General features: G+C 42.7%; 1 protein-coding gene and 1 pseudogene across 1 annotated transcript; one reads left to right on the forward strand and one right to left on the reverse strand.

Annotated features, from left to right (window-relative positions):
* The first annotated feature begins 60,403 nt into the window (after window positions 1–60,403).
* Window positions 60,404–212,090, forward strand: LOC115204155 (leucine-rich repeat transmembrane neuronal protein 4-like). The gene is made up of 3 exons (XM_029769516.1): window positions 60,404–60,485; window positions 72,378–73,939; window positions 206,294–212,090. The coding sequence occupies exons 1-3, from the start codon at window positions 60,482–60,484 to the stop codon at window positions 206,594–206,596; spliced, it is 1,869 nt and encodes a 622-aa protein (XP_029625376.1). The 5' UTR covers window positions 60,404–60,481; the 3' UTR covers window positions 206,597–212,090.
* Window positions 212,091–227,482: 15,392 nt separating this feature from the next.
* LOC115202610 (piggyBac transposable element-derived protein 4-like) lies at window positions 227,483–228,973 on the reverse strand (annotated as a pseudogene).
* Window positions 228,974–288,358: the final 59,385 nt, after the last annotated feature.

Consider the following 288,358-nt stretch of genomic DNA (forward strand, 5'->3'; position numbering starts at 1 on the left):
ACCCATAAATATGGATTCGGTCCACAAACTGCAATCAAAGAATATATAAATCATAGCTTTTCATTTTTTTTCACTTTTAATTCACGTGTATTTATTTGAGGGGCCTTTGGGGGTGGAGTTGAGGCCTTATATAGGCAGGGCTGGTTTGCTGAAGCATCCAGTTTTAATCTCCAAATCTTACTATTTTTGAGACAGTGTTACATTGTTTGAAAACAATGTGTAATTAGGGCACAGAAGCAAATCTACCTACACTTTCCCAGTAACTTCAATAGGTCTTGGAACTAATCTAACCTTCCCAGGAGAAAATAGTCTCAGGTCTTGTGGAAGTATCTGTATTTACTGTAAGTGAAAATAGAATAAGGTAATGAGGGTTTATCTGGAACAGTTATTTTTCACACCATTTTCCAAACCCGAAAATATACCTAAAAGTTACATTATCCAAATAGTAGGGCTGTGAGAGAAACATGCAAATGCAACACGTTACACAAAGTCACAGAGCTATAGATATTAATCTTTGCTCTCCGTGAGTCTCCCAACTCTCAACTTCATGCATGGGCCAGTAGCCAACAACCCGTCCTATCCACCTCCTGCCCCTGCTAATGCTGAGGGCCCAGCCAGCTTGGCAGACCACAGCAGATGGAACTGGAAGCTTCCATGGGCATGTTCCTGCTGAGCTCCTGAAAGCACCATGCATCACAAACTATAGGTCAGAGCCCAATGAAGCAGTCTGAGAAAACAGGATTAAGACCATTGACTAGATTATGTTTTTCATTTCAAATGGCCATGTTGTGTAGTGAAGGATGGAGATACAGGGATGAAAGAGAACTGGTGTCAGTCTGTAGAAGACAAAGAGGTTGTCAACCCTTGTAGGACAGGTTGCACATGGGGTATGTTGTGTGGAGGCTTTGGTGAAGACAGAGAGGGTGTCACTCTGATGCAGACAGGTCATTTCCCATCCATGCAGGGGGCCTGGGCTGCAGACTCAGCAGTCCTGTATTGAGACGATGATGACAGCTATGGATGCACACGGCCGGCTCCTCCACAAGGCCATTCCTCCTCATCAGCCTCTCATAGGGAGAGTTCAGCTGAGTCAGCACAACACTGATAAGAATGTGGCTGTGTGGCCTCCCTCATCTCTGCTTTGCTCCTCTATTCTTCACTGTGGAGACAGATAGAGAGGGTCTATCCTACAGAGACCACCCCAATCCTCTCTCTCTCCTCCGTCTCTGTCATATCCCCCCTCTCTTATGAAAATGTATAAGGACATATGTGGCTTTATCTAAGAATATCTCATAGGCTATATCATAACATCTTTACGTATATACAGTATGTGTTGAAGTCCTGCCCTCCACAGGTTTGATAAAATATTGTGTTTCATGTGACTTATGAATTTATGGTAGAACTGGGTATAGCCATTAAAAGCTAGTATTTAAATAGCCACACCTCTGCAAATTCATAGTTGAAGAGCTGGCTACCTATTGAAGCAATGGAGTCTTTCCAACATAGCCTAGTCTGGCTAGGTCAGCCCAACAATGCCAGAAGAAAAAAGCGAAAGAAAAATTAAAAACCCTTTAGTTGTGTATGAAATAGGAACTACAGCCCAGTCAATGGCTCAGAGCCTCTATTCCGGTTTCTGTTGATGAATGGTCTGAACACAGAGACTCGTGCTTAATAAAGGGACTGTGTGTATCCTTGCGTATGGAGACTAAAGTATTCAACCAAAAAACTCTCCACTCTGGAGTCACTCTGCTGTTCCCCTCAGCCAGTTCAAACAGGGCAAATTGGGGATTACTTGAGCGCATTGTCAGGTATTGCAGCCTTTTATGAATTGTCAGAATGATATAAAGCTGGTCCATAACACAAAATTAAATGGCGCAGGAGTCCAGGGAATTCTGTCTTGATGTGATGTGATATGAATGAGAAGTTGATTAGCTGTCAGCAGCTGCAGCTCCTCTGTCCTGGATCATGGATCTGATGAATGAGAGGAAATTAGCAAATCAGAGAGCATGCGCAACCGTTCATTATTCAGAGCAACTAGAGCTAATTTCACTAGAACAAGACTGAGCCCTTCACTAAGCCCATTCCAAACTAGATCAGGACTGAGTCCTTCACTGAGCCAGGTGACTACAGGAGAGGGAAAGATAGCAGGATGACTCCATATTTGATCCAGTCTGATTGGAGGTCTGAAGTCAGTGAGCAGAGTTTCACTCGTTTGAGCTGAGTGATGTTGGGCCAATATCAACTGTGTCAGTCTGACGACTCATGTTAAAGCACTTTTGGACTAACAAGATCTTTTAAAGCCTTGTCACTCTGAGAGAGCTTTTGCTGTCCTCTATTCCCAGCAGTGAGTCTGTTTTTGGATGAGGACAGTCAAACCCTTATCTCTCCACACTTAACTTATTGACAGGGTCCTGAAATCACAGGCCATTTTCGAAGCCCTGCTAAACGGTTGTGGATGAGGGGGAACCCGAGGTTAGCGAATCAAAACTATTTAAGTCAAGTGTTAAACACAGCGCCAGCATAATGACAGCCACTTGGGGAAGGCTTCATCACTATTCGGGGAACACAAGTAGATCCAGCTAATCTCAACACTGATCTTTTCAACAGCCTTTTGAAGTCAGGAGACAAGCAACGACAAGTACCTTTATAGCATGAGAGAGGGAAGTAAGGAAAGGTATGCAAGTAAGAGTGGAGAATTAGAGTTATCAAAGCAGACAGCTTATCATTGGGCACAGGTTTGTGACCTTGTATCTCCACAGGGTGTTATTTCTGGACCTGAATCCCACAATGGTTCTCATATGCTTCGACTCAATCTTATACTCACAGACAGTATGTTGGAGTCCATTTGCTCACTGAATTCAGGATAGTATTGGTGGCAGCCTACGTTTGTAATATCGGCAAGTGCTGAGTTTATCAAAAGAGATGAATGATGTAGTGTGTATCCAGCTAATCCTGGCCAGTCTGTATTACACACTGTGCAAAATAAACATTCATTAGGAACTAAATTATGCATCCCAAGGCAAATAAGAATATATATGCTGGTCCACAGTGCATATGATATTGTTTAAGGTGCTGTAGTAATACATTTACATTATATTTTACACAGATAGTAAATGTTGATGCTGTGTCATGTTAAAATGTCACAGAGTAGACAGATGGTAGAGGACAATGCCACATCAAGCCAAACATGATACAGAGTGCCTATTAAAGATGTTCTAAACAGATGTTTTGCTCCATGGTACTAGCAATGCCCTCCTCACACACATTATCATAAGTTACCAGGCACTCTGACTCCAGCTGCCATCTTGAATTAGTGACAGGCTATTGTGCAGAAGACCTTCTTGTCTCCCTGTCATCTCCAATGGAGACAGACAAAGTGGATATCGCCCACAGCTTGTGCCTACGTTTCACATCCACTCTGCCTCATCCTACACCATCCCTGTAGTAGATAGACCACGTGAGAGTCAGACTCTACATATGAAGAGAGGCAGACTTAATAAACTAGATAAACTTTCCCAGCTCTCCCCATTAAGCTTTTAAAGGGAAAGTTCCGGATTTTGACAATGAAGCCCTTTATCTACTTCCCTGTCAGATGAACCCATTTTTATGGCTCTGCGTTGTGTCTCTGCATTGCCAAAATCTTGGACTATCCCTTTAATGTGTTTTACTGGATCAAGTGTGTTGGAGTTGGAGTCATAAAGGATGGGTGGAGCCAAACATTGAAAGGAGCCAGCACATTTACAGTCTAAACATCTCTTAAGCTGCTATCTGAAGCACAGTGCATTTAGATGAGTTAAAGGAGATCATTCATATGATTTGTTTGAGCTCCATCATTGTCCATTGCACAGGACATTACTGGACAGTGCAAACTAGGGTGACAAATAGATGCGCATAAAATCAAATCAAGCTGTATGTATGAATTGAACGTTATTGCTCTCAGAACAGCACGTACAGTAGATGATGACCTTCACTAAATGTATTGTTCAGGTAATTGATTGGTTTAGTTAACAAATATACATAGGCTCTGGCAAGCATCAAATGGCAGAGTTATTGTAAAAAGTCACAACCCCATTTTTGGTTTGACAAGCCTTTTCCCATGAGGTTTTGAAGGATGTGAGCTGAGCTGCAGTTTGTTGATTGATGGGATGGGATCAAAGTGTATTTATGCATTCATTCTGACTTACCCAGTCACTTAGGTTCAGGGTAGCTTTTTGTACACTCACTCTTAAAGGTTCTCTCTTTTCAAAAAGTTTTAATTTGACTGACACCTTAAGTCTGGTTTTTGTATGAAATTTCAGGGTGAAATTGTTTAATAGGTTGAAAATCGTTGAAATTCATTGCTATCTCTCAAAACATTCTACACTACCTGCACACTAAAAACATATTCTGCATCGGCTATGTTACGACAATGGAGCCTTCAATACCCAGGAGCCTGCTGTCTATGGTGCTGACAAAATAGTCTTTCACCGTGCACTAAACTGATAATAGAATTGATATTGCCTGTGTGCTCTGTTCAAGGTCCTGGAATTCAGGAAACATGTTTTTTAATGTGTTTGCCCTTCAACTTCTAAAATCAGTCATCTATCTCAGCGTTGTTGCTGACATTTTTTGCAGCCAAGTACATCTTTGTCAAATTCAATCAATCAATCAAATACATTTTATGAAGTCCTTTTTACATCAGCAGTTATCACAACGTGCTTTACAGATACCCAGCCTAAAACCCCAAAGAGCAAGCAATGCAGAGGCCGAAGCACAGTGGCCTGGAAAATCTCCCTAGCTGGCAGGAAACTAGGAAGAACAGTAGAGAGGAATCAAGCTCCTACTGGTGGTCAGTCCTCTTTTGGATGTACTGCGTAGAGACTTAAGAGTACATGTGGCAATTAAAGCTAGAATCTGTATTTGGTGAAACAGCACCACTGTTCGCCCCAACACCTTTGTTTCGTTGATGAAACAGAGGACAGGATTGTCCGGCAGCGCGGTAAAATAATTGCGGTACACAATCGGCTGTTATAATGCCCGTGCAATGATGTCATTTTTTGAAGTAACTTTTTTGTTGGTTGTAACATCCCAAATGGACGTGGCAGTTTCACCAAACATGGATTCTAGCTTTAAGGCTAGATGGTTGATAACCTGTCTAGAGCTCTTCTACACAGTTCAGTGTGTTGAATACTGCAGATCACCATGATGATTCATCTCTCTCTGTCTGGTTATGAAACACACACCCTATGTCATTGTTTTTCACTCACATTTTTGGTGCATTTCTTCTCATTTAGCAGACACTCTTATCCAGAGCAAATAACAGGAGGCACTTAACCCAATTAGGATGAAGTGCCTTGCTTAAGGGCTAGCTGGCTTGGGGATTCGAACAAGCAACCTTTTGGTTACCGTCCCAACACTCTTAACCGCTACGCTACCTACCGCTCCACTTCATAATTTTTTTTCATTTCTAATTAATGGCGCTTTTGCCTGGCTGAATCTCAAAAGACCAAGAGAGAAAACGACTTTGTGTTTGGGTGTGAGACGCTCAAACTCTTATTCATTGGATTTGCTGAGTCAAAGGACAAGCATTTAAATAATATACTGTAAATTATATATTGCACCAAATGATATATACCACCCACTGTGGTATGGATGTAAAATACTGGGGAAATTATATTTGGTCTTAGAGCTTAGTATCTAATTGAATAAGGACACACTATTTTGTTTAGATAGTAGGGTCATATTGTGCCTATTTTACACAGTATGTCATGGCACAATCTCAACCTGTTGGCTAAAATTGCATGACTCCCCCTCCCTCCCCCACTGCTCTCTCTCGGGGTGCTATGTAACATTGTAATTACGACAGTGAGACATTCCTCACTAAACTAGGTCTGGTCTATGATTAAGTGACAAACTCTAATTGTTTCCTGATTACCCCATCTTTCCTTGGGTGATTATTTTAGCTTATTTTAAGGTTTTTGTTACAGATCATTAGAAGTCTTCTGGAATTAGCACGGTGCTAAACAATGGCCTTCACTGACTGTTGGTGACTACTGATGGAGCTGCTAGTCTCTGTAGGCCTCTGTAGGCCTAGCTGTCTGTCGGTTGTCTGAACAGTCCTTGTTATATCCACAATGATACACTGCTCTTTGCCAAGACCATATAGCACTGCAGACCCTCACATACATATCTGGGAACCTAATGTTTAATTAGAAGTTAATGGCAACTCTATAAGATCTAAAAAGTTGCTTTTACATCATATTGGATTTCTTCAAATAAATTGTTACTATTAAACACCCAAAGCAATACTTAACACCTCATTTATGTCACGCAGCATGCTGTGTAATTCCTGTCTGAAAGTTAGGTATGCTAATAGGCAAGTCATTGTTATGTGTTCATGTTGTCTCAATTGATGGTAATGAGACAGGTACAAGTGTTTAGACTTTTTATTGTCAATAAAGTTTTGAATGTGCGATGCTGCCAGATATCAAGGTGTAGAACTACAAAAATAAACACTGACATGTCATTGCTTGTGATCTTTAATCTGAATCTCTTTGAAAGACCATCAACAGCCAAACAATGTGCCAAACAATGTGTTTATCAGGACATTTTCAGTGCAACTCTGTCTTGGGTTTATTTCCAGATTTGTTTAGCTTTCTGTAAATTGGCCCAGAAATTCAGGCACGTTTACTATCACGCAAACACATTTTCTACCTTGAATCCATACAACAGGCCACCTAATATCCACAGGGCAAAATCTATGAATCAACTTAACAGAATCAATGGGAGAGAGTGAGATAAATATCAAAGTGGTGTCAAGAGACACCAGTCTCCATACTGTATACTGTATATCATGTGAAATGTAAGGTTGGAAGATTATTAAATAAAACATCTGACAGGGTTGAATATATGAGGCAATGGGAGGGGGAGCCACTCTGCTGCAGGGTGTATGGTGCACCCATATGGATACAGGGTTAGATGAATGGTAATTAGCTAACATTGACATTTGTTTGTCAATGGATCTAGCAAAAAAATGGCAATCTAACATAATTCACTAAAAGAAGCCGGAAGATTGCCTCACTAATAGATCACTATCGTTACACTATTTTCTTTGCATGATAAACAATACGGTCCTATTTTATAGTAGTGAAAACTCTTTGTTTCTGATCAGTTATTGTCACGCTACAGACTGACAAGATTCTTGTCTCTTTCTTCTGCCCGCCAGCCTGTCATCTTATCTTCTGCTCCCTCTGTGAACTGTTTCCTCATCCTCTCTTTCCAAGCACAGCAGGGAGGGACTGGATGTCTTGGACTGGCCCTGATAAACACCAAACACAGGCCAGGTCACAGAGAGGCTGTGTCAGCATCACACAGCTTGGTTGGCAAACACCAACAGTAAAACATGTGTGGATTTTGGTTTTACTATCCTTGTGCAGACCAGATGTCCTCACAAGGATTGTAAAACAAAGAAAATTGGGGGTACAGTTTGCCGGTCCCAACAAGGAAAAAGGCTATTTTTGGCTTAGAGGTTAGGTTTAGAGTTAGGGTTAGAATTAGGGTTAGGGGTTATGGGTTAAGGTTAGAAGTTAGGGTTAGGTTTTGGGGTTAATAGGGTTAAGGTTAGGTTAGGGTTAGGAGTTAGGCAAAATAGGATTTTGAATGAGAATCAATTGTTTGGTGCCCACAAGGATAGTGTGTGTGTGTGAGTGAGTGTGTGTGTTTAAGAGTGCATGTATGCATGTCTGAACGTGCATGTGTGCGTGTCTAAACGCACCTGTCTTTGTGTGTGCAAGCATGCCCGTGTACCTATGCACGTGTACAAGGCGTGCGTGTGCATACAGACCTGTGTGAGGGAGGGAGAGAGAGAGGAGGGACTGTGAGAATGTGGTTGACCAGACGTGCGTTTGTGATTGCCTCTATAGCGGGACTGTGAAGGTCATACAAAAGAGATGGATTCATCTTATGTTTTCCTTTCACTCCCAACCACGTTCCATTCAATATACAAACGGCAAATAGGATTGTGGGTTCAGGCACTTGAATTAAATAATTTCAGAAGGCTGCCAGAAAGCAATATTAAGGTTTATTTATTAATATTCACGTGATGTTATAAATCTGTCTTTATACTAAGTCAAGAGATATCTTATTGAATGCAGCCCTCTTACAGTATTGGTTGATCTGTTCATTTTGTATTTAATAAGTCTCTGTGGTGAGGGATGAATGTCATTCTCTGCAGCGATGTTTACATGATAGGATATCTATCTATTGAAACCTGTGTTTGTTCTTCAACACTGGTCTAACTTGGGTTCTGCCACAGAGCTTTTAATTTCATGCTATAGTTATTTTGTTCAAATCCAGCATGTTCTGTGAACAGCATGCAAAAAGGGAGAAAAAAATACAAGAAAATATTGAATCATAGGACACAGGTTAGTTACTCTGTAAGCTATACTTTTTTCCATTGCAGTTTTCTGTGCTGTATTGCAAATTACAGTGTTGCAAAGTACAATATTGAAGTTTCACTCTATGTCAGCTTTGGTACTGCTGGTCTCATCCACTGTTAGCATGACATAATTTGAGAGAATATCAAGAGAAGCCAGACAGGCATCTTTTTCCACATTTTGTTGTGTTACAGCCTGAATTTTAAATTGATGAAATTGATATTTTCTATCACTGGCCTACACACAATATCCCATAATGTCAAAGGTGAATTATGTTTTTAGAAATGATTACAAATTACGTAATGTAAAATTAAAAGATGAAATGTCTTGTGTCAATAAGTTTTCAACCCCTTTGTTATGGCAAGCCTAAATACGTTCAGAAGAAAAACATGTGCTTATCAAGTCACATAATAAAATGCATGGTCTCACTTACTCACTCTGTGTGCAATAATAGTGTTTAGCATGATTTTAAAATATTTTATCTTTATATAACTAGGCAAATCAGTTAAGAACAAATTATCTGAAGATCCCTCAGTCGAGCAGTGAATTTCAAACACAGATTCAACCAAAAAGACCTAACTCAGTTCCTGGAGAGGAAGGAAACCACTCAGGGATTTCACCATGAGGCCAATGGTGACATTAAAACAGTTACAGAGTTTAATGGCTGTGATAGGAGAAAACAGGACGGATCAACAACATTGTAGTTACTCCACAATACTAACCTAATTGACAGTGAAAAGAAGGAAGCCTGTATATATTACAAATATTACAAAACATGCATACTTTGTGCAATAAGCCACTAAAGTAAAACTACAAAAAATGTGGCAAAGAAATTGACTTTATGTCTTGAATACAAAGCTTTATGTTTGGGGCAAATCCAACACAACACATCACCGAGTACCACTCTTTATATTTTCAATCATGGTGGTGGCTGTGTCATGTTATGGTTTTGCTTGTCATCAGCAAGGACTAGGGAGTTTTTTTGGGGGGGATATAAAGAAACGGAATAGAGCTAAGGACAGGCAAAATCCCCCCAAAAAACTGATTCAGTCACTGGGAGACAAATTCACCTTTCAGCAGGACAATCACATAAAACACAAGGCCAAATATACACTGGAGTTGTGCACCAAGAAGACAGTGAATGTTTCTGCTGAGTTGCTTAGTTACCGTTTTAACTTAATCCAGGTATGCAAAGCTCTTAGAGAGTTACCCAGAAAGATTCACAGTTGTAATCGCTGCCAAAGATGATTGTATTACGTTTTGACTCAGGGGGTGTGAATACTTATGTAAATTTGATATTTTGTATTTAAATTTCAATACATTTGCAAAAATGTATAAAAACATGTTTTCACTTTGTTATTATGGGGTATTGTGTGTAGATGGGTGAGGATTTTTTAAGATATTGAATCAATTTTAAATTCAGGCTGTAATCCAACCAAATGTGGAATAAGTCAAGGGGTATGAATACTTTCTGAAGGCACTGTATACACACGTGCACACAAACACAATCAGAGCCCTTGACTGTCTGTCAGTAAACAGGGATACTACTGCCTTTGTAGTCAGGGCTCCTCCTTAAAAGGGATTTGGTACTGCTATATGTATTGTCAATTTGTCACATGGTAAGATTAAAGCATAAAAAGGGCCCCTATGGCCCCTATGGATAATAGTAAATACTGTATTTCAAATGAGCAATGGAATGATGTTATTAAATGAGTCACAGGAAAACGTTTACAGTGCTCTATCTTAACCATTTGATCCATCCCATAGTGAAGAAGGATGTTTATCCATGCGGGATCAAAGCATCATAGATAATGGACAGATAATGAACAGAGATAGAATTCATGCAATAGAAAGAATTGTCTTGAGCAAGGATATCCATTTGAACCGTCTCATTATAACCTTTCTGTCTATTTCTCTTTGAGTCCTTCTGTCAATATAAATAGGACATGTTGTGCTTTGGCTTATACTGTGGCATGGACATTGTGTTCCTTTACATGTTATTGTGATTTTTAAAGACAGCAATGTGTGGGAGGATGATTCAGAGATTCATCTGATGATTGTATTCCTACTGTAGAAAATAACATGAACAACCTTTAGAATATCAGTTTGTTCTTCCCCTCTTTCAACGGGTGTTCATATTGCAAATGAAAGTATTGATTGACAAAGTGTACCCTTGTCTAGGGTTATGTCTATCAGAGGGGAAGGGAAAATAGTGGGGAAGGGAAAATAGTGATGTAAGGCTCAAAATGGTTTTCTGACATGGCAAGTTTTTTTGTTATGTCTTTCTTTTGTGTGGACACTTTTTTTGTTGCCTAATTAAAAATGATATGTTATAAATGTTATATACGTTTTTCACTGTCTCTGTTTTGAAACTTGTTGGGAAGATGGCTTCATACTGTTGGGTAAGTATGACTCATTACAGTTCTGCCAGTGAAACTGCCTTGTTGGACCACAGCTGCAATCAGTGTACTATAGCCTGATTGAATTGGAAAATTGATGAACAATTGTGTTGGGCTGACTATCAAGATAAGATATTGACAAAAATGCTATTTGTCTCTGCATGGTGAAACAAACAGTCAACAACTGGCTATATTTTCCATAACTTTTTGTGCATAACAGCATTTTGAGTTTGTTCACAATTTCACCCGTCAGTCAAACATGATTAGTACTTAGTTTGCTCTGGCCAGTCATCCAACATGTGCAGAGGACATATGTTCATGTCTTGGATCTAACAGCCCTATTGTCTGTTTGGAACTCACATGCTGTCTCTCAGAGCTGCTTACAGCCTGGCTGGTGTGCCACCTGCAGTAGTTTAGTACTTAGTGTGAAGTTTAAGCAGATTTAGCAACGCCTACCGGATGCTGCTGTATATGGTCTTTCAAGGATTTGTCAGACCACAGTCAACAGATGTAAAGATGGACAGATAGATGAAAGATAGATGGACAGACAGGCAGGCAAACAGACACAGTATCACTTTCCAATCACAACTGATATACGGCCCGTCATGGCCGTATATAATTGAAACGACACTTAATAAGAAACAAACATGGTTGCAGGACTGGGGCCAGGCATTAGGGCAATGGATTGGCTGCATAAATCCTAGACATGACATTTACATTTACGTCATTTAGCAGATGCTCTTATCCAGAGCGACTTACAAATTGGTGCATTCACCTTATGATATCCAGTGGAACAACCACTTTACAATAGTACATCTATGTATTTTTTGGGGGGGAGAGTAGGGGGGGAGGGTTAGAAGGATTACTTAATCCTATCCCAGGTATTCCTTAAAGAGGTGGGGTTTCAGGTGTCTCCGGAAGGTGGTGATTGACTCCGCTGTCCTGGCATCGTGAGGGAGCTTGTTCCACCATTGGGGTGCCAGAGCAGTGAACAGTTTTGACTGGGCTGAGCGGGAACTGTGCTTCCGCAGAGGTAGGGAGGCGAGCAGGCCAGAGGTGGATGAACGCAGTGCCCTTCTTTGGGTGTAGGGACTGATCAGATCCTGAAGGTACGGAGGTGCCGTTCCCCTCACAGCTCCGTAGGCAAGCACCATGGTCTTGTAGCAGATCCAAGCTTCAACTGGAAGCCAGTGGAGTGTGCGGAGGAGCAGGGTGATGTGAGAGAACTTGGGAAGGTTGAACACCAGACGGGCTGTAGCGTTCTGGATGAATTGTAGGGGTTTAATGGCACAGGCAGGGAGCCCCACCAACAGCGAGTTGCAGTAATCCAGACGGGAGATGACAAGTGCCTGGATTAGGACCTGCGCCGCTTCCTGTGTGAGGCAGGGTCGTACTCTGCGAATGTTGTAGAGCATGAACCTACAGGATCGGGTCACCGCCTTGATGTTAATGGAGAATGACAGGGTGTTGTCCAGGGTCACGCCAAGACTCTTAGCACTCTGGGAGAAGGACACAATGGAGTTGTCAACCGTGATGGCGAGATCATGGAATGGGCAGTCCTTCCCCGGGAGGAAGAGCAGCTCCGTCTTGCCAAGGTTCAGCTTGAGGTGGTGATCCGTCATCCACACTGATGTGTCTGCCAGACATGCAGAGATGCGATTCGTCACCTGGTTATCAGAAGGGGGAAAGGAGAAGATTAATTGTGTGTCGTCTGCGTAGCAATGATAGGAGAGACCATGTGAGGATATGACAGAGCCAAGTGACTTGGTGTATAGCGAGAATAGGTAGAGGGCCTAGAACTGAGCTCTGGGGGACACCAGTGGTGAGAGCACGTGGTGCGGAGACGGATTCTCGCCACGCCACCTGGTAGGAGCGACCTGTCAGGTAGGACGCAATCCAAGAGTGAGCCGCGCCGGAGATGCCCAACTCGGAGGGGGTGGAGAGGAGGATCAGATTCTTGAGCTGAGCTGGCCATATTTTAATAGACCAGCAAGGGATGGGAGCAGTGAGCTCCCACTAATTTAAATCCACAAATTTACTGAATTCGTAGTGTGCTTGTGCGCATGTGGGTCTGTGGTGGGAGGTTTAAGAGGTTGATGACAGTGATGTTTTTAGTGGGGGGGGGATTAGTGCAGTATTTCCATTCTCTGGATTCCGCTGCCAGTCATGTGACCTCTCTATCTGAGTGGCTCATTCACAACACATCTGCTCAGAACCACAGAGAATCCTTAAATTAAATTAATAAATTGCCACAGAATCCACATAAATCCACCTACTCACCCATACTCCTACAGCCTACCAACTGTTACTCTCTAATCCTAGATTTCTCCTTTTCTGGACATTTAGTTCAAAGGCCCCCATCCGTCCCTATAGTCCAGGCGTTATCTGCGTCCATAATCTGGCAGTGACCCTGGATATCGAAGGAGAGAGTTTAGTGAACTGGCATTGCCTCCTTGCTGAAAATAAAATTCCAGAATTTGAGAGGAGGAATGGGTATCATGTGGACATCATGCTGGAGGGCTTCAGTATAAATCAACAGGATCAAATCAGAATAGACACAGTGCCCTCCGTAATTATTGGGACAATGAAGCATTTCTTCATATTTTGGCTCTATACTCCAACAGTTTGGTTTGAAATCAAACAATGGCTTTGAGGTTAAAGTGCCCTGCGGTTCCCAAACTAGGCGTTCTTGATATGAAAACGGGTCGTGGGAGAGTTTCCTAAATTAAAATAAGTAAATAATAAATAAATACATAGAATTCAACCAATGAGCACCCTTAGATCATAAGAAAGGTCACACTTGACCGTTGCACTTGAATCATTCCCAAGGAATGGCTAGCCCGCTACGCTATGAAACCACACACTATTGCAGAGACTGATGTTACTGGCTGCAATTGATTTGGTGAAAACAATGTGTGGGGAGGCAGAGACACAGAAACGCACATCAATGCATTTGTCAAATAATTTATGCTATTGGAAGCAATCAAGAGGAAACCTTGACTGAACGACTCAAACTCCCCAGCTTGTGTTCTCCAAATGGATTTTAGCTGTGAGGGCCGAGATGCCCATGCATTGACTTTTGTTCGCTATACATGTCGGGGGATGCTATTCACAAGGACATACTGTCTCATGATTCCCGAGCATGAAACGGCACAGGGGATGTTCAGTGTGCTGTGTGGCTATAGTGACGAAAAACAGATTCCATGGGATTGAATGGTGGGCTTTTGCACAGATAGGGCTCCAGATAGGCCTCTGCACTCTAGTTATGAATGTGTCTCCCTCTGCCATATGGAGGCATTGTATGATACATCGAGAGCAACTGGCAGAATAAGAGCTGAGCACAGAACTCGGAGAAACAGTATACTGCAGCAGGCAACTTTGTTTGCAAACTACATCAAACCATATACACTGTGCACATGCCTGTTCGCAAAACAATGTGGAGACATGGGATCAGAGCATTGCAATGTTCTATTTCATAACAAGGCTTGGTGGTTATCGAGCAGGAGTGATGGAAAGAGTTTTTGCATTGAGAGAGGAACTGGAAATATTCACAATGAATATAAAAAAAACTGACTTGGTTGACTTTCTGTGTAATGAAAAGAAAATGTGTCTCCTTGCCTATGTAACTGACATATTTGGGAAACTGAACAAACTGAACGCAAGCATGCAGGGGAAATCAGGGGAAATAATTCTTATTGGAGTGAGAGTCGTTCAAAGCGAACCATGCCCCCTTTCCTCGTCTGTGCATGTTTCTAACAGAAAAAAGCATTAGTAAGTGTCCCACACAATGACTGATGACTGCTCACCTCCAACGCTTGGAAGAGCACTTTGGACCTGCTTCCCAATTCGTTTGTACAGTGACCCTGGCTCAGTTGACATGCCGGTAAGTGAAATTGAACAGCTGATCGAGCTGTCATGTGACCGAATGCATTCACGGGTCAGTACGGAGGAGTTTTGGTTCCTTATTCAAAAGGAATACCGTGCCGTCTCCCTCTGAACATTAATTGAGCATTAATGCCTTGTTCAAAACAACTGACAACTTATAACTGGGAACTCAAATCTCTGATATCAGTGCATTCAAGAGAACTGGGAACTCTGAAAAAACGAGCTCCGACTGTGCTTTTTTTTTTGAACGGTCATTCAACTCGGAATTTCAACTGGGGAACTTGGGCCTCTTTCTAGATCTCTGACTTTCCAACCTGAAGATCATTGACGTTATTATTTTACGTCGTATTTTTCTGATTTCCCAGTCTTGAAAGCACCATAAAACTCATGGTACCCTTCGCCAGCTCATATCTGTGTGAAGCTGGATTCAGTGCTCTCGTCTGAATTAAAACTAAATATCGATCCAGGTTGGATGTGACAGCAGAGATGAGGTGTGCACTGTCGACCATGCTCCCTGACTTTGAGAAGCTCCGACGCGACATATAGCAAGCACACCCATCTCCTTAGTGGTGTTGAGACAAGACACATTATGTCAGACTCATTTGCAATTGACTGTCATAGCCCCACATTAAAAGTATGTGATGGTGAGTTGAGAACACAATCAGAAATTCTATAAGAATGCTTTTCAATTGACTGCCATAGCCCCAAGTAAAAAAGTTACAATTGGCTGTTAATTACATAATTTTTGTTCACATGGTTGGGGTCGTGAACATTTTCAGATATCAGAATGGGGTTTTGGGCCAAAATAGATTCGTAAGCCCTGTGCTAACATCTCACCATTACAATAACGGGGGAGGTTAGCGTGCCTTGGGGGTATGATCTTTTTTTATATTCATTCAGGATTATCTGTCATCATGGTAGCATCCACATTAATACAGAAGTGCTTAAGAACATGTTCTATTCTATGACCAAAAATTACACAATAAATTAATTACCATTCATTGGGCACAAAATAATCTGAATCCCAACCAAAACAAACAGTAAATGCATCCAACAAATTTGTAGTCACAAGAATGATGTAGTCTATGAATATGGGACCAAATACTTAATTTGTATTACTTTAATACACTTATAAGTGAATTTGACCAAATACTTTTGTTACCTTAAAATGGGGGGGAATATGTACAAAAAGTTATATAATTTATAAACGGTTCACCCGATATGGATGAAAATATCTTCAAATGAATGCACACAGTGTCACGTCCTGACCAGTAATAGGGGTTATTTGTTATTATACTTTGGTCAGGACGTGGCAGGGGGTGTTTGTTTTATGTGGTTTGGGATATGTATTTAGGTAGAGGGGTGTTTGGTTTATGTGGTCCGGGGTTTGTTAGTCTATGTTCTATGTAAGTATATTTTCTATGTTCTATCTAGTCTTTTGTATTTCTATGTGTAGTTAATTGGGGTTGGACCTTCAATTGGAGGCAGCTGGTTATTGTTGCCTCTGATTGAGGGTCCTATAACCTCTTACATCTACACGTTCCGCTAGCGGAACGTCTGCTCCAATATCCAATGATGGGCGGGGCGCGAAATTCAAACTCCTCTAAATCCGAAAACTTACACTTTTCAAACATATGACTATGTTACAGCTATTTAAAGACAAGACTCTCCTTTATCTAACCAAACTGTCCGATTTCAAAAAGGCTTTACAGCGAAAGCAAAACATTAGATTATGTCAGCAGAGTACCCAGCCAGGAATAATCACACAGCCATTTTTCAAGCTAGCATATCATGTCACATAAACCCAAACCATATCTAAATGCAGCACTAACCTTTGATGATCTTCATCAGATGACACACCTAGGACATTGTGTTATACAATACATGCATGTCTGTTCAATCAAGTTCATATTTATATCAAAAACCAGCTTTTTACATTAGCATGTGACGTTCAGAACTAGCATTCCCACCGAACACTTCCGGTGATTTTACTAAATTACTCACGATAAACGTTCACAAAAAGCATAACAATTATTTTAAGAATTATAGATACAGAACTCCTCTATGCACTCGATATGTCCGATTTTAAAATAGCTTTTCGGATGAAGCACATTTTGCAATAATGTAAGTACATAGCCCGGCGTTACAGGGCTAGCTATTTAGACACCCACCCAGTGTAGCCTTCACCAAAATCACATTTCCTATAAGAAAAATGTTCTTACCTTGCTTGTTCTTCATCAGAATACACTGCCAGGACTTCTACTTCAATAACAAATGTAGGTTTGGTCCCAAATAATCCATCGTTATATCCAAACAGCGACGTTTTGTTCGTGCGTTCTAGACACTATCCCAACGCTAAATCTCGGCCACGAGCATGACGCAAAATATGACAAAAAATTTCGAAATATTCCATTACCGTACTTCGAAGCATGTCAACCGCTGTTTAAAACCAATATTTATGCAATTTATCTCGTAGAGAAGCGATAATATTCCGACCGGGAATCTGCCTGTCTGTAAACTGAGGAAAAAACCGAAAGCCGGGGGCGGGGCGTGTCACGCGCCTAAGGCTTAGTCCATTGACTGACCACTCAGCATTTGCTCTCGTGTGCTTCAGCCAGGGCTTTGAATGACATCATTCCTGTTTTTCCCGGGCTGTGAGACTCCATTGTTGACGTGAGAAGTGTCACGTAAGAGCAGAGATCCTTTGTAAACGACAGAGATAATAAAGAAGGGCAAGAAATGTTCAGACAGGGTACTTCCTGAACAGAAGCATCTCAGGTTTTTGCCTGCCATAGGAGTTCTGTTATACTCACAGACACCATTCAAACAGTTTCAGAAACTTTGGAGTGTTTTCTCTCCAAAGCTAATAATTATATGCATATTCCAGTTTCTGGGCAGGACTAATAATCAGATTAAATCGGGTACGTTTTTTATCCAGCCGTGAAATTACTGCCCCCTAGATGTAACAGGTAGGAGTTTGTTTTCATGGGTTTTTGTGGGAGATTGTGCTTGTTTAGCTGTGTGCCTGACAAGACTGTCAAGTTCGTTTGTGTTTTGTATACATTTATTGTGTTTCCCTTTTTCACCAAATAAAAAGAAGATGAGTATATATTTTCCCGCTGCGTCTTGGTCTTTACCCTACGACACCCGTGACAGAATCTCCCACCAACCACGGACCAAGCAGCGGAGAAGGGAGCAGCAACAGTGCCCAGTAGAATCATGGACAGGGGAGGAAATTCTGGACGGGGCTGGACCTTGGCACCAGGCTGGGGAATATCGATGCCCACCGGAGGAGATAGAGGCAGCCAGGGCGGAGCGGCGCTGGTATGAAGCCTTGAATGCGCTGAAGGGGAAGCGGGTGTGTCACACCCGTGACACACAGTCTGCACTTCATTGTTTGATTCAATTCACAGTACTTACAGTGGGCAGTGTAGATTTAAAAAAAAATTTTTTTTACCTTTATTAATAAACTAGGCAAGTCAGTTAAGAAAAAAATCTTATTTACAATGACGGCCTACCACGGCCAAACCCGGACGACGCTGGGCCAATTGTGCGCCACCCTATGGGACTCCCAATCACGACCGGATATGATACAGCCTGGGACTGTAGTGACGCCTCTTGCACTGAGATGCAGTGTCCTAGACCGCTGCGCCACTTGGGAGCCCCAGATCTATGACAGTAACCACAGGGTACCACTCCCCTGAGAGTCAACTGTTAACTTTTTGGAACTGTGTCAGGGCACAAAAAGGTGCTCTTATCTTCCTTCATTTCTATCCACCTCCATCTTTAATTCAGACAGCGTTGGCAGATTGGCTTGCCAGTGCTATCTCACAAATCCCAGGGTTCTGGACACAAAGGCATTTTGTAAGGAGAAGCAGTGATGTTGATCATGATTCAAAACAATGAAAAGACACAGTCTTGAAAGAATAATGTGACAAGGGAAGAAAATGAAATGTAACAATTTTCTGATGTGTGAGGATCAAATACAACTCAATATCAAGCAATCATATTTATTTATGGTTCTTGATTTATATATTTAACCTTGTTTGTGAGATTGATTGCCATTTCATAGGTTTGATAAAGATACGTTTATAGGCTTCCAAAATATGCCTGTTATGTGTATTACTGCCCTATGCTGTTTAATGCTTCTAGGGAAATAAATAAAGACACATACAGTATAAACAGACATCAAATAGACTGAGATGAAGGCATTACAGACTGTCTGCATTTCTTCCATTGTGCTAAACTTCCTTATCACAAAGTCTATCTACAAGAGCCCTGGGAACTAACCTGCAGGACCAAGATAAAGAATGTGGCTTCATTTTTATTCCCATGTGGCCATTTCCGAAGAGAATCCATCCCCATTTCCCTGGGACCTTTGATCATGGATTACTCAGGGAGCGTGGTGAGGAGAGAGCTCTGTGTTTGGCCTGGGAAAGCTCATGGAGCTGCCTGAGGTACACTGTCAGAGCCTCTGAAGTCCACTGAGAACCATTCAGGGCCAGCACTCACGTTAGCTATAGTGAATTTAAAATACATTCCCGAAACTAGTTGAGAAAGTCTGAATGTATTTTAGCAGAAAGAAAAACATGGTGGAATAGTGTTTGCTCCTTGAGGTATTGGTTAATCTTTATTCACCTCAAACTACCTCTTGGGACAGAACACACTGTCATATTGCTGTGCATTTGATTTACTATTACTCCCCTGACTCTGACTGCAGTAGGCAGTGAAACTAGGTTCAGGTGATAACTCCCACACAACATCTGCTGTCTTTTGTTTCCACGCTCTATTCGCACAGAGTGAATTTGTATTGAACAATAGAGCTTTACAACTGACAGAATCTAGTCTGTAAATTCCTCTGCTTTAACCTCCATGTCCTTGGAGGGGCTTTAGGCTGCCTGTAGACATAGTAGATGTGAGTGTTTTATATCAAAATGATGACAACTGTATTTTGAGCTACCTAGATTGATGTAAACAGATAAATGGAAATGAATTGACATGTTGTGATGTTAGTTCTTTGAGTGGAGAATGATGACCAGGAAAGTTGATCTGTATGACTAGGAAGGTTGATATGTACTTTAAGACAGTCCCTGTTCTCAGACAAACATATGTGAAAATTCCTCTTTTTTAAATCATGCAGTATGAACATGGCCTTTAAACCTAATTTCCCTTCTTGCCCACAATCTACGAGCACTGCTTCAATCAGTAATGTGATCAGCTACAGTACATGGAAACTCAAGAGGTACCAGGAAGTTTAATTGAATGAATGATACAACGACGTGATTATAGAGGCATAATTGATCACCCTAGCCTAGCTAACGTTAGCCACAACAAATTGCAATTTGTGTAATGTATACGGATGCGTTATAAAGAAAGACAATTGTGTAATACTTTTTTCTGTACTTGTCACAATTTCTAATAAGTATTTGTGTATTTTTCACAATAAGCTGTAATAGTGTGTTGCGTGGCCATGTAGAGTTGATAATCAATCTTTTTTTCCTGTTGGTCACACTAGCCTCAGGTCTGACAGCTCACAGTACTTTAATAAGATGTCACTTCTTCTCTCAGAAGAGGCCTTTTACAAACTGGTGGGCAACAATGTTATGTATGAAGTGCAGTTTGCCTCAGGTCCTGAGGAGAAACACCTGCAAGGATATCCTACCAGTCCCAGCACAATGTTCACTTACCCTGTCAACCAGGCAAAGCCCAAACATACCCCAGAAAGTGACACAGCGCATTTCATTCAAAATATGACTCAAAAGCACTGATTTCATTCTCTTTCCTTTTCATCTTTCTTTCTACTTGCCTGTTTAGTTTTACTTAATGTTTCTCTTTCCATTTTCCTCCATCAAAAAGCTTTGACTCAATTTCCTGCCCTGCAAATGCTGTTTACCCTCTTGGGTGTGAAACATCTGCTGCTGGGTTCCCACCAAGCTTCTAGAGCGTTCCTCTCTCTCTTCCCTGGGTGTTGGAGTCTTCACACAGGGGCTGGCAACATCTATCAAATCCCCTGTAGAAATGGACGATTGCCCATATTTTGTAGTAAAGAATGAGTTGTGTACAGTTGTATACGATGCATTACGGGGGGGGTAATTTTTAGCATTACAAATCTGTGTGTCCTAAGCCACCATTGCATCTATATTGGAGTTGAAGAATAGCTGCATATTATCTGTTGTCAAGCATAAGGGGCTCTTACTTGCTGGCTGTTTGCCTGGACACAAACCTTTCACATAAGCCTCTAACGCATAATCAAAATGATGTGTTAATTAAGATTCAATGCTTTTGTCTGATGATGGAATTGATTTGAGGTGGTGTGCTGTGTGCTGTGGTTCTGAGATGGAGATGTTGTCGAACTGTTGAAAAAGCATTAGGGACAGGTATGAAAACCTCTGTTCTATCTCATTCAGCACCATAGCAACAATGAGGCAGTGCAATCACATGTCAACTGTCAGAACAAAATCCAAACTTTGAACGAAAGCTAGTCTGTTCTTTCAAGATGACTGTGATTATATTCAAGGTAGTACAGAATGTAAGATAATGCATTGAACCAAACTCAAGGTCACATTTTTATATGAAACAATCTGGTTGAAGAAATTATATATTTTTTGTCGAATTTGGGGTTATTATGTGAAATATACAAAGACATTAATTTGTGAGAGATAATTTCATAACAACATGTCATTTGCATAGAGATGTTGGAACAATCATTTTGTGTTCTGGCAACTATAGTGAAATACATTAAGCTTTTCTATAACAAAACAGGGCCAATACCAAAACAATAGATAAAAGAAACAAAATACTTTCATTATGATTATAGATAAGGAGATGACGTGCACTACTCTACATGACCAAAGTATGTGGATGGACACATACTCATCGAACATTTCATTCTAAAATCATGGGACTTAATATGGAGTGGGTCCCCCCTTTTGCTGCTATAACAGCCTCAACTCTTCTGGGAAGGCTTTCCTTTAGATGTTGGAACATTGCTGTAGGGTCTTGCTCCATTCAGTCACAAGATCATTAGTGAGGTCGGGCACTGATGTTGGGCGAGTAGGCCTGGCTTGCAGTTGGCGTTCCAATTCATCAGGTCAGGGCTTTGTGCAGGCCGGTCAAGTTCACACCGATCTCAGCAAACCATTTCTGTATGGACCTCGCTTTGTGCACAGCAGCGTTGTCATGCTGAAACAGGAAAGGGCATTCATCAAACTGTTGCCACAAAGTTGGAAGCACAGAATCGTTTATAATATCATTGTATGCTGGAGCATTAAGATTTCCCTTTACTGGAACTAGGGGGCATAGCCTGAAACATGAAAAACAGCCCCAGAAAATTATTCCTCCTCCACCAAACTTTACAGTTGGCACTATGCATTGGGGCAAGTAGGGTTCTCCTGGTATCCGCCAAACCCAGATTCATCCGTCGGATTGCCAGACGGTGAAGCGTGATTCATCACTACAGAGAACGCGTTTCCACTGCTCCAGAGTCCAATGGCGAAAAGCTTTACACCAACGCTTGGCATTGCGCATAGTGATCTTAGGCTTGTGTGCGGCTGCTCTGCCATGGAAATCCCCTTTCATGAAGCTGCTGATGAACAGTTCTTGTGCTGACATTGCTTCAAGAGGCAATTTGGAACTCGGTAGTGAGTGCTGCAACCGAGGACAGGCGATTTTTACGCACTATGCGCTTCAGCACTCGACGGTCCCGTTCTGTGAGCTTGTGTGACCTACCACTTCGCGGCTGAGTTGTTGTTGGTCCTAGACGTTTCCAATTCACAATAACAGTACTTACAGTTGACCGGGGAAGTTCTAGCAGGTTAGAATTTTACAAACGGACTTGTTGGAAATGTGGCATCCTATGACGGTACCAGGTTGAAAGTTACTGAGCTCTTCAGTAAGGCCATTCTACTGCCAATGTTTGTCTATGGAGGTTGCATGGTTGTGTGCTTGATTTTATACACCTGTCAGCAACGGCTGTGGCTGAAATAGCCAAATCCACTAATTTGAAGGGGTCCACATACCTTTGTATAGATAGTGTAAGAACGTAGTTTATTGTGCATCTAAATTTGTCAGATTAGAGTTGTTGTTTATTTTCTTCTTCAGAGATGCATTTTAATTGTGCCACTTAAAAGGTGTAGGATATTGTTGAACATTTTCTTGGTAATGCAGATGAGCTTCATGATTTACATAAATTCACTGAAAAACTCAAACTAACACATGGTTACATTAACAGTATTGCACTTTTCGTGTAGCCTACTTTTGGCTAGCTAATAGCCTAACCACGGGTCAAGCAACATTATGGACAAAATTGTATTTTGCTGTGACAATATAGGTCAAATTATGATCCTACATCTGTATGTGTGTTATGCACCCCAGTCACTTGGTTATGCTAATGGTATGAGGAGAGGCTGCCTGACAGATCTGTAGCATTTCTGTGAGTATGGTAAATGGAACTATGAACAGCCTACATCATACTTTGGACATCGTTAGTGACTCATACTATAGAGCAGCTAGCTAATCATTTTATAGTAAGGTTAAAATGCTTTGTGACATTTCAGAGCTGGGTTGGTCCCTTTTTTGTTTTCACTATAATGTGTGTGTGTGTGTGTGTGTGTGTGTGTGTGTGCGTGTGTGTGTGTGTGTGTGTGTGTGTGTGTGTGTGTGTGTGTGTGTGTGTGTGTGTGTGTGTGTGTGTGTGTGTGTGTGTGTGCGTGCGTGTGAGTGTGTGCGCGTGCACGCCTGTATAGGACAAAGGCAAAGAAGCTATCTAGGTAATGCTCTGTGTCAACGGTCACGGGCAGCTTAGCTGTTTGGAGAAGAAGGTGCTTTCTGTATCCATAAGTGTGCAGGTATAGGTGTCCTTTGAATTGTCAGAATCCTTCTTGACTGTAATGTGATTTAAACATGTTTGTGTGAGTGTGTGTTCTGTAAGACCTCTCTCCCAGGTGGATTAGCACCATGTTGATCAGGTCTTCCTCCTGACCTGGTAGCAAAGGTAGACTTCTTCTCTCAGTGATAAGTCTGCTATCGTTTTCTCTACTCAAATGCAGATTGGGAAATGCCACCATCTTTCCTCACAGAACCTGACCTTTTCTGCTCTGAGCTTTTTCTCAGCCTAGGTTTTTTTTAGCAACTCCTCTGGAGATTACTAGGAGTGCTGCTATCTAAAGATACATCTTTTCAGAGAGACAGTCATGAAGCATCCACACTACAAGGCAAAATGCACTCTTTGTACAGCAATGTGTTTCTGTGTGGTTTGCACGATTTCAGACTGGTTTAAGTAAATGATAGACAGTGCAGGACCAGATAGTCAATATATAGTCAACATTCTTGCATCTCCTGTGCAAAATACACAAGCTACTGTAGCTGTCCTACTATGTGTAACCTCAACATTTTACCTAAAAAATAAATAATGAGTGTATTTGCTTGCGCAAGCCCCTTGTGTGTTTTTAATCCTACAAATGAAAACACAAGGGTAAATTTAGACAAATAATGCGGCACAAGATGAATGCAGTGGAAAAGCAAAGCAACCATTTTAAATGCAACAATCAAAAAAATATACTGTGTGAATGTATGAATTTAAACCAAAAGACACAATACCAATGTGACAAAAATGTAACTGACAACAATTGAATTGTCAACCACTGAATTGACAACCACTGAATTGACAGTGCAAAGCACTTGACTGTATACCTGCACTCTGTATGAATATATAATGAGATGGTTTTTTTTCGAAGGACTCTGGCTTTCTTTCAGATAGTGGTTTTGGTTGGGTGGGAGGGAGGGAGGCAATTACTAGACACACTCTTGCTATCTAGAGGTTTTACAGTGCATTCGGGAAGTATTCAGACCCCTTCCCTTTAAAAAAATGTTGTTGCATTAAAGCCTTATTCTAAAATTGATTAAATTCATTTTTTTCCCCTCATCAATCTATACACATTACCCTATAATGACGAATGGAAAACAGGTTTAAGAAATGTATGAAATGCAAATGTATGAAAAATAAAAACAGAAATAACCTATTTACATAAGTATTCAGACTCTTTGCTATGAGACTCGAAACTGATATCAGGTACATCCTGTTTCCATTGATGATCCTTGAGATGTTTCTACAACTTGATTGGAGTCCACCTGTGATAAATTCAATTGATTGGACATGATTTGGAAAGACACACACCAGTCTATATAAAGGTCACACAGTTGAAAGTGCATGTCAGAGCAGAAACCAAGCCATTAGGTCAAGGGAATTGTCCATATAAAGCTCCGAGACAGGATTGTGTTGAGGCACAGATCTGAGGAAGTGTTCCAAAAATGTTGACAGCATTGAAGGTCCCCAAGAATACAGTGGCCTCCATCATTCTTAAATGGAAGAATGTTGGAACAACCAAGCCTCTTTCTAGAGCTGGCCGCCCAGATAAACTGAGCAATCAGGGAGAAGGTCCTTGGTCAAGAACCCGATGGTCATTCTGACCGAGCTCCAGAGTTCCTCTGTGGAGATGGGAGAACCATCCAGAAGGACAACCATCTCTGCAGCACTCTATCAATCAGGCATTTATGGTAGAGTGGCCAGACGGAAGCCACTCCTAAGTAAAAGGCACATGACAGCACACTTGGAGTTTGCCAAACGGCAATGAGACAATGAGAAACAAGATTCTCTGGTCTGATGAAACCAAGATTGAACTCTCGGGCCTGAATTCCAAGCATCATGTCTGGAGGAAACCTGGCACCATCCTTACAGTGAAACATTCTTGTGGCAGCACCATGCTGTGGGGAAGTTTTTCATCGGCAGGGGCTGGGAGACTATTCAGGATCAAGAGAAAGATGAACGAAGCAAAGTGCAGAGAGATCCTTGATGAAAACCTGCTCCAGAGCGCTCAGGACCTCAGACTGGGGTGAAGGTTCACCTTCCAACAGGACAACGATCCTAAGCACACAGCCAGGAAAACGCAGGAGTGGCTTCAGGACAAGTCTCTGAATGTCCTTGAGTGGCCCAGACAGAGCCCGGACTTAAAAATGTGATACGTAAATGTTATTTATTTTGACCTGTTTTCGCTTTGTGATTATGGGGTGTTGTGTGTAGATTGATGACGAAAATGTTTTATATAATCCATTTTAGAGTAAGGCTTTAACTTTAAATAAAGCGGAAAAAGTCAAAAGGTCTGAATGCACTGTATATCCAATGCTACTGAGACTTATTTATTCACATCATAAATAGATCATGGTATCGGTCAGATGAAAACAGTCCAGGTGGGTCCAGCCCTCAGGACCATATGCATGGTGCAATCCCAAGGCCTTAAGCTTTTATTTTATCCAACATGTAATACATTATGATTGGATTATTCCTGGAGAAGACCAAATGTACTGTGTACAGTATCATATCATATCATATCAAATGTCATCTGTCATTCTTTCCCACCACCCATGACAGAGTGTAACAAGGGTCATCTAAAGGGGACCAAGGCGCGGCGTGTAGAGTGCTCATATTTACTTTATTAATGAAACTCTTAACAAAAACAACAAAACGACCACCAACAGTTCCGTCAGGTAACACATACAAAACGGAAAACAACTACCCACACATGAAAAACAGGCTGCCTAAGTATGGCTTCCAATCAGAGACAACGATAGACAGCTGCCTCTGATTGGAAACCATACCTGGCCAAACATAGAAAACAAAAACATAGAAATAGAAATCTAGAGAACCCCACATAGAAACAGAAAACCAAAACCACCCAAAACCCCACCTGTCATGCCCTGACCACTCTACTATGGAAAATTACCTCTTACAAGGGTCAGGACGTGACAGTACCCCCCCCCCCCCCCCCAAAGGTGCAGACTCCGACTGCACCCAAACAAAACCCAACATAAACAACCCCAAACACAAAGGGAGGGCAGGGAGGGTGACAAAAGTCTATGGCGGCTCATGTGCTACACCCAGAACCTTCCTCTCCCTCCGATCCTCCAGCAATGGAGGTCGCTCCGGCTCAGGGCGTAACCCCCGTTCCGCCCGCAGATCCCTCCGCTTCTGTAACACTGTCCTGTGGATCATTATCGGAGGAATCGGACTGTAGATCATTACCGGAAGCTCTGTGCTGTAGACCACCGCTGGAGGTTCTGACCTACAGGCCGCCGCCGGAGGATCTGGGCTGCAGGCCGCCGCCGGAGGCTCTGGGCTGCGGACCGCCGCCGGAGGTTCCCGACTGAAGAGCGTTGCCGGAGGCTCCGGACTGAAGAGTGTCGCCGGAGGCTCCGGACTGAGGAGTGTCGCCGGAGGCTCCAGACGGAGAAGTGTCGCCGGAGGCTCCGGACTGGGAGGCGTCATAATAGGTAGTGACCGTTGCTGCTGGCTCCATGCCATGGATCGTCTCTACAGGTTCTGCGCCATGGATCATCACTGGAGGCTTCTTACCATGGATTCTCTCTACAGGTGCCGGGCCATGGATTACTCCTACAGGCTTCGTGCCCTGGTTTATCCCTACAGGCTCCGGACCATTAATAATCCCTCCAGGCTTTTTGCCAAGGATTATCTCTTCAGGTTCCGGGGCCATGGATTACCTCTGGAAGCTTCGTGCCATGGAATATCCCTACAGGCTCCAGGCCATGGATCATCACTAGAGGCTTAGTGCCATGGATCATCTCTACAGGCGTCGGACCATCAATTATCACGAGGCTTTGTACGTGGAGCAGGAACCGGTCTCACCGGACTGGGGAGACGCACTGAGGACCGCGTGCTCAAAGCAGGCACCGGCCATACTGGGTTATGGATGCGCACTGGAGGGAGAGTGCGAAGAACAGGCACAGGACGTATTGGATTCCAGAGGCGCACTGGAGGGAGAGCGCGAGGAGCAGGCACAGGACGTACTGTGCTATGGAGGCGCACTGGAGAGAGAGTGCGAGAGGCAGGCACATGCTCACCACAAAAAGCACAGGGAGTTGACTCAGGCCTCACCCCTGGCCCAGCCAAACTACCCGTGTGCCCCCCCAAAAAATATTTTGGAGCTGCCTCTCGTTCTTCACAGGTAGGCTCCGGTATCTCTCGATTACCTGGCCCCAGGTTCAATTTCTCTTCTCCATCCACTCACTATGTGACCAGGTGTCCATTTCAGCCCGGGCACGCTGCTTGATCCAATCATGGTGGGTAGTTCTGTAACAAGGGTCATCTAAAGGGGACCAAGGCACGGCGTGTAGCGTGCTCATATTTACTTTATTAATGAAACACTTAACAAGAACAACAAAACGACCACCAACAGTTCCGTCAGGTAACACATACAAAACGGAAAACAACTACCCACACCCAGACATGAAAAACAGGCAGCCTAAGTATGGCTTCCAATCAGAGACAATGATAGAAAGCTGCCTCTGATTGGAAACCATACCTGGCCAAAACATGGAAAACCAAAACGTAGAAATACAAATCTAGAGAACCCCACATAGAAACAGAAAACCAAAACCACCCAAAACCCCCACCTGTCACGCCCTGACCACTCTACTATGGAAAATGACCTCTTACAAGGGTCAGGACGTGACACAGAGTAACTACTGTTGGCACATAATCTGAAGAGTTTGTTTATTAATAAGATGTCCACATAAATACCATAATCCCACAGATTCCGGCCATATAATTCTCATAAAAAAATAACCACTATAACTTAATCCAATTCATCAGGATGAAAAAAAACACTTTCTAGCATACATTGGAAGACAACACTATTGGAGCCGTGGGACTGTCGTGAGAGCCCATGGCCATAGGAGCTTGTTATCTGACAAACGGAAGTTTCTCCCTTACTTGCACTTTACCAGCATTTACACATGCATTTATAAAACCAATAATATTTACCAATGACCAGAATATTTCAAATTTTCTAAGACTCGAGGCTGGATGCATTATTAATACAAAACAAGCTGTTTCTAGAATGCTTATTGTTTGTGTTGTGCACGCAGTCTTGCGTCGGTACATCTAAGGTGGGCTGTTTTCGTTAACCCCGTCCAGTGCCATAAACGGGTCACCACTCTGGGGAGATGATTATCCTCTAGCCTGGGTAATGGTCCTCACTGACAGCACTTAATGAAAATGAATGTTGAGCTTTAAGACTCCATACACACACAAGGAAAGGAGCAACTCTCTGTTTCCAGTGGTTTTAATAATACTGTATCTTTAGACCCGCTATGAATCCCAACACAAATAGGGCTAAGGAAGAATGTAATCAACCTGAAACTATGTCATTATGAAGGGTTACTCATGGAAAATGCTTGTATAGCCTCCAGCATCTTCTTAAAAACGTCACACAAACATGTCAATCAGGAGATACAATATGTTAGTACAGATTCAACATAAGGCAAACCTCCAACATGACACTTAATAATGTCAAACCAACTTCAGGCCAGTTCAGAGATGGATGGCGTCTGCTTTCTTTGAGCAGCCCATTAACTCTATTAGAACCAAAGCCTCTGACCAACCCTCAACTAGCTTGGTATCTGCCAGCCTTCACCCCTCTCCAACAGGAAGCCCCACCACCTTTTGGCAATGTAAAGATGAACACTACATGGTGATGATCATGGTGATCATAGTGATCATGCTCCAGCTTGGTTCATGGGCCTATAAGTCCTCTAATGAGAATGAATGGAGGCCTTTAAATCCCTGATCCACACCAGAATATGGATCAGTGCCCTCTTAACCTGACCATAGCCCAAAGACCACTGACTTAGTTCATCCCCAAACACTTTATTTACATACTGACTGTCTCTCAGATCTCTATCCATCACACTATGGTCTCATTTTGGGAAGGGTCCTGACAAAGGCTTACACTGTTACCTGGACATCTTAAATGGCAACAACAAAAAATACAAGAATTCTGTGGTTTCATGTACTGTATCTGTATGTTTACGGTGACGTATTGTAACAGAAACTGATGTAACAATGCTGTTTCCATTTGATTGACAAGGGAGCAATGGGGCGGTCACAGTTTGGATGCAACTTTTATATTCCAATGTGACATCAATCTCTGTGATGGTATTCTTCATAGCGATAGCCAGGGTTTTGAAGGTACGGTATAACAGTAGGATTATACAGCACCAAAACAGGCACAGGCACAGGTTAAGCTGATTCCGCAAACACATTTTATCAGATCAATGTCTTGCAGACTTATGATCAACATTTGATGAGACATTTCCATATCTTCTGGCAATAAAGTGCATTTTCCACTTTATATACTTTAAGCCTTACAGTGCCATAGTGCAGGACATAGTAATCAGAGGACTTGCTGAGTGTGTTGGTTTACATGCAACTAAAATAGAACTAATCCTCGATATTACACACGGATGTGGAAATCAATCCAGATATCAATTTCAAGTGAGACAGAGAGAGATGAGTAAGCTCCGGCATAATATATGTGTGCATGTGTGTGTAGACTTGTGTGTTACTATAGACCTATTCCAGGGAAGGCCAAGGCATTGGCAGTCAATGCTAACGTAGCATGAGATATCTGAAACTATAGCAATGTATGGCCTTTGTTTCTGCTGATACAGCCTGGCTGTCAAAATCATCAGTGTGCACACAAACGTTGGTCCTGCTGGAAGCACAGAAACACATACAGAGCAGACATGCTGAGAAAAGAAGAGAATGCAAGAAGGTAGTTTTCTCTTTCTTTCTTTCTTTCTTTTTCTTTCTCTCTGCCATTCAGAAATTATCTTGTGTTTCCTCTACTTCCAGAGCAGCAAAGCTCCATCAATAACAAATTAGGATTTGGGGTGGAAAACTGTCACTCACTCCCCCCAATGCCTGCTTACACAGATAGTGTAAAGAATTGAAGTACAATTGCTAAGAACAATTTTTGCATATTTTGCAGCCAAATTTCACAAAAAATACTAACTTCAATGAGAAAATATTGAGTTCCCCAAATATGATGTGCCATTATTTGACAAATGTCAGTTTAGACAGTTTCTTCCGGGATGCAGATGCAGAATGGCTGATGGAGTCTTTTTACACTTTAAAATAATGACGGACAGATTTTTGAATTTCATTGGCACTGTTTGGCTTGTTCATACAATCCTTAGGGTGCATCATTATCATTATTGTCATTGCCATCATCATTTGTCCTCGTCACTGTTTTCTGAGAAAATAGGCTTACTGAATATCTCAGTGGTGAAAATAAAATGTTTTTCCATATCTGAGTTGATCAATACATCACCGAGTTGAACAATGTCATCCACCTATGTGTCAACTCTAGATTAGTCTGCTCCCCAACTCTGATATAGTGTCTCCTTATAAAGAGGAACCATATGTGGTAATCTGCTGAAGTGTCAGAACCCTACTGATGAACTGAGGAGCAGGGGAATTGAGCTAGAGTGTCATAAGCGATCTGTTGCTGATGATAAGGATGACTGTTCAGACAGATACCTCACCGTGGTTTCTCCAGTGGCAGCCTCTAACATAACGGTTTGTATCAGGAGTAGTTGTCAATAGCATCAGAGTGATTGGATTTGTGCCTCTGGGCCCTGTGATAATTACACTGCTGGTGCATCAATGAGGATTTATTGGGCTTCGCTCCACGGTGCACAAAAGAGCCTGTCTTTAATCATGGCGGGGTAAGAGGCTTCGACTTTTTAGCAATGGCTAAGAGGCCCATAGTTTCTTTATCCTCTGCTGATGATTACGGGAGATTAGCATGAGCAGGGATGGACAGAGCATTGGATATGTTATACAGACAGTGTGAAATACAGAGCCACAGTCATTATCTTCAGTATAGATGGAGTGCTTATAATCACTGGTCCAGAGCGGGATGCTGGCCATCCATGCAGAGTTACAGAGAAAAAGCAATATCTCAGACTGGCCTATAAAAAGAAAAGATTAAGACAGGCAAAAGAACACAGACACTGGACAGAGGAACTAATTGATCATTGTCTGTCAAGGGTCTGTGTTATTTTGCCCATCTTAATCTTTTCTTTTTATTGACCAGTTGAGATATGGCTTTTTCTTTGCAACTCTGCCTAGAACGCCAGCATCCCGGAGTCGCCTCTTCACTGTTGATGTTGAGACTGGTGTTTTGTGGGTACTATTTAATGAAGCTGCCAGTTGAGGACTTGTGAGGCGTCTGTTTCTCAAACTAGACACTCTAATGTACTTGTCCTCTTGCTCAGTTGTGCACCGGGGCCTCCCACTCCTCTTTCTATTCTGGTTAGAGACAGTTTGCGCTGTTCTGTGAAGGGAGTAGTACAAAGCGTTGTACGAGATCTTTAGTTTCTAGGCAATTTCTCACATGGAATAGCCTTCATTTCTCAGAACAAGAATAGACTGACGAGTTTCAGAAGAAAGTTCTTTGTTTCTGGCCATTTTGACCCTGTAATCGAACCCACAAATGCTGATTCTCCAGATACTCAACAAGTTTAAAGAAGGCCAGTTTTATTGCTTCTTTAATCACAACAACTGTTTTCAGCTGTGTTAACATAATTGTAAAAGGGTTTTCTAACGATAAATTAGCCTTTTAAAATGATAAACTTGGATTAACTAACACAGCGCGCCATTGGAACACAGGAGTGATGGTTCCTGATAACGGGCCTCTGTATGCCTATGTAGATATTCCATAAAAAACATCAGTTTCCAGCTACAATAGTCGTTTACAACATTAACAATGTCCACACTGTATTTAAGATCAATTTGATGTTATTTTAATGGACAAAAAATGTGCTTTTCTTTCAGAAACAAGGACATTTCTTAGTGACACCAAACTTTTGAATGGTAGTGTTGAAGAATAATAATGAAGACATCAAAACTATGAAATAACACATATGGAATCAAAAAGTGAAAAAAAGTGTTAAACAAATCAACATATATTTTATATTTGAGATTCTTCAAAGTAGCCACCCTTTGCCTTGATGACAGCTTTGCACACTCCAAGCATTCTCTCAACCGGCTGCATTAGGTAATCACTTGGAATGCATTTCAGTTACACGTGTGCCTGGTTAAAAGTTAATATGTGGAATCTCTTTCCTTCTTAATGCGTTTGAGCCAATTAGCCCTATTTTGTAAAAGACCAAGTCCATGTTATGGCAAGAATAGCTCAAATGAGCAAAGAGAAACGACAGTCCATCATTACTTTAAGACATGAAGGTCAGTCAAATAGAAACATTTCAAGAACTTTGAAACTTTCTTCAAGTGCAGTCACAAAAACCATCAAGTGCTATGATGAAACTAGCTCTCATGAGGACTACCACAGGAATGGAAGACCCAGAGTTACCTCTGCTGCAGAGGATATGTGCATTAGAGTTACCAGCTTCAGAAATTGCAGCCCAAATAAATGTTTCACAGAGTTCAAGTAACAGACACATCTCAACATCAACTGTTCAGAGGAGACTGTGTGAATCAGGCCTTCATGGTCGAATTTCTGCAAAGAAACCACTACTAAAGGACACCAATAAGAAGAAGAGACTTGAAGAAGAGACTTGCCTGGGCCAAGAAACACGAGCAATGGACATTAGACCGGCAGAAATCTGTCCTTTGGTCTGAAGAGTCTAAATTTGAGATTTTTGGTTCCAAGCTCCGTGTCTTTGTGAGACGCAGAGCAGGTGAATGGATGATCTCTGCATGTGTTCTCTGCATGGTTCCCACCGTGAAGCAAGGAGGGGGAGGTATGATGGTGTGGGGGTGCTTTGCTGGTGACACTGTCAGTGATTTATTTAGAATTCAAGGCACACTTAACCGGCATGGCTACCGCAGCATTCTGCAGGGATACACCATCCCATTTGGTTTGTGCTAAGTGGGACTATCATTTGTTTTTCAACAGGACAATGACCCAACACACCTCCAGGCTGTGTAAAGGCTATTTGACCAAGAATGAGAGTGATGGAGTGCTGCATCAGATGGCCTGGCCTCCAGAATAACCCAACCTTAACCCAATTGAGATAGTTTGGGATGAGTTGGTGTCACGCCCTGACCATAGAGAGCCCTCGGGGTTCTCTATGGTGTTTTAGGTCAGGGCGTGACTAGGGGGTGTTCTAGTCTTTAATTTCTATGTTGGTGTGAGTATGGTTCCCAATTGGATGCAGCTGATGATCGCTGCCTCTAATTGGGGATCATACTTAGTGTGGTCCTTTTCCCACCTGCGTTGTGGGATATTGTTTTGTTTAGTGCTATGTGTGCTATGAACGGCACATTCGTTTATTTATTTGTTGCGTTGAAGTTTCCCTAACATAAATTTGTGGAACTCTACGCATGCTGCGCTTTGGTCCACTCATTATAACGAACGTGACAGAATATCCCACCACTACAGGACCAAGCAGCGTGCCCTGGAGGAAAAGGAGAGCTGGAGCATAGGAGGACAGCGATGACACCGGGGTCCGCGGCCACAGAAACCCCCCCCAAAAAAAATTGTGTGGGGGGGGGGGGCACAAGGGGCGGTCGTCCGAGCCGAGGAGAGAGCCAGAGACCGTCTGGGAGTCGATGGAGCAATTTGAGGAGGGTGATCGGAGAGAGGTGTTGGCTAGGAGTATGCTGCAGCGCAGGCGTTTTGAGGAGCGTGTCATCAGTCCGGTGGAACCTTCAGTCCGGTGCAATACTTTTTTGGTTACTACATGAAACCATATGTGTTATTTCACAGTTTTGATGTCTTCACTATTATTCTACAATGTAGAAAATAGTGAAAATAAAGAAAAACCCTTGAAGGAGTAGGTTTGTCCAAACTTTTGACTGGTACTGTATGTACTGCAGGCTCTTCAGAGGAGGAACGGGAGGACCATCCTCCTCAGTGAATAAAAATAATGTCAATTGTGAAACATTTAAAAAGTTATCCTTTACTACACAACTATACCACATCTATTCATGTCACCAAATAATTGATTAAAACACACTGTTTTGCAATGAAGGTCTACAGTATCTTCAACAGCACTCTGTAGGGTAGCACTGTGGTGTAGACCAGGTCTGGGCAAAGGCCGGCCCGGCTGTAGTATGCAACCCGCGACCTGATTTCAATGTGGCCCACGGAATCATGCTCAGATCACTTAAAGAATTTGCGATAGTAAAGTTTTGAAAAACGTATTTGTTATTCAAATTAAAAGCCCAGTGAATACTTGCCTTTGTGCAATGATTTATCTCCCACCTCTTGTGGGACATTTATTTTGAAGGCACAATGACAGTCAGTGACTGACAGGCTGACACAGTTACAAATAGTAGCTAATTGCGAAAAAATGAGTTTTTGAAAGATTTTAAAGAAAAGGAAAGTAGACAATTAATGTATGATGTTTTTTGGCCTTTTTGCACATCAGATGTACAGCCTTGTCAAAGCCTTCAAGGAAATATTACTCCTCCTGGCACTCTAAGTAGAAGCCAACAATCTCACCGACCTTCCGACACTACTAGTCTGATTCATATCACATGACCAGCGGGAGAAGTATACATCGCTGCTGCGTGCTTTGAACGGTGAGTAGTTTTTAGGATTTCAAAGTATTGGAAAATGACATGCTGTTGGTTTCCTCTCCTTTCACCTTCAATGTGGATAACACTCTCACTGACCTGCAACTTGAACTTAATTTTCAGTCTGATACAGTGATTGGAGAACTATTCAAAACAATGTTACTGACGAGGTTCTATGCATGTCTCGATGAACAAAACTTTCCCAAGATTAGGAGTCATGCTCAGAAGATTTTATTTTTGTACTGTTTGGGTCAACCTATGTATATGAAAATACATTTTCAGTGATGAAATATAACAAGTCAAGGCACAGATCATCTTACTGACTTTCACCTCTCAGCAATCCTGCACATAGAAACGTCAGAAGCTATACCTGACTTCACTGCTCTAGTCAATGCCCATCAGAGACTTCACTCCTCACGCTGATTGAGTAGTTTAAATGTAATGTTGAGCTCTCTCTTGTTATTGTGTTTTTATGCATACCCGTTAACAAGAGTTCTGTCCGTGGTGCTGAATGCACAGTGTACTTTTCCCTCTGTGTAGTTTTTTCATGTTTAATAATGAAAATACATACCAAAAGGAGAACATGGATGTGGGTTATTTCTGTGCATTTTAAAAAAGTAAAATAAGTAGCATATATGGATGTTATTTACAGTAGATATATCTGTCAACACGGTCATACACATGATGTATAATCCTGTAATATGATTCTTGCCTGCAATGGCAAAAATATATTCTAATGTGGCCCTCCATGGAAAATAATTGCCCAGGCCTGGTGTAGACAGAGGACAGATAGTTTCCGTCCTCCTCTGGGCACATTGACTTCAATACAAAACCTAGGAGGCTTGTGGTTCTCACCCCCTTCCATAGACTTACACAGTAATTATGACAACATCTGGAGGACGTACTCCAACCTATCATAGCTCTTGCAGCATGAACTGACTTGTTGTCCATCCATTCAAAAGATCAGAGAATGAATCTAGTACTGCAATCATAAGCTAAACCTAGCTAGTGCTGCAGTGCATAAAATGTGGTGAGTAGTTGACAATAGTTGAACAGTTTTGAACATATTCATTTCTTCAAAAATGAAGGAGAAGCAAGAGAGAGAGAGTGATAGCTATATTTTGTTGTATTTTTTGTTTCACGTTCATTTACTTAGATAGCGAATGCAGCTAGCTAGTTTAGCCTACTCAAACACCCGGCTCCAACGGAGAGATGCTAAGTTAGCTAACGGGCCATGATTATCCAGCACTGGAACTCTTCCAAGTCAAGGTGAGTGTTTAGTTTTATTAACTTATTTGCACCGGGGCCTACTGGTGTAACTGCTTAAATGCTTGCAGCTGACTTTACACTATACTGCATGACTGTAGCAGGTTTGCTAAGGCGTTAGTTCTAGTAGCTATGTTGACTATGATATTAATATGGTGACAACAATGTGGGCTGTTTGTAGCGGTTAGCGGTTATGATATGAAGTTTAGTTTTTTTCATCTGGTTACAAAGGTGAGAGGAGGAGAGTGCATAGATGCTAGGAGGAATACAACGATCAAAGTGATTATGCTGATATGTGGCTGCTATGAAAGTGAACTGTGTTTGTGTGTGATCAGGGGTGTATTCATTCCGCCAATTCTGTTAAATAACCTTTCTTAAACAGAAGTAAACGGAACGAAACGGGGATAAACATACCTGCATTTGTCCAATAGAAACTCGTTTGCAACTGACTAATGATTTAACCCTAGATCAACTAGATGCAGGTGGTAATGAATGTGTCAATATCTGTCACCTTGATAACTCTAATTTCTCTCGAACTGTGCACTTATGTTGTAAACTTTCATTCATAGGCTAGGTTGTAGCTACCTCATGATGGGTAAAGGGAAAATTTGAGTATCATGTAGTAGCCTAAACCAATCGATGTTAAATTGAGCTGAGTGAATGGAATATGAATGACCGTCATCCAATATGCTGTAATAGAAATAAGGCCATGCTCATAAAAATAATAATCGTCTTCCCTCATCTGAAACGGCACCGACCGCCACTGATGTACAGTCTATAAATTTGACCATTTTTAAAAACAAGCACACATAAAACTAGAAAAAGACATACATGCATTTGAGTAAAATCATTGAGAACAACACACAAAGTCTGGGCCTGATTTCCATTGTGGTCCGCTTGTGACAAGATAGCTAGGCAAAAAATCAGGATAACGGTTGGACACAGTATTGCAGTGAGATATATAAAACAGTAAAACAAAGAATAAAAATATACATTTTATTATTGCAGTTACATCGTAGGGGACATTCATATGGGCACAGAAGACATGAGGACAGTTTTTAACGTTATTTTTAAAGCTGCCCAGAGAGGACATCGTGTCCAGAGGAAGCTCATTCCACTCTGAGGCTCCTGTATGCAAGAAAGTACCTTTCTCAGCTTTACTCCTGAACCTTTATAAGCACACATTAGCAACACCTGATCTGTTGCTGTGGTTGTGTGCATCCCTAACATGGGGAATGTAATCAGTCAGATATCTGTGTGCAGAACCATAAATAATCCTGTTTACTAGACCCAGTCTAATCAGGGACACCCTAGCCTCAATGTGCAGCCAGTTGAGTTCCTGAAAGCAGCTCCTGCCATTGTAAGTACTTGGACTCACCTTCAATAGTACCCTGATCAGCTTATTCTTGGCTATCTGGAGCTTCCTCTTCAGAAGCTTAGATAAGCCCCCAAACCATGAATTGTCACCATAGTCAAAATGGCATTGAATGAGGGTAGATGCTAGTGTAACAGTATAACTTCCGTCCCTCTCCTCGCCCCTCTCCTCGCCCCTGGGCTCAAACCAGGGACCCACTGCACACATCAACAACTGACACCCATGAAGCATCGTTACCCATCGCTCCACAAAAGCCGCGGCCCTTGCAGAGCAAGGGGAACAACTACTTCAAGGTCTCAGAGCGAGTGACGTCACCGATTGAAACGCTATTAGCGCGCACCCCGCTAACTAGCTAGCCATTTCAAATCGGTTACACTAGCATTCTTATGGAGTCCTTATCAAGCAGCATGGACTTTCTAGCCAAAAACTTGGTCCTGGCATTAACCCCACCTAGCACTTTCGGGCCATGGTCAAACCCCCCAAGCATCCATCAAGGATACACCTCAGGTAGCTAACAGAGATTTGGCAGTCAGTGTCTCAGCCCCTAACTCCACTCTGATTTCAGAGGACCTACACAATTTATGCCTTGACCCATAAAGAATTGCCTCAGTTTTACCTAAATGCAGAGATAGCATATTATGTCCAAACCATGTGCTAATGTTAGTAAGCTCTGTGCTAAGTATGCTCTCTAACATGGTTTTACTTAAAAAGTGTAGAGTTATCTGCATAAAGAAAAAGACGACAAGAATAAGCATCTTTCATATTGCTTATCTACAGTAAAAACAGTAGTAGCCCAAGCACACTCCCCTGCGGAACGTCACAGTTTATTCGTTTTGCCTGAGACAGTGAACCAATAACTGCCACCATTTGCTCCCTACCTGACAAGTAGGACTTTACCCTTTCTAGAGTGATACTGCTTAACCCCAGTGCCTCCAATTTGGCGATTAGGAGGCAGTGGTTAACTGTATCAATGGCCTTCTGTCAGTCAAGCAGTACCATTCCACAAAGATTTCCCTCATCAATCTCTTTACTGATGAAGTCAGTCAAGTAAAGTTGACAGGAATCCGTGCAGTGTTTTTCTAAACCCCGACTGAAAATCATACATTAGAGTTTGTTTGTTGACATATTCATAAATCTGCTCATGAACAACTCTGTCCAGGATCTTTGAAGTTACACTGAGAATAGATTCAGGCCTATAATTCCCTATAATATCCCCTTTTTTTTACAGAAGTATAACTTTAGCTTGTTTCATGTCCTTGGGAAAGATGCCTTGTTCAAGAGAGAGATTAACGATATGTGTGATACAAGTGGAAATTTGCTCAGCAGAATCTCTAAGGAACATTGCAAGCATATTATCCAGGCCTGTGGCTTTGGAGAGTTTAAGCTCTGCTATCAAACTGGCTACTTTGGCCATTGCTACCTTTGCAAAAGAAAAAGTGTTTGCTTGAACCCCCAACTCGACATAATACTTATTGACTTGGTCATTTCCATAGAAACCAGAACTGGTGTGCAGCTTTGTGGGCAGCTTGCTGGCAACAGAAGTAAAACAAAATGTTGAATTCATTGGCAACTTCAGATTTTTTATGTACCATCTTTCTCCTGATGTTCAGTCCTATACTGTTGAATTTGGTTTTGGTAGGACGACTACAGCTTAGTTCCTTGAATGATTTCCAAAGCTTTTTAGGGTAATTTTTGTTCTCAGTGATTTTATCTGAAAAGTGTCCCCTCTTAGCTTCATTCATCCTGTGCTGTGCTTCATTTCTGTGGTGTTTATATAGGAGAGAATCATACAGCTCTTGAGAGTTATACCATTTCTTAGATGACTTATTCCTAGCTTGGATAGATTCTAGGATATCATGATTAAACCAAGGCCTAGATCTCTGCTTTAATATGACCTGTCTAATGGGAGCCAAAGCATTCACCACATTAAGGAGTCTACATTTAAAGGCTTCCCAGGCAATGTCTACGCTACACTCACACTATCCAGCACAGGTTACCAGTCAATTTTACCCAGTTGCTCCCAAAGAATTTCAACTCAGTATTTTTTGAGTGCTCTGATTCGAACAGTTTTGTGACAGTTAAATATATGTTTAAAAACCCTAGCGCAAAATGTAATAAAATCGTCACTGATTCCATAGACTATTATTCCACTCTGCTATATTTTGGATTATCAGTTTTAAGTCAATCGTACTTTGCACTGTTTACATACCCTGGAGGGATCTTTTATCATTTGGGTCAGAGCAAATGATCTACAGAAGTGCAATAATACATTGTGGTTTGGGTTATGCTTTTTTCAAACATCAGTATTGAAATCCCCTAACAAAATGATTTCCTTCTCCAGAGAATCATTACAGTTTGACAACATCTTTTTGAGACCTTCATAGAATGTGTTCTGATTCGGCAGCCTGTAACACACCCCCAAGAAAATTGGCTTGGTTTTGGGAAGGCAAATATCCAGCCAGAAAATCTCCAGTTTATTGATTAAGTCCGATCTGACGTTATAAGCAATGTCCGATCTCACAAAGGCATATATCCCCCACAGTCCCAATTCCAATCCTTCCTGACAACAGAGTAATTGCCCATCTCAATTTCTGAGTCACAAACAGATTAATACAACTCTGTCTCTGTAAAGCAGATGACATCCACCTCTGATTTACGAACCAGGCGTAAACAAAATGCAAACCTTTCTTCCCAAAGGCCTTGTTGAATTCCCGATCCAGTTGTGACTCGCCTCACGCTGCCATCCTCACCGCTGCGTCCCCCATCTCTCTGACCTAGGTGGCCGCTCCGCCGCTGTGGAGCACCCTTCCCCAGGTGGGCGTATTCTCCCCAGGTGGGCGTATTGCCAGCTCATGTCCCACTGCACCGCTGCCCTTATGCTAACTAGCATTAGTGCTATGACTGGAAGTCTATGGGTATACTAGCATGCTAGCAGAATACCCATACACTTCCAGTCATTGCTCTAATGCTAGTTAGCATGGGCTTGCGAAACTACCTCTAACTTCCTTCATACTAGATACAGAGAGTTAATCTTACTCTGGGGAGGTAGATAAAGGGCCTTATTGCCAAAATCCCTTAGTATCCCTTTAACCCCGTGTTCACAGGAGGTGGATGGTGCATAGGCCGATTGATGGTGTTCATGATAAACTGAGGACCAGTGCATTGATGGATTCACCCTATAAGAGAAGGCATGGAGTTATAAGTTCTCCAACATTAATTGGCATTTCAGACTGGTCTTGGATGATCGTTATGGTTTGTGCCAAGGTGTAATGAACGGTTGGTATATAACATTCCTTCCAAATCCGAAGTGCTGTATGCCATCAGAAGTGTTGACATGACTGAGAAGTTGCTGAGAATTTACCAGTCTGTCATTTAGATTGCAGATGTGATTACTTCCAGTGAGGTTTAAACTAAACACATAAAGTAAAAGTTCTGCCACCATGCCAAACTTCCCGATCGCCGTCTTGCTTCTTAGGTTCTACCATGAATCTGTTAGTAATCTATTGTCTCAGACTGAATTTTTCTGAATTGAAATTCCAACGTGAGTTAGAAGAGCACAAGACCAGTGGTGTGTGTGTGTGTCTTTCTGTGTGTGTGTGTGTCTTTCTGTGTGTGTGTGTGTGTGTGTGTGTGTGTGTGTGTGTGTGTGTGTGTGTGTGTGTGTGTGTGTGTGTGTGTGTGTGTGTGTGTGTGTGTGTGTGTGTGTGTGTGTGTGTGTGTGTGTGTGCTCCTACATGTACAGGCGGTAGAGAGTCCCAGCCCTTGGTTAGGCGTGTGAACAGAGTCACTCTGAGGAAGATGACTCCCGCAGTGTGTAATTAAACAACAAACTGCCTCACTAAACATGGCCGCTGCCCCGCTAAGCTCATCCATAAACTGGCATCTGTGCCCAACACCACCAGACTGGCAGCCTTCACCCACTTCTCATGGTACTCATCACCCCGTCAAACAAGGTAACGAGCATCAGAGAAAAAACTGCACCAAACCATCAGCCTGACAGGTTATAATCCAGACTCTGAAGTGTTTGTTTCACCTGAAGTAACACATCTAAAAGTGCCTCATAATGGCTTTCAGAGACAGAAAGGTAGAAGCTATTAGCATAGTGTCGTGGTGGGAAAGAAAGTTTTGAACTATTTAGTCTCTCCCTGTGCTGTGATCATATTTCAGCGTGTACGGTATGGCGACGTACCTGCCTGCTTAGTAATACAAACAAGTCCTTGCGCTTGTCAATTTAAGTACCTCCTAGCCTATCTCCCTCTCTTAAATATTTGAGGAGTTTTGTAAGTATGCTAAAGAACATGAATCATGGGGATTTTTATTTTTCTGTATGAAGGGAGGTCGTTTTTCAGCTTTATTTCCTGTCCCTGTTTAAATGTGTTTTCCCCACCATATTGATCTCATTATCATAATCCTTATTGCCTAAAAGCATTTCATAAGCAGTTGGTCCAGCTGCTGACATGATGAAGGAACCCACTGCTTGCCAAAGCTGCAAACAGAAGAAAAAAAGAAAGACATTAAATTGCTCCCTCTGAATTGCAAATGCTGCCACTAAGCAAAACATTCTGATGGATATGCATCGTTTTTCAAACAGAACAAAGAAATAGAAAAAGCATAAGATTTATACATTTAGCCATAAAGCTTATTATGACATAGTTGTTATTATTTTAGAGAGAAAAAGGGAGAAAGAGGAAGAAAGATGGAGGATGGAGAGAACAGTGTTAGGTACTGTAGTGATTCAGAGGTCATGCATTATTTAAGCAGTTGCACAAAGCCCCAGGTTTTTGTGCATTCATTAAGGGTTAATCAGCCTGTCTCAGTCCCCTTTGAAGCCCACCCAGGTACCTACCTGACAACACAATGTGCAAACAAACCACAACAATTTAAATGAAATGGTAGAATTTAACATTTAATCAAATAGGTTGCAAACAATGCAACTTTATTTTTGTGTGAGTTTGGAAATAATTTTTTGCTTTGGTGTTTAAGCATGGTTACCTGTATGAAATAGCCCCAGACTAAGCACGTTATATGATTCGCTCCCAGCCTCCGGCAGTCAAAGCTGAATAATTTACATTGTGCTAAGGTCTTCGTGCCTGGAATGGCTAATGCCAAGAAAGGAGGGATGAAGGGAGGGAGGGAGGGAGGTACAGATAAGACAGGATGAGAAAGAGCTACCACTCCTGTTGGAATGTGACACAGAGTGGGCGTGTCTAGGGATGGGACAATGTAGCATGCTGGGATATCTGCCAGTCTTGCTGAGTCACACAAGAGTTGCTCTTCTAAGCTCTATTCAGCTGTGTCTGCCTCTGTGTACCATGATCCAAACACTGTCTGTGCTATTTACATATAGTATAGCCCTGTCCACAGCCTGCTCACTAAAAGTGATGTCTTGGCTGTCTGCCATCCACCAAACAACAATGGAGATTTTATTTAATAGAAAGGACATCTTCTTTGAAGTCTTAATAATGTAATTAATTCAAGATGACAGATCAGTGTCTGGAATTGGGAACATTAGACAAATAATTAATCTACATTACCCCCTAGTAAATAAAGTGAGACACAGAGAACACAGTGACAGACACAAATACACTTATGGCTGCTCTTGCTTCTTTTTAAGTAATTTAACCTTTTACTGCAGTGGGCTAAATCAGGGTCACACACAGCGTTTGTTGGTAGTCTTCAACAAATCTACTTTGAAATAAAAGTAAACACCTCACACACATGGTTGTGGGCTTAAAAAAGAAGACATGTGCACCATGTCATATATAGAGTTGGAATGTATTCAATTTTGAGTTTGCATCCCAATATTACACTTTACATACATCACAGAATACTGAAATATAACAAAACCATTTGACATAGAAACACCGGATTTGCTGCAGAAAAACAAAAAAAGAATATATATATATATATATATATATATATGGAATGTTATTACTTTTTCCTAATTTCATATTTAATAAACATTATATATATATTATTACTTTTTTCCTAATTTCATATTTAATAAACATTATATATATATATATATATATAATGTTTATTAAATATGAAATTAGGAAAAAAGTAATAACATTCCACCCATGAAGCCACTAGATAGCACTTTGGTCATTTGACTGCAGGAAAGAGCTACAACTTCAAGAATAAATGCAATCAATTGCAAATGATATATTCATTACTAAACAATGATTCAATATGAATCTTCATACTGCATGTCAATAATTATATTTTAATGATATTTAAAATGTGTTTTACTAATAAAGCATGTTATCAAAAATCTGAAGTGCTAAGGTACTCTATAATCCTTATTTTAGAGTTAAAGTTAATGCCCTATTAAGTTCAGACACCAACATATTTATTCACCACAATGGGCGTTGCAGCTGCAAACGCACCCATACAATTCACACAAGCATACAGTGTATTCGGAAAGTATTCAGACCCCTTGACTTTTTCCACATTTTGTTACGTTACAGTCTTATTCTAAAATGTATTAACTAGTTTGCGATTACAGTCTCGAGTCTTCTTGGGTATGATGCTACAAGCGTGGCACACCTGTATTTGGGGAGTTTCTCCCATTCTTCTCTGCAAATACTCTCAAGCTTTGTCAGGTTGGATGGGGAGCATCGCCGCACAGCTATTTTCAGGTCTCTCAAGAAATATTTTATCAGGTTCAAATCCGCGCTCTCGCTAGGCCACTCAAGGACTTTCAGAGACTTGCCCCGAAGCCACTCCTGCATTGTCTTGGCTGTGTTTTTAGGGTCGTTGTCCTGTTGGAAGGTGAACCTTCGCCCCAGTCTGAGGTCCTGAGCGCTCGAGAGCAGGTTTTCATCAAGGATCTCTCTCCACTTTGCTTCGTTCATCTTTCTCTTGATCCTGAATAGTCTCCCAGCCCCTGCCGATGAAAAACTTCCCCACAGCATGGTGCTGCCACAACAATGTTTCACTTTAAGGATGGTGCCAGGTTTCCTCCAGACATGATCCTTGGCATTCCGGCCAAAGAGTTCAATCTTGGTTTCATCAGACCAGAGAATCTTGTTTCTCATGGTCTGAGAGTCTTTAGGTGCCTTTTGGCAATGTCCAAGTGGGCTGTCATGTGCCTTTTACTGAGGAGTGGCTTCCGTCTGGCCACTCTACCATAAAGGCCTGATTTTTGGAGTGCTGCAGAGATGGTTGTCCTTCTGGAAGGTTCTTCCATCTCCACAGAGGAACTCTGGAGCTCTGTCAGAGTGACCATCGGGTTTTTGGTCAACTCCCTGACCAAGGCCCTTCTCCCCCGATTGCTCAGTTTTGGCGGGTGCCAGCTCTAGGACGAATCTTGGTGGTTACAAACATCTTCCATTTAAGAATGATGGATGCCACTGGGTTCTTCGGGACCTTCTATGCTGCAGAAATGTTTTGATACCCTTCCCCAGATTGTGCCTCGACACAATCCAGTCTCGGAGCTCTATGGACAGTTTCTTCGAACTCATGGCTTGGTTTTTGCTCTGACCATGCATTGTCAACTGTGGGACTTTATATAGACAGGTGTGTGCCTTTCCAAATCATGTCCAATCAATTGAATTTACCACAGGTGGACTCCAATCAAGTTGTAGAAACATTTCAAGGGTGATCAATGGAAACAGGATGCACGTGAGCTCAATTTCGAGTCTCATAGCAAAGGGTCTGAATATTTTGATGTAAATAAGTGTATTTCTGTTTCATTTTTTTTATTTGCAAACATTTCTAAAAACCTGTTTTTGGTCTGTGATTGTGAGTGTGTGTAGATTAATGAGGAAAACTATTTAATACATTTTATAAAAAGGCTGTGGAAAACAGGTAACAAGCTGAGATTACGAGCACACTCTTAAAGGGAGTGCTCCTAACCGCAGCTTGTTACCTGTAAAAAAGACACCTGTCCACAGAAGCAATCAATCAATCAGATTGCAAACTCTCAATCATGGGCAAGACCAAAGAGCTCTCCAAGGATGTCAGGGACAAGATTGTAGACCTACACAAGGCTGGAATGGGCTACAAGACCATCGCCAAGCAGCTTTGTGAGAAGGTGACAACAGTTGGTGCGATTATTAGCAAATGGAAGAAACACAAAAGAACTGTCAATCTCCCTCGGCCTGGGGCTCCATGCAAAATCTCACCACGTGGGGTTGCAATGATCATGTGAACAGTGAGGAATCAGCCCAGAACTACACGGGAGGATATTGTCAATGATCTTAAGGCAGCTGGGACCATAGTCACCAAGAAAAGAATTGGTAACACACCACGCCGTGAAGGACTGAAATCCTACAGCACCCGCAAGGTCCAACCTGCTCAAGAATACATATACATGCCCGTCTGAAGTTTGCCAATGAACATCTGAATGACTCAGAGGACAACTGGTGAAAGTGTTGTGGTCAGATGAGACCAAAATGGAGCTCTTTGGCATCAACTCAACTCGCCGTGTTTGGAGGTGGAATGCTGCCTATGACCCCAAAAACACCATCCCCACCGTCAAACATGGAGGTGGAAACATTATGCTTTGCTGGTGTTTTTCTGCTAAGGGGACAGGACAACTTCACCGCATCAAAGGGACGATGGACGGGGCCATGTACCGTCAACTCTTGGGTGAGAACCTCCTTCCCTCAGCCAGGGCATTGAAAATGGGTCGTGGATGGGTATTCCAGCATGACAATGACCCAAAACACATGGCCAAGGCAACAAAGGAGTGGCTCAAGAAGAAGCACATTAAGGTCCTGGAGTGGCCTAGCCAGTCTCCAGACCTTAATCCCATAGAAAATCTGTGGAGGGAGCTGAAGGTTCGAGTTGTCAAACGTCAGCCTCGAAACCTTAATGACTTGGAGAAGATCTGCAAAGAGGAGTGGGACAAAATCCCTCCTGAGATGTGTGCAAACCTGGTGGCCAACTATGAGAAACGTCTGACCTCTGTGATTGCCAACAAGGGTTTTGCCACCAAGTACTAAGTCATGTTTTGCAGAGGGGTCAAATACTTATTTCCCTCATTAAAAATGCAAATCATTTTATAACATTTTTGACATGCATTTTTCTGGATTTTTTGTTGTTGTTATTCTGTCTCTCACTGTTCAAATAAACCTACCATTAAAATTATAGACTGATAATTTCTTTGTAAGTGGGCAAATGTACAAAATCAGCAGAGAATCAAATACTTTTTTCCCCCACTGTATATGTATACCTTCCAAGTAGATGGAATCACCTCCTTGTATTTCGAGGATAAACAATCAGTCTCTGTTTCTGGGAAAGAACTGAGTCTCGTCCTCCTATTGCTGTTATCATGGCCCAGCCTGAGTCAGGAAGCTTTGTGCTCCTCCGTGCCTTTCACAGGACTTCTTATCAGTCAGGAGAGGCCCACATTCTATAGTCTACTGCAGTCCGCTAAATAATTACACTTCTCATACACAAAGAGCTTTACCCTAACACTACTTTAAATCCAATATATAAAAACCTCCAAATTCATACTAAGAGTACAGTGCCTTGCAAAAGTATTCACCCCCTTGGTGTTTTTCCTATTTTGTTGCATTACAACCTGTAATTTAAATGGATTTTTATTTGGATATCATGTAATGGACATATACAAAATAGTCTAAATTAGTGAAGTGAAATGAAAGAAATGACTTGTTTCAAAACATTTAAAGAAATGGAAAAGTGGTGCATGCATATGTATTCACCCCCTTTGCTCTGAATCCCCTAAATAAGATCTGGTGCAACCAATCGCCTTCATAAGTCACACAATTAGTTAAATAAAGTCCACCTGTGTGCAATCTAAGTGTCACATGATCTGTCACATGATCTCAGTATATATACACCTGTTCTGAAAGGCCCCAGAGTCTGCAACACCATTAAGCAAGGGGCACCACTAAGGAGCTCTCCAAACAAGTCAGATACAAAGTTGTGGAGAAGTACAGATCAGGGTTGAGTTATAAAAAAATATCTGAAACTTTGAACATCCCACAGAGCACCATTAAATCCATGATTAAAAAATGGAAAGAATATGGCACCACAACATATCTGCCAAGAGAGGGCAGCCCATCAAAACTCACAGACCAGGCAAGGAGGGCATTAATCAGAGGCAACAAAGAGACCAAAGATAACCCTGAAGGAGCTGAAAAGCTCCACCACGGAGATTGGAGTGTCTGTCCATAGGACCACTTTAAGCCGTACATTCCACAGAGCTGGGCTTTACGGAAGAGTGACCAGAAAAAAGCCATTGCTTAAAGAAAAAAATGAACAAACACATTTGGTGTTCGACAGGAGGCATGTGGGAGACTCCCCAAACATATGGAAGAAGGTACTCTGGCCATCAAGGAAAAATTCTATGTCTGGTGCAAACTCAACACCTCTCATCACCCCGAGACCACCATCCCCACAGTGAAGCATGGTGGTGGCAGCATCATGCTGTGGGGATGTTTTTCATCGGCAGGGACTGGGAAACTGGTCAGAATTGAAAGAATGATGGATGCCGCTAAATACATGGGAATTCTTGAGGGAAACCTGTTTCAGTCTACCTTAGACTTGCGACTGGGACAGGTTCACCTTCCAGCAGGACAATGACCCTAAGCATACTGCTAAAGCAACACTTGGTTTGGTTTAAAGGGAAACAGTCAAATGTCTTGGAATGGCCTAGTCAAAGCCCAGACCTCAATCCAATTGAGAATCTGTGGTGCATGACTTAAAGATTGCTGTACACCAGCGGAACTCATCCAACTTGAAGGAGCTGGAGCAGTTTTGCATTGAAGAATGGGCAAAAATCCCAGTGGCTAGATGTGCCAAGCTTATAGAGACATACCCCAAGAGACACGCAGCTGTAATTGCTGCAAAAGGGGGCTCTACAAAGTATTGACTTTGAGGGGGTGAATAGTTATGCATGCTCAAGTTTTCCGTTTTTTTGTCTTATTTCTTGTTTGTTTCACAATAAAAAATATTTTGCATCTTCAAAGTGATAGGCATGTTGTGTAAATCAAATGATACATACCCCCCAAAAAACCATTTTAATTCCATGTTATAAGGCAACAAAATAGGAAAAATGCCAAGGGGGGTGAATACTTTCGCAACCCACTGTATGTAATGATATGAAACAGTTAAGATAGATCGTAAATTACTTTTCTATAAAACTATCACCTCTAACCGCCAGGCTCCTATTGAACCCTTATGGAATCATTCTTGCAGTCAGAGACAGGCCCCCTTTGTACTTTCCCTCTGCCCAAATACAATGCACATACTGTAGATAATTCCATTTAACCCATAACACGATAATTACTAATGCTAGGTTAATTATACAATTATAAACCGATTTAAAACTGTCTCAAGTCAGTCACATTGTCTTTTGTGTGTTTGTGTGAGTGTAAAATAGGCTGTTTTCTCCATTTCCTTCTGGCACTGACCTTGGATGGCTCTGCTTCTCCATCACAGGTGAATGCACTTCAACAAAGGTGCAGCATCCTAGCTCAGCCTGCTCCCAAAGGCCCCAGGAACTGCAAGATGGGGAAAACAAAAATATAACTGTGGATTATCCTTTTTTCCCTCTGTTTCTGCCTTCTATCATTTAACAAAGGGCAGAAGTAAAGGAGGTTCATGTTGCATGAACAGTTCTTCTCAAATAGGGAACATTAGATAAGATATGAAATTAAACCACAAACCCAAACAAGTCAAACAGATTAGCTGGACCAAACCAACAATGATTATTCTAAGGAAACAACAAAACCCAACACATATGAATATTTATCACCAACAACATTAAAATGTGCCCTTGAGAATGTTTTGCTCATGCAATTAAATTGGAAAAAGACGAAGCCAGTAAATAGTGATTCTGTTTGATGATTATCTTTTATTTGTGCCGATGAGTGTCTCTAATCACATTGGAGATGGAATGAAAGTGGAAGACCACAGGCTGCTCAAAGTTAAACCGGAGAAGATAAGAAACTTCAGCAGCCTGTAATTGGACCTCATTGATCCGTTGGGTTTTCTAGATCATTATCATGTCACATTATGTAAATGTCTCTTCCTCACAAGAGCATTAGAAAATATCCCGTTCCTTTTATTTAAATCATCGTGGAACAGCTGCCGTGGGCCTTTATGACGCACAGGGTAGAGTGGCAGTGGCAGCCAAGTACACAATGCATGACCATGTTAAAGGCAGGTGCTCTTGACATGTTGAGAATGTAAACATGGCAGTGAAGCCACAGAGCGTACCGTGTGGAAAGCAGTGACTCTGTTGTCAATAACAAAATTGGAAGGGATGTTAATTTGTGAAGGACCTGTTCTCATTGTTTGAATTCCATTCACATGGTGGTGAGATGTATTGATCTAAAGCTGACCTTGATGTTAGCATATTGTAGTGTATCCACTGTGAACTGAGTATGTGCTTACACACTTGAGATTAGCGGCCTGCCCATGTTCTACCCGTGTGATCTTGTGTCCATGGAGACCCCGCAGGAAGAGACAGATGGAAAGGCACTCTCTGCCACACACAGATGCCCACCTCTTAGCTATCTTTACCATGTCTTTATAGGATAAAACACAGAGTGGACGAAATATAGGCTCTTTATGTAAACACAATCACAGAAGAAGAGAAACCTCTAGTAGTAAAACCAAAACACAGCATTTTCGGTGAGCCTGAACAGCCACACTGACAGCTTTGAGTCTGATTCAAGAATCACATCTAGTGTAATCTCGAATAACCCAGAACTAAAGTCTCCTGTAATTGGTCAAGTGCTCGATGAAGTTCTGGGTCCAGAGAAGAGAAGAGACAAAGAAATGTTAAAACAAGGAGCGGAACAGGAACGAGGAGCTCTACCCTCTCTCTTTGCAAGAGATTATCTAATGTGAGATTACATCTAATGTGTGGGAGATATGTTTTGTGACATCTTTCGAAGGATTATGGCAGTGCAGTGCCAAAATGTGTATATCAACAACTCAACAATCCTCCTCTCTGATCTCATCTGATGGAGGTCCTTTGTGCTTTTTGTCTTTCGGGTAGTTAAACAATCGCCCATTTGTCTGTTTCCATGTACAGTCACTTCCAGCAACCTCTGCTGCACGGTTTGTAACACAAGCCTCCAGATTGGCCCACAGCTTGGGGTAAAGGTTAATGGAGTAGACCCACAAATAAGGATTCACCGGCTCCAGCTTGTGTTGCTGCAACCTTGGCATCAACACCTCCTAATTCCTGGAGAAAACCTGAAAAAAAGACATGGTAACATAAAAAACAGAACTTGTTCTTTATCTTCAGCTTACGTTATGATCTTTTTCTCTGTATAGACCGTTTCACAGATGATTCCCATTCAAGTGTCATCACCTGAATTTGGTGTCAGGAAGAAAAACGCTTGAGGCAGATGGAGGTGATTGTGGCAGAGTTAAGATCAAAGGAAATGGGTTTAGACATGATCCAGCAGCACTAAGAACATGGCTTGGCTTAATGTGAACATGAAGGTGATAGAACAGGGCTGTCCATCACCCTGGAGATAGGTGCCTGACGGGGAGGATTCTGTCACAGCCACTTCGCATACACATGCTGCAGACACACACACACACACACACACACACACACACACACACACACACACACACACACACACACACACACACACACACACACACACACACACACACACACATGCCGGGTCTCTACATTCACCATCTATTCAGGTGTTAATCAATGCGGATATCCATTAAAACGTTGTTTTTTTTCTAAACTCATTAGTTCTTTCATCCTTAGAGATTTCAGTTTCTGTCATCTTTATAGATCATTATCGTGTCACATTATGCAAATGTCTCTTTCTCACAAGAGCATTAGCAAATATTCCGTTACTTTTATTTAAATCATTGTGAATCCAGAAATATTAGTTAATGGCTGTGCTGATTAGGTACTCTAGGTACAGTAAATATGTCAATAAGGAAGAGCCTGTCAGTCGCACATTTTTTGTGCATGAAAAATATACAATGCACCATCATATCTGAATCCAGTACCTCAGCTCCCTACAGCACAGTTTAAAGAAGGTATCAGTGAGGGACCTTAAAAAGACCTTTGAAAGATCAATCCATAAAGTGCAGAGCGATGACACAGGTGTGCCCATGGGCTGTATTTCCCGAGGAGGAGAATTCACAGCCATGGTCCATGGGCTGTATTTCCCGAGGAGGAGAATTCACAGCCGTGGTCCATGGGCTGTATTTCCCGAGGAGGAGAATTCACAGCCGTGGTACATGGGCTGTATTTCCCGAGGAGGAGAATTCACAGCCGTGGTACATGGGCTGTATTTCCCGAGGAGGAGAATTCACAGCCGTGGTACATGGGCTGTATTTCCCGAGGAGGAGAATTCACAGCCGTGGTCCATGGGCTGTATTTCCCGAGGAGGAGAATTCACAGCCGTGGTCCATGGGCTGTATTTCCCGAGGAGGAGAATTCACAGCCGTGGTACATGGGCTGTATTTCCCGAGGAGGAGAATTCACAGCCGTGGTACATGGGCTGTATTTCCCGAGGAGGAGAATTCACAGCCGTGGTACATGGGCTGTATTTCCCGAGGAGGAGAATTCACAGCCGTGGTCCATGGGCTGTATTTCCCGAGGAGGAGAATTCACAGCCGTGGTACATGGGCTGTATTTCCCGAGGAGGAGAATTCACAGCCGTGGGCCATGGGCTGTATTTCCCGAGGAGGAGAATTCACAGCCGTGGTCCATGGGCTGTATTTCCCGAGGAGGAGAATTCACAGCCGTGGTCCATGGGCTGGCGCTGCTGCAGGATCCAGAACTTCACAGGGTATTTATTGTTTCACCCCTGTCAGCAGAATGGTCTCGGTTGGTTGAACTCCATCCAAAAGTAAACTTATCAGCCAAATTGGATGGGAGCGGATGCATAAGTCCCTCTACTGGGGGGTGTGCTTTAAAAGGAAAAGAGAAAGTGTCAGAATAGGTGTCTGGCTCCATTTGAAGGAGTGCACTGAACACAGGTAAAATGTCACAGCCTTTTTGGTTAATGCCCATCATCAAGGGGATAGGGAGGATAAGCAGGAAGGGATTCGAGCATGGTTGACAGACTATGTGAAAGATATTTAGATACAAAATGTACCATAAAAGACAGCTATGATCACGGTGACCTATTCATGCCCCTATGCCATTCTGAGGGATGGAGTTACTGAAAAGGTTGTATCCAGTTCTCTCAACTCAACAGAACTCACTTTAATTGGCCTCAACTCCACTAAACCCACTCCCCTAAACTCCACTCCACTTTCTAATGCTCAAGGCCTTTCACCTAATGTAAAATGTTTTCCCAATATGCTAGCATTGATTCTTAATGAATTTGAGAATTCTTAGTGTTATTTCTATTGATATAACAAAAGGCTCTGTGATAACATGTTACTCTGGCAGCAGCATGGGGTTCTAAGTAAACTCTAAATGTTCCTGTGAGTGGTACACACTGAACAACATTATAATGTTTGATGAGCTACTGTGTGCTCAGTTACACATTGTTATACTGTATGCTCTGAATGCCTCCAACATATTTCAAAGATGTTACACTCAAACCCTTTTAACACCAGAACCTCCAAGGGTTGACACCTACATAAAAGTGCCAAGTGCTTTCAAATAAAACATCTAAAAATACTACACACATGAAATTATCAAATGAGACATGAAACATGGCATACATATTTAATATGACATTATGTTATATTCCCTTCTCTTCATATCTGTAAAGTCTGTTTCACCTTGGAGTTAATAAATGTTACTACCCCAGAGTCAATGACACATTACACATTCAGCTGTGTTATTGCTTGTTTTAAAACATCCAGCACTGCAAATGTTGCTTGGGTGGTGCCGAGGGAATAGAATCGACAAAGTGCCACTGGCATTCCAATAGAGATTAGTGTCAGAACCCACATAGTAAAATGCCACAGACATCAACAACAAACAACAACAACAGCTAAAATACATTTTTAGATCAGAAATTTACTGATAACATATTTTAAAATATTTTTACTGGATACATTTATCCTTGATTACTTCACCAGAGACGTGTTAGAGTTTGATATCCTGAAACTTCTGCAGAAATATAATAGGAAATATCTCCTCTAGTCTTGAAGTTCTTCTTAACATTTAGCAAGTATGCTATCCCTAACTAGATCAACTGTGAGCTTTTGCTTGTTTTTCCCTATACAGTTACAGACAAACCGAAAAGACTATGATTGAGTATCATGTACATTTACAATTGAAGTTGCAAGATATACACTGAAGAAAATGTAAATGCAACATGTAAAGTGTTGGTCTGGTTTCATGAGCTCAAATAAATTGTACCAGAAATGTTCCATATGCACAAAAAGCTTATTTCTCTCAGATTTTGTGCACAAATGTGTTTACATTCCTGTTAGTGAGCATTTAAACTTTGCCAAGATAATCATCAAGAAACTGATTAAACAGCATGATCATTACACAGGTGCACCTTGTGCTGGGGACAATAAAAGGCCATTTTAAAATGTGCAGTTTTGTCACACAACACAATGCTACAGAGCATGCAATTGGCATGCTGACTGCAGGAATGTACAACAGAGCTGTTGCCAGAGAATTTAATGTTAATTTCTATACCATAAGCTACCTCCAACGTCGTTTTAGAGAATTTGGCAGTATGTCCAACCGGCCTCACAACCGCAGACCACATGTAACCACGCCAGCCCAGGAATTCCACATCTGGCTTCTTCACCTGCGGGATCGTCTGAGGAGGGGTGAGGAGGATTTATCTCCGTGATAAAGCCCTTTTGTGGGGAAAAACGTATCCTGATTGGTTGAGCCTGGCTCCCCAGTGTGTGGGCCTTGCTTCCAAGTGTGTGGGTCTATGCCCATAGCTGCAACCATAGCTGCCCAGTCATGTGAAAACCATAGATTAGGGCCTAATGAATCTCTTTCAATTGACTGATATCCTATGAACTATAACTCAGTAAAATCTTTGAAATTGTTGCATATTGTGTTTATATTTTTGTTCAGCATATACAGTACCAGTCAAAAGTTTGGACACACCTACTAATTCAAGGGTCTTTCTTAACTTTCTACATTGCAGAATAATAGTGAAGACATTAAAACTATGAAATAACACATATGGAAGCATGTAGTAACCAAACAAATGTTAAACAAATCAAAATTAATGTTATATTTTATATCCTTCAAAGTAGCCACCCTTTGCCTTGATGACAGCTTTGCACACTCTTGGCATTGTCTCAAGCAGCTTCACCTGGAATGCTTTTCCAATAGTCTTGAAGGAGTTCCACATATGCTGAGCACTTGTTGGCTGCTTTTACTTCACTCTGCGGTCCAACTCATCCCAAACAATCTCAATTGGGTTGAGGTCAGGTAATTGTATAAAATAGTAAAAAATAATATAGAGTTGAATTCGGAAGTTTACATACACCTTAGCCAAATACATTTAAACTCAGTTTTTCACAATTCCTGACATTTAATCCTAATAAAAATTCCCTGTCTTAGGTTAGTTAGGATCACCACTTTATTTTAAGAATGTGAAACATCAGAATAATAGTAGAGAGAATTATTTATTTCAGATTTTATTTCTTTCATCACATTCCCAGTAGGTTAGAACTTTACATACACTCAATTAGTATTTGGTAGCATTGCCTTGAAATTGTTTAACTTGGGTCAAACCATTCGGGTAGCCTTCCACAAGCTTCCCACAATAAGTTGGGTGAATTTTGACCCATTCCTCCTGACAGAGCTGGTGTAACTGAGTCAGGTTTGTAGGCATCCTTGCTCACACACGCTTTTTCAGTTCTGCCCACAAATTTTCTATTTGATTGAGGTCAGGGCTTTATGATGGCCACTCCAATACCTTGACTTTGTTGTCCTTAAGCCATTTTGAAACCACTTTGGAAGTATGATTGGGGTCATTGTCCATTTAGAAGACCCATTTGTGACCAAGCTTTAACTTCCTGACTGATGTCTTGAGATGTTGCTTCCATATATCAACATCATTTTCCTCCCTCATGATGCCATCAATTTTGTGAAGTGCACCAGACCCTCCTGCAGCAAATCACCCCCACAACATGATGTTGCCACCCCCGTGCTTCACGTTTGGGATGGTGTACTTCGGCTTGCAAGCCTCCCCCTTTTTCATACAAACATAACGATGGTCATTATGGCCAAACAGTTCTATTATTGTTTCATCGGACCAGAGGACATTTCTCCAAAAAGTACGATCTTTGTCCCCATGTGCAGTTGCAAACCGTAGTCTGGCTTTTTTTATGGCGGTTTTGGAGCAGTGGCTTCTTCCTTGCTGAGCGTCCTTTCAGGTTATGTCGATATAGGACTCGTTTTACTGTGGATATAAATACTTTTGTACCTGTTTCCTCCAGCATCTTCACAAGGTCCTTTGCTGTTGTACTGGGATTAATTTGCACTTTCCGCACCAAAGTACGTTCATCTCTAGTAGACAGAACGTGTCTCCTTCCTGAGCAGAATGATGGCTGCGTGGTCCCATGGTGTTTATACTTGCATACTATTGTTTGTACAGATGAACGTGGTATCTTCAGGCATTTGGAAATTGCTCCCAAGGATGAACCAGACTTGTGGAGGTCTACAATTTTTTTCAGAGGTCTTGGCTGATTTCTTTTGATTTTCCCACGATGTCAAGCAAAGAGGCACTGAGATTGAAGGTAGACCTTGAAATACGTCCACAGGTACACCTCCATTCAATTAGTCTATCAGAAGCTTCTAAAGCCCTGCCATCATTTTCTGGAATTTTCCAAGCTGTTTAAAAGCACAGTCAACTTAGTGTATGTACATTTCTGGCCCACTGGAATTACGATACAGTGATTTATAAGTGAAATAACCTGTCTGTAAACAATTGTTGGAAAAATTCCTCTTGTCATGCACAAAGTAGATGTCCTAACCGACTTGCCAAAACTATAGTTTATTAACAATAATTTTTTGGAGTGGTTGAAAGATGAGTTTTAATGACTCCAAACTATGTGTATGTAAACTTCAGACTTCAACTGTATATATACTGCTCAAAAAAAAAAGGGAACACTTAAACAACACAATGTAACTCCAAGTCAATCACACTTCTGTGAAATCAAACTGTCCACTTAGGAAGCAACACTGATTGTCAATAAATGTCACATGCTGTTGTGCAAATGGAATAGACAACAGGTGGAAATTATAGGCAATTAGCAAGACACCCCCAATAAAGGAGTGGTTCTGCAGGTGGTGACCACAGACCACCTCTCAGTTCCTATGCTTCCTGGCTGATGTTTTGGTCACTTTTGAATGCTGGCGGTGCTTTCACTCTAGAGGTAGCATGAGACAGAGTCTACAACCCACACAAGTGGCTCAGGTAGTGCAGCTCATCCAGGATGGCACATCAATGCGAGCTTTGGCAAGAAGGTTTGCTGTGTCTGTCAGCGTAGTGTCCCGAGCATGAAGCTGCTACCAGGAGACAGGCTAGTACATCAGGAGACGTGGAGGAGGCCGTAGGAGGGCAACAACCCAGCAGCAGGACCGCTACCTCCGCCTTTGTGCAAGGAGGAGCAGGAGGAGCACTGCCAGAGCCCTGCAAAATGTCCTGCAGCAGGCCACAAATGTGCATGTGTCTGCTCAAACGGTCAGAAACAGACTCCATGAGGGTGGTATGAGGGCCCGACGTCCACAGGTGGGGGTTGTGCTTACAGCCCAACACCGTGCAGGACGTTTGGCATTTGCCAGAGAACACCAAGATTTGCAAATTCGCCACTGGCGCCCTGTGCTCTTCACAGATGAAAGCAGGTTCACACTGAGCATGTGACAGACGTGACAGAGTCTGGAGACGCCGTGGAGAACGTTCTGCTGCCTGCAACATCCTCCAGCATGACCGGTTTGGCAGTGGGTCAGTCATGGTGTGGGGTGGCATTTCTTTGGGGGCCGCACAGCCCTCCATGTGCTCGCCAGAGGTAGCCTGACTGCCATTAGGTACCGAGATGAGATCCTCAGACCCCTTGTGAGAGCATATGCTGGTGCGGTTGGCCCTGGGTTCCTCCTAATGCAAGACAATGCAAGACCTCTTGTGGCTGGAGTGTGTCAGCAGTTCCTGCAAGAGGAAGGCATTGATGCTATGGACTGGCCCGCCCGTTCCCCAGACCTGAATCCAATTGAGCACATCTGGGACATCATGTCTCGCTCCATCCACCAACGCCACATTGCACCACAGACTGTCCAGGAGTTGGCGGATGCTTTAGTCCAGGTCTGAGAGGAGATCCCTCAGGAGACCATCCGCCACCTCATCAGGAGCATGCCCAGGCATTGTAGGGAGGTCATACAGGCACGTGGAGGCCACACACACTACTGAGCCTCATTTTGACTTGTTTTAAGGACATTACATCAAAGTTGGAACAGCCTGTAGTGTGGTTTTCCACTTTAATTTTGAGTCTTACTCCAAATCCAGACCTCCATGGGTTGATAAATTGGATTTCCATTGATTATTTTTGTGTGATTTTGTTGTCAGCACATTCAACTATGTAAAGAAAAAAGTATTTATTAAGATTATTTCTTTCATTCAGATCTAGGATGTGTTATTTTAGTGTTCCCTTTATTTTTTTGAGCAGTACTGGTCAAAAGTTTTAGAACACCAACTCAATCAAGGGTTTTTCTTTATGTTTACTATTTTCTACATTGTAGAATAACAGTGAAGACATCAACACTATGAAATAACACATATGCAGTAACCAAAAAAGTGTTAAACAAATCAAATAACATTTTATATTTTGAAATTCTTCAAATAGCCACCCTTTGATCTTTAGTGTTTATATAAGCATCCAGTTTAAGTTTCCAGTGAGGCTCATGATTGTTATCTTGTATGTAAATCAGTACTCAGATGATCAGGTTATGATCTTGAGTAAGTGTCTAATCAGCATCCTCTGTAGTCAGTTACACATGGTTCCAGCGATAATAAAATGCAACGCAGGATCTCAGTACAGTTATAAATTCCCTCAACTTACATTGGAGACTGGTAACAACAGCCAGCCAGTTCAGCACCTGAACAGCGATCAGGACAAGCTGCTCGTGCACTCCATTGCCCTCCAATGCGCCCTTCTTCCATTTCAGCACTGGACAGCGACTCTGGTCACGCATGCTGTTTGAGTTACTTGCACAATAGTGAAACTTAATAAAACAGGGGGACGGCAAATACGCTATTTTAACTTGTTTCTTTCTCTGGGTTAATGTTGTATTCCCAAAACTAAAGTGGCATACAAACACTGATGAAGGTTCAGATATTATTTGATGTAACAATCCATCAAACAAACATCCTTACTGCACAGTTGCTTTTTACTCTCGTTGCATGAGAATACAACCAACAGCACGGGCCAACTGTAGGCTTCTGCATTAAAGGCGGGAGGTAAAGTGCACATTATCCGTAATTAGTTCTGCGACGAGGAGCCGCGGGAGACACGTCCGATAAAAAGGACAGCCATGACCGGGCATCTTGTTCCATTAAGTGTCGTTGTGCGCAACCCCTATTTATGCTTGAAACACTTCAGAGACTAAATGCGCCGCAGCCAGCCAGCCAATGTGACACGCTCAAATTAACTTTATTCCCCAACCAACCCAAGTTCTGAGTTGCTTTTTTCATCGCAAATAAAATTGAGGACTGGTACATACTATTACCTGGTTTCTATTCTCTGTGGTATCTAGGCTATTGCGTTTTCTCTCTCGTACATTAGGCTACAGTAAAAACACAATCTCAAATCGCACAATCAAACAATTGAAAACGGTGAAAGTACATTTAGCCTTTCATTAGGCATACATTTAGGCTAGTGTGCTAATTGCTATCGTGCAAGAGCGTGTCAATTGTCAGCATCAGAGAATGTCCCTTTCTCTCTGTCAATATTTTTGCTACATGCTACTTTCAACATATACACAGTCGGCAGAGACGTGTACTGTCTGCCGAGGGAGAGCCGAGGGAAATATATATTTATGCGGGGGCTATTCTCTCACCAGAAGAGGGCATTCCGATTCTGCCTGAAAAAGTTGCCGTGATACACGCGGAAGTGTTAACTACTCAAACGCTTGCACTTGTGTTCTATTTGGTTTCAGCGACGAGGAGAGATAATAGAGGTGAAAGGGGGAACGTTCATCCTGAATGATTTTGGTTTGTTTACCGAGTTAAACTACCGTTAGCAGACCCTTTGAATTTTCCTCTGATCAGGTAAAGCTTCTTTAGGTGTGAATTCCCTGTCAGTCATCGCAAGATTTATATGTCGCTTTTCACTGGGGAGATCTTCTGGTGTTCACAAAGCCTCTTGAGCAAATCGTTGTTTGCGCTTTATGCGATAATGGATGGATAGAGAGTGATGAGAAAGTATCAACTGGAATCTTTCAACTGTCACGCTTATTTTTGGATTGTCATTTATGACTTGGATGTGGCATTGTTTACTCTCTGTGGCGCTGTTGATATTGGACCCAACAATTTTACGCGGGAATTATGTGCACGGATATGATAGAAAACTAGATCGGGATTTTCGTCTGTCGTTGGGAATAGTGAGATATGTTCCATGGTGAAACTAAGGGATTGACACACGGATACCCCTCTGACTCGCTTAAATTCCGGGGTCAGCGACGGGCAGGTGCGTGTTGGAATCGGCGGCTGCGCGCAGTGACTGGGGTCGTGGATTAGAACCACACCGTTTGAGGAGAGCGCGTGTCATGCGGACTCGGGTGTCGCACGCTGGAAGGCTTTAAAACCTGTGGTCAGGAGCTGACAGATAAGCGGATATGGGTAAGTAGGCTATATGTGCCTGTAAATGTATCATATCTGCTTCATGTAGGGAAAACGAGAGTAAGCTAATGCGTATTTTCCCTAAAATTCACTCACACAATGCCAGTAGTGCGAAAAGATCTGGGATGTTCAGATAAAAAAAAAACTATTATTGCAATTTCGAGATTTCACAAAGCATTGTTAATTTGTAAGTGTTATAAAACAAATTCAGCACACTCTTATCGTTTTGAAAAGCCATGATGTGCCCAAAACAGTCAACAGTCACAGAGCTGCAATATGGGTCGTTTTTTCTATCTCCTTGCGGTATTACATGCGATTAATGTCTTTGTGAGATTAACAATTGGACACAACAAATACGCAAATATTCCGTTCTAGTTTAGCCTGTGATTGCATCGGAAATAACTGTTCCGTTTACAAAAAGCTCTATAGTCGAATGCATCCGTTCATTAGCTTATGTCTGCAGCCTCCTATTTTTTCTTTACTGCTTTAAGAAGCAGACTGAATCCGGATCATTGATTGGGACTGGAATGCTAATCATGTTTTATGTTGGATGCAAGTCAACTTCACAAAGCGTGGTCCTGCATAATTATCGACAACCCGTTCATGGTTGTGTTTTCCTTCATTTAGGGATCTAAACGTGTCAGTGGTAGCCTATGTCCAACAATAACTGAGAACAGATCATTTGAGTTTCATGAGTATATATGTGTTTTGTATTTGTATTTATTGTGGATACCCATTAGCTGCTGCTTTGCAGCAGCTACTCTGCCTGGGGTCCTGCAAAGGCAGTTATTCACAATTAAAAACATTACATTACATTTCACAACTGATTTCACAACAGATTAAGTGTGTGCACTCAGGCCGCTACTCTACCACTACATACTACAACACAAAATCCATGTACGTGTGTATAGTGCGTATGTTATCATGTGTGAGTGTGTATGCTGATCCATAAGGTGTATTTTTATCTGTTATAAGCTGTAATTTTTTATCTGTAGGTCGATACATTAAGCTATATGCAGATTAATTACGCAGATAAGAATTGATCTCATGAGTAAAGTTTATTTTGCTTTGCTATATCAAATCATAAATATAGGCTTGTCGTGTGTGCACCTGCTCGTTGTTAAGCGGTGAAGACAGTCTGTTATGTCGTCTCTTGCTCTTTTGTCGTTGAGAGATGATTGGGAAGCATTTCTGTTATTTGACCTGGCATCTACAATAGGCTTAATGAATGCAATTTGGAGCGCGAACAGCCTGCAAATCGTGCATCAAATTGTGTGAGCATGTTCGCTCAAGTGTGTGTGTGTGTGTGTGTTCGGTGCGTGTGTCTATGCATGTGGTTGCTTGAGTTTCTGAGTATTTAAATCGTCAGTATGTTTGTGTTGACAGTTCATTTAGGCCTACGTGTTTTTCTCTCTGTCTTTGCTACCTCTGTTATTGTCGCCCGAGGTATAGCCGAATCTCCACAGCCTTTATTTAACTTACACAGATGGCCAAGTGCACTGGCTATGCAGTGCCATTAATTGTAAGGTGGCACGATGTATCGACCTACAGTAGGCTACTGCACTGCATCGACACATTGTTTACCTAAAAGAACATTGGAATCAAAGAGCCATTGAAATATCCATTGACTCAGTTTTAAATTGTACAATTGCTCTGAAATAACAATAATAATAATTCTAAATGCTCACATATAAATATGACTACACATTATTTAATAGTTAGTTTTGCACTAGCCTGTCCACTCTGAGAAAAAAAAGATTCTGGATAGAACCAATAAGGGTTCTATTGCTTGCTTCATATATGGCACCCCTAAAGGTTCTATATAGGACCCTTTTATAGGGTGCTTTGATCAGAACCCCAGGGGTTCTTCACCTGAACCATAATTGGTTCCATATAGAAGCCTTGGGTACCATATAGGGTTTTATATGGAACCAATTTCAGTTCTATATAGAACCTTTAGGGGTGCCATATATGAAGCAAGCATTGAACCCTTTTTGGTTATATCTAGAACCTTTTCTCTAAGAGTTTAGTCTATATAGATATAGCTTGAGCACTTGGAATTGCTAATGACAATGCAGGATGGATTGCATTGATCGTGCTTTTTCTCTCTTCCTTAGGCAACAGGCAAAATACTCATATACTTGTATTTTAATGCATCGTTTCCTGTTTTTTGTTTGTCTGTTTGTTTGTTATCTATGAATAAGCTTTCAATCCAACCTGGTCTCAGAGCATTTCATATTATTCTGTATGTAAATCCGAGACACTCCATTTAGTGTGATATGTCACGTTTCATATAGTATGTATTAATTTGTGGATGTCCATCACCCATTTCATATGATTTGTTACTAATTACAACTCACATTATATGTTCTGAATTTGCAAAACGTACAATATTTGACAAATTTGCAAAACATACTATACAAATTAGCGAAACCTATGATATCTTACTAATTTTAACTAGGTGGCTAACATTAGCTAGCTGGCTAACATTAGCTAGACTAGGGATTAGGGTTAGTGGTTAGGGTTAAGTTTAGGAGTTAGGTTAAGTTGTTAGGGTTAGGGGAAGGATTAGCTAAAAGGGTTAAGATTAGGGTTATTTAAAAGGGTTAGGGAAAGGGTTATTTAAAAGGGTTAGGGTTAGGGAAAGGGTTATTTAAAAGGGTTAGGGTTAGGTTTAGGGAAAGGGTTATATACAAGGGTTAGGGTTAAGGAAAGGGTTATCTAAAAGGGTTAGGGGTAGGGAAAGGGTTATCTAAAAGGGTTAGGGGTAGGGAAAGGGTTAGCTAAAAGGGTTAAGGTTAGGGTTAGAGTTATCTAAAAGGGTTAGGGTAAGGGTTATCTAAAAGGGTTAGGGTTAGGGAAAAGGTTATTTAAAAGGGCTAGGGTTAGGGAAGGGTTATCTAAAAGGGTTAGGGTTAGGGAAAGAGTTAGCTAAAAGGGTTAGGGTTAGGGAAAGGGTTATCTAAAAGGTTTAGGGTTAGGGAAGGGTTATCTAAAAGGGTTAGGGTAGGGTTATCTAAAAGGGTTAGGGTTAGGGAAAGGGTTATCTAAAAGGGTTAGGGAAAGGGTTATCTAAAAGGGTTAGGGTTAGGGAAAGGGTTATCTAAAAGGGTTAGGGAAAGGGTTATCTAAAAGGGTTAAGGTTAGGGTTAGGGGAAGGGTTAGCTAACATGCTAAGTAGTTGCAAAATAGCTAAAAAGTAGTAAGTAGTTGAAAAGTTGCTAATTAGCAAAAATGCAAACGTTGTTCGTGATGAGATTTGACCTCGCAACATTTATGTTGCCAGACATTCTCAATATACCCATCAACCCTGACCAACCACCCTACTTTTGTTTTTGCCTTAAGTAACCATCTGTCTTATGTAACCATACCAAACATAACATTTGCTATGTTATGTCTAGTCTATGAGACCAGGCTGTTTCATCATGTCCCCCATTTGCACAACATACTTGCCAGATTGCAATACAATATTTCAACCACTAGTAGATGCATATGTATGGTCTAAAGTTTATGGGGTGGAGAGCACATTCTCTCATCAAGTACATTTTTTATCAATGCCAACTTTTGTGTGAACTGGCGCACGCACATTTTGGGGTAAATGTTGTATGTATGCTCGGTTGAGGCCCCTGGGGCCTCATTTATGAAAGGGGTGTGGGCACATAAAAGACTCTAAAACTTGTGTGCGCCAGTTTTCCCGCAAAGGTTTTGAACTTGATGGGAAGTGTGCATATCTCCATGCAAATCTCAAACCATGCGTGCACACAACTTCTAGAAGGTTGATCTACTGTATTGCAAGAAATAGGCTTATTGTTTGTTTGGGGAAATGGGAGGTGTTTGATGCACAGGAATTATAATAATGGTATGCTAATAAAAGCATTAGATAATGACCTGATGCTAAAACAGATGCATTTGTCGTTGGTAAAGTGATTGCATAGCAGCATGTCGTCTAATATGTTTATTTAACTTTTATTTATTAACTTTTATTACTCCTTTTCTGACATAACTGGTTTAAATTATTCCCACTACAGAAATAGTAGGCTACCATTTATCAATCGCTCATTCAATAGCAAAGCATGCTCGAAAGTACTGTACACGGAACGAGAATATAAATGCAACATGTTACAATTTCAAAGATTTAACTGAGTTACAGTTCATATAAGGAAATCAGTCAATATAAATATATTCATTAGTCCTAAATCTATGGATTTCACATGACTGGGAATACAGATATGCATCTGTTGGTCACAGACACCTTAAAAAAAAGGTAGGGGCGTAGATCAGAAAACCAGTCAGTATCTGGTGTGACCACCATTTTCCTAATGCAGCGCGACACATCTCCTTCACACAGAGTTGATCAGGCTGTTGATTGTGGCCTGTGGAATATTGTCCCACTCCTCTTCAATGGCTGTACGAAGTTGTTGGATATTGACGGGAACTGGAACACGCTGTCATACATGTCGATCCAGAGCAAGCCAAACATGCTCAATGGGTGGCATGTGTGGTGAGTTTACAGTGGAAGAACTGGGACATTTTCAGCTTCCAGGAATTGTGTATAGATCCTTGTGACTTGCATTATCATACTGAAACATGAGGTTATATCGGCAGATGAATGGCACGACAATGGGTCTCAGGATCTTGTCACGGTATCTCTTTCCATTCAAATTGCCATCAATAAAATGCAATTATGTTCATTGTCCATAGCTTATGCCTACCCATACCATAACCCGTGGGGTACTCTGTTCACAGCGATGACAGCAAACCGATCACCCACACAACGGCAGACATGCTGTCTGCCATCTGCCCTGTAAAGTTGAACCGGAATTCATTCGTGAAGAGCACACTTCTCCAGCGTGCCAGTGGCCATAGAAGGTGAGTATTTGCCGACTGAAGTCGGTTACGATAGTCAGGTCAAGACCCTGATGAGGACGATGAGCATGTAGATGAGCTTCCTTGAAACGGTTTCTGACAGTTTAGTGCAGAAATGATTCGGTTGTGCAAACCCACATTTTCAAATGCTGTCTGGGTGGCTGGTCTCAGACGATCGCACAGGAGGTCCTGGGCTGGTTACACGTGGTCTGCGGCTGTAAGGCTGGTTGGACGTACTGCCACATTCTCTAAAACAACGTTGGAGGTGGCTTATGGTAGAGAAGTGAACATTAAATTCTCTAGCAACAGCTCTGGAGGACATTCCTGCAGTCAGTATGCCAACTGAACGCTCCCTCAAAACTTGAGACATCTTTGTTCCAAGTATCTTGGCAAAGGAGAAATGCTCACTCTCAGGGATGTAATCACATTTGTGCGCAAAATATGAGAGAAATAAGCCATTTGTGCGTATGGAACATCTTTTATTTCAGCTCATGAAACATGGGACCAACACTTTACATGTTGTGTTAATATTTTTGTTCAGTGTAAATAGAACAGTAAATTGACAGTATGTGACAGTATGGGTTGGCTACTGTTTTGCTGTGCGATAGGTTTAGGAGCACGACATCAAAGTCTATTTAATTTCAGAGCCTGTAGGCTACAAAGGCAGTATAGAAAAACCCAATCATGTATTGATAAACAAAATGTTGAATAACAATTTGTCTTTCGCATAGAAGTGTGGGTTGTAGCATTTACTTTTAATTTGTTTGAAAGGACAATCAATCTTGTAGAATGTGCAGCCACTGTTTGGAACTCGCTAAGCAGCATGCATTTTTTATTTGGATAAGTCACTACAAAGTTCTGCCCACACCTCTACAGAAATGTGATCAAATTTGCCATAGAGTTTTTTGGGGGGGAACTTTCATAGCCCAGTTCCACATCTCCAAATCATACAGGAAATAGTTTTTTTTTTATTAACAAAAATAGGTGAATGAAGGGCGTTTTCCAGTCGAGGTTGTAGCGCTCGTTTTACAACCGCACACATCATATGGCTCTGATTTATCAATGAAAACATGCCTGTATGTTGCATGTGACAGTTTGATAAATAACAATAATTTGTTGCGCACGCAAATTCTAGAACCTCCACGTACGCCAGAATTTAGTAAGAAATGTACGCATGGTTGATAAATGAGGCCCCTGGAGAGGGCAGCAGGGCAGGGGTGGCTCTGAGAGACGATGTGACAGAGTCATCAATAGTGTTGTGAGTGCTGGGGGTTGATTGGTTATTCTCAGTCACTCCACCCTGACGGAACCCTTCCCGCCAGGGGAAATCAGAAAACAGACACAAGGACAAAACAACTCTACACTAACACACGTCTCTGTGTGCGTGCACGCGCATTTGGATACTGGTGTATTGAGGAGAATCCAACACAAACTTTCTCTTCATCCAGTTGCCCTTGTTTGTACTGTAGACCACCTACTTCAATAACTGCAAATAGCCAATGTATCTGCTCTGCGTTTCTGTGATTACACAAAGACATCTGCGTATCCTCAGAACATTGAGGCAATACACACAGGACAGGAAGCGCTGGTTCCCAAGCACCAGGGAAATGGGACTGCTTTGGCTGGCTCGTATTCATCTCAATGTTAATTGGAGACTAATAGGATGGCTTAGGCTGGTCTGAGGGGACGTCCTTCCCTAAGCGTTATGCTCGTGTCCAGACACAATGTGGGCTGCGCCTGATAGCAGTTTTGTTAATGGCACAAAACACAACAATGAGCCACTTGGGTGTTCAAAAATCAGAGCGTTGTGCATATTTGCCAAGCTATGATTTATTTATCTTGACAGTAGGTCAGCTGTGTGCTCTTACTCTCATTCTTTGTTAAAGTTTAAAAAGAAAAGGATCCATATCCCTGCCATCGTAGTTGTATTGTAGTAGTCTTAGTAGTAGTGGTAGTAGTATTGGTAGTAGCAGAAGCAGAGAGATTCTGTTATTATAAGGGGATAAGTAGTAAATTGACTTATACAGTCCTAGCATGGTAATCACAATAAAAAGCAAAGGTGTACCAAGGATATGGGGAACAAACCAATGATTGGAACATGGATGATTATGGCTATGCAGTTCAAGGGAAAAAAATAAGTCTAACAACTGAAGTGGTAATGGGAGCGCGTTAGGAATGAAGAGGTGATATATAGTTATTTGGCTGATATGGTAACCATGGTAATGATAAGGGAAGTATGGTAGAGAGGTGGTAATCGATACACACAGCTCATGAGTGACACCTCTGAAGGCGACCTATGTTCCTCTCTGAATAAGATAAGAGGATATGAGTAGAGGAAGATGGCTTAGTGAATCATTAGTGCACAGAGTGCTCATTAAACCCCACATAGTGTCAGTCAGGGCATAAAGGTGCCTAATGAAGAAGGCTCAAGCTAAAGTATGTAGCTCACAAGCTATGTTAGAAAGCTGCACATCTCTTAGGAGGATGTGTAAATGTACACTAAATTTGATGAACACACAATTCGTTTAAGCTGCCCACAATGTATCACATGAAAGACATGGAAAAACAAGCAATGACATTTTCTTTACAGTAAATTAACAATGTTGTGTTCTGTAATGTTGACTTGCCTAATTAGAGTAAAAAAAATACAAAACTGTTAGTTTTTGAAACACAGGAATATAATTTTTTTGTTGTTCTGTTGTACTGATATTGTAACAAATTTGACATGAGTAAAAAAACACTGCAGATAGAGAAATCATGTGTTAAGCTTTTGATCAGCATTTTCTTGTTAGTAATTAATCTACTAGACTAGAGACTAAAGACTATCTAAAGAAAACGAAAAAACACACAGAGAATCAATCAATAAAATGTATTTTATAAAACATTTTTACATCAGCAGTTGTCACAAAGTGCTTACAGTGCATTTGGAAAGTATTCAGATCCTTTTTCCACATTTTGTTGCGTTACAGCCTTATTCTAACAAACAGTTTTTTATCAATCTACACACAATACCCCATAATGCCAAAGCAACATTTTCTTTAGATTTTTTTAGATTTATTTTGCAAATTCATAAAACATATTTTTTTTTAAATATCACCTTTTGAATAAGTATTCAGACTCATTACTCATTACTTTGGCAGCAATTAAAGCCTCACGTCTTCTTGGGTATGATGCTACTAGCTTGGCACACCTGTATTTGGGGAGTTTGTCCCATTCTTCTCTGCAGATCCTCTCAATCTCTGTTAGGTTGGATGGGGAGCGTCACTGCAGGTCTCTCCAGAGATGTTTGATCGGGTTCAAGTCCGGGCTCTGGCTGGGCAACTCAAGGACATTCAGAGACTTGTCTTGTTGTCTTGGCTGTGTGCTTAGGGTCATTGTCCTGTTGGAAGGTGAACCTTCGCCACAGTCTGAGCACTCTGGAGCAGATTTTCATCAAGGAAGAAGGATGCTTGCTCTTTGGGGTTTTAAGCTGGGTATCTGTATACTGTACATTAATACTATATGCCTATGGATTCTGGAAGAGTAAATAAATTATTTGTGCCTCATAAGCTTAGTTCAACTGTCTTACCTCATCAGAACCCAAAATATAAGCTTGTTTTACTCCAGTGTTTGTAATAAAAAAAAATGGAAACAAACACTGTAGGCTCAAAACATGCTTAAAACTATACATTTGATATCATGGATGAATTTGAGAGTGGTTTCATTTCTCCAGGCCCGTTCCTCAGCTTTTTACAAAAAGAGGGGTGATTGCTTTGTTATTGTTTCAACTATGAATTTTAGCTTTAAGCCTCAAGTACCGTCAAAGGCATTTTATTCTATCTCACTGATACTCTGGGTTCATCATTTGTTCAGTTTTGCAACACATCTGAAACTTTAGCATGCAGACACCATCACTGTCACATTTCCCATCATAGAGGAACATCTAGGATGATTGGAGTGTCACACTAACCACGTTTCCATCCACGGTTTTTATGTGAGTAAAGTCATACCGTGTAAAAAAAAAAAAAAAATCACGACAGCTGTAATGGAAACTTTCGGTACAGTTTGATAAATGTTGATATACACTGTAATTTGTTCTTTCGACATGGTGGGATATTTTTGTGTTGGTAAAAACAATTATGCAAGAAATGGCGGTGGTAATGCCTTTATGTGCAAATATTGATATAATAACCATTATATTGAAGTAAACTTGGAGTCAAGTGATGATATGGTGTGTGGTCCACCTACTACGAATGGGGAAACCATGCAGTTTATTAGGCTACAGATGAAATAAATGATGATGTACTTCACAGGGTGGTGAAAGTGCATGGTGATGAGCTTGATGCTCCTTTACAATAACTATATCGTAAATATATTATTCTAGTGACATGATGATCGATGCTTAATACTCTCACTCTTTTCCATAATAATTTCATCATGTAGACTAGCCTACCCACACAGCCTACTTGCAGTGTATCTGTGAGCTGTTGGCTAGAGCGCAAGTGCCAAGACCAGAGTAGGCATATTTGCTATTTTATTATTTTTTATTTAACTAGGCAACTTTTAACACAACAGTTTTTACAAAACTTTCGAGTTAAAAATGAAATGGAAATGCATTGAACTTTAGATTTTTATTAGGTACATGAAAACTTAAGTGGAAAAGTACATTTTGTGTGCACTACGTCAGCACGTACAGATTTTTCTCCAAAACATGTCTGTTTGGTGGAAACACTACAGGTGGGAAAATATGCATATTTTCTTAATGATGAATTTGTTTTTTATATTGGCATGAAAATCTGTCGCCAACCTAGCTTATGACATACATGTGATAACCAATTAAACACAACTATGGGCTATATTAAACCACACATTCATCCTACCTTTTGATTAAAGGATGTTAAGCAGGTATTACAGGGGTTTAGCCCAGAGAAAAGAGCACACAACCAGTGGATGCACTCCTCAAGAGGAAATCAATGCATCTTAATGACAGATCGTTAGTGACTCTGTAAGGGGAGTGCTTTTAATGGAAACAGCTCACTCTCACCTACGGACAAAGACCGATTGCACTGGGCACACACTGGTTGAATCAACGTTGTTTCCATGTCATTTCAATGAAATTACGTTGAACCAACATGGAATAGACATTGAATTGACGTCTAGGCCCAGTGGGATATCAAACCTGGCTACAGTATACTGACCGATTCTCATTATCACAATCAGTGGTTCAATAGTCTGCATCTGCAGTATTTCTTCTACATCATTTCTAGTCCCAAGTAGCAGTAACATTATATCTAAGGACACAGCACAGCATGATCAGATAAATGTTTTTGTCTGTACTTATATTCAAATAGCTAGTGCTCATGTACAGGTAACTACCAACATAAAGTGTCTTAATAGGGCGTTCGGCCAACACGAGCCAGAAACAGCTTCAATGCACCATGGCATCGATTCTACAAGTGTCTGGAACTATATTGGAGGGATGCGACACCATTTTTCCAGGAGAAATTCCATCATTTTGGTGTTTTGTTGATGGTGGTAGAAAACGCTGTCTAAGGGCCACTCCAGAATCTCCCATAAGTGTTCAGTTGGGTTGAGATCTGACGACTGAGACAGCCATGGCATATGGTTTACACAATTTTCATGCTCATCAAACCATTCAGTGACCACTCGTGCCCTGTGGATGGGGCATTGTCATCCTATGGGGGCATATCCATGGTAGCCAAAATAATGGCCTGCCCAGCATTTTTATACATCAAATAAAATAAAATGTTATTTGTCACATGCTCCGAATACAACAGGTATAGACTTTACCATGTAATGCTTACTTACGAGCACTTTTCTGGAATGGCCCTTAGACAGCATTATACAAGGAGTACCGGTACTGAGTCAATGTGCAGGGGTACGAGATAGTTGAGGTAATATATAGAGTACATGTACTGTAGGTAGGGGTAAAAGTGACTAGTCATTCAGGATAGATAATAATGTGAAGAGTGTTAAAGAGTGTGAAAGTGTGTCAGTGTGAGTGTGTGGGGCGTCAATATGCATGTGTGTGAGAGTATGTAGTGTGTGTGTGTGTATTGGAGTATCGGTGTGGTGTGGTGTGTGTGTGAGTGTATGGGTAGAGTCCAGTGAGTGTGCACAGAGCCAGTGCAAGTGGGTCAGTGCAAATAAAAAGGGGGTCAATGTAAATAGTCCGGGTGGCCATTTGATTAACTGTTCAGCAGTCTTATTGCTTGGTAGTATAAGCTGTTCAGGAGCCTTTTGTTCCCAGACTTGGCGTTCCAGTACCGCGGTAGCAGAGAGAACAATCTATGACTTGGGTGGCTGAAGTATTTGACTTTTTTTTTACATGACCCTAATCATGGTGGGATGTTAATTGCTGAATTAACTCAGGAACCACACCTGTGTGGAAGCACCTGCTTTCAATACACTTTGTATCCCTCATATCCCTCAAGTGTTTCCGTTATTTTGGTACTTACAGAACATTTATGTATGTTGCTTGTGCACAGCAGAATTATTTAACTCCATAGAGTTTCTAGAGAGCTGACTCTCTTTATTTGAACTTGGTGGAAGTGAACACCATGATTTACTCAGACCCCTTAACTACTCTGTTATGGTTCAATGTGAAGTGGCTAAATTCAAAATTGATACACAACCACCAGCTCCTGAATGTTAATTTGCTGGGAGCCGGCTTGCTTTTATGACTTCTCTTGTTTGTTTGCCTTAAGCACTGTGGCGGCTTGTGGGAAGACTAAATTCAGACAGAGACAGGTTGCAGTTAAAACCAAATTAAAACCACAATTTTCTTTACCTGTTGAATACATTATATCTGAACAGTAAGCAGGTAGTGGTAGTCTTGGGTGCTGATGAATAATTGACCCACATGGTTGATAATAACATGGACCATCATTGCCACCCACATTTAACGTGACAGATGGGTTGTTGTTAGATGCTTTCAGTAAAAAGTGATATTCTCTCTCTCTCTCTCTCTCTCTCTCTCTCTCTCTCTCTCTCAATCTGTCTCTCTCAATCTGTCCCTCTCTGCAGGCTCTGCTATGCGGCGCCGCTGGCTGATGGTACCGCTGCTCATGCAGGTGTGGCTGGCTGCATCTCCGTCCCTCAGCGAGCGCCCATGCCCCAAAAGCTGTCGCTGCGATGGGAAAATCGTCTACTGTGAGTCAAGCGCCTTTCGTGATGTCCCCAAGAACCTCTCAGGGGGCTGCCAAGGCCTGTCCTTACGTTACAACAGTCTGGCCAGTCTCAGAGCCGGACAGTTTGTGGGCCTCAACCAGCTCATCTGGCTCTACTTGGACCACAACTACATTGCCTCTGTGGACGTACTGGCTTTCCAAGGCGTTCGGAGGCTCAAGGAGCTGATCCTGAGTTCCAACAAGATCACAATGCTCCACAACACCACTTTCCACCCTATACCCAACCTCCGCAACCTGGACCTGTCTTACAACAAACTGGCGGCCCTGCAGCCAGGCCAGTTCCAGGGCCTCCGCAAGCTCCTCAGCCTGCACATGCGCTCCAACTCCTTGAAGAGCATCCCCGTGCGTCTGTTCCAGGACTGCAGAAACCTGGAGTTCCTGGACCTGGGCTACAACCGCCTGCGCAGCATCACCCGCAATGCCTTTTCAGGCCTGCTGAAGCTGACTGAGCTGCACCTGGAGCACAACCAGTTCTCTAAGATCAACTTCTCCCACTTCCCACGCCTCTACAACCTGCGGGCGCTGTACCTGCAGTGGAACCGCATCCGCTCCATGAGCCAGGGCCTCACCTGGACCTGGACCTCCCTGCAGAAGCTGGACCTGTCTGGCAATGATCTGCAAGAGGTGGATGCTACGGTCTACCAATGCCTGCCCAACCTTCAAACACTTAATCTCGATTCCAACAAACTGACCAACGTGTCCCAGGAGACCGTGTCGGCCTGGATCACCCTGACCACCATCAGCCTGGCGGGGAATGTGTGGGACTGTGGCCCTGTGATCTGCCCCCTGGTGGTCTGGCTGAGGAACTTCAAGGGGAACAAGGAGACCACCATGATCTGCGCCGCCCCCAAGGAGGCCCAAGGTGAGAAGGTCATGGATGCCATAGACACCCATGGTGTGTGTCGGGCTACCGCCATCACACCCCTCACAGCCAGCACCCGGCCCACCCCCTCTAAAGGCCCAGACCAGACAGAACGCCACCCAGCCTACCCCACTCCCCACACCGGATCTGGGAAGAGGGGAGAGGGACCCAGAGGTGGCCCTACATCTTCAGCTGTCACCCCGCCCATGGAACCACCACCTGAGCATGAGTTTGAGCCTGTGTCCTTTCACAAGATTGTGGCGGGGAGCGTTGCTCTCTTTTTGTCTGTGGCGATGATCCTGTTGGTGATCTACGTGTCGTGGAAGCGCTATCCCAGCAGCGTCAAGCAGCTGCAGGAGCACTCTGCCGCAGCTCGCAAACGGCGGAAAAAAGCCAGAGAGACAGAGCACACGCTGAGTTCCCCACTGCAGGAGTACTATGTGGACTACAAGCCCACCAATTCGGAGGCCATGGACGTGCTTGTCAACGGGACTGGATCCTGCACCTGCACCATCTCAGGCTCCAGGGAATGCGAGGTATGAACCACACCATCCGCCACCCCTCCTAAATAAATCTCTTCCACAGCGAGGCTACCTGAGGTAAATTCTTACACTGCTTTTGATAGATATTAACATCTGTGTCTTTTACTTTAGTATCTCCCCTCTTGGATTGACTGTATCTGTTTTTAGAGGTTAGGAATGGTGTGTTGTGACGGGTAGCAGTTACGAGTCGCTTTGGGATTGCTTTGGGATTTCCTTGAGTAGTTTTCATTGTGTTCAAAGAAGAGTTTCGGTATTCACTTACACCCTTGTCTCTGTTGAGAGGAAAATATTTTTTTATGTAAAATTGTGTTGAAACACAAATAAGTACAACCAATTACATTTACGATCCTGAATAATACCACTAGCTTAAAGTGTGCTGCTGGCTTTTTGTGATAAGTGCTAACTTTTTTTCCATGAATTCTTGGAGGTAGTTTCAATTGCTTATTTAGGTGCAGGTTTTTTTCTCCAAAATGGCAAAGGCATTATTTTGTGTGTGTTTACCTTATCTCGGGTCTGTTTTTGATGAGCCACTTTGTTCAGATTCGTCCCTGGACACATGTTCGGGATGCTAATGGTCACTGTTGTGACAGCAAAGAGGTTCAAACTCAATTGATGACTTCATCTTATTCCTGATATAGCAATGATACAATGTATTTCCATCTTTGCCTCTCTTTCTTCATCTTCCATTCATAATTACAGGTGTAAGTTACACACACTCACACAGGCTGTGTCCGTAGTCTTGCCTACTACTTACTAAAACGACATACTGTGTGCTAATACTTTTTAAAAGGCACTGTTTAGTTTAACAAATGCAGTAAGCAACATATCTCAGCATACTGTACTAGACTCATCTACACTGATAATGAGTCATCTAATGCACAAGTTGCGTTTATTCCAGCCATTGGTTCATTTTGGTACAGCATGTCACCTTACAGTGAGGGAAAAAAGTATTTGATCCCCTGCTGATTTTGTACGTTTGCCCACTGACAAAGAAATTATCAGTCTATAATTTTAATGGTGAACAGTGAGAGACAGAATAACAACAACAGAAATCCAGAAAAACGCATGTCAAAAATGTTATAAATTGATTTGCATTTTAATGAGGGAAATAAGTATTTGACCCCCTCTCAATCAGAAAGATTTCTGGCTCCCAGGTGTCTTTTATACAGGTAACGAGCTGAGATTAGGAGCACACTCTTATTAAAGGGAGTGCTCCTAATCTCAGCTTGTTACCTGTATAAAAGACACCTGTCCACAGAAGCAATCAATCGATCAGATTCCAAACTCTCCACCATGGCCAAGACCAAAGAGCTCTCCAAGGATGTCAGGGACAAGATTGTAGACCTACACAAGGCTGGAATGGGCTACAAGACCATCGCCAAGCAGCTTGGTGAGAAGGTGACAACAGTTGGTGCGATTATTCGCAAATGGAAGAAACACAAAAGAACTGCCAATCTCCCTCGGCCTGGGGCTGCATGCAAGATCTCACCTCGTGGAGTTGCAATGATCATGAGAACGGTGAGGAATCAGCCCAGAACTACACGGGAGGATCTTGTCAATGATCTCAAGTCAGCTGGGACCATAGTCACCAAGAAAACAATTGGTAACACACTACACCATGAAGGACTGAAATCCTGCAGTGCCCGCAAGGTCCCCCTGCTCAAGAAAGCACATATACATGCCCGTCTGAAGTTTGCCAATGAACATCTGAATGATTCAGAGGACAACTGGGTGAAAGTGTTGTGGTCAGATGAGACCAAAATGGAGCTCTTTGGCATCAACTCAACTCGCCGTGTTTGGAGGAGGAATGCTGCCAAGAACACCCAAGAACACCATCCCCACCGTCAAACATGGAGGTGGAAACATTATGCTTTGCGGGTGTTTTTCTCCTAAGGGGACAGGACAACTTCACCGCATCAAAGGGACGATGGACGGGGCCATGTACCGTCAACTCTTGGGTGAGAACCTCCTTCCCTCAGCCAGGGCATTGAAAATGGGTCGTGGATGGGTATTCCAGCATGACAATGACCCAAGACACATGGCCAAGGCAACAAAGGAGTGGCTCAAGAAGAAGCACATTAAGGTCCTGGAGTGGCCTAGCCAGTCTCCAGACCTTAATCCCATAGAAAATCTGTGGAAGGAGCTGAAGGTTGGAGTTGCCAAACGTCAGCCTCGAAACCGTAATGACTTGGAGAAGATCTGCAAAGAGGAGTGGGACAAAATCCCTCCTGAGATGTGTGCAAACCTGGTGGCCAACTATGAGAAATGTCTGAACTCTGTGATTGCCAACAAGGGTTTTGCCACCAAGTACTAAGTCATGTTTTGCAGAGGGGTCAAATACTTATTTCCCTCATTAAAATGTAAATCAATTTATAGCATTTTTGACATGCATTTTTCTGGATTTTTGTTGTTGTTATTCTGTCTCTCACTGTTCAAATAAACCTACCATTAAAATTATAGACTGATAATTTCTTTGTCAGTGGGCAAATGTACAAAATCAATATGGGATCAAATACTTTTTTCCCTCACTGTATGTGATTATCAGCTGTTGTCAAACACGCTTGGGTCTAGAAAGACGATTCTCTTCCTCAATCGTGAGCAGCAAATTCTAGTAGATGAAAGCCGAAATGAGTATGACATCCTGGCAATTAAAGCATACAACATTTTCTAAATGTCACATACTACAAGACGTTCTATTTTCACAAACACCAAATGCCTACTATTTAGAACGCAAGTGCAGGTTTCAGACATGGCCACACACGGCCTCACAGCCACATACACACACCAAACCCCTCCCCACAAACAAACACACACATTTACGTCATTTAGCAGACGCTCTTATCCAGAGCGCCTTACATTTCATACAATTTCATACAACTTTTTTTCCTGTGCTGGCCCCCCGTGGGAATCGAACCCACAACCCTGGTGTTGCAAACATCATGCTCTACCAACTGAGCTACAGTTGTTTTCACATTATAGTGAAAACAAAAAAGGGGCCAACCCAGCTGTGAAACATCACAAAGCATTTTAACCTTACTATAAAATGCTAACCTTATTATAAAATGCATAGCTAGCTGCTCTATAGTATGAGTCACTAAGCCTGTCCAAAGTATGATGTAGGACTGCAACATTTCAATTTCCAGCAACATGTCCTCTAAACAAAATAGACAAACAACACACACTACACACACCACACAACACACACCACACTGTGGTACATGTACTACTGCAAAGATGCAGTGTCTGAAACTCCCATAAGGAGTGCCACTGCTTGGGAATGTTTAAAATTAACAAATGTCCAGTTCTTTTTTGACAACATGGCAGAGTCTCAACAGAGATAAACTAAGCATACATTTCATTGTAATTTAAAAGTTTCCATGAACTCCTACTGTCTGTTCTGTCCACTAAGTTGCACCATCTAAAAAAGGTTGGTTTATGTTTAGGATTGTATTATATATAATGTGTTGTTTCTCTCAGATAACTTGCATATGGCCTCAACTACGGATCTGAATAAACTGGTCTAAGATCAGTGTTCTCTGTGTTCAATGTGACCGTTAAGCTTTGATAATGCTAAGTGTCTTTTTGTATTCTGACGCTTGCCTTTGACAAACAAACAGTGTGTTTGTTTGTCTGTCTGTCTGTGTGTGGATTTTGTGGCTTTGGTGAGTTGGCCCACTCATATGCTTTTTTAAATACTTTGTTCCGCAAAATGTTAGCCTTACATGGTAGGTAATTGCTCAAAATGGGTCTTCAGCAAGTACAAAGTTAAAAGATACATTAATATTCCACTGCAATTTCAGGTTATTTTCCCCTTCTCCTTTTGGCAACTCTCATATTTATTCAGGCCTGAAAATGTGACAAGCAAAACAGTGTCGGCTAAAACGATACAAAAACATCACATTAAAGTATAATGATACATTTTTCTAATGACATCAGGGTCTTCCCTGAGGTAAATGTATATTTATTTCTTATCAAAATCAAGGTCATAAAGTCAGATTGTGAATTGCTTGAAAGCCAATATACCTCAAACACTCTGAGGCTTGCCGGGGGCAAAAATATTCTAGAAAAACGTATAGATGCTAGTGTCTTCGACAATTAGGCATGCGTGGGACTTCAAACATTCACCGCTAGTGAGAGAACAACTCTCTCATCCTCCTAATCCTGTCTCTTACACACTGCGGTTCTGGGCCTTCGCCTTTCGCAGCGCTGTTTGATCCGTTCTTAATGAGGCTGTTAGGTCACCAATATAGCAATCACATTACCTGGAAAGGAAGCAAAGACTGCTCTCTTACTTGGCACTCTGCACTTATACTCTCTACCTGGCTATCGCTCCTTCTTTCTTTCTCTCCTGGTCCTCCTCATGTTATTATCTCTACATCTTCCGTTCTTATTCTCTTATTCTCTGGCCTTTTCTCCTTTTTTTCCTTTTAAAATATACTTATACTTATTTAACTTAAGCCTCTACAGTTATTTTATAACATGATGGGCCACTATTCTCTAGTAATGTATATCCAACCCTAGGGTATGAATGTGTCCTGAATTTGTTAATTCCCTCTGCGGCACAGAGAATTGTAGCATATAGGTTTACTTGTATTTCAGTATTTATAAAATGCTATGTGTGTTTTCAGGTACTTTATGTTAATGGTTACTGTGTCAATGAATGTATGCGTTTCTTGCATGTGTTAGAATTTTTGATGCAGTTACGTATCTGGATGCTTGCGATTGTAGTGCAGACCTTTGTCTTCTCCAGACAAAAATAACCTTGTCAGGTTATTGTGGCTGACGGTGCCATTAGAGGCATCCTGTGCTGGAGGCACAGCAGCCTGGAGAGCTGGGAGGCAGGCACAACAGACAGGCAGACAGGCAAGCTGGCAGGTAGGCAGATAGACAGCTGGAGATACTGGCAGAGGTAGGCTGGCAGGTAGGCAGCGAGATAGGCAGAGAGACAGGTAGAACAGTAGGCTGGCAGCAAGACAGGTGAAAGCAGGTAAGCTTGCAGGGCAGGATACATAGATGGTAGGGAACTTGACACACAGACAGGAAAGGCAGTTAGGCAGGCCGAGAAATCGGCAGCCATCCAGACTAGAAGATGGATTGGCAGGGCTGGGTCCACACAGACACGCAGACAGCTCTCCACAGACGGCTGTCCATCCTGTGATCACTGCCACCTTTTTTTAGGGAGATCAGAGGTCTGTAGAGAAAAGTCCAGCAGATTGGCCTGTTTTCCTCTGTGGCTGGACCAAACTGCAAGGCAAAAGTGGAAACAACAGAGATTAAGTATCCTATCAAACCAATATCAAATCCTTTTACCTAATTAAGACCGGGTCAATAAGTATGTCTGTAACTTATTGAGGCAAGCTGTGCTGAATATATCATGATGTAACACCCTACTACTCAGAGATTCACTTTTGAGGAATGCACTATATATTCAAAAGTATGTGGACACCCCTTCAAATGAGTGGATTTGGCTATTTCAGCCACACCCGTTGCAGACAGGTGTATAAAATAATGCACACAGCCATGCAATCTCCATAAACAAACAGTAGCAGTAGAATGGCCTTACTGAAGAGCTCATTGACTTTCAACGTGGCAACTTCATAGGATGCCACCTTTCCAACAAGTCAGTTTGTCAAATTTCTACCCTGCTAGAGCAGCGGTCAACTGTAGGTGCTGTTATTGTGAAGTGAAAATGTCTAGGAGCAACAACGGCTCAGCCGCGAAGTGGTAGGCCACGCAAGCTCACAGAATAGGACCACTGAGTGCTGAAGCGCATAGCATGTAAAAATCATCTCTCTTCGGTTACAACACTCACGACCGAGTTCCAAACTGACTCTGGGAGCAACATCAGCACAAGAACTGTTCACCAGGAGCTTCATGAAATGGGTATCCATGGCCGAGCAGCCGCACACAGGCCTAAGATCACCATGCGCATTGCCAAGCGTCGGCTGGAGTGCTGTAAAGCTCGCTGCCATTGGACTCTGGAGCAGTGGAAACGCGTTCTCTGGAGTGATGAATCACGCTTCACCATATGGCAGTCCGACAGATGAATCTGGGTTTGGCGGATATCAGGACAACGCTACCTACCCCAATGCATAGTACCAACTGTAAAGTTTGGTGGAGGAGGAATAATAGTCTGGGGCTGTTTTTCATGGTCCGGGCTAGGCCCTTTAGTCCCAGTGAAGGGAAATCTTAATGCTACAGCACACACTTACATTCTAGACGATTCTATGCTTCCAACTATGTGGCAACAATTTGCGGAAGGCCCTTTCCTGTTTCAGCATGACAATGCCCCCGTACACAAAGCGAGGTCCATACAGAAATGGTTTGTTGAGGGGCCTTCCGAGTGGTGCAGCGGTCTAAAGCACTGCATTGCATTGAATGGTGTTTCCTCTGACACGTTGGTGCGGCTGGCTTCTGGGTTAAGCATGTGGGTGTTAAGATGCGCCGTTTGGCGGGTGCATGCCTTGACCTTTGCCTCCCGACAAGATTGAAATTGGGGGAAAAGGGGGGGGGGAGAAATCAATAAACATACAAATAAATGGTTTGTCGAGATCGGTGTGGAAGAACTTCACTGGCCTGCACAGAGCCCTGAACTCAACCCCATCGAACACCTTTGGGATGAATTCGAACGCAGACTGCGAGCCAGGCCTATTCACCTAACATCAGTGCCCGACCTCACGAAAGCTCTTGTCGCTGAATGGAAGCAGGTGTCCGCAGCAACATCTAGTGGAAAACCTTCCCAGAAGAGTGAAGGCTGTTATAGCAGCAAAGGGGGGACCAAGTCCATATTAATGCTCATGATTTTGGAATGAGATGTTCGACGAACAGGTGTCCGCATACTTTTGGTCATGTAGTGTATATAGTGTATATAGTTTAATTCATGCGTTCCTGCTTATGGCGTACGACACAGTTTCACAGTTCATATACCTTCTTCCTGTGCTTAAGTGTGTGTTTCTGCTTAACTGCATGTGCAGGATATGTACATGTGGCCACATACAAGTAACCTTTGGCTCATGCTAGGCTAATCTTTGAGGTCTCATATCTTAGTTTCTTTTTTACCCTTTTCCCATGCTTCTTCAAGCACACATCATGTTTAGTTAATTATCAATCTATCTTTAGCCTCAGCCAGGCTCCTGCTCTATGGCAGTACTGTTACTGCTGCTGCTGCTGTTGCATAGACTCTAATGCCGTTTGGCTGCATTCCACTGCAGGAAAATGCATGCCACTCATGATTGATGAGCTCTATTCTCCCATGCCGTGGTTTAGTATTCCACCCTCACATGTCCAGCGTACAGCCTTTTCACTTCAGAGGGACAGGATAGATTCAAACACGTGTTTGAAGTCGTTTACCGTCTCAACAACCTGTGTTTTCATCAATGTCATGCATCCCAAGTGTTGACTGGCATGGGTGGGTGCAAGAGAGCGAGAGATGGGGGAGGGAGGGAGGTAGAGAGAAGCGATGGAGGCATGACAGAGAGACAGAGCGAGAGAGAGCATGAGAGAGAGGGTTCGATGAGGGAGCGTGGGCACTCACCCACACACCTTCTCTAGAGTTATCTGGCCCATGAAGCAACCCTGAGAGCACAGCTTGCCATAAATGTAATATATTCTATGTCCGTCTTTCACTTTGAAATATTATGTTCCCTTTCATCGATTAGATTAGCAAGGTAATAAAAGGTCTTCATTGACAAAATCAGCAATGGATATGTTTGGGATTGATTGTGCCATGACGCCAGCAAGGACACTTATGGACCAGAGCCCCTACATCCAACTCATTGATCGCCTCTTGGAAGATCATAATTATTGATTATAAGGATACATAATGCAGAATTCCACTCAGCCTCTTTTCATGATTTCAATCACGTTTATCATTGTGGGAGAGAAATTACGGTAACTATACTTGGAAATCTGTCCAGAACCAGCTATTCGTAACCATGGTTGTGACTCCACTCTTTGAGGGTGTTTCAGTGGGAGTTGGGATATGCAAAAAACACATTGTCCATTTCACAAATGCATATAATATACACTTGTACATGTGTGAAACAGGACAAATACAAGCACCCACCAAATGATGACGATGATTATTATTATAACTTAGGGGAATGTATGTGGAGATTTTCTTAAAATGAGCCTCCATACCCACTGACCTCTACGGGGAATATATCCCACAATGCCCCTCTCATGGTGTCATCTGGTACTTTCTGATTGTTTTTGCATCAGTGGCCAATCAATCATGCTTCATTTCCATTGATAGAGATATAATACCAGCAGCTGTTTAGCCTTTGATGGCTGCATCTGTAGAGGGTATAGAGTTTGTAGTCTCACTCTGAAGGGATGGGGCTTCTGCTTTCTCATTTCAGACCATTCATCAGTCCATTCAAGTTACTGTACTGTATGTCCTGTTAAGATCAGTGAACATGTTGCCTTTTGCTTTGGGTTGTTACTATCTAAAGTGGGACGCTTTCCAAAATGCAGCGTAATCAGTGCAAAGGGGGGCTGCACTTTTAATCAGACTATGCCACACACTACTTTGAGTCCATTTCTCTTAGGCTTAAATCTCTCTCTTTCTCTCTCTCATTTAATGCATTTCTGAATTGCTACTGTAGCTTCTCTCCACTGACACATTTCAGCTGGCTCCCATTTTACAAGATAGTGAGATTCATATGGTCATAATGCCTTGAGTTATGTCTTTGCACACTCAGGAGGATAAGAGAAACGGCTATTTTCTAATGTAAGCCTGTGACTAGTGTGGATGTCCTTGTGGTTTTGACCCAAGGATGTGGCCCAGTGGCAGCTACACTGGCATTTCCATGTCAGAGCAGAGATAAACCAACCACTTTCACATTAAAGGATTAGGTAGATAATACTGTTAGTTTTTTTCTATTGTTTTAATCAAGGCCCACTACTTCCATTTGCACATAATAATGGGCATGTTAAAGGCAGTAATCAACAGTCAGTGGAATAACCAGATTTAGTTTGACCGCTGTAGATGATGAAAGTGGATTAATCCGTGCGGTAGACAGTGCAGTGCTTGAGTGAGATTAAAACTGGCGACTTCAATCTGGCTATCAGTTGAAGCGTGAATTACATCAATAATACATTTTAAAAACACCCCCAAAAATATATAGGTCAGCATGGATAGAATGTAGGACAGAGAAAGGAAAATGTACTTTCATTGGTAAATGGTGAGTGCCTATAGTTTAATTAGTTAAAACCTCCTTCCTGCAAACGTTTTAAATCCTGTCTCACAGAAATACCGGCAGAACAATTTCCAAATAAATTTTAACATATTTTAGCTGTTGTATCTGCATTTCTGGTTAAAAAGAAAGTTTGAAAAGTTTTAAAGTGATTATTTTTACCAGTTCATTCATTCTGCTTCAAAGAGGAGATAAAGGAGAAGTGCAGTTAGCTAGAAATAATACCAGATTGAGCAAGTACAGTTAGGTAGAAATAATACCAACTAAGCTGAAATATACAAAGTTAAATAGAACTATGGAAGGGAAGGGCAAAAGCCAGAGAGCAGGGAAGAGGTGAAGAGTTGTTGAAAGAGAGACAGACAGAGATGGATAGTTGTACAGAGAGATGTGGACAGAGACAGGCTGCCTGGCTGCACATAGTTCTCACTCTGACCTGAGAGGTACAGCCTGCTTTATTTAGTGCCAATCACAGTTTTTAATGTCTGCATGGCGCATCATAATTTATTAGGATTATCATAAATTTGTGCTGGGAGCTGGTGCAAGGACACTTGTGCTTCCCCCTCAAAATGAATTACTTGCTGCCAGGCCGGGCGTCAATCAGGCCAGAAATGGACTTCTCCAGGTTTTTCACTTTGTTTTTCCCCAACCTTTCCCTGGAGCTTGGCAAAACCAAGACCCTGATGAATATTAATCCTGTCATACTCCACCATGGAGAGGGCCAAGGATGTTAGGCGGGGAAGGGCTGAAGGGGCTTGGCTGTTCTCTGTGTCTGTGTGGGGAGTAGAATGAACCCAAGGAACACTCAGCAAAGCCCTCTCCCTCTGTTTTGATTATGCAGGGTGATGTAAGAGCCATTGAAAGTGTCTTCTTGAATGCAGTGGGGAAGCTATATTCTGTCTTTACAAGTAGTAAGGGCCCCCTCTCCCTGGAACTTGCATAAACTGGATTTTGATCCATTGATAATAAATTAAATTACTTACAGTAGGGTTGGCAGATGAGTGTGTAGGCAGGGGAACAAAGGGCAGGATTGTTGAGGAAGCTTTGTGAAGTTCGTGACCCAAGAATACCTTTTGGAGAGACCTGAAGTATTCTTGGAGCACTCAAAAAATATTTTTTTTAACCTAATAAAGGGATATTAATTTGATTGCTTTATCAAAGCCCTGCCCTCTGACTCATTGCACTTCACGTGGGTATAAGTGTCTTAGCACTGCAAACACTCACCCTCAGCCTATACCCCTTCAGTGCTCAGTGAGTGAGCTCATGACTTCGTGTTTTCCTGCCTATATGATGGGTTCTGGCAGTGCATCTGGTGAGGAGAGAGTATTACGTTAGACATGTTTATTTCCTCTTCAAATGAAGTGCTCATTTATGTGACCTCGATTCTCCTCCTAGTCTCCCGTAGGCTCAGACAGCCATGCAGTTAGCGTTAACTTGTTTTTCTGCTGAGATTATTGGCCTTTACTTTGTGTTTACCTATTGTAAAGCTCCCACGCCCCATTGTGCAAGCTAAGGCATGACGAGGAACATGCAGCACATTACAACGAATGAAGCAGGCAAATCCATGTAACAATATGCAGACGTAGGGGTGTGGGGGGGGGGGGGGGGGGGCTGGCACTGAGCTCAGTGGGAGTATAAGAGGCAGTCAGACTGAAAGCCTAATTAGTCCAGCCTCCCTTAATTAGCCTCTGTCCTCTCTCTTATGCAAGTTCCAGTGCTCTCTCTTTCTCTCTATGTCTCTCTGTCTCTCTGTCTGTTTTGCCATCTTTCTCCCTCGGCCTGTGAGGACGGTGACAATATGCTGCAAGGTGATAAACAAGCTTTTTCCGCTGTGGAGGGCAGCTTAGGCGGAGGGTGTAGGTGTCTGAGCTGTCGCCTGTGTCGCCGCGAGAGGACGAGACAAAAGCCCAGCTGTAGGGCTGCGGGTGTTTTGGTCTTACATTGTTTTGGGGGAGATCTGCGGCGTGTCTTGCGAGGCAGGTGGTCATTGTGTTGCGTGATGGCACAGAGCCCCGAACACTGCACCTCCCTCTGTGTTCGTGTCGATTACTAATGCATCACTTTGGTGGACCACAGCCCATGCCATTGGTGAACACAGAGAGAGTGGTCTCCAGCTAGACTGGAATGTCAGGCTGTGGCTCTAGCTGCTGTGGCTGGTGCTGATGCTGCTAAACCATGCCAGCTATGCTGGGAGGCAAGATGTCGGCATGACTGACGTTTGCCCTCTCTAAGGCCCAGGCGTTCTGTCTGTTACCAGCATAATGATGGCTTAAGTCTGTTATTCCATAGCAGCCCTCCCTGGCCTGACCAATCATCCTGAGTGTACTGCTGATCCTGACTAACATTCTCTAGCGCCATGCTGCTATTTTGATGAACTTCATGATTCATTCGTATTTTGATCAGGGTTTCTCCTTGTCAAATGTCTTCAGTGAAGTTTGATGCCAGATTAAGGATGACAAAAGTGATAAAAGTGTTGATATAAGAATGACTTGGCTATATAATGCTAAAAGAAATACATGTACAGGCTCACTTTAAGTGTATAGAATTTTACCTTTATCAACATGAACTCATTTATCAGCATAGCACTTCATCGTATTAATGGTAATACCGCATTGTGGTATTAACTTTCATCTCAATTTATTATGACACATGCTAAGTCAATAACCAGTTCTTTATGGTTCTTATTGAAAGAGCAGGCATTAAGGAAAAGTTTACCAATGTAAAACTTGGCTGTTTCTCAATGGTGTTTAATTGCTCACATGCATGTAAAAGACAGCTCCCAACCCCCATTGGATAATATAATAAAGACTATGAAAAATAATGCTGAATAGATGAAGATAATTAAAGGAATCTACCTCACTGCCAATGGACCCTGATATGATAAATATCTTTCTGGAAGATATTTTTTCTAAAGATGGTCTATTTGCGTATCAAGGTCATAGTTCTCTCCCACTGCGTTTCAACAGGACACTCGCCAGATCTTTTTTCTCTTTCTCTTTTATCATCACCCACTCTTTTTCATCTGTGACCTCACATTTCCATGGGGGAGGACACACTTTGTTGGATTATGGGTAATGGAGGAGTGGAGGTAAGGGATGGTTAGAGGTCAAGGGATGGTTAGAGGTGAAGCTCTCTCTTTGAGTCATGAAATATAAACTTTCTGACTGCCCTTGGCTAATGTGATCATGGCATCCAATGTGTTTGATCTCTCGCATGTTGAGTCAGAATCTAAGTATATGCACCACTGAAATGCTTATAAGCTAGTTATTTATAATGTATACTTTAAGATGTTCACATTGGGGATATTTTATGATGAATACGTTTCAGGTACATGCCTTTGAAAACCTTGGACCACCTTTAAGGTTTGATTGAACTTCTATACTGTGTAATGTCATGCCCATTTCTATACAGGCTAGAGTTTCACTTTGTGAAATGTTGCCTCATCAGGCAGCGATGTCCTAAAGGTAAAGCATATTCCTGCAAAGAGCAACCTCCAATCTCACCTCGAGCAATGACAGGTCAGGGTGGACCACATTGTTACACTGCACCTGTACACTGTAGAAAGCAACATGTCATGCCAGAAATAGAGAGGTTGCTTTCAGAGATGGTGTCTTTCTGCCTTACATGTCCCAGTGTTTCTTGGTTCGCTTGGTTCTCTCTAGGTGGTCTGTAAAAGCCTGGTGAGTTTGCATCTCTCCCTCCTGTGCCAGCTGACCTCCGCTGGGTCTATGAAGGCTCTACAGTATGTGAGGCTCTGTGGCTCTGCAGTCTAGCTGGTGTCAGCGGTGGTGACTCACCGTGGTGCGGCTGCACGGTGACTTAACGACCGTAACCCTCAGGCTCCACCATAAGTCTTTAATTGGAAAACTATCTACTTTCTTATTTTTTTTGTGACCAACTTATTATTTAGTTTTATAATGCCTCCAAGCCCTTACTATCCCACCCAGCAAACCGAGGTTACCCATCAGTCCCCCTTCCACCTATCCATCCCCTGAGTCTCCCCCCACACCCTCCCCCATACCACCGCTTCCTTGTGGACCTGAAAGCAAATAAAGTAACAAAAGTCTAAATATATATCTAAATAATTGGTTTGTTTGTGTGGGGCTTTATATATTTGTCCAGGCCTCAATTGTTCCTTGACTAGCAGCATTCATTCTCTGTGGATAATTCTGATGTTAGAACTTCTAACAGAAACTGATGGGAGAGAGTGGAGTGGTTGCCATCTTAAAGCCAATTTTTTTTGCAGCAGTGCTGCCTGCCAGCAGTAATCTTCTCTAATTGATTGAGAGATTCAAGGGGCTATTATCGTTAAGTAACATAATAGTTGCAAAGCATTGAATATTTAAATTCATGCACTTCTAAAATAGTTTTGTAACTTTTCCCCAAAAGCTTTTAACTGCAGGGCACTCCCACATCATATGAAGGAATGTGCCTAACTGATTTAGGGGACACAGTGAACAGTTTGTCCTGTAGATGGGTCCAATTTCATCGTAAAATGTATCCATGGTGTTAAATACAGTTTGAATCAAACTTAAAAGGTGCTACACAAAGGATTTCATTTTATTTTTGTATAGAAATTTCAGAAAAGGTCCATAATATATCTGCCGCTAATAGTGGAATGATAGTGTTTCACTACTCACTACTGCCAATGTTGTGATTGGATGTGATATTTGTCTATTGATTTTTTCATCCGGAGCAGCATCTGTTGTTATCGAGTGGAAATCGCTAATTCCCTAGTTCTACACTGGTCGCTCAATTTCAGTTTATGTGAGAAAACAATAACTTAATAGTATAGGGAATCATTGTACCATCTAAATCACTGTGAAATACACTATCGGTTGAAAGTTTTAGAACACCTACTCATTCAAGGGTTTTTCTTTATGTTTACTATTTTCTACATTGTAGAATAATAGTGAAGACATCAACACTATGAAATAACACATTTGGAATCATGTAGTAACGACTCATCCCTAACCATCTCAATTTGGATGAGGTTGGAGGATTGTGGAGGCCAGGTCATCTGATGCAGCACTCCATCTCTCTCCTTCTTAGTAAAATAGCCCTTACACCGCCTGGAGGTGTGTTGGGTCATTGTCCTTTTGAAAAACAAATGATAGTCCCACTAAGCCCATACCAGATGGGATGGCTTATCACTGCAGAATGCTGTGGTAGCCATGCTGATTAAGTGTACCTTGAATTCTAAATAAATCACAAACAGTGTCACCAGCAAAGCACCCCCACACCATAACACCTCCTCCTCGATGTTTTACAGTGGGAAATACACATGTGGAGATCATCCCACACTGCGTCTCACAAAGACACAGCGGTTCAAACCAAAAATCTCAAATTTGGACTCCAGACCAAACGACAAATTTCCACCGGTCTAATGTCCATTGCTCGTGTTTCTTTGCCCAAGCAAGTATCTTCTTATTATTGGAGTCATTTAGTAGTGGTTTCTTTGCAGCAGGGGGTCGGGGTTCAATAGTCTGGGTGGCCATTTGATGATTTTTTTCTGCAGTCTTATAGCTCGGGGGTAGAAGCTGTTAAAGACCGCTTGCCATGCGGTAGCAGAGAGAACAGTCTATGACTTCGGTTACTGGAATCCTTGATCATTTTTTGGGCCTTCCTCTGACACCGCCTAGTATATAGGTCCTGGATCAAATCACATTTTATTTGTCACATACACATGGTTAGCAGATGTTAATGCGAGTCTAGCGAAATGCTTGTGCTTCTAGTTCCGACCATTCAGTAATATCTAACAAGTAATCTAACAATTTCACAACAACTACCTTATACACACAAGTGTAAAGGAATGAATAAGAATATGTACATAAAAATATATGGATGATGTCACGGTTGTCGTCTGTAATGGAGGACCAAGGCGCAGCGGAAGTGTGGATACTCATATTTTATTTCCCCAACAAAAGGAGTAAAGCATCCACAGGAAAACAAAAAAACACGACAGCAGCAGCAACAGTTTGCAGGCTTAAAAACGCAGTGTAAAAACAATTCCCCACAACCCCAAAGACAAACACACACACCTATATAGGACTTCCAATCAAAGGCAACTATACACACCTGCCTTCAATTGGAAGTCCCAATCATCAACCCAACATTTAACAAACACAAACCTGCCACGTCCTGACCCCAAAACTAAAACACTAGCCCCATCTGCTGGTCAGGACGCGACAGATGAGCGATGGCCGAACGGCATAGGCAAGATGCAGTAGATGGTGTATATACATATGAGATGAGAGACGTCGGGTATGTAAACATTATATAAAGTGGCATTGTTTAAAGTGGCTAGTGATACATTTATTACATCCAATTTGTAATTATTAAAGTGGCCAGAGATGAGTCAGTATGTTGGCAGCAGCCACTCAATGTTAGTGATGGCTGTTTAACAGTCTGATGGCCTTGAGATAGAAGCTGTTTTCAGTCTCTCGGTCCCCGCTTTGATGCACCTGTACTGACCTCGCCTTCTGGATGATAGCGGGGTGAACAGGCAGTGGCTCGGGTGGTTGTTGTCCTTGATGATCTTTTTGGCCTTCCTGTGATATTGGGTGGTGTAGGTTTCCTGGAGGGCAGGTAGTTTGACCCCGGTGATGCGTTGTGCAGACCTCACTACCCTCTGGAGAGCCTTACGGTTGTGGGCGGAGCAGTTGCTGTACCAGAAGGTGATACAGCCCGACAGGATGCTCTCGATTGTGCATCTGTAAGTTTGTGAGTCTTTTTGGTGACCAGCCGAATTTCTTCAGCCTCCTGAGGTTGAAGAGGCGCTGCTGCGCTTTTTTCACCACAATGTCTGTGTGGGTGGACCATTTCAGTTTGTCCATGATGTGTACGCCGAGGAACTTTCCACCTTCTCCACTTCTGTCCCGTCGATGTGGATAGGGGGGTGCTCCCTCTGCTGTTTCCTGAAGTCCACGATTATCTCCTTTGTTTTGTTGACATTGAGTGTGAGGTTATTTTCCTGACACCACTCTCCGAGGGCCCTCACCTCCCCCCTGTAGGCCGTCTCGTCGTTGTTGGTAATCAAGCCTACCACTGTAGTGTCGTCTGCAAACTTGATGATTGAGTTGGAGGCGTGTATGGCCACGCAGTCATGGGTGAACAGGGAGTACAGGAGAGGGCTGAGAATGCACCCTTGTGGGGCCCCAGTGTTGAGGATCAGCGTGGTGGAGATGTGTTTCCTACCCTCACCACCTGGGGTCGGCCCGTCAGGAAGTCCAGGACCCAGTTGCACAGGGCGGGGTCGAGACCCAGGGTCTCGAGCTTAATAACGAGTTTGGAGGGTACTATGCTGTTAAATGCTGAGCTGTAATCGATGAACAGCATTCTTACATAGGTATTCCTCTTGTCCAGATGGGTTAGGGCAGTGTGCAGTGTGATTGCGATTGCGTCGTCTGTGGACCTATTGGGGCGGTAAGCAAATTGGAGTGGGTCTAAGGTGTCAGGTAGGGTGGACGTGATATGGTCCTTGACTAGTCTCTCAAAGCACTTCATGATGACGGAAGTGAGTGCTACGGGGCGATAGTCATTTAGCTCAGTTACCTTAGCTTTCTTGGGAACAGGAACAATGGTGGCCCTCTTGAAGCATGTGGGAACAGCAGACTGGGATAAGGATTGATTGAATATGTCCGTAAACACACTTGCCGGCTGGTCTGCGCATGCTCTGAGGACGCGGCTAGGGATGCCATCTGGGCCGGCAGCCTTGCGAGGGTTAACACGATTAAATGTTTTACTCACATTGGCTGCAGTGAAGGAGAGCCCGCAGGTTTTGGTAGCGGGCCGTGTCGGTGGCACTGTATTGAGAAGTTGTTTAGTTTGTCTGGGAGCAAGACATCGTGGTCCGCGACGGGGCTGGTTTTCCTTTTGTAGTCTGTGATTGACAGTAGACCCTGCCACATATGTCTCGTGTCTGAGCCGTTGAATTGCGACTCTACTTTGTCTCTATACTGATGCTTAGCTTGTTTGATTGCCTTGCGGAGGGAATAGCTACACTGTTTGTATTCGGTCATGTTTCCGGTCGCTTTGCCCTGATTAAAAGCAGTGGTTCGCACTTTCTGTTTTGCGTGAATGCTGCCATCAATCCACGGTTTCTGGTTGGGAAAGGTTTTAATAGACACTGTGGGTACAACATCACCGATGCACTTGCTAATAAACTCGCTCACCAAAGCAGCGTATTCATCAATGTTATTGTCCGACGCTATGCGGAACATTTCCCAGTCCACGTGATCGAAGCAATCTTGATGCGTGAAATCCGATTGGTCAGACCAGCGTTGAACAGACCTGAGCACGGGCGTTTCCTATTTTAGTTTCTGTCTATAGGCTGGGAGCAACAAAATGGAGTTGTGGACAGATTTTCCGAAAGCAGGGCGGGGGAGGGCTTTGTATGCGTCGCGGAAGTTAGAATAACAATGATCCAGGGTTTTGCCAGCCCGGGTTGCGCATTCGATATGCTGATAAAATTTAGGGAGCCTTATTTTCACATTGGCCTTGTTAAATTCCCCAGCTACAATAAATACAGCAATCAGGATATGTGGTTTCCAGTTTACATAGAGTCCAATGCAGTTCTTTCAGCGCTGTCGATGTGTCTGCTTGCGGGGGGGATATACACGACTGTGATTATGATAGATAATGCGTTCGGCATTTGATTGTAAGGAATTCTAGGCCAGGTGAACAAAAGGACTTGAGATCCTGTATGTTGTTATGATCACACCACATCTCGTTAATCATAAGGCATACACCCCCGCCCTTCTTCTTACCAGAGAGATGATTGTTTCTGTCGGCGCGATGCGTGAAGAAACCAGGTGGCTATACCAACTCCGATGACGTATCCTGAGTGAGCTATGTTTCCGTGAAACAAAGAACGTTACAATCTCTGATGTCTCTCTGGAAGGCAACCCTTGCTCGGATTTCGTCTACCATTGGCGAGTAGTATGCTCGGGAGCGGTGTGCGATGTGCCCGTCTACGGAGCCTGACTAGAAGACCGCTCCGTCTGCCCCTTCTGCGGCGCCGTTGTTTTGGGTCACCGGCTGGGATCCGATCCATTGTCCTGGGAGGTGGACCAAACAGAGGATCCGCTTCGGGAAAGTCGTATTCCTGGTAGTAATGTTGGTGAGTTGACGTTGCTCTTATATCCAATAGTTCCTCCCGGCTGTATGTAATAAAACTTAAGATTTCCTGGGGTAACAATGTAAGAAATAACACATAAAAAACTAAATACTGCATAGTTTCCTAGGAACGTGAAGTGAGGCGGTAATCTCTGTCGGCGCCGGAAGTTTAGTTTCGCCGGATGGCAGGAAGCTTGGCCTCAGTGATGTACTGGGCCGTACGTACTACCCTCTGTCGCACCTTGCGGAATGCTGACGAGCAGTTGCCATTCCAGCGGTGATGCAACCGGTCAGGATGCTCTGGATGGTGCAGCTTTTGAGGTTCTGGGGACCCATGCCAAATATTTTCAGTCTCCTGAGGGGGAAAAAGTGTTGTCGTGCCCACAACTGTCTCGGTGTGTTAGGACGATGATAGTTTGTTGGTGATGTGGACACCAAGGAACTTGAAACTCTCGACCCACTCCACTACAGCCTCGTCGATGTGAATGGGTGCGAGTTCTGCCCTCCATTTCCTGTAGTCCACGTCAGCTCTTTTGTCTTGCTCACGTTGAGAGAGGGGTTTTTGTCCTGGCACCACACTGCCAGGTCTAAGACCGCCTCCCTATCGGCTGTTTTATCGTTGCCGGTGATCAGGCCTACCACTGTTGTTTCGTCAGCAAACTTAATGATGGTGTTGGAGTTGTGCTTGGCCACACAGTCATGGGTGAACAGGGAATACAGGAGGAGACTAAGCACGCATCGCCGAGGGGCCCTATGTTAAGGATCAGCACGGCAGATGTGTTGTTGACTACAATTACCACCTGTGGGCGGCCCGTCAGGATGTCCAAGATCCAGATGCAGAGGGAGGTGTGTAGTCACAGGTTCCTTAGCTTAGGGATGAGCTTTGTGGGCACTATGGTGTTGAACGCTGAGCTGTAGTCAATGAACAGCATTCTCACATAGGTGTTCCTTTTGTCCAGATGGGAAAGGGAAGTGTGGAGTGCGATTCAGATTGCATCATCTGTGGATCTGTTAGGGCGGTATGTGAATTGGAGTCTGTCTAGGTTTTCCGGGATGATGGTGTTGATGGAATCAGCCATAACCAGCCTTTCAAAGCACTTCATATCTAACGATGTGAGTGCTACAGGGCTGTAGTCATGTAGGTAGGTTACCTTCACTTTCTTGGGCACAGGCACAATGGTGGTCTGCTTGAAACATGTAGGTATTACAGACTCTGTCAGGGAGAGGTTGAAAATGTAATTGAAGACACTTGCCAGTTGGTCAGCGCATGCTCTGAGTACATGTCCTAGTGATCCATCTGGCCACGCGGCCTTGTGAATATTGACCTGTTTAACCTCTTACATCTACACGTTCCGCTAGCGGAACGTCTGCTCCAATATCCAATGATGGGCGGGGCGCGAAATTCAAACTCCTCTAAATCCGAAAACTTACACTTTTCAAACATATGACTATGTTACAGCTATTTAAAGACAAGACTCTCCTTTATCTAACCAAACTGTCCGATTTCAAAAAGGCTTTACAGCGAAAGCAAAACATTAGATTATGTCAGCAGAGTACCCAGCCAGGAATAATCACACAGCCATTTTTCAAGCTAGCATATCATGTCACATAAACCCAAACCATATCTAAATGCAGCACTAACCTTTGATGATCTTCATCAGATGACACACCTAGGACATTGTGTTATACAATACATGCATGTCTGTTCAATCAAGTTCATATTTATATCAAAAACCAGCTTTTTACATTAGCATGTGACGTTCAGAACTAGCATTCCCACCGAACACTTCCGGTGATTTTACTAAATTACTCACGATAAACGTTCACAAAAAGCATAACAATTATTTTAAGAATTATAGATACAGAACTCCTCTATGCACTCGATATGTCCGATTTTAAAATAGCTTTTCGGATGAAGCACATTTTGCAATAATGTAAGTACATAGCCCGGCGTTACAGGGCTAGCTATTTAGACACCCACCCAGTGTAGCCTTCACCAAAATCACATTTCCTATAAGAAAAATGTTCTTACCTTGCTTGTTCTTCATCAGAATACACTGCCAGGACTTCTACTTCAATAACAAATGTAGGTTTGGTCCCAAATAATCCATCGTTATATCCAAACAGCGACGTTTTGTTCGTGCGTTCTAGACACTATCCCAACGCTAAATCTCGGCCACGAGCATGACGCAAAATATGACAAAAAATTTCGAAATATTCCATTACCGTACTTCGAAGCATGTCAACCGCTGTTTAAAACCAATATTTATGCAATTTATCTCGTAGAGAAGCGATAATATTCCGACCGGGAATCTGCCTGTCTGTAAACTGAGGAAAAAACCAAAAGCCGGGGGCGGGGCGTGTCACGCGCCTAAGGCTTAGTCCATTGACTGACCACTCAGCATTTGCTCTCGTGTGCTTCAGCCAGGGCTTTGAATGACATCATTCCTGTTTTTCCCGGGCTGTGAGACTCCATTGTTGACGTGAGAAGTGTCACGTAAGAGCAGAGATCCTTTGTAAACGACAGAGATAATAAAGAAGGGCAAGAAATGTTCAGACAGGGTACTTCCTGAACAGAAGCATCTCAGGTTTTTGCCTGCCATAGGAGTTCTGTTATACTCACAGACACCATTCAAACAGTTTCAGAAACTTTGGAGTGTTTTCTCTCCAAAGCTAATAATTATATGCATATTCCAGTTTCTGGGCAGGACTAATAATCAGATTAAATCGGGTACGTTTTTTATCCAGCCGTGAAATTACTGCCCCCTAGATGTAACAGGTTAACCTGTTATGGCTAGGGGGCAGTATTTTCACGGCCGGATAAAAAACGTACCGATTTAATCTGATTATTACTCCTGCCCTGAAACTAGAATATGCATATAATTATTGGCTTTGGATAGAAAACACCCTAAAGTTTCTAAAACTGTTTGAATGGTGTCTGTGAGTATAACAGAACTCATATGGCAGGCAAAAACCTGAGAAGATTCTGTACAGGAAGTGCCCTCTCTGACCGTTCCTTGATCTTCTTGGCTCTGTTTATTGAAAACTTAGGATCTTTGCTGTAACGTGACACTTCCTACGGCTCCCATAGGCTCTCAGAACCCGGGAAAAAGCTGAATGATGTAATTCCAGCCGCTGGCTGAAAAACATTAGCGCCTTTGGTAAGTGCTCTATCAGGGGACCATCAGACTGAGGCGCGTGCACGGGGCGACCTCATGTTTTTACTTTCTCTCTCTTTGAACTAAAACACAGATTCCCGGTCGGAATATTATCGCTTTTTACGAGAAAAATGGCATAAAAATTGATTTTAACCTCTTTGGTATAGGGGGCAGTATTGAGAATTTTTGGAAAAAATATGTTCCCATTTTTAACTGCCTCCTACACCAACTCAGAAGCTAGAATATGCATATTATTGTTCAGGTTTGGATAGAAAACACTCTGAATTTTCTAAAACTGTTTGAATGGTGTCTGTGAGTATAACAGAACTCCTATGGCAGGCAAAAACCTGACAAGGCTTCAAGCAGGAAGTACCCTGTCTGACAAGGAGTCGTGCGTCTTACCTCTTTTTATTGAAAAGTAAGGATCTTAGCTGTAACGTGACAATTCCCAGGGCTCCAATAGGCTCTCAGAGCCCGCGAAATAACTGAAGGTTTACGAGGGAACCTCAGGTTGAAATATATTATCGCCTTTTGTAAGTGGATGCTCGGAGGACCTTTCAATGATGCGCGTGCATGAGTCGCTTCTGAGGAGAAATTTTATTCGGCTGTTTAGGCTCAATGCATACTCCCGGTCGGAATATTAACACTTCTCTATGACATAAATGGCATAAAAATTGGTTTTAAACAGCGGTTGACATGCTTCGAAGTACGGTAATGGAATATTTAGACATTTTTGACACGCCAATGCGCCATGCGCGACACCGCGAAGAAGCATTCTAGAACTCACGAACAAAACGTCGCTGTTGGAACATAACGATGGATTATTTGGGACCAAACCAACATTTGTTATTGAAGTAGAAGTCCTGGCAGTGTATTCTGATGAAGAACAAGCAAGGTAAGAACATTTTTCTTATAGGAAATGTGATTTTGGTGGAGGCTGAACTGGGTGGGTATCTAAATAGCTAGCCCTGTAATGCCGGGCTATGTACTTAGATTATTGCAAAATGTGCTTCATCCGAAAAGCTATTTTAAAATCGGACATATCGAGTGCATAGAGGGGTAATGTATCTATAATTCTTAAAATAATTGTTATGCTTTTTGTGAACGTTTATCGTGAGTAATTTAGTAAAATCACCGGAAGTGTTCGGTGGGAATGCTAGTTCTGAACGTCACATGCTAATGTAAAAAGCTGGTTTTTGATATAAATATGAACTTGATTGAACAGACATGCATGTATTGTATAACACAATGTCCTAGGTGTGTCATCTGATGAAGATCATCAAAGGTTAGTGCTGCATTTAGATATGGTTTGGGTTTATGTGACATGATATGCTAGCTTGAAAAATGGCTGTGTGATTATTTCTGGCTGGGTACTCTGCTGACATAATCTAATGTTTTGCTTTTGTTGTAAAGCCTTTTTGAAATCGGACAGTGGGGTTAGATTAACGAGATTCTTGTCTTTAAATAGCTGTGAAATAGTCATATGTTTGAGAAATTGAAGTTATAGCATTTCTAACGATTCAAAAATCGCGCCACTGGATTGAAGTGGCTGTTACGTAGGTGGGACGAAATCGTCCCACATAGCCCAGAGAGGTTAAACAGCGGTTGACATGCTTCGGAGTACGGTAATGGAATATTTAGAATTTTTTTGTCACGAAATGCGCCGTGCTCGTAACCCTTCGTCACCCTTGGATAGTGTCTTGAACGCACGAACAAAACGCCGCTATTTGGATATAACTATGGATTATTTTGAACCAAACCAACATTTGTTATTGAAGTAGAAGTCCTGGGAGTCCATTCTGACGAAGAACAGCAAAGGTAATAACATTTTTCTTATAGTAAATCTGACTTTGGTGAGGGCTAAACTTGCTGGGTGTCTAAATGGCTAGCCCTGTGATGCCGGGCTATCTACTTAGAATATTGCAAAATGTGCTTTCACCGAAAAGCTATTTTAAAATCTGACATAGCGAGTGCATAGAGGAGTTCTGTATCTATAATTCTTAAAATAATTGTTATGTTTTTTGTGAACGTTTATCGTGAGTAATTTAGTAAATTCACCGGAAGTGTTCGGTGGGAATGCTAGTTCTGAACGTCACATGCTAATGTAAAAAGCTGTTTTTTGATATAAATATGAACTTGATTGAACAAAACATGCATGTATTGTATAACATAATGTCCTAGGCGTGTCATCTGATGAAGATCATCAGAGGTTAGTGCTGCATTTAGCTGTGGTTTTGTTTTTTGTGACATTATATGCTAGCTTGAAAAATGGGTGTCTGATTATTTCTGGCTGGGTACTCTGCTGACATAATCTAATGTTTTGCTTTCGCTGTAAAGCCTTTTTGAAATCGGGCAGTGTGGTTAGATTATGGAGAGTCTTGTCTTTAAAATGGTGTAAAATAGTCATATGTTTGAAAAATGGAAGTTTTGGGATTTTTGAGGAATTTGTCATTCGCGCCACGCCTATCATTGGATATTGGAGCAGGTGTTCCGCTAGCGGAACGTCTAGATGTAAGAGGTTTACCTCTCAAAACATTAGATTATGTCAGCAGAGTACCCAGCCAGAAATAATCAGACACCCATTTTTCAAGCTAGCATATAATGTCACAAAAACCCAGAAGACAGCTAAATGCAGCACTAACCTTTGATGATCTTCATCAGATGACACACCTAGGACATTATGCCTGTCTGTAAATAGAGGGAAAAACAGAAAGGCGGGGGCGGGCAGTGCTCGAGCCTAAGCCCTTTGTCCTCTGATAGACCACTTAGCAAAAGCGCTCGTGTGTTTCAGCCAGGGCTTAGAATTACGTCATTCAGGTTTTTCCCGGGCTCTGAGAGCCCATTGGAGCCGTGGGAAGTGTCACGTAACAGCAGAGATCCTTAGTTTTTGGAAGAGATGTCAAAGAAAGCAAATAAATGGTCAGACAGGCCACTTCCTGTAAAGGAATCTCTCAGGTTTTTGCCTGCCAAATGAGTTCTGTTATACTCACAGACACCATTCAAACAGTTTTAGAAACTTTGGAGTGTTTTCTGTCCAAAGCTAATAATTATATGCATATTCTAGTTTCTGGCCAGGACTAATAATCAGATTAAATCGGGTACGTTTTTTTATCCAGCCGTGAAAATGTCTGTGTGTCTGTGAGTATAACAGAACTCATATGGCAGGCAAAAACCTGAGAAGATTCCATGCAGGAAGTGGCCTGTCTGACAAGTTGTTGTTCTTCTTGCCTCTGTTTATTGAAGACTGAGGATCTTTGCTGTAATGTGACACTTCCTACGGCTCCCATAGGCTCTCAGAGCCCGGGAAAAAGCTGAACGATGTCGAGGCAGCCCCAGGCTGAAACACATTATCGCTTTTGACAATTGGCCGATCAGAGGACAATGGGCTTAGGCCCGTGCCCGAGTCGACCCCTGCTTTATTTTCTTTCGTCTGTTTACCTAATTGCAGATTCCCGGTCGGAATATTATCGCTTTTTTACGAGAAAAATGGCATAAAAATTGATTTTAAACAGCGGTTGACATGCTTCGAAGTACGGTAATGAAATATTTAGAATTTTATTGTCACGAAATGCGCCATGCTCGTAACCCTTATTTACCATTTGGATAGTGTCTTGAACGCACGAACAAAACACCGCTGTTTGAACATAACTATGGATTATTTGGGACCAAACCAACATTTGTTATTGAAGTAGAAGTCCTGGGAGTGCATTCTGACGAAGAACACCAAAGGTAATCAAACTTTCTAATAGTAAATCGGAGTTTGGTGAAGGCTAAACTTGCTGGGTGTCTAAATAGCTAGCCCTGTGATGCCGGGCTATCTACTTAGAATATTGCAAAATGTGCTTAGAAATGCTATTACTTCAATTTTTCAAACATATGACTATTTTACACCATTTTAAAGACAAGACTCTCCTTTATCTAACCACACTGTCCGATTTCAAAAAGGCTTTACAACGAAAGCAAAACATTAGATTATGTCAGCAGAGTACCCAGCCAGAAATAATCAGACACCCATTTTTCAAGCTAGCATATAATGTCACATAAATCCAAACCACAGCTAAATGCAGCACTAACCTTTGATGATCTTCATCAGATGACACCCCTAGGACATTATGTTATACAATACATGCATGTTTTGTTCAATCAAGTTCATATTTATATCAAAAACCAGCTTTTTACATTAGCATGTGACGTTCAGAACTAGCATACCCCCCGCAAACTTCCGGTGAATTTACTAAATTACTCACGATAAACGTTCACAAAAACATAACAATTATTTAAGAATTATAGATACAGAACTCCTCTATGCACTCGATATGTCTGATTTTAAAATAGCTTTTCGGTGAAAGCACATTTTGCAATATTCTCAGTAGATAGCCCAGCCATCACGGCTAGCTATTTAGACACCCAGCAAGTTTAGCACTCACCAAAGTCAGATTTACTATAAGAAAAATGTTATTACCTTTGCTGTTCTTCGTCAGAATGCACTCCCAGGACTTCTACTTCAATAACAAATGTTGGTTTGGTCCCAAATAATACATAGTTATATCCAAACAGCGGCGTTTTGTTCTTGCGTTCAAGACACTATCCGAATGGTAAAGAAGGGTGACGAGCACGACGCATTTCGTGACAAAAAAATTCTAAATATTCCATTACCGTACTTCGAAGCATGTCAACCGCTGTTTAAAATCAATTTTTATGCCATTTTTCTCGTAAAAAAGCGATAATATTCCGACCGGGAGTGGAGGTTTTCGTTCAGAGAGAGAGAGAGAAAGCAAACATGGAGTCGACTCGTGCACGAGCCTTAGTCTCATAGTACTGTGACCGGCCACTATCCAAACGCGCTAATGTTTTTCAACCAGGGCCTGCAAAGCCACGATTCAGCTTTTTGCCGCCTTCTGAGAGCCCATGGGAGCCGTAGGAAGTGTCACGTAACAGCAGAGATCCCATGTATTGGATAGAGATAATCAAGAAGACCAAGAAATGGTCAGACAGGGTACTTCCTGTTTGGAATCTTCTCAGGTTTTGGCCTGCCAAATGAGTTCTGTTATACTCACAGACACCATTCAAACAGTTTTAGAAACTTTGGAGTGTTTTCTATCCAAAGCTAATAATTATATGCATATTCTAGTTTCTGAGCAGGAGTAATAATCAGATTAAATCGGGTACGTTTTTTATCCGGCCGTGAAAATACTGCCACCTAGTCATAACAGGTTAAGCTAACCAGCGTTTTTCCTGTCAGCTCCTATCGTTTCCCAGCCTCTCTTTCCTCGTCCTCCTGGTTTTGACCTTTGCCTGTCTTGACCCTGCACCCGCCCACCTGACTTCTCTGCCTGATCCTGAGCCTGTCTGCCTTCCTCTACCTTTGCTCCACCCCTGGATTACTGAACTCTGCATGCCCCTGACCTTGAGTCCGCCTGCCGTCCTGTACCGTTGCCTTACCCTGGATTTTCGACCCCTGCCTGCCTTGACCTGTCTTTGCCTGCCCGGTTGCTACAATAAAAATTGTTACTTCGACAGTCTGCATCTGGGTCTTACCTTGATCCCTGATAGTACTAACTGGCTATAACTGTCCCAGCAGACTTGGACCAGCTCTGCTACACCCTCTCCTCCTAAGGAGCCACCATTGGTAGGCACGAGGAGTTGCTTCACTGTATGATTGAGGGGTTCCAAGCCACGGCCGAACGTCACGACCAAGCATTGGACATTTTGCAGGAGCAAGTCCGTGGGTTGCCTACTCGGCAGCCAACCACGACGGTAACCTTCCAGCCCTCTGTAACCCGGCTGGTTGCAGCACAATCACCACGGTTTCCCGGGAACTCCGCTTACCTCCCCTGGAGCGCTATGATGGAGATTCCAGAACCTGCCGGGCCTTTCTCTCCCAGTTCTCCCTCGTTTTCGAGCTGCATCCTTCTTCATTCCCCTCGGACCGGTCGAAGATAGCGTATATTATTACGTTGATGTCCAGGAGGACATTCGCCTCGGCCACAGCGGTGTGGGAGCAACAATCCGCCATCTACCCCAGTCTGGAGGTATTGGGATTATCTTGGCTTCAGCGACACGATCCCTCCATTGACTGGGCTACTGGTACCATCGTGGGCTGGACCCCATCCTGCCACACTCATTGCCTGAAGTCAGCTCTGCTTGCCCCGGGACGTCTTCCTGGGGGCTTGGAAATTGCCCCCGGACCTCTCTGCCAGCTCCGCAGAGTACTAGGACCTCCGGGAGGGGTTCAGTAAAGCCCGGGCCACTTCGCTTCTGTAGCAACGATCGGTATCCAAGAAGGTCAAGTCTGAGGCACTGGCACATTGCTATACGGCCGCGGCTACACCCCCGGAAGCCGAGACCTGTCCCCCTGCTCCAAGATTATTAGCCCCTCTGCTGTTTGTCCTCTGTTGCCCTGTACCCTCTGTATTTTTCCTACCTTTTCTATGTCTAGAGTCAAGACCATGTCTGACTGCCCCTTGTTTTCTGTTTCTAGGCCCATCCCTCCCCCCCGTGTCATCGATGTCCAGTCAGCGTACACGGTGAGATGCCTCCTGAGGGTTCGACCACGGGGCAGGGGTTTCCAGTACCTGGTTGACTGGGAGGGTTATGGCCCGGAGGAGAGGTGCTGGGTTCCCGCTAAAGACATCTTGGACCCGGCCCTCATCGCCGACTTCCACCGCAGGCACCCCAGTCAACCAGGTATCCGCCCAGGTGGAATGCCAGGTGGCGTCCCTAGGGGGGGGGGGGGTACTGTCACGCCCTGATCTGTTTCACCTGTCCTTGTGCTCGTCTCCACCCCCCTCCAGGTGCCGCCCCTCTTCCCAATTATCCCCTGTGTATTTATACCTGTGTTCTCTGTCTGTTTGTTGCCAGTTTGTCTTGTTCGTTCAAGCTAACCAACATTTTTCCTGTCAGCTCGTATCGTTTCCCAGCCTCTCTTTCCTCGTCCTCCTGGTTTTGACCTTTGCCTGTCCTGACCCTGCACCCACCCGCCTGACCTCTCTGCCTGACCCTGAGCCTGTCTGCCGTCCTGTACCTTTGCTCCACCCCTGGATTACTGAACTCTGCCTGTCCCTGACCCTGAGTCCGCCTGCCATCCTGTACCTTTGCCTTAACCTGGATTTTCGACCCCTGCCTGCCTTGACCTGTCTTTGCCTGCCCGGTTGCTACAATAAACATTGTTACTTCGACAGTCTGCATCTGGGTCTTACCTTGATCCCTGATATATGTAATCCTCCATCGGGGTCTTGCGAGGCAGTAGGGCTGATTTGAAATTAGTACTGTATTCACATCTCTTTGTGAATGGCTGTATTAATCATTTTGAGTAATAGTGGACCTAATTGATTCCAAAATGTTAAATAGGCCTAGAAGAATACCTCACATCCAGGTGATTTGCCTTTATTCATGCTATCCAATGCTCTTTTGAGTTCATTGAGAAAGATTTGGAAAGGACTTAGTCTGGCTTGGTGTAGATTTACAATCAGAGCTGTATAGTTCTTTATAGAAGTGGGAAAATCTTTGATTGATTAATTTGGTGTCTGATAACTCCCGTTTCAGATTCCATAGCTGCTTTTTCTGCTAATTGACAATTACTGCATAGCTTGTTGGCCAGTAAACGACTGAGACAATTACGATGGAAGTAATGGTTAAGTGTTACTTGATGGATGGCAAATTCTGCTCTCTGTCTTATCAATAAATTAAGTTCTGTCTTGACTTTGGAAAGAGCAATAGCTACCTAGTCTGAAAAGAGTGTTTGTTGAGAACACTCTAACACAGTTAACAACAATTCTTTAATTGTGAGAACTCTCTACTTTTTATTTACTTGTTCATTCATTTTTTCTTTATCTTCTACATTTTTGCACTCTTGATCTCTTTCTTTCTCTCTTGTTCTCTCTCTCTCTCTCTCTTGTTCTCTCACCCCCTCTGTTCACTCACCTATTTACTTTTTGATGACTTGCATCTTACTTTGTACTGTCTCTTACTGTATTGTTCAATCTCCTCTCGCTCCTCTTGCTCCCTTCTCTAAAACTCATGAACTCAATGTGTTTGTCCCTGTTCTTGCATGTTCCTTGTATTGTGTTGTTAGGTTGGATAAAGCTCCCAGCCACTCTTCCTCTGCTCTGGTGAACAAATCCATTTCTTCTGTGTGATTCTGTCTGCACTCCCTTTCCCTCTTCCCAATCCTCTCCCTCTCCCTCTCCCCAATCCTCTCCTCTCCCTCTCAGTCCGTGCTTGGTATGATTTGCATGGCCTACTTTCTGTTCTGTGTGGGGTTCGGTTAATACCCCCATCGAGGGGCTCCTGAGCAGTAAACACTTTACTTGCCATGAGTGCCAGCGGGCCCTCCCCAATGAAATGATACACTTAAGGCCCACTTGGCCTGTGCCCTCCGCATCCTCAGGAGCCAAAATCCTCCCACCCGTTTCTCTCAGAGCCAATCACACATCTGTGTGTCCAGATAATGCTGGGCTCTAGCCCTTTAAGCCAATCAATCACCAGTGTGAGCCCATAGTAAATTCACCACAGACAATCATGTGTAGTACCTTTAGGTTTGTCCTCAATATCATAATCGTCTTTCTCACACAAACAAACTATTGGTCAGCTATTTCACTCTTCTTTCCACATATTGCATTGAAACACTTATAGCTGAGAGTACAGTGCACTATTGAATTTCTGAGAAGTTTGTTGTGTCAGTCTTCCATCATCTTGCCATACACACTATATTTAGGTAGGAGTTGTGTGCATGCATGTGTGCTCATCAAGAACAAAGAATGTCGAAAAGTTAATCTCCCTCTACGTAGCATTTTGCAAGGCATTCTGGGACAGGAGTTCCCCATGAGGGAACGACTGCCCTATAAACAACTTCTCCGAGTTTTGTGTCTGATTTTATTTGAGGGAGCAGAAGAGAGACAGAACATGGCTAACCTAGATAGGGGAGGAGATTCACATAATGAGACCCCCCCGCCCCCCCAAAAAATAAAATAATGGAGAAGTCGAGAGAGATGAAGTAGGGAGAGATGGGGATGTCTAGTTAACGGGAGACTGACAAAGGAAGAGAAGAGACAGTTCTTATTTCACCTGTCAATGGTGCTGGAGTGCCTGTCACAACAAGGGCAATTTCACCATGACCCGGGTGTTGCCATGGCAACACAGAGTCCTTCCCCTTTCGTTTTGTCGTTACTATAGGGACCCTCGCTGTTACTGCCCCTCTCGGAACTAACTCAAGTGAAAAGTGGAATATGGCCTTGTTCTCCCTGTGCTGAGAGGGCCTTGTTTTATACACCTTTTCATCCCTCTCATTCCCCCTTCAGATCTTTCTTTTTTTGGTTTGCGTTTTATCTTTGTCTAATCAAACCGCTCCTCTTGATTGCCATGTGACTTTATCCCACATCAAATGATGCCGGAGGGTGTCAATTTATAATCAGGCGAGCCCCGCCCATCTAATGTCATGTGTTTCATCCTGACCAAAGTCAAACAATCAAGTCATCATCTCTGAAAGCCTACACTCTTCGAAAAAAAGGGTTCCAAAAGGGTTCTTCGGCTGTCCCCATAGGATAACCCTTTTTGGTTCCACGTAGAACCCTTTTTGGTTCCATGTAGAGCTCTCTGTGGAAAGAGCTCTATATGGAACTCAAAAGAGCTCTACCTGGAACCAAAAATGGTTCTTCAAAGGGTTCTCCTTTAAAGGACATTTTTTTCTAGGAGTGTAGGCTTTGCTAGCCGCCCACTAAGCCAGAAGAAGGATTGCAGATCAAAAAGAACAAAGAGTTCACAAGTTTAGATCCCAAGGTGACTGTATCCTTGAGCAGGGTGCTTATCCTGGATCTCCTTAGTGATACTCTTTATCTATAGACATTGATGGATACTGTGTGAAAATATAAAATACCTATCTATATTGTATCGTCCTATGAGGATGTATAGGTTATTGTCTAGTGGAAGACATTATATGGTCCCGTGTGGCTCAGTTGGTAGAGCATGGTGTTTGCAACGCCAGGGTTGTGGGTTTGATTCCCACGGGGGACCAGTATGGAGAAAAAATGTATGAAATGTATGCATTCACTACTGTAAGTCGCTCTGGATAAGAGCTTCTGCTAAATCACTAAAATGTAAATGTATTATATATGCAGTGTAATAAACACACAAATGTTGCCATATCATTATAGGATACTTGAACCTACCAATGGTAATGCAGTTTCAACTGTTCTGCCTGCGGCTATGGAACCCTGACCTGTTCACCGGACGTGCTACCTGTCCCAGACCTGCTGTTTTTCAACTCTCTAGAGACAGCAGGAGCGGTAGAGATACTCTCAATGATCGGCTATGAAAAGCCAACTGACATTTACTCCTGAGGTGCTGACCTGTTGCACCCTCGACAACTACTGATTATTATTATTTGACCATGTTGGTCATTTATGAACATTTGAACATCTTGGCCATGTTCTTTTATAATCTCCACCCGGCACAGCCAGAAGAGGACTGGCCACCCCTCCTAGCCTGGTTCCTCTCTAGGTTTCTTCCTAGGTTTTGGCCTTTCTAGGGCGTTTTTCCTAGCCACCGTGCTTCTATACCTGCATTACTTGCTGTTTGGGGTTTTAGGCTGGGTTTCTGTACAGCACTTTAAGATATCAGGTGATGTAAGAGGGGCTATATAAATACATTTGATTTGATTTAATTTAATGATTATTTGGCAAGATAAATGTTTTGGCCATCAACACATTGACCAAATCCCTTAAATCAGAGAGGTAGTTTGAAAAGTTGCATATTATACTGAAGAAAAGTATAGAGCACTTCTAAGCAGTGAGATGGTGAGCCACTCTCTCCCACGCATGCAGAGAGGTCTCCTGCGGACTGATCTGTAGGCAGGTCATTGATGTACTATTCGATCTGTCCAGCGTCTATGTGACCGTTTCTTCATTATTAGAGCAGCAGGTGGGCCACACTCTGGGCTGACTATCTGACTGTCCAATGTTCTCCAGACAACTGAGTCATTGTCACACACAGAAGGTGTTGGCTTCAAATTGCACTTAGGTAACCTGACCTGCATAGAACGTGAATGATCTGCTCCTATCTGATTTTGTGTGTTGACTTTATCTCTGTAGTATTGGCCCCTAAGTGTCTTAGATGCACTATTTATTTGTATTTTTTATTTACTCTATTTTACAATGACGACCTGGTCACTACCAGGGGAGTTTCTCATCATCATGAATTGAAGCCCTTTAGTTATAACATGGGCCTATTAAATGCCAATGTGTCCATGTTAGTTTCATGTGTTATGTTACATGGTGTGGTGAACCTCATAGAAAACACAAGATGCGACATCGGCCTTCAGAATGAGTGTCAGGGGTGAAACATGAGTCTAAATTAGTCCCTCTGGAGGGAACATTAGCGCAGCGAGTCCCTCAGTTCAGTATGATGGAAGCGCATTGAAAAGTGTGCATTGATTTTCCCATCATGTGAAGAGTTTCAGCACCGCCAAAGTCCTCCCCAGTCATCCCCAATTAGCTTTCAGCCCGGGGAGCTCTGTCCATCCCCATCTGCTCATCTGCCTATCAGTGGCTTCACTCCACTAAAAAAGGGGAGCTAGTGAGGGAGGGAGGGAGGGAGGGAGGGAGGGAGGGAGGGAGGGAGGGAGAGAAAAGAGGGAGGGAGTGAGGGATAAGTCTCAGTTTGACTCTATGGACGAGGGGCTTGGCAGAGCAGGGTCGGGCAAAAGCCAGTAAGGGGGTTTTGGAAGCGGATGCCCTCCCTCTGGGAGAGAGGGGAATTTGGATGATAGAGCGAGGAACCAATCCCACTCCCTCTCCCTGCAACCGTTTATCAATGAAAACACAGGACTCTGTTTCCATACCCACTCTGCCAAGTTGGGATGCAGTTTAAATTTTTCCTCTAGCAGCAAGACCTTCTGAGTGTCTCTGTGTGTTTGTATTTCTGTCCGTTGGGCTGTGCTGTCACCACAGTGCCCTGGAGGTGCAGGATCCCAATCCAGATAAGGGTCTGCACTGAGGGGAACCATCCTAGTCCTCCAGAATCCCAGAAGGCCTTGGCGTCTCGACCATTCAGAGCCAGATGGACTGTGTGTATGATCGCTGTGTCTTCTTCCCAGTCTCTTCTCCCTGCCATTTCCCCTCTATATGAGATATGATGTACTTGGCCTATGTTTTTGGATAGAGGAGATAGGCCCCTCTCAATAATAGAAAAAGTTTAATCTTACCCTGTATGAATGTAGCCCCTCTCCAACTCAAATAGCCCAGAAATGCCACTGTTGTCAACTGGGAAAAACAGAAGGAGAAATCCATAGTCAGTAGATAAAGAACACATTATATTTGACAACCAGTGTGCTCCTTCTGAGGGTCGCTTCCACTCTTTTTTCCATTCTTTACATTGTAATTGAATTTCTATGGAATAGCTGTTATATGCCATCCCCAGCGAGTGGTGTCATCCATCCTTAGTAGTGGCCCCGTGCTTCAGAGGAGGAAGCTGAGTCCATGAATGGATGAATGCGTGTATATGCTCTCATGGCTGCTTTGTTGTCCTCCCTCCCTCCGTCTCATGTTGGTATTCATCTGTCAGGCTCCATCCTGATGGGTGGTGTAATTACTAAGCCACAGGGAAGCCAGGGAGGTTTGCACGGGTTAGAGGGCCTGCTGAGTGATGCCAACTAGTGGTGAGGCAGAGAAGTACACTAACCTAATGCTCTTGCTACTCTCAGTACAAAAAGCACATCAGACAACTGACACATGCATATAAAGACAAGGCATGTGCACGGACACATGCATTGATGCATCGACACAGGTACACATGCTTTGACAGTGACATCAGCACACACACACACACACACACACACACACACACACACACACACACACACACACACACACACACACACACCAATACTAGGAAACTCATATATATTCACCCTCACGCAGCGGGGACTTACACACACTCTGTCAAAATGGACCTGTCCGCAACTGCGTACAAACACAAAGTCACCATGGGCCAAGCTCAGAGCCTATTCATTTCCCACATCCTTTTATGATTTGTGCTTTATATTTTGCAGCACTGTTTTATATGAGGGCAGTAGGAGCTGCATCCACACAGCCCAGCCATCCCTGAGCACTGCAGGGACTTCACCCACAGTGCTTTAGCTCTCACAAGAGGGATGAGTTCTGTGATGAAATGGCCCACCACTCACATTCCTTATGGAACACAACCCATCGAGACGGGTTTACCCACAAAGATCTAATCCACTGGAGAGAGGGAGAGAGGGAGAGAGGGAGAGAGGGAGAGAGGGAGCGAGGGAGAGAGGGAGAGAGGGAGAGAGGGAGAAAGGGAGCGAGAGAGATCTGACTTCAGAGTCTGGAAAGGCTGTTTTGATGTTGTCGGCATAATGCGTTGATAATGAAGGGGGCTGTGCTTTTACTGGTTTGTTCTCCGTGTCGTTCTCATTCAAACACCCACACGCAAAGCCGCACACCACCCCCTTCCATTACAACTGTTGGATTTTCAAGTCCAAACAACGATAGGTCTCTACCCCCCAGGAAAAAATTACTTTTGAGAGAACCAATCACTGCATTGTCGCAATTTCTGAGCGAATACTGCATTTACAGTGGCCTCCTGTACAGACCAGTGTGTGACAGCTCTCCCTGCGATGTAAGTAGGGTCAGCCAGGCTAGATGATAGGGGGAACAGAGAGTGAAAGATACATTCAGAGAGTGAAAGGGATCTCCATTCGAGGGCTGTGTGTGTGTGTGTGTGTGTGTGTGTGTGTGTGTGTGTGTGTGTGTGTGTGTGTGTGTGTGTGTGTGTGTGTGTGTGTGTGTGTGTGTGTGTGTGTGTGTGTGTGTGTGTGTGTGTGTGTGTGTGTGTGTTTACAGGTCTGTGTAGGTCTGTGTATATCTAGATCACCCAGCTTGCAGGTATAGCATCTGGCCCCAGGGAGGAGGATTATGTGGCCTGGCAGGGCAATGGAGTGTGCTGTATATGTGTAGTGTTGTGCTGTGCTGTGTGTGAGGTTTGCCTGGCAGTTAACTAACTTGTTGCAATGAGAAAAAGTAAGAACAAACATCAATAACACCAGTTGCAGTAGTGGTCAACTGCCTTCTGCTTGTACATATAACCCCAGCAGTGGTCCCTGTGGAGATATGGAGGCTGCATTCATGTGCATGTGACTGGAGGGCCATAATGACCACCGACAACCATTAGATTAGCGAGGTGTAAGGTGAGCTGTGGTGAGCTGTGGTGAGCTGTGGTGAGCTGTGGTGAGCTGTGGTGAGCAGTTTTGTGGAGGTGTACACTGCCCAGCTTTGACAGGCTCAAACCTGATGCTCGTCTAATGAGCCCCCTGGTAAATCTTGTTGCTGTATTGCTGCTTCCCCACTCTTCACCTCCACGTCTGTTGGAGATAGGAGTATGGATGCTGCGGAAAACACCCCAGCATATTCAACCAGGACCAGTCAATAACCTGCATGGGAAGTCTCACAAATCTAGATTTCACAAATCCTCAATCCACTCCTTCCTCTTTGGTACTTAGCTCCTTCCCCAGTACACAGGTGTGGTCCAACATGATAACCGAGACTGCCATTCAATCCTCAGGGATGTGAAGAGCTACAAACATTTCACTTTGGAATACAGCTAACGCTGTATTTTATCAAAGAGGCATGTAAAGGTAACTTGAGTCGGAAAATGCTGCAGTTTCTGGCAGTTTATTTATTTTAAACACATACTGCACTGTAATTGCAGATGAGACAGTCTTGGGTCTACCTGTAGTTTCAGACAAACAACCATCCAGCAATTATACCCCTGGCCTCTCTTACTATTTATCTTTCCATATCGCTCTCTCACTTTCTCTCTCTCAACATCGTCTGAAATCCTGTTTATTTCAAGCAGCCTCCTCCCTCTCCCTTTCCTCCCCCTCTCCTCCACACTTCACTTCTTCCTCCTCCTCCCCTACCTGTCGTTATGCTTGGAGAGGTTTACTGTGCCACCTTGGCACGGCGGGGCCCGTCTCGGAAGAGCTCTTATTCCCCCAGTGCTAGCTCTGTCTCTGTTTGACTGGAGGGAGATCCACTAAGCCCCTCTCCTGGGGAAAGGGTGCTCAGAAGCAGAGAGACCGAAGACTGTGGAAATGAGCTTCACTGGTCCGCTATCCCTCTCTCTCTCTATTTTCTACCCCCCCCCCCCTTGTTTCTCTTCCCTTTTCTTCCTCTCTAAGCTGGTTTAGATTCCATCACGGCTAAGCTGAACAAATCCGCCAATATTTCCCAGAAAATTGCCTAGTGGAAGTAGGGGCCGCGAATCAGCTTCTTATTTAAAAAAGGATGTCGTAGAAGGAGAGGAGGAGACTATTATAGAACATGAAGTTAAAATGGTATATTAATGTGTTTGTTTACCTTTATTTACATGGAGTGTTTCTCACCCAGCCCAGATCTGTAGGACTTGTGGTCCTGTGTGCTTCACAGGGGAGCTATAGTGTGTGTGTGTGTGTGTGTGTGTGTGTGTGTGTGTGTGTGTGTGTGTGTGTGTGTGTGTGTGTGTGTGTGTGTGTGTGTGTGTGTGTGTGTGTGTGTGTGTGGACCAAAAGCCTTAGCGTTATCATTTTACTTACCTAAAGCAGACTTTTGTTTGTTTATCCTCTCTTAATTACAATTCGTGTTGTGTAAAGTTTAAAGTAAAATGGGTTTTCATCATTTTAAACACACTTTATCCTTTGGATTCTTCTATCGATCAGTAATCTCAGCCGAAACAAACTTCTTATCTCTGAGCCTGCTTCTTTGTGGCCAGGTCTTGAGTGTCCTTTATGGTTCTTCACGGTCCTGCATGGTGGATCAGGCAAGCGATGGGGCAGTTAGTTGGGCTCAGCTGGTGGTCATCTCCCAACCCTCTCTCTAAAGTGGCCGAACAGAGGACAGGCTGAGGCAGGGACGTCTGCAGCACAGCCGGAGAAAATGAATGAAAGGGCGACCAAATCGAATTTAACAGAGCTGACTGTGAATCAGCCGAGCTGTGGGCTGTGGAGGGCTGTGGGCTGGCCAGGAACCACCAGGCATCAGACCCTGGCCCTAGACATGCCACCACAGTGCCACTCCATTTCAGATCGGTCACACTTGCTTGAACCCAGCGGGGCTCCTATGGCACTTTCTTTATTTTTCATTGACTCTCTATATGATTGACAGGTATCTGCATTGATTGATGCTTTGCCTCAGACCCTCTTGGCAGGGTGGAGAGAGGGGAGGGCGGGGGCTAATTGACTGTCCTCCAGCTGGTCGATGTATGGCTGCATTCAGAAGAAACTGCAGACCAGGGGGCATCCAACGACCAACGCCATGTTTCCCCGCAGCCGCAAATGACAAATTCATTGTTTCACTAGAGACCAATGAATTACAGCAGTCTATTATCACTTTGTCTGTTTCAATAACATACATGTGGATATGTAGAGGTGAGTCATCGTTGTCCAGGGTTTGGGGATTTTTCCTAGCCGTTATAGATATCGTTGTTATGCCGCTCCAGAGACAGAAATATGAATTAGACAGAGCCAGGGGGTCTACTAAATAAGGCATTTGGGTGGTTGAATTATTGAACAAACAGAGATGTATACCTGCAGCGAAATAGCAGTTCCTTATGGTCTTTCTGAGCAAAGCGGCAGAGGCAGCCATGTATTAAATGACGTGTTCCAATGTGGTGCTCCAGCCTCCCCACTGCACTGAAGTGTTAGATTTTTCTGAACAAACCTGTGATTTGTAAATAATGTATATGACTTAGCTAGCTACCTAAAATATAAGCCGGTTCCCCAAAATGAAAAGCCCGACTCTGCCAGCTCCAACAGATAGACTGTAGGCCAGTTCCACATCAACTCATGGAGGGGGAAGAACATGTACTGTAATGTATGATTTAATGGTCGTATATAAACATGGAGGCACACGCTCAGTTATTTAACTATGGGTGCAACCTAAAGTACACCTACCTTTTCTATCATGCACACATACAGGCTACTTTACCATTCACAATTCATTTACCATTTTATGTACTTATGTACAAAGTTACATTTGAAATATAATAGCTTCATTAAAAAGTTGAAAAGGGAATATGGTAATCTGATTGATCCGTTTTTCGCGTTGATCCTGTTAGCTAACAGTTTCCTTTTTGAGTGAAGCAAATCAACACACCAAGCAAAGATAGGAAAACCAGTATTAGGTAACGTAAGCAAAAGCTTGGTGCTCCTTTGCCACACTAACTTGACATTACAAAGACCAAAGCACACATTGTCTGATTCACATCCAAATAGAAACCACTACTTATGACAATAAATTCCTATTGTTTTTATCATTCTCTTTGACATTTTTCCTACTGCTCAAACATGATTTAGCTGTTGCCATGAAAGGTTATGTGATGAAGCAAAGGACTGATGAACAATAAAAAAGGTTCTTATCAGCCGTTATGCGTTTCACTTGTCATTGTAATTACCAACTCAAGAGTGGCAGGGCCTTTACTGTAGGCTACAGAGAGACCTCTTTGAATACGGGAAAGTGGCCAGCGTGGAATTTGGATTGGCTATTAATACATTTTCCACTTCAGTAGGTGCGTGTGTGTGGAGGGGCTCATGTGTGTAGAAGGTTAGGTTTGATGGGGAAGGGTAGGTTTGGGTGGTTACCCTAGACTCAAGAAATCCAGAGTCACGTAAATATATATATAAATATATGGAAATAAATACATAAATAATTAAATACTAATAATAATAAAATATTAGTGGAACTGCAGGTAACTGCCAAAATAAAAAATGAACAACAACATATGAGCCAGAACAGCTTCAATACACCTTGGCTTTGATTCTACAAGTGTCTGGAATTTATGGAAGCCCTGAAGCCAAGGCAAAAACACACCAAAAAAAACGTAGATTCTTTGAAGTATTTCGTTTGAACGACTTAGTAAAATAAATGTATATATAAGATACTAAGTCGTTCAAACGAGATATTAAGACATTCAAAATAAATACTAAGTTGTTTGAATTATCTCCTTTGAACAGCTGTATTGTTCTTTTGTCTAATTAGGCTTCATTTGTTATGCAACTTGTCAGACCATGTAATGGTCACCGCAGCCATTCATTCACTGATGCCATCCATTTATATTATTATTCATTGAGAGTTCTTTGATAGCCTAAAGCAAGGCTGCTTTTAAATGCTAGAGCATGTAAGTGGGCAAGTGTGGAGTGAGGAGCAGATTTAAAAAACAATGTCTCTCTCCCGCTCCAATTTCGCTCTGGTACTGCTTCGCCACAAGCTCTGGGCATGCTCTGCCTTTTCGTTTCCTTTATCACTATTCATTTAATTACTGTGACTCCACCCACATTAGTCTATATGTGACCGACCGGCTCGATTCGTTCTTATGTAGCAACATTTTGAAATGGTGTCTTATAGACAGTGTAGTCTTGTACAGTAACAGTGTCTCCCTTGTTCGCTGGGCAGATGACTATAGAGGTGTCATTCTGGAGATTTAAGGGCTTGTTTCTCAGACCGGGTGAAGTTATTCCTGACATAGGGGATAGAGGGCTCTAGCTTGGATATGTCTTTATGCACCAGTCTGTAGTACGTATTCACAGCTCGGTCAATAGACCCAGCTGGAATGCACATACAGTAGATGGAGCCGTAGACACACTTTGATTTGCTCCTGTATGTTTTTTGTATATATTTTCTGTAAATAGTTCAAAGTTTATTGCGCCGTACTGACTGCCTAATTGTTTTCTTTCGACAATCAAATAAAAGAAATGACTACAATAGACACTAAGAAATATATTTTAAAAAATTGAATAACATCCACATATGGGGGCGGTTTCATTTCAATGTATTATAAAATGTTTGGCTTTATAATAATAATATTTAATTTGTTGAGCACATTTCCCAAGTTCAATGCACATATGCAAAAATGTTATGCTTGCTTCTGTGCGCAGATCATTTGACCGTGTCACGTTGGCATGAAGGATCGGGAGACGGATGCAGGAATGCGTAATAGGGTTTTTTATTAAACCCAAATTACAGCGTGCCGTGTAAAGGCACGGGGACGAAGACCAAACAAACACGTAACAAAAACACAGGGTTGAAACCCAAACAAAAGAGCGAGGAGTACCTCGAATAAATAACACACGCGCACAATGATTAACTCACGGGACGAGACCCGTAATCATCTGTGCAATCCACAATGGCACGAAAGCCAAAACACACAGCACAGATACTCACACGCACTAACAGACATAGTAACAATAAACAACAGCCCAATGGAAACCAAAGGGCACACTTATACAAATACTAATCACTGGGAATAGGGGACAGGTGTGCGTAATGAAAGTTCCAGAGTGATCTGTGACAGACCACTGAAGGTTTCCTTTTTCGATTTTGCATGTGCTTAGCTATATTCCGTTACTTTTTATCCCCCCCAAAAAACTCCTTAGTCCTTGCCGATGACAAGCATAACATGATGCAGCCACCACCATGCTTGAACATATGAATAGTGGTACGCAGTGATGTGTTGTGTTTCCCCAAACATAACGCTTTGTATTCAGGACATTTTTTGCAGTATTACTTTAGTGCCTTATTACAAACAGGATGCATGTTGTGGAGTAACTACAATGCTCTTGATCCATCCTCGGTTATCTCCTATCACAGCCATTTTAAAAACTGTGGCTATTTTAAAATCACCATTGGCCTCAAGGTGAAATCCCTGAGCAGTTTCCTTCCTTTCTGGCAGCTGAGTTAGGAAGTAATCCCGTATCTTTGTCGTGACTGGGTGTATTGATTCACCATCCAAAGTGTAATTAAAAGGGATATTCAATGTCTGCTTTTTTTTTACCCATCTACCAATAAGTGCCCTTCTTTGTGAACGATTGTAAAACCTCCCTGGTCTTTGTGTTTGAATCTGTGTTTGAAATTCACTGCTTCAACCTTACAGATATTTGTATATGTGGGGTACAGATATAAGGTAGTCATTCAAAAATCATGTTAAACACTATTGTTGCACACAGTGATCCATGCGACTTATTATGTGACCTGTTAAGCAAATCTTTACTCCTGAATTAATTTAGGCTTGCCTTAACAAAGGGGTTGAATACTTATTGACTCAAGACATTTCAGCTTTTCATTGATTAGTAAAACATTCTAAAAACAATTCCACTTTGATAATATGGGGAATTGTGTGTAGGCCAGTGACACAACATCTCATTTTAATACATTTTAAATTTAGGCTGTAAGGCAAGAAGATTTGAAAAATTCAAGGGGTGTGCATTTCTGAAGGCACTGTATATTTTACTATGTCATTCAAACGAGATACTAAGCTATTGAAATGAGATACTAAGTTGTTCAAACGAGATAATTCCAAGAGTCTACGGTTCAGTTATAGTTTTTGCCTTGAGCTTCAGGGCTTCCGTAGGAACTCTATTGGAGATATTCCATCATTTGGTGTTTTGTTAACGGTGGTGTCTCAGGAGCCGCTCCAGTCTCTGAAAAAAGTATTAATTTGGGTTGAGATTTGGTGACTAAGACGCCCATGACAAATGGTTAACATCGTTTTCATGCTCATCAAACTCTTCAGTGACCACTTGTGCCCTATGGATGGGGGCATAGCCATTGCAGCCAAAATAATGGCCTGCCCAGCATTTTGTTACTTTTATTATTTTTATTTAACCTTTATTTCACTAGGCAAGTCAGTTAAGAACAAATTCTTATTTACAATGGCGGCCTACCAAAAGGAAAAAGGTCTCCTGCGGGGACCTGGGCCTGGGTTAAAAAAATTATAATAAATACAATATCAATAGAAGATAAAACACACATCACAACAAGAGAGACAACACTACATAAAGAGAGACCTAAGACAACAACATAGCATGGTAGCAACACAACATGACAACAACATGGTTGCAGCACAACATGGTAGCAGCACAAAACATGGTACAAACATTATTGGGCACAGACAACAGCACAAAGGGCAAGAAGGTAGAGACAATAATACATCACGCAAAGCAGCCACAACTGTCAGTAAGAGTGTCCATGAATGAATCTTTGAATGAATAGATTGAGATAAAACTATCTAGTTTGAGTGTTTGTTGCAGCTCGTTCCAGTCGCTAGCTGCAGCAAACTGAAAAGAGGAGCGACTCAGGGATGTGTGTACTTTGGGGACCTTGAACAGAATGTGACTAGCAGAATGGGTGTTGTATGTGGAGGATGAGGGATGCAGTAGATATCTCAGATATGGGGGAGTGAGGCCAAAGAGGGTTTCATAAATAAGCATCTTGACCCTAAGCGTGATTGCATGTTAATTGCTTAATTAATTAACTCAAGAATCACACCTGTGTGCAAGCACCTGCTTTCAATATACTGTATACTGAACAAAAAATATAGACGCAACATGTAAAGTGTTTCATGAGCTGAAATAAAAGATCCCGGAAATGTTTCATATGCACAACAAGCTTATTCCTCTCAAATGTTGTTCTCAAATGTGGTTACATCCCTGTTAGTGAGCATTTCTCCTTTGTCAAGATAATCCATCCACCTGACAAGTGTGGCATATCAAGAAGCTTAATAAACAGCATGACCATTACACAGGTGCACCTTGTTCTGGGGACAATAAAAGCCACTCTAAATGTGCAGTTTAGTCACACAACACAATGCAACAGATGTCTCAAGTTTTGAGGGAGTGTGCAATTGGCATGCTGACTACAGAAATGTCAACCAGAGCTGTTGCCTGAGAATTTTATTTTCATTTCTCTACCATAAGTTTTAGCAAATTTGGCAGTACTCACAACGGCAGTACTCACAACGGCAGACCACGTGTATGGTGTCGTGTGGGTGAGCGGTTTACTGATGTCAACATTGTGAACAGAGTGCCCCATGGTGGCGGTAGGGTTATGGTATGGACAGGCATAAGCTACGGACAATGAACACAATTGCATTTTAAAAGTTAAAATTTGAATGCACATAGATACTGTGGCGAGATCCTGAGGCCCATTGTCATGTCATTCATCCACCGCCATCACCTCATGTTTCACAATGATTATGCACAGCCCCATGTCGCAAGGATCTGCACCTAATTCCTGGAAACTGAAAATGACCCAGTTCTTCCATGACCTGCATACTCACCAGACATGTCACCCATTGAGAACGTTTGGGATGCTCTGGATCGACGTGTACAACAACGTGTTCCAGTTCCTGCCAATATCCAGCAACTTCGCACAGCCATTGAAGAGGAGTGGGACAACATTCCACAGGCCACAATCAACAGCCTGATCAACTCTATATGAAGTAGATGTGTCGTGCTGCATGAGGCAAATGGTGGTCACACCAGATACTGACTGGTTTTCTGATGCACACCTCTACCGTTTTTTTTGAAGGTATCTGTGACAGATGTATTCCCAGTCATGTGAAATCTATAGATTTGGGCCTAATTTATTGATTTCAATTGACTGATTTCCTTATATGAACTGTAACAGTAAAATCTTTGAAATTGTTGCATTTTGCGATTATATTGTTTTTCAGTATGTAATGTGTACAAAACATTAAGAACACCTTCTTAATATTGAGGTGCACCCCCCCCCCCTTTTGCCCTCAGAACAGCCTACATTTGGAGCATGGACTCTACAAGGTGTTGAAAGCATGCCACAGGGATGCTGGACCATGTTGACTCCAATGCTTCCCACAGTTGTGTCAAGTTAGCTGGATGTGGACCATTTGGGTGGTGGACCATTCTTGATACATATGGGGAACTGTTGAGCATGAAAAACCCAGCAGCTTTGCAGTTTCTGACACAAACTGGCACCTTCTACCATACCCCGTTAAAGACACTTAAATATTTTGTCTTGTCCATTCACCCTCTGAATGGAACACATACACAATCCATGTCTCAAGGCTTAAAAATTATTCTTTAACTTGTTTCCTCCCCTTCATCTATAGTGATTGAAGTGGTTTTAACTAGTGACATCAATAAGGGATCATAACAACACCTGGATTCACCTGGTTGTCTATGTCATGGAAAGAGCAGGTGTCCTTAATGTTTTGTACACTCAGTGTTTCAAATATTTTGGCAGTTACCTGTATATATAGAGATAGAAATAAATACATAGTGGTCCACAGATTTAGAGTCAGGCACTGACATGGCCGACCTAATGAAAGGAGTGTGGTGTTTTTCCAGAGCAAGGGCCCTGGCCTTGGCATTGACAAGCTGTCCACATTGCACTGTAATTTAGAGACCTTCCCCCAGAGAGCAGGCCTGAGTTATAACATTTCTTTCCATCCTCCTCCCTCCCTCCTTACTCTACCCGTTACCTCTCCCTCCATCCACTCACTCTATCACAACCTCTACCTTTTCTTAAACTCCCTCTCTCAGATTTTCGGTTTACCCCATCTCCCCTAATTCCTTACAGTGTTCCATTCTCTTTCTCTCACCCATTCTATTTTCTTTTCCATCTCTCGTCTCCCTGCCCTCCCTCCCTACTCCCCTGTGCATTCCCATCTCCCTCTCTTCCTCTTATTCAGACTGCTCATGACTCACCCCTGGCCTCTATTACCCCCTGCATGTGGCCATGACCCATGGCTCCCTAGCCTTGGCTCCAGGCCACTCTACTGGCTCTAGGACCAGCCTGCATGGAGGCCTATTGGGAGGCCTGCCACAAACCCACAGAGCACGTAGACCAGGCCTGCCATAGACCCACAGAGCACGTAGACCAGGCCTGCCACAAACCCACAGAGCACGTAGACCAGGCCTGCCACAGACCCACAGGGCACGGACGCCTAGCTTGCCACAGGCACACAGGATATAGCCTCAAAGGGCCTGCTCTGATCAATAACAAGATGGAGCCATATAGATGTGTGTGTCTACATTATTACATTCAAAAGATGCTCTCTGTACTATATGTGTTGTTTGTTGCACAGGTAGAGAGTTGTATAGGATTGCACAGTACTGTATTATACTGCAATTTTGCATACTGCCATTATGCAACCAGCCATATGTTCCAAAACATTTATTTGCTTATAACAAAGAGGATGTCTCCAACCAGAGCCAGTCCTTGATCTGACGCCCCAGCAGAGTGGTTACCAGTGTGTTCCTCTATACATGAGTGATAAACAATTACAGCCAATGAAATCGGCCATCCCCGTGGACATTCAAAGGGTAGTTTATCTCCCATCCAATTTTGCACAGCCAAATTACACAGTGATCCTGGCCACTTTCACAACAGATGCTTCTGATTGGGCTTTAGAAAGATACCAAAATCTACAAAATAGCAGAAGAGTGCTCAGCGTACCAAACAGAAGCGTTTTCTCTAGGGGAGGGTCTTTTACCTCATCGATGTTATTATTTCCCTCCGATTTGTGGAAATTAAGACTGCCAGCTTTAGATGCTAATTTAACGGCTTGGCTCATGATTTCCCCTTCCAACTCAAGCCGGCTTCTTCCCAAAAACCTGTGGCTGTGTGTTCACTTAAACAAAATATGTTAAAAAACACTGCAGAACTCAATACCCACTCCGAGAGGCATGACCGCTCTAATATATAAGTAAACAAATCAAACACATCTAAATAAATGATTGGTCAGAGTCGTTCTGTAATAGCATGTCAATCTTTCAAAGCTTGTAATCAACTACTCTCTCCATTGGGCTTAGGAAGCAAAAATTGAGAGCCTAATGTGTCACGCCCTGATCTGTTTCAACTGTCCTTGTGATTGTCTCCACCCCCTCCAGGTGTCGCTTATTTTCCCCAGTGTGTTTATCCCTGTGTTTCCTGTCTCTCTGTGCCAGTTCATCTTGTTTGTTTCCAAGTCAACCAGCGTTTTTCCCGGTCTCCTGCTTTTTGCATTCTCCTTTTTCTAGTCCTCCTGGTTTTGATCCTTGCCTGTTTCTGGACTTTGTACCCGCCTGCCTGACCATTCTGCCTGCCTTGATCACAAGCCTGTCTTGATCACAAGCCTGTCTGCCACTCTGTACCTCCTGGAATCTGATTTGGTTTTAACCTTTTTGCCTGTCCACGACCATTCTCTTGCCTACCCCTTTGGATTAATAAACATTGTAAGACTCCAACCATCTGTCTCCTGTGTCTGCATTTGGGTCTCGCCTTGTGCCTTGATAGAAGGCATAACAACGCAGTCTCTGACTTCCAACTCAAATGAGGTGCCATAGAGAAGCTAGGAGAATTGGAGGGTTTGTTTGGTAGAGTTTTGTTAATCCATCTGTACGTCATAGTCCCCTTGCTCCCGTGCAAATTAAGGAATAGTCTCTTTTTTTTCCTTTCAAATTTAAGTCAAATGTGTTTTTTCTAAGTCTCATGAAGTCCTTTCAATATCGTTTCTGCCACAGTCAGTCACAAAAAGCCATGTCAGAAGGACGCAAAAGAATGCATAACAACTGCAGTTAAAAAACTTCTCAAAAGCAATCATACTCCGTTATGTCCTTGACTTCATCTTGCTGTTGACCAGAGCACCGAGTTCATCTTTTCACTGCATCTGAAATCATCCATTTGAATTCAAACAATAAGGGTCGTTTAGCTGACTGACTGTCCCTGCATGGTCTCTAGGCAACAAGAAAATCCACATTCCAATAGCCCTCCCTCTGTACCCCCCCTCTCCCACCCTTAAATACACTCATTTGAGAACAAGTTGTGAAGATGTTTTTCAATCCACATCTTTTGTGGGCTTTGCTCTTGGATATCAAACTATGAGCCCCTCATCACAGGGCTAGGGGGTTAGTGCAGGGCAGGCAGGCAGGTAGGCTGCCTCACTCCCACAGAGAAAGAGCAGGGATTGAGGGATGGAGGTGGAGTTCAGTGTCAGCTAGTCACCACACCTTTTATATAAATCAAAGAAGAGAGCGAGGTTAGTTAGAGTGAAGTGTGTACGTGTGCGTGTGCATGTCTGTGTGTAAGAGAGCGAGAGGGAAAAAGAGTGTGTGAGAGAGAGCGAGAGAGATTGAGAAGGTGTGTTTGCATCATGATCTGTATCCGTTATAGTGCAAACCATGTCAATTACTTCTAAAGGTAAATGTTACCAGTCAGTAATCAGTCCACTCATTTCATAGCATTACAGTTACATAACCTCAGTCTTTACAGTAACAGCTTGCAGCACACAGGCTTGCCTCTGTTAATGGCAGAGTTAGCACGGAAATGCTGTGGTGCCATTTTCCCTAAAGAATAGTGATGAGGAAACTTTACAACCCACTAATTCTTTATTCAGCAGAGCAATTAATAGTTCAGAACATTATGATATGTAATAGATAACCCTGGTAATAACTAATAGCCGTACATTAGCAATGTGCCTTATCAAAGTAGAATGGAAAGGGTGAGGAGAATTAGTCTTGAAGTCATATATGCATTTAAATCATTTTCAATTAAACGGATGATTTATAGCCTTGCATTTTTAATTGAGGACCATATCAACATTTGTCTTAATTTATACTCTTAAGAAGCAGTCTTTGCTCAACCCCAAAGCTCAATGAAGACTTCATAACAAAATTAAGCATTAGGACTCTCTCTGGCTTCTGTCTTTTAAAACGTATTGGATTTTCTGGGATCTTACAGGCTGAGGCTGATGGACAAAACTAAATAAAGGTTAGAGAACACATTTTTCAGTACTAGAGTTTAATTTCCTTCTTTTTAAAATGTTTAGAACATTTTAAGAAAATCTTAACCTGCAGCCTACATCATCTTGGTTATTTCGTTTTGTGCTAATCTTCTTTCAGGAATAAAAAAGGCTTTTTAGCTTGCTGCAACAGTGAAGATGTGCCTTTCAGTTCTGCTTTGATGTACAGGCTAAATTAGGGGATTGCAGAGTTAGCTGTGGTCTGTCTTGACTTGGGGATGTAGTTCAGAGCCATCACCAGGGTAGGCCCAATTCCACATCCAACTGAAACAGTACCACAGTGTTTCATCCCATTAATCTGTTCCAGTGAAATGAGACTGGGACACACAGTGAAGCAACATAATGCTAGTCTAGGTCAGATAGTGTGACTCGGGTAGACACTGAGTGTATAAAACAGTAGGAACAGCTGCTCTTTCCATGTCATAGACTGACCAACACCTTTCGACACCTTGTAGAGTCCATGCCCCGATGAATTGAGGCTGTTCTGAGGGTAAAAGGGGGTGCAGCTCAATATTAGGAAGGTATAAACTCAGTGTAGGTTGCTATCAGTAAGCATCACAAAAGTGTCACAGTAAGCAATTGCAGTTTCAATTTCCAGGTGGTGGACATGCATATTTCCAAGCAATGGATTTGGTGGAAGAGTAAACATTGGCATGAATTTCCTGAATTGTCACAACACACCTGACATTATGTCAGAAGACACGCATACCCAGGCAACAAACTGAGTCAGGAGAGTGGAAGTTCAATATTTCTGTGTAACCTTACTGCCTATGAAGTCCCTCAGCTTCTCAAATAATCAAATCAAATTGTATTTGTGACATGCTTTGTAAACAACAGGTGTAGACAAACAGTGAAATGTTTCACAACAATGCAGAGAGAAATAAAATGAAAGAATAGAAAAAGAATAGCACTAGGAATAAATACACAATGAGTAATGATAACTTGGCTATATACACGGGGTACCAGTACTGAGTCGATGTGCAGAGGCATGAGGTAATTGAGGTGGCTATGTACATATAGGTAGGGGTAAAGTGACTAGGCAACAGGATACATAGTAAACAGTAGCAGCAGCGTATGTGATGAGTCAAAAGAGTTAATGCAAAAAGGGTCAAGTCAGATAGTTAAATAGTTAACCAATAGCTAGACGGACTAACTATTTAGCAGTCTTGTGGCTTGGGGGTAGAAGATGTTCAGGGTCCTGTTGGTTCGAGACTTGATGCATCAGTATGGCTTCCCGTGCTGTAGCAGAAAGAACAGTCTATGACTTGGGTGGCTGGAGTCTTTTACAATTTCTACGGCCTTCCTCTGACACCACCTGGCATAGAGGTCCTGGATGGCAGGGAGATAGGCCCGCCAGAGTGCTGCACTGGGTCGTATGCACTACTGTAGCACTTTGCAGTAGGATGCCAAGCAGTTGCCATATCAAGCGGTCAAAATGCTCTCATTGGTGCAGCTGTAGAACTTTTGGAGGATCTGAGGGCCCATGCCAAATCTTTTCAGCCTCCTGAGGGGGAAGAGGCTTTGTCGTGCCTTCTTCACGACTGTGTTAGTGTGTGTGGACCATGATAATTCCTTAGTGATGTGGACACAGAGGACCTTGAAGCTCTCGACCCGCTCCGCTCTCGACCCGCTCCGCTACGGCCCCGTTGATGTAGATAGGGGCGTGCTCGACCCTCCGTTTCCTGTAGTCCACGATCAGCTCCTTTGTCTTGCTGATGTTATGGGAGAGGTTGTTGTCCTGGCAACACACTGCTAGGTCACTGACCTCCTTCCTATAGGCTGTCTCATCGTTGTCGTTATCCCATCTGGTCATGATAAAACTGAGGGTGTAAATCCCTTGTGGATGAACCAAGGAACATGGATATAGCTGGAGGGGTGAGATACTGGAAACAGTTGATGAATGCGGGCTCACTGGTGACAATTCACAATGACCGCTCCAGTGACATAGCCCTGCTTTCTGCACAGAGCCGTCAACCTCAAGCCCTCCATTGGGATGCTGCTGTACCATCCACCTACATCACACTACCACTTTGCACTTTCCCACCACGACCGCCACCACATGACTCAACAGTGTAACTGCTGAATGAGTAGGAAGACGTTGAAATGCCTCTTCCCCATGTTTTTTATGTTTTATATTTATTTAACCTTTATTTAACTAGGCGAGTCAGTTAAGAACAAATTCTTATTTACAATGACTGCCTACCCCGGCCAAACCCGGACGACGCTGGGCCAATTGTGCGCCGCCCTATGGGACCCCCAATCACAGACGGATGTGATACAGCCTGATATAGTGGGCTGGCCCATGGGTTCATTCTATTTCATTATTGCTTGGTGGAGTGGAGCTCCTGGCAGGATGTGAGAAGAGAGATGTGTTGCTGCTCTTACTGCTGCTGCAGGGCCAGCTGTTAATTAGGTGCATGGAGACTGTCAGGGCGTCTGTCTGTATGAGTCTGTATGAGCCATGCTTTTCAGAATCACTAGTGAGAGCTGCACTCTAATCCACTAGCTATATATGGGCATCTGAAGTGGAGTACTACTGTGTACAGCTCATACCCTCGGTCAAACTGAAGAGAATGTCATATGCATTTTTCGCTCTGTTATTATTCTCACCCACACTCTGACTCACACACAGAAAACATATGTGCATCTAGATCATAAAAAAACAAAACACGTCTGAGTTTTGAAGCATGAATAAAATTTCCATGCTGTAATTTACACCTGATCAATGCTTAGAAGAAGAGAATAGTGCCAGTGGGGAAAATAAACGTAGCTTTTGTTGTGGTTTGTGTTGTTTTTTCCAGAAGGACTTCTTATCTTAATCCCCCTCTCCTCAGGGGGCAAGGAACATCTGAGCCACGAAACATCCTCTCTTCTCTTCTCTTCTCTTAATACCTCTTTCTACTACTATTATAGCCACAAAGCTAATTGCTTTTTTTTCTTTCATGGAGGATATGCAGGAAATCAAGCAGTGCAGTTCCCCCTTTTCAATTTTCCCTCTTTATAAATTGTTCCTTTTTTCTCCTCGTTCCAATATAATGGCAAATTAGAATTCATTGAATTCCAATGTGTTCATTAGCTTCTGAAGTTTAGCTCTCTTCCAGAGAATGTGATGCTTTAGTCACCTTGTTGGTTCCTGCATGTGAGGAGAGAGAGAGAGAAAGAGGGGGAGAGAGAGAGCAGAGAGAGAGAGAGAGAGAGGGGGGTGATAGAGGAAGAGAGTGAGAACAATAGCAAGATAAAAGGCATATCTGGAAAGTTAAGCGCATATCCCTTGGGTTGAACATTTTAATTTTGGGAAATTTCAGTTATGCTATAGTGAAATATATTCAGAATGTTTATTTTTCATGTGAACGAATAAAGAGTAACATACAAAGAGAGTGTGATCTTCAGAGTGTTTGTTAGATACAGAGAAAGGAATAAAAAGTTAGAAGATAGAAGTCACCCTGCAACAATAATGAGTTGTTAGGACGTCCCCAGTATGTCACGAAATGGTTGCCCACATACAAGGAACTAGACAAAGGTCTCTCAGAGAATGTTCCCTTGGGACCATTACGTGACATTCTTAGAACGTTCTCAGAATGTCAGTGGGATAACATCGCACATTAAAGAGTGATTGCCTTTAAAAACCAATGAATCCCTTTGAAAATGGCCAATGTGGCATCAAGATGAGTCAGAAACAGTTGACTACAAAGTGTAAACAGGATACATTTTGGTCATAAAGTCAGTCTCATCTAAAATGAGTTTGGAACATCCGTGCGTTACAACGGGTAAATGAAGGTTTGGTTTTGATTTTGACCACTAACATGGGGTGAACAGCTGTGGTGATTACTCTCTATCCAATAGCATAGACAGTGAGACAGCCCAGCAGTGCCGACTTGTTTTACATAAGACAACACGTCATACATTTTTTTTAAATGTATATCTTAGTTAGATGTAAAATGTATCAAATAAAATATCTTCTGCAAAACGTCAAAATTAATTACAGATTTCTTGAGTAATCTGGGATTCATTCATGAGATTTTGAGAAAGTGAAATAGGCTTCCGTGTCTGCAGTGTCTCATTCGGAACAAACATAATTAACCAAATGTGGAATCGGTCAGGAAACACACCTCCAAGACTAAAATCTCCTTTGTGTATTGAGCAACAGAAAAACACAAGTTCCAATTGCAGTTTTTAGTCGCTCTTTAAGGGACCTAATGGGAACGTCGCTGAATGCCCTCAGGGCATCTTCTGTTTGCTGGGGAGCCTCAAAGGGATGAGTAAATAGCAGTCCCTTCTGTGTTGAGGGCTCCTTTGGAAGTCATGAAACAGTCATGCAGTGCCATGGACACGCATGGCAACACTCATGCCCTCCAATTAGCCTGTCACTCTGTTGCATTGTGTGGTGGTTAGAATAGCCTGTGTGCTTAGTGCTGCTCTTCCAATTGCAAGACAAAGTTAAATCCTCTGTCTAAACTGATAGATAAACAATGTTAATTATTACTGCCTCCATAGACAGTAATGGATTTATAAATACCCAAAACATACAGTAGGGTAGTCTATATAGCATGCATTAAAAAAGACAGTCTACTGCCTCATTTGACTGTGGTGGCTGTGTAATTATGTAAAGTCCCTCCTTCTAGTCTTCCCATCCTGTCTTTAGGCAGCCTACAGAGAGGGAGAGGGAGGGATGAGAGACAGAGAGAGAGGAAGAGAGAGTTCAGCAGGTCTTGGGCAGCAGTTCAGGGTGGTAAAGCAAGGACAGCTATCTCTGCCTTCCCTCCCGGACTCTGTGAAACCAGGTCAGGACTGGCATTTTAATGGCCTTGTGAATAGCACTGCTTCATCCCACAGGGGTCGGCCATATACCACACACACAGACATTAACACACCACACGCAGACTGCATGTGCCCACACACGCAGACTACACTTGTTTTTCTATCCTTCTATCCCTAACCCATAACCCTAACCTTAACCCATAACTCCAATCCAAACCCAAACCTAAAATTTAAACTTAACTCCTAACCCTAACCCCTAATTGTAACCCTAACGCTAAATGATTTCTGTAACTGTTAGCTTACCTGTGTAATATTGAACCAGTTGTGTATCGAACATGATGCTGTTTTATCAATTGCTGTGCTGATCAATGGACAGTTCATTACCTCTGTCAAAATAATATGTAGTTTAAAGTTATGTTTGTTTTTAGTTTTGCAATAAAGATGGCGACGCAACAGTAATACACATTTACAATAGACCTATGTCTAAAAATACATACAGACAAATTATATTAAATTATGCATGCTGGTATGCATCATTTTAATAGTAAGACACTGTAAAGTCCATTATCCCTCTGAAGAGTATGAATGAGGCTGTTTGAGAAGGTTTGAATCCTAAGCAACCTGCCTACTGTCACGTCCTGACCATAGTAAGTTGTTATTTTCTTTGGTAGAGTAGGTCAGGGCGTGACAGGGGGTGTTTGTCCGTTTTTGTATTTCTATGTTTAGTTTCTTGTTTTGTATTTCTAGTTTAGTTTTTGTTTGTCATGACCTCCAATTAGAGGCAGTCGGTTGTCGTTGCTCTGATTGGAGGCCATATTTAAGTTGATGTTTTTCCCACTGGTGTTTGTGGGTGATTCATTTTGTGAGTAGTGTATGCCTGCTCTGCGTCACGGCTTTCTTGTTTTGTATTTCAAGTTTATTGTTTATTGCATTAGTTTCACGATTGAATAAAAGATGTGGAACTACGATCACGCTGCGTATTGGTCCGATCCTTCTGAAAGCCCTGACACCTACACATAGTTTGAACTACAATACCAACACAGCTACTGTAGTAGGTCAAAGCTGTGTGCTGGAAAACCTTGGTAAAACATGGGTGCAATAGGCATTGTGGTGCTCATGTGAATTTCCTTTCTTCTTTATCTTCAGACCAATGCCTATTCTCACTTAAAACATAGTTTTTAGTTGTTCATTTCCATTGTTTTTACACCGGAAGGTGATTATGGAACTTTATAATTAACCTCTCTAGGGTAGGTGGGACGAAATCGTCCCGCACTATTCAACAGCCAGTGACACATCAGAGCGCCAAATTTAAAACCACAAAATGTCATAATTCAAAGTTCTCAAACATAGGACTATTTTACACCATTTGAAAGATAAGACTCTCGTTAATCTAACCACGTTGTCCGATTTCAAAAAGGCTTTACAGCGAAAGCAAAACATTAGATTAAGTTAGGAGAGTACATAGCCAGAAATAACCACATAGCCATTTTTCATGCAAGCATATATGTCACAAAAAACAAAAACACAGCTAAATGCAGCACTAACCTTTGATGATCTTCATCAGATGACACTCCTAGGACATTATGTTATACAATACATGCATGTTTTGTTCAATCAAGTTCATATTTATATAAAAAACAGCTTTTTATATTAGCATGTGATGTTCAGAACTAGCAACTAGCATACACACGGCAAACTTCTGGTGAATTTACTTAATTACTCACGATTAACGTTCACAAAATACATAACAATTATTTATTATACAGAACTCCTTTATGCAATTGCGGTGTCAGATTTTAAAATAGCTTTTCGGCGAAAGCACATTTTGCAATATTCTGAGTAGATAGCCCGGCCATCACGGCTAGCTAATTTGACACCCACCAAGTTTGGCCCTCACCAAACTCAGATTTACTATAAGAAAAATTGGATTACCTTTGCTGTTCTTCGTCAGAATGCACTCCCAGGACTTCTACTTCAACAACAAATGTTGTTTTGGTTCGAAATAATCCATAGTTATATTGAAATAGCTCTGTTTTGTTTGTGCGTTCAGGTCACAATCCGAAGGGTGACGCGCGAGCGCATTTCGTGACAAAAAAATTCAAAATATTCCATTACCGTACTTCGAAGCATGTCAAACGCTGTTTAAAATCTATTTTTTTCTCATAGCGCTAATATTCCAACCGGGCGACATTGTATTCATTCAAAGACTGAAAGAACAAAATGGAGAATTCACATAAACGCGCATCTCCAGTGTCACTGTCCCCAGGCAGGCCAGTAACAAACTCTGCTGCTGTTCTTTGCCCAGAGACTGCAGACATCTCATTACACTTCTGGCGCCTTCTGAGAGCAAATGGAAGCCTTAGAAAATGTCACGTTACAGCACAGATGCTGTATTTTCGATAGAGAGGCTACAGAAGGACAATAAATTGTCAGACAGGGCACTTCCTGTATGGAATCTTCTCAGGTTTTGGCCTGCCATACATATGGGTTCTGTCATACTCAGACACCATTCAAACAGGTTTAGAAACTTTAGAGTGTTTTCTATCCAAATCTACTAATTATATGCATATTCTAGTTTCTGGCAGGAGTAGTAATCAGGACCCTGTCTTTCAAAGATAATCCATAAAAATCCAAATAACTACACAGATCTTGTAAAGGGTTTAAACACTGTTTCCCATGCTTGTTCAATGAACCATAAACAATTAAGGAACATGCACCTGTGGAACGGTCATTAAGAGACTAACAGCTTACAGACGGTAGGCAATTAAGGTCACAGTTATGAAAACTTAGGACACTAAAGAGGCCTTTCTACTGACTCTGAAAAACACCAAAAGAAAGATGCCCAGGATCCCTGCTCATCTGCGTGTACGTGCCTTAGGCATGCTGCAGAGGCATGAGGACTGCAGATGTGGCCAGGGCAATAAATGGCAATGTCCGGACTGAGGGCTTGTAGGCCTGTTGTAAGGCAAGTCCTCACAAGACATCACCGGCAACAACGTCGCCTATGGGAACAAACCCACCGTCGCTGGACCAGACAGGACTGCAAAAAGTGCTCTACACTGACGAGTCGCAGTTTTGTCTCACCAGGGGTGATGGTCGGATTTGTGTTTATTGTCGAAGGAATGAGCGTTACACTGAGCGTTACACCACTGGAGCGGGATCGATTTGGAGGTGGTGGGTCCGTCATGGTCTGGGGCGGTGTGTCACAGCATCATCGGACTGAGCTTGTTGTCATTGCAGGCAATCTCAACGCTGTGCATTACAGGGAAGACATCCCCCTCCCTCATTTGGTACGCTTCCTGCAGGCTCATCCTGACATGACCCTCCAGCATGACAATGCCACCAGCCATACTGCTCGTTCTGTGCGTGATTTCCTGCAAGACAGGAATGTCAGTGTTCTGCCATGGCCAGTGAAGAGCCCGGATCTCTATCCCATTGAGCACGACTGGGAGCTGTTGGATCGAGTGAGGACTAGGGACATTCCCCCAAGAATTGTCCGGAAACTTGCAGGTGCCTATGTGGAAGAGTGAGGTAACATCTCACAGCAAGAACTGGCAAATCTGGTGCAGTCCATGAGGAGGAGATGCACTGCAGTACTTAATGCAGCTGGTGGCCACACCAGATACTGACTGTTACTTTTGATTTTGACCCCCCTTTGTTCAGGGACATATTATTCCATTTATGTTAGTCATATGTCTGTGGAACTTGTTCAGTTTATGTCTCAGTTTTTGAATCTTGTTATGTTCATACACATTTTTACATATGTTAAGTTTATATATAGAGTGCATTCGGAAGGTATTCAGAACACTTTACTTTTGCCACATTTTGTTATGCTATAGCCTTATTGTGAAATGTATTACATTAAATCATTTCCCTCATCAATCTACACACAATACCCCATAATGACTAAGCGAAAACAGAAATGAAAGCAAATGTATATCTTTTTTTATTTTACTAGGCAAGTCAGTTAAGAACAAATTCTTATTTTCAATGATGGCCTAGGAACAGTGGGTTAATAACCTCTCTAGGATAGGCATCCCGCTAGCGGGACACCTGCCGACAACTTCCGGTGAAATTGGAGGGCGCGCAATAAAAATGAGTAATCATAAAAATTATGGAAATTAAACATTTTGGTACATACAAGTATCTTATATCGCTTAAAAGCTTAAATTATTGTTAACCTAACTGCATTATCCGATTTACAATAGGCTTTACAGCGAAAGCATACCGAAAGCATACCATGCGATTGTTAGAGGACGGCGCCCCACATTAACATATTTTTCAACCAGCACAGACTTCATAAAATCACAAATAGCGATTAAATAATCACTTACTTTTTGAAAATCTTCCTCTGTTTGCAATCCAAAGGGTCCCAGCTACAACATGCATGGTCGTTTTGTTAGATAAAATCATTATTTATATCCTAAAAAGTCAGTTTAGTTGGCGCAATCGATTTGAGTAATCCACTCGTTCAACTTGCAGTCAAACTACATTTCTATTTCATCCTCAGGTACCCTTAAATGTATTTAAACTATAAAATTTCATACAGAAAGAAGTATGTTCAATAGAAAACTAAAATTAGCAGGCGCACTGACTGATTTCCAGATATGATTCCCGATGCCACAACTCCAAATTCTTCCTCGTTTGGGAAGAAACAAGCCTGAAACCTTGAACAAAGACTGTTGACATCTAGTGGAATTGCAATCTGGGAGCCGGATTTAACATTGTCCCTACACGTTCTAACGGAGGAGCATTGGATCTCAACAAAAAAATAAATTCTGGTTGGTTTTTGTTTGGATTTTCTCCTACCATATCAATTGTGTTATAGTCTAATGCATTATTTAAAAATTTCCTCAAACATCAAAGTGTTTCAAATCCAATGCTACCAATTATATGCATATCCTGGCTTCTGGGCCTGAGTAATAGGCAGTTTACTTTGGGCACGTCAGTCAGACAGGAAGTGGAGAAAATAGGGGCCTAGCCCTAAGACTGCCTTGTTCAGGGGCAGAACAACAGCTTTTTACCGTGTCAGCTCAGGGATTTGATCTTGCAACCTTTCGGTTACTAGTCAACACTCTAACCACTTGTAAAGGCACACACCTGTCTATAGAAGGTCCTACAGTCGACAGTGCATGTCAGAGCAAAAACCAAGCCATGAGGTCAAAGGAATTGTCTGTAGAGCTCCGAGACAGGATTGTGTCAAGGCACAGATCTGGGGAAGGGTACTTTAAAATGTACGCAACATTGAAGGTCCACGAGAACACAGTGGCCTCTATCATTCGTAAATGGAAGAAGTTTGGAACCAATTTCAAAGATTTTTCTGAGTTACAGTTCATATGAGGAAATCAGTCAATTTTAATAAATTAATTGAGCCCTAATCTATGGATTTCACATGACTGGTCACAGATACCTTAAAAACAAAATGGGCCTCACAATGGGCATCAGGATCTTATCACGATATTTCGGTGCATTCAAATTGCCATCGATAAAATGCAATTGTGTTCGTTGTCCGTAGCTTATGGCTACCCATACCATAACCCCCACCGCCACCATGGCGCTGTTCACAGCGTTGACATCAGCAAACCGCTCGCCTCAATTTTGTCCTTCACATTGAATATTGTTGCGGAGAGTCCCTGTAATCCTAGATTCAGATCATTAGGGCGAGAAAAAGCATCACCTAGATAGGCCAGTCATGTGAGAAACTCGTCATCATGCAAGCGGTTAGACAAGTAAAGAAAACTTTAAGCTTGTCTCTCAGTTAGCTTGGCTAACAGAATTACTGATGCTAGCATTGGATGTGGTCATGGAAGCAGAACAACTTGTGTTGTTGACAGTTGCAGGTGCAGTACTGCTGGTAGTAGCATTACTACCAGTAGAGCTAGTATGTGTATCTATGGACGCGAGCCTTTCTTTTTTTAACCATTTATCAATTTTCGAGCAAACGGAATGAGCAGCAGCTACGTTTGGCTACATACGGACCGTTAGTGGAATTCCAGCGAGAGAGTAACGGTTAATGTGACTAGATGTTAATTATTTGACTAGGCTACCTGTATTTTACATTGTTGTTATTTCGCTGAACACTAGATGGTTTAATTTTGTTTTTGGCAGTGAAACGAGGATACTCAGGTCAGAAAATAACCTCATCCAAAATGTATAGCCCAGTTGGAAAATATAAATGGACCTCTTCGGCCTATAGGTCATCAGGCTGCTCGTTATGGCGCACACCTGTCACCATTGTTACATGCACCTGCACCTTCCCTATATACAGTTGAAGTGGGAAGTTTACATACACTTTGGTTGGAGTCATTAAAACTTGTTTTTCAACCGCTCCACAGGTTTCTTGTTAACAAACTATAGTTTTGGCAAGTCGGTTAGGACATCTACTTCGTGCATGACACAAGTAATTTTTCCAACAATTGTTTACAGACAGATTATTATACTTAAAGTTCACTGTATCACAATTCCAGTGGGTCAAAAGTTTACATACACTAAGTTGACTGTGCCTTTCAACAGCTTGGAAAATTCCAGAAAATGATGTCATGGCTTTAGAAGCTTCTGATAGGCTAATTGACATAATTTGAGTCAATTGGAGGTGTACCTGTGGATGTATTTCAAGGCCTACCTTCAAACTCAGTGCCTCTTTGCTTGACATCATGGGAAAATCAAAAGAAATCAGCCAAGACCTCAGAAAAAGAATTGTAGACCTCTACAAGTCTGGTTCATCCTTGGGAGCAATTTCCAAATGCCTGAACGTACCACGTTCATCTCTACAAACAATGGTACGCAAGTATAAACACCAAAGGACCACGCAGCCATCATACCGCTCAGGAAGGAGACGTGTTCTGTCTCCTAGAGATTAATGTACTTTGGTGTGAAAAGTGCAAATCAATCCCAGAACAACAGCAAAGGACCTTGTGAAGATGCTGGAGGAAACAGGTACAATAGTATCTATATCCACAGTAAAACGAGTCCTATATCGACATAACCTGAAAGGCCACTCAGCAAGGAAGAAGCCACTGCTCCAAAACCGCCATAAAAAAGCCAGACTACGGTTTGTAACTGCACATGGGGACAAATAGAACTGTTTGGCCATAATGACCATCGTTGTGTTTGGAGGAAAAAGGGGGAGGCTTGCAAGCCAAAGAACACCATCCCAACCGTGAAGCATGGGGGTGGCAGCATCATGTTGTGGGGGTGCTTCTCAAAATAGATGGCATCATGAGGCATGAAAATTATGTGGATATATTGAAGCAACATCTCAAGCATCAATCAGGAAGTTAATGCTTGGTGGCAAATTGGTCTTCGAAATGGACAATGGCCCCAAGCATACTTCCAAAGTTGTGGCAAAATGGCTTAACGTCAAGAAAGTCAAGGTATTGGAGTGGCCATCACAAAGCCCTGACCTCAATCCAATAGAACATTTGTGGGAAGAACTGAAAAAGCGTGTGCGAGCAAGGAGGCCCACAAACCTGACTCAGTTATACCAGCTCTGTCAGGAGGGATGGGCCAAAATTCACCCAACTTATTGTGGGAAGCTTGCGGGAGACTACCCAAAATGTTTGACCCAAGTTAAACAACTTAAAGGCAATGCTACCAAATACTAATTGAGTGTATGTAAACTTCTGACCCACTGGGATTGTGATGGAAGAAATAAAAGCTGAAATAAATCTTTCTCTCTACTATTATTCTGACATTTTACATTCTTAAAATAAAGTGGTGATCCTACCTGACCTAAGACAGGGATTTTTTTACTTGGATTAAATGTCAGGAATTGTGAAAAACTGAGTTTAAATGTATTTGTCTAAGGTGTATGTAAACTTCTGTATGTCACTCCCTTTGGTTCCTTCCCCAGGCGTTGTTGTTTCTGTTCCTGTGTCATGTCTGTGCATTGTTCATGTATATTATGTTGTGTTTATTTATTAAAACACTCACTCCCTCAACTTGCTTCCCGACTCTCAGCGCGTATCATTACAGAATAACGCCTCACCTAAGGGAAGCATCAGGGAGTTTTTGTTTGTTATTTTTGGGGGGTTTTGGTGGGAATGACGTCGGGTCTGGGAGCCGCTACAGGCTCTTATGCCTCAGACAGATCGCCAGGCTCCCCTGCCTTCGCCGGATCGCCAGGCTCCCCTGCTTCCCCCTTCTCGTCAGGCTCTCCTGTCTCAGCCGGATCGCCAGGCCCCCCTGCCTCAGCCGGTCTGTCTGGTTCCCGCGCATCAGCAGGGGTGACCGGTCCGCTCCTGATCCCCGGGATCGTCCCTTGGTTGGTTGGCGTCCTGCAGATGGTGCCAAACGCGCCGGGGTGGGGGTACCATCACTAATGCTCTAACTCCGGTGCTCTAGGTTGCCATGCTCCCACGTCTCAGCCGGACTGACAGGTTTCCCGCGCCTCAGCAGGGTTGACCGGTCCGCTCCTGATCCCTGGGATTGTCATTTTAGTCTGTCTCCTGCGGCTGGAGCAGTGCGTCAGAGAGGGGGTACTGTAACTTGTGCTCCCTCTCCGGCCTCTAGGTCACCAGGCTGCTCATTATTGCGCACACCTGTCACCATCGTTACGTGCACCTGCCATCATCAGACTCACCTGGACTCCATCACCTCCCTGATTACCTTCCCTATATATGTCCCTCCCCTTGGTTCCCTCCCCAGGGGTTATTGTTTAAGTTCCTGTGTCACGTCTGTGCGTTGTTCGTGTTTCTTATTTTGTATTATGTTGTGTTTATTTATTAAAACACTCACTCCCTGAAATTGCTTCCCAACACATCGTTACAGGTCTGTTGGGGGTATGCACAATTTGGGGATACCTGCTCTATAACAACGTTGGAGTCGGCTTATGGTAGAGAAATGAACATTAAATTATTTGGCTACTGCTCTGCTGAACATTCCTGCAGTCATCATGCCAATTGCACACTCTCTAAGAACGTGAGATATCTGTGGCATTGTGTTGTGTGACAAAACTGCACATTCTAGAGTGGCCTTTTATTGTCCCCAGCACAAGGGGCAACTGTGTAATGATCATGTTGTTTATTCAGCTTCTTGATATGCCACATGTGTGTAAGGTGGATGGGTTATTCAGGCAAGGGGAAATGCTCACTAACAGGGATGTAAACAAATTTGTGCACAGAATTTGAGAGAAATAAGCTTCTAGTGCTTCTGGAAAATGTCTGGGTTATTTTATTTCAGTTCATGAAACATGGGACCGACACATTACATGTTGCATTTATATTTTTTGGTCAGTGTATATACACATATATTCACATAGGCAGGGACACACGTATGCAGAAGCCTGGCAGAGATGTTTCTGTGGGCAGATGATTAAATTACTGCCGTGGTTAAACTATAAACTGCAAATGAAGTGGCTGGCAGAGGCTGCCACAAGGGAAGGCCCTCACCAGCAGCCAAATGCCATTCCTGTCCAGGCCCAAGCAGGAGCAGCACAGGAGGGCATAGAGGAGCGTGCACGAGGAGAGAGGAGAGGAGCATACAGGAAGCTTCACATTCCATCTAGCCAAGCAGCCACACATCTGGGTAACAATGACGAGTAGGAGGGAATCGTGGGATTGCATTGATTGCAATACACTGCATTGGAATAGGATTAAATATTCTCTGCCTATAAAACATAGGGATGTGTCATGCAGAGCTAGCTAGTGCAGCAGAGACTAGAGAGTATCTGTGAGGAGTGAACTGATTTGGATAGATGGGAGCTGCTAGCAACTAATGCAGATGGGCTTACAATGCACACCACCACACACAGTGCAGGTTTAAGTTATTAACCAAATCTCTCAGTGTGGATTTGTTTTTAATGTTTAGTCATTAGGGTCAAGTGCCTTGCTTGAGCACATCTACAAATGTTTCACCTAGTCAGCTCTGGGATTCATTCAAACCAGCGACCTTTTCGTCACTGGTCCGACACTCTTAACCGCTAGTCTACTTGCCTAGAGTAGATTAGTGCGGATGCAGTGGAGTAGATCAGTGTGGATTCAGTCAAGTGTCCTCCCTCTGTGTTGGATGGTTGAAGTCCCGATTCCTCATTCACACATATCCCTCTATGTAGGTTTGTCACATTGGTCTGTGGCTCTCCGCTTGGATGCATATGGCCACATCATAATATCATCCTCTACTCATTTTCACTGAGACCACTGGGGATAAAGAGAGGAAGTAGGTGTTATCCAATCGTTTATAGATTACACTGAAACGTTCTTCTCTTCACTGTCCTTTTTCCTCTTCAGAGACATGTTCAGTTATTTTTTCTCCTTTTTGTAACAAGAGCGGAACAATTTGTGTTAGATGGGGCGAGTGTAGAAACAGCAGCTGGAGAATAGACCAAACTAATATATTGACCTTTTTAAACTGACAAGTGTATAATATGATTGCATTCACAGAGCTCCAGCGTTTTCTGGATATTCTTTCTTCACACTGCAGGATAAGGGCTTGAGAGGGGGATCATGGCGATTTGGATATCTCTCACCCTTTAAGCAGGCCAGAGATTGAACAGTCCAATGTCTCATTACAGATAAATCCAATCTGATTATCTCTGCTGTCCACATGTGGCCGTTTTCACATATTCCCTGTTTCTGGTCTCTGTTGCCGTCCTCTCTGAAGTGTATGTAATAATAGAATGCTGGTTGGTTGAGGAGGTGTGTGGAATTGATTTACAGATGTAGGATATCAATTTGTTCACCCTGTTGCAGGAGAACTTTCCTGCAATGCAGGACATTTACATTTTGTAGTGTATTTGAGTTTTTAAAATGTCTCCACCTGGCACTGCCAGAAGAGGACTGGCCAACCCTCAGAGCCTGGTTCCTTTCTAGGTTTCCTCCTAGGTTCCTGCCTTTCTAGGGAGTTTTTCCTAGCCACCATGCTTCTAGAGCTGCATTGCTTGCCGTTTGGGGTTTTAGGCTGGGTTTCTGTATAAGCACTTTGTGGCATCTGATGATATAAAAAGGGCTTCGTCAATACATTTGATTTGATTTGAGAAGTTAGACATTTCCATTTAGAAATTTCAGACTTCATTTTCCTTACGAAAAATGTATCAACCCCTACGAAAATGTCCATTAATTAAAAATCCACACGATAATTCCCGTTTCCTGTTGCTGCAGGATTATTTTCCTGCTGTAGCAAACTGAATCAAATTAAGATCCTACATCTATACATCATTTTACATCAAAGGAAATGTGATTAGCCTCTTTGTGTGTAAGGGTGTGTGCTGGTGGCAGGGAAGTCAGGCGCAGGAGATCGAACTTGGTATAAAACGGAGCAGTTTAATAAGTGCTCAAAAACTCCGAAAACCAAAATATACAAAATAATACAAGTGGGTACAAAACCCGTCGAACACCAGAACATATCTTGCACATAGCTTACAAACAAACAATCACCGACAAGGACAATGAGGGGGAACAGAGGGTGAAATACACAACATGCAATGAATGGGATTGGAACCAGGTGTGATACAACACAAGACAAAACCAAAGGAAAATGAAAAGAGGATCAGCGATGGCTAAATGGTCGGCGACTTCGACTGCCGAACGCCGCCCGAACAAGGAGAGGGACCAACTTCGGCGGAAGTCGTGACATTGTGTATTCATTTAGCATGTCATGTCTCATCATATACCTCCACAAGCACTTACAGATTCACACACACATACACACACACACACAAACATTAAACCACACACACATAGAGAAAATCCATCTGTTTATCATCACCTCGTCTGTCGTTAATTACATTTAATTTGATAAGCATAAGGTTTTGATAGCCCATTTACAATTATATCATTATACCGCATATAATCATTATCCAAAAAATGTCTGATTCACAAATAATTAGATTGAGCATAATTTATTCAAAACCAAATAAATTATTTCCCCATTTATACCAGTATTGGAACTCTCAGAGTATCCTTTTTCACTGCACATGTAACCACTGATACAATACAGTATTTATTTCCCCCCTCAGAGCACACGTATCCAGTGGGCAAAACCTGTTTGAAAATACATTTTTTTATGAAGTCAAATTCTGGTGGCAAACTGGTTCAAAACGTTTTTATTTTTACTGATCAGAATACTACATATTTTTCTGACAACAAAGTTGGTACTAATTGTGACCTCTATCTGACCAACTGGTCATAATTCTGAAGACTATATTATTGCGCTATGTACTAGTCATAGTTAAGACCTCATCATAACCTGGTAAGGACCTCCTGTCTACAGTTTATTACCTACTGTAAAAAGTATTGCTGAGGATGAAGTTGGATATTTAAAACATGGTTCATTACATTTCTATTTGTTTCCAAAGGCATCAATTCAAATTTGCAACACATTCTGACATTTGAAATAGATCATGCAATGGCAAAAACATATGCATGTCAGGTAAAATAACAACCCAATGTTCATTTCCCAGGACAAACTAGCTAGCAACAGTTAGCTAGCTTAATGTCCATGAATGTTTAATGTGTGTTTCAACCTGCCCCCAAATTAATATAGTTGGTTCACAATTGGTTTTGATATTTTAACCTGTGTGTCATGATCGCGTCTGGTATGGATGGACAAAATCTTCTCTAAAACTGTGCACCTGCGTAACTTTGAGTGAGCAACAGAGAGAATGAGCAAGACAGAAATGGGAGAAACTTTACATGACTTACAAAGACAAGATAAAGTAGGATTTGATTTGCTTAACAAACTTATATTATTAGAAGTGGTGCTCTTTCAATTAGTTCTACTAAGATCAGGCAATCATGGGCAGCTGAAAAGCATATCTCTTGGGCAATCCAGTCTCAGTGAGACCTGATGCAGAGAAAAGACATTCATGATCGTCAGCATACCTAGTACAAATATAGCTCTTACCAAGCTGGTTAGTAAGAATCAGTACACATTGAAAATCTAAGTATCAAAGTAAAAAAATACAACATTTTGCACACAAAACTTACTGTCAATAGCCAGGTTTCCATCCACAGTTTGTAAATATAAAATCATGACAGCTGTGACGGAAACAGGACGTTTCGGTAAAAAATTATAAATGCAGACAGATCATTTATTTGTTCGACATGGTAGGATAACATTATGCAAAAATGGCAGTGGCAATGCCTTTATGGGCAAATATTGATATAATAACCATAATATCGAAGTAAACTTGGAGTCACGAAATTATATGTTGTGTGGTCCACCCACTACGACTCAGGAAACCATGCAGTTTATTAGGCTACAGATGAAATAAATGATGATGTACTTCACAGGGTGGTGAAAGTGTACGGTGATGAGCTTGATGCGGCATTCCAATAAATAACGAGGGTCTTATTCTGGTGACATTATGATCGATGCTTGACTGCCGTTTGACAAATAAAAATATTCTACCCACACAGCCAGAGCTGTTGGCTGGAGCACACATGCCAAGACCAAAGTAGGTACATTTGCTATTTAACACAACAGTTTTTGTGACAAAACTATCTCTAGAGTAGAAAATGCAATGGAAAGTAATTTATTCGGTACTTAAAAACCGCAACAACAAAAAATACATTTTGTGTGCACTATGTCATCATGCACTGAAGAAAGTTTGGTGGAAACACACCGCTGGTGGGAAAATGCGCATATTTTCTTTAGGTCACTGGTAAATGAGTGGGTTGCCAAGCACTGCTGTAGAGGCCATGCATCAGGTCATTGATATGTTTCAGGAAAAGTAAAGACAGAGACAAGTCATGATTAACCATTAGCTAAGGTCTTCACTAACTTAGACTTAGCCTAGCAAGTACATTGACTATGTTTCCCCTCAGCAATCTGGCAGTCAGGTATACAGAGATAGACTGCAAAATGGTTTGTGTAAAGAACTGCAATGCTGATTGGTTGGAATGCTTTCAACACCTTGTAGAATTGAGTCTGTTCTTAATGTTTGGTACACTCAGTGTACTGTAAATGTATTAATCAACTCTCTCTCTCTCTTTCTCTCTCTCACACACACACACATTTACTGTCATTAACTGAACAAATATCAAAATGACAAAACAGTAGCTAGCTAACTACAACCAATGGCTACAACAGGTAAAAATGAAAATGTACCATGTCGATGGAGGATTAGCCAGAGCTAACTTTAGCTAGCTAGCAAATCTTTCCTTGACGTTCTTCTCCCCAACAAACCGCCGCTTTACTTACAAAAGTAAAACAAGAATTGGGGAGAACAGTCAAATTTTCTGAAATGTTTGTGTGTAAATTTCGAGAAACTGTTGTTGTTTTCCAGCTGTGTTGTTGTGTAGCCTACTGGGCGCTCTGTCCCAATGGCAGTATGGAATGTTGATGCTCGAGCAAGCAGGCTACCTGCGCGCAGAGATCTATTTCTGTGCACAAGGCACATGTTCCATTCCAAGTTTTAGCTGGAACTGATATGCCTACAGTACCTCCCTATTTAGCTACTGAAATTAAAATAAAATGAATGCACACATTATGTTAATTGCATAAAAGCTTTAAGTGAAAATATAATAGTCGTATTTTCAGGGTCAAATTCAGGTTGGGGCGGCAGGTAGCCTAGTGGTTAGAGAGTTGGTTACCAGGAGGTTGCAAGATCGAATCCCTGGAGCTGACAAGGTATAAATCTGTCATTCTGCCCCTGAACAAGGCACTGTTCCTAAGCCGTCATTGAAAATAAGAATTTGTTCTTAACTGACTTGCCTAGTTAAATAAAGGTAAAAAAAGGTGCAATAATATTTTACTCATAATAAATTTGATAACAATAGGGTTTTAGAAAATCCTGGTGGATTGTATTAGGATATTGAAATAACCTACATAGGCCTACGTGTTATTTGTTAAATTATGAAAACCTGACTTTGCATATTCGATGACCTCGAGGTGAAATATAGCACATTTCTTTGTTTTAAAAAATTGCCATTTAATCACCTGTGGAATGAAAACCTCAATTGGCCCTACTCCTGAAAAAGTCAAATCGGGCTGGGTGAGCTGAAGTGGACTCGGCTCGAGTACCATTAACCAGAGCCCAGAGTAATATGATTCTGCCTGACTCTGGAAGAGCTCACCAAGCATGATGCCCCCCCGAGTCCAATTCCATGCCTAGTCCCCTGAGTCTCTAATGGAATAGGCCCGAGCCCAGCGGTTTTACTGGATACAGTATGCCATGAGAGCCTGAGCCACTTTGGTGCGCTCTGCCAGCTGTTGTTTGCCAATTGTGCTAAGCTGAGTCATGCAAACCTTGTTGAAAAATAAAATGTATCCTATTTTAATAATTGTAATGGTTCTAGTTTCTTATATCCAAATGGGTGCATGGCCCACAAACACTATGCACGTGTTTATATAGACTAGTGACTATTAAGGGCAAGGGAAAGTATTAATTGAGTAACATTTAGATAACTGGTCAGTAGTCAACCAAAAAACAGATATCAACCAAAATAAAGTGTTCATCTGGTTGTGATCTGGTTATGACTTCCCGACCAGATTTCAACCAGAAAAATAAGTCTTTATCACGTCGTATGCCCACTGGGTATACATTAAACCCCTATGTGTGTAGGCTCTGGCTCGTCCCCTTAGATTATTGGAATTGCCCAAGGGGCATTGACAGAGGAGGTTTAATGAATTAAAGTGGACATAGCTGACTCAGTGCAATCGATACCTGATCCGCCATGGAGCCCTCTACTCACTGTGCCAGCAGCAGTAGCAGGAGACAGAGGAGGAGAGAGGGATGAGAAGAGAAGGATGTGGAGAGAGAGGGGTAAAAGTAGAGGGGGCTAAGAGGAGATGAATGAGAAGAGCGGGTTGAAGAAGAGCGTTGTGAAGAATGAAGAAAACAAGTGGGGAAATGAGACCAAGGAAATGAAAGGGTGGAGAGGAGGAGAGAGGAGGAGAGGAGTAGTTAACCACCTCTATAACTGATGGGGTTTATACTCCGGGGATGTTCACTAGATCCCAGGGGATCCTAACTAATAACACAGGATTCTATTCGCCTGGAAACAATAAGGCCTTCGAGACACATGGCCCTATTCAATCTAAACTGGTTATAAATAACATATGTATTACTCTCCGAGAGCATATCTGAATTAAAATGATGTCTTAAACCGTAAACTCTATTTTAACTGAGTGCTTGAATCCAAACATGCATTCTCGCAGAGATCTGAAGAGCATCATTTTTTCTTATACCCCAGAAACCAAGTAAATGGTTTGTATTGAGTTGGGGCCACAGTTTATACTGAGAAAGAACAGCATCTCAAGGCCCCATGCCCTAAATCGCCGATTCTCAACTGGTGGGTTTTATGAGAAAATACTCCAGCTTGAACTTAAATGATTTAAACCAGGTAGAAAGTGTGTAGAAATTATAATGAATTTACATTTTAAAATAATTGAATCTCAGAAAATTGTTTCTTAAATCACAGTATTTTCAAAACCAGTGGAGAACCACTGCCCTAAATGCATCTCTCTCCTTAAATGCACTGTTGTGGGGAATGGGGATCACTCCACTGATACTATACAGATCCCTTGGCTATTTGCATCATTATCACACAAATGGTGACAACAGAATGTCAATCCTATTGTCCAGATTTTCCTCAATTTTTATCTTTACTAAACATTGATCACCAAGTCGTGGTGAAGAAGTGTGAGGGCAGTATTTTGCTATGCTGAGGTCAAAGCTTCATTCTAGAGGGGGCAGGTGAGCCTGGTCAAAGTTGCAGCTCTCTGCTCCGTTTGACGCAAGACCACAGTGAAGTGAGGATTTATCGTGGCGATGGTTGTCATGTGAGACAGAATGTCAGAATAGGGTAAACAGAATCATACAGTTCAAGATGGGGCTCTTCTCTCCGGTGTTCTCCTTCTCCCTCCTCTATCCTTCTGTCTCACTCTCTCTCTCTATTTACCCCACCCCGTACCTTGTGTCTGTCTTTTTCTGCTGAGACGATGAGAGTGGTTTTAGCTGTCATGTCACACGTGTCTACGTGTGTGATGGATGGTACTATATGCAGGTTTACGCTCACATCTGTTTAAGGCGCACAGCATGGCTCCATCTCGTCTCCCCCCGCCTGTCATTCGACTCACCATCACCATATTCACGTCTACCTGCATTACCTAGTCTCATTCGATCTTTTCCTCTCTCAAGCCCACCCTTTTTATGTTTCCCCACCTTTCATTTCCTTGGCCTATCTGCCCTGTCAGTTTATTTCAATATTTCCCTATCTGTCCTCCTTTATATTTTTCTCACCCCTTAATTTATGTCATATAACCAATAAAAACCACTTGAAATGTTGTGCCCACTGCATGTGAGAAAATGAAGCATGAATTTAATTATTTAGTCATTAGTGTATTAAAAGTGTGGAAATACCACAAATGCCATGTTGAATTTCTGAAATTATGAAGTAGTGGGGTATTTGCTTTTAACATACCATTCAGTTGCATTTATACCTTATCATATACTTGTCTTAAGATAAGGGCATTGTAATGTATTGGTGCCCCTACTCTTCACTTTTTCACTCTCCATCCTTACTCTCCCTGCTCCTCATTCTCTTTCTCCCTGCAGCCGCCTTTCACTTAGCAGGCTAATCACACTCCATGTCAATGACAAAGTGTTGAAATTGTGTTATGATAACAAGGAAGAGGAAGGAAAAAGCAGGCTTTTTAGGAAATGTTTCCGTAATGGGCCCTTGATTGATTGACAGGCTCATTCTCTGCCTCCTCTGAGTGACAAGTCCACAGTCACCGTGGCGATACAGGAAATGAGAGTGGAATTCTCCAACCCTGTCACCTCCTCAGGGGACAGGAGAAAAGGAAAATACAATCACACTCTCCTACAAAAACCCACACCCACAAACGCACAGGCACACACACTCTGTCGCAGCATTTGTACCTGTTATTCTACCGCTGCCTCCATCCGGCTTTAATCTGTTGTTTTACATGGCCTCCACAGCACCTGTTATGGAAATATAAAGGGCTTGTGCAGTTGAATGCCTCAATGTAGGAAATGACTGAATGCTGCTTTTTGGCAGTGAACCTTCAACCCGTGGATCAAGACTGGGTTTATTCACTTTGCGTAAGAAAGCCTCGGCACACTTAGTGTCCATGTAAATTCAGATTTATTGTGCAAAGCTTTCGGTTGATGTGACCTTTGTCAGAGCTTACAAAACACAGTGAGAGGCTACATAACAGGCCAGAGTGTAAAGGTGCAATTAAGGCACAGAACATATGTGTGTGCGTCAGTGTGTGTGTGTGTGTTGAGGTGGAAGCACTCTTTGTTTCCTCAGGAGATTAGTCTGCCCCAGGCCCTGACCCTGGCCTGTAGAAAGGTGACAGAATCCACAGCGTCAATCTTCCCCAAATTAACCAGTAGGCACCAACACCACTGCTATTGTCCAAGCTCAACACCACGTCACTTCTCCTTCTCTATACCACGTATCTGGTGTCCTCACGGTCATTACTAGGCCTGTTTAATAGGATGCTTGGATAGATTAAGGTCTAAGAGGGGACATTTTCCATTAAAACACTTCTATTATACGTGTTTTTACTTGCAGATAGCTAGTGTTCCAGCTTGTGTTTGTGCTGCGTTTACTGCCGCCATTCACCTCCTTCCAGCCTTCCTTTTAATGCTCGCGGTGCTAGTGGGGGTGTTTACGAGTTTATAAAGACTCATGACGCATCATCTCGCTTTTATAAATTCGGGTATGAAACCCCCCCACGCCCACTGCCTCATACCACCACCGCCACTGCACACTCATTTAACCTTGTTAAACCCTTTAAAGTGGGCCGCTCAAGGGCTGTTACACGCCACAGTAATCCCGAACAGGAGATTAATTTCCTGTGCCATTAAAGGCAAAAGGTTTACATCAGCCCTATATAGTTCTCAGGGCCCATGGATCCATTGTAGTGGCGTTTGATGAGGCTGTGGCCTGGGGAGTCAACGACAGAGGCACATAGAGGCAGCTAAGCTGAGGCAGTTTAGAGATAGCAGGGAGAATACATGGCAGTGTTAACTGTTAGAAGTAGCCCAGGCTGTAGCAGTGTCAGGAGAGGACAGCCAGGGTATCTGGGGCTTGAAGAAGGGAGAAGACAACTAGGGTACTATGAGCTGTAGAAGGGAGAGGACAGGGCCGTATTAGTAGTAGCCCATGCTGCAGTGTCAGCAGAACGAAAGAGAAACCAGGTGGTTAGGCCTGTAGGAGAACAGGGGACATGGCATTGAGGGCAGAGAAGACATCCAGCTCCATGTCTTTAAGGTTGAAGAGGGCAGCTGCTGGGGCACTGGCACTGGCCACTCTGATAAACTCTATTGAAGGTTTGCAGGAGGGGAGGCAGGTGGCTGGTGGCTGGCCATTCAAAACCAATCAGCTCTGTGGCATTGTATGGAAGGGAATCAGTTGAAGGATGGAATTGGGTACATCATGGAGTGATCCTTTCAAGAGGGTTGGAGTGCTGCTGGTGGATTGGATGGTATTGTACTGTAGGCTTCACAGAAGCTATTTGAAAAGCTCCCACTGTCTTCATTATAGTTAGAATAGGGCTTTGGTGTTGTTTAGTAAAAAAAAAAACTTCAATAATTTTATTCTGACAATTGATGGATTTGAAACCCAGGTAATCTTTGCTAAGTTATACGCCCATGGTTGAGGAAAAATGGTTCTAGAAAATGGTTTCAACAAAGGGATGCGTTTTTTTCTCCACTCCTGTACATCTTGTACACCAACAGTTGTACAAGTTCCCATCCTGACCGACACCTCATCAAGTTCGCTAATGACACTGCCTTGCTCAGCCTGTTGCATGATGATGAGGAACACCGTGGGCCAGTCCTAAATTACTTTGTAGAGTGGTGTGATGAATCCCACTGTCTTCATTACCAACAAGACCAAAGAGATGTGCATAGACCTCAGGAAGCGAACAACAGCCACCTCTGCAACATCTATCAGAGGTCAGAACATAGAGAATAGTCAAGGATCATATCACCTGTCACCCTAGACCCCAATTTGGCTTGTCACCTAAAACCCTCACAAACTTTTCCAGATGCACAATTGAGAGCATCCTGTTGGGCTGTATCACCGCCTGGTATGGCAATTGCACCGCCCACAACTGCAAGGCTCTCCAGAGGGTGATGCGGTCTGCACAACGCATCACCGGGGGAACACTACCTGTCCTCTAGGACACCTACAGCACCCGATGTCACAGGAAGGCCAGAAAGATCATCAAGGACAACAACCACCCGAGCCACTGCCTGTTCACCCCACTACCATCCAGAAGGCGTGGTGCATCAAAGCTGGGACCGAGAGACTGAAAAATAGCTTCTATCTGAAGGACATCAAACTGTTAAACAGCCATCACTAACACAGAGAGGCTGCTGCCTACATACAGACTTGAAATCATTGGCCACTTTAGTAAATGGATCACTAGTCACTTTAATAATGCCACTTTAATAATGTTTAAATATTTTGCATTACTCATCTCATATGTATATACTGTATTTTATGCCATCTATTGCATCTTGCCTATGCTGCGCTGTCATTGCTCATCCATATATTTAAATGTATATATTCTAATTCCATTCCTTTACTTAGATTTGTGTGTATTAGGTAGTTCTTGTGGAATTGTTAGATTATATTTTAGATATTGCTGCACTGTTGGAACTAGAAGCACAAGCATTTCACTACACTCACAATAACATCTGCTAACCATGTGTATGTGACCAATAATATTGTATTTTATTTTATTTGAAGAAATTGTAGATGTATACAAATATCTGGGTGTCCTCATGGACAATAAAATTCAGTAGATTAAATGCACAGACGTAATCTACAAAAAGGGTCAGCAGAGACTGTATTTTCTGAAAAAGGTGGGATCTATTCATGTTAAGTACTATACCGACTCTGTTAATCATATACTGCAGTTTAGGTACAATGGGAAAGTAATTCTGCTTTGAAAGTTGATAAACTTGTTATCCCACTTTTGAGAAAATGGCCTGTTTTGGTACACCTACTGGGGAGCTCTTTTTTGTCCACACCCATTCAGCGTCGTTCACACCCTCTTAAGCCTTAGCCCCACCCATCTTTTTAAGGATTCACAGAGTTGTAACAAAACTAAGATTTCAAGACTAAATGTGGTGAAAGTAGTAGCAAAAAGTTGTAGTAAAAATACGCTTTATCTAGTCCTTGGCCTATATCCTAATCTGATTTTGGTGCAGGTCATGTTGTTCTTCACATTACCATCTCTCGCAAACACACCCTATATCAAATACATCAACGTTTATTTGTCACATGCACAGGATACAGAAGGTGTAAACGGTACAGTGAAATTGTCACATTCTTTTGTTTAGACATGTAGCTAGCAAGCTAAATAATGAACCATAATCCCAACTCTAATGCTGTGTTCAAAATCTCAGACTTCCGAGCATTCAAAACAACTGGGGGAAAAACTAGCTCTGACTGGGAAAAATCTATTTGAACGGTCATCCAACTTGGAATTCCAACTCAGGCATCTTTCTAGAGCTCCGACTTTCCCACATGAAGATCACTGATGTCATGATTTGACCTTCTATTTTTCTGACTTCCCAGTTGTTTTGAAAGCGGCAATACTGCCATGCATGAATCTGCAGGTAGCTAAAGAAAACTAACTAGGTTCAATGTTAGATAGCTAGCTAATATTAGGCTATAACCAGCATTGCAAATGCCTTTCTGACATACAAATAATATTATTACACAGATCATACATGTAATGTTAGCTAGCTAGCCAGCCAGCTAACATTAGCTACCTAGCTAAAAGTATGCTTTAACTTGCAATGAAAACTTATTTCTGCCAAAATTAGAAATGTATAATATCTGAAAATGTAGCTACTCTTACTCGTATACATGATGTAAACCGGCGACAGGTGCGTTATACAACAGCCGTCTTTCTATATTCTATTTTTGGACTCTCTCCGCATTTGGCAATCATCTCTTTTCATCTACTGGGCATTCCAGTGATTTCAAAACTCTGTCAACTTCTTTCCATGACAAGGACACCGTTTCTTCCCCACCATTGTCATCAGAAGACTCTACAGTGTCTAGTTCAATGAATATGTTTTTACCTAAATCAGGGATTTTCTCATGGTCTGATTCATTTTCAGAGTCAGAGAGAGTCAGCATGGCACAATCATCCTCTAGAAAGTAGTCCATCCCAACGTTTTCCCACTGAGCTTTGTCGATAGCGCTATAAACTTCAGGGCAACAATGCTGAGAGCAGTAGGAAACCTTTTTCAGTTCTTCATGATATATTTAAAAAAAGCTGTGTTAGACAGGATTATCCACACATTCTGAGTAGCTCATGTTATAGACAGAAGCATGCTACAGTACATGACAGACCAATCCAAACTCATCTCTTGGCATGTCCAGCTCATCCATTACCTCAGGCACTCACTCATGGCTAGCGGGAAGGTTCCTTTTCCATGGCTAAACCAACTAGGCTCGTAATTTAACAGTTTAATTCGTATTCACAGATGGCATACACATTTGTTATTAAGGCACATGAAAGTTCACATGTTCCAGAAGGCATTTCTGCCCCCAAAAATATTTATATACATTTAAATGCCTCTCCTGTGAGGTAGTGATGTGCAACATAAGCCTAGTTTCTTGAAAAGGCTCACAAATATTCTGAGAAGGATTATCGCCACAGCAAAAAAAGGTGGATGAGATCTTTAAGGTCAGGGCCCTCAGCAAGGCTCACAATATCCTTTTAGACGCAAGCCACCCCATGTACCTGGACTTTGATCTATTCCCCTCTGGGTGCAAGTGTGATATCCCTCCTAAACAGCTCAGGTTAATGTTTCTATCCACCCACTAAGGCCAGTAGGCTGGTCTTCTTTTATCGCTATATACAGTATGTAACTGATATCAATTTTGTATTGTCAATGTGTTGTCTACTGTATTTAAATGGCACTTTAAACATTCACATAATACCACAGAAAAAGTGGTATTAAAGTTAAAGTTTCCAATCTACAGTAAGACAAGAGGATCCTTATATTTAATTGCATTCAGTAAGACCAACTCTCCTGGAGAGTATAGATACTGGCTTACCTGTGTAACTATATGAACAAGGAGTGTGAGTCTCTATGTCATGGTGTTTAGGAGTATAATGTAGGCGTAAAATGGAAAAGTAATGGTTCCACCTAGATATGTACTCCTTAACACTCCCAACATGCAGTCTGTTTTCTAGGTAAAGCTCCAGATGTTTGAGCGTCGTAAAAAACACTGATAAATCTTCTCAACTTCAGCAACAACCGAGGAGGCTAGCATGAGAGCACAGTCAAATAGCACTTTGTAATGGCAACCCACGATTTCGCTATCTTAATGAGCCCCATTGATTATTACCCTTCCCCTCTCTCCTCCATCTAATTCCAATGGCGCTCACTTTCAGCTCCTATCGAAGGCAGCTATATTTCAAACTGCATTGCTTCCCAGTGCTAATGCATTTAGTATCAATGGCTAATTAGAACTGTGAGATGGCTTTGGCAAAACATCTGTTCCACTCTAAACAGGCAGGGTTGTCTTGAAGCGTTAAGTGTCATTAAGTACTGATCAAACGATGCTGGCCGGTGAATTGCGGTAAACGCCACTGACTGCTGAGGAGTGCGTGCCCTGAATGGTAATACATCCACAAAGAACACACACACCATCCCATTACCCACTATCCACTAGCCGAATCCAGTGACCTCCTGTCTTTTTCATCTTTTCCTTTTTAGACTTCATCCAGTCTCCAAGTATCAAATTCAACTGGCTGTTGCATTTATCGTTTAATCATTTATTTTATGGCGCAAAGTAAGCCAATTTAAGATAATTCATGTTGTATGTGTCCTCTTATGCATTATGTGGGCGTATACAGACTGGTTTCATAGACTAGTAAATGTAACATAGTAAATGTAAATCCGGGACCCTCAAATTAGTATAATATGATACGTTTGGTATGGTTATTTAAGGCAAAAACAAAAGAAGGGTGGTTGGCCAGAGTGGATGAGTGGGCTTATAACACGAATGTCTAGTCACCCAAAGGTTGCGTGTTCAAATCTCATCATGGACAACATTTTAGCTAATTAGAAACTTTTCAACTACTTACACATTTTCTGCTACTTTGCAACTACTCAGCATGTTAGCTAACCCTTCCCGTAACCCTAACCATATATTTATCCCCTTTAGCTAACCCTTTCCCCTAACCCTTTTAGCTAACCCTTCCCCTAACCCTAAACTTAACCCTTTAACCTAACTCCTAAACTTAAACCTAGCCTTAACTCTAAGCCCTAATCTTTAGCCTAGCAAACATTAGCCACCTAGCCACCTAGCCACCTAGCTATTATTTGTAACATATCATAAGTTTAGCAAATTCTTAATATATTGTATGTTTTGCAAATTTGTAACATATAATATGAATTGTAATTCATAATGTATCATACGAAATGGGTGATGGACATCCACAAATTAAAACATACTACACAAAATGTAACATATTAAATGGAGTGTCTCAGATTTATGTACCGAATAATACGAAATTCTCTGAGACCAGTTGGGCGTATAAAATTACAGGTACTACCCAGTCAACAGCGTCCCACCCATGGTTCACACTATTCAACAGCCAGTGAAAAATCAGAGCGCCAAATTCAAAACAACAAAATGTCATAATTCAAAGTTCTCAAACATATGACTATTTTACACCATTTTAAAGGTACACTTCTCCTTAATGTAACCACATTGTCCGATTTCAAAAAGGCTTTACGGCGAAAGCATAAAGTTAGATTATGTTAGGACAGGTACAACACAAGAAAAACCACACAGCCATTTTCCAAGCAGGAGAGGGGTCACAAATACCAGAAATTCAGCTAAAATTAAGCACTAACCTTTGACGATCTTCATCAGATGACACTCCTAGGACTCAATGTTAGACAATAGATGTATGTTTTGTTCGGTAAAGTTCATATTTATATCCAAAAGCAGCATTTTACATTGGCGCGTGATGTTCAGAAAATATTTTGCCTCCAATACTGCGGGTGAAACAGCACAACAATTTACAAAAATACTCATCATAAACGTTGATAAAATATTAAACTGTTATTCAAAGAATTATAGATAACCATCTCCTTTATGCAACCGCTGTGACAGATTTCAAAAAAGCTTCACGGGGAAAGCACACTTTGCAATAATCTGAGTACGGCGCTCAGAAACATACACCAGGCAATACAGATACCCGCCATTTTGGAGTCATCTAAAATCATAAATAGCATTATAAATATTCACTTACCTTTGATGATCTTCATCAGAAAGCACTTCCAGGAATCCCAGGTCCACAATAAATGTTGTTTTATTCGATAAAGTCCATAATTTATGTCCAAATACCTCCTTGTTGTTTGCGCATTCAGTAAGCTACTCGAAATGTAGGAGGCGCGCCCAAAATTTCACGACGAAAGGTTAAAAAAAAGTTATATTTACATTCGTTGAAACATGTCAAACGTTGTATAGCATCAATCTTTAGGGCCTTTTTAACATAAAACTTCAATAATATTCCAACCGGACAATTCCAATGTCTTGAAAAACGTTTTGGAACACAGATACCTCATCACGTGAACGCGTGCCACAAAACTCATGTCATTTTCTGAGTCACCAACTTCCCGGCCTTCTTGTTCACTTTCTGTTCACTGCAAAAGCCTGAAACTAGGTTCTAAAGACTGTTGACATCTAGTGGAAGCCTTAGGAAGTGCAAAATGAACCCGAAGTCACTGTGTGTTAGATAGGCAATGACTTGAAAAGACTACAAGAACCAGATTTCCCACTTCCTGGTTGGATTTTTCTCAGGTTTCTGCCTGCTATATGAGTTCTGTTATACTCACAGACATCATTCAAACAGTTTTAGAAACTTCAGAGTGTTTTCTACCCAAATCTAATAATAATATGCATATTCTAGTTCCTGGGCCCGAGTAGTAGGCCGTTTAATTTGGGTACGTTTTTCATCCGGCTGTGAAAATACTGCCCCCTACCCAAGAGAGGTTGTAAGAGTCTCATTGGGTCATTAGCTAACATTTTCATAGGAATGTTCCAGTAAAGTGCAAGGACTGTTTCCAAGAGATAATTCCCTTAATGTCAAACAGAACTTACCTAGAACATGGTTACCATGTTCTCAGAATATTCAAGATTAATGTTCTAGACACGTTTCATGGGAATGTTGAAGAACGTTTTTGTTCTGAGAACATGGCAACCATGTTCTGTGTAAATTTGGTGGGACATTGATGGAATATTCTCCTAACCATCAGAAAACTGGACACATGAATGTTCATACAACGCTCTCATGAAAAGTTGTGACTGGTTGTTATGATGGTATGTAGCATCAGGTTATTGTATGATTATGCAGGTTATGGGCATACCTGATCGACTAAGCTAACTTAATTTTGTCGTCTTCATTTTCATGAGAAGCAGTTAAGATGATGGCTTTAATGTCTATGGTTGACTCTCTCAGGCAGGATGAAAATGACTACATCAACCATGATCCTTTGCTAGTTATGGCCCTTTTCACCATGATCCTTAGTGATTTTTTTGTGCCATTCAGCCCCATTAAGCAATATGGTGCACATCAAATTCAAATTCTTCCGGCTTCATGCGCCATCAGGAGTTTGCATTAGAAATATGTGGATGACGTCAGCGCTATCGCTATCTAACGTTACTGGTTAAAATGTCTATGCATGAAACGTTTCAAGAACATTAATATCTTATATTCTGAGAACTTGGCAAGTTGAAATAATATTCTCCTAACATTTAGAAAACTGGACACGAACGTTCCCATGTAACGTGTATAGAACATTAATATTGTATATTCTGAGAAAAAGGTAACCACGTTCTGGGTATGTTCTGTTTGACATAAAGGGATGTTCTCCTAACTCTTTAATACAAAAAAAGGTTATCAGAAGGTTTTTGCTAAACATAGATAGAATGTTCCCCTAACTGATGGAAAACTGGACACTCAAACATTAGGGGAACATTACAAGTAACATTACAAAAAAGTTATCTCACTCTAGAAATGTTAGCTGGGTACAGAACACTATATATCTGTTAATCTCAATTACCATGAATAGAGAAACTCAGTCAAGTTTTGTTAGCTTTGTAAGTACATATCTGCAGATGCAGCAGCACTAGCTTTCAATGTCACGTCCTGACCAGTGTAAGAGGTAATTTTCTATAGTAGATGGGTCAGGGCGTGACAGGGGGGTGTTTGTTTGACAGTCTGTGTTGTTATTTCTATGTTGTGGGTTCTAGGTTTTCTGTTTCTATGTCGGCTGTTGTTTGGGGTTGATCTCCAGTTGGAGGCAGCTGTTTCTTGTTGCCTCTGATTGGATATTGTATTTAGGTAGGGGTTTTTCTTATTGTATGCTGTGGGTTGTTAATTATGAGTAGTGTGTTTTCCTGCTCTGCGGCACGGCTTTATTGTTTTGTATTTTCAAGTTTATTGTATATGGCATTCGGTTTCACGATTCAATAAAAGATGTGGAACTACGATCACGCTGCGTATTGGTCCAATCCTTCAGAAAGCCCTGACAGAACAACCCACCATAAAAGGACCAAGCGGCGTGAGGAAAAGTACTTGGAGTCGTGGACTTGGGAGGAAATATTAGATGGTAAAGGACCCAGGAGCCAAGCTGGGGAGTATCGTCGCCCGAAAGAGGAACTAGAGGAAGCCAAGAGGGAGCGACATTACTACGAAGCGCTATATCCACCGAGAATCAAGGTGGAGAGGCAGCCCCATAATTTTTTTTTTGGTGGGGGCATAAGGGGAGTTTGTCAGCATCTGGGGGGAGCCCTGATCGAACTTCCTGTGCCTATCGGAGAGAGCCGTGGAGCAGACAGAAGCCAGTATAGGAGTCAAGCGTGGAGCTCGACACGAAAATCCGAAAGGAAGTACTGGCAGAAAGAGCATGGCGGAGCGGGCGTGCAGAGGAGCGAGCGATGAGTTACGGTGTGGTGCGCACTATATCGCCCATACGCACTCACAGCCTGGTGCAGTTGGTGCAAGCTCCTCGCCGGTGTAGGGCGAAGATGGTCATTGAACCCGGAAGGAGTAGGCTTGCTCAGCATGCCAGGTCTCCAGTTCGCCTACATAGCCTGGTACGTCCTGTTCCTGCTCCCTGCACTCGTCTTGAGGTGCGTGTTGCCAGTCTGGCGCCACCTAAGCCAGTTCCACGCATCAGACCTCCAGTGTGCATACCCAGTCCGGAGTGTCCTGTTCCTGCTTCCTGCACAAGTCCTGAGGTGCGTATTACCAGTCTGGAGCCACCTAAGCCAGTACCATGCATCAAGTCTCCAGTACGTATCCATAACCCAGTAAGGCCGGTGCCTGCTTTGAGCACTCGGTCCCCAGTGTGTCTCCCCAGTCCGGTGAGACCGGTTCCTGCTCCACGGTCCGTATGCATCCAAAACCCGGTATGGCCGGTGCCTGCTGTGAGCACTCGGCCCTTAGTGCATCTCCCCAGTCCGGTGAGACCGATCCCTGCTCCACGTAAGAAGCCTCCAGCGACGCTCCTCAGCCCGGAGCCTTCAGCGCCGGTCTGCAGGCCGGAGCCTTCAGCGGTGGCCAGCGGCCCAGAGCCTTCAGCGGTGGCCAGCAGACCAGATCCTCCAGCGGCAGGCTGCTGAACAGAGTTGCTGGTAATGATTTACAGTCTGATTCTTCCAATAATGATCCACAGGTCAGTGTTACAGAAATGGTGGGATCTGCGAGCGGAACGGGGGTTAAGCCCGGAGCCGGCGCCACCTCCGCTGCTGGATCGGAGGGATTGGAGGGTTCTGGGTTCAGCACCAGAGCCACCATAGACTTTTGTCGCCCTCCCTACCCTCCCCTTGTGTTTTGGTTGTTGTGTTGGGGGGTTGTTTTTTGTTTTTTTTGTTTTGTGTGCAGTCGGGGTCTGCACCTTTGGGGGGGGTACTGTCACGTCCTGACCAATGTAAGAGGTCATTTTCTATAGTAGATGGGTCAGGGCGTGACAGGGGGGTGTTTGTTTGACAGTCTGTGTTATTTCTATGTTGTGGGTTCTAGGTTTTCTGTTTCTATGTCGGGTGTTTGGGGTTGATCTCCAGTTGGAGGCAGCTGTTTCTTGTTGCCTCTGATTGGATATTGTATTTAGGTAGGGGTTTTTCTTATTGTATGCTGTGGGTTGTTAATTATGAGTAGTGTGTTTTCCTGCTCTGCGTCACGGCTTTGTTTTGTATTTTCAAGTTTATTGTATATGGCATTCGGTTTCACGATTCAATAAAAGATGTGGAGCTACTATCACGCTGCGTATTGGTCCGATCCTTCAGAATGCCCTGACATTCAAAGCTTTTCTCCTTGTTATCTAGGGTATCCATTTACATACAGACAAAAATAAGGGAAAGAAAAGAGAGCGATAAATGGAAATTATTACTTTTCAAGTCAGAAAAAGGAAGCAGGAGAGCCTTGAGAGGCAGGGTTGTTGAGAGAGACTGATAGCACCTTCCTTAACTAGCTTAGAGAGGGCAAACACAGAGGTCTGACTCACCTTAATGGAGCATTCGTTAGCCTCATAGAGAACACTTCTAACTTTGTAGAGCTCTTGATAATCTGCTCCAGAGGCCTGGTAATGACAGGAATCAAAGGAAATGAGGGGACTAGTCATAGGTCTTAAGGTTGACAAATTGTCCACGCCAGCAGCCTCACCAGGGTTAAACGATATGATGGACGACAGAGGACATTAGTCAAGGCTGTGGCCACTAAAATACAGTAGGCTAGACAGTACACAGCACATTTCTGGACAGCATGACTGTGAAAGTGTCAAGTCACAAGTGTATGACTACAGGAATTGCTCTTGTGAACATGTTGAATACATAAAAAATATATATCTGAAGAATCGTGAGACTTTCTGTTGAATAATGGTCTCTGTGCGTAGGGGAGCCTTAGTTCAAAGGCCTCTGAATTCTCTCTGCTTCCAGAGAGAGCCAAAGGTGCATAGAGAAAAAAAATCAATATTTGATACATACGATTATCCATTCAGATACTATAACGTTGCCTCTAAAGAGTGCCTGGGGGCTAGCTTGATGCCCTTTGTTTGATAATAAAAACTAAAGAGAGAATGTTGTCAAGATATATGGAGTCCATGTCAAGTTTACTGGCCTTACAATGGACCTTTATTAAAAGTTAATGGGTTGGCTTGGCCAGACACATCTCTGAGGTTCTTGTTTCAAACCATTCTCTATTTTTCACTCTAGACATTTTGTTTTTTCTCCTTCCCTTTACCCTCTGTCCTCTTTCTGGCTCCCCATTCCTTTCATTTACCTATTCCTATTCTATTTTTGTTTGTCGTTCATCCCCACATCTAGTCTAAGAGGGAGTCTCGCCAGTTATATTGAGTAAAGCATTGGTGTGCATTGCTGAACTAATAGCTTTTAAGATGTCAAAAATGAAATGTAGTGAAAGAAAAAAATCCTTGGCCTCTGTGGGTTTTCAACCGGAATTGGTTTCTGTAGAATGCTGGATGACTGACATTTACGTCACTATGACTGTTCTCTGTTCTCTCAGAGGGTAGTTATTAGCAGTCACCTGCAATGTCAAGTCAGGTCTGTACATACATATTCTAGCTTTTTAAGCCTACTGTATATGAACAAAGCCTTTCAGACACACCCACGGGTACATGAATGCATGCACTACATACATGAATTTCAATCTACACATGTAACTGTCTTTGTTTAATCTCTGGTGACTTGTCAAAAGAGGACCATCGCATTCTCCCAAAAGTTTGGTTGGTGCATGGTTGCCCATGTCTGTCTGCCTGTGAAATTGCAGCAGCAGGCTAGCGTCTTGGCCTAGTATTCTCTAGCAAAGTAACAATCTATATGAGACAGCTGATGGAGCACAGATTCATTATGAAAAATGTCCTTCCACACCTAAGAATGGAGTGGGCTCAACTTATGAGGCACACAGAGAATATTGGGCCAAGACGCTATCCTGCTGCTGCAATTTCACAGGCAGACACACCTGGGCAACCATGCACCAACCAAACTTTTGGGAGAATGTGATGGTCCTCTTTTGACAAGTCACCAGAGTTTAAACAAAGACACAGTTACATGTGTAGATTGAAATTCATGTATGTTGTCGTATGGATTTGACCAAAATGCAGTGGGAATATGTATACTCATCTTCTCATTATTTTGAAGAAGGAGAAACAAATAAATACATATACAAAAAAAAGATCAAAACAGTCCTGTCATGTCATGTCATGTGCACAAACACTAAACAAGGAACAACTACCCACAAATCCCATAGAAAAAACACCCCTCTTAAATAGGACCTTCAATAAGAAGCAACGAGGAGCAGCTGCTTCTAATTGAAGGTCAACCCAAATAAACTACACATAGAAATAGAAAGACTAGTACGAACATAGAAATATACTAACATAGAACATTAACCACAAACCCCGAAACACTCTAAACAAACACCGCTCTCAAAACAGAACATAGCCCAACAAACCCCGAAACACTAAACAAACACAACCCTGCCACGTCCTGACCAAACTACAATAACAAATAACCCCTTTACTGGTCAGGACGTGACATATGTAGTGCATGCATTTATGTGCCCGTGGGTGTGTCTGAAAGGCTTTGTTCATATACAGTAGGCTTAAAAGGCTAGAATATGTATGTAAAGACCTGACTTGACATTGCAGGTGACTGCTAATAACTACCCTCAGAGAGAATAGAGAACAGTCATAGTGCTATAAATGTGAGCCCACTCCATTCTCAGGTGTGGAAGGACATTTTTCATAATGAATCTGTGCTCCATCAGCTGTCTCATATAGATTGTTACTTTGCTCATGCAATCTTTTAATCGACAAATCAACGTCTGGACTAGAATTGTATAATTTTATCAACGCCACCATCCCCAGACTCTGATTAGGCAATATGGTGGAGAGTGGTTGTGGTATGTGTCTGTGCTCTGCCGCTGTCTGCTGTTGCTACGGACAACACAACATGTTCTGTTCTGGATGCTTCCTCTCAGGATATGGAGCAGGACGAGAGTGTTTCTATGCGTCGGATGATGTAGTTGAACACATTGGGGTATTACCCTCTGATAGATTCAGAATAAGACATCTGCCAAACTGTTTAGAGAGTCACTTCTCTCTCCGGTGCTTCACAGGAGAGTGGAAGCTATTTGATGCCTAGATTGGTACGGTTAGGAAGTTACTGTTCTCATGCTTTTATCAGAGCAAGGTAGTAAAATGGGTTACAGTTGCACAAGAAAGCCATTCACAGAGGCAATTGATGATAAAAGGCTAGGGGAAAAGCACTGCAACAGGTTTTGTTCTATATACTGTACCAGTGGAGGCTGGTGGGCAAGGCAATAGGAGGATGGGCTCATTGTAATGGCTTGAATGGAATAAATGGAACGGTATCAAACACATCATACATATAGAATCCACGTTTGACTCCGCTCCATGTATTGCATTCCAGCCATTACAATGACCCTGTCCTCCCATAGCTCCTCCCACATAAGTAAAGGATTCAAACTCTGTTGTTGAGGGGTATAAAGTCACAGATGCTAGAGGTTGATGGAATATATTCCTTTATTCAGGAAAAACAAACATTAACAGTAGTGTCAAGGTCATGAGCCTAGTGGTGTAGCTAAAGGGAATTTCTATTCATGCCTGTTAAAAAAGTTAATTATTTTCAGGAATGTTGCATGATTTTGGCTTGAGTCAATGAGCTACAGGCTTCTCTTCTTCAACTAAGTGTTAATGATTTAACTAGGTAGGCTACCTCTCGCGTGCATTACTTGCATGTAAATTATTCAACTATGTTCCCTTACACGCAGTACTGTACTCACTAACAGGAGGCAGGTAGCCTATCGGTTAGAGCGTGGGGCCAGTAACCAAAAGGTTGCATGTTTGAATCCCTGAGCCGACAAGATCGATGTGCCCTTGAGCAAGGCACTTAACTCTAATTGCTCCAGGATAGCCAATGATAATAGCTGACCCTGGCTGTGTGACCCCACTCCCCGAGGGTGTCTTGGGGAGTTGGGATATGCAAAAAACACATTACCAATTCACACATGTGTATAATACGACAAATTCAGTCACCCACCATATTATTATTATTAATCACAGTGTGATTAAACTCTTCTCTTTAATGTGCTAAACATTATCATTGTTAGTAAAAGCTAATCATTCTTATACCTTTGGTTATTAGTGTTATTAAGGCTGTTCTCTTCTGGACCAATGACTCTGCTTTTTCAAAAGATGTCCTTCAGTCGACTATATGCTAATGAAGTTCATTTTGAAAATCAACCTGCAGGCTTTGAAGCTCTCCTTCTCGCTCCATTTCGTGTGCTTTGTTTGTTTGTTTGCCTCTTTTTTTTACAGAGTCTTCAGTGAGATGTTTCCTGAAGCTTTCTCTTTTTTTCTCCTCTCCTATTTCCCCAGACATTGCCGCTGTAAATAGCTTTGCCTTTCCCGATAACAAAGTCCTTCCTGCATCTTTTCGCCGCTCCGCAATCCACACTTTCATCCGTGACTTTAGCACTCTCTCTCTCTTCATGCCCCACTGTGAACTCTACAGATGGGACAGATAGATTCAAGGTTTCACGTTAATAACAGCCCCCCTCTACCATTCCCACGTTAACCACAATAAGATAGCTTCATTAATTTTTACTTCCCAAATCAGCTTGCATATGGTGTAGTCTTTACTTTGTCCCTAGTCAATTGCTCACTCTTTTCCATCTTACTGAAAAGAAAGTATATAAATCAATATTAAAATGTGAAATGTGTCCTTGGGCAGAATATTTCAACTTTGGAAACTCTCTTATTGAGAATACCTGTTTGTCCCTCTGCTGAGAATACCTGTTTGTCATAAACACGCTAAAACAGCCACCCTGCTGGGTCTACATAACATCTTGGTCCACATAACATCTTGGTCTACATAACATCTAGGTCTACATAACATCTAGGTCTACATAGCATCTTGGTCTACATAACATTGTTGTACCCATAACATTGTGCGTCCCTCCCTAGCAAGCCCATTGTTGTTTGTCTATATCCTCCTCCCCGTGACCTCTTCACATATATGCCATTAGAAGGAGGAGCTATATGGTGAAAACAACAGTAGTTACAGTAATAAATCCTCTCAGTGATTGCTCTAATCACCACAGTGTCTTTACTTCCAATGACAGACAACATGAAGCAGTGTGACAGATGTCATACATAAGTCATCCTTGTCGGCAGTCGTGAGATGTTATGCATCTTTAATAATGTCTCCGTCAGGCTTCAGGAAACCCTGTCGTATCATGATGGCGGCAACATGTTGCTCGCTCTACCACAATGTCTCTCCAAAACAAATACAACATCCATTTCATGCCGAGAAAAAGATGCAAGTCTTAGAGCTGTTAAATGCACAGGGTGACTAAACCTAACATTTTTAATTCTTAATCTTTTCCATTGATATTCATACACAGTATCTCATTAAAACAGCAAAGCCCTCTAGTATCTCACAGTGTCTGGTTCACCCTGGCTAAATGCCAATCTCCAACAATTCCCACCCTCTGTGTTCAGGGTGATGTCTCACGCTGTGCCACGTTGCCCATGGTTACCCCGGTCCATGTCCGACGGTGGGCGGGAAAACATGCGGCGCGTTTGTCCACAGTGTTTTCCACGTGGTTTCTGCCGAGCCACTGAGACATACAGGGTCTTGCAAAAGTATTCACCCCCCTTGGCATTTTTCCTATTTTGTTACATTACAACCTGTAATTTTAATCAACTTTTATTGGGATTTCAAGCAATGGACATACACAAAATAGTCCAAATTGGTGAAGTGAAATTAAAAATATAACTTGTTTCAAAAAATTCTAAGAAATTCTAAACAGAAAAGTGGTGCATGCATATGTATTCACCCCCTTTAATATGAAGCCCCTAAATATGATCTGGTGCAACCAATTACCTTCAGAAGTCACATAATTAGTTAAATAAAGTCCACTTTTGAGCAATCGAAGTGTAACATGATCTGTCACATGATCTCAGTATATATACACCTCTCCTGAAAGGCCCCAGAGTCTGCAACATCACTAAGCAAGGGGCACCACCAAGCAAGCGGCACTATGAAGACCAAGGAGCTCTCCAAACAGGTCAGGGACAAAGTTGTGGAGAAGTACAGATCAGGGTTGGGTTATAAAAAATATCAGAAACTTTGATCATCCCACAGAGCACCATTAAATCCATTATTTAAAAAAATTAAGAATGTGGCGTCACAACAAACCTGCCAAGAGAGGGCCACCCACCAAAACTCATGGACCAGGCAAGGAGGGCATTAATCAGAGAGGCAACAAAGAGACCAAAGACCCCACAGAGCTGGGCTTTATGGAAGAGTGGCCAGAAAAAAAATAAGCAAACATGTTTGGTGTTCACCAAAAGGAATATGGGAGACTCCCCAAACATATGGAAGAAGGGACACTGGTCAGATGAGACTAAAATTGAAAGCTTTTTGGCCATCAAGGAAAATGCTATGTCTGGCGCAAACCCAACATCTCTCATCACCCCGAGAATACCATCCCCACAGTGAAGCATGGTGGTGGCAGCATTATGCTGTGGGGATGTTTTTCATTGGCAGGGACTGGGAAACTAGTCAGAATTGAAGGAATGATGGATGGTGCTAAAGACAGAAATTCTTGAGGGAAATCTTTTTCAGTCTTCCAGAGATTTGAGACTGGGACGGAGGTTCACCTTCCAGCAGGACAATGACCCTAAGCATACTGCTAAAGCAACACTTGAGTGGTTTAAGGGGAAATATTTAATTGTCTTGGAATGGCCTAGTCAAAGCCCAGACCTCAATCCAATTGGGAATCTGGAGTATGACTTAAAGATTGCTGTACATCAGCGGAACCCATCCAACTTGAAGGAGTTGGAGCAGTTTAGCCCTGAAGAATGGGCAAAACTCCCAGTTGCTAGATGTGCCAAGCTTATAAAGACATACCCCAAGAGACTTGCAGCTGTAATTTCTGCAAAACGTGGCTCTACAAAGTAGGTAGGATGACCTGAAATATTCTGCTTTTACAAAATGTGATGCTGTTTTAAAATGAAACACAATACCTTGCTCTTGTTAAAGCTTTTAGAATTGGGGGGGTTAATAGTATTGCATGCTCAAGTTTTCAGTTTTTCTTGTCTTATTTCTTGTTTGTTTCACAATAAAAAATATTTTGCATCTTCAAAGTGGTAGGCATATTGTGTAAATCAAATGATACATACCCCCCAAAAATCCATTTTAATTCCAGGTTGTAAGGCAACAAAATAGGAAAAAATCCAAGGGGGGTGAATACTTTCGCAAGCCACTGTAATCCCATGCCTTGCTCAACAGGGAGCAGCGAGCACCGGAAACTCCTTCCAAACAGTCCAGAGGGAAAACGGAAGACAAGGGAAAGTAATTCTCTTTGAGGATGATCTGGCTTCTGAACTCACTGAGCAAATATCGGCTGCCAAAATCCACTAAAATGAAATGCAGCCTAATGAATGGGAATAGAGAGCGAGGGACTGGCATACACAAACACAGGCCGTCTGAATTATTCCATTAGAAAACAGTCAATGTTCATTTGGACTATAATAAGGGCCTCTCTCCCAAAGACATGTTGGACTGATTGATAGTCAAATTGAGGCAGATTGGATTTGCTCTTTCATCCTTTCTTTGCAGGTTTTCCTCTTGTCCGCTCCTTCATTCTTCTCCTCCCCCTATCGTCCGTTTCTTCATGAATAAACCAACAGAAGGGCCGGAAGTTTTGAAACAGGAAACAAAATTACCGTAAACTCAAGGTACAACTCTCCAAAGGAAGCGTGGAGGGGCTGTGGAAGATGTGTCTTATCATGCTGGCAGCATGCCCAAACATGTTTAGCTTAACATTGTGTTTTTGTTTGTCTGTGAAAGGGATAGTGAAAGTGAGAGTAGGAAAGACTGTCACACAAACACATTCTGTAAGCCACACACTCTCAGAGCCATTTGTTGAGAGTAGAGTGGATAGTGGCATAGTAGGGCCAGGCCAGAGTTGGGAATATGCCTTGGCATCAGTCTGATCTGATGTCACCCCAGCTGCCCAGAATACGGCAGACATACAGCTGCTGCTGCTTCTGCTGCTGCAGCATGGAACAGCTCTCAAGCACTGGGTCACAAGTCCTCCATCCCCTGCATTTCATTTATCTCCCTTCCCTTCCCACCCATCACAATACAATCCTACATGGGTATACAATGAACTGTTGTATGGTCAACAACCTGAAGAGGGCACCTTTTCCCCTGTACTGTACAACAACGCTGCATATACTGTACAGTTGAAGTCGGAAGTTTACATACACTTAGGTTGGAGTCATTAAAATGTGTTTTTCAACCACTCCACAAATGTCTTGTTAACAAACTATAGTGTACTTTGTGCATGACACAAGTAATCTTTCCAGCAATTGTTTACAGACAGATTATTTCACTTATAATTGACTCTATCACAATTCCAGTGGGTCAGAAGTGTACATACACTAAGTTGACTGTGCCTTTAAATAGCTTGGAAAATTCCAGACAATTATGTCATGGTTTTAGAAGCTTCTGATAGGCTAATTGACATCATTTGAGTCAATTGGAGGTGTACCTGTGGATATATTTCAAGGCCTATCTTCAAACTCAGTGCCTCTTTGATTGACATCATGGGAAAATCAAAAGAAATCTGCCAAGACCTCAGAAAAATCATTTGACCTCCACAAGTCTGGTTCATCCTTTGGAGCAATTTCCAAACGCCTGAAGGTACCATGTTCATCTGTACAAACAATAGTACGCAAGTATAAACACCAAGGGACCACGCAGCCATCCTACCGCTCAGGAAGGAGACGCGTTCTGTCTCCTAGAGATGAACATACTTTGGTGTAAAAAGTACAAATCAATCCCAGAACAACAGCAAAGGACCTTGTGAAGATGCTGGAGGAAACAGGTACAAAAGTGTCTATATCCACAGAAAAACGAGTCCTATATCGACATAACCTGAAAGGCCGCTCAGCAAGGAAGAAGCCACTGCTCCAAAACCGCCATAAAAAAGCCAGACTATGGTTTGCAACTACACATGGCGACAAAGATCGTATTTTTTGGAGAAATGTCCTCGGGTCTGATGAAATAAAAATAGAATTGTTTGGCCATAATGACCATCGTTATGTTTGGAGGAAAAAGGGGGATGCTTGCAAGCCGAAGAACACCATCCCAACCGTGAAGCACGGGGGTGGCAGCATCATGTTGTGGGGGTGCTTAGTTGCAGGAGGGACTGGTGCACTTCACAAAATAAATTGTATCATGAGGGAGGAAAATTACATGGATATATTGAGCAACATCTCAAGACATCAGTCAGGAAGTTAAAGCTTGGTCGCAAATGGGTCTTCCAAATGGACAATGACCCCAAGCATACTTCCAAAGTTGTGGCAAAATGGCTTAAGGACAACAAAGTCAAGGTTTTGGAGTTGCCATCACATAGCCCTGACCTCCATCCTATAGACAATTTGTGGGCAGAACTGAAAAAGTGTGTGCGAGCAAGGATGCCTACAAACCTGACTCAGTTACACCAGCTCTGTCAGGAGGAATGGGCCAAAATTCACCCAACTTATTGTGAGAATCTTGTGGAAGGCTACCCGAAATGTTTGACCCAAGTTAAACAATTTAAAGGCAATGCTACCAAATACTAATTGAGTGTATGTAAACGTCTGACCCACTGGGAATGTGATGAAAGAAATGAAAGCTGAAATAAATCATTCTCTCTACTATTATTCTGACATTTCACATTCTTAAAATAAAGTGGTGATCCTAACTGACCTAAGAGAGGGAATTTTTACTAGGATTAAATGTCAGAAATTATGAAAAACTGAGTTTAAATGTATTTGGCTAAGGTGTATGTAAACTTCCGACTTCAACTGTATCTCTGAACTATACTTTCAGTTCAGAAAATAGAATAGAAACATCACGAAGACCATGGATACATGATAGTGTACAAGAGTACAATTTCTCTCTGTTAAACTACACTTCTATTACAATATTATTTGCCTTGAACTCCCCCCTGACAATTTAATGTAATTTGTGAGCATTTTTAATGGGTGCTTTATCTAATAATTGGGGTTGAAATGAATAAGACATCTCATAGACATTATTAAGATGGACTAGGACTATCAACAACCCGCTGTCATCATCAGAGTCAGACCAATTGCTCCCAGTCTTTAATGAGTCCAGAAAGAGATGTCAGCCCTACAGAGCATCAGTGATGAGACACATAGTCTGTACGGCCCTGTTCTGTCTCCAATCCCTCAAACACACTATGTGTTGCTGTTTAATTGACTTGGCCCCAACTGGAATAACTCCTCTGTGTTTCTGAGACTAAAGCTGTTGTCAGTATCATAAGTTTGACCTGTGAGACCTCAGGATAGAACAATGTTCTCAGACAATTCCTCCCCGGAGTCTTTATTGTTCCCAGGAGCTGACTCCCAGTCCCAGCGCAGCATAGCCATACACAGTCGAAGGAACATTTGGATGATTAAAAGGATTTGGTGGTGCGCTGTGTCATGTTCCTTTAATCTCAGTCAGATAAAGGATTAGGGGTTTGCCGTGTTATACTCCCCTAATCTGCCTGGATGGGATGACATCTCCATGAGGAGTCCCGGGCCCAACCCGGCCTTGCCCCAACCCCGGACTCGTTGCCCACGCCGCCCTACCAGCAGCCCCTGCTGCCCCCTGAGAGGCAGTGGAAGTAAGACCCAGTCAACCATGTCACACCACAATGGAGGGCCATGAGCTGCCAACTGTCACAGAGCATCTTAATCTAGAGCATTTATCTCAGCCTGCTGTGTGCCTGTGGTGACCCGGCCGTGTGCCGGGGGTAAATCGCCCTTGTGCTGGTGGAAACCGGCCGTGTGTGCCGGTGGTAACCGGCCGTGTGCCGGTGGTAACACAGTGGACTGTAATGCACAGATTGTTTTTCTAAAATTACACAAGGCCTGTGAGGGTTGAATTGATGTCTTTGCTCTTGATGTTGATCTCCTGGGAAACGCCTACTCTTTCATATGTAAATGAGCACTCATGTTAAAGACAGTGTTTTTTTTTAAGACCCCAGAAATATGCACCGGGATTTGTCACTTTTACTCTTAATTTGCAGAGGATCGCACTGTCTATTTCCCCAGATAATAAGGAGTTTATTTTGCAGTGTGGGAGGGGTGTGGGAGTGCAATGAGATACCAAATGGTTGCCTGTCTCATCATAAGTAAGGAAATGAGTATAAGGGTGGGCATGGACTGAGAAGAGGTGTATATATTCGGGGGAATTACACATTCTGTATTCCAGGGGCACATACTGCAAAGCCGAAGGGATTTGTCATCCTTACTATCTGACATAATACACATTCTCACCTGCCATCCGTACCATCATGATTGTCTCACATTACCCTGTGAGATTTGGAATATATGGAAGTTTGACTATTGCAATAATACTATTAGGAAAGGTGAAAAGAGAACAAGTGTGTTCCTTGCCGCTTTATTCATGGCCTGGATAGCAGGAAAAGCAAGAGGTCACTGACTCAACACCTGAGAGAAAGTAGACACCTGTCTTTATCTGTCTGTCTTCATGCATATAATGAAGAGCGAAAAGGGATAAAAGGGTCCAGAGAGGTACTGGAGATGGGCACCCAACAGTCGTCCTGTCATCCCTCTCAAAAGAGCAGACGGCCTAGTGACATCTCAAGTGAAATGTCAGGGGGAAAATAATTCTCCCGTCCAATTTGTGAGGTAGGTGAACTTTAAACTTGCTCTCGATGACAAAGGGGAACAGAAAATCACTGACAGGTCTATGTGGAGATTTTCTTTCTTACCTCCTTGACATGACATTTTGTATTCACTGGTCCTGAGGATGCACTCAGCCGAATCAGGAGGAAAAGCAGAAAATAAACTTGGAGAAGTGGCCGCATCACAACCGGCCGTGAATGGGAGTCCCATAGGGCGGTGCACAATTGGCCCAGTGTTGTCCAGGTTTGGCCGGTGTAGGTAGTCATTATAAATAATAATGTGTTCTTAACTGACTTGCCTAGTTAAATAAAGGTTAAATAAAAACAATTTAAAAGTGTGAAATGTATCGTTTTAAAACCTAGCTCAAAGGCCTGCTGATCAGCTTCCTGTGTTTTGAAGCAGGATTCTATTAAAGGACAGCTGTAAATACTCCTGTGAGCGGCTGGAACAGAAAGCTGCATTACCTATTTGCTGAACAAACACCCGACCCAGCACTCCCCTCTTCCATTACACACATCTGCAGCACACAGTGTGACATTTACCACAACCAAGCAGGAGGTATGGGGACGCTGAGGGCCCTCGGCACCGAGGGTAGCAAATTAGAAGTGGTGATGAAGGTTACTGCTCTACTGTTAGTCGCTGGAATATATTCTACACAAAACCATCAAGACACTAGGTGCTGTACAAGCCATCAAGTCACCCAGTACAGCATGTTCTTACACTGTAATACCAGCCTAGCAGGCACGAGGAAGCTGTTGTTCATGAGTGCTATAGCTACTCAGGGATATAAAAAAACACATATTTTAACACATGGGGTTAAAAAAACATCATGATTCAGTCAATCAAGCACCAGAATAAGTACCTCTCCTTTTATATACCCCTAAAAGGAGCTGAAACGTAGGCAAAAGTGGAGGCTGGTGGGAGGAGCTATAGGAGGACGGGCTCATTATAATGCCTGAAATTGAATAAATGGAACGGAGTCAAACGTGGTTTCCAAATGTTTGATGTGTTTTGTACAGTTCCATTTATTCCATTACAGCAATTACAATGAACCTGTCTTCCTATAGCTCCTCCCACCAGCCTCCACTGGTAGGCAGGGACAAAGAATATGGGATCTAGCGCATGTGTCACCTATTGACGTTTCACTTAATGCCAAACAAAGCCATTAACACCCTTCAAAGGATCAGAAGAAAGAACCTGAAATCTAACACAAGCAATTACTGCTGAGCAGGATAAGGGAGAGAGCGAGACCACAGAAAGCCTCCACATCTAGCCTGCCTTTCACACTTATCAATGTCTCTCTCCCTGTAGCTCCTGTGTGTGTGTGTGTGTGTGTGTGTGTGTGTGTGTGTGTGTGTGTGTGTGTGTGTGTGTGTGTGTGTGTGTGTGTGTGTGTGTGTGTGTGTTGGGGGGGATTGGGAGGTGCAGTGCAGTTACGCAGCATTTCAAGCATTGTCTTTCTGTGGTTGTATTTATAGCTGAGTGGTTCACACTGAAAGGAGGGATCACCTACTAGTTTGATTGCTATCTGACCCCCATTCTGATGACTTGTAGACAGTGGATGGAAGCTGTGATGCTTAGCGTGCAAACAGCTTGAAATGTTTAGATTGTAATTCTCATTTATTTGTATAAATAGGAAAGCAAATGTCAAATCAGTATACATACTGTATATACTGTATGCCATTTTTTTCATTTTAAAAGTACATATGGGAGTTAAAGCTGCAATATGTAACTTTGTGGGCAATATGACCAAATTCACATAGAAAAGGGCGTTATAGATCTGTCATTTTTATTGAAAACAAGTCTATGTGGGCCAATTCAATGACTCCCATTCTTAGGTTTCGTTTTTGCGTCTTTTACTTTTGGTTTTGTACACCAGCTTCAAACAGCTGACAATACAATATTTGTGGTTATGGAAAATAGATGGTTCAATGATTCTCTACACTATACTTTGCTTGTTTTGTCAGAAACTGAAACTGAAACTATTAGAATTTTAGCAACCAGGAAATGGCGGAGCGATCTTTAACACAGATCTTTATGACAGAGATTCAAAGTTCACAGCGGGTCCATGTGTTGTAAACATCCCATTCATGTTCATCTTCTCCCGTCTCCTCTCTCAGACTCAGCCTTGATGTATGTAGTTTCCCTGCCCTGCCCCAGGGAGCATGCCCAGTAGCATCATGGCAGTAGCACATTCAGTGTGTTGGATCTGCAGTGCCAGTCCAAGTCTATTTGGGTCTGTGTTATTGCACTGTGTTTTTAGGCCTGTCCTCAGCTTGATGACAGCCAAAGCTGGCTAGTGTTGGAGAGCAGCTACGATGGCAGCTGCCAGGGCTTATAGCAGGCAGCCTATTCTCTTCAGTCTAATGAGACTCCACAGCCACATCACCTACCTGAACCTGCTCAGCACATCACTATGCGCATAAAACATAAGGTTGCATCACTATACAAATGGTATGCTGTCCCTCCAACTGAGGTGGAATTATTATGTGCATATAGTTTACTAAGAACTGATACTGATGTATTCTATGCATACCGCGAGCACACTCAGGGGCGGACTAGGACAAGAATTCGGCCCTGGCATTTTATCTACACCAACCTACGTCACTGTGCGCCACCAAGTTAATGACTCACACGGAACCCAAACCAGCTGCGCAAGTGCGCCATCGTGCATAAATGTATTTTGTCCCCCCACACCAAACGCGATCACGACACGCAGGTTAAAATATCAAAACAAACTCTCAACCAATTATATTAATTTGGGGACAGGTCGAAAAGCATTAAATATTTATGGCAATTTAGCTAGCTAGCTTGCACTTGCTAGCTAATTTGTCCTATTTAGCTAGCTTGCTGTTGCTAGCTAATTTGTCCTGGGATATAAACATTGAGTTGTTATTTTACCTGAAATGCACAAGGTCCTCTACTCCGCCAATTAATCCACACATAAAACAGTCAACCGAATCGTTTCTAGTCATCTTTCCTCCTCCCAGGCTTTTTCTTCTCTGGACTTTACATTGCGATTGCACCTTTCATAAATTAGGTGTTTTACCGCCACCGACCTCGTTCGTCTTTCAGTCACCCACGTGGGTATAACCATTGACAAGATGGCACGTGGGTACCTGCTTCTATAAACCAATGAGGAGATGGGAGAGGCAGGACTTGCAGCGCGATCTGGTCACAAATAGAACTGATTTATATTTTAGCCATTGGCAACGCAGACGCTTGTTGGCCCGCCCGAGCAGTGTGGGTGCAATAATTGAATAATATACATTTCAAAATTTATTTTGCAACACTCGCTTCCCCTGAATCTACACCTACCCTACAGTAGGTGGTAATTACTATTACAGGGCTCCAGACTAACATTTTCCCCATGTGTCACTAACTTTAAGAGTTGTGTTGCACAAGCTCATGATTTGGTTGGACACAAATCATGAGTAATCATCTTATAAAGTAATTCATAGTGCTTTATTAAATGTCCAATGCAGCTGTTTTTATCTTATTATCAAATCCTTTCTCGGTATCAATTAAGTACCTTACTGTGATTGTTTTCAATAAAATTGTCAAAAATAAACAAAAATAGCGATTTCCCAAGCAATAATTTTTCTGGGACTGTCTGGGAGGGGTTTGAGTATGGAAGTGTCATAGATGTCGTAAGGATTAGACTATGGGGCAGCGGGTAAAGTGCTCATCTTCTTAATTTATTTAAAGAAAACACTTAAACTAAATAAACAAACAACAAAACAGTTCCGTAAGGCAACACAGGCTATACAGGAAAACAACCACCCACAAAACACAAGTGAAACAAACACAACTAAATATGGCCTCCAATTAGAGCCAACGACAACCAGCTCTCTCTAATTGGAGGTCATTACCAAAAACCCAACATAGAAATAGAAAACTAGATATAAACATAGAAATAGATAACATAGAACCTAAACCCCAAAACACACAAAACAAACACCCCCTGCCACACCCTGACCAAACTACAATGACAAATAACCCCTTTTACTGGTCAGGACGTGACAGGAAGGGAAAACTGAAAATTGCCTGTTGTTGGCAGAGGGGTTTGGAACTCTCTTTCCTATTGGTTTATTATTTTTATTTATTTAACTAGGCAAGCCAGTTAAGAACAAATTCTTATTTACAATGACAGCCTACACCGGCCAAACCCTGACGACGCTGGGCCAAGTGTGCGCCACTCTATGGGACTCCCAATCATGGCCAGTTGTGATTCAAACCAGGGTGTCTGTATTGACACCTCTAGCACTGAGATGCAGTGGCTTAGACCGCTGCACCACTCGGTTAGCCCTTTAACTGCCCACGTCAGGAAATATATGCACATATTGACTGATTTACTGCATGATGATGATGTCACCATGTAAGGCCAAAACCCACTCCCACCAAAACAAGCAGAAATTTCAGGCAATATTTTCCAACAGCTCTTACACTAAAAGGGTATTATAATCAATGTCACACTATTATTCCGACATTATAGTGTGGAAATACACTGAATGTACAAAACATTAAGGATACCTGCTCTTTCCATGACATAGACTGACCAGGTGAATCCAGGTGTTGCTATGGTCCCTTATTGATGTTAAATCCACCTCAATCAGTGTAGATGCCAGGCGCACTGCCAACTGGTTTGAGTGTGTCAAGAACTGCAAAGCTGCAGGGTTTTTCATGCTCAACAGTTTCCCGTGTGCATCAAGAATGGTCCACCACCCAAAGGACATCCAGCCAACTTTGACACAACTGTGGGAAGCATTGGAGTCAACATCGGCCAGCATCCTTGTGGAATGCTTTCAACACCTTATAGTCCATGCCCTGACAAGTTGAGGCCGTTCTAAGGGAAAAAGGGGTTGTAACTCAATATGAGGAAGGTGTTCCTAAGGTTTTGTACGTTCAGTGTATATATAAAACCCAGGAGAATATTGTTTTCGGCTGCACTGGACCTTTATAATCAATAGACTGCTATAATCAATAGACTGCTAAGGTATTACAGAAAAAAGTTGTTCCATTTAACATGTCCAAGCAGGAATGCATAATTCAAGATATTTTGATGGGCATCCTAATCCAGTGGTTGTCATGAATTGTCGGTTAACAATTAGACTATAGTTGTTATTTTACTGTCAATATAGGACTCCAGAATTACCTTTTTTTGTGTTCAATAGAGATGAATTACATACATCTTTATGTGCACTAACTAATATCATAGTCCAATTAATTTGGGGTTCAACACCTGAGGAAGTGGAAACTCAAAACACATTAAATAGACCACTAACTCTAAATGTTATTCCCTAATGCTTTTAGCAATGTAAAACGTAGCATATAATGCTCAGGAAGTTGATTTAGAAGACACTCTTCATTATTTTACCTTCTGTTATTTGTGACAAAGACACTCAAGGAACTGTCCTGTTACACAGGCTGACATAAATGTCAGTAAGCAGTGAGCACTTTTCTTTGCCAAAGCACATACTGTACATCCCCCTTAAGTTCCCCACAGGTGAACATGTATATGCAGCAGAGTGTTGAGTTTTGGCATTGTGGGGGTTCGTTTCAACTCTAAGAGATTTAGATTGCTTTAGCTCGAGACAAACAGTCATCATGGGCACAGGCTGACGTTGCTATGGAAACAGAGGATAAGTAAGGAGAAGGTTGATGGCAGGCGGGCGGTTGGGGGTGATATCCTGGAGCAACGGGGACCGATGGATGGTGTGACGGCGTGACACTCAGATGCAGCTGGGGTTTTCATGAAGTCGCAGCGAAAGCTCAGTGGCACGTCACCGTAACTGGCATTCAAAGAGTGGAAATGACACTGCCTGTGGGCTGCCAGACACCGAGAGAAAGACTAAGAGAGAGAGACCCACTGTTGAGCATCAGCCTATGTTAGTCTCAAACAGAGGGGAAAGGCTGGTTAGTAATGCAGTCATTTCAGTTCGTCCCAACTAAAATCAAGCTGGGAAAAAAAAACATGAACGCTCACTTGACAGGCCCATGTCATTGGTCCTAACTGGCAAACCATGCATTGTTCATGTTTCATAGCATGATACAGATATAAGTATCAAAGCAACATACAAAAAGGAAACAGTTTTTGCAGCATCTAACATTCCGCTCACAGCACAATGATATTGTTCTGTTATTGTTCTCCCCGTAGCCTGTAGCAGAGCGCTAGATTAAGCTCCCCTCTCTTACTGCTGAGTGGGTTCTGCAGCCACAGAGCTCTTGGCTTCACAGAGTCTTTGACTTCTCTGATTAGGCCTGCACACTGAGTCACAGTTAAATTAAAATGATTATAGAGTTAGCCTTGAAAAATGTCCGCAGAAGCCATTCAATTATGCACCAATCAGCCAAAAGGAGCCCTGCTTTTAGCCCAGCTGATTTGTATCCCACTAGCAGGAAGTGGAGAGGCCAGTAGACACACACCCCCTCCATCCAACAAAGAGTTTGATGCAACTTAAATAGTTTCCCTTCTTTTGTATTGTTAGTGTGGATGGTTTAGGGAATCATACAGTACACCAGTATAATGCAATTTTTGCTTTGACACAAAAACACAGCAAACTACTCCAGAGGTGTAGGATCTGAAAGGATCTGTTGGCTGAAACCTGTCTCTCTGATGTTTATAGAAATAAATATGTGCAGCTAACTGTGGTGACAAACCATAGATAGCTAATATGTTAGGAAATATCACAGCACTCTCCTAGATACAGTACATGTACCAACAGTGGCTAGAAGCAGTGGTTAGAAGCAGTGGCTAGAAGCAGTGGTTAGAAGCAGTGGCTAGAAGCAGTGGCTAGAAGCAGTGGCTAGAAGCAGTGGTTAGAAGCAGTGGTTAGAAGCAGTGGCTAGAAGCAGTGGCTAGAAGCAGTGGTTAGAAGCAGTGGTTAGAAGCAGTGGCTTGAGCAGTGGTTAGAAGCAGTGGCTAGAAGCAGTGGCTAGAGCAGTGGCTAGAAGCAGTGGTTAGAAGCAGTGGCTAGAAGCAGTGGCTAGAAGCAGTGGTTAGAAGCAGTGGTTAGAAGCAGTGGCTTGAGCAGTGGTTAGAAGCAGTGGCTAGAAGCAGTGGCTAGAGCAGTGGCTAGAAGCAGTGGTTAGAAGCAGTGGTTAGAAGCAGTGGCTAGAAGCAGTGGTTAGAAGCAGTGGTTAGAAGCAGTGGCTAGAAGCAGTGGTTAGAAGCAGTAGCTAGAAGCAGTGGTTAGAAGGAGAAAGTACTTCCTATAATAGGCCTAGAGTGACACACAGGAACAGTTGTGTCCTTTCAGACATCTGACTTGCTGTGAATAAACACACTGATAATGATGCCTGCCCCCGTGAGCCTTCCTTAATGACTCCAAATAGGCTCCAACAGCCACAAAGGAGATACATCAACTTAGCATAATGGAAGTAAAAGGCAACTTTAGCTGAACATGCGAAGCAGGACAACAAGAGACTACATTTCTGAAAGCTATAATGAGAAAACATGCATGGAATATTTTTCTATTCTCCTCATACTCTCCTAATGTATGTGCTGCATGCTGATTTTTGTTTCACTGTCCTGTCACATGAAATTCAGTCTCATTACATTTATTCTGTCATGTTTATGACAATATATTATGGTACTGTTATGACGTATACTTCAAGTAAAGTGTTACCGGTTTTATAACTAAGCAGCCTCCCTGTGAGAGGTTTTGAACCAGCTATTGTCAGTCGAGACCTGTTTCCATTTGCCAGTGCCAGATGTTCACAATGTATTGACATATTCAGATCACTTATATCGGGGAGCATAAAGGAGTACTGTGAATCTGGGCTTCCTTTGATATCAGCTTTTTCTTATTATACTGAACAAAAATATAAACGCAACATGCAACAATTTCAAGATTTTACTGAAGTTACAGTTCATATAAGGAAATCAGTTCATTTAAATAAATTAATGTGGTCCTAATTTATGGATTTCACATGACTGGCAATACAAATATGCATCTGTTGGTCACAGATACCTAAAAAGAAAGGTAGGGAAAACCAGTATCTGGTGTGACCACTATTTGCCTCATGTAGCGCAGCACATCTCCTTTGCATAGAGTTAATCAGGCTGTTGGTTGTGGCCTGTAGAATGTTGTCCCACTCCTCTTCAATAGCAGTGTGAAGTTGCTGGATATTGGCGGGAACTGGAACACGCTGTTGTACACGTCAATCCAGAGCATCCCAAACGTGCTCAATGGGTGACATGTTTAATGGGTGACATGTTTCGTTAGTATGCAGGCCATGGAAGAACTGAGACATTTTCAGATTCCAGGAATTTTGTACAGATCCTTGCGACATGGGTCGTGCATTATCATGCTGAAACATAAGGTGATGGCCGTGGATGAATGGCACAGAAATGGGCCTCAGGATCTTGTCACGGTATCTCTGTGCATTCAAATTGCGATCAATAAAATGCAAATGTATTCGTTGACCATAGCTTATACCTGCCAGTACCATAACTCCACCACCACCATGGGGCACTCTGTTCATAACGTTGACATCAGCAAACACCTCACCCACATGACGCCATACATGTGGTCTGTGGTTGTGAAGCCATTTGGACGTACTGCCAAATTCTCTAAAATGACGTTGGAGGCGGCTTATGGCAGAGAAATAGACATTTAGACATCAGTTGCATTGTTGTGTGAAAAAATTCACATTTTAGGATGGCCTTTTATTATTCCCAGCACAAGGTGCACCTGGGTAATGATCATGCTGGTTAATCAGCTTCTTGATATGCCTCACCTGTCAAGTGGATGGATTATCTTGGCAAAGGAGAAAGGGTCACTAACAGGGATATAAACAAATGTGCACAAAAATGGAGAGAAATAAACTTTTTGTGCATATGGAAAATTTCTAGGATATCGTATTTCACCTCATGAAACATGGGACCAACACTTTACATGTTGCGTTTTTTGTTCACGCAGTCTCCTCTGAACAGTTGATGTTGAGATGTGTCTGTTACTTGAACTCTGTGAAGCATTTATTTGAGCTGCAATTTCTGAGGCTGGTAACTCTAATCAACATATCTTCTGTAGCAGAGGTACCTCTGGGTCTTCCTTTCCTGTGGCGGTCGTTATGAGAGCCAGTTTCATCATAGTTATGTCCATCATGGTTTTTGTGACTGCACTTGAAGAAACTTTCAAAGTTCTTGAAATGTTCTGGATTGACTGACCTTCATATCTTAAAGTAATGAAGGACTGTTGTTTCTCTTTGCTTATTTCAGCTGTTCTTGCCATAATATGGACTTGGTATTTTACCAAATAGGGATATCTTCTGTATAACACCTTATCACAACACAACTGATTGGCTCAAACGCATTAAGAAGGAAATAAATTCCACAAATTAACAAGGCACACCTGTTAATTGAAATGCATTCCAGTTGACTACCTCATGAAGCTGGTTGAGAGAATGCCAAGAGTGTGCAAAGTTGTCATCAAGGCAAAGGGTGGCTACTTTGAAGAATCTCAAATATAACATATACATTGATTTGTTTAATACTTTTTTGGTTACTACATGATTCCATATGTGTTAGTTCATAGTTTTGATGTCTTCACTGTTATTCTACAATGTAGAACATAGTAAAACCAAAGGAAAAACCTTGAATGATTAGGTGTGTCCAAACTGTTCACTGTATATAGACGGTGCTGCTTGGGTTACCTCAAGGCTGTCATTTAGCTCCTCAGTCAGGCTGCCTGAGCTATCATAGACACCAGGAAACAGCAATTACCTCAGGAAGATGGCAACATGGGAGAACCACCAAACGTCTTTTAAGTCTTAACTGAAACTGTATGCGCTACATGATTGAAGGGGAGAAGCGAGGATAAGAGTAGCAGTGCTGTATTGCTGTCCTTCTCCTCCTCCACAGAGTATGCTCTAGAGATGTTTTGAGTATTACCTGATTGATTTAGAGTCAGTAATACTCTGAATCAGGATCAGCCTACTGTTAATCCTGTAGCTATACATCATCACATCAGAGAACATCAAAGCCTAAAGAGGTCTCCAATCTTCAAGGTCTCCAATGTCTCAACTTTCAGAAGAATTCAGATCTTCATATTTTAGACATTTGAATACTTCCTAGTCCTAATCTGCATATGCTAATATTTACATCATCTGATCTTGTATTCCCTTTATTCATAACCTATTCTGGGATGGGGCGTGTTGGCGCGTGTTGCTATACAGCCAGCAAGGTTGTTATTGGCAACAAGGCCATTCATTATTGGTATGTGAACACATCTTTGTGAGTATGTGCCTGTGTGTGTTTGATATGTCTGTTGTTGTGTCCAGCACAAGCATGTGTCATTACTGTTGTGAGCAAGTATTGCATACAGTGCTTTCAGAAAGTGTTCATACCTCATTACTTATTCCACATTTTGTTGTGTTTCAGCCTGAATTCAAAACTGATTAAATCTTTTTTTTCCACCTAGCTACACACAATACCCCATAATGAAAACATGTTTTTAGATTTTTTTGCAAATGTATTGAAAATTGCATACAGAAATATCTCATTTACATAAGTATTCACACCCCTTTGCTATGACACTCTAAATTGAGCTCAGGTGCATCCAATTTATTTTGATCATCCTTGAGATGTCACTACTACTTGACTGGATTCAATTGTTTGGACATGATTTTGAAAGAAACACATCTGACTATATAAGGTCCCACAGTTGACAGAGCATGTCAGAGCAGAAACTAAACCATGTCCAAGGAACTGTCCGTAGATCACAGATATCACAGATAATTGTGATGAGGTATATATCTGGGGAAAACTATTTCTAGTGTTAAAGTTTCCAAGAGAGTTTCAAGTTTCCAAAAAAATTACGGAACTACCCAGACTCTGCCTAGAGCTGGCCGACTGCCCAAACTGAGCCACCGGGCAAGAAGGACATTGGTCAGTGAGGTGACCAAGAACCCAGTGACCACTCTGACAGAACTAGTTCCTTGGCAGAGATGGGAGAACCTGCCAGGATACCAGTCTATACAGTACTTCACCAATCTGGGCTTTATAGGAGAGTGACCAGAGCGAAGCTGCTCCTGAGAAAAAGGCACATATCAGCACGACTGGAGTTTGCAAAAAAGTATGTGAAAGACTGAGATCATAGGCAAAAGATTCTATGGTCTGATGAGTAGGGCCGGCGATTGTCAAGAAAATAGCTGCTGGTCTCACGGTAATTGACCATTAATGAACATAAACATGTTTAGCATCTCCTGGCTTCCACACATAGCCTACAAACCACTGATGCAGACCTTTGGAACATCTACATTTAAAAAAGTCTAATAAATCCATTTAATACAGTCTACACCATTAAAATAAATGCATTTATTGTAGACCGTTCTAAAGAAACATGATATGAAGAAAATGTAGTCTATTTCAGAAGAACAGAATAGCATACTCTGAGTTGTCCTTATGTTAGGCCCTGATATGGCTATTCCATATGGCTGTGGGCTACACTAGTTATTTTAGCAGACCAGATTTGCTTAGAATTCCATGGCATTATTTTTGTATTATTATTTTATAGTATGAAGAATACAATTGAACATAGCTTAATGAAATAGAAAGGATATTTTCTCTGAACGATTTCAAAGGATGTGCGCACACACTGTGTTAACCGGTTAATAAAGAATCTGTTCTTCCTATATGCTTAATTTAGAGTTATTTATGCATCTTTAGTTGTGATACAAACATTGGGCTATATGCTTATATTTTTAATACATTCTAAGGCTGCATGATGGAACTGTAATGATGAAGTCTCAAGCTGCACACACTTCATCAGTCTTTCATTCACAACTTGACAAGCACTTGACAATATTCTCACTAGGCCTCGAATTTTCCGGCATCCCCCTTGTGTGGCTGTAATGCCCACTAAAAATCCATGCCTTTTGCGGCCAAAATGGCCGTTGTGCCCTTGGGCTGAATGTAATGATTATAATTCCCTTCTCCCGGCTGCCGTGCTCCGAAGCACCAATCACTCACATGGCTGTCTCAGATATAGCCAATGCCCGTCATGTGATTGGGTCCTTATCACAGTCATTTCAGCTAAGAAGTAGGCTACAAGTTAATGAAGACAGACAGATGTTGGAACTGTCCACATTTAACCTACTTTTTGTCTGCCAACAAGATGAGTAGGCCTTACGAACAGCAAAAGCACTAGCCTGTCGAGAGAGGGAGAGAGAGAGAAAGAGATGAATGGAAGAGAGAGATGAGAGAGAGAAAGTAAAGCCCTTAAATTGAATTGAGAGAGTAAACGTAATTGTAAGGAAAAGCTTTATATGGGAGGCAGCTGTGCCATTTCCATCTGCTGCATTGTGTTATCTAGGTCTAGGGATGTTGCATTGTGGTATCTAGGTCTAGGGATGTTGCATTGTGGTATCTAGGTCTAGGATTGTTGCATTGTGTTATCTAGGTCTAGGGATGTTGCATTGTGTTATCTAGGTCTAGGGATGTTGCATTGTGGTATCTAGGTCTAGGGATGTTGCATTGTGGTATCTAGGTCTAGGGATGTCGCATTGTGGTATCTAGGTCTAGGGATGTTGCACTGTGGTATCTAGGTCTAGGGATGTTGCACTGTGGTATCTAGGTCTAGGGATGTTGCATTGTGTTATCTAGGCCTAGGGATGTTGCATTGTGTTATCTAGGTCTAGGGATGTTGCATTGTGGTATCTAGGTCTAGGGATGTCGCATTGTGGTATCTAGGTCTAGGGATGTCGCATTGTGGTATCTAGGTCTAGGGATGTCGCATTGTGTTATCTAGGTCTAGGGATGTTGCATTGTGGTATCTAGGTCTAGGGATGTTGCATTGTGGTATCTAGGTCTAGGGATGTCGCATTGTGGTATCTAGGTCTAGGGATGTCGCATTGTGGTATCTAGGTCTAGGGATGTCGCATTGTGGTATCTAGGTCTAGGGATGTTGCATTGTGTTATCTAGGTCTAGGGATGTTGCATTGTGTTATCTAGGTCTAGGGATGTTGCATTGTGGTATCTAGGTCTAGGGATGTTGCATTGTGGTATCTAGATCTAGGGATGTTGCATTGTGGTATCTAGGTCTAGGGATGTTGCATTGTGGTATCTAGATCTAGGGATGTTGCATTGTGTTATCTAGGTCTAGGGATGTTGCACTGTGGTATCTAGGTCTAGGGATGTTGCATTGTGTTATCTAGGCCTAGGGATGTTGCATTGTGTTATCTAGGTCTAGGGATGTTGCATTGTGGTATCTAGGTCTAGGGATGTTGCATTGTAGTATCTAGATCTAGGGATGTTGCATTGTGGTATCTAGGTCTAGGGATGTTGCATTGTGGTATCTAGGTCTAGGGATGTTGCATTGTGGTATCTAGGTCTAGGGATGTTGCATTGTGGTATCTAGGTCTAGGGATGTTGCATTGTGGTATCTAGGTCTAGAGATGTTTCCCAGTTTGTTCACTAATTACCTGGCCCTACACTGTCTGAATAGAGCCTAACTCTTCCTGCCTAGCAGTCCTAACCTGTATACATCACCTATGATTGATATTCAGTGCTGGGATGCACAAGCCTCAGAGCTGCTGCCTGGTCAAGGTTTCTCAGTGAACAGTTATGTTTGATTGTGAACCGTGATCACGATGTAAGCTGCGTGTATGCAAACAACATGTCTCTTTAGGGACTGTTTGTAACTACCTGGGTTATTGTTTCCCCCATTACTTTAGTCCCCATGGTTAATTATTTTTGCAGATGAAAACGTACGCCCCCTCATTAATTCCGCACTCCACAATCTATCATAATTACAGCCAAATATGTTTTTGTTATCGCTTTCATTTAAATTAGTGGCTGTGATGCTCACTCATAAGAACACCCAGTATCATGCATGCACACACTCACCCACACTCACATACACACACACACTCATTGAAAAGCATACACACACACACATATACAGCCTAATCACATAAAGAAAACTAAGTAAAACTAAACGATACCACACACACAGACATACTGTACACACGCACACACAATCAAATAAGCTACCCAGCGTTGCACCGAGGCTGCTTCTCACACTGAGGTACCTTCTCGCTAATGCAATCACACAGAGAGTGGTGGGTGAGGAGAGAGGAGTGGCATTACATCAAACTAATTACAGCCTGGCATTTCACAGCAAACTCCCCATCTCATCTGTGTAAGCCCTAAACGAAATTCTGTTGATCCAGGAAATCAACGTTAAGAGTAAAAACACTGTTGAATCTGCTGCACCTGCAATATACTAGAGAAAATGGCACCGACAGATAGGGCTGCCGTGCTTCTAGCTTTTAGGAAACTCTGCAGTATTTCGTTTTTTTGTGTTATTTCTTACATTATTACCCCAGAAAATGTTTTGTGTTATTACATACAGTCGGGAAGAACATTGGATATCACAACGGCGGTAACTCACCAGCATTACCAGCATTATGACCAGAAATACAACTTTCCCAAATCGGATCCTTTGTTCGTACCCCCCAGGGCAATTGATCTGATTCCAGAGGCTGACCCAAAACACCGCCGGTGGAGGAGAGGTACTCGGAGTGGACTACTAGTCCACCCACCGCTTCCGAAGCCGCATTTATTGTACCTGGGGATTTTAACGAAGCAAATTTAAGAAACACGCTACTGAAGTTCTATCAACACATTGACTGTAGTACTCGCGCTGTAAAAACACTCAACCACTGCTACTCCAACTTCCGGGATGCCTACAAGGCCCTTCCCCGCCCTCCCTTCGACAAATGTGATCACAACTCCATTTTGCTCCTGCCTTCCTATAGGCAGAAACTCAAAAATAAGTACCCGTGCTGAGGATTATTCAATGCTGGTCTGACCAATCGGAATCCATGCTTCAAGATTGTTTTTATCACACGGACTGGGATATGTTCCGAGTAGCCTCCGAGAATAACATCGACGACTGTGTTTTTCAGGAAGTGTATAGGAGATGTTGTACCCACTGTGACTATTAAACCTACCCTAACCAGAGACCTTGGATAGATGGCAGCATTTGCACAAAACTGAAAGCCCGAAACATCGCATTTAAACATGACAAGGTGACAGGGAATATGGCCGAAAACAGTGTTGTTAATCCCGCCGTAAAGCAATCAAACAGGCAAAACGTAAGTATACAGACAAAGTGGAGTTGCAATTCAACGGCTCAGACATGAGACGTATGTGGCAGGGTCTAGAGACAATCACGGACTACAAAGGGAAAATCAGTCACATCGCGGACACCGACGTCTTGCTTCCAGACAAGCTAAACACCTTCTTCGCCTGCATTGAGGATAGCACAGTGCCACTGACGCAGCCCACTACTAAGGACTGTGGGCTCTCCTTTTCCGTGGCCGTCGTGAGTAAGACATTTAAGTGTATTAACCCTTGCAAGGCTGCCGGCTCAGACGGCATCCCTAGCCGCGTCCTCAGAGCATGCGCTGGAGTGTTTACGGACATATTCAATCTCTCCCTATCAGTCTGCTGTCCCCCTTTGCTTTCTGTACCCAAGAAAGCAAAGGTAACTGAAGTAAATGACTATCGCCCCATAGCACTCACTTCTGTCATCATGAAGTGCTTTGAGAGACTAGTCAAGGATTATATCACCTTTACCTTACCTGGCACCCTAGACCAGTGGTCACCAACCTTTTCTGAGTCAAGATCACTTTCACAGTCAAAAAGCAAGCTGAGATCTACTGCTCAGATTTTTTTATTTTAAATGAACCTGACACTAACAGTTTTGTAGGAATGAGGTTTGGGCAGTTGGCCTAATACATTATCACAGCATATTGCTATATGATTGGCCTGCCAATATTGTTAATCAGACAATAATATATTTAAAAACTTGAGCTTTGATAGCAAAATAGATCAGTTGTTTTAACACTGTGGAGCATGAATTGAAATAATTAGCTTTTTTATTTTACTGGATTGATGGTACCTGCATCTGATGGTCAACGAGGTCAAATCACGACGTCAGTGATCTTCAGGTCGAAAAGTCGGAGCTCTAGAAAGATGCCCTACTTGGAATTCAAAGTTGGATGACTGTTCAACAAAATCTTTCCCAACCGCCTCTCACGGTCCCTGCTCTCTCCTTTCTTTCCTCTGGTGAAACTGAGCAGGGAGAGGGGACACCATCTTCCACCTGATGGTGAAACTCGAGTCGCACCGCATCTGCCTCATGCACAAATTCATGTTGTTCCTATGACCAGAGAAAGTTAAATATTCCTTAATATTAAAATCGACACGTCGAGCTGCTAATAATAGTAAAATGCAGGGCTATCAATACTACTCATTCATTGCAGCTACAGCCCGAGCGGAAGTACGGAGAAGCACGTTTTGTGATAGTGTTGAATAAAAACAATAACAGTGCTGAACATAAACTTAAACATGAACTCACTCATAAAAACAGCAGCTATTTGCTGTATTCGTTGACAGTCTCTCTGTGGTCATGGTTTTAAAAGTTATTACATCCTACATAGGCTAGTAGCCTATTAAACGTGGCTGTGGCCAGGGTCATGGAAGCTCTGTAGCCACGGTGATTTGAGCTATCTGACTGGGCAGCTCAGTAGGTGCACTCGATTTAGTCACAGATTTGTCGGTCCGCCGGATAGGCGGAGTTTGTCTCATGGCAACACTTTGCTTACCCGGTGCGCAGGACTTTTGAATCAAGTGCACCTACTGGCAACAGCTCAACACGATTTTTAAAAAAGGAGCACAAGCCTTTATCGTTTGTTGGCTTCGACTGGTTGGCGACCACTGCCCTACACCCACTTCCATTTGCTTACCGCCCCAATAGATCCACAGACAATGCAATCATCATCGCACTGCACACTGCCCTATCCCATCTGGACAAAAGGAATACATATGTAAGAATGCTGTTCATAGCTCAGCATTCAACACCATAGTACCCTCCAAGCGCATCATTAAGCTCAAGGCCCTCGGTGTGAATCCACCCTGTGCAACTGGGTCCTGGACTTCCTGACAGCCGACCAAAGCTTCAAGTTCCTTGGCGTACACATCACTGACAAACTGAAATGGTCAACCTACACAGACAGTGTGGTGAAGAAGGCTGAAGGATGAAGAAATTTGGCTTGGCACCTAAAACCCTCACAAACGTTTACAGATGCACAATTGAGAGCTTCCTGTTGGGCTGTATCCCCCCTGGTTTGGCAACTGCACCACCCGCAACTGCAGAGCTCTCCAGAGAGTGTTGCTGTCTGCCCAACGCATCACTCGGGGCAAACTACCTGCCCTCCAGGACACCTACAGCACCCGATGTCACAGAAAGGTCAAAAATATCATCAAGGACATCAACTACCCAAGCCACTGCCTGTTCACCTCGTTATCATACAGAAGGCGAGGTCAGTACAGGTGCATCAAAGCTGGACCAGAGAGACTGAAAAACAGCTTCTATCTCAAGGCCATCAGACTGTTAAATAGCCATCACTAGCACATTAGAGGCTGCTGCTCTATATACATAGACTTGAATCACTGGCCACTTAAATAATGGAACAGTAGTCACTTTAATAATGTTTACATATTTTGCATTACTCTGTATTCTATCCTGTTCTACTGTATCTTAGTCTATGCTGCTCTGACACTGCTCGCACAAATATTTATATATTCTTAATTTATTCCATTATTTTACTTTAGATTTGTGTCACGTCCTGGCCAGTATATAAGGTTAATTGTTTTGTAGTTTGGTCAGGGCGTGACAGAGGGTATTTGTTTTATGTGGTTCGGGGTGGTGTGTTTGTGTAAAGGGTGTTTGATTTAGTATGTCCGGGTTTTGGTTTATGTCTAGGTAGTTCTATGTGGAGTCTAGTATGTCTGTTTCTATGTCTGGTGAATTGGTGTTGGGACTCTCAGTTGAAGGCAGGTGTTTTCTATCTGCCTTTGATTGAGAGTCTCATAAATGAGGGTGTGTTTGTGTTTGTGTTTTGTGGGTGATTGTTCTGTGTAAGCACTATGCTTTGACAGACTGTTAGTTGTTCGTATTTTGTTATTTTTTGTATGTTCATTTTTGTAGTGAATAAAAAATCAAGATGAGCATTCACGAACCTGCTGCGTATTGGTCCACATTTTCCGATGACGATTTCGTTATCTCGTCAGAGGATGAAGACAACCGTGACAGAATCACCCACCACTCAAGGACCAAGCAGCAGAGGAAGGAGCAGAAGGCGTTCAAGTTGGACTGGCGGGAGAAGTGGACTTGGGAAGAAGTTCTGAACGGGGCCGGACCTTGGCATCAGGCTGGGGAGTATCGCCGCCCGCAGTGGGAAATAGAAGCAGCCAAGGCAGAGAGGCGTTGGTACGAGGCCAGAGTGGACGCGCTGAAGGAGATGCACGAGAGGCACCCCCAAGAAAATTTTGGGGGGGGGCACACGGGTAGTTTGGCTAGGCGAAGGAAGAGCCGGAAGCCAGCTACCCGTGGTTATATGGAGGAGCGTATGAGGTGGGGAGCGCCATGTTTCGCTGAGAAGCGCAATATCTCACCCATACGCACGCACAGTCCGGTGCGAGTTATTCCAGCCCCTCGCAGGTGCCGTGCTAGAGCGGGCATCCAGCCTGGTAGGAGGATGCCTGCGCAGCGCATCTGGTCGCCGGTACGCCTCCGAGGACCAGGCTACCCAACTCCCGCTCTACGCACGGCTACCATCAAGCCCCTGCACAGCCCAGTCTGCCCTGTACGAGCACTCCGCTCGTGCAGGGCTACTAGTTCCATCGAGCCAAGGCGGGTTGTGCAGGAGGTAAGATCTAGACCGGCTGTGCGCCTCCATAGCCCTGGGTTTCCAGCTCCTGTCTCTCGTGCGGACCCGGAAGTGCGTCCACCCAGTCCGACTCGTCCTGTTCCCGCTCCCCGCACTAAACGGCAAGTGCGTAAACCCAGCCTCGTCAGTCTACAGTCGTCGGAGCTGCCCGCCAGTCAACAGTCGTCGGAGCTGCCCGTCAGTCAACAGTCGTCGGAGCTGCCCGTCAGTCAACAGTCGTCGGAGCTGCCCGTCAGTCAACAGTCGTCGGAGCTGCCCGTCAGTCAACAGTCGTCGGAGCTGCCCGTCAGTCAACAGTCGTCGGAGCTGCCCGTCAGTCAACAGTCGTCGGAGCTGCCCGTCAGTCAACAGTCGTCGGAGCTGCCCGTCAGTCAACAGTCGTCGGAGCTGCCCGTCATTCAACAGTCGTCGGAGCTGCCCGTCAGTCAACAGTCGTCGGAGCTGCCCGTCAGTCAACAGTCGTCGGAGCTGCCCGTCAGTCAACAGTCGCCGGAGTGGTCAGACTGCGCTGAACTGCCGGAGTGGCCAGACTGCGCTGAACTGCCGGAGTGGCCAGACTGCGCTGAACTGCCGGAGTGGCCAGACTGCGCTGAACTGCCGGAGTGGCCAGACTGCGCTGAACTGCCGGAGTGGCCAGACTGCCCTGAACTGCCGGAGTGGCCAGACTGCCCTGAACTGCCGGAGTGGCCAGACTGCCCTGAACTGCCGGAGTGGCCAGACTGCCCTGAACTGCCGGAGTGGCCAGACTGCCCTGAACTGCCGGAGTGGCCAGACTGCCCTGAACTGCCGGAGTGGCCAGACTGCCCTGAACTGCCGGAGTGGCCAGACTGCCCTGAACTGCCGGAGTGGCCAGACTGCCCTGAACTGCCGGAGTGGCCAGACTGCCCTGAACTGCCGGAGTGGCCAGACTGCCCTGAACTGCCGGAGTGGCCAGACTGCCCTGAACTGCCGGAGTGGCCAGACTGCCCTGAACTGCCGGAGTGGCCAGACTGCCCTGAACTGCCGGAGTGGCCAGACTGCCCTGAACTGCCCGAGTTGCCAGACTGCCCTGACCGTCCCGAGTTGCCAGACTGCCCTGACCGTCCCGAGCTGCCAGACTGCCCAGACAGCCTGGAACGGCCTGAGCCGGAGCCGCCTCCAATATAGGTGGGTTGGGGAGGGGGGGTGTAGCACAGTGCCGTCGTTGACGGCAGCCACCCTCCCTTCCCTCCCTTTAGTAAGGGGGAATTTTCTTTTGGGTATTGTTTGGGGGTAATTTTTTTTGTGTTAAGGTGCTTCTGGGGTAGCACCTTTAAGGGGGGGGTACTGTCACGTCCTGGCCAGTATATAAGGTTAATTGTTTTGTAGTTTGGTCAGGGCGTGACAGAGGGTATTTGTTTTATGTGGTTCGGGGTGGTGTGTTTGTGTAAAGGGTGTTTGATTTAGTATGTCCGGGTTTTGGTTTATGTCTAGGTAGTTCTATGTGGAGTCTAGTATGTCTGTTTCTATGTCTGGTGAATTGGTGTTGGGACTCTCAGTTGAAGGCAGGTGTTTTCTATCTGCCTTTGATTGAGAGTCTCATAAATGAGGGTGTGTTTGTGTTTGTGTTTTGTGGGTGATTGTTCTGTGTAAGCACTATGCTTTGACAGACTGTTAGTTGTTCGTATTTTGTTATTTTTTGTATGTTCATTTTTGTAGTGAATAAAAAATCAAGATGAGCATTCACGAACCTGCTGCGTATTGGTCCACATTTTCCGATGACGATTTCGTTATCTCGTCAGAGGATGAAGACAACCGTGACAATTTGTGTGTATTGTTGTGGAATTATTAGATATTAGTTTTTAGGTATTACTTACTTACTTACTTGTTAGGCATTGTTGGAGCTAGAGAAAAAAGCATTTTGCTACACCAGCAATAACATCTGCTAAACACATGTATGTGACAAATAACATTTGATTTGTATACTTCCTTTTGTCTGGTAGCTACCAGCAAAAGCACCTAATGCTTTTACTGTCTAAGAACGGCATGGCCGAGGAGTCATGGGGAAATTAAGTGAACTCAAAGTTCTGCCCGTCTTTTAAAGAATTTTTGTTCTATTACCTTTGGAGAGAAGAAAAGACAGGGACGGAGAGAGCTACGTAGCTACATTAAAGGTATATATTTTGCTGGTCGTCACCCAGGTCGTCCTGACATGTGTTATTAGTCAGGTCTTTAAAGCCTGGGCCTGGGTACACAGACAGGCACACTCCTTCCCAATTTCTCTGATTAAAGTCAGACAGATGCAGCCCAGCATAGAGCCAAGACTGGCCACACAGCGCTTACTCTGGGCTGCGCTCATCACTCAGACACACAGCCAATGGTCCTCCTTGACAGAGCACCCCGGGAGAAAGCCATTTTAGGCCAAGCGAAAAGTGAAAACTGGAAAGTTTCAATTCACAAAGAACAGTAGAAAAATATGAAAAGAATGGTATCCCTTTGACACAAAAAGCACCTCAAGGTAACATTTTTTTATGTATCTTAGTGCATTGCCACAGACACACCTGATTCAGAGCAGAGGTTTTAGCTGTTGCTGTTAGTGTTTGCATCAGATTCAGACTATGTAGAAAACAGTGTTTTACTCCTAATTACAATATGTGAAAGATGTGTTGACAGCCTTTAGTCAACTCAGCATTAGCATGATGAACTATAGATGACTCACTCTACAAGGTATAGTGATGGGAAGTTTGGGTCTTTTCTCTACTCGTTCAGTCAAAAGAACAAATCTTTCGACTCATTTCGTTCAATTGAGTCAGTAATGCATGCAGGACTCCCTACCGGCGAACGATGAACAGAGCATTTGAAAGAGTCGTCATGTTTCTACAAGCCTCTAGTTCACATGTCATTCACCATAGGGGGCTTATTGGAGCTGTCATTTGTGACTGAGACTTGTAAAAGTGTGCTTTAAACAATGTGCATTTGTTAATTGCTAGGCATACAAATAAGATCATTTCTTGATACATTTGAAATGAGGTCTAGTTGTGGCCGCAACCGGACTAGATTGTGAACGACTCTTGGGGAGTGCATTGCTTGACTACCTTGAGGGTGATAAGCATAATATCTCTGCAAACTGCAGCCCCCTAAATTCTAATTTTTTGTTGAGCAGAGGCTGTTGATGTTTTGATTCTACAAAGCTGTGTCATTCATCACATTCAATAATACATTAATTGCAGTCATTCTTGCACCATGCACTCAATTATCAGTTCTATACATGTATTTTTCTTCTCTATGCTGCCTGCCTGCAGCATTATCTATTTTTCTGTGCACATTTATGACAGACAGTTGTAGGTCGGAGCATGTCTCTGGGGCCGCTGATCCAGAGGAGCGTGTATCAATCCTGCTGTAGGACTAATTGTGGCCAGCAAGTCAAACAAACAACTAAAATTGAGAAGTCACTCAGAAAAAGGAATCATGAAATAATTGTTCTGGAACTACGCATCACTACCATGCTAACTTCAACTAAATGAAAGCCATATGAAGTAGAGTACCCACAAAGACACCCTGTTGTCTTTTTATGGTCATTCTCATTCACTTTGTTTGTGTTAACTGAATAAGCCCCATCCGCTGCCTTATTCATGAGGGATGCTTGGTGATGACCTTGAATGAGCAAATACACTAAGCTCCTATTGAATAAAAAAAAAACATAAAGGAGTTTATGCACAGATTCCCTGATTAATATATCTAAGGTCTTCGACCCCTATGACACCAATGTCATGTCAGTGCGGACAGAGATTTGTCCTTGAATGATGCAGGGAACTGTGGACTGAGAGAGCAACAAATGAAATGTTACAACACAATCTCTTATTCCCACTCTGAGTACAGGAAAAGCAAAGGTTTTATATTCCTTAACAGCAGCAAGGTGTGAGACAGCTAGAACCTGTCAGACTGCGAAAGATAGGTTAGAGTTGTTTTCCATCTTAGAATTACCTTTTCTCAATGCAGCTGTAGAAACTCAGCAGAGAAATCATTAGCACTGGTAATTATGCACTGTGTTGAAAGTGTAAGAAAAATACTTAGGCATGCAGTACAGGAAAGAGACTTGGGCAGGCAGTACAGGAGAACTAGTGTTGAGCATTGAGTAACATTTCACGTCCCATTTGCTGTCTGTTTGTAGAACCTCCTCTGGTGTCTGTACAGTGTGGTAGCAGAGTGATAAGCCAATGGTGGGCTGGCGCGTGAAGGGGGCAGTGCTCTCATTTTTTAAAATTGTGCGTATGTGAGTGCACGCGTGCGAGGAGCATGTGTGTGTACTTGTGCGTGTGTCTATGTAGAGTGGAGTGAGGCAGAGTTATCCGTGGGGTGTCAGAGACCTGTAATCAACACTGCAGTGCACATAAAGGGAGGGGCGGTCATTAAGGAATTAGCGGGAGGGTAGCAGCTTGTTTAGAGAAACACTCAGCTGTAAATGCACACTTGGATAACACACTCAGGGCTCGATTTTAACAAACCTAACACAATGGTAAATCTAAGGTAGCGCTATAGGTACATCATGGCGGCGCGTGTACAGCGCGAGGCTCGGCGTCTACCCAGATTTTGCGAATTAGCTGTAATTTACTTAATAGTTCTTGGTTTATTCACTCAGTACAGCCTGATGTACACTTTATATAGCCGAGAAGAACTCCTTGATATTGGAACACAAAGCACAAAGAGAGTTTTTGACAACTTACAACTCCACTGGAGATCGCGAAGATGCCCCGGGAGACTGAAACATCGCAGAGAGGAAGTGCCCAGAAGCGGTGTCGAGATCGTAAACAAAGGCGAGGGAAGCGGGGTGGCCTCTGAGCTAGGCAAAAGCTAACCCCACATCATCTTCCACTACCTAGCCTTTTCCTCGCTAACGTCCGGTCACTGACGAACAAAATGGATGAAATACGACTAACAATCATCTCACAAAAAAAGGATTATGGATTGCAGCGTCATGATTTTCACGGAAACATGTCAAAACAACAGCGTACCCGACAACGCTATTGGGCTAGAGGGGCGCGACGTCTTCAGGGCTGATCGTACGGCAGAGGACTTTGGTAAGATTTGAGGAGTTGGTCTGTGCATTTATGTAAACAAAGCATGGTGTACAGACAGTAACATAACCGGGAGTCACTGCTCAACCAATCTGATGATTAGGTGCAGGCCTTTCTACTTGCCTCTGGAGCTTACATCCATTGTTGTTACTGCAGGCTACATACCTCCGGATGCTAATGCTAAACCAGCAATGAAAGAACTGCAGGTTGCTATTAGAGGAGACAATACACTAGACCACGTGTATACAAACATTCCGGAGGCTTACAAAGCCATTCCCCTCCCCCACATGGGACAGTCTGATCACCTTTCACTGGTCCTACTCCCCAAGTATTTACTCCTCATTAAATGCGTGAAACCATCAGTGAGGACAGTCAAAGTGTGGCCAGAGGGGTCAGACTCATTACTACAGCACCAGTTTCAACACACAGACTGGAGATTGTTTGCCCCTCAGGCCACCCTTGACTCCCATAAGGACATTCAAACATATGCTTCTTCCGTTCTGGATTACATCAACATCTACATCAACAATGTCACCACCCATAAACCAATAAAGACCTTCCCTAACCAGAAGCCTTGGATGAACAGAGAGGTCCAACTACTACTAAAGGAACGCAAAAGCGGAAGCCTTCAGCTCATCCAGGGCCAACCTGAAAAAGGGCATCAAGATGGCTAAACATGACCAAAAACTGAGGATTGAGGAGCACTTCAACAACAACTCCGACCCTCAATGCATGTGGCAGGGCATCAAAGCCATCACAGACTACCACCCAAAAAACCCTGCCCCCACAGCCAACAATGTCTCCATCGCCGACGAGTTAAACAGGTTCTATGCTCGCTTCGATAGGGACAACAAAGATCCAGCCATCAAAGCTGACTTTCCCCTCAGACTATCCATCACAGATGTGTTGTCTGCACTGAGCAGGGTGAATGCACGCAAGGCTGCTGGTCTTGATGACGTCCCCGGTCGTGTGCTCAGAGCATGTGCTGGGCAGCTGGCCGAGGTCTTCACTGACATTTTCAACCTGTCATTGGCCCAGGCCTGTCATTGGCCCAAACTCCATGTCCTAGGGATCAGCCCCTCTCTCTGTAACTGGATTTTGGACTTCCTAACCAACAGACCCCAGTCGGTCAGGTTAGACAACTTCACCTCCTCAACCCTGAACCTGAACACTGGTGTGCCACAGGGCTGCGTGCTGAGCCCCCTCCTGTACTCCCTCTTCACCTACGACTGCATTCCTATACACGGTTCCAACACCATCGTCAAGTTCACAAACGACACCACGGTGGTAGGCCTGATCAGTGACAATGACGAGTCAGCCTACAGGGAGGAGGTCAAGCATCTGGCTGCATGGTGCGCTGACAACTACCTGGCCCTCAATGCAAAGAAAACCAAGGAGCTCATTGTGGATTACAGGAAGTCTAAAAGCTGATGGCATTGAGGTGGAGCATGTGACCAGATTAAAATTCCTGGGTGTCTAAGATCCTAGTGAACTTTTACCCCTGCACGGTCGAGAGCATTCTGACAAACTGCGCCACAGTGTGGTTTGGTGGATGCTCCGTGGCCGACCGGAAGGCCCTGCAACGGTTGGTGAAAACCGCCCAGCACATCACTGGCTCCCTGACCAGCTCCCTGCCATTGTAGACCTCCAGCGCAAGCGGTGACTGCGTAGGGCGTGCGGCATCATCAGGGACACTTCACATCCATGCCACAAACTGTCCTGCTACCATCAGGCAGGCCGGTACAGGTCTCTACGTTCTTGCACTACCAGGCTCAAGAACAGCTTCTTTCCAGCTGAACTCTGTGACACGGCACTAGCCATATCCACCTGCCCTCCGCTTAGTACTGCCTCTCAGGGACCTTGTTGCATTACTCTCTATGCACTCTTCACGGTACTACTGGACTCTGATATTGCTTTGCAAAGTCTGATTAAGGACATTATTCAGTTGAACATGTACATGTCTACCTCGGTAACTTCATTGCTGTATTCCTGCATTTCAGTTGCTTGCCTCATTGCACTTTCAATTTGCCTTCACTGAACATTTATACTTCCCATTTAATAAAATACATTGTGCTTAATTGTTTCACTTGTACATTTTTTGAACTTTTTTATTTGCACTTCTGGTCAGATGCTAACTGCATTTCGTTGTACTGTACTTGTTCAATGACAAAGTTGAATCTAATCTAGGTTCAGGGGCGTGTCAGAAATACCTTTTGTATTTTCACTATCTCAATTATCGGCGCACTTGCTGGGGTTTGTACGGAAGGGTTGGGTTTTGATCAATAAACAAGTTGTGGGTGTGTCGAGGCTTGGCCCCTCACTGGCCAATCAGAACGTTCTCTTTGGCAAAATATGTGGTTGCTTCAAGTTGTGTATTTACGGCCTTTTATGTATTGTCTTGGAATTAACTCCAATTCCAATGTTAGTCCGTTATAGTTTGTTAAATAGCTTACAGAAACGAAATAACAAAATATAGACCTATCTTTGCTAAATACCTTTAACTTAAACACATTTGCTGTCCACAATGTTCTAAGTAATTGCTTGGGTTCAATAGCCTTCGCGCTGATATAGGGGCTAGCCAACTGTAAATTGCATTATGGCTGAGCATGGACATGCCAAACGTTGTCAGTAAGCAAGATTACATTAATTATTGATAAGGCATAAAAAGAGAAGCAATAATTCAAATAAAATTCTAATCAAAATGAAACTACAAATAGGCTATGTCACATTTTCAGGCCCCATAATTTCTCCCAGTGGGCATATAATATTAAAACAATGCAGGCTATGGAGAGTTTTTTATGCACATCCATACATTTCACAGTAGCTGGAAAAAGATCCTATACAAATAAAAAGGGAGAATGTCCACTCACTGTTATACTGCTCCCAAATAGGCCTTTGTTTTATGAACATAATCGTAACCATCTTACAGATCAGATAGCACTCATTCACACATCTCCAGAAGTTGCATTGCCAGCGCGCCACAGATGTTGTCACTTAAAACCAGGAAGGTGAATCATTCTAATCAGGTTGGCTGTAATCAAATTGAACGAAATTGAAAACCGTTTTTTTTAAATTGTTGCAAATGTTTCCATTGATCATCCTTGAAATGTTTCTACAACTTGATTGGAGTCCACCTGTGATAAATTCAATTGATTGGACATGATTTGGAAAGGCACACACCTGTCTATATAAGGTCCCATAGTTGACAGTGCATGTCAGAGCAAAAACAAAGCCATGAGGTTGAAGGAATTGTCCGTAGAGCTCCGAGACAGGATTGTGTCGAGGCACAGATCTGGGGAAGGGTACCAAAAAATGTCTGCAGCATTGAAGGTCGCCAAGAACACAGTGGCCTCCTTAATTCTTAAATGGAAGAAGTTTGGAACCACCAAGACTCTTCCTATAGCTGGACGCCCCACCAAACAGGGCAATCGGGGGAGAAGGGCCTTGGTCAGGGAGGTGAATGCCAAGCGTCATGTCTGGAGGAAACCTGGCACCATTCCATATGGTGAAGCTTGGTGGTGGCAGCATCATGCTGTGGGGATGTTTTTCCGCATCAGGGAGACCGGTCAGGATCGAGGGAAAGCTGAACGGAGAAATGTACAGAGAGATCCTTGATGAAAACCTGCTCCAGAGCGCTAAGGACCTCAGACTGGGGGCGAAGGTTCACCTTCCAACAGGACAACGACCCTAAGCACACAGCCAAGACAATGCAGGAGTGGCTTCAGGACAAGTCTCTGAATGTCCTTGAGTGGCCCAGCCAGAGCCCAGACTTGGAACCCGATTGAAAATCTCTGGAGAGACCTGAAAATAGCTGTTCAGCGATTCTCCCCATCCAACCTGACAGATATTGAGAGGATCTGCTGAGAAAAATGGGAGAAACTCCCCAAATACAGGTGTGCCAAGCTTGTAGTGTCATACCCAAAAAGACTCAACGCTGTCATTACTGTCAAAGGTGCTTCAACAAAGTTTTTGAGTGAAGGGTCTGAAAACGTATGTAAATGTGATATTTCAGTTTTTAATTTTTACATTTGCAAAAATGTCTAAAAACCATTTTTCTTTGTCATTATGGGGTAGTGTGTGTATATTCAAGAGGGATAAGGTTGTAAAAGGTTGTAAAAGGTTGTAAAAGAATGGGGGAAAATGCCAAGGGGTCTGAATACTTTCCGAATGCGGTTCGATTTCGCGCCGTTCTGGCACAAATAACATAATGCCCCCAATTGACTGGATTTAGTTAAACATTTAAAATATGGACAATCTAGCGATAGTTTCCCCCGATCTTAATAAGAAATTACCATACCAGACACTGCTATTTTGAAAACCGTTGTATTTAATGGATAACATAAATAGGAAAAAGTTGGCTACACCAGAATTTGTTTTAATTAATACAAAGTGTTGGGAAAATTGCCACAGTAAATTTGCCATGGTAAACAGGGAAATACTTTATTTCTATTGAAACGGAATGCTTGAGCTGTAGTCGATGAACAGCATTCTTACATAGGTATTCCTCTTGTCCAGATGGGTTAGGGCAGTGTGCAGTGTGATTGCGTCGTCTGTAGACCTATTGGGGCAGTAAGAAAATTGGAGTGGGTCTAGGGTGTCAGGTAGGGTGGAGGTGATATGATCCTTGACTAGTCTCTCAAAGCACTTCATGATGACGGAAGTGAGTGCTACGGGGCGATAGTTGTTTAGCTCAGTTACCTTAGCTTTCTCTGCATCTGGTAAGACAAGGGGCGGCAGTCCATGTGTTATTTGATTATATTCCAATAGGCTACATTCTGTAGGCTACCCAATTAGCCTATCCATTGTCACATAATGGAAGGTGTGGGAACCGATAATAGGCTACAGATTGTGTTTCCCTGACTGAGTTGATGAGCTGATTTGGGCCATCAGTTGACTGACAGTGTGGATGCTCGTCCACGTTTTATAGTTAGGCTATGTATAATCTGTCAATATAGTTACGGTCTTTGGTGTGGATGGCCCTTACAGTGGGTAAGATTTCCATTGCTAAATTGTGCGCCGGCTACAGTAGCATCGGCCTACTGTACTTTCATTTTGATGCCAACATTTGAAGTCATCTTTGTTGTCAGTGTTGGGGAGTAGTGAACTACATGTAGCTCAACTAGTAAATTAACGACATTTTGCAGTAGCTTGGTGGTAGTTTAACTAAAATCGAATCTAGGTAATTCTAATCTAGGTAATGTTAAAATGGTGCCAGAGAAGAAAGCAGATGTTTTACTTGCCCCAGGCCGATTCTGTTTTTTTGTTCGTTTATTTGTGTTGTTTGTAACTTTTTAATTTATTTTGTACATAATGTTGCCGTTACCGTCTCTTATGACCAAAAATAACTTCTAGACATCAGGACTGCGAATACTCACCACGGATTAGCAGAATCCTTTTTCTCCTTTCACGACTCTGACAAGCCCGACGCAAAGGATATACTGCTTCCTCAGGAACAGGACCCAATCCCCTTGATCTGCACGAAGAGGAGGCGGAGAAAGAGGGGCTGAAGGTCAGGCTGTCTTCTGAGAATTTGTAGGCGATCGAATAAACCCCCACTTTCCTCCATTCTGCTAGCAAACGTGCCATCTTTGGAGAATAAAATCGACAAGTTACGCGGAAGATTAAACTACCAACGGGACATTAAAAACGGTAAAATCTTATGCTTCACGGAGTCGTAGCTGAACGACGACAATATCAACATACAGCTGGCTGGTTATATGACGTACCGGCAGGATAGAACAGTGGCATCTGGTAAGACGAGGGGCGGCTGCCTACGTATTTTTGTAAACAACAGCAGGTGCATGATATCTAAGGAAGTCTCGAGCTATTGCTCGCCTGAGGTAGAGTATCTCATGATAAGCTGTAGACCACACTACCTACCGAGAGAGTTTTCATCTATTCTTTGTAGCTGTTTACATAACACCACAGTCAGAGGCTGGCACTAAGACATCATTGAATTGGGCTGTATTCCGCCATAAGCAAACAAGAAAACGCTCACCCAGAGGTGGCGCTTCTAGTAGCTGGGGACTTTAATGCAGGAAAATTTAAATCTGTTTAACCAAATTTATATCAGCATGTTAAATGTGCAACCAGAGGAAAAAGAACTCTGGACCACCTATACTCCACACACAGAGATGCATACAAAGCTCTCCCTCACCCTTCATTTGGCAAATCTGACCTATCCTCCTGATTCCTGCTTACAAGCAAAAATTAAAGCAGGAAGCACCAGTGACTAGATCAATAAAAAAGGTTGGAGGAAGCAGAAGCTAATCTACAGGACTGTTTTTCTAGCATTCCGGGATTCCTCCGATGGCATTGAGGAGTACACCACATCAGTCATTGGCTTCATCAGTAAGTGCATCGATGACGTCGTCTCCATAGTGACCGTACGTACATACCCCAACCAGAAGCCATGGATTAAAGGCAGCATCCGCACTGAGCTAAATGGTAGAGCTGCCGCTTTCAAGGAGTGGGACTTATAAGCTTATAAGAAATCCCGCTATGCCCTCCAACAAACCCTCAAACAGGTAAAGCCTCAATACAGGACTAAGATCCAATCGTACTACACTGGCTCTGATGCTTGTCGGATGGGGCAGGGCTTGCAAACCATTACAGACTATATATAGTACAAAAAAATGCATGAAATGAAATGTATGCATTCACTACTGTAAGTCGCTCTGGATAAGAGCGTCTGCTAAATGACTAAAATGTAATAAAAGGAAGCACAGCCGAGAGCTGCCCAGTGACAGAAGCCTAAAAGATGAGCTAAACTACTTCTGTACTCTCTTTGAGGCAAATAACACTGAAACATGCATGAGAGCACCAGCTGTTCTGGAAGATTGTGTGATCACGCTCTCCACACCCGATGTGAGTAAGACCTTTAAACAGGTCAACATTCACAAGGCTGCAGGGCCAGATGGATTACCAGGACGTGTACTGCGAGCATGCGCTGATCAACTGGTATGTGCCTTCACTGACATTTTGAACCTCTCCCTGTCCGAGTCTGTAATACCAACATGTTTTAAGCAGACCACCATAGTCCCTGTGCCCAAGAACACCAAGGTAACCTGCCAAAATGACTACCGACCCGTAGCACTCACGTCTGTAGCAATGAAGTGCTTTGAAAGGCTGGTCATGGCTCACATCAACACCATCATTCCAGAAACCATAGACGCACTCCAATTTGCATACTGCCCCAACAGATCCACAGATGATGCAATCTCTATTGCATTCCACACTGCCCTTTCCCACCTGGACAAAAGGAACACCTATGTGAGAATGCTATTCATTACCTATAGCTTAGCTTTCAACACCATAGTGCCCTCAAAGCTCATCACTAAGCTAAGGACCTGGGACTAAACACCTTCCTCTGCAATTGGATCCTGGACTTCCTGACGGGCCAGCACCAGGTGGTAAGGGTAGGTAACAACACATTCGCCACGCTAATCCTCAACACAGGGGCCCCTCAGGGGTACGTGCTCAGTCCCTTCCTGTACTTCCTATTCACTGATGGCGGCATGACTCCAACACCATCATTAAATTTGCCGTTGACACAACAGTGGTAGGCCTGATCATCGAAAACAACGAGACAGCCTGTAGGGAGGAAGTCCGAGACCAGGCTGTCTGGTGCCAGGACAACAACCTCTCCCTTAACATGATCAAGACAAAGGAGATGATTGTGGATAACAGGAAAAAGAGGACCGAGCTGCAGTGGAGCAGGTTGAGAGCTTCAAGTTCCTTGGTGTCCACATCACCAACAAACTAACATTGTCCAAGCACACCAAGACAGTTGTCAAGAGGGAACAACAAAACCTATTCCCCCTCAGGAGATTGAAAATATTTGGCATGTGTCGTGTCTTTGGCTATGCCGGATTAAGTGATATGACGTGCTATTCTATAAAATCCTTTCTCTGTAATTAATATTACCTGATTGAGCTAATCATGTAAATGTAATTAACTAGAAAGTCGGGGCACCACGAAAGATTGTTTATAGAGCTGTTATCGTCTGAATAAACTCTGAAAGACCTAGTAATATTTTACATCAATAGCAGTCAATATTAATCGTCACCTTATTCAGTCTCATCTGAAAGTTGTAAATTATTGGTTATCTTCACGAACCCTGGCAAACAAGTTGAATCAGCAATAGAAAATTGGGTTTAATTATTTATTTACCAAATACCTAACTAATCACACAAAATTACATATACATAGAATACAAATTATGTCATACAGAAAACGTCCCTGGTGGACGGAACCTGTATGAGGCTTGTTACACAAAGAGAGGGGGTTGGGCTTGAATGAAAGAGCGGGAAGACTGAGGAACAAAGTGAGAAGCTGCGCTATCGCAAATACAGTATCTAATGCATTTTAAATTGATGCCCATTTTGAAAAGGAAAATGCAATAAATATTTACTCTGAGCTGCGCTTCGGTAGGTTGGTCGTAGATGCTGGCCATGTTGGCCAACAGAGATCTTCCTGTCCTCGGAAGAATGTCTCTGGTGGTAAATTGAATACGTTGTAGTATCTTCGTTGTGTGTTAGACTGGATACGTCGTCCGTCCTTTTCTAGCCCACATTTACAGCGGCCCCTGCTAACTCAATGGCTAGGAGGTATCACTTCTGTAGTGAATAAGAGTTCAAAGTTCATACCATTCACAACCAAAGCTCACGCTGAGGTTGGCTTAGTTCTGTACTTGACATGTTAGTCCTTTTTAACGCAGAGGCTGCAGACCTCACGTACCCGGAACAGAAGGTTACATTTTCATCAAGGGCTTATAGTGGAGGGGGAGAAGGGTGTGTTTCATAGTTTATAACCCATGTCTCTTCACAATTCTCTCATTTGGAAGCTAAAATTACATTTAATCTTCTAACAAACAGTTTCAATATCAAACATTTAAATTGCACAATACCATGTGAATCTGATAACTAGAATGTGTAGACTTTCCCAGATACAGGTTATGTCCTCCTGTCATCCTTCATAATGTCTCAGATGACAACCGAACTGACATCCATACTCATTAAGTACCAACGCATATTTCCAACTGGTTCTATTACCGAAATATGGTTCCTTTCCCCCCACTTGTTTGATGTTCCCAGACTCTCTATGTTTAACAAAGGCTATTCGAGAGTCCTTCAGTAGAGTCAGAGAGGGGAGAAAGGTATTTATGGGGGGTCATAAACTTTACCCACAGGCCAACGTCATGACACATGGGTCCTCAGATCCTCAAAAGTTTCTACAGCTGCACCATTGAGAGTATCCTGACTGGTTGCATCACTGCCTGGTATGGCAACTGCTCGGCCTCCGACCGCAAGGTACTACAGAGGGTAGTGCAAATGGCCCAGTACATCGCTGGGGCCAAGCTTCCTGCCATCCAGGACCTCTTTACCAGGCGGTGTCAGAAGAAGGCCCTAAAAATTGTCAGACTCTAACTACCCTAGTCATAGACTGTTCTCTTTGCTACCGCACAGTAATAGGTAGCAGAGCGCCAAGTCTAGGTCCAAGAGGTTTCTAAACAGCTTCTACCCCCAAGCCCTAAAACTCCTGAACATCTAGTAAAATGGCTACACAGACTATTTGCAGTGCCTCCCCCCCACCCCCTCTTTACACCACTGCTATTCTCTGTTGTCGTCTATGCATAGTCACTTTAATAACTCTACCTACATGTACATATTGCCTCAACTAACCGGTGCCCCCGCACATTGACTCTGTATCGGTAAGCACCTGTATATAGTCTTGCTATTGTTATTTTACTGCTGCTCTTTAATTACTTGTTACTTTTATCTCTTATTCTTATCCGTATTTTTTAATTTTTTTATTAACTGCATGGTTGGTTAGGGTAAGTACGCAGTTCACTGTAAGGTCTACACCTGTTTTATTCGGCGCATGTGACTAATAAAATTTCATTTGATTTTCAGTAGTTAATTACTTTCTTGCCATGTCACAGTGTAGCTAACTATTATAACTACTGTACACACTACTTTTTGTGCAAATTATTTTATAAAATATGGGCGAAGAAGGCAAGAATTTCCTTTATTTTTTTTTACATCAGATCTTCCTAATTCTCACTTGATACATTATTTTTGTGTTTAATAGGGTAAATTACACATTCTGTTACCATATGACGCCAATGTGATGTCTTGCAATTTGTAGTCTACGACATTTCAGATTTACATTTGATATTTTTTCACGCAATAGTTTGGATGATTTACAAAATGTACAAAAAAAGTACAATTTTCCCTAACAAAAAATAAGTCTAAACCCCAACAAATATGTCAATTGATTACAATAATTTACGAGACGTGGTGTAGCCTGTACGTAGCCTATATAGGCGACTTTAACTGATGCCTAAGGTAAAAATTGGGGCGGCAGGTAGCCTAGTGGTTAGAGCGTTGGGCCAGTAATTGAAATGTTGCTTGATTGAATCCCTGAGCTGACGAGGTAAAAATCTGTCGTTCTGCCCCTGAACAAGGCAGCTATAACCCACTGTTCCTAGGCAGTCATTGTAAATAAGAATTTGTTCTTAACCTCTACGGGCCACGGGGGCAGTATTGAGAATTTTGAAAGAAATATGTGCCCATTTTTAACTGCCTCCTACACCAACTCAGAAGCTAGGATATGCATATTATTAACACATTCGGATAGAAAACACTCTGAATTTTCTAAAACAGTTTGAATGGTGTCTGTAAGTATAACAAAACTCATATTGCAGGCAAAAACCTGTGAAAAATAGATTTAAAAAAAAGAGAATTTTGTGACTGTACTATTTAGTGTCATTGTTTTAAAGATACCACAGTGAGAAAGGATTCAGTTCGCAACTCCTACTGCTTCCACTAGATGTCAACGATCTTTAGAAAGTTGTTTGAAGCATCTGTGATAAATACACACCGAATTAGAAAGCTTACAAGTTGACACGTCATCACTTCATTTTTTGCGCCTGCGCATGAATCTGAGAAGAGTGCCTTTGTCATTATCGTTTATTCTAGACACTTGATAGGTTGTGTGAAAATATTACTGATGTTTACTGATGTTTCACGTTAAAAATGGAACAAAAGATTAGTGCTAAACAACGTTTGACATGTTTAAACAAACGTAAATAGATTATTTACTAGGTTTTCTTTAGTTTTTCGACGTGACTTTACACTGCCCACCTCATTTTGTGGGAGCCTACTGAACGCTAACTATTTGGACATAAATTATGAACTTTGTCAAAAGAAACCACATTTGTTCTGGACCTGGGATCTCTGGCAGCGCCTTCTGATGGAGATAATCAAAGGTAAGGGGATATTTAGAATGTTATTATCGATATTAGATGATGCTAATGCTAACGGTATAGCTTAGCTTAGCTTAGCATATAGCTTATTGTTGTTAGCATAGTACCCAGTTTATACAAAATGTGATTTCCCAGTAAAGTTATTTTGAGATCTGGCCCTTCGGTAGCAATTACGAGATGATAATATATTATTCTTTGAATGACAATATTATAATTTACCAATGTTTTCGAATAGTAATTCCGTGATTTGTAATGCTGGATTCACTGGGTGCATTCGAGCCGAAAAAAATTCTGAATTTCACCGCGACTGTAAATGCTGTTTTTGGATATAAATATGAACTTGATGGAACTAAAAATGCATGTATTGTATAACATAATGTCCTATGAGTGTCATCTGATGCAGATTGTCAAAGGTAAGTGCATAATTCTAGCTAGTTTTCTGTCTGTTGATGCCCTTCTTTGAATTGGCTAAACATTACACGCAGCTATTGTCAATGTACTCTCCTCACATAACCTAACTTTATGCATTCTCCGTAATGCCTCTGAAAATCGGACAGCGTGGTTAGATTTAGGAGATATATCTTTCAAATGGAGGAAAATAGTTGATTATTTGATTTTTTGAAATGATTACTCTTGCAGTTTTGAATTCCCCGCCATGGTCACATGACAATGAATCCCAATACCGGGATAAGATCGGGATAAGATCCTCAACAGGTTAACTGACTTGCCTGGTTAAATAAAGGTTAAATAAAAATGTTGGTACTGCATTGTATACAAACACTAATTCTAGCTGACCCCTGACTGAGATTCTAAATATTTTTTCAGATATTCAAATCCTCCGGCTGCAGGATTATTTTCGGGTCAAATTAAGATGGTACATGGTTCGCTTCCCTCTGGGGCCATGCTTTGTTTTTGTAAATCTGATGATGTTTGTCTAAACTCCCCCTCAGACAGTTCTGTGTGTTTTCTCTGGGCTGAAAGCCTGTCTGGTGGGCTCCATGTGATAGATGCCCCCAGTACAACTTCTGTGCCGACTACGCATGCACGCTAGGAAAGGACAACATGCAATATGAAGACTCACGTACTAACAAAGTGAAACACACATGGCAGTATAAGTACTGTATCAAAACAGCACTCTGGGACACAATGCTTAAGTATTTTCATGACAAGTGAATAACATTGCATTAAATATAGAAATCCCGTTTAAATACATTATGGTAATGTATTTCCACACTGTATTGTTTTTTTAGCAGTTGCAAATGACAGTGTGTTTCTGTTCTCCACAGCACAGAGCCCTGAATGCCTCTCACCTCCTGCTTCCTGAGAGACTAACTGGAAACATAAGGTCACATTGCACATGTATGAGTGTGGGTGCGCTCTCCTCCTCTCCCCTTTGCCACAGTATCCTAGTGCCCAGACAGACCGACGAGGCAGAGCTGAGAGGACAAAGTGAAGTTTTTTGTCAAACTGGTCCAAGTTTCCTAAAGCCAAGGGGAAACATTTCCCAGAAAAGAAACACCACGTCCCAGCTGCAGAGAAACTCAGTAAAACTGCGTTTATGGAGTGTGTGTGACTGGGGATTTATTGCGTTGGGCACTGGCAGCTCCTCATAGCTATATCTCTGTGGGATTATGTACAGGGTAAGAACATAATGTTGCTACAGTGAAAATATATTTCTGACAAATCTTGAATATCAATTAATGGGGATTTTTTTACCTCCTTAGAAACAGACAAAAATAACAATGTAAGCCTATTAATCTGGTTCATCACACCAAATGTATCAGTCTGAGATTTACACCTAATTCTATTAAGGTCCACCTCTCTGAGCAGACAATTCAATCACAAAACGCTGAGGCCAGAGACTACTGTGGATATGCTGCTAGACCTCCAGGTGTGTGTTAACATTCTCTCTCTCTCTCTCTCTCTCTCTCTCTCTCTCTCTCTCTCTCTCTCTCTCTCTCTCTCTCTCTCTCTCTCTCACACACATATTCCTACACACACACATTCCCAGCACACGGGCCAGATTAATGCCCTAGCACTAGGACAGAATCCGCTGAAACGGTTAGGAGTTAATATCCGTTAATTAATTCGTAGGACCTGGGCAAGCAGGGAGATGTGGGTAGCAGAGGGGTCAGGGGGAAGGGCGGGGGGCGCAACAGAGAGAGAGGGGAGTAATCCGCTGAGTGCCCATAATGTAATGAATACAGGTCTAGCTTAATGGAGTCCATTTGAGAGAGAGAGAGAGAAGGGGGGAGGTCTATTATAAGGGAGAGGGACACATTTGTGAAAAGAGGTCTGATATTTGCAATGTAACCTCAAAGAGTATCTTTATCATACTTTTTCGGTAGTGTGTACAGTGTTTGTTTGTTAGCTGTATTTATTGACATAGCCCAATATGTTCCCAGTCAGGTCAGTGTATTGATACTTTACAGCCTAGCCAGGAATGGGAACCCATAACACCTCACTCCTTAGCAACCATATTAACTTAGCTCAGCGGGACTATATTTTATGTACTGTATGTTCTCCTTAACCTTGCTCAAGGTTACATATGGATTGTTCTTCTAGACACAGGGGTTATTCCGCTTGTGGCAAGTCTTCTGTCTGAACGACTGATCTTACTCCGCTGACTGGGTCCATGAATTCTACTCTTACATAGACCTTGAATCTTGAGAACCCAAAGTGGAGCCTTGTTTCGTTTTGCTCTGTCAGCCAACAGACTAGAGAACGTAGCCTATAGGAGGGCTGAATTTATGAGCCGTGCCCAGTTCCCATCATCCACCCAGACAGCACCCTTGTCATTATTTATCTCTCCCTGTTTTCTTTCTTGGTCTCCTATTTGTTGTTCTTTTTTTCTTATCACGAGCGCCATTGTAAGATCTGATTGTCTGTCACCCCTGTCAAGCACTTCATTCCCGACGACTGCCATCTCTCCCCACTTTTTTCTGGGCCCCTTTCAACCTTCGCTAATTGGTCTTTGTTAAGGCAATGAACTCAGGCAGTGAGTTGGGGAAACGCCTGGAAGTCGCTCATCTGTTTGTTTGGAAAAGTGGTGTGTGTGTGTGTGTGTGTGTGTGTGTGTGTGTGGGTGGGTGGGTGGGTGGGTGGGTGGGTGGGTGATTTAGTCTCATCGTGGTTGTCTAGACTCTATGTAACTCTGCTTCAGTTTACACTGATCCTCCCTTTATGCTAGTATATGGACACATTTATATACGTGCATGGCTGCACGCCTATTTGAACATGTGAATGAGCATGTTGTAGTGCATTGTGCAATTTGAGTATGCATTATGAGTCACTGGCAAGTGGAGTTCATGCTGTATGACAAGACAGGCGTACGCTCACGTTGGGTAAAAATACCTCTGTTGTCTTGCTGCATACATATCCATGGACCTGGCACTGAGATGACAGCCCAGTGGTAATGGTTGGATTAGTGGGTACATTTTAACATCACATTTAGGCAGTTGATACACATTGTTGTTGTTTTCCGACAAAATAATCACTGTTTGACAAAAACATTTGTTTTAATTGCAGATATTATTTTAATTATTGATGATTATTTGTTCCCATCTGCTAGTTGGTATCTAGAGGGCTTATCAGAGCAATCAACAGATTGAGATTGACATCTCTAATGTATATTTCTCTTTTTTTTCTCCCCCTCCTCTCCCTCTCCCACCTACATATAAATTCCCTTAATTACTCACACACATTCTCTCTCCCTCTGCCACTCTCATTCCCTGTCACCCTCCCTCCCTCCTCTACACAGGTCCCGCACCAGATGGGCACGCTGGCGTATTACCGGTACGAGCAGCCTATCGTGGACTACTGCCAGGCCCATCAGCCCCTGCGGCTCAACATGGGCTATGAGGGTCCCCCGCAGGGCCTGGAGGAGCTGGGGCCACGTGAGAGAACCACCATACAGACTGTATCGCTGCCCGCTGTGCCCTCTGCTGCCACAGTGGGGGCCGGGCCCCGCTCACCGCCCTCTATCCTTAGAGCCCCGTCCCAGGTCCCCGGTGGCCCCTTCCCTCCCCAAGAGCGCACCACCACGCTCACCTTTGGACGCTAACAACTGGAGCGAGAGTCTGTCGTTTGAGGTGGGGGGGATGCCACAGATCCACCATGACTCTTGAATAGAGGGCAAGGGAGCAGGGGGGTTCTGTGGGGCCTTTTTCGGCACATTGGCATGGGATGGCCACAAGGGGGCAGAGGTAAAAAGAGGAGAACAAAAATTATCAATTTAAAAAGAGGCCATTGGCATCTGGCAACTGGAATGTGACCATTATGAAGGGTGATGCATCCTGGGAGTTCTGCTATTATCTCTTTTTCTTTTTCCAAACACTTCAAAGTGGACCTGCTACTCCCCTCGTCTTGGCTTCTGGGAAATAGAAACGTGATGCAACGTGCAAGACACATTAAAGCATCGATTTGGTTATAGCTCTGGCCAATGTGGCGACAATGCTATATGGTGCCTGTTGCAAGGAATGGATCATGGCAGTTCTCTCATGCTGTGTTAGGAGTGAGAAAGGAATGTGCAATAAACAATATGTCTGGAGGACAAGAAAAGAAAGAGAGCAACATCATGAAACAAAATGTTTACCAGAACTCAAAGGCTCGCTCTTTTTCCCATTAAAATTGCCAGTCAGGGGTCATAATGCCATGGAAATCATTATTTCATTAAAATGAGTAAATTCTTAAAAAAGAAGAATGTTGTCGTGAGAGAAAACAAGTAGATTATTGTATTGTTTCCATACTGTATTGTCAGTATGTTCAACTATGGAGGTCAAGGTCTGAGTTTTATTCATGTGCTCATGTCGTACCAAAGATGTATTATTTTATGTACAATAATAGCATTTGTTTATACTTTTTGTTTCTGAAAACATAACTGGTACACATTAAATACATGCATTAGATGGTTTACCTTTTTATAAATGTACGTCTGCCATCTGCATACAGTATGTACAACCAAACCACATAATAATCTACAGAGGCTGCCGAGTCCCGTGTCTGTAAATGGTTGAGAGAGCCTACTCAGTTATCATTACGAAAAGACAATTTTATGGAGTCCGATAGAAAATGTAGGAAGCATGTGCAATGGGGTGTCAAGATTTGGCAGCTGGCTCGAGTTGGCCCACCAGATTATACTATCTATGGTCTGACTAATTCATGAGATGTATATCTATTTCATTAAATACTTTTAAATGGAATTGCTGGATGTGAAGTGTTCGGGCAAAATTAAGGTATTTTAAATGCTGATGCTTTGCAATGCTCAATTTGATCAAATTGGGCAAAGCAATGAACAAGGAGGTAGGTAGGTCCTTTGAGGGGGTCAACTAAAGGTTGAATCTCTAACCACCTGTAAAGGCCTAACTAACCATTTTATATATTTCATTTCTAAAAACAATGCTTGATTTTCTTGCAACTGGCCTGTTTGTGAGGTAAGCGGCAGGTATGCTGGTGGATTGGTGATGTACTGCTCCTGTGCTGCCCTCTCCTCTCTACTCCCTTAGAAACACATCAGACAAAGAGCCCAGTGCCTCACGGGGGCTTGTTGGGCTGACTGACTGGCACGTTGATGCGTCTTTGACATCCAGATGAACTCATTGACTGTGGTGGACTACCACTGGGGATGGATATTGCCTGTTAAAAACACAGCCCTTTGCCAGCAAGTGTGCCTGACTGTGTTTGAACTCCAACCAGATGAATGTGGACACTGTCTCTGTCACCCATGAGCACTATTGGACATCCTTTACCGTCGATTGATGGAGTTGATGATGGACTGGATCCTTTGTTGTGGTGGCTTTTCAACGGGCATTCCCCACCCCTCACTCCCTATGTCCAAATCAAACACACACACTACTGTCATTTTTTTATCTGTCAAGTTCAACACCCTGAGGTCTGTATAATGGAGGAGGGAGCACATCAAGCCACCTATGTACATGGCTCCCCATGAAGGAGAAAGCCTGAGAGGGCAAAGAGAAGGGAGGTCCAGGAGACCGCCGGCCGAGAGGTGTGCTTTTTTGTATGTTTCTTGATCGGAAGCAAAAGTGTACATTTTTGAGATGATCAATGATGTCAAGCAATTCTATAAAAAGACTACATCAAAAGGACAAAATCCTTTGGGACTTATTTATCTTGTAAATAGAGAATCTTTAAAAAGGAAAAAGTTACGTATTTTGCTTCTTCTGAAACACAAACTGCTTGTGGCCAGAAGAGGAGCCTTATCCACGAGTCGGAGTGAGGGGGGGAGTCTGTCCAGAAGATGGCTTTGGGAGGGAGATGATGATTCCCACCATATCCTCTCCTCTCAATGTTTTAATTATAAATATTTTTCTACCTGCTCCCACCTCCCTCCAGCATGTCACCATTCCTGCAAACATTGTCCATCACGGAGGTTATTGCTAATGTCTCAAAGCCACACCCCTACCAGAACCACACATGACAAGGAATTTGGGAGCAATATCATTAAGATTTGAAGTGTCAAAGGTACAAAGGGATAGTATATCATTCAATTCTGGCCTGTAGTAGAGTATTTCAAATAAATCAAATAAATAGAATTTTATTGGTCACATGCAACCCCCCACAAAGTATTGGTTGCATTACAGTGAAATGCTTACGAGCCTATTCCCAATAGTGCGGAATTTTAAAGTCAGACAAATATTTGCAAAATAAAAAAAGGAAATAGTAACTCAATAAAAACAATAATGAAGCTACAAGGACTACCAGTACCGAGTCAATGTGCAGGGGTACGAGGTAGTTGAGGTAATTGAGGTAGTACAGTATGTAAAGCGGGTAAATGTAAAAGTGACTAGGAAATCAGGACATAGTAACACAGAAAATAATAGTACAATAAAAACCGTAATGAGGCCATATACAATGAGTACCAGTACCGAGTCAATGTGCAGGGGTACAAGGTAGTTGAGGTAATACAGTATGTACATGTGGGTCGGAGTAAAAGTGACTAGGCAATCAGGATATATAATAAACAGAGTAGCAGCTGTTCAGGCCGCTGTTACTATTCATTTTTTCTTTTATCAACCCCATGTTCTCGTGTATGACTCGTTTTCAGTATGCTTGAGATACAGTCTGTTATTTCTACTAAAGTCGTTTTTTTAAAGGGTTTTTGTTGTGCCATGATAACTTTCTTTCATTTAATAATTTACCAACCCCCAAGCAAAAACACACAGATAATGCTCTGATAATTATATCATGATCTAGAAGAGTTTTGAGATACTGTATGCCCCACATATTACATACAAACTGTTGGTTTACTCAAAATGGTTTCTGACTACAGTGCTGGTTTGAGTTGACCTTGTAGTAAATGTTGTGCCAATGTCTTTACAAATGGGACGTCCCACTCTCAGTTCTAGCAATGTCTTGTCTTGCCTTGCTCTTTAAACCTCCCCTGCCCACTGCCATCTCCTGGCCTGGATATCATGTCTGCCTTTGGTGACTTTGGTGAACCTTTTTTATAATGTTCTATTTCTGTCCGCATGCTGACGATTGGGCAAACCACGTCAAATATAAGGGTGTGCACTGAACGAGAAACAGATAGTATAGAGCTAGACTATTTCCTGTCTGACATGCCCTACAACCACAAGCATGTGTTTCCACACACACGCTGGCCACTTTGGTGTCTCTCAAGCAAGCTGTTCACTGACCCCTCTGTAGCCCATCCTCTCCAGAGTAGATGTCTCCAGCCCCATGGGCCCTCCAGTCTCCATGCTGTCTTTATGCACATTGCAGAAAGAGATGCTTGTGTTGGACGAGGCTATACTCCAGAGAGAGGCTTCCCACTTCTATTATGGTAACACATTTCCAGACCAATTATCATTATTTAGTGTCTTCATTAATATGTTTCCTTGAACAGTAATCACTCAACAGCAGTCCAACAACGATCAAAATTATATGTAATTAGACGTTTAAATGGAGTTATGGTGATCACAATTAAATTAGCGGCTAATAAGTCATCGGTTTACCATGATCTACATCCCTGATAAGGCCATTGGAATAAAAGGACCATGCTGTCTTTTGTCCCATTTTTCTAATGTCGTACTGTACGGGGGCTTTCAGCACAGGGGATGCATGCAACTTGTGCAAGTTTAAGCTGAACTTCAGGAACGTCTGTGCTAGCCCAGCAACACCAACAGGCTTTGTTTTTTCTCTGCCTTGTTTGTTTTGGGATCTGTTCCCCCCTCTACCCCAACCCTCTGAGTTCTGGCTCAAATCCCTTTTGGGAACAGATTTAGCTGAAGGGAGGGTGAATGAAGGTCTGAAGTATTGCAAGGAAGCCTTTCATATTTCCGTGTCTATGCTCAGAGGAATGGCTAAATACAAATCTCTAGGGGAAAGAGGGATGAGGCAAGAGAGATGGGGGGAAAGGGAGGGAGGCGAACGAGAAATAGAGAACATGGAGGGAAAAAAAGAACAGAAATGAAGAAAAGGGGTAAGAACAAGAGAATTGTATTGTATTTGGTCAAAACAAAGGTTTTGCATCCCATGCACACCAGGGGATGCTATCCTAACACCTTGGTACACATGTACAGTACCCCATTAACACATTGGATGAGGCACACAGACACCTGCATCCTCCTAAATCACTGCTGGTGCACACCAAGTTTATGTTGTCTCAAACCTGGCCCTTACATCTCACCACGGCTCTGGACTCTGCAGCGCTTCACCTCCCTGCCATCAAAACAACACATTCCCTCTTCCAGTTCACCTGAAGCCAACCGCAGAGATTCAATGACTTCTAAGTCATTACCTGATAAATACGTTTGAAAAATTAATTCCCAGACAGATGTGGCTTTGCGTCATCTTCTCATCTTCTCTATTCCCTCCTGAACTAAGGCATTATACAGTTACAGTATAGAGACCCTATAGGGCCTCTGTAGGGCCCAGAGCATGTGGAGACCTGAGGCTTACAGGACAGTAGGAGAAGCTCTTACATCATTAGCTGGAAGTCTTTGCCCTTTGGCATAAGCAATGGTTACAAACCAGGGTCAAGACAATAGGGGTTCTAAGCATAACCATTAACCTCTGTCAGAGATAGAAACTATTTAGATCTAACAAAGCATGTTTAAACCACTAATTGGATTTATGTGAACAGAATAAGAAAAGGAACACTAATTTCATATAGAATCAATTTTGCTGCAATAGGCAATGTAGAGATGTGAACGTGACGTAAAACTGACAGAAAGCAATATTATCATATTCTTTAATTCCTTACTTGCTCCAAGCTTCTCCACATCCTCCCCTCCCACCAATATCACTTGTTCTTTCCCATGATATTTCCATGTGAATTTCTGCTTTTCCCTCTCATCTATCTCCTACTGACGGCATTGATTTCTGTGGGATGTAAATATGAGCTGCATTGTTTATTCTGTAGTTGGTTTGTTGTTGTTTTGGTTTCAATTCTTATTTTCTGTGCTGAGACCTAAAGCGGTGTTGTGGAGACCAGGTTCAAACGCAAAATATGGCTTCTCTTTGAGTATATTATTGTCAGAAAATGTTTTGTAAAAATTTTGATGATGAAATCAAAAATAAAGAAATTTAAAGGTTAATATTTGTGATGCCATGTTCCTCTGTGTTGTTATTGTTGTGTAACTCCAAATCATATAACCACCAATTATGATGTCTCAATACCATGTTCTATACAGTACATACAGTTGAAGTCGGAAGTTTACAAACACCTTAGCCAAATACATTTAAACTCAGTTTTTCACAATTCCTGACATTTAATCCTAGTAAAAATTCCCTGTCTTAGGTCAGTTAGGATCACCACTTTATTTTAAGAATGTGAAATGTCAGAATAATAGTAGAGAGAATGATTTATTTCAGCTTTTATTTCTTTCATCACATTCCCAGTGGGTCAGAAGTTTACATACACTAGTAGCATTGCCTTTAAATTGTTTAACTTGGGTCAAATGTTTTGGGAAGCCTTCCACAAGCTTCCCACAATAAATTGGGGGAATTTTGGCCCACTCCTCCTGACAGAGCTGTTGTAACTGAGTCAGGCTTGTATTCCTCCTTGCTCACACACGCTTTTCAGTTCTACTCACAAATGTTCTATAGGATTGAGGTCAGGGCTTTGTGATGGCCACTCCAATACCTTGACTTTGTTGTCCTTAAGCCATTTTGCCACAACTTTGGAAGTATGCTTGGGGTCATTTTCCATTTGGAAGACCCATTTGCGACCAAGCTTTAACTTCCTGACTGATGTCTTGAGATGTTGCTTCAATATATCCACATCATTTTCCATCCTCATGATGCCATCTATTTTGTGAAGTGCACCAGTCCCTCCTGAAGCAAAGCATCCCCACAACATGATGCTGCCACCCCCGTGCTTCCCCGTTGGGATGGTGTTCTTTGGCTTGCAAGCCTCTCCCTTTAACCTCCAAACATAACGATGTTCATTATGGCTAAACAGTTCTATTTTTGTTTCATCAGACCAGAGGACATTTCTCAAAAAAGTACAGTCTTTGTCCCCATGTGCAGTTGCAAACCGTAGTCTGGCTTTTATTTGGCGGTTTTGGAGCATTGGCTTCTTCCTTGCTGAGCGGCCTTTCAGGTTATGTCGATACATGGACTCTTTTCTGTGGATATAGATACTTTTGTACCTGTTTCCTTCAGCATCTTCACAAGTTCCTTTGCTGTTGTTCTGGGATTGATTTGCACTTTTCACACCAAACTACGTTCATCTCTAGGAGACAGAACATGTCTCCTTCCTGAGCGGTGTGATGGCTGCGTGGTCCCATGGTGTTTATACTTGCATACTATTGTTTGTACAGATGAACGTGGTACCTTCAGGCGTTGGGAAATTGCTCCCAAGGATAAACCAGACTTGTGGAGGTCTACAAATTTTTTTCTGAGGTCTTGGCTGATTTATTTTGATTTTCCCATGATGTCAAGCAAAGAGGCACTGAGTTTGAAGGTAATACATCCACAGGTACACCTCCAATTGACTCAAATTATGTCAATTAGCCTATCAGAAGCTTCTAAAGCATGACATCATTTTCTGGAATTTTCCAAGCTGTTTAAAGGCACAGTCAACTTAGTGTATGTAAACGTTTGACCCACTGGAATTGTGATACAGTGAATTATAAGTGAAATAATCTGTCTGTAAACAATTGTTGGAAAAAGGACTTGTGTCATGCACAAAGTAGATGTCCTAACCAACTTGCCAAAACTATAGTTTGTTAACAAGAAATTTGTGGAGTGGTTGAAAAACGAGTTTTAATGACTGTCATAGTAAGTACATTTGTCCTCAATAAAAATGTGCCAGGACAATGAACAGCTTTGACTGGGCTGAGGACAGCAAATAGCACCATACATTTCCAATACCCTGACAGTGCATTACTAAAACTAGGCCCAGGCATAGGGTTCTATGAATCAAAGGCTGCACTGAAATATAACAATACTGCTCCAAGTATCATGTTATTAACCATTTATTTTACCCATTTAACCGTTACTTTTACACTTCCATTCTGACCTTGAAAACATTGTGTCCAAAAAAATAAAACACTCATGCAAGACAGACCTTGTGGTCATGTGATTAGCCAAATTCCAATGATCACAAATATTCAACAGGAGTTTCACTTCTCCTTATCCCGTGACTGACCAGGCCACTGCCCTAGAGAGTGGATATGGAAGCAGGTCCATGCCAGACCCCCAAAGACATGTCCTCAAAGATGGAACGCAGGCGGGAGGAGGCAAGATCAGGTGGGACCAATCTAGCCAATGAGAGGGCAGATATGCATGTGAACAAGAAGCACAACTCCGATATAAAGATGAGCGGTGTTGAATATTCGATGAGGGGTGTTGTCGTCAACTGCCTGAATTCTATGGCGAAAGTATTTGAAATTCATCGACCTCATGAATATGCATAGCCCATCTTGAATTTCAACAGGAACAATTCCGATATAAAGTCTTTCATCTCAATGTTTCTGGGACGTTACGTGCATCACATTTATATCACTACACTCATAATAACCTAAGCCTCACGTATCAAAATAGCAATTCATGTTCATCTTGATTAAATTAAATACTCTCATTGCTCCGCATACAAAAACTGCTCACCTAATTATTAAGGATCTGCTTGATGTGGACATATTTTGGGTTGCGATATGGCTCTCGATTCACCTCCCTCTCTCTCTGGTATGGTTCAGTTCATTCTACAACTCGGTTCCCAGCAAGCAGGGAATGTCCTAAGGACATTTGGTGACATTCCCATTAGGTCCCTTTAAGGGTTTCAGCAAGAAGTTATCCCAGTCTAGGAACATTAAAACATGATGTTAACCTCAGAACCATAAGAGGACACTCAGTACAGGTCCAGGTTTGGTCGCAGCATAACATTTTAATAAGGTATTTTGATGTCTATTAAGAAACGTTTCAATTTGGTTTCAATTTGGTTCTGATAGAACGTTATCCATGGGACATTCAATGACCACAAGGGGACATTTCATGGTGGTCAAGGGTACGTTGCATGATGGTCCCAAGGACACGTTTTCTGGGGTACCTTTGTCTAGTTTCCTGTAAGAGACCAGGACATCACTGAGGACCATGTCAGAACCATGTCAGGATCTTTGTAGGATGTTCTCAGAATTTTTATGTTACTAGTCATTAGGACATTACATGATGATCCCAAGGGAACATCCTTGCAAACAACAATGTGTCTTTAGGAAGTCCCCGGCACGTCACGAAATGGTTGCCTGAAGTGGTCAGGACGTTGTGTCATGGTCCACTGGAGGTTTTGTCTAGTTTCCAGTTTGTCCCAGGGGCATCCCCGAGGGTGTTTTTAGGACATTCTTGGGATGTTGTGTCATGGTCCCCTGGAGGTTTTGTCTAGTTTCCGGTTTGTTCCAGGCACATCCCCAATTACATTTTTTAGGACGTTCTTGGGACGTTGTGTCATGGTCGACGGAGGTTTTTATCACTTGATGGTCCCAGGTGTGCCAAACCATTATAAGTAAAGTAATTCAAGTTATGGGGTGTTTAAGGTAAGTGGTACACTGTTAAGCTAAAATAGTGTAAAAATCCTGAATCAATAACAATATGATTACATTTGACATGATCACTTAGCACTGACTTGGAATTTGACCTCTGGATTCTGGGTATTCTGATCTTTCTGCTGTGCCACAAAGGCTGTAGAATTTCATAAGTCCCCTACACATTCATACCTATAATAAAGCTCTGCCATCTGCACTGCTATTTTAGATATCAGTAAATATGACTATTTCCTCATCATTGATTTCATTTGCTTTTCAGCAGTTTGAATTTTCATTATAGTTGTCTAATGTTGGTGGGGAATATTATTCTGTTTTAATGTTACTGCGGAATCACTATGATACATATAATAGTTTTTCTTTACTATTTTTAACAGAGCTGAGATTTACTTTGAAGTGCAAAGTGTAGGAATACAAGTCATTGACACAGACATTGAAGATCGGAAGAGGTTGTGAGTTGAAATCCCAGGCGAGGACATGTAATAATTACTGTATGAATAAACATACACAATGTAATCAAGTATGTCAAAGTGTGCCAAATATGTACATTTAAAAAGCACTGTGTGTGTGCATGTGTGTTTTTGTGTGTCTGTCTAACTAACATTGCCAAAAGACAAAGAGCTGTGAAAGAATCAGTGGTTCACCAATCAGGGCCTTGGCAACAGTAACAAGGGGGGATGTGTAATGAAACTAGGCTGTGTCCCCTGGTAGATAGTCATTTTTTTAGGATTAAACTATTTCACTATGACCATCAGGTGTTGTCCCTGGAACAATCCGGGTACCAGACAAAAACCTCCAGGTGGACCATGACACAACTTCCCTAGACTGTCCTAAAAAGATCCTCCGGGACGTCACAAGACAAACCGGGAACTACACAAAAACCTCCAGGGGACCATGAAACAACGCCCCAAGAATGACCTGAAAATGTTCTTGGGGACATCCACAGGACAACTGGGACAAACCAGGGATGTCCTAACAACTCAGTTTCTGCAGAGTTCTATCTATAAAAACATACCATTTTAGTCGAGATTTTGGTAGTAGCTTGAAAAAAGATGATTTGAAAAACACACACACACACACACACACACACACACACACACACACACACACACACACACACAAACGCTCTCTCCCTACAGTCTGCTACCATTCTCCATAGTTTCCCATTAAGGTTGTCTACAGTGCCTTCAGAAAGTATTCAGACCCCTTGACTTTTCCACATTTTGTTACGTTACAGCCTTATTCTAAAACGGATTATATATATATATTTTTTAAGTCCTAAGCAATCTACACACAATACACCATAATGACAAAAATAAAAATATATATTTTTTGCAAATTCATATAAAAAATAAAAAATCAAATAAGTATTCAGACCCATTGCTATGGGACATAAAATTGAGCTCAGGTGCATCCTGTTTCCATTGATCATCCTTGAGATGTTTCTACTAACTTGATTGGAGTCCACCTATGGTAAATTGAATTGATTGGACATGATTTGGAAAGGCACACACCTGTCTATATAAGGTCCCACAGTTGACAGTGCATGTCAGAGCAAAAACCAAGCCATGAGGTCGAATAAATTGTCCCTAGAGCGCCGAGACAGGATTGTGTCAAGGCACAGATCTGGGGAAGGGTACCAAAAACTTTCTGCAGCATTGAACGTCCCCAAGAACACTGTGACCTTCATCATTCTTAAATGGAAGAAGTTTGGAACCACCAAGACTCTTCCTAGAGCTGGCAGAGCTCCAGAGTTCCTCTGTGTAGATAGGAGAACCTTCCAGAAGGACAACCATCTCTGCAGCACTCCACTAATCAGGCCTTTATGGTAGAGTGGCCAGACGGAAGCCACTCTTCAGTAAAAGGCACATGACAGCCCGCTTGGAGTTTGCCAAAAGGCAGCTAAAGACTTTCAGACCATGAGAAACAAGAGTCTCTGATCTGAATGCCAAGCATCACGTCTGGAGGAATCCTGGCACCATCCTTACGATGAAGCATGGGGGTGGCAGTTTGATGAGAGAAAAAAAACAATTTCCTTAATTTGAGATTAAAGCTGTAACTTAACTAAATGTTGAAAAAGTCAAGGGGTCTGAATACTTTCGGAATGCACTGTATTCCTGGTGGCTTATCATTAATGATGGATAACAATCGTTTTTCCACATCTCTCACTAACTTGATCAAATTCAAAACAGCAATCCATCTCTTTCAGATATTTTATACAGAAATATGATGGTTCACTATTCAATATTGTAATTTCACTTCTGAGTTTTTCCACTTTACTAGTGAAATACTCATTGAAATTATTGGCAATATCGAAAGATTTTGTCATAAATGACCCGTCAACTTCAATAAATGATGGAGATGAATTGGGTTTTCAGCCCATAATATAATTTAAGGTACTCCAATTTTTGTTAAGTTTAGTCACAAAATGCCTCCATTTACAGTATGTCAACCAATCAGCCGAGCAGCCCGACTTGTTTGCCACCTCTTTTGCATCATTTGTTTGAACCATATATTTTTTTCAATTCTGCATCAATCTTGGGGGCTCTAACAGTTATCACAGTTAATTTCTTAACTGGTGCATGCTTGTCAACAATTGGCATGAATAAATACTTCCAGTGCTGCTTCTGGATTCACTTCCTCATACACATCAGACCAAAATATTTGTTTTACATCTTCAACAAAAGAGTGCTGAGAAAACTTTTGTATGATCTCTTGGAAACAACATTTGGGACTTTGGCTTTCCTTGTTGTTGCCACAATGTTTTACTAGACACTCATTTATGTAATCCCTTCTGTAATCCCATCAGCCACAATATACTGTCAGAGAGGGACACGGTCCTGCTTGAGAGGCCTGTCAGTTCATATGCACACATCAACATATCAGCATGTTGGAGGAATATGACAGCACCGTTTACAGTGTAGCTTGCGGTGGCTGTCATGGCACGAGGTATGACATCTTTTGCCTCTCAATCCAATGATCTTACCCTGAGAGGAGACGTTAAAATGCTTTAAATGTGGAGTAATTGCATGGTTGATACATCATTCATAAGAGGGCTGATGTATTTTTTGTCACATACAAGCTATTCAGGCATTATCAATAGAATGAGGACATAACCACCAAAACAGGTGTTAATAACATTGGCAACACTTTCAAACAACTAATGGCTCCTTATAACAGCCTATGTGAATGTATATCCCAGTAAATGCATCTATAACGTATTGCCTAGAATCTGATATACACTACATTACCAAAAGTATGTGGACACACCTTCAAATGAGTGGATTCGGGTATTTCAATCACAGCCGTAACTGACAGGTGTATACAATCGTGCAAACAGCTATGTAATCTCCAAAGACAAATATTGGCAGTAGAATGGTATTGCTGAAGAGCTCAGTGATTTTTAACGTGGCACTGTCATAAGATACTACCTTTCTAACAAGTCAGTTCGTCAAATGTCTGTCCTGCTAAAGCTGCCCCGGTCAACTGTAAGTGCTGTTATTTTGAAGTGGAAAGGTCTAGGAGCAACAACCGCTCAGTCTTGAAGTGGTAGGCCACACAAGCTCACAGAACGGAACCGCTGAGTGCTGAAGTGAGTAGCGCACACAAGCCTATGATCACTATGCGCAATGCCAAGTGTCGGCTGGAGTAGTGTAAAGCTCACCGTCATTGGACTCTGGAAGAGTGGAAACGCGTTCTCTGGAGTGATGAATCACACTTCACCATCTGGTAGTCCAACAGACAAATCTGGGTTGGGAGGATGCCAGGAGAATGCTACCTGCCCCAATGCATAATGCCAACTGTAAAGTTTGGAGGAGGAGGAATAATGGTCTGGGGCTGTTTTTCATGGTTCAGAGTTTAGGCCCCTTAGTTCCAGCGAAGGGAAATCTTAACGCTACAGCATACAATGGCATTTTAGATAATTATGTGCTTCCAACATTTTGGCAACAGTTTGGGGAAGGCCCTTTCCGGTTTCATCATGACAATGCCCGCATGCACAAAGCAAGGTTCATATAGAAATGGTTCATTGAGATCGGTGTGGAAGAACATGACTGGTCTGCACAGAGCCCTGACATTAACCCCTTTCAATATCTTTTGGATTAATTGAATGGAGTGGCATTAAAAGTTTGCCAGGCCTAATTGCCCAACATCAGTGCCCGGCCTCACTAATGCTCCTGTGGCTGAATGGAAGCCAGTCCCCGCAGCAATGTTCCAACAGTCTGAAATGGTCCACCCACACAGACAGTGTGGTGAAGAAGGCGCATCTTGGCACCTAAGACCCTTACACACTTTTACAAATGCACAATTGAGAGCATTCTGTCGGGCTGTATCAACGCCTGATACGGCACCTGCACCGTCCGCAACCGCAGGGCTCTCCAGAGGGTGGTGCGGTCCAGCCAACGCATCACCGGGGGCACACTGCCTGCCCTCCAGGACACCTACAGTACCTGATGTCACAGGAAGATTAAAAAGATCATCAAGGACATCAACCAGCCGAGCCACGGCCTGTTCACGCCGATATCCTCCAGAAGGCGAGGTCAATACAGGTGCATCAAAGCTGGGACCAAAAGACTGAAAAACAGCTTCTATTTCAAGGCCATTAGACTGTTAAATAGTCATCACTAGCTGGCTACCACACCATTACTCAATACTGTACATAGAGATGGAATCACTAGTCACTAATGGAACACAAGTCACTTTAATAATGTTTGCATACTGCTTTACTCATTTATTTTGTGTATATACTGTATTTTAGTCAATGCCACGCCGACATTGCTTGTCCTAATATTTATATATTTCTTCATTCCATTCTTTTACTTGTAGATTTGTGGGTATTGCTGTGGAGCAAGGAACACAAGCATTTCGCTACATCCGCAATAACATCTGCTAATATGTGTATGTGAACAAAGACATTTTTATTTGACTTGATTTAGTGGAAAGCCTTCCCAGAAGAGGCTTTTATAGCAGCAAAGGAGTGACCAACTCCATATTAATGCCCATGATTTTAGAATTAGATTTTCGATGAGCAGGTGTCCACATAGTTTTGGTCATGTTGTGTATGTGTAGGCCTGCTTACAGTAAAATTATCTTAAAGTCACCATGAGATTTACCAGTCTGTTTGGCCTTCAATTACCCACACAAACTAATCAAAATACTTTTAGCAGAAAAAAATATGAATTTCACATTAATTACAATTAAGTTTTGAGATGTGTGTCTGATTATATTGAAACCCAGCACTGAATATGGCCTCCAAAACAATGAAGTCATTCAATTCCTAGAACTAAACGGACTGTAAACCCCAAAACATAAAAGGGTATTGTGCAGACGCCTGCAGTTGCCTGCCAGGTCAGTCTCTCTCACCTGACACCTTCTTCATTTTAATCTGGAGCAAATGGCACACAGCTTGTGGCTGATTGGTCAGATGCCTCCTCTGTATTTGGAGAGTGATTTTCTCCTGACCTTTTCCTCTGTGTGATGCTGCTGAGAGGCGAAAAACAAGAGGAGAAAGTGCTGGGGTGGAGTGGTTGGCTATGCTCTCTTGCATACATTGTGATATATTGTGTTGTCCAAGTATTAAACAACTGGCAATGCAGTCAATTATTCTGTTGCAACATGGTAACATCAGGTCAAGTAATGGATTTAATGTGCAGGGAGAGAGGAAACTATTGTACCTGGTTAGGGCCACCATCACACTACTGTTTGAACCTCTTATATATCTCAATACAGTCTGAACCACTTGTATTAACCATCTCAGTACAGTCTGAATCTCTTATATATCTCAGTACCAGTGGTGGTCAGGGCCGTTTAAGATGAGGGAGGACAATTGTATTTTCTTCATGAGCATGGCCTTATTTCTATTACAACATATTGGATGACTGTCATTCATATTCCATTCACCCAGTTCAATGTAACATCGATAGGTTTAGGCTACTACAGTGGGGGGAAAAAGTATTTGATCCCCTGCTGATTTTGTACGTTTGCCCACTTACAAAGAAATGATCAGTCTATCATTTCAATAGTAGGTTTATTTGAACAGTGAGAGACAGAATAACAACAAAAATATCCAGAAAAACGCATGTCAAATATGTTATAAATTGATTTGCATTTTAATGAGGGAAATAAGTATTTGACCCCTCTGCAAAACATGACTAGGACTTGGTGGCAAAACCCTTGTTGGCAATCACAGAGGTCAGACGTTTCTTGTAATTGGCCACCAGGTTTGCACACATCTCAGGAGGGATTTTGTCCCACTCCTCTTTGCAGATCTTCTCCAAGTCATTAAGGTTTCGAGGCTGACGTTTGGCAACTCGAACCTTCACCTCCCTCCACAGATTTTCTATGGGATTAAGGTCTGGAGACTGGCTAGGCCACTCCAGGACCTTAATGTGCTTCTTCTTGAGTCACTCCTTTGTTGCCTTGGCCATGTGTTTTGGGTCATTGTCATGCTGGAATACCCATCCACGACCTATTTCCAATGCCCTGGCTGAGGGAAGGAGGATTTTACCCAAGATTTGACGGTACATGGCCCCGTCCATCGTCCCTTTGATGCGGTGAAGTTGTCCTGTCCCCTTAGCAGAAAAACACCCCCAAAGCATAATGTTTCCACCTCCATGTTTGACGGTGGAGATGGTGTTCTTGGGGTCATAGGCAGCATTTCTCCTCGTCCAAACACGGCGAGTTGAGTTGATGTCAAAGAGCTCCATTTTGGTCTCATCTGACCACAACACTTTCACCAGTTGTTCTCTGAGTCATTCAGATGTTCATTGGCAGACTTCAGATGGGCCTGTATATGTATTCTTGAGCAGGGGGACCTTGCAGGCGCTGCAGGATTTCAGTCCTTCACGGCGTAGTGTGTTACCAATTGTTTTCTTGGTGACTATGGTCCCAGCTGCCTTGAGATCATTGACAAGATCCTCCCGTGTAGTTCTGGGCTGATTCCTCACCGTTCTCATGTTCATTGCAACTCCACGAGGTGAGATCTTGCATGGAGCTCCAGGCCGAGGGATAGTGACAGTTCTTTTGTGTTTCTTCCATTTGCGAATAGTCGCACCAAATGTTGTCACCTTCTCACCAAGCTGCTTGACGATGGTCTTGTAGCCCATTCCAGCCTTGTGTAGGTCTACAATCTTGTCCCTGACATCCTTGGAGAGCTCTTTGGTCTTGGCCATGGTGGAGAGTTTGGAATCTGATTGATTGATTGCTTCTGTGGACAGGTGTCTTTTTTACAGGTAACAAGCTGCGGATAGGAGCACTCCCTTTAAGAGTGTACTCCTAATCTCAGCTCGTTACCTGTATAAAAGACACCTGGGATCCAGAAATCTTTCTGATTGAGAGGGGGTCAAATACTTATTTCCCTCTTTAAAATGCAAATCAATTTATAACATTTCTGACATGCGTTTTTCTGGATATTTTTGTTGTTATTCTGTCTCTCACTGTTCAAATAAACCTACCATTAAAATTATAGACTGATCCTTTCTTTGTCAGTGGGCAAACGTACAAAATCAGCAGGGGATCAAATACTTTTTTCCCCCACTGTACATCATACTCCAATTTTCCCTATACCCATCATGAGGTTGCTACAACCTAGCCTATGAATGAAAGTTTACAACTTAGGTGCACAAAGGTAGAGAGAAAAATGGAGGTGACAGAGTGACACATGGACAGACATTAACACATTCAATACTGCCTTGCACACTCTTGCCTGCATCTACAGTAGCTGATATGGGGTGTAATAATTAATCCATCACTTGCAATTGTGAGATTTTATTGGACAAATTAAGATATGTTTTGTTTCGTCTAAGAAACATTTTTCAACAGATTCAGCAGAATGAATACAACCCTGATCACTCATAAAAACAGTTCACTTTCACAACAGCCACGTTGTATTCCTTCTCACATCTATGCGCTCTCCTCCTCTCACCTTTTCCCTTCATCGCTCGTGGATGTCAATGAACAACTCATCAGATGTATGTGACCAGGCAAAAAAAACTTTCCAAGCTAAACCATATCATAACTGCTACTCACATCCTCCATCGCTGTCACCATATTAGCTAAAGTAACGTCATTGTCAACATAGCTAATAGAACTACTGCGTTAGTAAACCTAATACAATCATACAGTAACGTTACAGTGTACATACAGTCAGTGAGCAGTTTAGCACTTACACCGGCGGGCCCAGGTGGCAATAAATTTGTATAACCAATAGCTTACCTTGACTTCCAATGTTGTGTTGGATAGTCAGCTAGCTAACATAGCATCCCTCAGTTTGAGTAGGCTGGACAACAGAATGAGTCAAAATTCACCCAAGGCTGAAAATGGCAAACAAATGTGGGCTAAGCTGGAACACTTGCGCGAGCCCATAGCAAATGAATGGAAATGGAACATTCGCAAAGGCTGTTTTGACTGGAGTGATGCTTAGAATTCCATTTTGCCTAAATGGAACCAAAAAATGTATCCCTTTTTATTTTACCACTACAATCTGTTCTTAGTACGAAACTGAAAAATAACAACTTGTGTAGAAAGTTAACATCCGCACCTCAATGGTTCCAGGTGTGTTTATGTCTGCATAACGAGGAAGTAGGGAAAAAATGTCAACTTCTGAGTATTTCTGGTCTAGTGTTTGATGACAACGAGATACACTGCCCAGCCTTACACAATTTGAGAGAGGAGATTCTAATGATTAAAATGGTGTCCGAAATGAAAAAAATAGAAATATACACATTGCGACATATTTGGCGAAATATACCAGCATACTTCTCCATAGGAAAACAATGGGGGGAGCTCAGCGGTCCAAGGGCAAAAGGTATTTTGGGGCTAGCGTTTGATGACAACGAGATACACTGCCCAGCCTTACATACTTAGAAAGATGAGATTCTCATGATTAAAATGGTGTCCAATTGAAAAAAATTTAAATGTACATATTGCGAGATATTTGGCAAAATAGACAGACATACCTATATTTCCCATAGTAAGCAATGGGACGACCTCAGAGTTCCATGAGTAATTTTTTGTTGTTTACATTTTAACTATAAACAACACTATGGCACAAACAATAGCAAAGCAGGCATTGTGACATAGTACAATAAACTTGGATTAGAATGTTCGGAAGGCGAGTTGGTACCAGTGTGTTCAATAGAACTAATAGGAGCTGGCAGGGTGAAAAATGCCCTAAAATAAGGCCTGTTTTTGTGTGATTACTTCAAAACTACGTCAGGCAGCTGGGACATATGGTAATATTATGAAACTGGGCTCCACTGTGGATGCAATGAACTAGTTTGTATTAGAAAAAAGCATTGTTAAAAATGTCATGTGTCCAGCTTAGTTTGAGCATCGTGTTTGAGTAGGCTAAACTAGCTAGCTGCATAGGCTAGCTAAGTAAGTGAAACTGAAAGTGAAAAAAATGAAATCTCTATCTCTCTGTTGCTTCTCCTTCATTTTGGAAGAAATTAATTTGTTAAAAACTGTTTAACTATTGTCTTTCTCTCTCTTTGAGTCAACTACTCACCACATTGTATGCACTGCAATGCTAACTAGCTGTATCTTATGCTTTCAGTACAAACTTCATTATCTGATCCTTTAATTGGGTGGACAACATGTCAGTTCATGCTGCAACAGCTCTGATAGGTTGGAAGATATCCTCCGGAGTTGTCATAATTACTGTGTAAGTCTATGGAAGGAGGTGAGAACCATGAGCCTCCTAAGTTTTGTATTGAAGTCTATGTATCCAAAGGAGGATGGAAGCTAGCTGTCCTCCGTCTACACCATTGTGCTACCTTACAGATTGCTGTTGAGGCTACTGTAGATCTTCAGAACAAAATAGTATGTTTTAATTAATTATTTGGGGACGTGATTATACTTCTATACAGTTTTATCTAAAAATGATAAATTTTTAAATGTTTTACTTTTTTTCTGAAAATCACTGATGAGGATGCTCTTCCCCTTCCTCCTCCGAGGAGCCTTCACTTCTCAATACAGCCTGAACTTGTTGTATTCACCATCTCAGTACAGTCTGAACCTCTTGTACTCACCATCTCAATACAGTCTGAACCTTTTGTATTTGAGGAGCTGGGGAGCTGGCTCTTCTCCATATTCCCCTCGGCAGAATCCTCCAACATCCCATGTCCTCCTGCTGACCCTATGTTCACACACACAAACTACTACTGTATATCAGAGGTTGGCCACAAGGGCCATTTATTTCCAGGTCAACATTTAATATTGCACAGTGTTGTTCTGGTTCATATTGTCTCTTCTTTTACTCTCTCGCTCTCTGTTTCTCTCCGGATGTTTACCCAATGCAAATGTCTTTTTGTAATTGCCTTAGAGGATTCTCAGTGGTAAATAATACAGGATTACAGTATGCTTACCGGTATGAACTCTTACTGCAGTACATAATGGATTACAGACTCAGGATGTAAGAGCAAAAACAATGAGGATGGGGACAATATGGTGAGATTGCAGAAAACATATATTTTAAACCAATAACATGTCATGTACTATGCAAAATTGGAAAATAAAAATAGATTGAAAACTAACAACCCCAATGTCAATTATTTTAGTTGACAATATACTATAAGTGCACTCACGATGGAATCCACATTTTGCGTACAGTACAAAATGACATATTTTTTATTTTATTAATAGGCTACACAGGATGAGAGGCAGTGTGAATGAAATAAACAGAAGGCAGGCAGAAGGAAATTCATAATGCTCTATTTTATCCCATATGGATACTGAAAATAAATGGCACCCTGGTTGGTAAAGTCTTGCACGATGTAACGTTACAGTCTTGCAAGTGTATTTCCTATTTTTCACATCTCATATCAACATATCCAATGTCCATGTCAGCATATGGCTGTGAATGTCAATCTGATTTACTTTGTAAATGTTGTTTTATCTTCCCTTGCTATTTTATGTTTAGATAAAATGGCTTTTAGTTGGGCTAATGAAAGGCGCCTTGACCCCAGCCACCAGCAACAGAGCACTGCAGAAAGCTTAGACGAGACAGCAATTTATCAAAATAATAGGGCAAATTTATCAAGCCACATTGGTCTCTACAGGGCATGGACTGAGCTGGCAGGGGTCTAATGGCTGGAGGGGAAAATAATAATCATCAAGGTGAAGAGAGACGGCCAAAGAATAGGAGGGATCCATAACCTTCGACCTCCAGCTCCTCCAAATTTGGGAGAGAGAAGGATTACGGGAGATGCAGGGAAGCAGCGTTTTGTACCGGGGTATTATTTGGCTTTGGTCCCTGGGAGGAGAGCAGGTGGCACAGTTAGAAGACTCATTTATATACAGTACCTGTGAAAAGTTTGGACACACCCACTCATTCAATGGTTTTTCTTTATTGTTACTATTTTCTACATTGTACAATAATAGTGAAGACATCAAAACTATGAAATAACACATATGGAATCATGTAGTAACCCAAAAATGTGTAAAAAAAAATAATATTATATTTGAGATTCTTCAAAATAGCCACCATTTGCCTTGATGACAGCTTTGCAGACTCTTGGCATTCTCTCAACCAGCTTCATAAGGTAGTCACCTGGAATGCATTTCAATTAACAGATGTTTGTTAAAAGTTAATTTGTGGAATTTCTTAATGCCTTTGAGCTAATCAGCTGTGTTGTGAAAAGATATGAGTGGAATACAGAAGATAGCCCTATTTAGTAAAAGACCAAGTCCATATTATGGCAAGAACAGCTCAAATAAGCAAAGAGAAATGACAATCCGTCATTACTTTAATCCTCCCGTTGTCCTCCTATTATGCCTACTCCCCGTGTCCCCACGGGTCTGTCCCATCTTGGCTAAAGGCCCAGTGGGCACAAGTGTGACAGTATGCGTATTTCTTACACCTGCAGCACATGGTGTGTGTCTTGGCGTCCTTCTTGGGTGGGCAGAGCTGACACCTCTTCCTCTTACTCGCCCCTAGCGGGGCTGCGGGGGTGTCAGCTGCGTGCTCCCGGGCTTGTGGAGGAGCCGGCTTCGGTGCGGGGGAGACGCTGCCTTCTTTGGATCAACGGCTTCACAAGTGCCTTTCCCAGCTGCTCCAGGAACACCCTCCTCTTGTTCCGCTTCCGAGGCATCCAGTCGGGCTTGATGTCTCGCCATATGACAAAGGCGTTGTAGGAGGACACGTCGAGGATGTTGTGGAAGATGATCAGGGGCCAGCGAGCAGTCATCCGTCTGCAGCTGTCGGTCCCGACCACCTTGTCTAGGTTGTCCACGCCGCCCTTGTTGCAGTTGTAGTCTAGGATGAGGGCCGGCTTCTGGTCGCGGTGATCGCTAACGTCGGCCTCTGTGTGCAGCGTGCTCAGAAGTAGCACGTTCTTATTTCCCTTTGCCAGGTAGGACACTAGCGTGGCGGTGGGCGTGAAGGCGAACCTGGAGGACGAGACCTGTCTACCCTTTGACTGGAGCAGCGCGGGAGGGAGCTCGGGCTTGTTCTTTCGCACTGTGCCGAACATGGTGAGGTTCCTCTCGAGGAGCCGTTGCCCGTGTTCGTAGGAGGTGAAGAAATTGTCACAGGTGACATTGTGACCACCCGGCAGTCCCTGTGTGAGATCGAGGACGACTCGCGTGCCCTGGTTCTTCTCGGGGCCTCCGCTGGCCGCCTTACCGGTGTAGACTTGCATCTTCCAAGCGTAGCTGGACTTGGCGTCGCAGGCCACCCACGACTTGATGCCATATTTGGCTGGCTTGCTGGGAATGTACTGTCGGAAAGGACAGCGTCCTTTTGGGAGAGGGAGAAGAGATTAGCAGCGTCGTCGTCGTCACCGGCTCATTATTGGGGCACCGCCGCCGCTACTGCTGATGCTACTACTACTGCTGATGCTACTACTACTACTGCTGATGCTACTACTACTGCTGATGCTACTGCTGCTGCTACTGCTGCTGCTACCTCTTTATACTACACATACATACATACATACATACATACATACATACATACATACATACATACATACATACATTACCTCTGAACGAGACCAGTTGTTCGTCCACCGTCAAGTTAGACCCCGGGTTGTAGAGGGCTGGCAGCCGCTCCTCCCACAGGTCCCAGACCTCTCTTATGGCCGCCAGTCTGTCGGTGGCGAGTCTCGCGGGTCTCGACTGGCAGTCGTCGAATCGCAGCAGCCTCAAGTACTTGTGAAAGACCTTGAGCGGCATGGTGCGCGGAACACAGTCCTGCCGCTCTCCGCGTCCCACAGGCTGGCCGCGGCCTCACCTCGGGACCTGTAGATGCCCGCTAGGATTAGCAGCCCTATGTAGGCACGCAGGTCGGTGGAGTCCATGGCTCACCAGCCGTCGACGTATTTTCTCACCACCTGCAGATTTGTCATGTCCACAATTATCCTTTCTATCGCCGGCGTGACAAACAGCTGGAAGGTGGACGCGATGTCGAGCACGCGCGACACGGCGTAGGACTGGCGGATCATCGGCCGGCCCCGGTCCAGGCTGCTGCGATAGGCCACCGAGGACCATTTGATTTTGCTGTTTTTTGACAGCAACGTCTCCCTTTGGGCTTGGGCCGCAGCTGCCGTGTCCTCTCGCTCTCTCGCTCTCTCTAGTCCTCTCCGTGGCTCTGTTTCTCCCTCTCGCTCTCTCACTCTCTCTAGTCCTCTCCGCGGCTCTGTTTCTCCTTCTCGCTCTCTCGCTCTCTCTAGTCCTCTCCGTGGCTCTGGTTCTCGCTCGCGCTCTCTCTAGTCCTCTCCGTGGCTCCGTTTCTCCCTCTCGTAGTCCTCTCCCTAGTCCTCTCCTTACATCTCCCTCGCCCTCGCCCTCAGAAGAGGAGCACGACTGCGACGAGCCCTCGGCCTCGCTCTCGGGGTCATGTTCCTCGCCGTCTTCGTCTTCCGAAACCTCCTCCTCTTCCGAATCACACCACTCTTCTTCTTCTTCCTGGTCCACACTGAAGAATATCTGTTCAAGGACCTGCGCTGCGGTGAAAGGCACAGTTATGGCGACCCCGGCTGGTCCGCTCCTTGGTCTCAAACATATACTATGACCACGTACTCTTGTAGTAGGGGGAACAGAGGCCACCGACAACACGGCCACAGCAACGACCGGGCGAGCGCCGCTGACCACATTATTAGTAGCCTCTCTACACGGCCCGCCGATCCGCCACTGTTGGGGAACAACTCGGAATGCTGCCCGGGTCACTCAGACCCGCACAGACACAGGGGAACAACTAGGAACGCTGCCCGGGTCACTCTGACCCGCAGAGACACAGGGGATCAACTAGTAACGCTGCCCGGGTCACTCTGACCCGCACAGACACAGGGGAACAACTCGGAACGCTGCCCGGGTCACTCTGACCCGCAAAGACAACGGGAGGGTTAAGACACGAAGGTCAGTCAATTCAGAAAATGTCAAGAACTTTGAAAGGTTCTTCAAGTGCAGTTGCAAAAACCATCAAGCGCTATGATGAAACTGGCTCTCATGAGGACCGCCACAGGAAAGAAAGACCCAGAGTTACCTCTGCTACAGAGGATAAGTTCATTCGAGTTAACTGCACCTCAGATTGCAATCCAAACAAATGCTTCACAGAGTTCAAGTAAAAGACACATCTCAATATCAATTGTTCAGAGAAGAATGCGTGAATCAGGCCTTCATAGTCGAATTGCTGCAAAGAAACCATTACTGAAGGACACCAATAGGAGATTTTTGGTTCCAACTGCCGTGTCTTTGTGAGACGCAGAGAAGGTGAACGGATGATCTCCGCATGTGTGGTTCCCACCGTGAAGAATGGAGGATGATGTGTAATGGTTTAGGGGTGCTTTGCTGGTGACACTGTCAGTGATTTATTTAAATGATTTATTTTAATGCACACTTAACCAGCATGGCTACCACAGCATTCTGCAGTGATACACCATCCCATCTGGTTTGCACTTAGTGGGACTATAATTTGCTTTTTAACAGGATAATGACCGAAAACACACCTCCAGGCTGTGTTCTCTCTGCTACCTCACGGCAAGTGGTACCGGAGCGCCAAGTCTATGTACAAGAGGCTTCTTAACAGCTTCTACCCCCAAGCCATAAGATTCCTGAACAGCTAATCAAAAGGCTGCCCAGACCCCTCTTTTATGCTGCTGCTACTCTCTGTTTATTATCTATGCGTAGTCACTTTAATGCTACCTACATGTACATATTACCTCAATTACCTCAACTAACCGATGCCCCTCGCACATTGACTCTGTACCGGTACCCCCTGTATATAGCCTCGCTATTGTTGTTTTACTGCTGCTGTTTAATAATTTTTAACTTTCATTTTCTATTTTTTACTTATCTATTTTTTACTTATCACTTATTGTTCTTAAAACTTCTTAAAGCATTGTTGATTAAGGGCTTGTAAGTAAGCATTTCACAGTAAGGTCTACACCGGTTGTATTCGGCGCATGTGACAAATACGATTTGATTTGACCAAGAAGGAGAGTGATGGAGTGCTGCATCAGATGACCGGCCTCCACAATCACCCGACCTCAACCCAATTGAGATGGTTTGGGATGAGTTGGACCGCAGAGTTAAGGAAAAGCAGCCAACAAGCGCTCAATATATGTGGAAACTCCTTCAAGACTGTTGGAAAAGCATTCCAGGTGAAGCTGGTTGAGAGAATGCCAAGACTGTGCAAAGCTGTCATCAACGCAAAGGGTGGCTACTTTGAAGAATCTAAAATATTTGTTTAACACTTTTTTGTTTACAACATGATTCCATTTGTGTTATTTCATAGTGTTGCTGTCTTCACTATTATTCTACAATGTACCCAAACTTTTGACTAGTACTATATGTTTGAACTTTGCCTATGAGGAAAGGGTTGAAGCTCTATGGGTATAATGAATGTAGGGCCATGGGTTTGCAGTAAATCATTATCGTAAGTAGCTAATGGAATAAGTCTGAGAGTCATTGATGTTTGAAATATTGAAAAAAAACTAAACTCAGTGTCCACAAGTTACAGAGAAACGTTTTGTCACCAGCCTGTAGACATACAGTACTTTGACCATCACATTCATTCAAAGACAAAATAAGTAAACAGGTCTGCTGTTTTGAAATCCTTCCTCTCAGACTCCCAACTTCCATCTCTAACTCTATTTGTGGTCATCTGTAAGGTCAGGGAGTCCAAACCTTATCGTCCCAAATCTGTCTCAGCCAGAGAGCTCAACAGTGCAAAAAGAACTCTGTATTTCCCAGCAACAACAACAACAAAACAGGAAAAATATTTATTCTGCATTTTGTCTTTGAAAATGTGTTGCGTGTTATTTTTAGTTGGCATCAATGCTGCTGTCTCGTGAAGAGATGCATTGCACCACAGCGATAAGAGCAATAGGCGTAAACCAGCTCCCATCACTCTGTCCTTTACAACACTTTCATAGAGCATCATCCTGAGACAGGGCTTGTCCTAGACTACACAATTTGTCCTGTTCAAAAAGACATATCGCTTTAAGAAAACCTATGCCTGCTCATAGAAAATAGGTATTACACTTTTATCTAAGTTTATTGTATTCCTGGAGAAAATATATCATGTAGTAAAGCACAGAAGAGTAATTTCGGCATCTCCGAAAACATTATGTGAATCATTTATACTAGTTCTTTTAACTAAGGCAATAACTCCCTTGGAGGAGCAACAGAGGAACCCAACCATCCATAATGCCCTCTCTTGGAAATCACTCCTCCTGCCAGCTCCATGGAAGAGCACAGAATGTGTACTCAGCTAGTAGCACACTGTTCCGTTACAGCTTAAAGATAAGTCATCCTGATTCCTATTACAATACAATCACTGCTGTTCCTTATTTATTACTCTGTTTGAGGTATCTAGGCAATGTAAGCCTTTAAGCTATGTTGTGTACATGTGTATTCTGTTCATTTGCATAATCATGTATTTACTTCGATTTAACTAGGCAGACATCAAGCTTTACTTAGAAGGTTTCCCAAGGAAATAAATATGATTCTCCTTATCTGAACATGTGTATGTTCAAACAAATTTGCCTAACTATGGTATGGTATGCAGCAGCTATAACACTTAACTCCCTGAAGGAAAAGACAGATGAAGAGAGATCCTGTGAAGGTAAGTATTAAACTTCTTTACAAAGAGCTAAGAAAACATTTCTCAATCAAACCGTAATGCTTCAATGGCAACCACGTCAATGCCAGCATTTAATGAAAAGCCTTTTGAGTTGTAATGGCCTTGCTCAGAAACAATACATCAATAAGCAGGCCGCTTCTATGCAGAATACAATGTCGAAAACACAAATTGTTTATTTCTTTTGTTTTAAAGATGATAAATATAACGTATTAGTAGTCTAGCTACCTCAGAAGGAGCCTGTAATGACAGCCATTTTAGTGTATCCATCTTAATTTACATAATTTTCTGTCTGACTTCTGTCTCTGTGTAACAGCAAAAATACTCAGACAGAGTATAGAGTAGATGACAGAGTAAATGAGCTATCTGACAGTTTGAATATTAGGTCTCAAAAATACATAGCTGTGCTTAAATAAGTGTTGTGGTGTGTCATCGTTGGCCGGAAGTTGTTCTTTGCCACTGTGCCTGAGATGTGAGCGAATGTGAGAGATCTGTAGGGAATGGAGCAAGACTAAGACATCCAGTTGTTGGCTTTGAATCCAAACACCATGCAAGGACTGGAAAAGTGTTCATTTCAACAAAGATGCGAGGCCAGCAGCATATAATGATTGTTAAACATAATGATTTTTATGTATTTTAAACAAAGATGCGAGGTCAGCAGTATATAACGATTGTTAAACATAATAATTTTTATATATTTTAAACATTGTACCTGTAAATAATTAAAATGTAGCCCGCATACACATTGCTGTGCACTTCAAGAACAATAAATATTGATATAATGTTCTATAACCCACTGTTTGGCCTTATTTTTGCTGTTTCCTCCATGTGGAAATGATTAATAATCATTCATTTATCCCTTTAGAATTCATAGCGGCCGTCGACGGCCTTTCTTTTCATTACTATAGCGGCCGCGAACTACCTTAAATTTCAAAAAAGAATATCTTTGTCAGTATTGAAAAATGAACATGCTAACAACCTGTTGTCGTGTTCATGTGGCTGTTGTCATCAACCAGAAACCGGAAACTGTCAGGACTTCTACCGAAGTCGATGCCCCTCCTTGTTTGGGTGGTGCTCGGCGGTCGACGTCACCGGTCTTCTAGCCATCACTGATCCATTTTTCATTTTTCATTGGTTTTGTCTTGTTTTCCTACACACCTGGTTCCAATCCCATTCATTACATGTTGTGTATTTAACCCTCTGTTTTCCCTCATGTCCTTGTCCGAGGACAGATTTCCATTGGTCTAATGTCCATTGCTCGTGTTTCTTGGCCCAAGCAAGTCTCTTCTTATTATTGGTGTCCTTTTGTAGTGGTTTCATTGACGCAATTCGACCATGAAGGCCTGATTCATGCAGTCTACTCTGAACAGTTGATGTTGAGATGTGTCTTTTACTTATACTCTGTGATTCATTTATTTTGCCTGCAATTTCTGACACTGGTAACTCTAATGAACTTATACTCCGCAGCAGAGGTAACGCTGGGTTTTCCTTTCCTGTGGTGGTCCTCATGAGAGACAGTTTCATCGTTGTGCTTGATGGTTTTTGCCACTGCAACTTTCAAAGTTCTTGAAATTTTTCAAATATTATATAAACAATCAAACAAAACAAACACATGTATCAATATAACAATCCCTAGCCTTTCTCCTAAACTGGCCCAGAGACAACAACACATTAAACATTACTTGGAGATCATTCCACATGGTAAGGGCCTGGTAGGAAAAGGCAGATTTACAAAACTCTGAAGACACGTGGAGTCTCCATCATTCACCAATCCTATAATTTAGCATTGTAATCCGAGTTTCTATATTTCAACAATGATGTTAAGTAAATTGGTAGTTTATTGAGTAAGGCTTTATAAACAAAAGCACAATAATGAAGTGCCTGTGTTTTTAATCGAGGTCTAACCAACTTTATGATAAAGAATGCAGTGGTGAGTGTCAAAACTGTCAGATGTTATAAAACAAACATAATCTGTCACAGGAATGAATGTAGACTGAATGATCTGTTTTCTACTATTTAATGAAAGACAAACCCTATTCCTATAGAAGAAGACCAATTGAATTCTTAATTTCTTGACTAACTTGTCAACATGCTTTTTGAAAGAAAGCTTTTCGTCAATCCAGATGCCCAAATATTTCTAGGCGGGGACACGATCATTGAGGGCACCATCTAACATACTTATGCGCAAATCATTAGTTACATTATTATATGATTTGGAAAATAACATGTACTTTGTTTTTATCAGCATTTAGTACCAACTTCACATTAACCAAGGCTTTCTGCAAGGTAGTAAAAGCAGATTGAAGAGGCAACAGAGACTGAGCTGCCGTAGGGGCAGTAGCATATCCAGAGTCCAGATGAAACTTGCAGTTTTGTACAAATAGACCAATGCTGTTAATGTAAATAGTGAAAACAACTGGACCAAGAACCGAACCCTGTGCGACACCTTTTGTTATGTCTAGAAATCCTGATTTAACGCCATCAGTAAGTGCACACTGTGTTCTGTCTTTTAAATAATTCTCAAACCAGCTACAAGCAGCCAGATCTAAGCCAATCGTAGAGAGTATCTGAATAAGTAAGGTGTGATCCACAATGTTGAATGCCTTGGACATGTCAATGAATTGGGCAGGACAGTGTTTCTTCGTATCTAAACAATTTATGACATCATTTATAACCATAGAAGTAGCAGAGATGGTACCATGACCTGGTCTGAACCCTGACTGTTTTACATTCAGAAAAGATGTAGCAGTTTAAAAGGGATCTAAGCTGAGTATTAATCAATGATTCCAGGATTTTTGCTAGGCAAGAGAGTTTGAAAATGGGACAATAATTATTTAGATCACTCGGGTCGACACCTTTATGTAGAGGAACTACATGGGCAGCCTTCCAAAGTCTAGGGATAGTACTTGATATAATTGTCAAGTTAAAAATATGTGTTAATGCTGCCGCAGTAAATGGAGCAGAAAGCTGTAATAAGAAGGGATCAAGCATATCAGCCCCAGTAGATTTTTTTTACATCAATCATAAGTAGTTGTTCCAATACATCAGAAGTAGACAGTTGCTCCAGAAAGTACAAGGATTCACTGGGGGTCGACTACTGGCTGGGAGAGGGACGAGCAGTTTACTGACTGACCCGGGTGTATTAAACCAAGATTTCTTTCAAACAAAAACCAGTGGACATAAAATGTTAATTAAAAGCATGACATATCTCTTTTTTTTTAAATAATGATGTCCGAGTTCAGTATAACTTGCTTGGGTAGGGAGGGAGAGGAATTTCCACACTTTAGCGGCCTTAACTGTTTTCCAAAATGTAGATGGATCACCAGCAGTGTCAGTGATAGAACTTTGGAAGTAACTTGATTTAGCCTTTTTAACTAAGGACGTGCATTTATTTCTCAGTTGCCTGAAAATCTGCGAGTCCACAACAGCATCAGTTAATCTAGCTCTTGCCCAGGCATGTTTTCTTGTTCTAAAGATATCTCCAAGTTCTATAGAAAACCAGGGATTTTTATCTATTTTTTGTGTCTATAGCATTTAAAAGAAGCATGTTTATCTGCCAGTGATATAAAAATAGATGAGAAATGCTCAAGAGCTAATTTAAGGTCAGGTATACACTTAGAGGAAAGTTCAGAAAAGTAGAAGTCATGCATAAACGCTTGGAGAGACGTTTTAAAATCTCTCCCTAATACAGTTTCTCAATTGCTTAGACACAATTCCTGGAACAACTCACCATTTTCTCAAATCTTCACACACAATTTTAAAAACTCACCTCCAACGGTATAAAAATCTAACTTTTGTGTCCCAATTAAAACTTTTCCCACAGACAACACACACAAGCTGTTAAACACAGACTACATGACTGTTAATAACACACTGGAGGGATTAATTCAAAACACTGCTACCAAAATGTTTAGAATAGGTTTTCAGAGACATTATTTCGAACTTTGTAAAATCACAGCACTGACTATCCAGATTACCCTTTCAGGAACACCCTGGCGAGAGAAATTCAAAACAGTACGGGAATAAATACCTCTTACATTAGTGGATTAAGGGAATACTACTGTAAATGCTGTTTTGGTCAAAAGCCTGACCTTTGAAATGTCACACTGACAAATCATGGAAGAGTCTATGCATGGTAAAATACCCAATTTCCAAAAGCTTTAATTCCAAATCAGCACATGTACAGATTACTCAGCATCAGCATTCTCATCATCTCAGGTCTGGGTTAGGCCATAATATCTCATCAACATCACACATTATGTTTGCTCTTGCCAGGCAGCGTGGGAAAAATTCCCCTGTGTGCCTTAGAAAACCCTAGATAGACTCTACTCTACGAACAAATCACCACAGGCATCCATCATTGCCTCAAGGAGGTTTTGATGTGCGTATGGGTTGAGGTCATACACTCTCCACCGCAATGCTGAGAAATAATCCTCAATCGGATTTAGAAATGGGGAATATGCTGGCAAAAAAAACCGGTGAACCTGGAATGGTCATTGAACCAGGCACAAACCAGAGCAGCCAGATGGAAACTCAAGTTATCCCAAATGACAACATATTGGGCTTGCTCTGGTTGCCCTTCCTGTTGAAAAAAGTTATTGTGCAGCTGATCTAGAAATTTAAGGAGTTGTGCCGTGTTGTATGGACCCACTTTGACATGGTGGTGGATGACGCCACGATTGCTGGTGGCTGCACATAGGGAGACTTTGCCTCCCCTCTGGCCAGGAACTTGTATGAAGGCACGGTGACCAATGATGTTGCCCCCCCTTTTGCGCCTTTTTGTTAGGTTGAACCCTGCCTCGATGAGAAAGATGTACTCCTGTGGGTGAGCCATGGCATCCAGCTCAAAGATTCTCTACAGAAGTTAAAAATAATAATAATTCTGTACTACAAATACAGTACTGTAGTGTACTACTGTACCGGAATGAAAGATTGTGTACTGCAGTTACTGTAACAGTAATATACAGTACAGTTTTGATATGCTGGAGAGACGGGCCATACTCTACATACTGTAAAAATTCTGTACAGTATAGCAATTACCTGCACATATTAGAATCGTTGCTCCTTCCCTCTGTTTGAATTCCTTTCAAAAGGCACACGGTACAGCTGCTTTGTCCTTATGTGGTTCTTCTGAACGATCCGGTCGATGGTGGAAATCCTGATGCTGTCAGTTCCTTGGAAGAATACCAGGTCTTCAACTATTTGGGTTTGAATTTCCCTCAAACGGATGGCATTATTGGCAATCACCATATTCACCAGGGCTCCTGCTCAGCTGTGAGAAGTCTCCGCCGACCTCCAATAGATGGCCGCCTCTCAGTTCTGCAAAAATGAAATGTGACCATTACTAACCTATGGTCATCCATTAGTGTGGTAAAAACTACACTGAGAACAAAGTGGAGATTCAGTCTATATGCACTACAACATTACATGTATCACAGTAACAATGAGGCAAATTACCTGTTTTCCCTTCTGAAAGTACGGACGATGGATGCAACCGTGTAATGGCTTAGGTTTGGTTGCACTAGCTGTCCAGCTTCTCTCATAGTACATGATAAACTAGGGTGGCACGGATTTCATCTGAGATTACTTGTCTTTGTTGTTGAGGTTGTCGTCCTCATCCTCGTCCTCTTCCTCTCTGTTGTCTTGCAACTTCGGCATTGTTAGGATCCATTGTTCCAAAGCACATGGACATGCCTCTAGGCCCTATTTATTGACCCTGCACTTCAGATTGGTGTGTTAACAATTTTGAGGCTTCGTGTTTGCACCTGGAGAAAGGTGTGCTCTTTGAGTTTAGGTTGTGATGACTTGAGTTAATTATATTGAGAGCATGTGTTTGCTGAATGAATATATATAGTGCAATGAATGATTTATTTGGACACTTTTCTGTAAAGTTTTGCAGAAAGAGTTTTGAATATTGAAGCGTATGGAAACAGGTGACTAGTGTTTACGGTTATGGGAAATGTGTGTGTGTTTTGGGGAATAACGTAAGTGTATGGGTTTTTGTGCTACAGGAAACTGTTTTTGTGTTTAAGCAATCGAGAAAAACTGTAATACTGGGAATCAGAGTTATCCTGTCTAGTATCTCTAATACAATGTTCACTAAGGTCACTTGCAAACACACCAAAAGACGTACTTATGGGGGTTATTTGTGAAAATGAAATCTAATAATGAGGATCCATCTAGATTTTTCACATTTTGTGATTAGCTGGGTTAGATTACGATCAAGGCAAATGTTCTTAAAGTTATCTGAGATAGGTGTCAGCCAGTCCAGGTTAAAGTCACCTAAGACCACCAGTTCAGATGATTAAAAAAGGTTTTAAATCCTCAGCTATGGTACTAATCAAATCAACTAAAGCAGCAGGAAGCCTATACACTTCAACAAAAAATACACGTTTTGGCTCATGGTCATCTCCAAAACCAGGATTTCACATTTCTGGGGTATAGTGATATTAAGAGTGCATGACGCTACAAAAGTGGATTTCACATACATCGCCACCTTTTCTCTGCCTATCATCTACAAATGTTGTAATTAGCAATGTCAATATCCTTATCAAGTCTCTGATAAAACAAGAATGTCTGTGTTCGTGTCATGCATCCAGATATCAATAAAATCCATCTTGACATTATAATTTGCACAATTAAATGTAACAAACCCAGCACTTCGCAAGACTTAAAACCAGCAGGGGTGCCCATATTTACCCTAACCAGGTCATTATAAACTTGATCATTAAGTAAGTGCCCGATGGGCCTGTGGCTGCATCTATTAAATACTACTGAAATGCATTCCAGGTGACTTCCTCATAAAGCTGGTTGAGAGAATGCCAAGAGTGTGCAAAGCTGTCATCAAGGCAAAGGGTGGCTAATTTGAAGAATCTCAAATTTAAAGTATATTTTGATTTGTTTAAAACACTTTTGGTTACTACATGACTCCATATCTGTTATTTAAAACTGTTGATGTCTTCACTATTATTCTACAAAGTAGAAAATATTACAAATAAAAAAAAAACTTGAATGAGTAGGTGTGTCCAAACTTTGGACTGGTACTGTACAGTACGTATGCACATACATATACACTACCGTTCAAAATGTTGTGTTCACTTAGAAATGTCCTTGTTTTTTAAAAGAAAGCACATTTTTTGTCAATTTAAAATAACATAAGATTTACAGAAATACAGTGTAGACATTGTTAATGTTGTAAATTACTATTGTGTCTGGAAACGGCACATTTCTTATGGAATATCTACATAGGAGTACAGAGGCCCATTATCAGCAACCATCACTCCTGTGTTCCAATGGCACGTTGTGTTAGCTAATCCAAGTTGATCATTTTAAAAGACTAATTGATCATTAGAAGACCCTTTTGCAATTATATTAGCACAGTTGAAAACTGTTGTCCTAATTAAAGACGCAAGAAAACTGTCTTCTTTAGACTAGTTGAGTATCTGGAGCATCATAATTTGTGGGTTCGATTACAGACTCAAAATGGCCAGAAACAAAGACCTTTTATGAAACTCGTTAGTCCATTCTTGTTCTGAGAAATTAAGGCTATTCCATGCGAGAAATTACCAAGAAACTGAAGATCTCGTACAACGATGTGTACTACTCCCTTCACAGGACAGCGCAAACTGTCTCGAAACAGAATAGAAAGAGGAGTGGGAAGCCCCGGTGCACAACTGAACAAGAGGACAAGTACATTAGAGTATCTAGTTTGATAAACACACGCCTTACAAGTCCTCAACTGGCAGCTTCATTAAATAGTATCCGCAAAACACCAGTCTCAACATCAACGGTGAAGAGGCGACTCCGGGATGCTGACCTTCTAGGCAGAGTTCCTCTATCTAGTGTCTGTGTTATTTTGTCCATCTTAATCTTTTCCTTTTATTGGACAGTCTGAGATATGGCTTTTTCTTTGCAACTCTGCCTAGAAGGCCAACATCCCGGAGTCGCGTCTTCACTGTTGAGGTCATTATTTTCCACTAACCCTTCCACCCGTCCTCTAATTGGAGTAAACTAATGAATAACAGCACTTAGGCTTCTACTTCCAGCTTGTACATACTAAATACATTTTACAGACAGAATCCATTTTACAATAGTTACATTTTGTTTGTTTTTGGTCCTGTCCTTCCTCTGCCCTCAACCTCTCCCATCTATTTCTAATGTCCATCTAATTTGATTTCTATTTGCCATACAGTTTTAGCTGTGCTGCTTCACAAACATTCTGAACCCATATACATTTTACGGACACAGTATATTTTACATTAGTTATCTTACAGATATTAGTCCCACCCTTCAGCTCAATTCAACCCCTCCCATCAATCTCTTAACATCATCCATATTGGATTTCTATTTGCCATATATTTTTCCACTGTGCTGTGAGGTTTCACAAAAGTACTGAACCTTTATACTGTCATAGTTTCAACAGGTTGTTAATTAACACTAAACATTTTTGCTAAAAGTATTATTATATTATTGATCGATTGAGTATGACTTTTCAAATCAGTAGTGCTATCTGCAGAGTGAGCTGCAGGTAAATGTTGCAATTCTTCAGCCATTCCTGGACCTGTGAACAAAAACTAGCTACGTATTGACAGTTCCAAAATGAATGATCTAATGACTCTGTCTCTTCAGCTGCAAAATCTGCAGAGCTGGGAAGGTTGTATCTCCCATATAAACTCAGCGAAAATGAAACGGCCCTTTTTCAGGACCCTGTCTTTCAAAGATAATTTGTAAAAATCAAAATAACTTCACAGAGCTTCATTGTAAAGGGTTCAAACACTGTTTCCCATGCTTGTTCAATGACCAATAAACAATTATTGAACATGCACCTGTGGAACGGTCGTTAAGACACTAACAGCTTACAGACGGTAGGCAATTAAGGTCACAGTTATGAAAACTGAGACGCCTAAGACAGCACTACAGGGAGACAGGATGGACAGCTGATTGTCCCCGCAGTGGCAGACCACGTGTAACAACACCTGCACATGATCTGTACAGCCGAACATCACACCTGCGGGAGAGATACAGGATGGCAACAACAACTGCCCGAGTTACACCAGGAACGCACAATCCCTCCATCAGTGCTCAGACTGTCCTCAATAGGCTGAGAGAGGCTGGTCTGAGGTCTTGTAGGCCTGTTGTAAGGCAGGTCCTCACCAGACATCACTGGCAACAACGTCGCCTATGGGCACAAACCCACCGTCGCTTGAGCAGACAGGACTGGCAAAAAGTGCTCTTCACTGACGAGTTGCGGTTTTGTCTCACCGGGGGTGATGGTCGGATTCACGTTTATCGTTGAAGGAATGAGCGTTACACCGAGGCCTGTACTCTGGAGCGGGATCGATTTGGAGGTGGAGAGTCCGTCATGGTCTGGGGCGGTGTGTCACAGCATCATCGGACTGAGCTTGTTGTCATTGCAGGCAATCTCAACCCTGTGCATCACAGGGAAGACATCCTCCTCCCTCGTGTTGTACCCTTCCTGCAGGCTCATCCTGACATGACCCTCCAGCATGACAATGCCAACAGCCATACTGCTCGTTCTGTTCATGATTTCCTGCAAGACAGGAATGGCAGTGTTCTGCCATGGCCAGCGAAGAGCCCGGATCTCAATCCCATTGAGCACGTCTGGGACCTGTTGGATCAGAGGATGAGGGCTAGGGCCATTCGCCCCAGAAATGTCCAGGAACTTACAGGTGCCTTGGTGGAAAAGTGGGGTAACATCTCACAGCAAGAACGGCAAATCTAGTGCAGTCCATGAGGAGGATATGCACTACAGTACTTAATGCAGCTGGTGGTCACACCAGATACTGACTGTTACTTTTGATTTTGACCCCCCCTTTGTTCAGGGACACATTATTCCATTTCTTTTAGTCACATGTCTGTGGAACTTGTTCAGTTTATGTCTCAGTTGTTGAATCTTGTTATGTTCATACAAATATTTACACATGTTAAGTTTGCTGAAAATAAACGCAGTTGACAGCGAGAGGACGTTTCTTTTTTTGCTGAGTTTATGTAACATTTTATTGGTTGCTAGAATTTTGTATAATCATTTAAATTGAAAAATGTTATATTTTGAATCCGGCATCGTTTTACTTATTAGTTCATAAACCATGTGCCACGGAATATGTAGATTGAAAATCTGTTCCCAACTATTTTGCAATCTATATGGAACAGCTGTCAAGTTTTGGGTCTTTAAATGAAGCTGGTATACTTTTTCATTTATCACAATTTTTTTAATCAATTTTGGTGTTTAATACAGGGCCGACTGACAAGTTCCTCTACTTTTTCCCACTTCCACTTGCCTCTTCCATTTTTTGCGGCAATGCTGCAATTATTTGGTTACAACTTTGGATAGAACAGACATTTCCATATATTTTTGTTAGCTGCATGTGTGACAACTCCACCAGTCCTATTTATGATAAAATTTACAAAGATTATACCCTTTTTATGTTTTTTTTATAAATTAGTATATTTGAGTTTAATAATAATATTTGTTGTATTATTTGTTCTGTCTTTTCTGGTTGATTAAACTGAAATTGTAACCAACTTTCAGTGGCTTGTTTAAAAAAAATAGCACGATTTTGGAGATTATTTCATTTTGAAATAACCAAAAGTGAGAGACTGTAATCTGAATAAAGGGAAAAAGGCCATTCTTGAACATGGGATGAGACATTCTTACTAATTTGCTAGAGAACCAGTTCGGATTTAAGTATAACTTTTGTCTGACTGATGCCTTTCGTGAGAGGTCTAATGCTTTAATATTTAATCATTTCTGCATCCAAATTTATATTCGTTATATATATATATATATATATATATATATATATATATATATATATATATAGGCTTTTTTAATTTTGTCTGGCTTGCCATTCTAAATAAAATTGGATATTTTTTCATGATATCTTTTTTTTTTTTAACTGTTCGCTAGGTGTAGGCAAGACCATAATCAAATAGGTAAACTGGGATATGACTAAAGAGTTAATCAGGGGGATTTTTCCACAAATAGGCAGGTTTTTTCCTTTCCATGGTAACATGATCTTATCTATTTTCACTAAATTTCTATTAAAATGAATCAGAGTGAGATCATTTCTTCTTTTGGGAGTGTTTAGCTTTATATAGTCAGATAACTAGTTAGTTATTTTGTCTTGTTACCGCTGATGCAATTCATATTGAAATGGCCCAAGCTGCTTGCTACAGCTAGCTAGCTAACTAGTTAGTCTATCAGGAAAGAAAAGTTGTGTGTTGCGGTAAATTTGGGTAGTGCTTACGAAGCCTCAACCTCAGCTGTCACTTTCAATAGCCAGCCATACAAACAACCCGCTAACTAGCCACCGAAATGAAGGCTAAGAGTAATTTATGTTCATCTGTTAGGTTTAGGGAATGGTTTGTAATGTTTGCTAGGTGCAGAAATTCATAGGCTATACATTGTCTAATTTTCCTATTATTTGACAGCTTAGATGTTGTGTTATGGTTAGAGGCCCGCGCTGTGGAGCTCATATGATTAGTTGAATATTTGTTTGCATAGCCAGCTAACAAGTTTCTTGTTTTGTCCTGTTTCTACCGATGCAATTCTTTTGGAAACTTTCCCAGCTTCGTAACTAATCACCTAAAATTGGCTAACTCTGTAGCTAGTCAAGCAAGAGTTGAGTGGAAGAGAGAGCGTGTGTGTGTGTGTGTAATAGGTGTGTAACTGTATCACACAATCTATTATGGAAACCTCTTATTAGGAAGAGAGTGTGTATGGTTCAGAAAAGAAAGAGGAAGGGAGAGAGAAAGTGTGTGTGTGAGAGAGAGAGATGATGTTCCTGACTACAACTGTAGCCTATCTGTTGCTCCTCTCCCTCTGTTACTCTGTTCCTCTAGGTCAGTGAAAATGAAGGAAGTGATGTGGAGAGTCAGGGCTCAGCAGCAAAAGGCAGGGAGGAAGAGGAGTTAGAGATGATTTGAGGGATAGAGATGAGGAGGGAGGAGTGGAGTGAAGGGAGAGAGGAAGAGGAGAGTGAAGAGGAAGGAGAGGGAGAGGAGGGAGAGGATAAAGCAGAGGGAGAGGACAAAGCAGAGGGAGAGGACAAAGCAGAGGGAGAGGACAAAGCAGAGGGAGAGGACGATGCAAAGGGAGAGGATGAAGCAGAGGGAGAGGATGAAGCAGAAGGAGAGGAGAAAGCAGGGAGAGAGGAAGATGGAGAGCACACCTGAGAGGGGAGCCTATGGCGTGAGTCTGCCCTAAGTCCTACCATTCACTGTTGTATCACACAACCTGGGCCTAAAGTGACAGTGGCAGTTGTTTCTACAAGTGGTAGGAACATGATCTTTTTCCAGAGCTTGTAATGGATTACACCAAGAGAATGCTATTACAATGTTGGACGCACAGGCAGAATATGGTGGAAGTATCTGTTTTAGGGGATGCTCTACATTTCATGCGGCGGCAGGTAGCCTAGTGGTTAGAGCGTTGGACTTGTAACCAAAAGCTTAGCAGATCAAATCCCCGTTGAATCCCTGTCGTTCTAGCCCTGAATAAGGCAGGTAACCCACTGTTCCTAGGCTGTCATTGAAAATCAGAATTTGTTCTTAACTGACTTGCCTAGTTAAATAAAGGTAAAAAGAATAATAATTCTGTCATAAATGTGTACATTGTGTGGGGGACCCTGCAAAGGCCCCTTCCCAGAAACCCCAGGTGCTGTTCCCTGAAGGCACTCATTTGAATGCAGGTGAAGTTTGAAGGGTACAAGAGAGGGTGTGTGGTGTGCATCTGGAGTAGAGGCAGGGCAAAGAGTGGGAGATGAGTAGAAACCTGCTTTGGGTGCTCTATGTGTTCTGTGCCACTTTGCAGGACCATGCTTCCAGATGTTCTATGACATGCTGTAGTTTAAATGCATACACTAGTACACAGTGTGAAATATGAATTTGTACTACACCACTTTAATTTTCTCTGAATAGTTGTTGAGTTTGTATCTACTCTCTTTATCTGTCTATATCTAATACTTATTGCATTCGCTGAATTGTTGTCAAAATAGGCTACTATTTCTACATTTTGTGTCAGGCCTGGTCTGTACTAAGTCTTATTGAGAGAGGTTACCTACATTTTGAAATAGTCTCTAAATAGTTTTTGCATATTTACATAAGTAAGAATTCTTGTCAATCAAATAGACTACATTGTGTGAGTTTTAAAATACTATCTGAATATTTTCCTCTGGTCACATTTTGGGTAATTGTTGCATTTATATGTAAATAATATGTTTAAGTATAATATATTATACTTGGTACATTTGAGTGAGTAAATTAGTCAAATTTACTACTATTTAAATACTCAGTTTTCTTGTTGTGTTGAGTGTTAATTGTTTTTTTTATAGTGAGTGTCTTTACACAATGGAGACAAGATGACTCTTATTCCTATTGACATAAATGTGGTGTCATTATAGAAGAGGTTGTGCTAAAACTAAGTTGTCATTTATTCTTTGTTTTTGAGCTACAGTTGAAGTCGGAGGTTTAAATACACCTTAGCCAAATACATTTAAACTCAGTTTTTCACAATTCCTGACATTTAATCCTAGTAAAAATTCCCTGTTTTAGGCCAGTTAGGATCACCACTTTATTTTAAGAATGTGAAATGTCAGAATAATAGTAGAGAGAATGATTTATTTCAGCTTTTATTTCTTTCATCACATTCCCAATGGGTCAGAAGTTTACATACCGTAATTTCCGGACTATTGAGCGCACCTGAACATAAGCCTGAATTTTTTTTTTATTATTATTTTGAACATAAATAAGCCGCACATGTCTATAAGCCGCAGGTGCCTACTGGTACATTGAAACAAATGAACTTTACACAGGCTTTAACGAAACACGGCTTGTAACAAAAAACAAAAAATTAGCAGTAAGCTTTAGTTGTCTTTTTGCACTGAGTCAATTCCTCACGCTGCTTTTTCCAACGTCTTATCATCGACTCATTAAGACCAAGCTCCCGTGCAGCAGCTCTATTTCCTTTTCCAACAGCCAGATCAATCACCTTCAACTTGAAAGCTGCATCATATGCATTTCTCCGTGTCTTTGCCATGATGAGGGTGACAAAATGACTACTGTAATCAGAATGATGGGAAGTTTGAGAGCGCTCGATTTAATCTAAACAGTAAACAAAAAAGTTGTTTGACCTTAACCCGTTAGGCAATTTCATTGGTCTAATGAAAGCTTCATGCCGCCAAAAAACAGAGTACGTCACAGAACGTGTTTTTTGGAGAAAAAAAATTGAAAGCGGGAAAAATCCATATATTAGCCGAGTCATTGTTTAAGCCGCGAGGTTCAAAGCGTGGGAAAAATGTTGCGGCTTATAGTCCGGAAATTACGGTACACTCAATTAGTATTTGGTAGCATTGCCTTTAAATTGTTTAAGTTGGGTCAAACGTTTTGGGTAGCCTCCCACAAGCTGCCCACAATAAGTTGGGGGAATTTTGGCCCATTCCTCCTGACAGAGCTGTTGTAACTGAGTCAGGTTTGTAGGCCTCCTTGCTCACACACGCTTTTCAGTTCTGCTCACAAATGTTCTATAGGATTGAGGTCAGGGCTTTGTGATGGCCACTCCAATACCTTGACTTTGTTGTCCTTAAGCCATTTTGCCACAACTTTGGAAGTATGCTTGGGGTCATTGTCCATTTGGAAGACCCATTTGCGACCAAGCTTTAACTTCCTGACTGATGTCTTGAGATGTTGCTTCAATATATCCACATACTTTTCCTCCCTCATGATGCCATCTATTTTGTGACGTGCACCAGTCCCTCCTGCAGCAAAGCACCCCCACAACATGATGCTGCCACCCCCGTGCTTCACGGTTGGGATGGTGTTCTTCGGCTTGCAAGCCTCCCCATACGATGGTCATCATGGCCAAACAGTTCTATTTTTGCTTCATCAATCCAGAGGACGTTTATCCAAAAAGTACGATTTTTGTCCCCATGAGCAGTTGCAAACCGTAGTCTGGCTTTTTAATGGCAGTTTTGGAGCAGTGGCATCTTCCTTGCTGAGCGGCCTTTCAGGTTATGTTGATATAGGACTCGTTTTACTGTGGATATTGATACGTTTGTACCTGTTTCCTCTAGCATCTTCACAAGGTCCTTTGCTGTTGTTTTGGGTTTGATTTGCACTTTTCGCACCAAAGTAAGTTCATCTCTAGGAGACAGAACGCGTCTCCTTCCTGAGCAGTATGACGGCTGCGTGGTCCCATGGTGATTATACTTGCATACTATTGTTTGTACAGATGAACGTGGTACCTACAGGTGTTTGGAAATTGCTCCCAAGAATGAACCAGACTTGTGGAGATCTACAATTGTTTTTCTGAGTTCTTGGCTGATTTCTTTTGATTTGCCCATGATGTCAAGCAAAGAGGCACTGAGTTTGAAGGTAGGCCTTGAAATACATCCACAGGTACACCTCAAATTATGTCAATTAGCCTATCAGAAGCTTCTAAAGCCATGACATCATTTTCTGGAATTCTCCAAGCTGTTTAAAGGCACAGTGAACTTAGTGTATGTAAACCTCTGACACACTGGAATTGTGATACAGTGAATTATAAGTAATATAATCTGTCTGTAAACAATTGTTGGAAAAATTACTAGTCATGCACAAAGTAGATGTCCTAGCCGACTTGCCAAAACTATAGTTTGTTAACAAGAAATTTGTGGAGTGGTTAAAAAATGAATTTAATGACTCCAACCTAAGTGTATGTAAACTTCCAACTTCAACTGTATGTCTGTTTGTTTGAAATGTATGAGAACATTTTCTTTATCTTGAAAATTCTTAGTAATCTACTGGAGCATTTTATAACTCTATTGGGGTCTAAATTAGTTCACAGTGAAAGATACACTTTAAAGAGTCAGATGCATTGCACAATCATATAGCTTACGTTGATTCCCAACATCAGTCCTTAGAACAAACAATATGACATGCAATTAATATGGATATGAATGACAGACAAACAACGTAGCTGTAGTGCCAAGGGTGTACTGTGAGTATATTATAATTCACACAAAGCTAAATGGACATTAAACCAGGCTCCAGTTCCAAGCCAATGCTTTGATCATATCATTGTGCATATCTCTGTTTGGTGTAGGTGTCTTCTGAAGGGAGAGATAGAGGGAGAGGGTGTATACCAGGCACATGATACCTGTCTCCACCTAATTGAGAGATCAGTGTCTTAATTACCATCTGTAATCAGCCAGCGGAATTACTGTTCTTTCTGCGCATTACCTGAAGTGCTAGTGTCACAATAGACTTCCTATGGCTGCAACTGCTATTTGGCTATGCCAAATGAAATCTAAGTCAATTTCCCTCGCTTAGGTAAACTTCAACTGTAACTTGAAATAGCCCTGCATGAGGGGAAGGAGTAGGAGAGAAGAGGTAGCTAGAGCGAAATAAACAAATTGGCAAATTGCTTTGAGATGAAGCTGACACAAATAATTTAGATGAGCTGTCGGTGGATGTGTCCTGTCTGTTTACGTTTCAGTAGTGACTGTCGTGTTTCTCCATCAGTAGGCCTGAGGCTAGGGTAGGGAAGGAAGGCACTCTGGTCCTAGATGGCTGACAGCAAGCCCTCTGGCTGGAGAACATGTCTAGGCTACAAACACTTACCACCTGGGGTCATGAGATGAGAGGACTGGACTGAACACATGTTGGAGTAAGCAGCATTGGTCATGTTTCTGTTCCTCTCACATGTGGTCTCTCTGGTGCCTAGTCTCTTGATGTAGAACAGACTGCTGTCCACAGTAGAGGTCTTCACAGGTCCATCCGAATCCGATTAACCGGGTCCGGCCCTGAAAATTCAGTAGATGACTCTCGGATCCAGGTCGGTTCTGATTTGATTGTCACTGGTCTCGGGTATGTGTAATTATAACTAATTTGCCGGGAAGGACACGTGCAGACCCAATGCGACTGCTGCAGTAGAGAGAGTGCGACAGAGCGAGAGAGAGAGAATTGTCTCATTCATGCTGGTGTTCAGGCTTTTCACGAGAGTGACACGTGTAGTTTATTACATTTACATTTTAGTCATTTAGCAGACGCTTTTATCCAGAGTGACTTACAGTAGTGAGTGCATACATTTCATTTCATGCATTTTATTATTATTTTTTATTTTTTTGTACTGGCCCCCCGTGGGAATCAAACCCACAACCCAGGCATTGCACACACCATGCTGGCATTGCAAACACCATGCTCTACCAACTGAGCCACAGGGAAGACCAATCACAAAACAGCCAATCACAAAACATCAAAGCTGCACTAACTTCATGGCTCTGTGTGTGCTGTGGCAAGCAAGTTAGGAGATCAATGGAAGATGGAATGAAAATTATGGAATTAAAAGTTACATGAGAAGGATAGCCCCCATAAAAAAAACACTATAGTATACTTAAGCAATAAGGCATGAGTGGTGTGGCATATGGCCAATATACCACGGCTAAGAGCTGTTCTTATGAACGATGCAATGCGGAGTGCCTGTACAGCCCTTAGCCGTGGTATATTGGCCATATACCACAAACCCCAGAGCTGCCTTATTGCTATTATAAACTGGTTACTAACGTAATTAGAACAATAAAGAAATGTTTGGTCATACCCGTGTTATGTGGTCTGATATACCATGGCTTTCATCCAATCAGCATTCAGGACTCGAACCACCCAGTTTATAATATTGTATAAAAACTATAGTATTCACTGTAGTGTTTTGCAGATTTTACTGTAGTATTCACCATAGTGTTTACTTTAGTATACTGTAGTATTTACATTTAACTATAGTATAAATACTGTAGTAAAAGAGAACAGTAGTATATACTATAGTAATTAATGTAGTTTATTTGCGGATTGTAGTATACTGTAGTATTTACTGTGGTGTTTTTGCAGACATTACTGTAGCATTTACTATAGTGTTTTTGTTTTATTATCTTTGACATAGAAGTGGAGGCTTATGGACCAGGGTTTTGACAGATAGTCAGAGCTTCTTTTCGATAACCTGTAGGGAACACAATATATGGTCTATACTTGGCATGAGGGTTTCTCACTTATGGGTGGCACATATTATGATATGGGGAGGGGAATGGGCATGGTATACGTTATTAAAATAATTTGTGTGTTTTTGCGGACATTATTGTAGTGTTTAATACAGTTCTTTTTTTACGTATAACACTGAAAATGTTACTATAGTATTCTACAACATTCTATAGTGAGTACTACACATGAGAAATACTATAGTGTATAGTATTCAACAGTTTGCTATTGTATTATACAGTAAGTACTGTAGAATTTTTTATTATATATCTCTTTTTTTTTCACCTTATATATATAGATTATTTAACCAGGTAGCCCAGTTGAGAACAAGCTCTCATTTACTGCGACCTGGCCAAGATAAAGTAAAGCAATGCAACACAAAAAATACAGAGTTACACATGGGATAAACAAACGTAGAGTTAATAACACAATGGAAAAATCTATATACAGTGTGTGCAAATGTAGTAAGATTAGGGAGGTAAGGCAATAAATAGGCCATAGTGGCGAAATAATTACAGTTTAGCAATTAAACACTGGAGTGATCGATGTGCAGAAGATGAATGTGCAAGTAGAGATACTGGGGTGCAAAGGAGCAAAATATGTTATAATAATATGGGGATGAGGTAGTTGGGTGGGCTATTTACAGATGGGCTATGTACAGGTGCAATGATTGGTAAGCTGCTCTGACAGCTGATTCTTAAAGTTAGTGAGGGAGATATAAGACTCCAGCTTCAGTGATTTTTGCAATTCCTTCCAGTCATTGGCAGCAGAGAACTGGAACGAAAGGTGGCCAAACGAGGAGTTGGCTTTGGAGATGACCAGTGAAATTTACCTGCTGGAGCGCGTGCTACGGATGGGTGCTGCTATGGTGACCAGTGAGCTGAGATAAGGCGGGGCTTTACCTAGCAAAGACTTATAGATGACCTGGAGCCAGTGGGTTTGGCAACGAATATGAAGTGAGGGCCAGCCAACGAGATCATACATTTCACAGTGGTGGGTATTATATGGGGCTTTGGTGACAAAACGGATGGCACTGTGATAGACTACATCCAATTTGCTGAGTAGAGTGTTGGAAATAGGAAGCCGATTCTATATTTAATTTTGGATTGGAGATGCTTAATGTGAGTCTGGAAGGAGAGTTTACAGTCTAACCAGACACCTAGGTATTTGTAGTTGTCCACATATTCTAAGTCAGAGCCGTCCAGAGTAATGTTGCTAGACGGGCGATCGGGTGCGGGCAGCGATCGGTTGAAGAGCATGCATTTAGTTATACTTGCATTTAAGAGCAGTTGGAGGCCACGAAAGGAGTGTTGTATGTCATTGAAGCTCATCTGGAGGTTTGTTAACACAGTGTCCAAAGAAGGTCCAGAAGTATACAGAATGGTGTCGTCTGCGTAGATGTGGATCAGAGAATCACCAGCAGAGAAAAGAGTCGGCCCGAGATTTGAACCCTGTGGCACCCCCATAGAAACTGCCAGAGGTCCAGACAACTGGCCCTCAGATTTGACACATTGAACTCTATCTGAGAAGTAGTTGGTGAACCAGGTGAGGCAGTCATTTGAGAAACCAAGGCTGTTGAGTCTGCCGATAAGAATGCGGGGATTGATAGAGTCGAAAGCCTTGACCAGGTCGATGAAGACGGCTGCACAGTATTGTCTTTTATCGATGGCGGTTATGATATCGTTTAGTACCTTGAGTGTGGCTGAGGTGTACCCATGACCAGCTCGGAAACCAGATTGCATAGCAGAGAAGGTATGGTGGGATTGGAAATGGTCGGTGATCTGTTTGTTAACTTGGCTTTCGAAGATTTTTGAAAGGCAGGGCAGGATGGATATAGGTCTATAACAGTTTGGGTCTGGAGTGTATCCCCATTTGAAGAGGGGGATGACCGCGGCAGCTTTCCAATCTTTGGGGATCTCAGATTATACGAAAGAGAGGTTGAACAGGCTAGTAATAGGGGTTGCAATGATTTCGACAAATAATTTTAGAAAGAGAGGGTCCAGGATGTCTAGCCCAGCTGATTTGTAGGGATCCAGATTTTACAGCTCTTTCAAAACATCAGCTTTCTGGATTTGGGTGAAGGAGAAGCGGAGGGGACTTGAGCAAGTTTTTGCAGGGGGTGCAGAACTGTTGGCCGGGGTAGGGGTTGCCAGGTGGAATGCATGGCCAGCCATAGAAAAAATGCTTATTGAAATGATCGATTATCGTAGATTTATCGGTGGTGACAGTGTTTCCTAACCTCAGTGCAGTGGGCAGCTTGGAGGAGGTGCTCTTATTCTCCATGGACTTCACAGTGTCCCAAAACCTTTTGGAATTAGTGCTACAGGATGCAAATTTCTGTTTGAAAAAGCTAACCTTAGCTTTCCTAACTGACGGTGTATATTGGTTCCTAACTTCCCTGAAAAGTTGCATATCGCAGGGGCTATTCGATGCTAATGCAGTACGCCAAAGGATGTTTTTGTGCTGGTCAAGGGCAGTCAAGTCTGGGGTGAACCAAGGTCTATATCTGTTCTTAGTTCTACATTTTTTAATGGGGCATGCTTATTTAAGATGGTGAGGAAAGCACTTTTAAAAGAGCAACCAGGCATCCTGTACTGAAAGTGATGTGGTCAATATCCTTCCAGGATACCCGGGCCAGGTCTATTAGAAAGGCCTGCTCACTGATGTGTTTTAGGGAGCGTTTGACAGTGATGAGGGGTGGTCATTTGACCGCGGTCCCATTACGGATGCAGGCAATGAGGCAGTGATCGCTGAGATCCTGGTTGAAGACAGCAGAGGTGTATTTAGATGGCAAGTTGGTCAGGATAATATCTATGAGGGTGCTCATGGTTACCGATTTAGGGTTGTACCTGGTAGATTCCTTGATAATTTGTGTGAGATTGAGGGCATCTAGCTTAGATTGTAGGATGGCCGGGGTGTTAAGCATATCCCAGTTTTGTTCACCAAACAGTATGAACTCTGAAGATCGATGGGGGGCAATCAATTCACATAATGTGTCTAGGGCACAACTGGGGGATGAGCGGGGTCTATAACAAGCGGCATCAGTGAGAGACTTATTTCTGGAAAGGTGGATTTTTAAAAGTAGACGCTCTAATTGTTTGGGCACAGACCTGGATAGTATGACAGAACTCTGCAGGCTATCTCTGCAGTGGATTGCAACTCTGCCCCCTTTGGCAGTTCTATCTTGTCGGAAAATGTTGTAGTTGGGGTGGATTTTTGGTAGCCTTCCTAAGCCAGGATACAGACATGGCTAGGACATCAGTGTTGGTGGAGACCTGGCTAAAACAGTGAATAAAACAAACTTAGGGAGGAGGCTTCTGATTTTAACCGGCATGAAACCAAAGCTTTTATGTTTACAGAAGTCAACAAATGAGAGCACCTGGGGAATAGGTGTGGTGCTGGAGGCTACAGGGCCTTGGTTAACCTCTACATCACCAGAGGATAAGGGTACGGCTAAAGGCTATAAGAACTGGTCGTCTAGTGCGTTGGGACCAGAGAATAAAATGAGCAGATTTCTGGGCATGGTAGAATAGATTCAGGGCATAATGTACGGACATGATTATGGTAGAATGTGAGTACAGTAGAGCTAAACCTAGGCACTGAGTAACGATGAGAGCGGTTGTGTCTCTGGACACACCAGTTAAGCCAGGTGAGGTCTCCGCATGTGTGGGGGGTGGGACAAAAGGCAAGTTGGGCGAGGCTGGGGGCTCTATAGTGAAATAAAACAATAATAACTAACCTAAACAGCAGTAGACAAGGCATATTGACATTAGGGAGCGGCATGTGTAGCCAACTGATCATAGGGTCCAATAAACAGCAATAGGTGTGTCAGGGAGCTTTTCGGTAGTTGCTACTACGCTAGGCGCGCTGGAGACACGGCAATTCAGAAAGCTAGCGGGCCTGGGCTAGCTGATGGGTCTTCGGCGACGTCGCAACGGAAAAGCCTTTTGAAACCTCCTCGAACGATTATGTCGGCAGACCAGTCATGATGGATCGGCGGGGCTCCGTGTCAGCAATAAAGGGTCCAGGCCAATTGTCAAAAGAGGTATTGTAGCCCAAGAATTAGCTGGTAGATTTCTTCGGGTAGCCGGGAGATGGGCCTAGCTCGCGGCTAGCTCAAGGCTAACTGGTGCTTGCATCGGGACAGAGGCGTTAGCCAGCAGTAGTCACTCAGGTTGCAGCTAGCTAACTACAATGATCCTGTGTAATGGTCCAGAGCTTGCGGTAGGAATACGGTGATGTAGTAGAGAAAAAAGCAGTCCGATTTGCTCTGGGTTGATATCACGCTGTGCAGACTGGCAGCTATTGACCGAGCTGAAGCTGGCTGGTGTCTGAGTTAACGGTGAAGACCGCTATCAGTGGCTAACTGACTACTAGCAAGTAGCTAGTTAGCTGGCTAGCTTCTGATGGGGGATTCCGGTTCTAAAGTATAAAAATAGCAGATCCATACCACGTTGGATGAGGCGGGTTGCAGGAAAGTATATTCAGTGCGTAGATGGAAAGTGAGATTAAAATATATACAAAATATATACCAAAAATGAGGAAAACAGCTATTTACATGGGACAAGACGGGACAAGACAAACACACGTCCGACTGCTACTCAATCTTGGATATATGAATTCTATAGTAAACTGTAAAAAAAATTTATGTGGGAGGCTACAATGACCAAGATCCAACAAGTAGGCTGCCACTTAATATTCTGAATGGAGTTGTTGAGTTGTTGTTATGATTGTGTAACACGGCGTAAAGCACAACCTATGTAGCCTCAATTATCCTACCAAGCTAGCAGTCAAAACAGGTACTATGTAATCAGATTGGATGATAACCTAGCTTTGGCAGCTAGAAGTTAGTAACTAGTGGGAGTCAGCTTGGTTGCTGCTGTCTCTCTCTCCCTCCTCACCACGCCTCGCGCAAGTCACACACCACACAGCCCCTCCTCCACCTGCAGCTAGAGCTCCTTTGTGTCTTTCTTCCTCAGCTTGTGCATAAACAGCTCAGTTAATAGCATAGTTTAAAAAAATGGCTTTCTGCTGCTTCCCTCACATGGATCAGATCAGACCAGGCCTGGACCCGAATGGGTCTATATGAGAAATGGTCTCTTTGTACTTGGGTCCGTTTGGACCGGGTCTCCATATTAAAACAATTGGAAATATGGTCCGAACGGGTAGGATCTGGGGAGGAAAGCCCCGGGTCCATTTCAAAGAAGACCTCTAGTCCACAGGCAACCTCACAGGCTTTAGTAGCCATTACAAGGTGCTGCAGTCGTGACCTTTTGTTTTAGAGTGACTGCTTTTGTCAGAGCTTGCCGCCCCACTAGCCTGTTGCTGTGGGCTTATTCTCCACCTTAGCAACAGATCCATGCCCACGCTGCACAAAGACAATAGAGAACAGTCATCTAGGACACAACGCCACCGCAACTGCCGTCGCCACCATGCCAAGCTGCACAGTTAATTACCTTCGCTTTGTTGCCGTGGCACCCAAATGAAATATCCAGCCAACTGTAGAATTCAGTCACTGTAACATTCATCCTCCTTCACTTCCATCAATAAATCAAACAGTCAAATGTGTCTTTACTTGACGACATTTGACTGCCATCACAACATGAATCACAGCAATTCGAAAACATACTTTGACGATCTATAAAAAAAATATATACTGTGTATATATATACTGTATATATATATATATATATATATATATATATATATATATATATATATATATATATATATATATATATATAAATATATACAGTATTGAAACATGAAATGGATGTATTTGATTGCTGTGGGAGGAGTAATGTGTGCACACAGTTCCCCTCCTTATGATTCCCTAGGTAAACAATTACATATAATATTTTGGACTCCTAGCACTGTTTAATGTACTGTGAACATGGCTGTTTAGGAACAAAATAATAGAGACATTTTACAAATTGAGTACCCATGGGAGGAAGTGCGAGAGGAATAACGAAAGTGGGCCCATTATTTTTCATTGCAATTGTTTCAGATAAAAGACCAAAAGCAATTTCTGTCTCATTTTAAGTGCTACACAAAACCAACTTTCCCATGAACAAAATATTTCCCCATCCTCTCCCACACATGACTCATGTTCTATTTGCGATTCAAAGTCATACAGTGGAGAGAAGAAAACACCTGTTCAAACCTTCAGCGGTCAGGTTGACATGCAGGGGCCTTAGAGGCATAACTAAGGGCCAACTTGTGTTTGGAATCTTTAACAATGTTGGTTGTTTTTGTCTCTTCTCCATGGTTCTCGTGGATTTGGGTAATTAGTTGCAGACAGGTGCTAATTAGCCCAGTCGAGGGGGATTCAGGGGATTTGGTTCTGATCCATCCTCGTACTGTATGTCTTCAGGAGCTCAGTGTTTCTTTGATCTCACCTGCAGGGCTGAACGCGCCACAGCGCTTGTCATTTCCAATTAAGATGTTAAACAGATCTCCCAATGATATCCTAAATGTTTCTATCTTTTCCTCTTCCCAATCAGGTGGGAGGAACAGTGTAGACGAAACATCTGTGAAGAGCTGGGGGGTTTCTGCTTGCATTTTTCTCTTTCAGCTGTCCGACGGGAAACTGTAGCTGGTGGTTGGAGAGACACAGGAGCTCCATGGTGAAGAAGAGAAAGTCAAAAAGGCCTTGAAACACTATTCATCTGGGTTGGAATATACTATATGAGTGCATAAATTACATTTGTCATTGCTGCTATTTCAATGACAGCTTTGAGAGGGCCTAATAAAGTTGTACTGGCCTACTTTGTCAGCTGCTCTTGATAGGTAATTCAAGGCCTCCTATTAAAATATGTTTTGAGAAAGAACATCAACACAGCCCTCTCTCAACCTTGGGAATAGCAATGGCATACCTTTTCCAATAGATCTGTATTGAGAAAGATGTTTTGGATAACATTGGTAGTTTATTATGAAAATAATAATCTAAATATAGTATTATTCTAAACATACATTCTATTTCTCTGCAGCTCTCTGACAAATCATGGTTCCTACATTTCTTTCTCACACAGTGCCTTCAGAAAGTATTCACACCCTTTGACCTTTTCCACATTATTTTGTTACCACCTGTATTCGAAATGGATTCAATTGAGATTTTGTGTCACTGGCCTAATTTGTGTCACTGGCCTAATTTTAGAAATTAATAAAAAATGGAAAGTTGAAATGTCCTGAGCCAATAAGTATTCAACCCGTTTGTTATGACAAACCTTAATAAGTACAAGAGTAAAAATATTCCTTTCAAGTCACATTGACTCACTCTGTGTGCAATAATAGTGTTTAACATGATTTTTTAATGACTACCTCATCTCTGTACCCCACACATACAACTATCTGTAAGGTCCCTCAGTCGAGCACTGAATTTCAAACACCGATTCAACCAAAAAGACCAGGGAGGTTTTCCAATGTCTCGGAAAGAAGGGCACCTATTGGTAGATGTGTAAAAAAAACTAAGCAGACATTGAATATCCCTTTGAGCATGGTGAAGGTATTAATTACACTTTGGATGGTGTATCAATACACCCAGTCACCACAAAGATACAGGCTTCCTTCTTAAAACCTGTTGAGGCCACGGGTTAGCAATGAACCCTGAGACGGGATTGCTAGCAAGGCTGGAAATTCAAAACATCAAAAATCTAATAATTTCAATTTCTCAAACAATCAACTATTTTACACCATTTAAAAGATAAACATCTCCTTAATCTAACCACATTGTCCAATTTTCAAAGAGGCTTTACGGCAAAAGCATAAAGTTAGATTATGTTAGGACAGTACATAGCCACAAAAGTACAAACATCCATTTTCAATTCAAGGTCAGGCGTCACCAAAAGCAGAAACCAGCTAAAATTATGCACCAACCTTTGACAATCTCCATCAGATGACACTCCTAGGACATTATGTTATACAATACATGCATTTTTTGTTCCATCAAGTTCATATTTATATCCAAAAACCGCATTTTACAGTAGCTGTGAAATTCTGATTTTTTTCTTCTCTGAAATGCTTCCGGTGAACAACGTTACAATTTTCAAAATTACTATTCGAAAACATTGGTAAATTATAATATTGTCATTCAAATAATTATAGTTTAACATTTCGTAAATGATACGGTCTTGCCAGATTTCAAAATAACTTTACTGGGAAATCACAAGTTGCAATAAACCAGGTGCTGTGCTAAGAACAATAAGCTAGCCTAATTAGCTTAGCATCATCTTGTAACCATGTAATATCAATAATACTATTGTCAATAATCCATTACCTTTGATTATCTTCATCCATTGGCAGTTCCAGGAATTCCAGGTCCACAACAAATGTGGTTTCTTTTGACAAAGTTCATAATTGATGTCCAAAGAACTCCAAGTTGTTCCATGTTGTTAGCGCTTCGGTGGCTACTAAAAAGTAGCGCGGGGGGGGGTGTGTGAAGTCACGGCAAAAAGTTAAAAAAGTTACAAAAATAATCTATTTATGTTTGTTCAAACATGTCAAACGTTGTTTAGCATCAATCTTTAGAGCCATTTTTAACGTGAAACATCAGTAATGTTTCAACCCGACCTCACCTGTGTCTAGAAAAACGTTTTTGAAAAATGTCCCGTGTCTCATGATTGCGCAGGTGCAGGCCATAATGGAAGTGACGACATCCCACGGACGTCAACTTCAATGCATTCTTATTTGCTCCCTGTTAATCATGGAAGCTTCAAACAACTTTATAAAGATCGCTGACATCTAGTGGAATCCGTAGGAGTTGCGAACTGAATCCTTTCTCACTATGGTATCTAATAAACAATGACACTAAATAGTACAGCCACAAAATTCTAATTTTTTTTAATCTATTTTTCTCAGGTTTTTGCCTGCAATATGAGTTTTGTTATACTTACAGACACCATTCAAACTGTTTTAGAAAATTCAGAGTGTTTTCTATCCGAATGTGTTAATAATATGCATATCCTAGCTTCTGAGTTGGTGTAGGAGGCAGTTAAAAATGGGCACGTATTTTTTTCAAAATTCTCAATACTGCCACCGTGGCCCGTAGAGGTTTTTAACTTAGTTGCCGGAGAGGAAAAAAAACGCTCAGGGATTTCACCATGAGGCCAATGTTGACTTTAAAACAGTTTCAGGGTTTGATTCACTGAAGTAAAACTGCAAGAAATGTGGCAAAGAAATTCACTTTATATCCTGAAAACAAAGCTTTATGTTTGGGGAAAATCCAACTCAACACATCACTGAGTACCACTCTTCATATTTTCAAACATGGTGGTGGATGCATGCTTGTCATCGGTAAGACCTAGGGAGTTTTTTTTGTTGTTGATTAAAAAGAAACAGAATAGAGCTAAGCACAGGCAAAATCTTAAAGGAAAACCTGGTTCAGTCTGCTTTCCAACAGACACTGGGATTCAAATTCACCTTTCAGCAGGACAACAACCTAAAACACAAGGCCAAATATACACTGGTGTTGCTTAACAAAACCAGATTGAATGTTCCTGAGTGGCCTAATTACAGTTTTGACTCTAGGTGTGCAAACTTTCAGAGACTTACCCAGAAAGACTCACGGCTGTAATCGCTGCCAATAACATGTATTGAGTCAGGGGTGTGAATACTTATGTAAATTATATATTTCTGTATTTCAATTTCAATCAAGTACAAACATTTCTTAAAACATGTTTTCACTTTGTCATTATGGGTTATTGTGTGTAGATGGGTGAGAAAAAAAGTAATATTTCATCCATTTTGAATTCAGGCTGTAACCCAACAAGTAAGTCAAGGGGTATGAAGACTTTCTGAAGGCACTGTAATTTTCCCTAATGAAATTGTGATTTATGAAAGAGACTACTCCATGGGAAGTAAGGCCTGGAAATAGATTAGAGGTTAAAGTCTCGTTTGCATCTGCACAGACTCAAGCCATGTTCCTCATTTGCTACAGTGAATCATGTAAGGACCTTTGTTTTATAAGTGATGAGGGATAGGTAGGGCGTTCCCAAATGCTCTGAAGCGCATGTAAATAGAGAATAATTGAGGATTAAAGAGTAGAATTTGCATATGAACTAGCAATTACCTTATGGGAAGTGCTTGCCTTGAAACTGTGATGTCTGAACACTACAGCCAGTAATGTGCCTTGTGCATGAACATGTGCAGAAATAGCTCATATTTTTTGCCCTCATTAAGGTCCTATTGATGGGTTTAAACAGAATTATCAGGTCTTTGCAATATAGCATTTGGCATTACTGAAATGTTGACAGGTCATTTAGCAGCTGTTGTCATGCTCTGGAGTAATGTGATCAATGTTTGTTTATGTAAATTTGAGTCTCTATGTGCAATTCGGCACCATTTCAAGAGAAAAATTATATTAACAAATCACATAGGAAAGGGCCACGTAACAAATGTCCTCCTATTTAGCACTGCTATGGTAATGAATGACTCTGTAATGTACTGTCGGGGGTAAGGAAACATATTATAAGTAACAGAGCAAAGTAACGTGTTACTTTTTCAAATTGGGTAATATTATTACAGTTACTTTGTCAACTAACGTGTGTGTTACTTTCAGAATCAAATCTCTACAGGGCGCGTTTCCATGATCCAATCGTAACTTGTTTCCTCATTTAGTTCTCAAGCGAGTGTCACACCCTGATCGGTTTCACCTGTCTTTGTGCTTGTCTCCACACCCCTCCCTCCCCATTATCCCCAATTTATTTATACCTGTGTTCTCTAGGCAGAGCTAGGCTGTCTCCAGCTGAACTGCTATACAGGACTCACACTAAGTGTTGCCTGTATTGCGGGACTACTGGTCATTTCGTCTCCACCTGTCCACTAAAAGATCAGGCTCACCGGTAGGAGCGAATACTCTGGTGGGCTATACGGAGAACTTTTCCTCTCCCCTTACTCACACTCTTTTCATGGCATTTTGCTGTGGGGAAACCAGTCGAAATCTCTGTGTACTCATCAACTCTGGGGCCGATGAGAGCTTCATGGGCGCTACCCTGGCATCCGAGCTAGGCATCCCCACTCAGCCTATCTCCATTCCCATGGACTTTAGAGAGCTGGATGGGTGCTCTATAGGCTGGGTCACCCACAATACTACCCCCATCAACCTACGGATGTCAGGGAACCACAGCAAAATGATCCATTCCTGCTCATTAAGTCTCCCCAGGTTCCTGTGGTATTGGGATTCTCTTGGCTCCAGCGACACAATCCCCTTATTGACTGGTCTGCTGGTGCCATCATGGGTTGGAGCACATTCTGCCACACTCAGTGCCTGAAGTCAGCGCAGCCTGCCCCTGGACGTCTTCCTGGGGACTCAGAAATTGCCCCGGACCTCTCCGCCATTCCCGCGGAGTACCACGACCTCCGGGAGGTGTTCAGTAAGGCTAGGGCCACTTCGCTTCCTCTGCACAGACCCTATGACTATGATTGCCCTTCTCCCAGGCACCACTCTGCCCCGGGGACGACTGTACTGTCTGTCAGCTCCGGAGACCAAGGCTTTGGAGACCTACATTGAAGACTCCTTAGCTGCAGGGTTCATCTGTCATTCTGCCTCCCCTGCTGGAGCAGGGTTCTTCTTTGTGGAGAAGAAGAACAAAACCCTGCGCCCGTGCATCGACTACCGGGGTCCCAACGACATCACGGTTAAGAACCGCTACCCACTACCACTCATCTCCTCGGCCTTCAACACGGCCAGCGGTCACTATGAGTATCTGGTCATGCCATTTAGCCTTACCAACACCCCTGCTGTGTTCCAGGCTCTGGTTAAGGATGTTCTTTGCAACATGTTGAAGCGGTTCGTCTTTGTCTACCTTGTGTAATGAACACGAGGGGAGACAAGGAGCTGGTTTCAAGCGCAGGGCGCAGCAGGTGTCTATTGCAAAGGACCACAGGAGGAGGCAGGTAGCTGGGTCCAGGGGCAGGCAGAAGGTCATACATAGGGGGTCCAAAAGGGCAACCGTACAGGCAGGGAAAAGGCTAGTAACGTAGTCCAGGAGATCAGGCAATAGGTAGATAACAGGAAATCCGATAGGCTAAAGTACAGGCAGGGAATAGGCAAAAGGCGTCGTTAGTGAGGCAGGCAAAAAGTATCATACACGGGAAGAGTAAATCACAGGAAAAGCAGAGCTCTGAAAGACGTGTGTCACAAAACAAGCAATACCTCACAGTAATGGGGTGCATAGAACTGAATTAAATAGTGTGCGATAATGACATACAAGTGTGAACAGGTGATTAGAATTCAGGTAGTTGGGATCTGGAGAGTGAGCTGCGTTCAGGGGATCTAGGTGTTTGAGAGTGTGTGCTGGAAAGTGGGCTAGATAGTGAGCTGCGTTCAGGGGATCTACATGTTTGAGGGGGTGATTTTGAAGCAGACGTTACACCTTGATGACATCCTCATCTTCTCCCGTTCCAGCCAAGAACACGTGCTCCACGTCCAACAGGTTCTCCAACGCCTCCTGGAGAATCAGCTTTTTGTGAAAGCGGAGAAGTGTGAATTCTTTGGGTTACATCATCGCAGCAGGGAGTGTACAGATGGATCCCGGGAATGTGAGAGTGGTGGTGGATTGGCTCCAGCCTACATCCAGGGTGCAGCTGCAATGTTTCCTGAAACGTTTCCTGGGATTCGCCAACATTTATCGGCGCTTTATCTGGGGTCACAGCATCCTGGCTTCCCCCTGTCTGCACTCACCTCTCCCAAGGTTCTGTTCACACGGTCCCCAGCTGCTGACTGGGCGTTCCGGGATCTCAAACACTGTTTCACCACAGCTCCCATCTTGGTTCATCATGACCCGTCCCGCCAGTTCGTGATGGAGGCCGATGCTTTGGATGTCGGAGTGGAGGCTGTCCTGTACCAGCATTCTGCCCTGGACCTCAAGTTACATCCCTGCACCTTTTTCTCCCATTGCCTCAAAACCACGGAGAGGAACTACGATGTGGGGAATCGTGAGCTTCTGGCGGTGAAGATGGCGTTGGAGGAACTGGTTGAGGGCGCTTAACATCCGTTCATTGTGTGGACCATGGAACATGAAATATCTCCACACCGCCAAGCATCTCAACATGGAATATCTCCACACCGCCAAGCATCTCAATTTCAGGCAAGCTAGATGAGCCCTGCTTTTCACCCGGTTCAACTTCTCCCTCTCATACTGACTGGGATCCAAGAATGTCAAGCCGGATGTGCTGTCGCGCCGCTATAGCCCCTCGGCTACAACACCAGAACCCAAGACCATCCTTCCCACCTTGTGCCTGACGACGGCACTCAGCTGGGGGTTAGGGAAGCATGTTCGTGAGGCGCAGCATTCCCAGCCGAACCCCGGGGGGGGGGGGCAAGATAACCGGATGTTTGTTCCTGACGCAGTCCGCTCCTCAGTCCTGGAGTGTGCCCACTCCTCCAGGCTTGCCTGCCGCCCGGGCTCCCGTTGGACCCTGGCCTTTGTGCGACAACGCTTTTGATGGTCTTTCATGATTCCTGACCTCTCCGCATTTGTCGCCGCATGCACGGTCTGTGCGCAGAACAAGACTCCTCGACAAGCTCCAACCTCTGCCTGTCCCTCCCCGTCCCTGGTCTCACATAGCCCTGGACTTTGTCACGGGTCTCCCCCATCTGATGGCAACACCGACATCCTGACAGTAGTGTATCGGTTTTCCAAAGCCGCTCACTTCATTCCTCTCCCCAAGCTACACTCTGCCAAAGAGACACTCCAGCTCATGGTGCAGCACGTCTTCCGGATCCATGGACCTAGTAGACATGGTCTCCAATCGAGATCCTCAGTTCTCGTCCCGATTCTGGAAGGTGTTCTGCACTCTCATTGGGTTGTCGGCCAGCCTGTCCCCCGGGTTCCACCCCCAGTCCAATGGCCAGTCAGAGTGAGCCAACCAAGACTTGGAAATGACTCTTCGCTGCCTGGTGTCCACCAACCCCACCACCTGTAGCCAGCAACTAGTGTGGGTCGAATACTCCCGCAACACCCTTCCTTGCTCTGCCACGGGTCTCTCGCTCTTTGAGTGTTCCCTGGGCCATCGATGGCCAACCGACGTACACAGTGAGGCATCTCCTGAAGGCTTGACCTCTGGGCATGGGATTCCAGTATCTGGTTGACTGGGAGGGTTATGGCCCGGAGGAGAGGTGCTGGGTCCCTGCTAAGAACATCCAGGCCTCATCGCTGATTTCCAACGCCGGCACCCCGGTCAACCAGATATGCGCCCAGGTAGGACGCCAGGTGGCTCCCCTAAGGGGGAGGTACTGTCAGACCCTGATCTGTTTCACCTGTCTTTGTGCTTGTCTCCACCCCCCTCCAGGTGTCGCCCATCTTCGCCATTATACCCAGTGTATTTGTAGCTGTGTTCTCTGTTTGTCTGTTGACAGTTCGTTTCCTGGTTTTGACCATTCTGCCTGCCTTGACCCTGAGACTGCCTGCCGTTCTGTACTTTTTGACTCGATCTGGATTACTGAACTCTGCTTGCCCTTGACCTGTCATTTTGCCTGCCGCTGTTCTAGTAATAAACTTTTGTTACTTCAACACTGTCTGCATCTGGGTCTTCCCTAAAACGTGATAGCAAGGGGAGAAATGCTGTAGGGAGAAATATCATGACAGCTGTCTCCATACACATGTATGGAGGGCACACCTCTGATCTTTGGCATTGATCGCTTCTGTGATAGCAAAGTCCATAGCGGTCTTTCCCTTCTAGTGTCAAGGTCTGTGTACATTCGGTCTATAACCAGAACTGGTGGCTCTAGAGAAAGATTTTTAATTAAAAGAGAGGAAATCTATACAGATCTTTGATTTTACAGTATGGCTAATTAAGCAACCCATGCAATAGATTAGCACAGGAAAGGAGAAGGTTGTAATTGTGGCCCACAATTCAGGACATTCCTGCATGTGGGCATTCCGGGCATCTGCAGGAACCCCTCTTTATACTTCTATTGGTCCATTTTTAAGCTAGGACTCTGGTACCCAGGTGAGAGCCGGGAATGCTCGAGTACAGTAGGTGGCGGTAATGCACCATAACGGTGGATACCATCTGCCAATAAACCCCACAGAAGAAGAAGAAGAGGCGGTGTCACAACGTTAGTAACCAATGGCGTGCACAAGGGGGGATGCAGGAATGCCTTGAATTGCCGGCTGCAATCACACAGTATTGCAGGAAAGCAACACCACAGATGAAACTAGAAACTAGTGATCAAACCTGAGTTAGTAAGTACTCGCCTTGCTCCCTCCAATAGTCAAATGGTGAGATTTCTTTCATGAAGGTAACGCAGAGTAATATAACATGTTACTTTCCACACAAAGTCATTTTGCTAAGTAACATGTCAGAGAGAGAATGGTTGGATGAGAGGGGAGAAATCCATCAGAGATAAAGAGACATGTCACTCAACAGACAAAATCAGACAGCTTTATTCCCAGAGAGAGAGAGAGAGAGAGAGAAAGAAAAAGAGGCTGGTGGAAGAGAGGTAGAGAGACAGGGCTAGACAAAGGTTTTAAAATGAAGATTTTCAAATAGAGAAAAGAGAGAAGTGGGGTGCAAAGAGAGACAGTGAGAGTGGTTGCCAAGACTACTGCAGAGTGTTGAAAGAAATACTTAAACAAGAGAAGAGAAAAATAAGAAATTGCTTAAATTGAGAGTAACATATAATGTCCCTGGAGGATTTTCATCGCCATAGGTTTGTTTGTTTCCGCTTTCAACCCAACTCAAGTTCAGTGTTACATATTTGAAGCAAATACTTTCAATAAAGTTCAAAAGAAAACATATGAGAGAGCATACATACAGTAAAGTAAGCATCTGTGTCACCCTTCCCCATGGCCCCCAACTCCATAAGGTCCCACCATACTATGCATTTTGCTTGAACCCTATAATCTTCTGCATGTGATGGCCTATTAATTTTTTATTTATCTTTTATTTAACCAGGAAAGTCAGTTAAGAACAAATGCTTATATACAATGGTGGCCTAACCCAGGCCAAACCCTAACCCAGACGATGCTGGGCCAATTGTGCACCGCCCGATGGGACTTCCAATCACAGCCAGTTGTGATACAGCCTAGAATCAAACCAGGGTCTGTAGTGACGCCTCTAGCACTGAGATGCAGTGCCTTAGACTGCTGCGCCACTCGAGAGTCCATGTGATGGCTTTGCCACTTCATGACCCCTCTCTGTCAAACACAGCCTGTCAGTCTTAGGAGACTTTAAGTGAATGCAAAAGCCATTTTGGTTAAGCAAAGCATAGATAGTATTTTAGCACCATCTCAGATTACTGGCACTCTCTGACAATAGAATGGCACCTGCCTCAAAGCATGCACACAAGCTCTATCCAAAACCTGTTTTCTGGAGTGGTCGTGGCAACCTGACGGCTTTTTTCAATCAATTTTCTTAGCAGAAAAAATTATGCCGAGATCCACTTCTAAACCCAAATAATCTCAATGCGTCGTCTTCTTGGAAATGTTAAGTGGCAAGGCTGCCATTCAATGGCGGAAATTGAAAAACATGCTGTCGCGCCTGAAGGACGGTTGAATGGTTTTGATAACAGAGGACCGGAAAAGAGTTTATTTCTACCACTCACATCATCTGCACATCAGCTAATTGAGATGGGCTGAAATGTTCTCGATATAAAACACTAAAGATTTCTCTCCACAAAAGAACTTCCAATGATACATGAGATGAGTGTATGTGAATGGAGACTATCCACAGACCCTGAAAAAATATATCTCCCATGGGTTTAATTCCAAGTGGTTAATAAGCATAGGGCATTTCTCTCTCTCTCGCTCTCTCTCGCTGAAAATAACATGGATTCCTCTATATCATTCTCCCCCCTTCCCTCCCTCCTTTCCTTCATCCCTTCCTTCCTCCCTTTCTCCCTTCCTCTCCTCTATATGCAGTGGAAATCAACGAGTGCTGAGCCAGGGGGAAAAGATGCCATCAATCTCAACTTGTCTCTAACAGTCACATTTGCCTGACAGAATTAGACAGCATTCTCAGAGATGCGGATTTCTCTTCCCTTCCCAAGTCTTGAATAGTGCTCTGTTAGGAACCTTCTCATGTTATCCAGCACTTTCTATTTAAATACACACCATTGATGAAGGACTCACACAGCGGCCTTATCTTTACATAACCCTTATCTGTGTTTAACATAACTATAACTTATATTTCACATAATAGAAACCATGTGAAAATGTATTAATACACGCCAGTTGCTGAATCACATATGAGAGGAATTGTATATGAGTAAAGATGTCTTTTTTTGCAGGGACTCTCCAAAGTTGGAAAAAAATCAGTTGTCATTGTTCTAATACGATATACTGTACCACCTAAGACAGATCAGTCTGCAAAGCAGATCTTAGCCTCTCTGATAGGCTTAAATAACATGTTTTTTCCTCCCTGCTAGCAGAGGTGTCATGCCCATAGGGGTTACAGGTGTCATGACATGGCCCTCTTTGGGTAGAGTGGGTAGAGTGGCTTCCCCCTCTCTCCCTCCTACACCCAGGTTCTGTTATCTCAGGTCGCACATTCCTGGAGGAGACCCTCTCCTCCTGGCCATGCAGTATAGAGAGAGAGAGTTTCAGAGTAGAACAAAGGAACTTAAGCATTACGAAACTTCTAACTGATCAAATAAACTTCACATAGCAAATAGCCCTAAAAAATGTTGTTGACCAACTTCGACACTCTCTCATTGACCTCCATACAAAATCTCCTCACTTGGTGAGCAAAAAAAAAGAAAAAACACCTACCTACTGGAGAAGACAGATTTTGGGCCCAGTTATCCCTCATGATTCGCCTATTCATCTCTGGCCTAGATTCAGATCAAGCGTTAACTGGCGATAGCGGACACCGGCATAGCGAATGTTTTAGCAGTGTCAGAGGTGGAACTGATTTTGATCTTTCAAATCGCTGAGCAGCTGCTCTTGCGATAATTGTCAGGAAGCCTTACCGTCCCTCACAGGTTAGAAGTTCAGAACGAGAAATAATGATGCTCAAATTTAAAAATCATTCAACTAAATAATAAATATATCTGTCATCTTACATCTCACATTCCAGTGTTCAAACTTATAAACAAGGCTGCATGGGATTTATTTTAATACGACTCTGTGTAGCCAATGCAATGTCCGCTGTAGGTATAATGCCAGGAGCCGCTTGTGGTTTTGACAGCTCTAATGCAGTTCCACCTCCGACACCGCCAAAACAACCACTATGCGGATGTCAGCTAAAGCAGATCTGATTGAATAGAGCCCTTGCTCCTAAAGTGATGTAACATCAGGAGTCTGCCGAGCAGAACATTGCAAGTCTAGCATAGCTATGGTCTGTTGGGCATTTGAAATATCCCCCTCTCTCTGTTGCTCAAGGCGGGATGAGACACAGTTGCTTTGTGTAGGTGTTTCTGTCATGAGATGACTGGAGCTGGCTGAGGCACTTCTTGTGTTTACAAAGAGATTAGCGATATTTTCCACACTACTGCACATAGGTGACAAAAGCCAGTTAGTTTGATGAGCAACATCTATTTTAATCACAATAGTCCGTCTTAATATGTAGCCTAGAAACAGTATATCAACCGATTTGGAAAGACTGGCAGGGTCTAATGGTGTTCCCAAGTCCCATTAATAGATTATGAACACAGTTCAAGGTGTGATTATGATAGATTGACAAAACCTGTGAACCTCTGGGGAAAAAACTGAAAAAGCACTTTCTGATTTCTGTACGGTACTTCTTTTCTGAAGTTGTTAAAGATTGAGGCTACTCAAAGGGCTTTGTGTGAAAAGCTCATGGCAGACTCCTTGTCTCCAAGGCCCTCCTCTATTCTTCCTCATTGTGAGCTTCAATGGCAAAGCCTTTACTCTAACCACAACCAAGGAACAGTGAGAGGACTGAGAAGAGAGAAATGACATGTGAAATTAGCTATTTGAGATGGGAGACCAACTACAGCCATTATCATCATGGGTTGTGAGGGGCATGTGAGAAAGAGAGCGAGAGACAGAGAGAGACAGAGAAAGACTGAGACTGAGAGAGAGAGAGAGACTGAGAGAGACTGAGAGAGAGAGAGAGACAGAGAGAAAGAGAAAGTAAAACTGAGGTTGGCACTGGCCCTATGCAGCTTCTGTGGTAAATTATAATGCATTAAGAGAATTGGCCTCTTTTTCCAAATGAGAACATAAACAAATGATGGACAGCAGTCATCTGAGCAGTCAGCAGAGCACGTTGAAAGTCTCAGCGCCCACACGGCCATGTTGAAACACTGGGAGGAGATAGATGGGGAGGGAACCAGGGAACCAAATTGGCTGTTAAAAATAGCCCCTCTTCCAGGGTCAACATTATAATCCCTCCAGTATTCCAAACAGAGCTACGACACTGAAGACATGCCACAGCCTCTGAGCTTAAATACAGTATGCATATACAGCTGCATACTGGAGACATGAGCTGAGAGGAAATGTTTTCACTGCAGCTCTGTTCAAATGCTAACCATGCCATGTAGTACTCTGGGCCAACAGTGAGTGTGAAGCAGAAAGGTTAGATCTATTCCCCCTCAGTGTCTATCCATACAACAGAACACAACAGAACTTAACCTTACCCGCTCCCTCACCTTGGTATGAATGGACCATGTGTACTGTGATGTACTGTGTGGTTTAAGAAAGTTTAAGCCATGTCAGCTGGCTTAAATAATGCCATCACCCAAACAAGTAGGCATCAGCAGTGCAGTGCAGTGGGGGAGGATTAGCCATTGGGCTGCTGGCTGCTTCTTCTCTCGCCTGCTGAAGGGCAGATGGAAATTGCTTCTGGGAAAAATCATTTTATCACCAATGTCAATATTAATATTAATCACTCTGAGAGCAATTGTGTGAACAAAACACAGCCCAGGGTTGGTGAGGCAAAAAGACACCACACAAGAACCTCCTCACACACACACACAAACATATTGTTTTGCTGGAAGATCCACTTGAGACCAAGTTTCAGCCTCCTAGCAGAGGCAACCAGGTTTTTGGCAAAAATATCCTGGTAATAGGTAAAGTTCATGATGCCGTTGATCTTAACAAGGGCCAAAGAGCTCTATTTTCCTGTCATCTGACCAAAGCATAATTTCCAGTCCAAGTACCAATGGTGTTTAGCAAAGTTCAGGCATTTACATTTGTTAGATGACATGAAAATCGATCTCTTTGGCCATGCACACCAGTGGTGGGTTTGGCGTCGAAATGAGAATGCATGGGCAGAAAGGACCCCATAGCTACTGTAAAATATGGTGGTGGATCTATAATGTTACGGGGCAATTTTGATTCTACTGGTCCTGGGGCCGCTGTTAAGGTCAACAGCATCATGAACTTTACCCAGTACCAGAATATGTTTGCCAAAAAACCTGGTTGCCTGCCAGGAGGCTGAAATGTAGCTGCAAGTGGATCTTCTAGCAAGACAATAACACCAAGCGCACATCAAAAGGCTTAATAGGCCATCTCAGTTTCCGGACTTGAAACCCATTGAAAACCTGTGGGCATTCCATAAGCACAGGTGAAGGATGTCAAAGAACTGGAGCAATGGTCTAAGATCCCTCCCAATGTGTTCTCCAACTCATAAAACATTTTAGTAGACGGTTCAGTGCCTTTATCCTCGGCAAGGTTTTGAAAACAGAAAAAAATATATTACTTGTTAAAGAAAATCTCTTTCTCTGAGCGATTGTATTAGTATAAAATAATTGTAATTTCCCAAAAATGTTTAGCATACAATATAGTTATAGTATTTCAATTAGTTATTTTATACAAAACATTTTGCTCATCTTTATCAAGGGTGTCAATAACTTTGTACCCCACCGTACCTTTAACCTTCAGTGTGTCAGTGCAAGTCATGTACACATGACCACCCCAAACAAATATAGCCAGGAAAGCTCCTACACCTTCTGTCACAATTGCCTTTTGAAGTTCTGTTGACAGTATTCAACAGGTAACTGCCAAAATAAAGGAAACACTTGAGTAAATTAGGGATACAAAGTATAGTGAAAGCAGGTGCTTCCACGCAGGTGTGATTTCTGAGTTAAATTAAGCAATTAACATCCCATCATGCATGCATAAAAATGGCCAGTCACCCATTATTTTGGCTACCATGGCTAGAAGAAGAGATGTCAGTGACTCTGAAAGAGGGGTCTCAAATGAGCTAGGGGGTTTAAAGGGTGTGTGTGCGCGCGTGTGTGTGCATGTGCGTGTGCGTGTGTCTCAGTCACCAGATCTCAACCCAACTGAACACTTATGGGAGATTCTGGAGCGGCGCCTGAGACAGCGTTTTCCACCACCATCAACAAAACACCAAATTATGGAATTTCTCGTGGAAGAATGGTGTTGCATCCCTCCAACAGAGTTCCAGACACTTATAGAATCTATGCCAAGGTGCATTGACGCTGTTCTGGCGGCTCGTGGTGGCCCAATGCCCTATTAAGGCACTTTATGTTGGTGTTTCCTTTATTTTGTCAGTCACCTGTATATTCTATACAAACAGTATATTCCATACAAACAGTGAGTGGGTTTCCAGGACATGGTATAAAAAAAACATTTCTCCTGTGCCGGAAGACAGCATGATTGAATTCATGCATTTGTTTCCTGCTGTAGACATTTTATATTTGGGCTATCTAAAGGGATAAGGAGATCTAATGCATTGGGACATTACCATTGTTTGGTCCAGTACATGGCCACCGGTATGTACAGTAGAGGGGATGGTAAAAGCACAGTTTTAAAATAAAATGTATCTCATTACCCCCTGGCTGTTGTTGTGGTAAGCGGACAGGTAGGCGGCATTATCTCCAAAGATATATGGCAGATGGCAGGATGTCTGAGAGGGCTGCTTTGGGGAGAGGGAACGAAGGAGTGGGAGAGGGAGAGACTCTCCCTCCCCTATCTCTTCTCCTCTTCTCGCGCCTCAAAGGATCCATCAGTAAGTTAAAATCAATTCAGCACTCTGTGGCACATTAGAATGCAAGTCGTCCGAATCCATCCATTCATTTGGCCTCTCGATATTCCAACAGGGGTCAGGCCAGAGTATGAGTCAGCGTGGAGGAAAGGAGAGGAAAGAAGAGGGGCTTCTCCATTTTAATGTGCAGAGAGAACAGTTACACCTGCTGCAGGATACACTTTCCCTTTTAACTTTTCGTTACTCATCATCTCCCTACTCTCTCGGTTGCTGTACTGTATAACTTACAAGTAGAATTCAGAATAACAGTTTTAACATAGCTACTTTTCTTCCAATCACAACCAAAATCGCAATTGATTTATGCCTGTAATGACGAATTCTCTGGGTAGGAGAGGTTGCTTGTGTAATAACTTGTGTAGTAACCCTTATAATATGGTAGTAGTAAACAGTATTGCTACTCTAGCTCTCTTTTTCAAGTGTAAATTGTTCTTGAAATATGATATTACATTCTTGTCCTTGTCATAACAAACAAAACCAGGTAGGAGACTTTATTGCTTCAACTCAGCAATTGTAACCATCAGAGCAGCCCTCGTAATGTCTCTGAATCTCCTCTCCTTCATGCTCTCTCTTTTTCATTTTCTCTCTCTATTTTTCCTCTTTCTCCATATGTCTTCTCCTAACATTCTATAAGTCTCTGTCAGAAAAGCAGTGCTGATGGGCAGTAGAATCACCCCCCACACTTGTTGTTGTTGTTATTGTTATTAGTTAGATGTCTCTTTCTGACCCTTGTACTCCCGTCTGTCAACCGGCGCTGTGCCTGCAGGACACAAGAGAGAAGGACTTGCATCCTCAATGAGGAGGAAGCAGCAGTCGCCCTCACGCTCCACTGCCCACACAAAACCAGGGGAGCACAAGGAGAAGGGAAGGTGGAGATTGACAGGCCCCTAAAAACTCCGCTTTCGCTTTCACAAACGTATCATGTGAGCACGCATACACGCATGCATGTGCACATGCACACTCGCACACAAGCAAGCACACACGTGTGTGCATGCGTACACACATGCACACACATACACGCACACAGAACATGCAAAGAATATTCTGCAGTTTACATTTGGAGGGATGAAGCCTGACCAATGCTCAATGCATATTGCTTATTTTGAGTCATGAGCAATATGTCCAGTCCAGTTCCTTACATAATCCTGTTTGAAACCTAGCTTTTTCCATGGACATCAAGCCAACCTCACAGATTGACGGGGTGTCACATTTCTCAAGGAAGACATGTTGTGAGTAAGTGAACAGATTGCTGTTGCCCATCACAGCATGTTGCCACCTTGGTTCTCATTGCTGTAATTCTGGCTCAGTGAAGTGAAAAACATGATGACAAATGGTTAGGAACAAATTAGCAGAGGTGTAGGGTCATTTTAATATACAATTACTTCAGCAGATTATGGATAATGATACATACAGGAAGAAACATTCTCTAGGATACATGGAATATGTTAAAAAGGAGATGTGTGCACAGGAGGAACCAGAAATAAAGCGAGAATGACCTCAGGATATGAAAAGAGGTGTCAGCTCCAGGAGGGGGAGCAGGAGAGAGGACAGTGTCTCTTGCGCTTGACTGCCTCCCGCCATTTTACAGGAGAGAAGGCGCAGGGTGGACATCTCTCTTTCTCCCTTTCTCTTCCCCTCTCCCCCTCTCTCTCTCTCCCGCTCTTCCTCTCTCTCCCTCTCCCTCTGTGCCATGTCTACCAGGCCTATTCCAAGCTGCTCTCTTCCTGTCAGGCACTGTTAGACTCAGAGACATTCCAGGTATTTTTCCCCTGCAGAAAACCATTCCGTGCTGCTGCCTCCAACCCCCCAGTCTGACACATCCCACCCACTTTATGATGCTGCAATTTAACTATGGGCCTTTTTCAGGACCCTGTCTTTCAAAGATAATTTGTAATAATCCAAATAACTTCACAGATCTTCATTGTAAAGGGTTCAAACACCGTTTCCCATGCTTGTTCAATGAATCATAAACAATTAATGAACATGCACCTGTGGAACGGTCGTTAAGACACTAAACAGCTTATAGACGGTAGGCAATTAAGGTCACAGTTACAAAAACTTAGGACACTAAAGAGGCCTTTATACTGACTCTGAATAACACCAAAAGAAAGATGCCAAGGGCCCCTGCTCATCTGTGTGAACGTGCCTTAGGTATGCCGCAAGGAGGCATGAGGACTGCAGATGTGGCCAGGGCAATGAATTGTAATGTCCATACTGTGAGACGCCTAAGACAGCGCTACAGAGAGACAGGACGGACAGCTGATCGTCCTCACAGTGGCAGACCATGTGTAACAACATATGCACAGGATCGGTACATCTGAACATCACCTGCGGGACAGGTCCAGGATGGCAACAACAACTGCCCGAGTTACACCAGGAACGCACAATCCCTCCATCAGTGCTCAGACTGTCCGCAATAGGCTTAGAGAGGCTGGACTGAGGGCTTGTAGGCCTGTTATAAGGCAGGTCCTCACCAGACATCACTGTCAACAAACCCACCGTCGTTTGACCAGACAGGACTGGCAAAAAGTGCTCTTTACTGACGAGTCGCGGTTTTGTCTCACCAGGGGTGATGGTCGGATTCACGTTTATCGTCGAAGGAATGAGCGTTACACCGAGGCCTGTACTCTGGAGCGGGATCAATTTGGAGGTGGAGGGTCCGTCATGGTCACGGGCGGTGTGTCACAGCATCATAGGACTGAGCTTGTTGTCATTGCAGGCAATCTCAACGCTGTGCGTCACAGGGAAGACATCCACCTCCCTCATGCTGTACCCTTTCTGCAGGCTCATCCTGACATGACCCTCCAGCATGACAATGCCAACAGCCATACTGCTCGTTCTGTTCATGATTTCCTGCAAGACAGGAATGGCAGTGTTCTGCCATGGCCAGTGAAGAGCCCGGATCTCAATCCCATTGAGCACGTCTGGGACCTGTTGGATCGGAGGATGAGGGCTAGGGCCATTCGCCCCAGAAATGTCCAGGAACTTGCAGGTGCTTTGGTGGAAAAGTGGGGTAACATCTCACAGCAAGAACTGGCAAATCTAGTGCAGTCCATGAGGAGGAGATGCACTGCAGTACTTAATGCAGCTGGTGACCACACCAGATACTGACTGTTACTTTTGATTTTGACCCGCCCTTTGTTCAGGGACACATTATTCCATTTATTTTAGTCACATGTCTGTGGAACTTGTTCAGTTTATGTCTCAGTTGTTGAATCTTGTTATGTTCATACAAATATTTACACATGTTAAGTTTGCTGAAAATAAACGCAGTTGACAGCGAGAGGACGTTTCTTTTTTTGCTGAGTTTAGTATGTACTGTATATATACTGCTCAAAAAAATAAAGGGAACACTTAAACAACACATCCTAGATCATTATGAAATAAATAATCTTATTAAATACTTTTTTTTCTTTAAATAGTTGAATGTGCTGACAACAAAATCACACAAAAATAATCAATGGAAATCCAATTTATCAACCCATGGAGGTCTGGATTTGGAGTCACACTCAAAATTAAAGTGGAAAACCACACTACAGGCTGATCCAACTTTGATGTAATGTCCTTAAAACAAGTCAAAATGAGGCTCAGTAGTGTGTGTGGCCTCCACATGCCTGTATGACCTCCCTACAACGCCTGGGCATGCTCCTGATGAGGTGGCGGATGGTCTCCTGAGGGATCTCCTCCCAGACCTGGACTAAAGCATCCGCCAACTCCTGAACAGTCTGTGGTGCATCGTGGCGTTGGTGGATGGAGCGAGACATGATGTCCCAGATGTGCTCAATTGGATTCAGGACTGGGGAACGGGCGGGCCAGTCCATAGCATCAATGCCTTCCTCTTGCAGGAACTGCTGACACACTCCAGCCACATGAGGTCTAGCATTGTCTTGCATTAGGAGGAACCCAGGGCCAACCGCACCAGCATATGGTCTCACAAGGGGTCTGAGGATCTCATCTCGGTACCTAATGGCAGTCAGGCTACCTCTGGCGAGCACATGGAGGGCTGTGCGGCCCCCCAAAGAAATGCCACCCCACACCATGACTGACCCACCGCCAAACCGGTCATGCTGGAGGATGTTGTAGGCAGCAGAACGTTCTCCACGGCGTCTCCAGACTGTCACATGTGCTCAGTGTGAACCTGCTTTCATCTGTGAAGAGCACAGGGTGCCAGTGGCGAATTTGCCAATCTTGGTGTTCTCTGACAAATGCCAAATGTCCTGCACGGTGTTGGGCTGTAAGCACAACCCCCACCTGTGGACGTCGGGCCCTCATACCACCCTCATGGAGTCTGTTTCTGACCGTTTGAGCAGACACATGCACATTTGTGGCCTGCTGGAGGTCATTTTGCAGGGCTCTGGCAGTGCTTCTCCTGCTCCTCCTTGCACAAAGGCGGAGGTAGCGGTCCTGCTGCTGGGTTGTTGCCCTCCTACGGCCTCCTCCACGTCTCCTGATGTACTGGCCTGTCTCCTGGTAGCGCTTCCATGCTCTGGACACTACGCTGACAGACACATTTTACATTTTTTCCACAGCTCGCATTGATGTGCCATCCTGGATGAGCTGCACTACCTGAGCTCGCATTGATGTGCCATCCTGGATGAGCTGCACTACCTGAGCCACTTGTGTGGGTTGTAGACTCCGTCTCATGCTACCACTAGAGTGAAAGCACCGCCAGCATTCAAAAGTGACCAAAACATCAGCCAGGAAGTATAGGAACTGAGAAGTGGTCTGTGGTCCCCACCTGCAGAACCACTCCTTTATTGGGGGTGTCTTGCTAATTGCCTATAATTTCCACCTGTTGTGGAAATTTGCACCATTTGCACAACAGCATGTGAAATGTATCGTCAATCAGTGTTGCTTCCTAAGTGGACAGTTTGATTTCACAGAAGTGTGATTGACTTGGTGTTACATTGTGTTGTTTAAGTGTTCCCTTCATTCTTTTGAGCAGTGTATAAAGTCTCACAGTTATCCTATTTATCATATGCACCTCCATACTATTTCAGAGCCATGATTAACTACCAATCTTCCAGCTGCCTACATACTGTACATAGACCTGCAATGATGCATTTGGCAAACTGTGATTATGTCGTCTACTTTTCCTCAGGCAGGTTTTCCCATATGGAAAATATACTTCTTGCTGAATGTTATTTTTGATCTTGCATAGTGAGATTCCTAGGTGTTTCTGCTGCAAATCCATACTGTGTGTGTACCCTGGCAGCTCGTATCAGTGAATAGCAGCGTCCTTTCTCAGCATGGTGAAATGACTGGCTCACAAGTCCCTGTGCCAGACTCCGTTCTCTCCAGACGCTAGTTAAAAAAGCAATGTTGACCTATGCATGGCTCCAGGACTCTATATCTCAGCCAGAACAGCACAGAGGAAATAATCTGCCTATTTTGAATTATTATGTATCGCTGAGTCCCTACATGGATTTTCTTTTGAGCAACGTAGCTGTGGCAGTAGGACATCAGAGTATTTTGCATTGATTTAGTATTATAGCTATACTTCCACGATACCACATGTTTAATTGGATTTCTGCACCGTTTTTCTCTGATATAGGGGAAAAAATGACTAATCTGATTTGGACACGTGTTGGAGATTAATTAGGCATGAACTCTAACAATGGGCTGCTTCATATGCACATTCAAGGGAAAAGGTTAACATTTTTTATTTCAACAACCTACATGAGTTTAATTTCACTGCCATACTGTGTTTGTCTGACTCGAGGGTATTTGTTTTGTTGAGTGACCACAGTTAGGGTTTCTGAGTGTGTTTTATGACTGAAGCTTTAACTTGTGAGTATAATCTGATACAGACATGACATTTCCAGATGTGGCCTTCTCATTTCAAGAGCTCCATGTTTCAAAGGTATATTGGGCTCTGGGAAACAGGTGATAGTGTGTCTGGTCACATCCTCCCAATCTCTCAAAGGTCAGGCTGGACATCGCTCAGTGCTCTCATTATGTCTCTGTGAAAACTAGTGTCTGGGGAGCAACAGTTGAGCCTTTCTTTCATTGCAGCACTATCAGGGTATTAGTTTCTATTGGGGTGGCGGGTGGGAGTTCACCGCTAAAATTGTATCACTCTCTCTGTGGTCAAGAAGTGACCCCACTCCTCCGACAGACAGAATGTCTTGAGAGTACATGGTTGATTGCCTCCCTCGATCTTGTGCCTCTTCCAATTGATGGTATCAATTGTTGCCTGCTGTGATGGATAAACTTTCATCAAAAATACAACTCTGAAAAACCTTTAAAATCCTGAAAGCTGCTTTTTTTTACCTCTCTTTGCTTTTGATGTCTTGTTGTCTCCCCATTGGAAAATATGAAAGTGTCTCCTCTTCTCCCTGAAGGCAAGGCAGCCACAAAAAAAGCAAAAGCACCAAAAAAATCAATATGGAAATGCTTCAAAGAGGACACCTGGGAGACAAAGGAGGAAAAGCTCAAAACACATCTAAAAAAGTCTGAGATTGATCATCCATAATCTTCCTCTTTACTTCAATCTTTCAGAATTGGGGGAGGGTCAGAAGACTTCAGCTATGTTCTGCTGATCGAGGTCACCTCCAAACACTTTACGTATCGCAATTAAACTTTGCAGCGTTAAACAACTACGGTAAACAACACCTGTGGATGTAGTGTAGAATCAAACCAGCAACACCTCATGTATGTCTATCAACTCCTTTCATGAAATAATAGATATCCATACTATCGCTCATGCACACACAAGGATCTGTTTACAGATATGATAGGTAAGAGTGGGGGATGGAGATATATAGTAAGAGAGAGGCATCTACTCATATTCAATCCTCTGTAGCTCAGATTATGGTGCTTACAACACCAGGATAGTGGGTTCAATTCATGGGACCAGCTGATTCTAAAATGTATTAATGCATGACTTTAAGTCACTTTGGATAAAAGTGTCTACTAAACACTTCTATGAAATCTGAGTAAATAAGTGAGTGCAAGAGGGTAAGCAAAGGAGAGTATGATCAACTTAAAACGTTTTTTGTCAAAAGACCATCCTAAAATCCTTAGAAGCCTACTGTCAGACCAACTTCAGTGACGAATGTCTGGCAGCCTCCATCCCCAACATGGTAATGGCAGGGAAGGTGACCTCCACTAAACAAGTGTCACGGTTGTCTAAAGGATCGGATTAAAGTGCAGCGTGGTTGTAGTTCCACATTTTATTAAATCCGTGAAACTTTGCAAAACATAAATAACTGAATTTACAAAACAACAAACCATGACGCAGCGAGAAACAAACACTACTCAAAAGATAATCACCCACAAAACCCAGGAAGAGAAACCCCTACTTAAATATGATCTCCAATCAGAGGTAACAAGGACCAGCTGCCTTCAATTGGAGATCAACCCCCCAAAAAACAACATAGAAATAGAAAAACCAGAACCTAAACATAGAAATAGAAAACATAGAAAACCACAAAACACCCCCTGTCACGCCCTGACCTACTCTATCATAGAAAATCACATCTTACTATGGTCAGGACATGACAACAAGTATCTGAACTCCGGCTTACCTTACCTGCATCTCTCTACTTCTACATGGGCAATCAGGGAGCCATGTACAATCCTCCATATCTAAATTGCTCTCCCTTAATGGAACACTTTGACTTCCTCCCCACATATATATAAATAGCTATGGGGAAATGAGCCCCTCAAACTTCGGTGGCGCCGGCTGAAAATTGGACTCGTCAAACAACACTTTTCTAGAATTGCTTGACAGATGCTTTCTCCTGGAAATCTTTGCTGATAGGAAAATTAAGTTATCTGTTTGACATGGGGTGTAAATAGTACCTCGTCTTTCACAGCCTTTTCCAGACAATGCATATGTCAACAGTTTCTGTAGCATTGCTCTTCAGGGGAGCTAAGGAGGCTCCCGTGTCTTGTTTCATAACTATTATTAACTGCTTCTCAGTTAACTCTGGTAAGACCTGTAGGTATTTTTTTGTTGCCTTTCCCCTTTTCCTAGAGCAAGCCTATACAGAATATCCTCCTTACAATAACTGGTTTTATGGAATTGAACAACAATTGAACAATTCCGCAGGCACTCTTGTTGCAATTTCCACCAGGTGGTCTGTAGGCGCTGAAAGCACAAATATCCCTTCAGATGAAAGAAAGGCCTGAGTCAATCTGATAAAGCTGCACAAATCAAAAAAAGCTGCACAAATCAGAGACATTGGGAGAAATAACATTTGAAACTCTCATGGAGACCAAGTCATGATATAGCTGGCCAAATACAGGCCAATGAAAATGTATAAGGGTTCATATACTGTAAGAGGGGATATACAAGTTACATAAGTCACACTGAGTAATTTTACCACTTTATATTTATAGAATAGGTATTTATCTTGCAATACAGCTATTTTCTACTTTTTCACTGATTTCTGACACAATCCATACTGTTAGAGAAGGGTACTCTTCATCTAGTTATGTAGAGTAGGGCAAGCAGGAGATTGTATATAGCAAGCATTAGGGATTTGCTAAAAAGCAGAAAATGAAGGCTAAGTATTATCAATGCCTTCATCTGACTGACCTGCCATGAGATTTGTATGCTATCCATGTCCCCAAATGACATGATGGGATGTACTTTCACTGCACACGAGTCTCACCAAGTTCAGTTGGAAAACCTGAGAGAGCACTGAGCACTGTAAGGCATCCACACACATTAAATCATGCCAGATAGAATCTAATTAATAATGATCACTGATTTTAGTGACAACTTATGCGACGCAGAGGGACATATTTGCCAAATGCAGGGAGATTAAATACATTAGGATTAGGAATCATTCCCATCAACTGGCTCAGTGGCAAACGTCACATTAATTAGCAATAATAAATATTTGACAAATAGATATTTCACTAAATTTGTTTACATCATAATATCCCAAATAACTCTTAGGTAATGGGAATATGACCTCCCAATGCATCATGGGCCTGATTTTATTTGTCACGTGCCGAATACAACAGGTGTAGACCTTAGCGTGAAATGCTTACTTACAAACCCTTAACCAACAATGCAGTTTTAAGGGGTGGGGGGTAGGGTCAATGCAAATAGTCCAGGTAGCCATTTGATGAGCTGTTCAGCAGTCTTATGGCTTGGAAGTAGAAGCTGTTAAGAAGATTTTTGGGCCTAGAATTGGCACTCCTGTACCGCCTGCCATGCGGTAAATGAGAAAATTGTCTATTACTTGGCTGGCTGGAGTCTTTGGCAATTTTTAGGGCCATACATGCCCTCTTCACAACCGTCTTGGTGTGTTTGGACCATGATAGTTTGTTAGTGATGTGGACAAAAAGGAACTTGAAGCTCTCAACATGCTCCACTACAGCCCCGTCGATGGGAATGGGGTTGTGCTCGGCCCTCCTTTTCCTGTAGTCCACTGTAGTCCACGATCATCTCCTTTGCCTTGATCACGTTGAGGAAGAGGTTGTTGTCCTATCACCACACTTCTATGTCTCTGACCTCCTTACTACAGGCTGTGTCATCGTTGTCGGTGATCAGGCCTACCACCGGTGTGTCGTCGGCAAACTTAAAGATGGTGTTGGAGTCATGCTTGGCCACGCAGTGATGGGTGAACAGGAAGTACAGGAGGGGACTAAGCACACACCCGTGTTGAGGATCAGCCTGGCAGATGTGTTGTTGCCTAGCCTTACCAACTGGGGGAGGCCCGTCAGGAAGTCCAGGATCCAGTTGCAGAGGGAGGTGTTTAGTCCCAGGGTCCTTAACTTAGTGATGAGCTTTGAGGGCACTATGGTGTTGAACGCTGAGCTGTAGTCAATGAACAGCATTATCACGTTGGTGTTCCTTTTGTCCAGGTGGGAAAGTGCAGTGTTGAGTGCAATAGAGATTGCGTCATCTGTGGATCTGTTGGGGCGGTAAGCAAACTGGAATGGATCTAGGGTTTCTGGGATGATGGTGTTGATGTGAGCCATGACCAGCCTTTCAAAGCACTTCATGGCTACAGACATGAGTGCTACGGGTCTGTAGTCATTTAGGCAGGTTACCTTGGTGTTCTTGGGCACAGGGACTATGGTGGTGTGATTGAAACATGTTGGTATTACAGACTCAGTCAGGGACAAGTTGAAAATGACAGTGAAGACACTTGCCAGTTGATCAGTCCATGCTAGGCGTACACATTCTGGTAATCGTTCTGGCCCTGCGGCCTTGTGAATGTTGACCTGTTTAGAGGTCTTGCTAACTGTTACGAATCCCTTTGGCCCTGCAGTCTAGGGGGATGGAAACGAGACCCTTAACATAACTCATGCAAATTATAATAGTGAAAAAGTAACAGTGAGAACAAATAACCACAGACAACTTAAATCTACCGTCAAACACTAATGGTTTATTTCTAAACAGACGGTAATGGGGTGTGAGAAAAGGGGCTGAGCTGGACCCAAGGAAAGAAACAATCCAAAAACACCCTTAAGCTAGACTAGCCTATTTCAATAACATCTAGCTAACTAACCAAAAATACAGTGGGTGGTCCTCTCAGTTCTAACAAGGGTATTTAGACAACAATTACCTATGGGTAGTGTATGCCCATGGGCGACTTGTCTTGGTACCCCCTTTTCCCACCAACAAGCAAACAGTCATGCACCACAACAAAACAATACTCACAGGTACCGGACAACTGTGACATGTATGGGCAAAACAAACGAGCGATCTGCATACAGAGAGAGAGAGAGATACATAGCGAGAGCTTGAGACACAGAGAGATTTAACACAGAGAGATCGAGCTCACAGAGAGAGATTGAACTCAGAGAGATTGAGCTACATAGAGTTAGATTGAACTCTTGAGAAAACTACTGACTGGGTTTTTAAACCAAGGGAAAGGGGATGTGATTGGTTGAGAGAAAAGGAGGTGTCTTGGTTGGTGACTGATGATTGTCACCTGTGAGGGGAGAAGGAGAGAAAAGAAATACACACACAGGATACACACTACCTGTATCCGTAACACTAACATTGGCTACGGCGAGCGTGATCACACAGTGCTTCATGCTTCACATGCTTCACTGTTGCTTGCCCGAAGCACACATAGTCATTTAGCTCGTCTGGTAGGCTTGTGTCCCTGGGCAGCTCGTGGCTGGGCTTCCCTTTGTGGTCGGTAATAGTTTGCAAGCCCTGCCACATCCGACGAGCATCGGAGCCGGTGCAGTAGTATTCAATCTCAGTCCTGTATTTACGCTTTGCCTGTTTGATGGTTCGTCTGAGGACATAGCAGGATTTCTTATAAGCTTCAGGGTTAGAGTCCCGCTCCTTGAAAGTGGCAGCTCTACCCTTTAGCTCAGTGAGATGTTCCCTATAATCCATAGCTTCTGGTTGGGGTATGTACATATGATCATTGTGGGGACAACGTCATCGATACACTTATTGATGAAGCCGATGACTGATGTGGTATACTCCTCAATGCCATCGGATGAGTCATGGAACGTATTCCAGTCTGTGCTAGCAAAACAGTTCTGTAGCTTAGCATCTACGTCATCTGACCACTTCCGTATAAAGTGAGTCACTGGTACTTTCTGCTTTAGTTTTTGCTTGTAAACAGGAATATAGGAATATGGTCAGATTTGCCAAATGGAGGGTGAAATGTACGCCTTTCCTAAGCACACCTTCCCTACACACTTCTCAGTAGTTGGTATTCAGATATACTTTATTCAGGTGCAATACGGGCCTTGCAGGTATGGTTCATTGCTCGCGCTGAATACATTTTATTAAACCTCTGAAAACACTCCCACTTGCTGGCCAAAATATTTTCTTGCAGCGTTTTCATTCAATAGGGGTTTCAGTACATTTATCTAAAGCCATCCCTTTAAATTTGGTGTACCTTTATTTACAATTCGACAGACTCACTATAAGTAACAGTGAGAACAAATAACCACAGACAACTTAAATCTACCGTCAAACACTAATGGTTTATTTCTAAACAGACGGTAATGGGGTGTGAGAAAAGGGGCTGAGCTGGACCCAAGGAAAGAAACAATCCAAAAACACCCTTAAGCTAGACTAGCCTATTTCAATAACATCTAGCTAACTAACCAAAAATACAGTGGGTGGTCCTCTCAGTTCTAACAAGGGTATTTAGACAACAATTACCTATGGGTAGTGTATGCCCATGGGCGACTTGTCTTGGTACCCCCTTTTCCCACCAACAAGCAAACAGTCATGCACCACAACAAAACAATACTCACAGGTACCGGACAACTGTGACATGTATGGGCAAAACAAACGAGCGATCTGCATACAGAGAGAGAGAGAGATACATAGCGAGAGCTTGAGACACAGAGAGATTTAACACAGAGAGATCGAGCTCACAGAGAGAGATTGAACTCAGAGAGATTGAGCTACAGAGAGTTAGATTGAACTCTTGAGAAAACTACTGACTGGGTTTTTAAACCAAGGGAAAGGGGATGTGATTGGTTGAGAGAAAAGGAGGTGTCTTGGTTGGTGACTGATGATTGTCACCTGTGAGGGGAGAAGGAGAGAAAAGAAATACACACACAGGATACACACTACCTGTATCCGTAACACTAACATTGGCTACGGCGAGCGTGATCACACAGTGCTTCATGCTTCACATGCTTCACTGTTGCTTGCCCGAAGCACACATAGTCATTTAGCTCGTCTGGTAGGCTTGTGTCCCTGGGCAGCTCGTGGCTGGGCTTCCCTTTGTGGTCGGTAATAGTTTGCAAGCCCTGCCACATCCGACGAGCATCGGAGCCGGTGCAGTAGTATTCAATCTCAGTCCTGTATTTACGCTTTGCCTGTTTGATGGTTCGTCTGAGGACATAGCAGGATTTCTTATAAGCTTCAGGGTTAGAGTCCCGCTCCTTGAAAGTGGCAGCTCTACCCTTTAGCTCAGTGAGATGTTCCCTATAATCCATAGCTTCTGGTTGGGGTATGTACATATGATCATTGTGGGGACAACGTCATCGATACACTTATTGATGAAGCCGATGACTGATGTGGTATACTCCTCAATGCCATCGGATGAGTCATGGAACGTATTCCAGTCTGTGCTAGCAAAACAGTTCTGTAGCTTAGCATCTACGTCATCTGACCACTTCCGTATAAAGTGAGTCACTGGTACTTTCTGCTTTAGTTTTTGCTTGTAAACAGGAATATAGGAATATGGTCAGATTTGCCAAATGGAGGGTGAAATGTACGCCTTTCCTAAGCACACCTTCCCTACACACTTCTCAGTAGTTGGTATTCAGATATACTTTATTCAGGTGCAATACGGGCCTTGCAGGTATGGTTCATTGCTCGCGCTGAATACATTTTATTAAACCTCTGAAAACACTCCCACTTGCTGGCCAAAATATTTTCTTGCAGCGTTTTCATTCAATAGGGGTTTCAGTACATTTATCTAAAGCCATCCCTTTAAATTTGGTGTACCTTTATTTACAATTCGACAGACTCACTATAATATATGGAGAGAATGGTTCAGAATATTAGGGATCAGTTTAAGAAAGCCATGTAAATACACGCATAGGCCGTATTCGTCTACTTTTCAGCACTATTCATTTCCTTTTCAGTATACATAAAAAATAATCTAATCTTGTATATTATTGAGAGCATTTTGAAGTATTTCTGAATAAAAAAAAACAGGTTTGGAGAGCCTTTACACATTAAATATACAGTGCATTTGGAAAGTATTCAGACCCCTTGACTTTTTCCACTGTCACGATCATCTAAAGGAGTAGACCAAGGCGCAGCGTACTTAGAGTTCCACATGTTTAATAAATATGAAACTCACCAAAACAATACAGACAAAAACGAAGCGTGACGTTCTGGGCTGCTCACATGCAGCTACACAAACACAAGATCCCACAAAGCACAGGTGGGAAAAGGCTGCCTAATTATGATTCCTAATCAGAGACAATGATAGACAGCTGCCTCTGATCAGGAACCATACTCGGCCCAAAACAAAGAAATACAAAAACATAGAAAAAGGAACAAAGAACGCCCACCCCAGTCACACCCTGGCCTAACCAAAATAGAGAACAAAACCCTCTCTATGGCCAGGGCGTGACATCCACATGTTGTTACGTTACAGCCTTATTCTAAAATTGATTAAATGTTTCTTTTATTTTATAAATCTACACACAATACCCCATAATGACAAATATGAAAACAGGTTTTTAGAAATGCTAGCTAAAAAATAGTAATTAAATATCAAATTTACATAAGTATTCAGACCCTTTACTCAGTACTTTGTTGAAGCACATTTGGCAGCAATTACAGTCTCAAGTCTTCTTGGGTACGACACACACCTGTATTTGGGGAGTTTCTCCCATTCTGCTTTGCAGATCTTCTCAAGGTCTGTCAGGTTGGATGGGGAGTGTCGCTGCGCAGCTATTTTCATGATATCTCCAGAAATGTACAATCGGGTCCGGGCTCTGACTGGGCCACTCAAGGACAATAAGAGACAGGTCCCGAAGCCCCTCCTGCATTGTCTTGGCTGTGTGCTTAGGGTCGTTGTCCTGTTGGAAGGTGAACCTTCTTCCCAGTCTGCGGTCCTGAGCAGTTTTCATCAAGGATCTCTCTGTACTTTGCTCCATTCATCGTTCCCTCCATCCTGACTAGTCTCCCAGTCCCTGAAAAACATCCCCACAGCATAATGCTACCACCATCACGCTTCACCGTAGGGATGGTGCCAGATTCACAGACGATGTGATTGCTATCACACTGCATACTGCCCTATCGCATCTGGACAAGAGGAATACCTATGTAAGAATGCTGTTTATTGACTATAGCTCAGCATTCAACACCATAGTACCCTCCAAGCTCATCATTAAGCTCAACGCCCTGGGTCTGAACCCCGTCCTTTGCAACTGGGTCCTGGGCTTCCTGAAGGGCCAACCTCTGTTGGTGAAGGTAGGAAACAACACCTCTACTTCGCTGATCCTCAACACTGGGGCCCCACAAGGGCACGTGACCAGCCCCCTCCTGTATTCCCTGTTCACCCATGACTGCATGGCCAAGCATGCCTCCAACTCAATCAGCAAGTTTGCAGACGACAGTAGTAGTCTTGATTACCAACAATGACGAGACAGCCTACAGGGAGGAGGTGAGGGCTCTGGGAGTGTGGTGCCAGGAAAATAACCTCTCACCCAACGTCAACAAAACAAATGATCGTGGAGTTCAGGAAACAGCAGGGGGAGCACCCCCCATCCACATCGACAGGACCGCATTGGAGAAGGTGTAATGCTTCAAGTTTCTCAGCATACACATCGCTGACAAACTGAAATGGTCCACTCACATAGACAATGTGGTGAAGAAGGCTCAACAGCACCTCTTCAACCTCAGGAGGCAGAATAAATTTGGCATGGCACTTAAAACCCTCACAAACTTTTACAGATGCACAACTGAAAGCATCCTGTTGGGCTGTATCACCGCCTGGTACGGCAATTGCCCCGCCCAAAACCGCAAGGCTCTTCAGAGGGTGATGCGGTCTGCACAACGCATCACCGGGGCAAACTACCTACCCTCCAGGACACCTACAGCACCCGATGTCACACGAAGGCCAAAAAGACCATCATGGACAACAACCACCCGAGCCACTGCCTGTTCACCCTGCTATCATCCAGAAGGCGAGGTCAGTACAGGTGCCTCAAAGCTGGGACCAATACAATTTGATTTGATCGGATTCATAAGGGAATCAGTGAATTGAAAAAAAATCATTAGGCCCTAATGTATGAATTCCACATGACTGGGCAGGGGCGCAGCCATGAGTGGGCCTGGGAGGGCAAAGGCCCACCCACTGGGGAGCCAGGCCCAGCCAATCATAATTAGTTTCCCCCC

This window comes from Salmo trutta, chromosome 12 (assembly GCF_901001165.1).
Source record: "Salmo trutta chromosome 12, fSalTru1.1, whole genome shotgun sequence".
NCBI lineage: Eukaryota > Metazoa > Chordata > Actinopteri > Salmoniformes > Salmonidae > Salmo > Salmo trutta.

Excerpts from the sequence above, each read along its gene's own strand:
- LOC115204155 (XM_029769516.1), top strand. Across the intron at positions 73,940-206,293 it reads CAGGCTCCAGGGAATGCGAG|GTCCCGCACCAGATGGGCAC; the intron begins GTATGAACCACA and ends TCCTCTACACAG.